Source organism: Crassostrea angulata, chromosome 4, assembly GCF_025612915.1.
Source record: "Crassostrea angulata isolate pt1a10 chromosome 4, ASM2561291v2, whole genome shotgun sequence".
Lineage (NCBI taxonomy): Eukaryota > Metazoa > Mollusca > Bivalvia > Ostreida > Ostreidae > Magallana > Magallana angulata.
The window spans coordinates 8582757-8871114 of NC_069114.1; the positions used below are offsets into that span (position 1 = coordinate 8582757).

At 33.3% G+C, this 288358-nt stretch overlaps 11 protein-coding genes and 4 pseudogenes across 13 annotated transcripts; 8 read left to right on the forward strand and 7 right to left on the reverse strand.

Annotated features, from left to right (window-relative positions):
- Positions 1-5172: 5172 nt before the first annotated feature.
- On the reverse strand, positions 5173-15504 carry LOC128179927 (SCO-spondin-like). Of its 3 annotated transcripts, none has more exons than XM_052847612.1 (17): positions 15469-15504; positions 12553-12611; positions 11169-11223; positions 10818-10988; positions 10499-10609; positions 9743-9850; positions 9373-9534; positions 9147-9257; positions 8946-9056; positions 8166-8345; positions 7856-8026; positions 7553-7723; positions 7059-7229; positions 6737-6907; positions 6205-6401; positions 5742-5898; positions 5173-5458 (listed from the first exon to the last, which is right to left on the reverse strand). In XM_052847612.1, the coding sequence occupies exons 2-17, from the start codon at positions 12577-12579 to the stop codon at positions 5379-5381; spliced, it is 2154 nt and encodes a 717-aa protein (XP_052703572.1). In that variant the 5' UTR covers positions 12580-12611; positions 15469-15504; the 3' UTR covers positions 5173-5378. The 3 variants fall into 3 exon arrangements, with proteins under 3 accessions (XP_052703572.1, XP_052703570.1, XP_052703573.1); XM_052847610.1 differs by lacking the exon at positions 15469-15504 and adding an exon at positions 13123-13144; XM_052847613.1 differs by lacking the exons at positions 7553-7723; positions 7856-8026; positions 15469-15504 and adding an exon at positions 13123-13144.
- Positions 15505-17496: 1992 nt separating this feature from the next.
- Positions 17497-46042, reverse strand: LOC128179935 (SCO-spondin-like). The gene is made up of 34 exons (XM_052847621.1): positions 45965-46042; positions 45298-45358; positions 44839-45003; positions 43379-43489; positions 42183-42293; positions 41360-41518; positions 40843-40953; positions 40387-40500; positions 39871-40050; positions 39610-39780; positions 39283-39453; positions 38839-39009; positions 38353-38523; positions 37865-38035; positions 37365-37535; positions 36427-36597; positions 36094-36264; positions 35653-35849; positions 35076-35235; positions 26630-26794; positions 26040-26150; positions 25649-25759; positions 24144-24302; positions 23742-23852; positions 23235-23348; positions 22424-22603; positions 21376-21546; positions 20890-21060; positions 20406-20576; positions 19884-20054; positions 19464-19634; positions 19096-19292; positions 18006-18168; positions 17497-17758 (listed from the first exon to the last, which is right to left on the reverse strand). Exons 1-34 carry the CDS (start codon positions 45965-45967, stop codon positions 17682-17684), a joined length of 4983 nt encoding a protein of 1660 aa, XP_052703581.1. The 5' UTR covers positions 45968-46042; the 3' UTR covers positions 17497-17681.
- An 11019-nt stretch (positions 46043-57061) lies between these two features.
- On the reverse strand, positions 57062-69201 carry LOC128179925 (uncharacterized). The gene is made up of 21 exons (XM_052847607.1): positions 69162-69201; positions 68546-68630; positions 67727-67914; positions 67174-67328; positions 66577-66758; positions 66447-66488; positions 65881-66074; positions 65360-65517; positions 64565-64743; positions 64303-64362; positions 63823-64007; positions 61824-61987; positions 61134-61300; positions 60876-60911; positions 60633-60746; positions 60240-60410; positions 59776-59949; positions 59269-59442; positions 58895-59091; positions 57591-57756; positions 57062-57425 (listed from the first exon to the last, which is right to left on the reverse strand). The coding sequence occupies exons 1-21, from the start codon at positions 69162-69164 to the stop codon at positions 57361-57363; spliced, it is 2859 nt and encodes a 952-aa protein (XP_052703567.1). The 5' UTR covers positions 69165-69201; the 3' UTR covers positions 57062-57360.
- A 4418-nt stretch (positions 69202-73619) lies between these two features.
- Positions 73620-76372, forward strand: LOC128179465 (uncharacterized). The gene is made up of 6 exons (XM_052846897.1): positions 73620-74392; positions 74663-74982; positions 75177-75299; positions 75391-75586; positions 75676-75937; positions 76020-76372. Exons 1-6 carry the CDS (start codon positions 74310-74312, stop codon positions 76290-76292), a joined length of 1257 nt encoding a protein of 418 aa, XP_052702857.1. The 5' UTR covers positions 73620-74309; the 3' UTR covers positions 76293-76372.
- On the reverse strand, positions 75160-78346 carry LOC128179466 (uncharacterized). Its single transcript, XM_052846898.1, has 6 exons — positions 78332-78346; positions 77757-77849; positions 77480-77648; positions 77197-77332; positions 76387-77082; positions 75160-75297 (listed from the first exon to the last, which is right to left on the reverse strand). The coding sequence occupies exons 2-5, from the start codon at positions 77833-77835 to the stop codon at positions 76387-76389; spliced, it is 1080 nt and encodes a 359-aa protein (XP_052702858.1). The 5' UTR covers positions 77836-77849; positions 78332-78346; the 3' UTR covers positions 75160-75297.
- A 16273-nt stretch (positions 78347-94619) lies between these two features.
- Positions 94620-96472, forward strand: LOC128180642 (zona pellucida sperm-binding protein 3-like; annotated as a pseudogene).
- Positions 96473-98251: 1779 nt separating this feature from the next.
- On the forward strand, positions 98252-152576 carry LOC128181099 (deleted in malignant brain tumors 1 protein-like). Its single transcript, XM_052849369.1, has 38 exons — positions 98252-98312; positions 98568-98592; positions 100893-100955; positions 101285-101447; positions 101851-101978; positions 102709-102744; positions 104195-104233; positions 104922-105084; positions 105180-105298; positions 106341-106361; positions 107044-107094; positions 108431-108596; positions 108686-108804; positions 111602-111670; positions 112463-112513; positions 113853-114018; positions 114108-114226; positions 115542-115598; positions 124080-124242; positions 124333-124451; positions 131784-131816; positions 131932-131949; positions 133339-133380; positions 134003-134147; positions 139608-139765; positions 139972-140010; positions 142594-142738; positions 142940-143100; positions 143785-143793; positions 144496-144640; positions 145533-145693; positions 146005-146145; positions 146585-146731; positions 149992-150138; positions 150545-150747; positions 150948-151348; positions 151554-151807; positions 151992-152576. Exons 1-38 carry the CDS (start codon positions 98286-98288, stop codon positions 152159-152161), a joined length of 4383 nt encoding a protein of 1460 aa, XP_052705329.1. The 5' UTR covers positions 98252-98285; the 3' UTR covers positions 152162-152576.
- A 1290-nt stretch (positions 152577-153866) lies between these two features.
- LOC128180643 (deleted in malignant brain tumors 1 protein-like) lies at positions 153867-187008 on the forward strand (annotated as a pseudogene).
- A 1554-nt stretch (positions 187009-188562) lies between these two features.
- On the reverse strand, positions 188563-197520 carry LOC128181512 (uncharacterized; annotated as a pseudogene).
- Positions 197521-197986: 466 nt separating this feature from the next.
- On the reverse strand, positions 197987-212515 carry LOC128180087 (uncharacterized). Its single transcript, XM_052847919.1, has 13 exons — positions 212410-212515; positions 210593-210806; positions 209828-209918; positions 208562-209536; positions 208202-208317; positions 203142-203229; positions 202841-202926; positions 201926-201988; positions 201351-201442; positions 201160-201233; positions 200394-200625; positions 199601-199703; positions 197987-199198 (listed from the first exon to the last, which is right to left on the reverse strand). Exons 2-13 carry the CDS (start codon positions 210790-210792, stop codon positions 198994-198996), a joined length of 2325 nt encoding a protein of 774 aa, XP_052703879.1. The 5' UTR covers positions 210793-210806; positions 212410-212515; the 3' UTR covers positions 197987-198993.
- Positions 212516-212682: 167 nt separating this feature from the next.
- LOC128180088 (C-factor-like) lies at positions 212683-216618 on the forward strand. The gene is made up of 4 exons (XM_052847920.1): positions 212683-212828; positions 214005-214359; positions 215628-215805; positions 216312-216618. The coding sequence occupies exons 2-4, from the start codon at positions 214027-214029 to the stop codon at positions 216590-216592; spliced, it is 792 nt and encodes a 263-aa protein (XP_052703880.1). The 5' UTR covers positions 212683-212828; positions 214005-214026; the 3' UTR covers positions 216593-216618.
- A 298-nt stretch (positions 216619-216916) lies between these two features.
- On the reverse strand, positions 216917-222313 carry LOC128180089 (26S proteasome non-ATPase regulatory subunit 4-like). Its single transcript, XM_052847922.1, has 11 exons — positions 222164-222313; positions 221415-221555; positions 221154-221268; positions 220692-220778; positions 220146-220214; positions 219977-220038; positions 219474-219627; positions 219112-219223; positions 218270-218419; positions 217711-217784; positions 216917-217243 (listed from the first exon to the last, which is right to left on the reverse strand). The coding sequence occupies exons 1-11, from the start codon at positions 222187-222189 to the stop codon at positions 217082-217084; spliced, it is 1152 nt and encodes a 383-aa protein (XP_052703882.1). The 5' UTR covers positions 222190-222313; the 3' UTR covers positions 216917-217081.
- Positions 222314-222616: 303 nt separating this feature from the next.
- On the forward strand, positions 222617-235948 carry LOC128180090 (3'-5' exoribonuclease 1-like). Its single transcript, XM_052847923.1, has 6 exons — positions 222617-222778; positions 224434-224603; positions 225028-225238; positions 233907-233990; positions 234758-234867; positions 235188-235948. The coding sequence occupies exons 1-6, from the start codon at positions 222728-222730 to the stop codon at positions 235648-235650; spliced, it is 1089 nt and encodes a 362-aa protein (XP_052703883.1). The 5' UTR covers positions 222617-222727; the 3' UTR covers positions 235651-235948.
- A 16914-nt stretch (positions 235949-252862) lies between these two features.
- LOC128180644 (uncharacterized) lies at positions 252863-279399 on the forward strand (annotated as a pseudogene).
- A 3248-nt stretch (positions 279400-282647) lies between these two features.
- Positions 282648-283488, forward strand: LOC128180645 (putative uncharacterized protein DDB_G0272516). Its single transcript, XM_052848785.1, has 2 exons — positions 282648-283235; positions 283321-283488. Exons 1-2 carry the CDS (start codon positions 282648-282650, stop codon positions 283486-283488), a joined length of 756 nt encoding a protein of 251 aa, XP_052704745.1.
- The last annotated feature ends 4870 nt before the right edge of the window (positions 283489-288358 follow it).

Consider the following 288358-nt stretch of genomic DNA (forward strand, 5'->3'; position numbering starts at 1 on the left):
AATAACTGTTATATAAATGTTCCATGTACTCTCAATGAAGTACTGTTTCCTATAGAAATAACTGTTATATAAATGTTCTATGTACTCTCAATGAAGTACTGTTTCCTATAGAAATAACTGTTATATAAATGTACCACTTACTCTCAATGAAGTACTGTTTCCAACAGAAATAACTGTTATATAAATGTTCATGTACTCTCAATGAAGTACTGTTTCCTATACAAGTAACTGTTATATAAATGTACCACTTACTCTCAATGAAGTACTGTTTCCAACAGAAATAACTGTTATATAAATGTACCACTTACTCTCAATGAATTACTGTTTCCAACAGAAATAACTGTTATATAAATGTACCACTTACTCTCAATGAAGTACTGTTTCCAACAGAAATAACTGTTATATAAATGTTCCATGTACTCTCAATGAAGTACTGTTTCCTATAGAAATAACTGTTATATAAATGTTCTATGTACTCTCAATGAAGTACTGTTTCCTATAGAAATAACTGTTATATAAATGTACCACTTACTCTCAATGAAGTACTGTTTCCTATAGAAATAACTGTTATATAAATGCTCCATGTACTCTCAATGAAGTACTGTTTCCTATAGAAATAACTGTTGTATAAATTTACCACGTACTCTCAATGAAGTACTGTTTCCTATAGAAATAACTGTTATATAAATGTTCCATGTACTCTCAATGAAGTACTGTTTCCTATAGAAATAACTGTTATATAAATGCTCCATGTACTCTCAATGAAGTACTGTTTCCTATAGAAATAACTGTTGTATAAATGTACCACGTACTCTCAATGAAGTACTGTTTCCTATAGAAATAACTGTTATATAAATGTTTCACGTTCTCTCAATGAAGTACTGTTTCCTATAGAAATAACTGTTATATAAATGTACCACTTACTCTCAATGAAGTACTGTTTCCTATACAAGTAACTGTTATATAAATGTACCACTTACTCTCAATGAAGTACTGTTTCCAACAGAAATAACTGTTATATAAATGTTCCATGTACTCTCAATGAAGTACTGTTTCCTATAGAAATAACTGTTATATAAATGTTCTATGTACTCTCAATGAAGTACTGTTTCCTATAGAAATAACTGTTATATAAATGTACCACTTACTCTCAATGAAGTACTGTTTCCAACAGAAATAACTGTTATATAAATGTTCATGTACTCTCAATGAAGTACTGTTTCCTATACAAGTAACTGTTATATAAATGTACCACTTACTCTCAATGAAGTACTGTTTCCAACAGAAATAACTGTTATATAAATGTACCACTTACTCTCAATGAATTACTGTTTCCAACAGAAATAACTGTTATATAAATGTACCACTTACTCTCAATGAAGTACTGTTTCCAACAGAAATAACTGTTATATAAATGTTCCATGTACTCTCAATGAAGTACTGTTTCCTATAGAAATAACTGTTATATAAATGTTCTATGTACTCTCAATGAAGTACTGTTTCCTATAGAAATAACTGTTATATAAATGTACCACTTACTCTCAATGAAGTACTGTTTCCTATAGAAATAACTGTTATATAAATGCTCCATGTACTCTCAATGAAGTACTGTTTCCTATAGAAATAACTGTTGTATAAATTTACCACGTACTCTCAATGAAGTACTGTTTCCTATAGAAATAACTGTTATATAAATGTTCCATGTACTCTCAATGAAGTACTGTTTCCTATAGAAATAACTGTTATATAAATGCTCCATGTACTCTCAATGAAGTACTGTTTCCTATAGAAATAACTGTTGTATAAATGTACCACGTACTCTCAATGAAGTACTGTTTCCTATAGAAATAACTGTTATATAAATGTTCCACGTTCTCTCAATGAAGTACTGTTTCATATAGAAATAACTGTTATATAAATGTACCACGTACTCTCAATGAAGTACTGTTTCCTATAGAAATAACTGTTATATAAATGTTTCACGTTCTCTCAATGAAGTACTGTTTCCTATAGAAATAACTGTTATATAAATGTACCACTTACTCTCAATGAAGTACTGTTTCCAACAGAAATAACTGTTATATAAATGTACCACTTACTCTCAATGAAGTACTGTTTCCTATAGAAATAACTGTTATATAAATGTTTCACGTTCTCTCAATGAAGTACTGTTTCCTATAGAAATAACTGTTATATAAATGTACCACTTACTCTCAATGAAGTACTGTTTCCAACAGAAATAACTGTTATATAAATGTTTCATGTACTCTCAATGAAGTACTGTTTCCTACAGAAATAACTGTTATATAAATGTACCACTTACTCTCAATGAAGTACTGTTTCCTACAGAAATAACTGTTATATAAATGTTCAATGTACTCTCAATGAAGTACTGTTTCCTATAGATATAACTGTTATATAAATGTACCACTTACTCTCAATGAAGTACTGTTTCCAATAGAAATAACTGTTATATAAATGTACCACGTACTCTCTATGAAGTACTGTTTCCTATAGAAATAACTGTTATATAAATGTTCTATGTACTCTCAATGAAGTACTGTTTCCTATAGAAATAACTGTTATATAAATGTACCACTTACTCTCAATGAAGTACTGTTTCCTACAGAAATAACTGTTATATAAATGTTCCATGTACTCTCAATGAAGTACTGTTTCCTATACAAGTAACTGTTATATAAATGTACCACATACTTTCAATGAAGTACTGTTTCCTATAGAAGTAACTTATGTTTATAAATGTACTACGTACTCTCAATGAAAAAATGTTCCCCCGAGGAGTCGATGCTGACCAGGTTGGCGCCGTACCTCTGACAGTCCCTGGCGGCCAGGGACCACTCCTTGGAGCTGGCGAACAGTTTGTAGCAGGTACTGCTGTACCCTGACCACCCGCTCGGACAGGCGGCGTAGGAATATCCTAAGAAAAAGAAGTTCCTACGTAGTTTTTTCTTAAATTACAGGTTACAAATCTACGCGCGAAAATATACTTTTTCATATAACTAATATTATGTTTATCGATTTAGGATTGATTTATTGACAAAAAAAACCTCATATAAAATCCACTTGCCGTAAACATTAAATTATGGCAATAAATATAATAAATAAAAATACCCGCTACAAAATGGTTGCTAAGATCAATGAATTTCTATTCCCTGCCTGCAACATAAACATCGGTAATTTGACGGTATTATATTCGGACTGCACGAAATAGTCATAGTGAAGTCAGACACAAATTCCAACATCTGACGATTTGGCTATTTCCCGAACCTAACGTACTGATGTACATTAACAATAATTTAGTTACTTTTATTTATCAATTAATTACAACTTGATGATTCATGCAGGTTATGAGGTGGCGATCGTTGCAGAATAAATTTACATAACTCGCTGATACAGGTTATGTTTTTTTCTACAATGTCACTATCTTATACTAGTATCTTCAATGAATCACCAAAGAAAGCGTTGTTTAAATAAACAACTTGAATTCGCATGGAAACAAAATTGAACAAAATTGATGTTGTATAAAATGAACAAAATAAAGCGTTTGGTCATTAATTAGTACATGTATATTCAGAACTATACAGTCCAAAAATGAGTTATGTCCATATTTATGATTATCAATATAGTTTTGTTAAAAGTCAGCTTGTTATACACTACAGGTATGATTTTTTTTTAACCATACTATAGGTTTTCGAGTCCGTTTCATCTAAAAATATATTACAAGCAATCTAAAAGACTTCTGTTTTAATCCGTCTAATGTATCGTTCAAGGAGAAGAAATAGTTCAACAAATACTTTCATTATACTTTTATGTTAAATACTGAAATCTGATTGGTTTAGACGCAGTTGATAATCCGTTCTATTACCCTCAGCGTTAGCAACACACTAAGCAACGGGTAACATAACGAATTGTTACATGCGCGTAAATCATGCGCGTACGGTTCGCCGTGGAATTCACGCCATTTCTATATAAAAGCAGTAAAAAAGTCTCATAAATTAAGACATTCAGTATAATAAAATAAATAGTGCCTGTTTGGGAGGATAACAGTTGAAATTGACACCCCTCGAAAAACAATGTCAACCTCCGCTTCGCGTCGGTTGACAATGGTTTTCTCGGGGTGTCAATTTCAACTGTTACCCTCCAAAACAGGCACCATTTATATATTATTATACTTTCATGTTAAATACTGAAATCTGATTGGTTTAGACGCAGTTGATAATCCGTTCAATTACCCTCAGCGTTAGCAATACACTTAGCAACGGGTAACTCAACGAATTGTTACATGTGCGTAAACTATGCCAAAGATATATAAAAGTAGTAAAGTTTTCTTTAAAATTAAGACATTCAGTATAATAAAATAAATAGTACCCGTTTAGGAGGGTAAGAGTTGAAATTGACACCCCTCGAAAACCATTGTCAACCTCTGCTTTGCGTCGGTTGACAATAGTTTTCTCGGGGTGTCAATTTCAACTCTTACCCTGCTAAACGGGCACTATTTATACATTATTACCTTATCAAAGGGATTTTGTTGTTGTATTACATATTAAATATTTTCGTCTATTTTGCATGCGTTTGAAAGTGATCTATTTAGGTCATCTTTGTATTAATCAACAATGACTTGAACGTGTAATGGTATGAAAAACTTCTGTATTTTATAATTGTGAACACAAAATACTAAAAACGGAATAGGTAATAAAACAATTATGACATGCCTGAACAGTCAATAGACCCGAATTTTTTTACCTTGGTGCAGGGAACAGCTCAGTTTGATTTATTGCCCGCAGCCATTGGCTTCGGGCAATAGATCAACTAAACCAACTGCACCACTTCACTTTACGGGGCCGGAGATTTTAAAAAAAATATCAGAGGCAAGTAAAGTAATAATATCTGTAGTAAAATGTCCGAGGAAGTTTTTGGAATCAAATATTTGTATAGAATATGTTCGGATATAAGGTTAATTAGTCCAACGCTAGCGCAATTTTTTGTGCGCCGTAAATTGCAGTTTTTACTGTGGGAGGCCCTGTAACTCTCAGGTCGTCCATCCGAATTTATTCAGACCGGGAGCTACAGTCCTGAAGCTATTATTAAATGACCTAAAATATGAAAATAGATTTTGTTTTTTGTAAATCTTCTAAAATGAAGGTTGAAAACTGCGATGAATATAGTTTTATTTCAATGAAGTCGTTTGGTGACACATTAAACATTATCTATACATTGGGCAGAATTACAAAAACATGTAATTAATAAAACTGACATGCTATAAAATATCAAAATGTCAAATCAATGATATATATTTTTTTGATGATGCTAAAATTTAATGTCTATACATGGAGCATGATAACAAATTAAAGTTCAAGTCATCTAGCAGACAAAACCACGGCAAGGAGACCGCTCAGAATTGTTCCAAACAGGATCGGCAAAGAGATGGCAAACCGGCCTACAGAGTAAAATAAAATAAGGAATATAACATCATTTAAAAATATCATCGTCAATATAGTCAATATCACTCCGCAATATTAATATAATTGTTCTGATTTAAAACTATACTGTAACTTCATGTTTGAGAACATGTAACATTGTTTTATAGAAACAATGTGAAATTTTAATAGGTATACACAATTCATACTAATACAAATATAATACGTTTGTAAACAGTTTATTTTAGAGGTACATGTAAATTAAACACAGGAAGTTTCATTAAGAGAGTAAATTTAACTTACTAGCCCCGTTTTCACACGTGTCTGGCATGGTACATCCGGCGTACGTCGCTGTTTCGTCACTTCCGTCGTCACAGTCTGATGAGCAGTCACATTGGAATGACGACTGAATACACGTGATACCACCAGATTGACAGGTGAAGAAACCGGTTGGACATAACTAAATAAAATGATGAAGAATATATCTATTTGAATTTTGTTGAATTCAAACACGTCTAGAAAAAAACATCCGCAATTAATTGTAATTTTACAAACCATATACAATTGATGTCTAAATTCTCAAAATTGATTAAAGGATAGAAAGTCTGAGAAAATTTCGTAATGGGATATGCTTTTCGCGTTTTTATCTCGTTTGCTGAATAACAAACCATTCCCTAGCTCTTTCAAATTTTCTGTCGATCTCTCATGATAAAACACTTAAACCTGTTTTTGAAATTTTTACAATAGCACAATACATTTATCTCACCTGTTGATATGTTCCAGCGGCTACAGAAGTGCATGACCCTGTGTTACAATCGTCAAAATCAGCTGAGCTCCCTGGGCAGTCTAATCCGCCATTAGCCGGTCTTGGGTTGGTGCAAAATCGTGAGCGCGACCTTCTTCCGCCCCCACAGGTCTTTGTACAAGACCCCCACGTTGCCCAAGCTCCCCAACTTCCGTCAACTGCAAAAAAAAATCTATCTTTTGTATTCTTTAACATAAAATTAGTTATATTATCAGTCATATAAGTTTTTGTTCGATTAAGACTGTAATGATGTTATTTACTTGGACATTTTTTTTTCCTTTATTTAATTGTCTAATATGAAAAAAACCAATTTTATATATAAATTTATGTATATAACATGGTCTATGAAAATGATATTCGTTTTGCAAATCAGTCTGAAAAAAAATATCCACAGGCAATCAAGTGAATATAAAGCAAGTGTTTAATTTCTTAAAATGATTATATGTATGGTACATTTGCGTAAGTGTACAAGAACAGAATATTATATACATACTTATGCAAACCTGCGTGTTGCAATTTTGAGACATTGAATTAGCCCCAGGACAGGAAGCGCCGCCATATTGGGGGGATGGACTCGTACAGGTACGAGAACGAGACTGAGTTCCGCCTCCACAGGTCACTGAGCATGTGCCGTAGGATCCCCAACTTGACCACCGGCCATCAACTTAATTAAGAATTATTTTAATTTTTACAGATTTTTCAATCACATACTGTATCAAATGCGTTCCTTTTATAAACTTAAAACGAATGAACCAAGAAAAAAATTACTCAAAGATAAATGTGTAATACATCAGATGTACGCTACAATAACTTACTTGGACAATTATGCGTGTTACAGCTCTGTGACGATGTACTACTCGACGGACAGTTAGCCCCGCCATACTGGGGGGCGGGGTTAGTACAGGTGCGGGACCTCTGCTGAGTCCCTCCTCCACACGTCACAGTACAGGATCCGTAACTCCCCCAGCTAGCCCAGCCTCCATTGACTGATTAACGTTAGAATAATACACAGGATCATAATTTATGTGTCTTTGTTATTAACTTCTGACACTTATTTTTGTTGTACAGTTGTGAGTGATGTATACTTAAGTTTAAATATGAAATATGTTTATTTTGACATTAGGGTACCGAATAATAATAATAACAACGGTAAATACCAGACACATACGGTTATCTTTTCAAGCAACAAACTTCTAAAATTCATTTAATTCACCACAAAATTTTATAATTTCGTTATTTTAATACATTGAAAAAGCACATATTTAAATCTTCAACAAACATGCACTCCTATGTTGTAAAATTATCTTACTTGGACAGTTGTGTGTGTTACAGGCCTGTGACGTAGAGGAGAAGCCGGAGCAAGCACTGCCTCCATACTGGGGGGCGGGGTTTGTGCATGACCTTGATCTTGACTGACTTCCGCCTCCACAGCTGACTGAGCATGAACCCCATGAACCCCAGCTGGTCCACTGACCATCAACTGCAAATATAGAAGGCGTAATGTCACCTTTAAAATTTTTCTAAAACGGCATATAAAACAAAAATCTTTCATAAAAAAAGAACTAAATCATGAACATGATTTGGTACCGTATGTTAATGAAAAATAACGTACTTGGACAATTATGGGTGTTACAGCTCTGTGACGATGTACTGCTCGACGGACAGTTAGCCCCGCCATACTGGGGGGCGGGGTTAGTACAGGTGCGTGACCTCTGCTGAGTCCCTCCTCCACACGTCACAGTACAGGATCCGTAACTCCCCCAGCTAGCCCAGCCTCCGTCAACTACGTGTAATAAACATGTAAATAATATACACAGCCATTATTGAACTACCTTGCAATTACTTATAATTTTTTATCTTTTCAAATACAGGTATTAGACAATGACATGAAAAAGAAAACATAAAAAAATAAACCAACGCACTTGGGCAACTGTGGGTGTTACAAGCCTGTGATGACGTAGAAGATCCGGGACAGTTGTCTCCTCCCCACTGAGGGGCGGGGTTTGTACACGTCCTTGACCTCGTCTGAGTACCTCCCCCGCAGGTTTTGGAGCATGCGCCGTATGAACCGAATCCCGCCCATCCACCATTAATTGGTGGCGCTGTAACATTCGTCAACAGTTAAGGCAACCGATTTTGCATTTTTTCAACCAAAAATGACGGAACCTTAATATTTAAATAAGAATAATTTCAGTCACGAAATTTGGCATTAGCTGAATAATCACAGTCTTGATCAAACATGTGCATACTTCATTCTTCTCAAATCATTTGACGAATCAAATTAAATGGTTTGCAGATTAATTTAATTAATGAAACCTTAAATATCTATCGGCATTTTACAATGAATCATTGATCGCATTATTTTTTTTTCATTCAGCATAAGATTATTTGCCGAATTCAGATTATGAATTGTTTTAATTAAAGAGAAATTAACATTTCAAAGACTAAATACAGGTATTTGAAAAGCAATGCCAGCCTTCAAAACTTAAAAGTTTTCATCAAGAAATAAACATTACAAATGTTAGGAATCTCGTGAGTTTTCAGTTTAAAACGCAGAACTCCGAGATTATTGACATTATTGACATAATAATAACTTGTCATAATCATGATTATACGTTTCAGCATTCCATGCATTTTTCAGTTTCAAAACAATAATACGTTATTATACTTAGTATAGTGGTTTATATCCTTCGATTACTTACTATTTTTTTCGCATACAAACTGCAGCGAGCCCGAACATCTCCCATCATTCCATCTTCCACTGCTAGAATACATCATGTTGCAATCTTCGTCCCCAGAGTTATTAGGCTCGCCTGCAAAAAACAACCCATTCATATTGAGATGTTGTTCATATAAGCTCAGTCTTAAACCCAAAGTCCAAGTGTGTTGAGTGAAATGTTTACCTGAGTTCCAGTTGGTGTAGCTCCAGGTGAAAACTCCCCCGGACCACGCCCACGACCCCTCCGTCGGTCCGTCAAACCCTCCCATCCACACGCTCTCACCTCTCAGAAGGCCTAAAAATAATTTGAGTCTTAACTATCAGACACACAAATATATTTTTACAACCAATACACAATACACCAAGATTACTGTCATGAAAACCGAGACTGAAAAGTTAATTTCTTTTACCATAGACAAAAGCATTTTCGCCGGAATCAGCAATGTTGACCAGGTTAGCTGAGTTGGCCTGGCAGGTCTTCAACGCATTTGACCACGTGACTTTTGACGTAAACAGCTTGTAGCATCTACCGTTCCTAAAACTCCACGTGGAGTCACAGGCGTCCAGTGCAGCTATAATGATCAACACTTATTTCTGATGAAATTTTGAAATCAACTGTATTTCTATTTACTCCAAAAATGTGCATGTTGATTATTATTCAGACAAGACGCTTAAAATCATAGAAGTCACATAAAACTTAAATGCAATTTCACAACTGTTTTGGCCTATATTCTTTGATTAATATTTGTTAAAAAATTAGGTGTGGATATTTTTTCTCACTTGTTTGTTCACAGATGTAGGCCATGCTTCGGCTACATGGGTAATCGTTCCACCGTCCACCGCTCAGTAAACTGGCACAGTCCTCGCCCCCAGCGTTATTGGGCTCGCCTGTACATATCAAAACAGACTACTATTCGGATGCAATTTTAAATACCCATATGTAATAAAGTGTGATTCACTGCTTAAAACAACAGATGTAAAAATATCAAATAAGGTAGAATACAACGCTCCCAATCAACCTTTCTAGACTTGTTGGATTAATAACAGTTATAACTAAGTTGAACTTCGATCAAGCTACGATTACCCTCGTCTTTTATACGTTTACTGACAGTAGGCAAACTCATTGATTTTTTTTCTCTTTCTGATGAATAATTCAGGTTTTATTTTGGTAATTCACACTAGAGAAAATATCACCAATCCATGTGTAATCCACATCTATTGTAAAATTATGTACATAAGTAAATCGGATGTTTACATAACATATATAATTGTTATTTTTCGTTATGTTTTAAGAAGTATTGCTTTCTCATTGGTGAGCTGAGAGTACTGAATATTCATGTGAACGAGGAAAGTTGAATGAGTTGCTGTCACGGTCAGTAAGCATATGTGATATTGACCGTGGGTTTTCGACAGTGTATCCTGTCACAACTCTGCGTCTCTGTCGTTCAACTGATTTTAAAAATTGTTTAAATGATCTTTAAATCCAAATGAAGGCAACGCTAGATATGTACAATCTTACTGATACAGATAACCTACCTGAGTTCCATTTGGTGTACCCCCAGGACTGAATGCTTCCGTACCATAGCCACTGACCCTCAGTGGAGGAATCTGACCCACTGATCCAAAACTCGTACCCTCTGGCGAGGTCTGAATAAAGCAAGATGGTAGGGTATTATTTGACTATGCATATAATTTTTCTAACGAATCTAGACATCCGTCTCTCTCGCGTGTCTCAAAATTTGGAAGAATGGGGAAGATATGTAACATTTTTTTATTTGCGGAAGTCCATCAATGTAAAATTGGTCTTATTTGATCATCGCGAATATCATTATCTTCAGTAGAGAGAGATTCTTACTGTGTACAAAGGTCTGTTCCCCGTCTGAGCCTACGTCCACCAGACTACTACCCACGGCCTGACACGCCTTCAGGGCGTTCATCCACGGCAGTTTTGACGTGTACAGTCGGTAACAGTTCTCTCCGTACTTGGTCCAACCGGAACTACAGGTTACTGCGGATACTCTGTACTCTGTAAGACAACAGCAATAAAATTGCACTATTTTTCCTGAAATAATCTTTCTTTGCCTCTCACTGTCTGTCCATCAATCTGTTTCTGTCAGTCTTTCTGTCTGTCTCTTTCTTCTCTCTATCTCTCCCCTAATCGTATTTAATCAACACGAATAAAGACATTAAGATTTTTCTGACTTACCGGGCAATGTAAACAGTGCTATCACCAAAACAAGCTTTAAGACCCTGTAGAAAAACTAAAAAAAAGAAGAAACAAAGTAACAAAACAGGAATTTATCTAATATTTAATTTGATTGGTAGTTATCATAAACAGCGCAATGTGAAATAATACTGAAAATATAGGCAGCGGTCGTAGAAATATTAGCTATAAGTAACAATATAGAAGTGTGAGTACCATTACTACACACGCAATGGCAGGGGTTGAATTAACAGCAATTATACAGTATAGTCACAAAGAATTAGTAGTGTAAGCACATTAGCTGTATCATTAAAGTAACAATAACCGTAGTGGTATAGTTGCAAAAGCAGTATATAGTTGTATAGTTGCATTAGTATTGGTAGTAAACATGTGGGTTAAAAAGCTTATTTAAACGAAGTAGTATAGTTACAATGGTTGTAATATATAGTTACAATAGTTGAAGTAGTATAGTTTGACAGCTACAGTAGTATAATTACAATAGTTGTGGTAGTATAGTTACAATAGTTGTAGTAGTATAGTTACAATAGCTGTTGTAGTATAGTTACAATAGCTGTTGTAGTATAGTTACAATAGCTATTGTAGTATAGTAACAATGGTTGTATTATATAGTTACAATAGTTGTAGTAGTATAGTTATAACAGCTACAGTAGTATAGTTACAATAGTTGTAGTAGTATAATTACAATAGTTGTGGTAGTATAGTTACAATAGCTGTTGTAGTATAGTAACAATAGTTGTAATATATAGTTACAATAGTTTTATTGGTAAAGTTAAAATAGCCGTAGTAGTATAGTTACAATAGCTGTAATAGCATAGTTACAATAGTTGTAGTAGTATAGTTATAATAGTTATAGTAGTATATTTACAATAGCTGAAGCAGTATAGTCTCAAAAGTTGTAATTTAGTTACAATAGCTGTTGTAGTATAGTTACACTAGATGTTATAGCATTATAACAATAGTGTAGTAGTATAGCAACAATGGCTGCAATAGTATAGCTACAATAGCTGTAGTAGTAGTACTATAGTAATATATTTACAAAAGATTAGTTGTATAGGTACTGTAGCTGTAGTATAAAAGTTACAGTGGCTGTAGTAGTAAATATAAAAATAGGTGCATTAGTAGTGGAGAATAATAGCAGTTCTTCTGAAATACTACAAATAGGTAAGTTGTTAAATTTCAATATAGCGTTAGTTGATTTGCTACATTAATAGTAGCAGTGATTTTGAATAATCAGAGTCGTAGTAATATCGCTGCTTAAACTGTAGTACTAAATTAACAAAACAAGAAAACACAGACGGTAAGATTTGACTGATTTGGTGAGTCTTTCACTATTACCTAACATTTGTTTGGATTTACATGTACTTACCAAATTTGACTTCAGAGGTCCACTCATCGCTTTGGTCACACTCTTCGTGAGCGGATACCCTAAAAGAGTTTTATCAATTAAAATTTTAGATCCCAATTTCTAAGAAAGAGGACAAATCCGTTCTAAAAATTTTTAAAAAGCAATTCCTAAGTCTAAATTGTTGTATATTTATGCTGGAGTATAAGTATTTACTGTAAAATGTAGTTCAGCAAACGAGTAGAAAGTAGATAAAATCAAGTTCATATTTTATCACTTGGAATAGATGAAGTTATTTCCTATAAAGAAACTTTAAAAGCAAAGAAAATTTATCTTAGGTCAAAATTAAATCAATTTATTGATTTTTCAATTCAAACATTTCATGTCAAATTGAATCAAAGAAATATCGTCGATACTCTATAATAATTATTTCTTTTCTACATGTGCATATACAGGGTGTCCCAAAATATCTGATACCATTTGAAATTCATATAAATCAAATAATGTTTGTCCAAAAAACTTGTAAATTGTGACTCTGATATAAAATAAAATGGTTTAATTTTTTCCCACAAAAATGTTTATGAGAAAACGTGCCTTTCATTGAATTACGATGTCATGAAATTGCATCATACTTCTTTGGTTGAAGTGAATCAAGATGAATCTGATAAGAGAACAGTTTTTCGATTTAAAACTGTTTTTTAAACACAGATTCCAGATATAGTTGTTCCATTTAGGAAATAAGAATACCCTGAAGTAAAACATCCCAACAAGCAACAGATTCCTTTCTATTAGCGCGAAGATTTAAGAAATAGGATCCGTACAGTGGTTTTTGTGAGGAATACTACTCATCCAATTGACGTTGTCATTGATGAAAAAGGACGCCATTTTAACGGACTCTATTTTTATTGTGCTTTTAAAAAACAATGCTCAATTTGACAAAAAATTATGAAGGTTTGTTAAATTCGTTGTATTAAAATCATATACAGTTATGAAAATGCCTTTGATATTTTGTTAAATAAATTTAATCAAAAGTTATTTAAACAGAAAATGGTGTCCGATATTCTGGGACACCCTGTATACGACTAACTTAGGGTTTACCCATTTTATAAAATGCTAAGAACCATCACATGAAGCCTTATTTTTATCCTTAGAATAATATTTCTTGAAAAGCTGACTATTCTTAACATGAAAGTAAAACATAATCATATCATTAATTTAACACCAAAATTAATGATATTTTTTTCTTACTTTCAATCAAATTGATTGTTCTATTGTTATAAATATATTCTTTTATAGATCCTATAAATGTGAATTGTTTAAGCTTGTTAGTTTTATTAAAATTGTTTAACATAATAAAACAGTTATAAAAATTTAAACATCTTGTCGAACACACATTTTTATGAAACACTCCTTAGATATTCCTCCGCATAATTTTATTCCTAAATTTATGAATAAAATTTCATGAAATTTTAAATTTCATTTGCTCTCTCGTGTTTACAAATTTGAAAACTTTTCTCATAAAGCAATATATATTTATCTTTTTTATTATCGAACATTTTACGACCTTTTTAAAAGTACATGTATGTTAACCTAAAAGTATATAAAAGAAATTCTAGAATTTAAAAATGATTGTAATGTAAGCTAAATAATTGTTTCGATCTGTAATTGATGATTATTAAAACAGAATGTTTATGATAACCGTGTTCTTTATTTTCAAACCACATGAATTTAAACCAAGAAATGTATAATAAAACGAATAAAATCTTGGGCTGAGATGAGATGGCGGTGTGTTTTAATCTGAATAAAAGTGGTATTCGTTGTTGTAAACCACGGTAAAAAATATTGGTGTTTTTTTTTTTAATTTTCTGCCCCGAATCCAAAAAATTAGTAAAAAAAAGTAAAAAAGGCAAAAACTATTTTTTACGTAATATTTGGATGTACATCAGTTCTTAAAATATTTTTCTTTAACATCGAAATAAAAATGCACATTGGATTCCCTATTTAGCTACGTTATTAGTTTTTACTTATATGCTCTCGGTACGAAAGTATTAAACATAAATATAAAGATTCCCCCATATTTGGTCATTATCTGCAGTTGAAACTATCACGCCATGGCGTCAACCAAGCAGAAAGATGACGTCACAATACAAATGAAACGCTGCGCGAAAGCGTGCGTACTCGTTCTGTACTCGGCCTCGTTAAATATAAATATAAAGATTTCCCCATATTTGGTCATTACCTGTAATATCAAATGTTATCCTAAATGACCCTATCAAATTGAGAATTTTATTAAAAAAATGAGTCTTCAATCACAGAAAAGCTCAAACCCACAATTTAGAATAACATTGCCCATTGCTTTAATCTCAAATTTTATGATGAACCAAATAATAAGACTATCTTTAGGAACAAAAAATAAGACTCATTTTATAATTACATGATCAAATTTATTTTTTTGAATAATCAAGATTGTTTGCATGAAACTGTGTAATGCTACGCTTTTCTAATGGTCAGATTTTTCAACTTTTTAAAAATTAATTTTTCTACGCTCCTTACGTCACTGATGGTTAAAAAACTCCTCAAAACACTATTCACATATACATGTATCACTACAGAAAATCGCATATAATCCTTTGAGTGATTCACAACGGCACAGTTTAAACACATTTTTCTATTCGTTATCCTCACAGAAAGGCATGGAAATCCCTCTTTTTAGAGTAAAACCACACTTTATCTCCATCGCGTTATCATTTCAAAATATATTTCAAAACGCGGAGATGACAAACGCAGTCAATTTATAGATCTTCATTAATAAATCTTCAATAACAGCTTATTCTTAAAAAAAAACTTTCGATTCAGCAAAAATTAAAAACTGTCAATTAAAACAATTTTTCGATAAGTTATTTTAAAATTCGAAACTTTACACATAAAATTTAAACATACCGTGCAAACAAACAATACTCTTTCTACTTTTTATGATAAAATCTTTTAGGAATTGACATTTATACCTGATCTTGCCGTGAACTTTTGACGTCAGAAGTATTAACCAATCAGATTTTACGTGGGAGAAATTAACCGGAATTGGTATGCAGATGAATAAATTGCACTATTGAATTATAGAATTTAATTTAATTTTGTAGATAAATTTTTAATTTGATAAACTCCCCCGCCCCTTCGCCTATTTCTCTCAAACATATATGAAATATTTATTTCAACGGGCTGATGTATGGTTTTCTACTATTGCTCATGAACTTAATAAAAACGCTATTGAAAATTGATTGTTTGGGAAAGTTTAATCCTTAATCTAAAAGTAAACGACAGATTATCGAAACCCTGGTATGAACCAGCCATAACAATAACATGGTTTAATTATGTCTGGAAAGATTTAGGTAATGGAACGCACAGATGAAGTACTGCATAGAATGATTAGACCTGGCTATGTAAGTAGGTATATGTACATGTTACTAGTCCATGTGTCCTTGTAGGATTTTTTTCAGGTACCATTGCTCTTAATATTTATTGCAAAATTTTAACAAATAGCTTAAACCTTCCGTATGATAAATTTTTGTATATTTTTTCATATTTCAGTTACATTTTTAAGTCATCATGTTACTTTAATTATGATGTCATAATTAATATTTCCCATTTTAATCACATGCATCACATGACTTTATGTAATAATCTTTAAAAAAATTCACTCATTGGTAATTGTGACACTTTGAACCATAGTGAATGTATGCATTTTTAAAATCAGTCAAATAAAAAAAATGGAGCCTCGTGAGCTTATTTTTGGTATTTTATCTTTGTTTAGTATACCTATGACTCAAACTTTTCATTATTTCAATCTTTTCAAGGTATATTTAAGAACAGTTATGTTTGCTGCGAGGAAAAGTGGGCTGGGGCTGAATCTTCTATGATGCTATGTGCCTAATGGTTAGGATCCGACGCCTATGCAAAACAGCGGAATCGCGGAATTAGGTACATGTACTCGCATAAAATAAGGAATCTACAGAATCTATTCCTCACGTTTAGTTTGTAATCTACAAATCTACCAATCAAAGGTTGCAATGGTAAAATGACAGATAAAGAGAAACGTTTATAGAACTTTTTTCAAAGGGGAATTTTATCACTGAACAAGAGATATTTGTAAAACACTTATGCCCCCCTTCCTTTGAAACATCTGCAAAAAGATGAACTGAAACTACAAATAATTGAAATTTTTCTAAGTCCAAGGCACAATACTTTGTTAAAAAATGCTTGAACTTACCCAAAATTAAACTTGACCTACCAGATATTATTATGATAAACCTGTATATACCAAATTTCAATTCAATACGTGCATCCTCTGCGAAGAAAACAAACGGAAACTGCAAATAATTGGAATTTTTCTACGTCCAAGGGGCACAACTCTGTCGAAAATTGGTCGATCGTACCCAAAATCAAACCTGATCCAGATAGTTTTATGATAAACCTGTATACCAAATTTCATTTCAATATGTGCACCCTTTGTGAAGAAAATGAACGGAAACTGTTGATAGACCGACCGACCGACAGACAGCAGCAAAGCAATATGCTCTCACTTCTTTGAAGGGGGACGAAATAATGAAAAAAAAATTGCAAACTATAAACCCGCAGATTACACTACTTATGAAACACTATTTAGGCGTACGTGTGTATAGTCCAGTTTAGCATCGATTATACATGTATTTATAAGAGACAATTTTTTTGCAGGAAATCATTCTTGAAATCATGAATAGAAAAGTTTAAAATGGTTTCAATTGCTCTAGCATTTTAAAAAGATTGTAGGTCACGTTTGTTTTCACAAAGAGAAAAGATTGTTAAGCTCACTGAAGCAATGCAATTGAAATTTTAGAATGCCTACAGCTTTTATGTAGCAACTTACTAGTGAGATAAGGGGTTAGTTCATGTGATTTGATGGATGAAGGTAGGTAAAAATAATAAAACACCGCATTCTTAATCTAGTTTTATTGCAAAGCACACAATGGAAAACTAAAGATTTCAATATTTGATGTTTATAAGAATATGAAATGAAACCAATATACGCATTAACATAGAAAATTCCAACAGTTTAAACTTTAATATGATTTCCAATTCCAACAATGGATGATTTCTTTGGTATATGTAACACAGTGGGCTTAAGAACTGATCAGTCTGGCGAGGAAACAGGTCAGCATTGTGAAGAACAAAGTTGCAAGGGAAACTGAAGTGTATCCTGCAAATAAAAAATATCATTACCGATATCATATCCGATTAAGAAATTTCTTTTGCAAATGTTAACACAATCTTTGCAAAAGGATTACGGACCAAATTTGACTTTTGCATATCTGGTATTTAGACTTTGATTTAAGCGTTAATGTCGCACAGATTGGGATCATAGATTTTAGCTGTAAATCTTGAAATAAAACAAACCCACCAAAATAAACCCCAAAACGACAGGACATATCATTATATTATCAAACCTGCTCCATTCTCCAGTAAGCATTGCTCAACGTTTGTGCATCCGGCATATCCGGCTGTTTCGTCACTTCCGTCATCGCAGTCTTTGGAACAGTCGCACTTAAAAGCGTTGTAGATACATGTCATGGACCCCGACTCGCACGTAAAGTAGCCACTGGGACAAAGCTGGATTATAAAACGTAACCTTAAGTAACTGCTAGGACAATGTTGGAATATTAAATGTAACCTTAGGTAGCCGCTAGGACAAAGCTGGGACATAAAACGCATTAATAAAAAGCATTAGCTGTAAAAGTGAAAGCGACCATTTTTTCTCAAATTTTTCAAATCACATATTTAGTTACTATCAAAGTATTAAAAATCATGTGTTACAAATATCAGCAAAAGCAAGTCTTAAGCAATTTTTATAAAATGAATTTTATGTTGAATTCATAAATTCTAGAAGAAAGACTCAATTCCTTTTAATATGTTATAATTAAAAACAAATACAATCATGGTATGACTTATTATTTCGAGTAATTAAATTATGCTAAACAATTAAATGTGATTGATAAGTAGGAATGCATGACGATATTGAAATGTCGATCATAAAACATCAAAGTAAGCGTTGGATAGCACAATATCAAATTAACCTACTAACAATAAGAATCAAACGTTATTAGTTTTAAAGTTGAACACCTAGTTCACAAGTAATCCTATTACACAGGTATGAAAAGCCCTATTCAGAACATTACACTTTAATTCTTCAAGGTTTGGGGCGACATTTTGAGTGATTAATATAAAAAAAAAGTGCATCGAATAAAAAAATTAATCTAAATACCGTTTTAAAAATTGAAAGTGTACAGAATTAAATATTTGACAATATACATTTTGATAACTCTTAGAAAAGAAAAATTTGGTTTTTTAAAAACTCTGACTTATTTGAATTCATTACTAGCAGATACATGCAAGAAACTATAACACTTTAAATTTTTGTACTACGCTGGTAGACATCAAAAGGATGACGGGAATATAAAAAGTATTGTTTTTCGTCATAAAATAAATATGGTGGTATCCCGCACTTCGATCATGATACTTAAAAGGTGAATAGTCTACCTGTTGATATGTCCCTGCGGGTACCGTCGGACAGTCGTGTGTATTGCAATATTCAAAGTCCCCGGAACTGCCGGGGCAGTCCAGTCCACCATTTGCCGGTTTTGGGTTGTCGCAAATTCTTGACCTTGACTTCCTTCCACTTGCGCACGACTTTGTACAATCTCCCCAGTTTCCCCACGCACCCCAAGCTCCATCAACTAAAATATAGAGTAAAAACGTATTAATCCAACAAATTATTGTTTTTATATTGTTTTTACTAAGTGTTAATTAAAAGAACAATGCGGAACTTTTCAGAAGAATCAAATGGAATTTCGTAAATATTAACACTAACAGGAAACCAAAAAAGAAACGATATCAACAATACGTACTGATGCAGATTTGTGTGTTGCAATCTTGTGACGTCGTATCCGTCCCGGGACAGGAGGCGCCTCCATATTGAGGGGCGGGATTTGTGCAGGTGCGCGTTCTGGACTGGGTTCCGCCCCCACAGGTTACAGAGCAGGTACCATAGGCACCCCAGGTCGCCCAGACTCCGTCAACTGTTCAAAACATTCATCCTACGTTTGTACTTCAATCATTAAGCTTAGTGTATCTTTTTTGTTCGAAGTAATTTGAATTAAGTAGAGAAAAATAATGATTTTGTTACAAAAACAAGTATGATAAAATTAATGATGATTATTATAGAATAATGTTATAAACAAGCAAATTCTGTAAAAATAAACGAATGTTAGACTATAAGATAGAGATTTAAAAAAAAACAACCCTAAAACACTTGTGATTTATCGTACTTGGACAGTGTTGCGTGTTACAGCTCTGTGAAGAGACGGTACTTCCGGGACAGCTAGCCCCGCCGTATTGGGGAGCGGGGTTAGTGCACGTGCGCTGTCTCTCTTGTGTTCCCCCGCCACATGTCACCGTGCATGCGCCATAACTTCCCCAAGTAGCCCAAGATCCGTCAACTACCAATGAAACAGATCTATTGGAATGCGAGAATATTTTGGATTATTTATTTATACGGGCTTGTTATATGGCTTAATATGTGAAAAATGTTAAACTGTTTTCAGAAATATTGATTATCGTTCGTGCATGCACATGTAACTTATGATATGATGTATAAGTCTTAGACTCATATTATTGCCGGACTATCCCCATTCTTTTTTCCAAAACATCGGTTCCCAAATTGAAAATATAATCTTTTTTATAGTCATAGGCAGAAAGCATGTTGGCACATCATCTCTTGTTCATAAACAATACGTTTATTCATTGTAAAGTATTGTTGACATTGAACTGGTGTGTGTACTGTGTCGTACTTGGACAGTTGTGTGTGTTACAGGTCTGTGTTGCCGTTGAAAACCCAGTGCAGTCACTGCCGCCATATTGTGGGGCTGGATTTGTACAGGAGCGGGTTTTGGTCTGAATCCCTCCGCCGCAGGTCACCGTGCAGGTTCCCCATGATCCCCACGATGCCCAAAATCCGTCAACTTAAAAATAACAATCAAAACGTTTGTTACATCATTTGATAAAAACTCCGAAACTGAAATAAAAAAAATAAGAATTTAACCTCTGATATTTTCTTCCAATACGACAATCAGACATAATAACTTTCCATTTTAACGTTCCTCCGATTTATAGTGACAGAACTTTCGATATATCTAAGGTAAAAACCCAACCACTTTTACTTCTGAACAGTCAAATATCTGTACATAAGTTTGCATTAACAGTTACACAATCAGTTTTTTTTATTCTGGAGACACTACATATATATAGTCAATACTTGGACGCATTGTTCATTACTTGGACAGTTGTGCGTGTTGCACGCCTGACGAGCAGATCCGGATCCGGCGCAATTGTTTCCACCGTATAACGGCGCCGGATTAGTGCAAGTGCGACTTCTGTCTTGAGTTCCTCCGCCACACGTCACAGTGCAAGCGCCCCATGACGCCCATGACGCCCAGTTGCCGTGAACTATTCAATAAAATTATACATAGCTTTCAAAATATTTCAATACCAACTGATTCATAATAATAAAATCCGTTTTCTGACGGATAATCTAACATAATTTACGACTTGTGAAAATGATATGGTATTAATCTTCATTAAAAATGATGATATGCTGTTTGCACATATATATCGTTGACAGGTATTGATTCGACAAAAATACCGTTCATTCAGGTATATTAATTAAAGGTAAATTAATTAATTATGTCACAGTATGTAGTCGCTCCGCAAGAACACAGTATACAAAAAACTTACTAATAAAAGATTAATCTTTTTACTCACTTGGACAGTTATGTGTGTTACAAGACCGTGACGAGGAGGATGAACCGGAACAGGAATTTCCGCCATACGCCGGAGCTGGGTTGTTACATGATCGGGATCGAGTTTGGGTTCCACTTCCGCAGGATTTCGTACAACTTCCGTACGATCCCCAGCCTCCCCAGTTACCATGTACTGTTTGTATCAAGATCAATTTAAGTATGGATTTTTAAAGTCTACGACCTTCTAACCATAATTAAAATAATAAAAGTTTTGACTAAAGATAGACCTTTCTTTGTAACAATTATCATGAGATTGAGAAATTGCAACTTTACGGCAGGTGTTTTTCCGAGCGCTGCCGAAAAGGCCCGAAAAGTTGTGATTGATGGATGGGGTACCTTATGTTTGAATGGATATTTGAGGGATTTAAATTGATAGGATATTAATTGCGTCCATTTACTACGTAGTTGATTACATTAAAAATGACTTCAGTTATATCATATTTCATTACATTCTGTATAGAAAGTAGATTGTTTATAGTATATACAATGGATTTGAGGCCACCATTACTACTGTTGAATTTGTGCTTGTGAAAGGGTAGAGTTACGTGAGAATACAAGATGTAGCATGGAGGTAACTTTAAATCCTTTCACTGGTGATTATTTGCAAGAGATATATTTATAATCCTACACATTTTCTATGGTAATCATCGCAGTCATCTGGTACTGGGGACTGATACAGTAAAAAGAGCCCCTCATTTTTTAGAAATTTGAAATTTTCCCTCTCATTTTTAGCTTTGTATGTTAAACATATTTTCTGCTAAAATGCACATTCTAATGGGCCAGTATGTTTCGTCGCTATAATGCCGACATATTTTGGCAACATTTTTAATCCATTTTAAAATGCATTAGATATATCGATGTACCCACTATTTGAAACCCGACATTTCGTTTAAAATAAAAAATATATATACAATCCCTGTTATCTGTATAATGGGGATATAACACCTTAAACAAAGTACTTAAAAATTACTAGTAATGTTTTTGCAATGATACATTGAATAAATACTCACTTGGACAGTTATGTGTGTTACAAGACCGTGACGAGGAGGATGAACCGGAACAGGAATTCCCGCCATTAGCCGGAGCCGGGTTGTTACAAGATCGGGATCGGGATTGTGTTCCACTTCCGCATGACCTAGTACAACTTCCATATGAACCCCAGCCGCCCCAGTTACCATGAACAATTGGTGCTGAATAATAATCAAAGGGAATCCTTAATAGATATCTCTTTTTCCGAGACGGTGATAGTTTTTAGAGATGGAGTCAGCTATCCTTTATCGGTTACCGTTTTCTGTTAATTTTGATAGTTTTCAGGTTAACCGATATTTTAAATATTTTAGCAAAATTAATAGCCCTATCCTCTCAACTTAATAATTTTGTGTGGAAGTAAACAAAGTGAAGCATTTGAAGAAGCACTTGTAACATAGTTATTTTAAAAAGAAAATTTGACGCTAAAGGTACTTCCACGTTTAAAGCAAAGTTGTTGAGAGACCTTAACCTCAAAAATTTTTTGTAAAGGAGGGTTTGTCAACTCACCGGGATGGTCTAATAATTTCATAGACTATAAAAATGTTCACATTAATAAACATTACTGTATGGGTTACTTTTTGTTGAAATTTCAAGGGTTTATATCTCAAGGGAATAAGAGGAAATGTCTCAATAATTTCTAAACAGCCCTGTTATTTATTTAAAAATACGTGTATGTCTGTTCTCTGAAATTTATGTTGGGATATATGGACATGTATTCTGATTTCATGTACATGTTTATGTAAATAAATGATTGTCTTGACCATTAATATTAGCAAAATAGCTGATACATACCTGGTTTTTCACACATGGTGTAGATACTGGTGTGAGTACAAGGAAGATCGTTCCATCCGATTCTATTGGTTAGGATGTGAATACAGTGTTCGCCCCCTGAGTTATTTGGCTCCCCTAAAATTTGTGATGTAAAACTTAAATATTTGTTTATTTGGGGTTCATGACACAACCATCATACGTTTAGTACTTAATGCATTAAATGAAAAATAAAAGTTAGGCTAAATATAAAAGCGGTATTATTTAAAAACTGAAATAGCATCAATATCTTTTCCGCATGCTTTTTGAGACAAGAAAACAGCATCATTAAAACCAGCATCTGCAAAAATATCGTACTCATGAATATCAATTATAAACTCCATTCAACAATTGAAAATCATTTAGCTGTAAAAGGCACAAATAAACCTGCAAAGACAATCGGAAGATCTACATGTATAACGAGAAAAAAATGGCGTCGGACGTCGGACTACAAACGCACCATGTGACATTCGTTTTACTTCTTTAACCTACCGCGGTTCCATTTGGTGTAGGACCATGAGCGGGTCCCACTGGAGAAGAACCAGTATCCTTCCTTGTTCCCGTCAATACCACTGGTCCACACGGAGTTACCGCCGATAAGACCTGTCGTTACATTACGTATTACATTATTGATATTGATATATGTTACACAACCATTACATGATTGATATCATGTATTAAATTGATAAAAAAAATTGATATCATTAAAAATGAACACGATTGCGTTAATAATTACAACGTTAACTATTTATTTATTTACTAAAAAGCTAAAACAGACGTTAAAAAAGTATGCAAATTCTTGCAACTATACATCTAAGACATCGCAAATCAAATGGCTTGAATATGGTCATCTGTTGAAAGGTGACATTTACTGTACCGTGACCTTCAACTGACCTTCGACGTAGTACTGCTCGGAGCTGTCCTCGATACTGACCAGGTTGGCGCCATAACTCTGACAAGTCCTGAGGGCCGATATCCAGTTGGTCCGTCCAAACATCCGGTAACATTTACCACTCCTCTGACTCCACCCACTATCGCAGCTGCTGGTTCCGTCTATGTACAGTTATTTATGAAAGTTAAGATCAGAACCGTTTGAATCAATTGCATCTTCTGGCGCCTATTCAGCAGAGCTTGGAAAAAGAGGCTCTACCGGAAAGGTCCGAGAGGTTGCGATGGAAATTTGAATAAGGATTGGGGCAATATATGTTCAAACAAGAAATCATTTATTGACGCAAGCGTCAAATGGGCCGCAAAAATATAATTGTTGTATGAATCATCATTGGTTGTTTACATAAAAAACAAACCACAAAGAAGAAAATAACGAGTTGGTTGTATTAATTTTATGGTAAATTTTGACATATTTTCAGCACTACGTTTTAAAGTTTAATATTTTACTATTATTTTAAGAAGTTCTTTACTGTAACCATTTCTAAAGGTTATTGTATGACCATTGCAATAGTATGAAGTGATGGAGAATAAATTGATTTGTACATTATTCTAATACAAAGTGAAACTCATCATTATTCTCTTGGAGATATTGTATTTCAAACCATTTTGATTTTTTTGTTGCATTGTATTGAATTTATATGATTTCAAAGGACCACATTATAAAATAGAAATGGATTACTTTAAAAGTACATGTAAGATCATCCTTATCCGGCAGAAACTGCACTATCTTAAAGGTAAAAAATAAGCCGGATAATTTTTTTTCCTACATGGAATTATAAATCTTATCTACACTTCAGTTTATGAAGATAATCATGGTTATTTAATTGCACGAGGTTCTCAAAAGAATTAAAAAGAAATCAGGTTAGCTAAAGTTTTCAGGTCAATTCAAATTTTAAGTTCTTTCATATTTTTGCGTATACATGTATTATTGAAATGGATGTCATTTCATGATTTTTTTCTACCACCGTTCACATGGAAATATAATAAATACACATTAAGTCTTTAGTATGTGCCGTATACCGATCCCGATAAATGAAAAACTCCAAAATTTTTCGAATAGATTATTTAAGTCTCGATAAAAACGCGCCTAACACGACAGTCTATGACCAACTTTTCATTAAACGTGTAAAACAAAAAATATGTTATATTTTTTAAAGGCATAAAACATATTTCTACGTTCATGCAAATTTACTTTTAATTCATAAAAATAACCATAATATTAAAACTATAAAAAAAAAACTATCCCGCAGAAACGCATTTACAATAATTTAATGTGTATCAAATAACGGACCGCCTTAAGGTAAATTAAATAAATAAATAAAAAATACGAGTGAGCTGAATGCAGCATGCAGAAATCTGAATTTTAATGTTTAGTTTGTAAAATGCAAGAGGAATGCAAAAAATAAAAATAAAAATGTAAGTTTGCGTTTTGAATTCTGAAAAGAACATACAGTGGATCTCGCAGACGTAAGCTATAGCCCGGTTACAGGGGAGGTCATTCCATCCGTTCCGGCTGGTGTAGACGTGCAGACAGTGTTCGCCCCCAGAATTATTGGGCTCGCCTAAAGTAAAGTCGATCATTACGTTATTACCTATAGCATGGGACATTAGTATCATGGGTGTTTAAAGTACTGCCTATCTTGTTACTAAACAGCTTAACGACACCAGATTTATTGGGTTCGCCTGTAGTTAAGTCTGTTGTTTAAAATACAAAATGTATTTAAAAATCGATCTTTTAAAATCTCAGTATGACATGCTATATAACATCCTGTTATGACATTTTTCTATTATTGTTTATTAATATATTTTATAAATGTGACAATATGAAGAACAAATTCGAACCGCTGCGCCACTTGGTGTAGGACCACCTCGAGAAACCACTGTACCACGCCCATGCTCCTTCGTAGTTCCGGTCCGATCCACTGGTCCACGCCGTGTTTCCACCAATCAGATCTACGATTACAAATTTACCAATCATAATTAAAATTAGATCTCTGATCCGCTCCAATCAGAGAATCAAAGATATTATTTCTAATAATTTGAATTAGATTGCATATTCACCATATTCACATGCCTTATATATAGAATCTTTAAAACAATGTCATTTCTCTTATATGAGTATGTATTTATGACTTTTAAACAGAAAACAAAAGTGTATTTCTTCTATAGTACAGTCTCATCTACGTATATTTAAACGTTGGAATAACAATATGGCACCGCGCGGGACCATAGAATTAGATTCGGTTGCTTTTTATCTCAGTCTTACTTTTACATTATGTTCCATTTTGTAAAAAGTGCGACTGAGATCAAAAGTGAGCTCGTCTAAGTGTTATGGCCCTGTGGCAATATAATGAGAAGAGAGTATACCATGTACTCTCAATTAATGAAGTACTGTTTCCTTTACAAGTAACTTATATAAATGTACCACGTACTCTCAATGAAGTACTGTTCCCCCGATGAGTCGATGCTGACCAGGTTGGCGCCGTACCTCTGACAGTCCCTGGCGGCCAAGGACCACTCCTTGGAGCTGGTGAACAACTTGTAGCAATTACTGCCGTACCCCGACCACCCGCTCGGACAGGCCGCGTAGGAATATCCTAAGAAAAAAAATTCCTATGTAGTTTTTTTCCCTTAAATTACCGGTTACAAATCTTATCGCGAAAATATACTTTTTCATATACTAGTAACTAATAATTATGTTTATCGATTTAAGAGTGATTTATTGACAAAAAACCTCATATATAAAACCCACTCGCCGTAGACATAAAATTATGGCAATAAATATAATAAATAAAAATACCTGCTAACAAAATGGCTGCTAAGATCAATGAACTTCTATTCCCTGCCTGCAACATAAATATCAATAAATTGATGGTATTATATTCGGACTGCACGAAATAGTCATAGTAAAGTCAGACACAAATTCTCACATCCCACATCTGACGATTTGGCTATTTCCCTTACCTAATAACGTACTGATGTACATTATCAAGAATTAATTTAGTTACTACTATTTGTCAATTAATTACAATTTGGTGATTTTTTAATAAAAAAGACAGATGTAAATTTAAACAATAAAATGCCTTCTTTTGATTGTTTTAACCATACTTTAGGTTTTCGAGTCCGTTACATCTAAAAAAAAACAACAAAAAAACAAGCAATCTAAAAGACTTTTATTTTATACCGTCAATTGTATCGTTCAAGGACAAGAAATAAGAAGAAACACCATCTCCCCTCCGTTTTTTTTAAAGAACAAATTCTTGTTGGGTACTTGTATAAAGCCTATAACTTAGTCCTTCTTTCGCTATTACTTCATTTTGATTGTATTAAAAAAACAATACATTTATACATTTGAGAACTAAATCATAAGATTTATCAAAATAATAAAACAATGTTGGAGATATTAGGTTAATATTATCGATATGAATTTTAAATTATTGTGAAACAAATAAGCTTTCGATTTAATTTACACTATAGTTTTTAAATAATTCATTAATTATAATCATACATGTTTAAACAAATTAACATTTATTTTGGAATTTAAAAAAAAATCAAATTAGCTCTTACCATTGGCAAAAGAAATAAATGTGTCAATTTATCCTAAAGTCATTTCAGAAATATAATCAAATGACCTATTTCATAAATTTAAATACATTATTTTTTGGTGAAAGATATTAGTTCGGATTAACAACGGATTTGACAAGTACAAAAATTAATTCCATTGGTCAATGAAAGCCCGTTGATATGACCGTAACATTCGTTGACCATGGACCGGGATTTCTTTGCCCAGTTTTCAGTTAATGCATGTTAATTATTATATAATTATGACAACTCTCAATTTTGAATATACATGAGTCGATCAAGAAAAATGTAATGTCCTACAAGATTGTCAAATTAGTAGACTGTCTGAATCTGTTAGGCATTGAGTAACAAACTTCATAGTTAGAGCTCACTTAACTGATAAAGTGTACATGTAGGTGTACATACATGTACGTATGCGTATGAGTTAGAACCGTTTTAACAAGACATTGGCGTAGCTAGACCAGAAACGAAGTGCATGCTTAAAATGGCAGGGGGTCCGGGGGCCGCCATGAGGCCCCCAGTGGGTCCAGGACGAAGGCCCCGGAAGCTCATGGATTCTGACGATTTTTAACACTAAACATCATCGCAGAAATTGAAAGGAATGCTCACTATTCAAACATATTTTTAGGCAGTTAAAATTGTTTTGGTTATAGTTTAGGCATAAAATAAAATTACAAAACTTATTACAAGCTAAAAGTTTATGGTAATGAAAATCTCAAAAAGCTGTGACATTCTATGGGGGAAATTTAAAATGATGATGTAAAACTAAGTTCAAATGCAAAATAAATCTTTGCTTTATTATGTACATGCATTGTGTTCTGTTTCTTTAATATGGTACTGTAAGACCACGTTGCGTGTCTATATTTGGTACTTTTATGTTTAGAATTGATAAATTTGTCGATGGAATAACTAAGTATGGACCTTAATACTTGAATTCTTTGTTTAATTTTCTTTCTTTCTTTCTTTCTTTTTTTTTAATGAGTTTCTTCCTTTTTTTCCCAAATGATGTGCATGCTCAGGCATATAAGCATACATGGTACATGTAGCTACGCCACTGCAAGAGCTTAGACTTTCGGTGGGATGTACTTATCTAGTTTGCTCATCAAACCAAGCTGTCAAATATTGACCTGCATTCTTCTAATTCGCTAAGAGAACCTCAGTAATATTCATAGACTCTCAAAACCGATATACATCCCTGGATGAAGTCGGACGAGTGTCATTGCGTTCAATGTATGCATACCTATTAGCTAATGACTGGACAGTTAACCATTGATAGACCCCGCCTTCATCAAATCGGAGTTTATTACGTTCTGTCCAAAGTCCAAGCCCTTGTTAAAACGGTTCTAAAAGTAAACCATCCTACGTACAAGGAATAAACAAAGAAGCTACCGTTAAAATACATCTAGTTTATACACAATATATACAAGTCATTGTACTATATTGAAAATATATTGAAATTTGTAAAAATAAAAAAGTCTTAGTGGGGATGGGCCAATCATTGGGGGGGGGGGGGGGGTCCTAAAACCACCCTTAATCCGCCACAGAAGTAAGACTTCAACCGCTGTCGAAAAGACTGCATCTGTCGACTCTAACCAAAAATAAAACGAAGGTGTCGATAGATGATTGTAGTGTTTTACTGGAAACTCCAGAAAATACTGAATATTGCGGAAAAAGACGTTTCTTTTGGTTGGCGTTGTAAATGTAAGGCTAGGTCATTTAAAATGTTTGTCTTAAAAGACAACTGTCATGTTGTAAATTTTGAATTTACCGGGTGGCAGTAAATACAAAATTTACAACATGACAACTTGTCATGTTATAAATTTTGTATTTACTGTCACCCGGTAAATTCAAAATTTACAGCATGACACAACCATATGATATCTTTAAACTATCAACAAATATATGCCAACATGAAGCATTGATTTAGATATTGTGATTAGGATATTATTCTAAAAAATTACATACATTTATCTAAAAAGATTAATACAGCTTTTAAATTACTAGTATGCTTTTTCAGCTTTATTCCCCAATTCTGAGGACAATACCCTTTTTGAACTAAAGTGATCCACTGTAATAAATTTGATTTGAAATACATGTTTAATTTACCACAGCTTTTTATATTTTTTGGCGTCAAATCAAAATTCTATGGACTGTGCCCTTTTTGAACTGTAATGAACACCGAAATTTAAAAGCAATTTGATTTTTGATAAGGCTGAAAGTGTCACACATGACAAGCATTTTTATATCGTGGATAACCATAAGGTTCTTTGTGCCAGTAGGGAAACATTCTAGCGAAAAAAAAGGCAAGATCTTAATTCTCAGCTTAGATTTTAATTAATCCGAGTTTGACCTTATTTAAATACACCGACACTTCTAAGGCCCGATATATCAAAGTCCACTTATTAAAAAAGGATTATTTTTTTATCCATTTAAAAATTATTTACCAAGGTGTATTGATAGATTTTTTTTATGAATCAGATATACATATTAATTAGATTTTTTTTGTATATGCAGTCTTTGACAGCAGTTTTAAAATCATCATAATGATAAAATCAAAAATAATAAGAGATAAACGTTCAGGCTAAAACAGGCACACAAATGTCAATAAATATGTCTGAATTAAGTAAAGTTGATCGTTGTTCGAATTGACAAATTTTACACTTTTAAATGAAATAATTATTAGTTCTACAAGTCAGACTGGATACGTAAACCATGAATATGACCAAAATCTATACAAAAATAGGCAACTTAATAACAATACACAATAAACTTTAAGTCCTCTTTGGATATGCAATATTTATCTTGATAGCATGTGGTTCTTTAAACTAGCCAGACATATAGGCAAAAATGAAAAACAACGCTTTTTCTGTTTATTTGATTTCTTTTGAAAGAGAATGGTGACCATTTAAAAATAAACGTCTTTTTATTTCTCTAATCTGGTCTGTCTAGTTTTAACTTGTATAAACAAAACCCGAGTAGGTCAGGTTTGTATCCTTAAATTGTGATTATCCCTCTATTCTTTCTAAGGACATTGTTTAATCGATTTAGTAAGAACATAAGAATCGGTGTTTAACCGACCGGGCCTAATAAGGCCTCATTTCTGGTAATCAATGCCAGAAGACTTTTTAACCACAAATCTTTCAAAGTTTCTCTACAAAAACATTAGTTATATATATATATATATATATATATATATATATATATATATATATATATATATATATATATATATATATATATATATATACACACACACACACACACACACACACACACACACACACAACATTTTAAACTTCAAAGTTTAAACATTTTTAAAATGTTCTTATTGTTTTTAAGTCGCAAATTAGGAATCATTCTTTGAGTATTATGAGGTGATAATTTAGGGCAGGGTGTGGTCAAACCCAATAAAGCCCAAAGAGCTTTACGATAGATTTGACCACGCTCCGACCGAAGTTATCACTTCATAATATTCAAAGAATGATTCCTTATTACTTATACGTATATTATTATATAAATAGTGCCTGTTTGGGAGGGTAACAGTTGAAATTGACACCCCGAGAAAACCATTGTCAACCGACGCGAAGCGGAGGTTGACAATGGTTTTCGAGGGGTGTCAATTTCAAATGTTATCCTCCCAAACAGGCACTATTTATTTTGTTATACTGAATGTCTTAATTTTTAAGAAAATTTTACTGCTTTTATATAGGAATAACGTGAATTCTACAGCGAACCGTACGCGCATAATTTTCGCGCATGTAACATTTTTTGATGTTACCCGTTGCTAAGTGCGTTGCTAACGCTGAGAGTAATAGAAAATATTATTAACTGCGTCTTAACCAATCAGATTTCAGTATTTAACATGAAAGTATAACAATTCCAATTGGTACACTTTAAAACAACATTATTTTAAAACCACTGTTTTTTTTTATGTAGCACAGTCACGCTTTGTATTACTACGCAGCGCAGCAATACCGCTTTTTGGTTATGCTATAAGACACGCCCATTTTGTGTCACTCGTGTTTTATGAAGTTATTAGGGTTTAGAGTGCAAAATAAATTCAATGTTATCACAGACAATGACAGTTAAAAATGTAAATATAATTTCTTGTTGCCTTTTTATACTGTGCTTATGATTTTGAATGATTTTACAAGAATTTGCGAGAAAAAAAAAACTATTGAGAAAACGGAGGGGGTATGTGGACATACATTCATGCATTTATGGAGATGATGAGGCAGTTAGGAAACCAAGGCATTCTTTTCATTGATTTTAAAATGTTAGAGCTTATTACAAAACAAGGTGACTTGCCTGACCGTATATATGACAATGCGTTGTTAGAACATTATTATTTGAGAGAGAGAGAGAGAGAGAGAGAGAGAGAGAGAGAGAGAGAGAGAGAGAGAGAGAGAGTAGTGCATTTTTTTGTCAGAATCCGGAAGAACTGAGTCTTAGGTCTACTTCCAGAGGTTCTCATGTCTGGAAATAATTGTTGGACTGTTTATTTTTTTTTTCTTATATCACGTTTACACATACATGTATACAAGATTAATGGATTAATTACATTAATTCCCCCGGATTTCAGACAAGTTGAACCTTAAAGAATTATCAACTATAAAAGACAATGAACTAGATTATATTCTTAGTACAAAATGATTAAGTCAAGTCTGTCATTAGAAAAGAAAAGGCAAAAGTAATAAGAAATGTGTTCAAGGCAAATATTAACTCGAAACGCTTTTATAAACATTCTTAGATTTTTTTGTCAGTTATATTTTATGTTTGCATTGTATAATTACCGACCCCAAGAGGGTGTTTAATTTATCATTATTCATTAATATCTACATGTACCAAATATCTATTTTTTTTAAAAGAAAAACGATTGTGATTCAAAGCTCTAAAGAAACTGACAAGACTGAAATCTACACGATCCAGTTCTATCCAGTTTAATTTCGGTCGGCAACCAAAGAAAAATCATGGACTGCACGAAATAATCATGATGATGCCTGATTATAATAAGACGACTTGGCTATTACGTACAGATGTACATTATAAGTTCCTTTTCTGGTTGATTCAATAACACAGGTTATGTATTTTCTCTGCAATGCAGCTACAATCATATCCCGCATGAACCACCAAAGAATTTCATTGCTTAAATGAAAGTTTAAGTTTTTTTATGAACAAGTCTCGTTCAACCGATCCGTGCGGCCAATCACAACATCTCGAGCATTTCTAGCAGTGTTCGGAAATCATCTCGAGCTCGAAGTACTGTAAAATTTGTTTATCTTCTCAAAATTACACTTGTCAGTTACTTAGTAGAATTTGATTTTTTAATAGTTTACGTTTACGCAATTTAATTAAAGCACAAAAACCGATGAAGATAAAAATTTAAGCATGTTTAAAAAACAATTTATTTCTAATGGCCCTAATCCTCTTCTAACTGGAATGACGAGTGTAAAGTGTAATGGTTTATAACAGTCCTTTATTTAGAATGTCTTACAATCTTTTTTGTTTTACTTATGTTTAAAATATTATTCTTCCCAGGTGACCCAGGGCAATGCTTGATTAGTGAATTAAGCCCTGTTGGGAGACTATTTCAATGAGGTTAAATAGAATAGAAACAACATTTCTGTGCCAAATGGATTATTTTCTATGACTGGTAACGTTCAAGTTTTAAGACCATGTTCTAAGATTGAAGTAATAACATAGATGAGGTTAATTTTTAGTATGGAGTGCATGTATACTTAAGCAAATAAATTTCATTCACTGCCAAGCTCCGTTCAAGTTTTCTATTTATTTTTCATTTATCCCTTAATATATACACATTTGTCGGGATGTATGGAAAAAAACCCCAACGTTTTTCCGGAAGTGAAGCGGTGACATATAACCAAAAACAGGAGACATCTGATCCCTTCGGAATTTGTCTGGACACCGGGCATATTTTCCATCAAAAGTTTTCATACATATTATGCAAAAGTTGAAGTAGGATTTTAAAAAAAAATGAAATGTCAGTACATCTTTATCCTCAATCGTATCGTAATGTATTCCTTGGTACTTAAATTCATATAGACTGAATGGGACCGAGAGTTTTCACAATCAATTCTCAAAATTTTCTTTATGATATCCACATAAAGCTTTAAGACTCTTCAAGGTATGCGCATATTTATTAAATCAAACTCAAAAAAAACCTTACATGTAATATAAATGAAACAATTTGCCAACAGACAATTAGATTTAAAACATGGATATAAATGGGATATAGAACCATTTAAACAGGAGCTTAGACTTTGGGTAGTTGTGTCAACACGCAAAGTGACCTAAATGTAGGTCTGCTTGTATATTTCATTTCTGGCCACTCAGCCATGGCTCTTTGAAACCAACATAATTTGGCTGGTTATTGAGCTAAGACTACGCAATATGTGTACATGTATATTTCGCTCAAAACTATTGTCATTTTAATGCAAGAAAAAGATAGTTACATCCTACCGAAAGTCCATGGTCTTGTTAAAATGGTTCTACATGTACACACAGTTTTGTTGGGGCTGGTTTTGAAAAAAATATGTATGTAAACAACGATTACTTGTGGATGTTTAAAAACAGATCCACGAAAATTCGGCGAAATCCACACTAACCTTCGAATGTTCTGAACTAAAGCAATTTTGAGTGTCAAGGTTAGCAAACAAATAATAGAAATATAAAGTGTAATTTCTTTATCTTTCAATTTTCGGCTTAATCCATATTGAAACTTCAATGACTTTTTAAAGCAAACTGGATGTATCAAACCAAACGTTCGGCTTGTCATTGATACAAAGAAAACTAAAAATGAAACATTTTCACAGGTATATAAAACACTTAAGATTATAAAGACCTGTTCAAATATTGTATGTGTTTAAACAGATTTTGCTTAAATTATATACCCGTAAGAAAATAGATACATCTTTGATTGCAAGTATTTATTAAAACGACTTCATGTGCTATTCAAATATCATAGTGGTTATGAATATGGAATTATTCTTTATTTGAAAAAAAAATCAGCTGTTGTGTATGGAACAAGTCTTGTTCAGTGTATGTGTCGTTTCCAATTCGTCACTTGCTAGCCTCGTTCTCAACCACGGTGATTATTGTAACAGGAAAAGCGAGAGGAGTAGTGAAAACAAAACCAGGAGAGAGGAAGCAACATTGTATCCTGAAAAAAAAATATATATATAAAATTAAATACTCACGAAGTAAGATTTAAGTTTTAGCTCCTGCAAAAGCAAACTTATAGAAATGTTATAACTTATTTTCTAAAAATCATCTTACCTGCCGCGCCCTGTAGACACGCCAGGGCGTTAGTACAGCCTGCATACCCCTCTGTTTCGTCACTTCCGTCGTCACAGTCCGCTGAGCAGTCACATTGGAAGGACGACTGGATACACGTCATCGAACCCGACTCACAGGTGAAGTACCCGGATGGACAAAGCTAAAGGAGCAATTATAGAAACTACCAGTGTCAATGATTAAAAAGAATCTGAAAGTAAATTATTTTTTCATGAATATTATCAGTAGTAACTGTTACTGCACGTCTGGTGATACTTTAAACGCGAACCATATTCGCACGACATTATTTTGAAATATTTTTAAAACAGAAACATTCCTTTTTCAAATTTCAATTTACTCAGTTCATAATAAATAGAAATTTCAAAAGCAACAGCTTTTAGAGTTTGCTGCTGCATTCCCATCTCTCATTATCTGAGTAATGTGTGTACCAGTGGACACGAAATGATGATTTAAATTTAAACACAACAAAACAATTTAAAAATTTGATGTTTGTGTATTATTGTTTATTAAGCTTAATCCAGTTTTTAGTTTTATATTTTGCTACAATGTATATCGCTACCTGTTGATAGGTTCCCGCCGGTACTGTGGGGCAGTCGTCAATGTTACAGTCCCCGAAGTCGCCCGAATCTCCGACGCATTCCTTTCCACCGTTGGCCGGTTTTGGATTGTCGCATGTCCGTGCCCGGGACCGTCGACCACCGCCGCAAGTCTTAGAACAGCTTCCCCACTGAGACCAATCGGTCCACGCGCCGTCAACTGTCAACGAATGTTGTGAGTCCAATTATATATATTACATGTATTGTTAACAGGTGGAGAAAGATAGGTTTGATTGGGCTCTTGATATTAAGGGTGTTTGGATGTATACTTAAAGTCTAAAATAGTGCTTTAATTGATAGATTACATACATGTAAGAGTGCTTAGAAAAGACAATTTACTAAATCTAACTAACTGACGCCTCTATAAGATATCAATACATTCATAATCTTTCTGTGATACATACTGATGCAGACTTGGGTGTTACAGTCCTGAGAGCTGTTACTGCTACCCACACACGCTGCCCCGCCGTGGGCAGGGGCGGGGTTAGTGCAGGTCCTGTCACGATGTTGTATTCCTCCGCCACACGTCACGGAACACGTTTTCCAAGAACCCCAGGTCGCCCATAAGCCATCAACTAAGGAAAGCATACATGATACATGTATATGTAGGTAATGAACAGAGGAAATAGATAATTCACAGTTAATATGCAGAATTTTCTAGTAAAAGTTAGTATACACCATCCATATACATTTATTGCGCTTCAAATAGTGTTCATATGTGTCATACTAAGTCTTACTTGGGCAAGGATTAGTATTGCAAGCTTGAGAAGAGTCTGTACTTCCGGAACAGCTGGCGCCGCCATATTGAGGGGCGGGGTTAGTGCAGGATCGCGTTCGTCCTTGTGTTCCGCCGCCGCACGTGACCGTGCACGTGTCCCAGTTACCCCAATTTGTCCACGCTCCATCAACTAGAGATTTATGACGTCAAAAAAAGTGAATAACTCATCATCGAACATTTAATATACTAATGATGAAAAACGACCTGATTTACCATTTACATTTACACCACAAAAAATCTGCTCTTATTTTTTCGTATAATGTCCGTTTTTTTTTATCAATCTTCAGCCATTGTGTTGACATCGGGGCTGTCAATATTCATAACCAGTCCCAATATCTGACAGAAATTCAATGGTTACACATATATAATTATAAGAACACACAGAATTAATAAAATGCCCTTAAATGATAAATCATCTTACCTAGTTTTTCATTTTAAACGGCATAAATGTGTAAAATGAGATTTATCATATTCATCATTTCTAATCGCCCCTCCCCTCTTTTTGTTTTACTATTAATTAGATTTGTAACCTATTTTGCTTCGATTTATCCGCCAAAAAACCATAATAATTTATAAATAATTCATAATAATTGATAATTTTGTGCAGGTAGTCAACCTCTTTTGAAGTAAAAATAATATTTCGAAACATATATACACATCGAAACATCGAGTTTTGAAATATTTATTATCATGTCTTATATTTGATTTGAACATATTTTATTATGCAAATAAATATTTCCATAAATGGATTAAGCAGCAGGCAATACCTATGTAAGCCTTCTCTAGCCATTCATCATGTCTTATATTTATAGAAATATAATCAATTAAACAGAAATATGAGATGCAAATGTCTACAGCCAATTTGTTTCATTCAGTTGTAACAAAGTAATAACTCACTCGGACAGTTGTGTGTGTTACAGGCCTGTGTTGATGAGGAGAAGCTGGGACAGTTGGCGCCGCCATATTGTGGTGCAGGGTTGGTGCACGTGCGGCTTCGTGATTGTATACCACCTCCACATGTTTCTGTGCACGTGCCCCAGTTACTCCAGGTCGCCCACGAGCCATCAACTGAAATGCACATTTGCACATGCATGATGAACTTAAACATTGCGTAAAAAAATCAACAGAATAATTTTATACAGTAACAATTAGTTTCCGTTGAATTCCTTATTAACGATAATACCCTCTCCCACCATCAAAGTTGCATTACACGCTCAATTAGCGCCAATTGATTTTTGGCCATTACGCACTTATACTTTGTATAGTACAGACACAATGGCCTTAAAATCTTACAAAAAATCTTGGTCAAGGATTCTGTTTTCTGACTTTTCAACTTTCATTTATGAAAAACTTTTTTTTTCAAAATCTCAATTTATAATGCATGCTTATGGTCTCACTTGGACAGTGGTGGGTGTTACACGTGGTTCTGTCATCGGGCACGCCCACGCACGCTTTTCCTAGGTACTGAGGGGCGGGGTTAGTACAGGTCCTCGCCCTGTCCTTGGTCCCTCCCCCGCACGTCACCGTGCATGATGTCCACGTGGTCCACGCTGCCCAATTGCCGTCAACTTTGAAGAAAGATAAATATGAGACCAGCTGAATAGTGTAATTCCTTTTTTTGACATTTTTTTAGTCTTCATATTTCTGTTTTTGTTGTTGTAGATACTTTGGTAGAACAAAGGTTCTTTTCTCTGTTTTGTATGTTGAAAAGAGAAAATCAATCTCAATAAAATCGATATAAGAATTAAAACCTAAAAATTCCTATTTTCATTGAATTTTCGTTTTCGAAAATAACTCAAACGCCGCGTTCACCTCCTTGATATGCCACGGTGAGTTTGCTTAAAACGCCGCGGTGAAATTACTCTAAAGACCGCGGTGAGCTTACTTGGACAGTGATGGGTGTTGCAATCAGTCCTGTCGGCTCCTGACCCGACACAGTCGTTACCCAGGTACTGAGGGGCGGGGTTAGTGCACGTCCTGGACCTGTCCTTGGTCCCGCCTCCACAGGTCACGGTGCATGAACCCCAGCTGGCCCAAGATGCCCAGTTACCGTGAACTGATGGTGAATAAAAAAACCCCAAACAAAGTTAACAGATAAGTTAGAAAAAAAGATCGGTTTGTCTCGTTGGTAAACAAAAACTGGTAGTTTTACAAGTTTGTTTTACAAGAACCAAAAGTCATCGATTTTATTATCTTTTATTGTTTAAGAAAAAAATTAATTAATTTTTAATCAAAAAAGTATTTTATATTGGACTGTAGTAATTTTGTATACTGGTTTTTAGCGAGAATCTCCCTTCCAAAATTTTTTTTCAAATAGTTAAGTCTGGAACTTATGCAAAGCTAAGTACTGGGTGATTATAGAATTACGTACTTGGACAGTTGTGTGTGTTACAGGATGTTGAACTAGAGGACGATCCAGCGCATGCGTTTCCACCATACGCTGGGGCGGGGTTGTTACAGCTACGTCCTCTGACCTTGGTTCCACTAGCGCATGTTTTGGAACAAGAACCATAGCTGCCCCAAGCTCCCCAGTTTCCGTGTACTGTGAATATAATATCAGTTTATTTCATAAATTCATGACCACCTCGTTCAACTTGAAAGTCTTTGATATTTTGCATTCTTATGAATTTAGTAAAAAGTAAAAACAAACATTTCAGTGTGAACCTTTCACCCAAAGTTCAAAGTTCAGGTGTCAGTTTGGGATCAAACCGTTTGAAAAGCATAATTTTGTGTTGAAATGAGTTTATTGATTTGATCACGTGACTAACAAATCTCACATTCAATTGGTCAGTGTTGCTGATTAATTTTTACGTACTTGGACAGTTGTGTGTGTTACAAGACGTAGAACTTGAGGAGGACCCAGCACAGGCGTTTCCTCCATAGGCAGGGGCGGGGTTGTTACAGCTACGTCGTCTGACCTTGGTTCCACTCGCGCATGTTTTGGAACAAGAACCATAGCTGCCCCAGGCTCCCCAGTTTCCATGGACTATAGATTGAAACATACATTTTGTTTAAAACGTCAAATAACTTGATGGACTCCGAACAAAGAAGTTTTAAATATTGTGATTGACATAAATCAATTAAAAACATTCTCTGAAAAATTGGCATCAAAATCAGATTTTATCAAATCTATTGCACATACTTGGACAGTTGTGTGTGTTACAAGACGTAGAACTAGAGGACGATCCAGCGCAGGCGTTTCCTCCATAGGCAGGGGCGGGGTTGTTACAGCTACGTCGTCTGACCTTGCTTCCACTGGCACAAGTCTTTGAGCAAGAACCATAGCTTCCCCACGAACCCCAGTTTCCATGGACTGAAAATTAAGAATACCATACATTATGTTTAATTAGATTCTAAGTAATTACTTTTAAAGTTCAATCCCAGTCACTAACTAGAAACCTACTTGGACATCTGTGTGTGTTGCAGCTTTGGGTGTTTGACGAGGACCCGGAGCAAGACGAGCCGCCATTGGCTGGAGCCGGGTTGTTACACTTTCTGTAGCGAGTGTAGGTTCCTGACCCACAGGATTTCGTGCAGGACCCAAACGACCCCCAGGACCCCCAGTTACCGTTAACCATGGGTGCTGAAAATAGGATAAAAAAAACATGTAATAAATCCGATGCTATGTGCTTTAGATAATTACAACTGAATAACCATCTATACGATCGATGTTTTGCCGTTAGGGAGAATCGTAATTCATTATTTTACTACTGTTTTAACACTTATGATATTTGGCACATTATGTACAAAAGTAGTCAAAAGCATTTACTTTACAAGAAACCAACAAATTTAATATAAGCACCTTTTTGGATTCACAAAATATCACAGAACAAAAGACCTAGAATTACCGCACTATTCTGTAAGCATTGTAGTTTTTGTATTGCCCGAATCACCAGAAAAATAGTTTACGAAACATTACCTGGTTTTTCACACATGGTATAAATGCTGGTGTGAGTACATGGAAGATCGTTCCATCCTTTTCTACTGGTCAGGATGTGTATACAGTGTTCGCCCCCAGAGTTATTCGGCTCACCTATTTTTTTTTTTACATTGAAAAGGTGCAAATATCACAACCTAACTTGAGTAAAAAATCATAAAACCGTCACCATAAACATCATCATCATCATCATCATCATCATCATAATCATCATCACCACGTGCAACGTCCTTGTTGTGTATCCTAATAACTACGTTAACTTTATTGATAATTATCAGTGGAATGTGGCAGAGAAGTAAACAAAAACTCTTATGATTCCCAACAAGAAGCTGCTCAAATGACAAATTAAAACCAGATTAAGAATGTGAGAGAGAAAAACTATGTGTAGAATATTCTAAATAAATAAAAACAATAATTCGTTTTACTTCTTTAACCTACCGCGGTTCCATTTGGTGTAGGACCATGAGCGGGTCCCACTGGAGAAGAACCAGTATCCTTCCTTGTTCCCGTCAATACCACTGGTCCACACGGAGTTACCGCCGATAAGACCTGTCGTTACATTACGTATCACACTATTGATTACATGTTATACAACTAATACATAGTCGATTACATGAAATAAAACTATACATAATTTGTTTTATTAAATGTTGATTTCTATGTCGGATTTATCTTTTAGTTTTCAAATTTTGTCTCTCTTTATGTATATACTGGCGGTGTTTTACGTTTTTTTCTTTCAGTATAACTATAGTTCGTACATATATCTTGGTAAAAGAAAATCTTTCAATTTCGCTTTTAAATATGAAACATTTCTAGATTTTATTAGCGGCAGGTATATAGTAAAAGCATATCTCAATTGTCTGCCATTATGTATTCTATGTAAACCTTTATTTTAGCTGCAGAGAAAATTAGGTCTTTAGAATATGACATAATTGCCTTTTGACCTTAAACTGACCTTCGACGTAGTACTGCTCGGAGCTGTCCTCGATACTGACCAGGTTGGCGCCATAACTCTGACACGTCCTGAGGGCCGATATCCAGTTGGTCCGTCCGAACATCCGGTAACATTTACCACTCCTCTGACTCCACCCACTTCCGCAGCTGCTGGTTCCGCCTACAAGTATATTTAGTCTAAAGTATACGGGACAAAAGTGAAAATTAAAGCCATTTCTGTCTCACTTTAATTTTACTTTTCAGGAGCATTCTCGAGAATTTCAGAAAATTCCAAGTTATATGACTTTTTCGAGAAATTTCGACGCATGAATACCACGTAAAATAAAATGCACGAAAAATTTAAAAGCATGTAGCATATACTTAAAAAAAATTTAATTCAGGTCAAACTCTTCAAAGTCAGATTCAATAATTGCTCCTTGTTCTTTAGATTTGAATAAGCGCTACTGACAATTGAAAATTTACGTCAGCTAATTTCGACAATTCACTACGAATAAGAGCAGCACTTTTATACTTGATAATAACATTTACCGACTATTGATTGGATAATATAAATAAAAAGGCCATGTTCCAGCATTTCATATTATATTGCATGTTTTTTTTTCATGAGTTTCAATTTTTATTTTAGCGACACAGCTCGGAATTTTCCGAGGTGTGCAGAAAAGGCCCGAGAAGTTACGATTGAGTGATTTTAAAAGCGCAAAAAAAATATGCAACTTCTCGGGTCTTATCGAACGAGCTCGCAATTTTCCGAGGTCTGCCGGAAAGGCCCAAAAAGTTGCGATTAAAAAATCACCCAGAACCATGTAGTTAGTTTGTGGACTTACGGTGGATCTCGCAGACATAGGCTATACCCCTGTTACAGGGCAGGTCATTCCATCCCCTCCGGCTGGTGTAGACGTGCAGACAGTGTTCGCCCCCAGCGTTATTGGGCTCGCCTGAAGTAAAGTCGATCATTATATTAGTTTCATCGGCTTTTTAGGTACATCCAATTTTCTAACTAAAGTTAAATATATTTATGAAAATTAATAACTTGTAACTATACACTGCTAATGATATATGATTTTAGTTGAATGGTAAATGTCGATATTGATATTTTATAGTTATCGTAGTGCGACGTGGGGTCATTTTTCGTCCGTTAACAACTTTACATTTTTTTTAAACTACAAGGCCAATTGTTACCACTGTTGCTTTCAACTGAAGCATCCTTAGGATAAAATGAATCTTAATTGTAAAATTTATGACCCAACCATCTACCGAGTCTCAAAGGCAAAAAAAAAAGGCCAAATTTTCTGAAATCCTCTTCCTTACCACACAGATATGGGGAAAATACTGAATACTGAATACTGAGTATTATGTCCATGAAGACCTCTACCAAAATTGTGAAATTCGTGGCCTCTGGGTCAGGGGTTTGGGTCCTCCTTTCAATAAATTGATATTTGCAAAAATAAAAAAAAAAAGAAACCAGGGGTAACAGTCAGAGGAGTCAAAAATAAAATCATAGACATTCCAAAATGAAGCCTAGCAGTAAAACAAACTCGAGACTCCCTGACATGTCCTTCTAAGGGCCATAGTACTCAGGTGACCGTCACGGCCTTTGTGTCTTTTGTTTTAGAAATATACACAATTAAATTTTTCTTTTCTTCTTTTTTACTTTAAGCAATTAAAAGTTGCAATAATATTGAAAGTTTTATAGACAGCGCCATCGCGCCGTCACAAAAAGCGTTCTCACGCTTCGATTCTTTAATATTCATAACAAGCTGCTGCCTTATACTTACCTTCTCGCTATAATTACTCCACACAACGTTACCGTCATACTACATGTAATAAACCAACTTTGTTATAAAGCAGTTTGTAACAGCTTGTAGCTACCACAACGCCGGCGCAATGTTTTGAAGTGGTATAAAATGTCGGTTGATCTTTTGCAGTTGACCCTGTCAATACACCTTACGTTCTTTCTATGTTTGTCGAGTCCATCTTAATAAATGGTATGGAAAAAATATTTGAAAAATAAGATTCGAACCTCTGTACCACTTGGTGTAGGACCACTTCGAGAAACCACTGTACCACGCCCATGCTCCTTCGTAGTTCCGGTCCGATCCACTGGTCCAAGCCGTGTTTCCACCAATCAGATCTAACGTAACAAAACACATATGTTGACACCCGAGGTCAAGATCTAAGAGATGCTTAATCAAATCAACATAAAATCGCAGAAAATCGTTGGGTGTTCATTAATGCTATTTACTCAAGACGATTTCAGACATGGCGTCAAAAACACTAATAAACTGAGAAACATACAAAATTTAATTAATGATACAGAAGTTTATTAATATCATCGTATGAAATTATAAAGAAATATCAAAATGTTACCCCTGGCCTCTCTGTAATATGGCATTATTATAATAACATGTCATAAAAGAGACATGTTCAGTTAGAATTAGAACTCATTAATTCAGGATCAAGACCGCACAATATATCCATAAAATAGAGGACTGCGATTTACAAAAGAACTTACGACAAAGTCTTAAGTTAAATATTTCAGTCTCATGGAACGGTCTTTAATGAACAAAATTAATATCAAACCATTTATTTACAACTACTTTGATTTCCATAATTCTATTTTACAAATATATTGTATTACAATAAAACATTGATTAGTTTGTGATTAATAAACATTCATTAATTTGTTCGTAAATTCTTTTGTAAAAGGCATCCCTGGTCTCTTGTGATAAATGTACCACGTACTCTCAATGAAGTACTGTTTCCTATAGAAGTAAGTGCTATATAAATGTACCACATACTCTCAATAAAGTACTGTTTCCTATAAAAGTAAGTGCTATATAATTGTACTACGTTCTCTCAATGAAGTACTGTTTCCTATAAAAGTAAGTGCTATATAAATGTACCACGTACTCTCCATGAAGTACTGTTTCCTATAAAAGTAAGTGCTATATATACGGTAAATGTACCACATACTCTCAATGAAGTACAGTTTCCTATGGAAGTAACTGCTATATAAATGTACCACATACTCTCAATAAAGTACTGTTTCCTATACAAGTACATGTAACTGTTATATCAATGTACTACGTTCTCTCAATGAAGTACTGTTTCCTATTAAAGTAACTGCTATATGAATGTACTACGTTCTCTCAATGAAGTACTGTTTCCTATAAAAATAACTGCTATATAATTGTACTACGTTCTCTCAATGAAGTACTGTTTCCTATAAAAGTAACTGCTGTATAAATGTACTACGTTTTCTCAATGAAGTACTGTTTCGTTTAAAAGTAACTGCTATATAAATGTACTACGTACTCTCAATGAAGTACTGTTTCCTATACAAGTAAGTGCTATATAAATGTACCACGTACTCTCAATGAAGTACTGTTTCTTATACAAGTAATTGCTATATAAATGTACCACATACTCTCAATGAAGTACTTTTCCTATACAAGTAACTTATATAAATGTACCACGTACTCTCAATGAAGTACTGTTCCCCCGAGGAGTCGATGCTGACCAGGTTGGCGCCGTACCTCTGACAGTCCCTGGCGGCCAGGGACCACTCCTTGGAGCTGGTGAACAATTTGTAGCAGTTACTGCCGTACCCCGACCAACCGCTCGGACAGGCCGCGTAGGAATATCCTGAGAAAAAGAAAATCTTTAGTTTTTACACGAAGATTATGAATTACAAGTTCATGATTTCCATCAACTACTAGTATTAAACAGAATAAACATTTATCAAAAGAATATGATCTTGATATTTAAAATATAAATACAACAATATTAATTCAATGTACAACAACTCTGACATCGGAAAAGGTTATCACATATAAAATATTGATAAAAAATATAATATACGTAAACATTATACTTCTAAAAAAGTTCAACTGTTCAACAGTTTTGCAGTTTCCTCGGATTTGTAGAAAATAAACAAACCTGTCAACACGAGAATTAAAACAGCGACGAAGCAGCTTCTCGAAGACAGCTTTTGCCCAATCTGTGAAGAGAACACTAATAAAGGTGCTATGGGTTTGGGAAAAGATTAAAGATTTTATCAATTATACTGAATTCTCAAAACATATTTCAATCTTAGATGTTTTAGATGTTCGGCATATTTTTGAAGAATATAATATATGTGATCTGACACAATTGATACTGCACATGTATATATGAAAGCAAACTTTTAAAATTGAAATTTAACTTTTCATGCAGCTTATGTAATCATAGTTTCCTTACACTTAGATTGACAATGCGACGATACTTTAGAAGAAAAAAATTATAAGCCGTCAATATGAAATATAAAACAAAAATTAATATATATATATATATATACATTAAAAGTCATAAGATAATCACAAAGAGCGAAGTAGGGGTGAACAAGTTGGTTGAACACTCCCAAAAATGCACGGTTGTTTTATTTTTCATAAATGTTAATTGTAAGTTAATCGAATAAAGTATAAATTGAAAACATTAATTATTTAGTAAAATAAAAAGTTCAAATTCAATTCATAATGAATTTTAAATTCCAGAAAAGGTTTACGAATAAAGAGAGATATATATTAATAAAATATGAAAGTTAAAATAGAAAAGTATTATTTTTTACCATATTGATAGGGAAACCTGTGTCTCGCAGGCTACCGGCTTGTGTTAATGACTTTGATTTTTTACAATTTCATTTGACCCATTTTTCTTATTAATACGCAATAATCTCTGTGACTTGGCATTAACAGCAAATATCGTTGCATAACCATTTGGTAGTCAACGAAGATTTATTAGAGAAATCTGATTAAATAATACTAATAACAACACAGTTTAACACTAACATTTTAAAGTGCAAGTAAAACTAAAATAAATGAAGTATAGTTCTATATTTGATTATACGCTTTATACATAGAAAGCGAAAAGTTTAATCCGATCCGAATTAACAAATACTCAGTAATACCATATAAAATTTGCATTGGGTACATTTAACTAAAACTGTCCTTTTCGAATTGTATATGGTTTGCTTAGTAATTAAAATATACTGTGCATTTTCTCCTATATTTTAATTACCAACCCCTCCCTTCAAAAGAAAAAAAAAACCCCTGAAAAAAACCCTCCAAAAATCAAACAAACAAACCCCCTCATCCGCCACCCCCGGCCCCTCCCCAAAAAACCCTCCAGACCTGAATAGTTTGCATAGACAAGCTGAGACGACCAATTAACTTAATGGGAAAATACGCCCCCTTAAAAAAACCAGTTTTGAAACAATTACATAATGATAATGAACAAAAACATTTTGTCATATTATGCACGTATGTTTAAATAAATCTGAATGTTAATTTTCATCGGAAATGGGCGTGGTTAACAGCATCACACGCTTGGTTCTGCGCCGCCTGGTGATAATTACAGTCTGCATTTATACTTACAATATGTCACATGACGCAGGCAGTTCAGACACTGACGTGATTTTTATGCTTAACTTAATTGCAAAAGGCGTTGATTTTAATTGCAAGTTCAATTTGAGAATATAAGAAATGAATCATTTTTGGACTTTTATCACAGTCGGTACGTGATCAAATCAATCGTTATATGAGCCCTTTGCGTTTTAGATTAAATTTGATCACGTGTCCGACTGTTATGGTCACCCAATGAATATCAAACAATCCCTAATTGCTTATTCATTGATGCATTAGGGTACAATGGACGCTTTAAAAAGAAAGATAATTCTCATAGCGATAAAATATCATTTTCTTCAAAGATATAGACAGGAAAGACAATTTTCAAAACATCTGTCGGCTGAAAGCCTACGTAATCGTTTTTGTATTTATTTCTAATACAGAGTACAATTATGTGAAAGCAAAAAAAAGTCCCTTATTTTCGTGTTTTGCATGTTAGGGTTGATACATTAGACGTGCACTTTTTCATGAACTGAAATTGCCGACTTCAAAGGGTCGATCTAGATTCCGTATAATCACAACCGATGACCATTAATCATAAGTTTATTCACCGCAAAACTGTTTTTCAAAGAAGACAAGATTGTCTATAAATTACTCATCTCATCATGTCTATACCTTTAACATTTTAGAAATTATTTCTTTAGCCATCTATCAAATTATTAAACAAAGTCGGGCGTAAAGTTATGAGCAAGATACAATGCTCACAATTCTTTGTCAAGTAAACAAGGCTCGTGCCCTGTTTTTGTTTAAGTAGTTTCAATATACCAATAAAAAGTCTTTTTCAAGATGATTTGTCTATCTTTCTATTCATTCTAAGAATAGATAAACAATTCCTAATATTTAACACATTCATTTTAGGTCTAAAATTGGAATTTTCACTTCAACATTTAAAATGTAAACAAAGGCTTTGTTTACATAGCAAAGAATTGTAAGCACTGTAACTCGCTTATAACTCAACGGATGATACTCAAATTTTGATTGCATATTTAAAAAAGCAAAGTTCTTCATCTGAAATATTATGTTTTAAAATGGCTACCGCCATGAATATCTTTTTTAAAAGTGTACACGGCGGCAGGAGCCGACATTGTACTATTAATATGTATTGACGTAATGTTCTATATAATTTTGCATATTTTACTAAGTCTATCAAACCATAAATAACACTTCACAGTGATATATTTACATCTGACAAGTATAATTCCCTCTATTTCGTTCGGAAACTTATAGTTGCATTGTAATTCATAGCTCTATCGAAACAGCCAGACTGAAATTTACACGCCCCGTTTACCTACAGCGACTTAAGAAAAATCAAAGTACTGAAGTACTGACGGGAGTTGATTTTATCGATTATCATTTATTTCAAAATCAATTTTTCTTGCATGGCAATTAGTTTCTAGATTGTATTTGAATTACGCACTTTTTTATAATATGAATTTTTAGACTTTTCCGACAAGAATTTCGAGAAACCCCATATGAATCATGTTGTGAAATATCTAAAGATATATTTCAACTACTAGTACGTATTAGTTATCGAAAGAATTCTAAAAATTGTATGGATCCAAGCACTATTGATATTGAACTCTAGCTAGTCTCGTTTTACTAGACGCTCGGCTGTCTCCGTTAATATCTGACAAGCAAGAGAGCCCCTCTCTGCTTGTCGGAGATTTACGGAGACAGCCAAGCGTCTGGTTGAACGAGACTATATTAACCCTGGCGTAGGAATACATGAGACTACAAAAATATCTAAATTGTTCGTAGTATAAAAAATTTGACTATTTTCAAAATGTTTGTAGATAAGTTTCCTTGAAAAATAATGCTTCAGCATACATTACATCGAATTTTTTCTATTATTTTCAAGAACTTAGTCTTGTCAGCGGTGATGATTTGTGCTTAGGTCCAAACACTGTTTCACTTTCGGTTTGCCAGAGTAACTGCATAGGAGAGTTGATTAAAATCAACTCCCAATTAAGGACTAAGAAATCATGTTGATGTCAGACTCTAATTTGCCTAGGAGCTGTTTCTTTTAGCTCGGACCCTTCCTGGCAAACTCAAATAGGACCCCCCCCCCCCCCGGAAAAATGTTCTGGATCCGCGCATGAACATTTATTTACATGTAGTGAATTTTACTTACTTTTTACAATAAATTATTAATTTCTTAAAAGAAGGATGGAAATATAAACAATAAAATACTTTCTTTGATAATTTATGCGTTTTATGAAGGTAGCGATCATTGCAGAATTTTTTTAACATATTACATGTAACCCGCTTACGCGGGTTAAGCATTTTTTCTGCAATATCGCCACCTTCATATCCTGCATGAATCATCAAAGAAAGCATTTCTTGTTTCAATGAAAAAAAAGCCATCTAATTTATTGGAAATAGAACCAACTGTTGCATGCATGTCCTTTTGAATGCAAATGTCGGCGTTAGTATGGATGAAGCTCAGATAGGTATGCATACTTTATTAACAGGATACATTAAAACATCGATTACAGTTTTGATTTCAAAAGTTTATCACCACTATCCATGACATGATAATTTAAAGTGTGCATCATTTAAATCTAAACAAAAGCAAACAACTTTGTCTTTGAAGTACGTATTATTTATAAAATGGATTAACGTTTTTCCAACATTCTATCAATACATTCAGGGTAAAACCTATCATCCAAAGAATTTTGATTGTCCTTAAAGTGGATTTATGTCAATCCATATTTAAGTAAATTACAAAAGGCCTCGGTCCATTGACCTGATAAGTCTGTAAGTTGATAAATACTTAATATATTTATAAAAGCTTTTTGACCAATGTACTACCGTTACGGCTGTATAAATTGGGTCATTCGGATTCAGAGGGGTTAGACTCTATTAACAAAAAGCTCGACTCCATTACGAGAGGACAAATGGACTTAACACGTGGAGATTTAAAATGGTTAAGGACGTTTGTCCAGTAAAAGAGCATTTTACAAATACGAGATCAGAACAGTTACAGTTGTTGAATATGTCAGTATATCACAGGCTTTTATTCGTTTTCCATGTATTGAAACAAATACTGTAGAAACACGTTATTTCGTCGGGTCAAAATTTCTTTGTGTTTTTAACGAAACAACATTTCGATGGTATTTAATGTCGTCACATATAAATCTAGATTAATATAAATATTTAAGAAATAAACAACGTTATTTAGTGAACATGGCGTTTTGAATAGCAATTGCTCTGTTGGCATATTCCATGATGCGCGCTAGCGCATCATTGAAAATATGCCAGCAGAGCAGTTGCTATTCATAACGCCATGTTCACTAAATAATCGTTGTTTATTACTTATATTTGCATTTTACCACTCGCAAATACCATGGATTAGCCTAGAGCTTGACATTTAGCTATTACATCAAAAGTAAACATTCAGACTGTAATGTATCTTTTTAATTCACATAGATTTGTTAACAGAATCAATGATAGTTACTGTTACAGTAATTCCTTTACAATGTTATCAAAAACATGTTTTAATATTACATGTAAATACGTCAATTTTAATGGAGTTGGAGAAAAACACATGATGTATCGTATAGTGGTTTAAATCTATAACGTCATGGAAAAGTATATATAACGTTACACCTTTATGACGTCATAGTGTACTGACAGAGCAATTGCGATTATAGAGAAATAATTGCAGCTCCTCCGTATGAGCTTACAATGGGAAAGAACAATGGAAATGCAAATATAGTAAAATGTATCATTCACCTATTAACTCTGTATTCAGTAATACAGTACTTTGGATAAAATATCGTCATGGATTTAATTTCGTTGATTTATACTGCCAACAAAAAAAACCCGAATTGCAATCCTCAACGAATATTTCTGCTTTTACAGTATCTGTAATGGTTCATCGACACACAGAAGGACTTTGAGTGGACATTGAGCGCGCTGATTAGTCGTGGCCATTTATTTTTTACATTTTAATTATCTCCCTTAAAGGGAGAGCTCTCCATAAAGATATAAGAAAATAATTTAATTCTGGTTGTAACGCGGCATCTGATTGGATAGAAAAATTTAGTTGAATTTTTATAACCTGGTTTTCACGTCACAATGTACTAACGTCAAAAACGTACTAATCCGCCTGACGTTACTTTTGAATTTTGAACAGATAAATAGCATTTTTAAAAGTAAAACGCACTCAATTTGTACGGTAAATAACAGAAAATTTAATTATAAGGAATGAACTCAATATCTACCCTATTTATTATTATGTTTAAATAAATCATTATCAAGATCAATATTTTAATGTTAATTTTCATCGGAAGTGCATTGCCTTAAATGGGCGTGATTAACAGCATCACGGGGTTGGTTCTGCGCCGCCTGGTGATTATTACAGTCTGCATTTTTATACTTACAGAATGTCAAATGACGTACGCAGTTCAGGCCCAGACGGGGTTTTTATGATTAAGATAATGGAAAAAGACGATGATTTTAATTGTAAGTTCAATTTGAAAATATCAGAAATGGATATCATTTTTGGACTTTTATTACAGTCGGTACGTGATCAAATCAATCGTTATATGAGCCTTTTGGGTTTTAATTTGGATTTGATCACGTGTCCGACTGTCATGATCACACCATAAATATCAATTTGAACATTCCCTAATTGCTTATTCATTGATGTATTAGGGTACAATGAAAGCTTTAAAAAGAAAGATAATTCTCATAGCAATGAAATATCATTTTCTGTAAAGGATATAAGCCAAAAACTGTCCATTCTGTGAGAGAAAGAACTGATCGAGGCCCGAAGGGCCGAGATCAGTTCTTTCTCTCACAGAATGGACAGTTTGAGGCTTATATCCGACTTAAAACATTCTCCTCTTTTGTATAAGAATGGACTTCAACAGGTACACCAGTAGACAATGAAATAAAGAGAGCTATTTTTAACCACCCCTAACAAAAAAAGCGAGTAGAATTCTGTTTCTATTGTCTACTTAGTGGACAGGTACAGGTGACTTTTTAGCTCACCGAGACGAAGTCAGGGGGAGCTTATGCTATACCCTCGGCGTCGGCGTCGGCGTCCGGACCTGGTTAAAGTTTTTGTTGCAGGTCCTGTATCTAAGCTATTACTTGTCCTATCTTCACCAAACTTGCATGGATGATGCATCTGGACCTACTTATGGACTTGAAAGACTTGGATGCTGAATCTGAGTCCTAAATTTCAGATGCTGGAGGAGGTTAAGATTGTTGGACCAGGTTAAAGTTTTTGTTGCAGGTGCCCTTTGATAGCAATATCTAAGTTACTGCAGGTCTGTACTTCACCAAACTTGCATGGATGGTGTGTCTTATGATACTGATGCACCAGACAGGCTTGAGTGCTGAATCTTAGCTATAGGTTGCGGATGCTGGAGGAGGTTAAGGTTTTTGGAGCTGGTTAAAGTTTTTGTTGCAGGTGCCCTTTGATAGCAATATCTAAGTTACTGCAGGTCCGTACTTCACCAAACTTGCATGGATGGTGTGTCTTATGATACTGATGCACCAGGCAGGCTTGAATGCTAAATCTGAGCTATAGGTTTCAGATGCTGGACAAGGTTAAGGTTTTTAGAGCTGGTTAAAGTTTTTGTTGCAGGTGCCCTCTGATGATTATATCTTAGTTACTACTTGTCCTAACTTCACCAGACTTGCATGGATGGTGCGTCTTATGATACTGATGCACCAGGCAGGCTTGAATGCTGAATCTGAGCTATAGGTTTCGGATGCTGGACAAGGTTAAGGTTTTTAGAGCTGGTTAAAGTTTTTGTTGCAGGTGCCCTCTGATGATTATATCTTAGTTACTACTTGTCCTAACTTCACCAGACTTGCATGGATGGTGCGTCTTATGATACTGATGCACCAGACAGGCTTAAATGCTGAATCTGAGCCATAGGTTTCGGATGCTGAAGGAGGTTAAGGTTTTTAGAGCTGGTTAAAGTTTTTTAAACAGGTGCCCTCTGATGATTATATCTTAGTTATTACTTGTCCTAACTTCACCAGACTTCCATGGATAGTGCGTCTTATGATACTGATGCACCTGACAGGTTTGAATGCTGAGTCTGAGCAATAGGTTTCAGATGCTGGATATGATTAAGTTTTTTGGAACAGGTCACATGTTTAATAGATAATAGTACTTTTTCAAACTTGCATAGTTGATTAAACTGTAGTATGAATGAATCACAGAGGAAGGTTCAGATGCAGAGCTTGATCTCCATTATCAAGGATGCTATAAAATATATCTTAGTTATTACAGGTCCTAACTTCACCAAACTTGAATGGGTGGTGTGTCTTATGATACAGATACACCTGACAGGCATGGATGTTGAATCTGAGCCAAAGGTTGCAGATGCTGGAGCAGGTTAAGGTTTTAATTGCTAGTGCCCTCTGATGATGATATCTTAGTTATTACTGGTCTGAACTTCACCAAACTTGCATGGAGATGCGTCTTATGTATACTGATGCACCTGACAGGCTTGAATGCTGAATCTGAGCCATAGGTTTCGGATGCTGAATGAGGTTTAATTTTTTTGGAACATGTCACATGTTTTATAGATGATAGCTTGCATAGTTGATTTAACTATATTATAAATGAAACACAGAGGTTGCTTCAGATGCAGAGCCTGATCTCCATTATCAAGGATGCTAAAGAAATCTCCTACCTCATTCAAACCTGCCCGATAGATAGATGTGTTTGTTGATAAATGATATAACATGATTCCTATAATATAGTATTGTATGGTATGAAACAATATTGTTTAATATGATACAATATAATATCATATGTAATATAAAAAGTTATATGATACGATATGATATTGTATAAATTTTTTTGATATTTTATGTTATGATATTGTATCATGATATCGTTATGTATAGTATTGTATATTATGATACAATATTGTATAATATTATATTGTATTATTAATTTACTATTTAATCACATGATACTATTACATAAGATATTGCAAATATAATATTGTATCCTATGATACTATATTGTATTTTCTATAATATTGTATCATACGATTTTGTATAATATGATATTAGTTTCTGAAATATAGAATTATATCACATGAAATTGTATAATATGATACTGTTATATTATATAATATCGTATCATACGATATTGTATAATATGATATTGGTTTATAATATGATTTATTATCACATCTGATTCACATGAAATTGTATTGTATGATATTGTTAAATATATTATTGTATCATATGATACAATATGTATAATATAATATTGTATTATATAATATTTTACTTTATCACATAATATTGTATCATTTGATATGATACAATGTTGTATCAAATAACATTGTATAATATGATACAATATCATATTATGTAACAAAAATGATACAGTATCATGCAATATCATACTATATTATACAATATAATATCATATGTTTCAATGTTATGATGTATTATGTAATATGATATTGTAATATAATACTATATTGTTTATTATATTATGATATTGTATTATTTGATCAAATACAATAACGTATAACACAATACAATGTCATATCATACGTTAACAATATCATATCTCATCATTGTTTATTATGGTATTTTATTGTATTATATGCTACATGTATATGTTGTAAATATGATAGGATGCAATATCTAATTTTAAATTATTGTATTGATTAACTTATGAACATATGATTATCATACAATTTTTTAACAGATGATATACGATATTGTGTCAAAACAGAATCCATGAATATCCAAGATCATAAAGTATGATTTTCATTTAATATGATAAAGGTGGTCTCATAAAGGTGAAGTCTCATAAGGGTGATGCCTCGTCTCGGTGAGCTTTGTAATCTGTGATTACCTATGTTTAGGTATAACTTTAACTGCATGATTTTTTATTCATTCACACTACTTGTGTCTTAGTACTGAGATGTCTTCCTCTGATGGAGAAAGCATTTTCTTAACTCAGTCAAAATTCAAAGATGATAATGAAAATCATCCAAACACGGATGGTGTTCTAAGTGACATTTTAGATATGGAGGCTGGGCCAGATTTTGATTTAATTCAGAACTGTGTCTTTTCTGTTATCTCTGATGAAGATATGATTAACGCTAGTCAAGAAGTAGAGAGCATTGATAGGTTTTTAAAACCTCTGAATCAGCAGGATTTGGATGACTTAATACGGAGTGGTTTGTCTAAGAAAACGGACATTGAGCAGGGAAATATTTCTTTCAAATTTAAGTTTTGAAATCCTTAAAACACATGTGAATAACCAGTGAAATCTGGATTTGAATACTATTTTCCTGATTCCACAGATATATACAAGTGCATTTGGATTATTTTCCACTCGCGTATAAGTGCATTTGAATTATTTTTCAGAGATGTATCAGTTCATTTGGATTATCATATTTCAGAGCATGCTTAATTAATTTTCATTTTGTTTTCAGATGTATGGCTTTGCATGGTATTTGTCTTATTACACATCACCTGTACCTGTCCAATAAGTTTACAATTACTATCCATTATTTTTACTGGGCAGTTTTCACTGTCCATTCTTTAAAATAATGGACAGTTTTTTAAAAACTTATTGGACACTTACAGGTAACTTATTGGATTTGTTTTCAAATTTACAAGTACTTTATGCTATATAATAGCTTAAAATAACAAAGGATTGCATAACAAAAATGTTTTAAATAAACATATAGACAAGAATGACGATTTTCAAAACATCTGTCGGCGGAAAAGCTTACGAGCGAGTTCGATCACAAACTACGGTCGCCGTAGTCCGACTAAAATGAGATCGAACTCACTTTAGTCCGACTAAAATGAGATCGAACTCACTTTAGTCCGACTAACGCGGGTTATGTTTTTTTTTTTTGCAATGTCGCTACCCTCATATCACCAAAGAAAGCATTTTATTGTGTAAATGAATGCAGATGTCGTCATTAGTGTGAATTAAACTCAGTTAGGTTTGCATACTATAATAAATTAACAGGATACATTAAAACATCGATAACAGTTTTGATTTCAAAAGTTTGAGAATTTAAATGTGTATTATTTAAATTTAAACAAAAGTACACAACTTTGTCTTTGAAGTACGTATTATTTATAAAATGGATTAACGCCTTTCCAACATTCCATCAAATTAAATACATTCAGAGTTAAATCTATCCAAAGAATTTTGATTGTCCTTAAAGTGGATTTATGTCAATCCATATTTAAGTAAATTTTCAAAAGGCCTCGGTCCATTGACCTGAGAAGCCTGTAAGTTGATAAACACTTGATATGTTTATTAAAGCGTATTAACCAATGTACTACCGTTACGGCTGTATAAATTGGGTCTTTGGATTTAGAGGGATTAGACTCTATTAATAAAAAGCTCGACTCCATTACGAGAGGACAAATGGACTTAACACGTGGAGATTTAAAATGGTTAAGGACGTTTGTTCAGTAAAACAGCATTAGTTATATTTTACAAGTGTGAGGTCGGAACACTTACACTTGTCGAATATGTCAGTATACCACAGGGTTTTTATTCGTTTTCCATGTATTGAAACAAATACAGTACTGTAGAAGCAATTTTTTAACAAAACAACATTCCGTTAGTATTTAATGTCGTCTCATATTAATCTCTAAAATGTATCACCTATCAACTCTGTATTCATATTCAGTAATACAGTACTTTGGTTAAAATATTGTCATGGATTTAATTTCTTTGATTTATACTGCCAACGAAAAATAATGAATTTCAATTCTCAACGAATATTTCTACTTTTACAGTATCGGTAATGGTTCACCGACACGCAGAAGGACTCGGGGACAATTTGAGTGAACATTCAGCGCGCTGATTGGTCGTGGCAATTTTTTTTTTATAATTTAATGATCTCCTTTAAAGGGAGAGTTTTTCAAGATATAAGACAATATTCAAACTCTTAAGTTAACATATTTGGATTTCTTCTCTACTTAAAATCATAAATATTTATTTGGTACAAATATCATGTATAAGATTTAAGGGTAAATCTGATGGATAGTTTGCTTATCTATCTATAGTTCACTTGTTAAAATTCAATACTTAAACAGATATAAATACTAAAGGGTTTGCAGACTTGCTAGATGTAATATTTCATTGAGATTGATAAAAAAAAAACCCATGATACAGCTATATATGAGACAGGCCGAAAGACAGAGAGGCCAAAATATCCAATTACAATGAAGTTAAAACATCCAATACATACGATCTAAGGTTTCTACAGGTAGATGTAACAAACAAGTCAAAGAAAGTTTTTATTCATGAAAGAATAAAACAACATACACTTTTATTCTGTCAAAACAAATTCTATTATTTTTTATTTCAGTCAAAAAAAATCACATTTATGAAGAACAGATTATTCTACCGGCCTGTGTTCACATTAAAAACTGGTAAACACATATATAATTATAGAACAATATTACATGTACAATGGCAACAAAAACTCAGATACACAATCATATAATTTGACCAGGTTGCCAGATTCGTGGAATACAGAGTAGAAGGAAATTAACAGAATGTGTAATAGAGCTGAAACTTTCCTCAGAGCAGAGAAGCGATGATGGCACTGACTACCATCAAAAACAGGGAAGCCAAGACTTTTGTACCTGTAAATAATCATTTTGATTCGAGTTAAAAGTTGAATAGCATTGACCAGTTCAAACCGTTTTACATCTTTTTTTTACTTTGTGTATTTATTTCAATAATTACAAAAAAAACCATTTACCACCCCCCCCTCTCTCTCTCTCTCTTAATCCATTGTAAGTTCTTACCCGACGCTTGTGCCATACAGTTCACAATATGTGAGGAGGAACATCCGGCATACACTTCCTGTTCGTCACTTCCGTCTTCACAGTCGCTGGAACAGTCGCATTTGTATTGTTCCTGGATACAGGAAATTGTTCCGTTCATACAGGTGAAGTAATTAGAAGGACAGTTCTGAAAATAAAGAAAATGTTTAGAAAACGTTTAGGCATGAGAATGCGGCAAATATTCAAAAATGAAAAAAATGACCTGTCACATATTATGCATGATTAACGAACTGTTTTTCCCGCTTAAAATTCCTAATTTTTTGTTGAGTTCTCTTTTATCTAACTTTAAAGGGACTTGGACACGATTTGAACTCAAAATTTAAAATTTTATTTTTCCGAATTCATTGTTTAGAAAGATAAATATGGGTACTTTTAATGGTTTGTCACAAATTTGAAAGTCAAATATTGAGTTATATGCAAGATACAGAGTTTGAAAATCTTTGTTTTGTAAACAAAGCTCGAGCCTTGAGATGGTTTACCTATGTGTTTTATTGGTATAAGTCTCAATCAAATGTTGCTTTTTTCTGCTTATCATATTATCTATGAACACATTAAATAAGTTTACCTTGTTTGCCACGAGTCATTTGGTCAAAGAAATGGTAATTCCATACTTTACATTATTTGTAAACAAATATAAGACTCGAGCTATGTTTACATAACAATGATTTCTTATTTCTCTATCTCTCTTATAACTTGACTTCTAACATTCAAATTTTGGTCAATCATTCAAAATGAGCAAGTTAACCATTTTATACGTAAAAAAAATCAAAATGAAAATTTTGATCTAAAATCGTGTCTAAGTCCCTTTAATATTTTGAATAATCCATAAACAGACGAGTGCTCGGAACAGACTCGATGAATATCAAAATATTGTTATAACGAATAAAATGTAGAGGTGATTGAGTCATTTTTTTAAAATGGAAATTTAAATTGATATCAACTTAATAATTCTGTGTACAAATGAATGTCTCAAAAAGTATTTCAAATAGAACGCTCGGGGATTTAGTATGTTTTCAAACGTCTTGATCAAAACAAATAAATGATTAACATAAATATCGTTATTTGGGCACGGTATTGCCGTGGATTTTCAACTGTAGCTTTTTCTGGAATCGACAGACCATAGAGCTACATCTTTGGAGAAGCCAAGCACAATATATTTTTAAATAGGGGTTGGGGAGATGGAAATGTGGGCCAGGAGGGTAATCAATGAAATATGCCCCCCCCCCCCCTCCCCGCGAGGACACATCATCCTCAATGCTACATACCTGTTGGTACTGCCCTGCGGCCACCGTAGGACAGGCGTCAATGTTACAATCGCTGAAGTCCGACATATCCCCCGGACAATCCAGTCCTCCATTAGCGGGGGCGGGGTTGTCACAGGTGCGAGATCTAGACCACCTTCCTCCCCCGCAAGTCACAGTGCACGTGCCCCACTGACCCCAATTACCCCAAGATCCATCAACTGTCACACAAAGATATGATAATCAAAACTGTCAAACATACATTTAAAAATGAATTTCATTTTTCATTTCAATTTTCATTTCATAAAAAGAAATATTAAAACGATGAAGAAAAATCAATTTTTTAAAAACTTATTAGCTTTATTAAACAGCTGAAACAAACAAGGATTCAGACTTACTTATGCAGACCTGGGTGTTGCAGTCTTGGGGGGAGTCTGTGCTATTGCCCACACAGTCGCTGCCGCCATATTGAGGGGCGGGGTTGGTGCACGTCCTGTTCCGCCACTGGGACCCTCCACCGCACGTGACGGAGCAGTCCCCCCAGGATCCCCAGGTTGCCCACTCACCGTCAACTACATATATCAATTATGCCTATAAGTTAGTGTCAATCAACATTTCATTCATGACAATTTTGCAGGGAGGATATAGAAGTATGAACAAATGGCTTTCTTAGGGAAACTAACCTACAATTAGTGTAAATCTTAAGAATAATATAAAATAAGAATATGATTGGTATTCATGTACATGTAACCTCATAGTTTTTTAAAAATAAATATACTCAGATTGTCTTAATGGTAATAGAAGCGGATTTAGTAATGCCGATCTAACATTATGAAACGTCACAGTAATTTGCTGTTTAATGACTTATAGTATTCGACGTAATCATCATTAATACTGAGACTCACTGGGACAAGGGTTGGTGTTACAAGTCTGAGGCGAGTCCTGGGCGTTCCCCACACAGTCAGCGCCCCCGTACTGTGGTTCCGGATTGGTGCAGTTCCTGGTGCGGTTCTGATTACCTCCCCCGCACGTAGTGGAACAGGTCCCCCAAGACCCCCAGTCTGCCCACATTCCATCAACTGAAAACAAATGATTTTGAAAACTACACAACTTTTGAGTAAGAAAAAAAACCCACTACAATTAACAAACGAATCTGCATTGATTTTATCCAAAAAAATGATTAATGCAAACGCTACGCATCTGCATAGAACCAGCTTTATTTGTTCTAGTCCAGATAATTGTGTCTACATAATGAATAATTGATATTCAGAAATAAAAAAAAATCATCATATTTTGGATAACCTGTTGCTAATTAAACCAAAAAAAAAAAAATAACAATCAAAAGCTTAAAGAATATCGTATTCATTACTTGGACAGGGTTGAGTGTTACAATCTGCGTCATCACTTGAGGATCCTGGACATGCGGCACCATTACCAATAGGAGCAGGGTTGTCACAAGTCCTTGTTCTTGTTTTAGTTCCGGTTCCGCAAGTTTTTGAGCATGTGCCATAAGATCCCCACGAACCCCATGCACCATTTTCTGCAAAATGTTTTTTTTCAGCATTCTTTTCAAATTGCATTGAAATATCCCCATCACATCAAATATGTTCAGTACTCCGCAGGTATTTTAGTGTATTATTTCAATGTTTTCTTTAGTTTCGTTATTTTTTTCTGTTATTATTAATAGCCATACACGTATATGATAAGTATCAAAGTTGGTACTACCACTTGAGAATATGATAACGCGACTGACAACACTTACTGTCGGTACATCTTTGTCCTAACCAGTCTCCCGTGCATGTGCACGTGTAGTCCATTCCCTCGTCATAGCACGTGCCGCTGTTCTGGCAAGGATTAGGGAAGCAATTGTCCATCACTGTATGTTTTATTATAAGAATAAAAATAGATAAGTTAAAAGAGAAAAATAAAAAATTAGAAAACATTGCTTTATAAAATTAATTATTGAGTATACCGCACGTTGTAATTAGTATATCAATATGCTTACCGACAGAAATCAAGAATAAGTCAGCAATTACCATGTCTGAAATCAAAATCATTATAGATTATATCAACAGTCTTAAATTTTTTCTAACAGATATTTTCTAACAGGGAAAAATTAGAAAAGCAAAATACTGATTAGAGATATGAATATGATAATATCAATTAGTATATCTTTTACCCGGAAAGTTTGTATTTAATTCGTTGAAAATTGAATATCGCATATTTGATTCTTAGATGTCAACAGTAGTAAATGATATCTCACTGTCTTGGAGGTCCCTTCCCGTCAGGCCACTGTACAGGAAGTAGGGACGGGTGGTCCTCTGCTCCCACGCGCAGGTGTCTTTCTCCACCACGAGGAACCACCCGGCGTCATTACTGCAGCCGCCGTAATTATTCTGGATGAAGAAACGCCTCTCCAAACTTCCGTCACTGATGAATATTGAAAAAATCAAGAATAAATACGGTAATTCTGAATTTTTTTATCCTGACTAATTGCTTTCAATATGTAATATACTTTCACATAAAACTTCTTCATTTGAAAATATTAAGTCCCATCTAGACATTGGACATAATAGACTAAAAATGTGTTACACTTTTTGTGAAAAAGAGTGGTGCTCATGGTAATACGCCATAATTTGACATAATAATAGTTTTAATCGCTATGTGAAGCAAACTCATAAATCCCGCGCAGATCCAGAAATTTTCAAAGGGGCGTGGGTTGTTGGATAATTTTTGTTTACAAAGGGGGTCTCAAGCCCTTTTTGTTGCTAATTTATTATCTGAATTTATTAATTTGAAATTTATTTTGATGTTTCCAAGCAGATTTTGGGTCGAAATCCGCGACTGCAAACATTTTTAATAATACTAAAAATAAAAACATGCAGGGAATGGATCAAGTATACAAAATTCCAGTAAAACATGTATGAAAGAAAGACACAAATAGAGTAGGTACCCCGGGATGCCGCAGTATGACACTGCTTTGAGGCGGTTCAGATCGTCATAGGCCGTGTACAGCAGCCGGCTACAGTCAAACCAACTGTTCTTGTCAGTAACACCGTGGGCGTCAAACACCGCGTACGCTGTCTCCTTCCCCTTGGAGTAAAAACTCACCCTGATCTGAATATACAGACAGAAAAAAAATCTTGTAACAGATATAGGTATTGTGTATAATTTGTTTTTTACATGTAGATGTTAAGTTTTAACTAAGAGAACACTAATTTGCAATTTTTAAAATGCTTATGTGTGTAAAACCTCAAATATATGTACTGTGTTCTATAAATATTCGTTGAACATATTAAATGTTCATAGATTTCGTCCTTTATAGTCGGTCTACGAATTTGTATGTTTATCAAAGGAAGAAAATGATATCTTTGGAAATGTAATTGGTAAAGAAGACTAACGTTAAAACCAGGAAAATTGATATCACAGTATATAAAGGACTGTTATGGCGTTAACAAGTAATAGCTTTCCAAAAAGCTTGCCTGACTAAACAAAATTATTAAATGGAAGCATGCATGTATCAATTAGGCTATCTTATCAGAAATGAATTTAAATGTTCGCTGCTGATCATAAATTTATAAATGGAACATGCAAATTTAAGACGAAATGTTAGTCTTTTCTTCGATCTAGAACATGTACATATATATCACTTGGCATTCATTTATTTTATTAATTCATTTTTTAGGAATGCACACATATCATATAGGTACATAGGTAAGTTTGAAAGCTGGAAAGTAAATAGTCGTTTTTTTTCAAATTGTATTTGTTATATTAATTACAAAATCAACTGAAAGGCATTTTTTAAACTTCCAACCTTATGAAATATGAGAGGGTATACAAACACGTATTGTTTTTGAATGTGTGTGGGCAGCTTCATTAAAATCATCTTGATAAGCAATTAAAAAAGGGTGAATTCTCAAATTCATGAAAAAAACCCCTAACTGTAACTTCAATTCAATTAGAATTCCTTATTTGCAGAACTTTTCATTACTGCATGCCGCTCCTACAAAAGTGGGGGGGGGGGGCAAATTTCCATTTATCCTATAAAGTTAAGAATGTGCCAGCCGTCAAAAAAGAGGGGAGGGGGAAGCAGCCTCCCTCACCCCAACCCCCGATGCTACGTGCCTGTGATGTAAACACATTGTGTGCTCTGGGGTATTTGCATGATCCCAACAGACTCGTCAACTAATCGACCCACAAAAACTATGAATGAGATATTTTGGCGCGAAATCCTGCTTTACCGTTCACGCAACGCATGAATTCATCCATTGGCAGAGATCCATGGGGGGGGGGAGGGTTAGATGAATTTGTTGTCATTTGTTTTGTAACAGCTACATATATGTATATTACACTTTGGATCGGATGTTTTGGAAGAAATCTATCGAATTAAAAAACACACTTAATTAGTAGTTTTTAAATGTGGTAATGCACATTTAATAAGACACGCGAGTTATGTTCCCTTTTCAAGATTAACTAAACGAAAATGGGGTCATACCCCGCTTTGGCGATTTAGTTCCTCCAGTAAACATTCCAGCTGTATAAATATATATTTGTTTTAATCCAAACTGATGACTCTCTTGTAATAATGATAATCCAACACCAATCATTTCTTACATTGTACCGTAATAGACAATAGGTAACAACTTGTTGCGATGACCCCCCTCCCCCTTTTTCACCGTTCAAATATGGTGGAATGCTGTTCTATTTATAAAGCAGGATTACACACCTGTTCTGCGTGGTGACCGTCCCTTTTACTTGAAAACTCTTGCTCGCTGTTGTTATTACATGCCATATAACATTTTCATCAATTATTTAAACATGCATCGGTTAATCTTTTTTGTGAAATATCATGATATTGCTTGTCCCATTGTCTGCACTGTTTCGGAGACTGCAACTTTTAAACCTTAGATATGCCTGACGTCATGACGTCAGGCAATAAAGCTATAGCTGACCGCTGAGATTTGGTAGCTGCTCCAATTGTCCACCACGCTGGACTTGTAAGTTTTGGTCCCCGTTGCTATGGTGAGGGCGTCCGTGTCAAACTCGTTTAGAGTGTAGGTTCCGGTCCAAAGGTCATAGACGGAGGATGCCGGGGAGATGGACATGGTATGCGCTACCTTCATAACCATACGCCAACCTACGGGGGTAATTAACCCTTTATACTAATGCATTTATGTGACAGGATTCATGGTTTACTAATTGATTTATCAATCAATAGTACTTCTCACACAAACAATATTAACTAAAGATTAATGTTCTTTGTCAGAAAAATATATAAATCAATACTCCATAGTTCTTTTCATTAAAAACTCTTAAGATTAATTCCAAAGGATGAGAAATCTAATATCTTAAATTTATTCCTTGTCTTCGTATTTTTTATATGTGTAGAACTGTATTAGTAAGTAACAAACACATATCTACAATAATTTTACCTTTGACGAAGATAGCCATGGTTTCAGCCGCGGGAAATTCTGCCTGATTCCAAGCACCGTCTGTAAGAAGTTTCTCTCATTTTCGAAATTGTTATGGGATTGTGAATATAGAAATAGTTGGGTTTTTTCAAGATAAAATAGTTCGCAGTATACATTCTTTGATAAAAAGGTACCAATTACAATACGAGAGAGAGAGAGAGAGAGAGAGAGAGAGAGAGAGAGAGAGAGAGAGAGAGAGAAAGAGAGAGAGAGAGAGACTCACTAGCTTCACAAAGGGCCCAAGTCTTTTTGCTGCTGTACAAAAAGTATGGTCTTGATCTGACATTCTGATCCCATGAGCAGGGCTGGCTAGAATCCGAAGAGTCCAGAATGTTCATCCAAGCCTTGTCATTCGGACATCCTCCGTGTTCTTTGTGTACACTGAATCGCCGAGTACCATCACTTTAGATTAAAATCAAAAAACAAACATGTCAAACTTCGAGTCCTTAGAAGTGTCCTTAGAAGTGTTCAGTAAATCAACGTTTTACGGTATACGTTTTTTTAACATGCATGATGAAACAGAAAAAGACTGTTAAATGGTCAAATGTATGCGCTAATTTCGGAAAAATTTAACGCACGCGAAAGAAAGCTGCAGGCTTACTGATATTGTAAAGCGTTGTGTAACTTAATTTTACTCATGTAATAAAAATGTCAAAAAGAATAATTCAACGTTTGAACTGTGTTACTCGCGAGAGAGAAATCTGGATTTCTAAATCATCGATGTTATCAAACGTACTATCTTATTTCATAAAATCATCAATAAAATTATCAGTAACTGTAGTTTATTATAAGCATTTCTACAGAGTTTAACATCAAACAAACCCACAAGCACATGCAGCAGTCACAAAAATTTCAGAAAAACTTATAATAAAAATTTGCCTCTGAAAATAAAGACAAAATCGTTACAATATTTCATGACCTCCCCCAACTCTTCAACTTCTCAAAAAATAATCCAAACATAACGAAATTCTCGCAAAAAAGGACTGAAGAATCTCTACCTCCCTTGATGGTGTCTTACCCGTCAATACTGGAGCCGACCTTGGTGTAACCGATTATATCTGTCCAGTAGGAGTACAGGATTCGGTCGTCGTTGAACCATCCGTTTTTGTCTGCGTCCCTTCCGTCAAAAATTATGAACGCTACTTCGACGCCATTGGTGAAGTAAGCATACTTTACCTGGAAAATATTACGTGTTATGGATTAAAAACTTAATTCGAAAACGTATCAATTTGATAGCTTCATTTCAGCTCCATCCATAACTTTCAAAGTCAAAGAAACAAAATAATTGTCACATTTAGGGGGGATTTCTGGATTTGTAGGTACAATTTATCCAGACCTTTAACTTTTCAAATATTTTGTCATTCTGTTTTTTTTCAAAATCAGGTATTGAAGTTTCTGTACACATGAACCTATATCAGTTTTAATCTAGCACACACTTTTAATATTTACACATTTTTAAATTAGCGCGTTAGAAGTCCACCTTAAGAATGCATACTTTTAGAACTGATACAATAAAATATTTCCAAGAATAGCACTTACACTTTCAATGAAAAATCCGGGAATACTTCTCCAGGTCTCGACGTTTTTGGATTTGTAGACAAGGTAGGGGTCCTTGGTCAGGGTCTGGGCGGCGGGGTTGTCGCTGTTGAGGGTGTCGGAGGAGTACCACAGCTGACGGAGCCCTCCCTGGGGAGGGACCACGCCCTCCACCGCCTTAAACACCATATCCCAGGCTGTCATAAAAAAAAAATCAGGTCTTTTACAACTAAAAACTAAAAATTCCATTAAATACACGGCTAAATTTCCAAAGCTCGAGCGCTAAATTACAATACCTTCACCAATACAGTTGAAACACCCAGAAAAGGTAAAGTTCAGATATTTGCATTGCGAAGTATCCAAGATTTTCACAAAGAATCAAAGATTCTCAACAAAACACAATATTGAAATATCTTCAAAGTTAAAGATAAAAAGTTTGCGCGCTAAATCACTATTTCTTCAATTGTAATGAAAATGAAATCCTCGACAATACTTTTAATTTAAAGTTGATTTCTATAAGTTATCGCGCGAAAATTATACATGTAGCATAAAATATTTAATGAACTTACCCATAACAGAAACCACCATGACGTCAGCAGTTCCTCTGTTTCCTGAAGAGAAACATAACCCATGAAATTAACTTCTTTTCAGGCCGTTGAAATACGTGACGGATAAGTTATGATAAAGTTAGTTATTTACCTGAGCTCCAGTTAACTAGAGTGGTCGATGCCGAATAGTAGAAGTAGGGGGTCCCCGACATGACGTCCCATTCTTGACATTCACCGGTTGCGTCATAATCTTTCAACATGAACCAGCCAGCGTCTGATGTACATCCACCGTATTGATGGTTGATGAAGAAAGTTCGACGTCCTGTATTTGGGCTGTAAAGACACAATTGTACTTAATGCATAAGGTCTATCAGGCGGTTCGTTAATTGTGACTTATCTCCCCTTTTCAATAATTGTATAATAGTACATATCTATTTTTATACTTAAATTAAATTATAATGATCGATATTATCAAGCCACCCCATCCCTTTTCCTCCAGTTGTCATAAATAATATCACCCCCGTTGTCTTAAGTATATATTATAAAACCAATTTTCAATGGCCTAATTTGATTTTCATACATGAACTTGAGATACATATCTAATCACTTTATTCTAATTTGTTTCTGAAGGGCATATTTTGCTTATTATTGGGCAGACACAACCATGGTACTATTACATATTTAACATTATAAGTATGCAACTTTACGCTGCCAGTTAGAAATGTGAAGGTTGTTTAAATGGACTTACTTCATCTCGCAGTAGTTTTTGGTGGCGGTGGTGATGTCGGTATAACTGGACTCTATGATCCGCCCACAGTCCAGCCAGTCGTTCCTACTTTTACCCATGCTGTCAAACACCACGTACGCCACCTCCTTGTTATCCTTGTAGGCCGACAGACGGACCTTAAAACAGGGATGTACCGTGTGTAAGTAAAGAAAGGTAATTGTCGCCCAGAAATTTTAAATTGATAGTCTTAAGTTAAAATTGTTAAGCGCATTTTAATTTTGAATTGTTTGAATGAAAAATGATGCTAACGCGATACGCAATAGTTAAAAGTTAAACATAAACGTAAAACGTAAACGCAATAATAAGTAATGAGTATGCCGTAATAACGAGCATTTATAATACGTGAGCCTGACTACATGAACCTTAATACGTGAACCGTATTACGTGAGCCGGAATACGTGATCCTTAAACGTAGTAGTTAACATGTAAACCGAAACACGTACATGTTATACGTAAACGTGATACGTACACGTAATACACGTAAGTAATCATAATATGTTTTACAAATACATACAGCGGAGAAGCTCCTCTTGTTCCAGTCATCCAGCCATTTAGACTTGTACAGCTTGCTGCTGGCCGTAAAGTCTCTCATGGCCGTCACATCCTCGCCGTTGTAGTGTCCGCTGGCCGTCCAGAAGGCGTTCACACTGCTAAAGCCGGGGGGACGGACGCCTCGGGGGATCTTAAACACCACCGTCCACGCTAGAAATCAAACAGATGAGGAAGAGGTTTTCATTAAAAGAAGGGCTGACAATTTAAGCGACGGTTTATTTAGCTTTATCACGAACATAATCTGTTTTTAAACATTTTCGTAGTGATTGTTGATCATGATTTTTATGATATATAGATGTACATGTATAAATATATTAGTTCTTTTCTTTGATATTTTTGATTCTGTAGAACTTTTTTTTCACTTTTTATGTCAGATCCAGACATGGAAAATGAAATATTCACGAGGGGAAAAAGTAATGGTTCAGGAGCCTGTGCATTCTGCATAATGCGATATTCATTTTTCTCTCCAGTTTATACATGTAAAGTGTAAGCTGATTTATTGTACTCACGTCCTCTGTAAAAGTCTAAGTTAATCTATTGTACTCACGACCTCTGTAAAAGTCTAAGTTAATTTATTATACTCACGCCCTTTGTAAAAGTGTAAGTTAATGTATTTTACTCACGCCCTTTGTAAAAGTGTAAGTTAATCTAGTGTACTCACGCCCTTTGTAAAAGTGCATGTTAATCTATTATACTTTCGCCCTCTGTAAAAGTGTAAGTTAATTTATTGTACTCAATGACATGCCCTCTGTAAAAGTATAGGTTAATTTATTGTACTCACGCCCTCTGTGGTTGTTGAACTGTTGCGATAAAATTGACTCAATGGAGAAGGCAAAACACAGACAGGTCACAGCAGCTTGCAGACCCTGATATTAAAAAAGAAATACTGTAAATTGCTTATATTACGCGAGTACTTAATTCCGCGATCCCGCTGGTCTGTATCAAATCGCGAGAATAAAAAATCACGAATGTTCAAATTTTCTCCTTTTTTCTTATAATTTTCAACTCTCAGAAAATAATGGCGAGATTTTAAAATCCGCGAAGGATGCTTCTTGCGATTTTACGCGGATATTTATTCTTCGCGTTTAATTAGGAATTTACAGTAAATGCTTACCAAAAATTTTTATTGTTGATTTTGATGTTTTGAATTCATATAGAATCAATAAAATGTAGTTAAAGTGAGGTAGATAAAAATTATCAGAAGATAACATGATCTGCTCGATTTCAATTAATAATATCAATAGTATTAATAAAAATTATTATCATTATGCAATATCGTCATCCTACGTCACGATTATTAATAAATCTTAAAGAAAAACTAAATTAATTTCAATGGCGTACAGATGTTAATTTCTTTTAGTTTAAATTTACGGAACCATATCTTTAAAAATATTCACCATTTTGTTCTATCCAACACTCCCTATTATCTCCTGTCTTGAAAAATTATAAGGAGATACTTTTTAAAAGACCATTTTATTCCATAATTCCAGTCATTAATGTTGTTTTCCTTGGACATTAACTTCCTTCCTAAGTTCATTAAAACCCTCATTGCCCTAAATGTCTCGATGAACTTGTCTTCGGAATGAATCAACTAAAAATATTGACTTTTGTCATTTTCTTTGGCCTCGGATATTTGCCAATTTTTTTTTTTTATTTTGATAACTTGACATGTTTTTCTTTTTAAGAACCTCTTTTTGTTCAGTGAAAATATAGATGCATCCATTTTAAAAAAGCTATCTTTAAATTGATTTTTGAAAAAAAAATTGATCTACAAGTTAATTCAAATTTTGCACGTTTATAGTCTTATTCTATGATATATGATTATTGAATCGGCCAATGAATAAAATGTTGCTGCCTTATAAAGTACATAAACATTTAATGATTGTTCACTTTAATTCGACATGTTAACCTCAATATCAAATTTTTAGTTTAAAGTAACAATGTTATTCTGTATAAAAGTTTATTGATGAGCAACTTTAACTTCCTCAATGTATAAACATTTCCTTAGCCGTACATAGATCGAAAGATCAGTCTGATTTTTATCCCCAGTTCCGATACGTTTTTCTATGAGCGTACGTTTAAATGAATTTCATATATCAGAGAAAAACAAAAAATAAACAAAACAGAAACATGTAAGACAGCACATGTAAAAACAGAGTCTTTTGTTATGTACAAACCAAAATAAGTTGCACTCGGACATTTAAAAAAAGAATCAAACCAAAATATTTAAAATAGAAATTAGAACATACAGGTACTTATCAAAAGTATAATTACGTTTGCATATAGGATAAAGACCAGCTAACATAGTTGGACGCTTGAGCCTTGAAAATTCAACTCGCGTGACAGAGTTGGTGAATAATCTCTACATTGGACATGTTTTATACTACATGTTGATGAGAGAGAGAGAGAGAGAGAGAGAGAGAGAGAGAGAGAGAGAGAGAGAGAGAGAGAGAGAGTTTGTTTTAATTTTAATTCTGGAAAAATATTGAAATTTGGTATATGCAGGCACGTAGCATCAGGGGGGCCGGGGGGGGGGGGGCTGCCAACCCCCCCCCCACTTTTTCTCACAGCAACTAATTTTTTAAAATTTACAAATAAAAAATTGAATTATCATGGAGTTGGCCCCCCACTTTTTTGGAGGATGTAAAAAATTGATATGGAAGTAAGGAAATTAGGATTGAAATTGAAGTTATATACTATGCCCCCCCCCCCCCCCCCCCCCCCACGGATTAGGATTTTTTTTTTTTTTTTTTTTTTGCTTGTCAAGATTTTTTGGATGAGTCTGGCCCCCACTTTCAAAAACGCTGCTACGTGCCTGATATGTTTAGAGTTTTTTTCTTCATTCATCAGAGTGAATTGTTACACATCGATCTAGCACTGTGTAATCTTCATTCTGTCCGTCCAATATATTTTACGCTAAGGTTCATCATACTTTAAGGCAGTCATAACAGCAAATTTTCTTTTCAAATAAACAGTTGTAGGAAGACAATACAGTGTATATTGATACAACACTCACATTTATACTACTGAATGGGGGTTGTGATTTGCTCTGCGTTATCGTCTATTTTTCTCAGAATATGTCATCCGGACTTGCAACTAGTTTATCAATTAAATAATAACGAATACACTGTATGTCCTTAATTGAGGTCACGGGTGTATAAACTAGTACTAGTACGTGCAATGCAAACCGGATTGATCCGGAAAAAAGCTGGCGTAAATGTATATTGGTATAAGTAGTTTAGAAGTTATAGGGTTAAGAAGTTTATGTTAAACCGAATTATGGCATCCGGATAAACTTAAAATATTTCCATTTTTAAAATAACCAATTAAACGATAGATAGATAGATAGATAGATAGATAGATAGATAGATAGATAGATAGATAGATAGATAGATAGATAGATAGATAGATAGATAGATAGATAGTAATAAAGCAAATTCATCAAATCGTTATCATCATTTTTATTTTTTCTAATCATAATGATAATATTTTTTACGGTGTGACCGTTGGGGCGAGCGCAGAAGGAGCCACGCATCTGTCATCATTGTTAAATGCAACCCGTGGACTTAACCAAACCAAAAAACTTTGGCTTTGTCTCGAAAACTATTACCACCGCAAGGAACCGGAAGATATCAAACTTTTATTCCAATAGGCCCTTCCTAGGCTTAATACACTTAAACAAAAAACTACCACTGAGCATTAATAAAATGTTAAACAGACTTATTAAAATATTTTGATAAACACAAAGCCGTTTTTTTTAATCTCTTCTTTACCTTTTTAATAATGATCATTAAAATCAATAAATTGTGTGTCTGTGTTATTTCTCATTTTGTTCCTTGTTGTTACCGGTGTTTTAATTATTTTCCTCTGTGACATCAATTTTGTTTTTAATCTTTTTAATTTTTGTACGCTATATAAGCGTTGTAGACATATGTGCACTCCCCCTCTTTTTAGTGTGTGATATCCAATATTATTGAAAGGTTTGATCACATATGCAACTATAACAAATACATGTAGATATTTTAACAGTTTAATTTTTTTCTTTTATTTATTCATTACAAAATGACGTGGCTACACGTAGATCTAATAACGATTAGACTTTTCTTTATTAATAATTTTTTGTCACCTACCTAACGTATACAATGATTGAATCAATATGACAATAAATTTAGCATGGAACTTGCATGTGTATTTACTGAGCAAAAAAAAAATCATCAAAACAAAACTAATCAGCCAAAGAGTCACCGTTAATAGCGAGAGCAGTATCAGTATTAACGGTGACTCCCTACTGAGTACTTCCTACACGTTACATTCAGTACAGATGCTTGATCCACCTCTAAATGTATCGCGGGAATTCAAAACGCGAGATCACTGTGACGTCATACTTAACTTTTTGCGCTCGACATTTTTCGTATACTGTCGGACAAATTCGGGGAAGGAAATGACGTCATAGGTACAGTTTTTTACGTAAGCATATGAGTTGTTTACTTTCATGGTTTTAAACGAATTTTTTATTGTTAAATGAAAATGATGTATGCGATTTACAGGTAAGAATTTTCCTAGAAACGCTTCCTGTTCCGCCATGTTGCCATGCACCGCAAAGGATCACTGGGATAGAAGAACGTTTTCACGCGGGTCCACAAAATTTTCTTTGAACAATGTGCAGATTTCAACTCGAATTTCCTCCGTTCGTACACGTTGCCTCGTTGCGCTCGCTATTAGATTGTCTTCTTAATTTTTAAAAATCTATAGCTATTGTAAACATCAAAACCAATGTGAACATTATCTGTTTGTTGAAGTTTTTGTATTTACACACATGGAGTTGGCTCAAATACAAGGTTATATTCGTTTATTTTCAAATAGTACGTAAACTCTACTGCAGTATTGATACAATAGATTTTTTATCAAGTGACTTCTTAAAAATAATGAATTCATACAAAAGAAAGGGGGATATATATACATGTATTCATGTACATGTATACTAATAATTAAAATGCCTCGATTTTAGCCAATGTCCTCGATTTTAATCAACAATCGTCGTCTGATTGTGTTCGTTAAAGAATACAAACCCAAACGTAAGAATTTTAAAACCCTGTCTACATCACCTAGTCGGTAAGACCAAAGAGAGACAACCCAATAGTAACAACAGGCGATTTAATGCAATGGGAACTAAAACAAGAATTCCGGTGTAATGAAGAATAATGACCCCCGTAGAATAATGACAAGGGGTCATTTTTCGACGTAGAATAATGACCCCCCTAGCTGAAGAATAATTGGATTTTTCTGTAGAAAAAAGACCCAGGGGTTATTTTTCTTCATGTTAAACATGAAGAAAAATGACCCCCATAGAAAAATGACCCCCCCCCCCCCCCTCTGGCCCTCACCCATAAATAGAAATTGGTTACACCGTATCCGAGATATGACTTTGAAATTACTTAATTTTTCACTCTGTTCAACTGATTTTGAAGTTATAACACCGAATTTGTTAATACATCGCTGTATATAGTTTTTCATATCCGTAGCAGGTACACACAAAACACTCTTACATAGACTGTTTCACGATAAATTCCACGCATGCGCATAACTACTTCCGCAGGGCAACTGCTATGTAGGTCACTATTTCTACTACGAAAGAACAAAAGTTCACACGCATGAAATAAAGTATTTTTAAGTGAAAGTGTGTTTGTTTTTTGTTTTAAAGTAATCATTGTATCCAAATCCCACTTTTTATGAGAAAAAATACAAGGTATTACGCTATTTAAATTTAAAATTAAGAGTCGAACTTCGCGCACTACGGGCACTTCCGTGTTTACATACTTCGTCGAAGATGACTACCCGGGAGAATTCAAATGACCAAAAGAGGAAAAGAAAGGGTGCACTGACTGATTTGCCCATTAAGTACCAGGCTACAACACTTGATGGTATTATTCCAGATATACCTGGTCATGAAAACCTCCCCCCATTGCAATTAGCGTCTTATTCTGCCATCCCTCCCAATTCCCTGCCCAAGATCTCCTTTCAACAAATCTACCATCACATGATTTTACGACGTACAGTTGATGGGAAAGAAGTTAATAACTACAAGGGCTTGGACAGGGCTGTGAAACATTTTGAGGCAGGAGATATTTCTCAAATTGTAGCTGCCCAAGTAAGCAAATATATCCCTGATTATAAAGTATAATTTTTTATTTTTCAAACCATGGATTTACATGGATTATTTAAAATCATTTTAAAATATCAGTGTTATTCTACACAGAAACCACATACATTTAGTTCATAAATATACATAACTTTTTTTTTCATAAGAGCATTTGCAAGCTTGCTCCACAAATTTTTAACATATTTTAATATGTCAGTTTAGACAAGTTAAACATATTGTTTATCTTTTACAAATATCTGACCTAAAGAGGAGACAATAACAATTTGTAGAATAGATGCGTGTATTATATATATGATATATTGCCTATTTGATAATCATTTTATCAAATCATTTATTCTAGATTGATGATTCTGTTGAATATATCAGAGGATTTTGTCTTGCTTCCATGAAAAAGGCAAAATACAAAGTGTATATTTGCATCGAGGACAAACAGAATGTGTGTTTTGCCTACTGTGAATGCCCAATTGGGTAGGAGCTTTTTACCATTCAGCTGTTCTCTCAGAAAATATTTAAATTCCATAAAAATATTTCATTTGATGCTTTCAAACCCTTTCAAATCAAGCACCCTGTAAAATACAGGCAATGCAGGAGTCTTGAGCAAATTTACTGGTGGATCATTTGAACAATGTGTGTTTAATTTGATGAATAATTATTGGTTCAAGTATAATAACATTAATATTAATGAGATGAAAAAATATATAATTATATATTAATCAATAATTTATATTATCATTACAGATTAGCCCAATCTTGCAGCCATATTGGTGGCCTCCTATTCCATTTGCACCATCTTCATTTACATGAGGTTTTGAAATCAGATAGTGCTACGTCGAAACAATGTATGTGGAACGTGCCGAGACCAATCAAGATGGACCCTAAGCCCCTCAAGGAGTGGAACTTTGCCAAACCAAAACTGCAAGAGAGTGGTGAGATTGAGCACAGGACCACGGATGGAAGAAAATTGGATTTTGATCCACGTCATCCAACACAGAGAAAGTTCAATATCTGCCACTCTCTTGAGCAGCTTAAATTGCTCAAGAGCATATTTCCCAATACTGGTCAGTTAACATACTCCAACATGATCTTGGTTTAAAATTTAATTTTTACTACATAATTAAGAAAAATACATTTATAACAACAACAAATAATTTCAATTCCCTGACACATTATATGATGGACAATTTAAAAAAAAATTAAACTAAAACTCCTCTGAAAACATAACATAAATTTAATAAATAAATTCTTTTGAAAGGCATGGGTCACTTGTGGAATATTCCGGATGAAAGCCCAGAGTTTGAATCTGAAGTGGAGGTAGAGTCAACAGAGGATCCGAGGGAAAAGGCGATGAAAGCTCTGATCCTGTCTGATGAGAACTGTAAGAAATGTTTTGTATACATGTAAACATAGAGTCTAAAAATGTAAAAGTAAAACTGAGAAAGATTATTCAATTACTTTTTTGTACATAGTACCCATGACAATATCAATCAATGAAAGCCTCAGCTCGTACATTGAGGAGAAAACAAGAGGACAGAGGGCATGCAGCCTGTGGAGAGACCTGCACAAGGGGAGAATAACTAGTTCCTTATTTGGCGCAGTTCTAAGCTCTGGAACAAATCCTGTCTCCTTAGTGAACCAGATTGTGAATGGTTCTAATCTTGACAGGTACATTTTCATAAAACTTACAGGTATAAAAATCTTTAACTAAGAAATGCTATTAGTTTATAATTCTTCTAAATAAAATCTCATACTAGGTACCAGACACTACCTCCACCAGTCCAGTGGGGAGTAAACAAGGAAGAGGAGGCTCTCAAGGACTACCTGACACTGCAAAATGCTGTGACTGATTTAACAACGGAGGCATCTGGACTCACCATCTACCCAACCCATGCCTTTTTAGGAGCATCTAGTGATGGTTGGGTGCATGATAAATCCATGCCCGAGGGGAACCAAACAGGGGTTCTTGAGATCAAATGTCCATACTCGATCTCTGGAAATATTATTACTGATAAAGAGGTAAAATAAATTGTGCAAGAGTCAACAACTTTTTTATCATCTTCAAAGCACATTTATTGAACAAGTTTGTGAACTCTTTCAGGTACATGAGCTAGCAGGACAAGCTGGGTTCTGCTTGGAAATTACCAATGAAGGGCCTAGACTAAAGAGAAGTCATAAATATTATGCCCAAATCCAAGGGGAAATGGTAATAATGGGATGTTCGTGGGGAGATTTTGTTGTATGGACCGCTGCCAGCCAAAGCAACTGCTTTGTTGAAAGAATTAACTTTGATGTTGAATTTTGTTCTGCCATGTTGCCAAAATTAGTTGAATTTTTTGTTAGTCACATTTTACCCTTTTACACTAAACAATAAATTTCTATTATGCTTTTTATCAAATTCATAAATGACTTAGTTTTTATTATAATGTTTATCAACACAAGCATAGGAAGTGTTTGACTATACATACCTAACTTTCAATCAAAGGTACATCAAGGTTTGTTATCCAACAGCAAACAGAAAACATCTGTGATGATAATGGCACTAAAGAAAGAGAAAGAACACCATCAAATATATGAAAATTTTTGACGCGGCCAATAGCTCTTTCCACATGAATTCTTAATTTAGCAATTTCTTGAGTATTTAAAACTTCTTGAGTTGTAAACTGATTAGAAGAAGAACGAAAAGGTGGAATATTAAGAGTGCATCCCTTTTTCTCTAACATGTCTTTGATGGTAAAACCCTTGTCTGCCATCACCCCATCGCCCTCTTCTATGAGGTCTAATAGGCAGGTGCGCTCAATCATCTGTCGGTCTGAAACTCTTCCACCAAAGCCCTCTGAAACAAATGAAATCACACCAGAAGGAGTGATTCCAACAAGAAATTTTAAAGTAGTGTGATGCTTGTAATTTGAAAATGACTGATTCTGATTAACCAAACTGCTGGATCTTTGAATAAAGATTTCAGTACAATCAAGTATAACTCTTAAATTAGGGAAAGATTTAAAACATGACGGCATATTTCTCTGAATAACATCCCTTGATGGAAAGGGGTTCAGCTCCTTAAGTTCCTTGTAGAGTAGGCAAACCCAGGTGGTGAAGTACTGAGAGAATGCACCCACAGACACACCAAACCGCTCTGCCATGTCCTGGACATACAATCCGACCTAAAGTTATATTTTTTAAAGTTCTATGACATACAAGTCAGAGTCTATGGTTCCTGTAAATGAATATGATAGTACATGATAAATACAGACTCATTGCCAGTAATTATGTGTTACCTTCAGCCTCATCATGGTTGCTAAGAATTGGTCGATTGGATCAAGAGCCATGCACCGCCTAGATCTAGTCCTCTCATCAGGGGTTGATGAACTTCCACGCCAGTATACCATCTTCTCGCATTTAGGTGCCAGGTAGCTAAAATTGTTCATTAGTAACATACAATATTTATATGTACTTATACATAAAAAGGCCATTAATCATGAAATTCCAAATTGAGAATTTCAGCTATTTTTCTTATTAATTCCAATGACCAAAAAAAAATAAGAATTAAAGAAAACATACTTAAACAGCCACAAAAACACAGCAAAGCTTGGAAGTCCTGTATAGAACTTAGTCATGGCATCATCATCTTTGATCTTTGAAACAGACCATTTGTTGTCCTGCATCCGTCTGAGTTCCAACTTTAATCTCATGTTCTCCTGTAAAAGAGGATCTGGGTCACACTGTACACCTGTAATTATAGAATAAAATCCACTAATTAATATACAACAGTACTTCAAACTTTGAACAAACTTTATTCTATGGTAGAAGTGAATGAGTTGTTCTCCAATATCAATACCTATGTCTCTAGTCAATCTGACTCCTGTCTCTACATCATCTTCAATCTCTGTCATGGGTGCTGCAAGATCAGAAATCATCTCTTCCTCCTTATCTGTAAATGTAAATTTCATACAAAGGATGTCTGTATTATAATTAACATTATATAAATAGTGCCTGTTTGGGAGGGTAACAGTTGAAATTGACACCCCGAGAAAACCATTGTCAACCGACTGTTATCCTCCCAAACAGGCACTATTTATTTTGTTATACTGAATGTCTTAATTTTTAAGAAAATTTTACTGCTTTTATATAGGAATAACGTGAATTCTACAGCGAACCGTACGCGCATAATTTTTGCGCATGTAACATTTTTTAATGTTACCCATTGCTAAGTGCGTTACTAACGCTGAGGGTAATAGAAAATATTATTAACTGCGTCTTAACCAATCAGATTTCAGTATTTAACACGAAAGTATAACAACATATAATGTGTAGAAATTAACTAGCTCATTCACTCAATGTTTTGCATATCTGATTTTCAAAGTTATTATTAAAAAACACACAACCATGATAGTCAATATAAATGGCTCTCACCTTTGCTGTAAGAATGGGCAAACATACAGTGGTAACAACGTTATTGTTGACAAGCTAATCGTGTTTAATAGTTCGTGTAACGTGGGTGATCGTTCGTGTAACGTGCAGGATCGTGCGTGTATCAGGAAAATTGGTTTGCGTTTTTTACCGTGCGTGTTCGTGCGTGATCGTGCGGGTTTTTCGTTTTGTAACTTTTTTTACGGAATGCCAGGATTTATTCTTAAAACAAAGACTAGTAGTTTTTGTAAAACAATGTGAATTTAAAACTTTTTTTAATAGAAGAACATTGACAGTTGTTAACATTCATTCTCTCTTTCGTCGTTAAATACATTTTTTTTATTTCCATAACTAATTCAATCCTTTGTTCGGTCGAGTTAGTTTTGCTTAATTTTATAATCAGCCTATATCAAGCATCAATTGTGTCTTGACAAAAAATTTCAATCAGATTAGCGAAAGCGACACGTTGAATAAAAGCGGCCAAGCTTACCCATTCCCCGTTTTAAACTAAACGATTATTCCCAACATTTTTCTTTCAAATTAGAATACGAGACGCATTATTATCTAGTAGATTGTATACACATTTGTTTGAAATAAAAAAAAATTAGACGCTTTAAAATTTAGAATAAATAGAGATAAATCAATTATGTACTGTAAATTATGAAAATATTTGATGTGAAAAATCGAAATTCTATAGAACAAGGTAACAAATTCATTTCTATTACACGTAATTTTCTTTAACTTATGATAGAAGTTAATATTCGTTATGGAGACGAAAAAATTAATTTGGGTGTGAATCCTTTATATTTGTGTATGGATGTGTAAAAGTGTTTACTCGTAAAATACAAAACAGTGCATGACTTAAGTACATGTCGCTTTTCAATAACACACAAACATAAAGCAATACAAAGTAATACGTTTCCTTAATTCTAATCTTAAAAATTAATTTTGATTTTGCGTGTTTAATGGTGTAGAATCGTTCGGTTGCGTGTTTTATCGTTTTTGTTCGTGTATCGTGAAGGTTCAGTAAGTTAGTGATCGTCCGTGTATCGTGCGTGATCGTTCGTGTATCGTGCGTGATCGTTCGTGTATCAGAATCGTGCGTGTCGTTTGTCAACAATAACGTTGCTTCCACTGTAGAAAAGCTCAAACTCCTATTCTCCTGCTCTCTAGCCCTTTCTTTAGACTCTTCAAATTCCTATTGAATATAAGTGTTTGCAGTCAATAAATGAAGAAATTGCTAATTAAGGTTTTCCGCTGGGAGCGGAAAACCTTACTATTTTTCTGAAAAATTTTCAAATTTCTTATTATTTTTTTTTTTCTTCTAGACGCCAACTTTGATCCTTAATATCTCGCTCGTTTGTTCACTGATTGTTTTGAAATTTTCAGGACTGATAACAATCCGCGTGATGTTGTCGTTGCATATTTTAGTTGAGGAAAATCCCTATCCGGTTTTGAGTTATTCCCCTTTTAGTAAAATTTAACGACTTCTTTTGTCCAGGGGGTTTAGCTTTAACGATCACTGGCAGAGTCTCAAAGATGGGCTCGTTTGGAAGCTAATACATTGAATTTGTGCGAGATATATTTTATTTATTATTTAAATGCAAATATAAGGGGTGGCATAGATGTTGAAACAAAGGTAAGAAAAAAAATCAAAAAAATTCGCGTATTTTCCGTGTTAGTTTTCTACCTGATAAAAATTTGTTATAACATGTATTTTAAAAGTTCTTGGTCTTACTCAGACCTTTCATTCGGTATGCCGAATAAAGGGCTGGCCCTTATAATTAGGGAGTTAGAGGCGTCCAAAGTTTCTTGTCAATAACTTAAAAAGGAATAAAAATTTCTAATGCATTATTGAAGCAAAATTGTAAAGAAATTAATTTTGAATCCTTCTATTGTATTCAATTTAATGTTTTCGTAATTTATAGTCAGTATTTGCAGAAACAATTGTTGTCAGTTCGGTCCATTTTTGTGGGGGTGCGCACGTTTATGAGGTTATGAAAAGGCTTCTTGTAATGCACTAACTGATACAAGTAGTGCGCAAAAATAATTCCACATAAAATTCCCAAATGTTTTTATCCATATGTACATTTTCATTTCATATAGATGAACCTCTTTGACCTTATTTTTGTTGTTTGTTTCATAACTGTGCCCCTGTCTATATTTAGATGCATTACGAGACTCAGGTAACCGATCGATAGGAGAGTCGCTAGCTGTATTCAGGCCGTCGCCTAGACGATAGTGCATGTGCTTGTAGAGCTGGACGTACACGTTTAACGCGTCGCCCCACTGTGTTACTGTAACAGAGACATTTTGAATTGTTTTAGTACTGGGAGATGTGTTAATAAAATGGTTCCAATGCATGGTAATTAAACTCAACTTTTCTACAATACGTTTACACGACAGTCTTATTAAGCACAATGTGTATTACTTACATGACAAATGTACACTGGCAATTTAAACGAACGCGGGATTGCTCCCGATAGAACAATTCTTTTAAAGCAAAAAAAACAATACTGATTTGCGATGGATATAATATAATTATCATCGTGGAGATGATTTTAAAAAGTGAACTAAATATTCGTATACGATAATATTTGAATCCAAAGCCGCTAGTTTTAAGTTACGGTTATCAGGGATATTAATTATGACTTGCCCCGCGTTTCAGGTTTTTCACTTGCAAAACATCTACAAACGAAAATACCAAACAACCTTCAGCAGCAACTTATAAATTATTTATTCCATACACAATTCTAAAGAGGTAATTAAATAAATTTTATAAATGCTTTATACTTGTATACATTCGCTATCTTCCATGGAAAAAAGTGGCATGGAAAAAATGTTCAATGTTCATCAAATACGCTGTAGTCTTAGCAATCGAAAATAATTAACAAACTGTATATTGATAGATTGACATATCAACAAACATTCAGACCCGCAATGTGTTTTTTTACAAGTTCTATAAAATGTAGAATCAATGACTGAATTCTTTACCGTTTTCCGTGTTGGTTATTTTGAATCACGTGTGTACGTTATGTGTAGCCATATAGATGAACACTTTAAGTGTTTAATTTTTATAAGAAATTGTGTACATGCAGAGCAATGCGATGCTAGGACAATTAAATTCCAACAATGTATATGGTGAGGCCGGTCAGACTGATACTGGTTCTGCTTGTTCTACAAATAGCAAATTAAGACGAAGTATTTAGGTGTTATATTTTAAACAAATATAAGTATTGCTTTCTTTAAAGCTTGCATTACTCAACAAAGTATTTTATTGGAATCATTCTTAGTTACCTTAACTGCATATGTACCGCTCGGTCTGTATCCCGGAAAAATTGACTACCATCCGAAATTTTTCATACAAGGTCTACATACTTGCAGCTAACATTACCTTTAAAAATACATTTTAGAATTTGCCGCTGTTTAAATAAATTCATTAAAAAGACGCGCAGAATCAAGTGGTAATATGTCGTTTGATATGGGATTTATGACGTCTATTTATATTGTTTTCATTAAAATTATTTCATTATTTCAAGCTTGTGGGTGGAATGAAATCAGTTTCACATGTTATATGACATAAAGATGTCCTCTCCCCACTTTTTCTCGCAGCAACTATTTTTTTTAAAATTTACATAAAAAACTGAATTGTCATGGAGTTGCCCCCCCCCCTTTTTTTTGTAGCATGTAAAAAAATGGTATGAAAATCATGATATAATGAGTGAAATTTTGAAAATTTTAGAAAATTCCTTAAAAAAAATTCTTTTTTTGCTTGTCAAGATTTGTTGGATGAGTTTGCCCCCCCCCCCCCCTTTCAAAAACGATGCTACGTGCTAGGAAATTACTCCTCTTTAATAAACAAAACAAACTAACAAACATAACCGATCCAGATAAATATAATTACATCTATCAAAAATAACCTTAAAAAACAAACTACACATTCATCCTTCACCCACAATATTGCCTTTTTGATATTTGTCATCGTTGTAGACCCGTGTAACAATCTGTTACATTATATATGTAAGTAGGTGCTTGCACAAAAAAGAACCCCTTGCTGATCTACATTTTCAATAACGCATACAAAGAAAAAATATATTTTGATTTATTTTTGAATTTCTTTTGATGTAAAAAAAAAGAGAAGAAATTGGTTCTCAGTCTCTCTTTATGCCTGTTTGTTAGCGGTTAATCCAAGTTCATTTTGAATATCCTTTGGTAATTTAAAAAATGCGATGTAAATTTTTTTTCATGCAATATTTCGGATAAAGCAATGAAGAGTTGTTTCTTGAAATTTTATTAGACCATAAAATTGTAAAATGCTAGCATTGGAAATTGTGCCCGATTTCTTTCTTTTTTTTTAAGGTAAAACTTTATTGATTTAAAAAAATGATTCTTTGAGACAAACAAATTGACATAATCAATAAGAGTTTGACAATCTCTAACTGCAGGTCTGTAGCTTTTAGTCAGAAAAAGAATCGGATGGACGACCTAGGACACAGATCGTCCATCCGAATTTCTTGAAAATTGCCATTATTTTCGTACGCGGACGCAATACTCACCGAGACTAAATGGTTCGTATCTAAAGTTTTAACTGCTTTGAAAGGTTATATTGGTTTTTTGATAATTATGAACATGAATATTTAAATAAAAATGGTTAAAATTATAGTAAAATTACCGGCATTGGTCTTCTCCGTGCGCGGATCTAGAAGGGGAAGGGTTCCAGACCCCCCCCCCCCCCGGGAAATTTCTTTCAATTACGTGTACATTATAAACTTACCAAATATGCCTCAGACATCCCTTGGCAAAGTCAAATAACCGTCTGACTTTTCAACCCCCACCCCGGAAAAATTTTCTGATCCGCGCATGTTCCCCCTCCTCGAAATACAAAATTATTCTTCAAAACCCCTTGTAAAATTTCCAGGATCTCCGCATATATACTAAGAGATTCATTGGCGCTTGCGTATGATAAAAATGCGTGTAAAACGTTTGCCAATGGTCTTTTTACCTTCGTACCGGGCATAACCACAGTCCCACTCTGTGAATAAAATGTGGCGAATCAAACTAGAGACAATGTGTTAAGATCTGTATTTGCTTATAAACATGTAGCATCATCGTGCAAATTGCACTGTTTAATTATATTTTTTTTTGTTGACTTTACTTGTAAAAATCGTAATTTTTTCTCACAGTTCATATCTTACAAAGTTACTTTTTTATTTAGTGATTGACACTTTTCAGACTTTATATGTGATTTCTAAGAGACAGAGTGTCATGTCTCAAGGACTGTTAATCTCTTAAAACATCATTGTGCAATTATCAGATTTTCATTTCTTGGACATTAAAGACTCACTGAGTTTATTTAATTATTTTATATCTGTGAACCTTTCACTCAGCTTACTTATATCATTACCTGTCAATTTATACTCATTGTTAAGATTCTTATAAATAGTTATGTACAATTGTCAATGCGCAGTCTAGAATACGTCGGCCAGCCCAGGCCACGTCCGACTCTCCCAGAGTCTTGAGTCCGGAGGCCACTACTGGCCATATCCGAATTGTTTGTAACATGTCTGTCTGTTAAATTGTTATAATGTTGCCATCGTTGAGTCTCGTCCAATAATGTGGAATCTTGCATCAATTGCCTGTTTATTTCTCTGGAACTGTGTACTGGTGGACCTTCGGGAATACGGCAAACCTACCCTTCGTTTTAGCTTACGGCCCACAGCGCGCCACAACCTTATACACTTTACCCCAACATTCCCTCACCCGGTTCGTACTGCACACGACCGATGCAGATCCAGACGAATTCTCTATCACTGTAAAATCTACGCAGTCACAGATATATAATACTTTGTTTCTCAGTGTTTACACATCTAATATTGTACTATGGTCAGCTATCAATTTTTTGTAATACGTCACAAGTATGACGCAGCTACGACGGAAAACCTAATCGTTGCTTGCAACGAGCTCGTGTCTAGTTCTAGATTTGTAATTCTGTAAAAATCTATATTATTTAATTAATATGAATATAAATAATTTTGAATCAATGGTTTAAAGTGTAAATCTTACATACTTGTAACAAAAACAAAAAAGATTATTTAATATTAATTTTTTGTTAATTAATATTATTTTTTTTTGGTTTATGATACCTATTTTTTTTCAAACTTACCTTCTGCAGATTTCTTCTTGATACTCTCTCTTCTCTCTCATGATCAACTGTTTTTTCCTTGTAAGAGAAGATGGTCGGGGCATAATTGGCATCATCTGGGTCATCACTATGCCATCCAAACTCAAAATGCTCTGAACAAATGCAGGAAAACTCATTAGGTGCAAAGTTTTTTCTGTTGATTGCCCTAATCCAGGCACGACGCTTTCGAACATCTTTGGGAAATCTGTAAAGTATAATGGAATAAAAACATTTTTACAAATTGCATACACCAGTAGTTAGGGCTATAATTTGTGCAAACAATGACTATAAGAATCTGTTTTCTACATTTTCAAAACATGACAAACAATAAAATTCATTTGAAAATATGTAAACTCTGTTTGCTTCGAATACTGCTTTTCAAATATTAAAAAATAAAGCAATCTTTCTTATCTTTTTCTCAATGCATACAATGAGAAACACCGTTAGTCAAACTATGAAATTAATGTTTCACGAAGTATATAAATTAAAGTACGTGTTAGCATGTTGCCGTGATTTCATGGTTTATCTTCAATGAACAGTCTAAAGAGTATGATCGAAGCTTTGGGAGTTAAATGAAAACGTAATTTCTCTGAAAATAGCTAAATCAAAGAAATCAAAGCCAAAGACATATAGTAAGCCCCTGTTAAGACTGGAATTGCGTATACATCATGTACATAGTAGGTTCGCTTCGTCGGTCATTTTTAAAAATACCAATGAAAACATATCATAAACATACCTGAAAAAATGGAGGCCTTTCTCCTTTCCTTTCGAGTCATCCCGATTTGTGCACTGAACAACGCAACAAGCACGCACCATAGCTTTGTGTTTGTTATGATTAAAGCGAAAGAAGAGCGGTTTCAGTAAAAAGAAAGTTGCCCTGCGGAAGTGTTTGTGCGCATGCGCGAAAAGCAGTCCCGCAGTTATCGTGAAGGGGCTTATTGCCACAAATTGATTGTTAATAGTTACGTCACTTCTCTCATTGACATACGGCGGGAAATGACGCAAATAAAGAAAGATTCATACACAATGAGGATATTGTGTTATGATTAACAAACAATAATCGTGAAAAAATAATTGTTGTAAATAATATTAGCAATATTAATTGGTGAATGATCATGAATTGTCAATCTTAGAATGATACATGTATATATCTTTATGGAAAAAGACTAAGGGGACAGGTAACGTAGGAAAATGAATTCTTCTTATTTACATTTCTTGAGGAAAGTGATTTTTAAAAAATCATTTTGCGTTAGTTTTTTTTCTTCTACGTAATACATAAACATAATCAATATTCTAAACATTTGTTGTAATGTTGTATTTGTGATCATGAATTATTCTTATAGACTTTATTCTATTAGAGCAAATGTGTGAAGAGTACCTGACTATAGTAGATCTTAATAGATAATAAACACTGATCGATTATAATAAGAAAAGATAGTTTCTAAAAGCGTTGATAAGAGGTTGGGGCCAATGTTAGGGGTTTATATCCCCCTTGATTTTGATCATACGATCGTTATTGTATCCAAAGTTATTAATGCTCATACAGACTATTGATGCATTATTCATCTTGATATTAACTAAACTTACTAAAGTATGCCGACGATAAAGTAAAATATATTTTCTGTACGAGTACTCTCAGTACTTTGAAATATTCATTAATTAAAATTATTTCTTATGATCTACTATCGCTTCTTCGCCTTTGCAACTTAACACTCTCGCCTTCGAATCTTCGCGCTTTCGCCTTTTTAGCTCACCGAGACGAAGTCAAGGGAAGCTTATGCTATACTCCCGGCGTCGGCGTCCGGAGCTGGTTAAAGTTTTTGGTGCAGATCCTGTATCTAAGCTATTACTTGTCCTATCTTCACCAAACTTGCTAACTTCACCTAACCTGAATGGGTGATGAGTCTTATAATACAGATGCAGCTGACAGGCATGGATGCTGAATCAGAGCCAAAGGTTGGGGATGCTTGAGGAGGTAAAGGTTTTAATTGCTGGTGCCCTCTCATGATGATATCTTACTAGTTATTACTGGTCCTAACTTCACCAAACTTGCATGGATGGTGCGTCTTATGATACTTATGTACCTGACAGGCTTGAATGCTGAATCTGAGCCATAGGTTTTTGATGCTTGATGAGGTTTAGTTTTTCGGAACAGGTCACATGTTTTATAGCTTGCATAGTTGATTTAACTATATTATAAATGAAACGCAGATGTTGCTTCAGCTGCAGAGCCTGATCTCCATTATCAAGGATGCTAAAGAAATCTCCTACCTCACTCAAACCTGCTTGATAGATGTTGTTGTTGTTAAATTATATAACATGATTCCTATGATATAGTATTGTATGCTATGAAACACTATTGTTTGATAGGTTACAATATAATACCATATGTTATATTGTAAAACATTATATGATTCGATATAATATTGTATCATTTTTTTTTATTTTACGATATGATGTATCATGATATTGTTCTGTATAGTGTTGTATATAATGATACAATATTGTATAATATTTTATTGTTTTATTAATCAATTATTTAATCACATGATACTATTACATATGATATTGCAATTTATAATATTGCTACCTATGAGATAATATTGTATATTCTAAAATATTGTATCATACAGTATTGTATGATATGATATTGGTTTCTGTAATATAGAATTATATAAAATGAAATTGTATATATGATATTGTAATATTTTGAAATATCGTATCATACGATATTGTATAATATAATATTGGTTTATAGGATATAGTATCATATCACATGAAATTGAAATTGTATTTTCTGATGTTGTAATATATATTATTGTATCATATGATACAATATCATATTATTTATCAAATATGATAGAGTATCATACAATACAATATCATACTATATTATACAATATAATAACACATGTGTCAATGTTATGATGTATTATTGCAATATGATATTGTTTCATATAATACTATATTGTATTATGTTTAATGATATTGTATTATACGTTACAATATCATATCTCACAATTTTTGTACGGTATTTTATGGAATTGTAAGATATATATTGTAAGTATGATAGGATGCAATTTTTAATTTTATATTATTGTATTGATTAACAAATGATCATATGATTATAATACAATTTTTAACAGATGATATACGATAATGTGTCAAAACAGAATCCATGAATATTCAAGATCATCAAGGATGGTTTTCATATAATATGATAAAGGTGGTCTCATAAAGGTGATGCATTATAAAGGTGATGCCTCGTCTCGGTGAGCTTTGTAATCTGTGATTACCTATGTTTTATAATTACGGAGCTCTCTATTGTTTAAGTGTTCCGAGGCATATTTTGGAAATTTTATTTTTATAAAATTAATAAAATAAAATTATCCAGGGGGATGGGGTCCGGACCCCCCTCTCCCCTTTTACTGCTTGAAATTATCAATATTGAATTTTCCCAGGGGACGGACCCCCTCTCCACCCTCTAGATCCATGCATGAGCAAGAAGTGTCACATAATGAAATTAGAATGTTACTGTGCTTGGTCCACGGTAAACAAGACGGCTGGTAAGTGACAGAAGTCTGGATATGCATTTGTACACATTATGGTGGACATTAAATTTTGTGTGGAGTATATAATGATTAGGCATAGCCAGCAGTGGTAATCATAAATGTCACATGTACACATTAAAATATTTATAAACATTCATAGTAAGCACGATGGCCTAGCGCATGCGTACCAATAATAGCCTGGATTAATCGAAAAACCTTGGCGAGTACGGTGCCTGCATTAAATTCTATGTAATCGACCTAGACTTGCTGAATGCAATCAAAAAAGGCGAAGGCGAAAGTGCGAAGATGCGAAAGCAAGAGTGCGAAGTTGGGAAGGAGCGATAGTAGTATCGCTCTTTAGCCTTCGCACTTTAGGCTTCGTCGTCGCATCTTCGCACTTTTGCTCCTTCGCCTTTGCACTATCGCCTTTGTAACTTCGCATCTTCGCCCTAAGGTCGGAGTGGCCCTATCGGAACACCATAGATATATGTAAATGTAATTGTTAAAGGGGCATGGTCACGGTTTTGGTCAAATTCAATTTTTCTGTTTTCAATATTTACAATGTTTTAGGAAAGCATTTCTACTGATCAAATGAAATTTGAGGATTAGTTGTAAAGTTATGAGCAAGATACAGGGCTCACAATTCTTTGTCATGTAAACAAGGCTCGTGCCCTGTTGTTGTTTACATAGGTTCAATATACCAGTAAAAGATCTTTTTATAGCTGATTTGTCTATCTTCTTAATCATTTTAAGCATAAATAAACAGTTCCTTACGTTTAACACATTCAATATGTCTCGTGACAAAGCTTTTGTTTACATTTTGAATGTTGGAGTGAAAATTCCAGTTTTAGACCTAAAATGAATGTGTTAAACATTAGGAACTGTTTATTTATGCTTAAAATGAATAAGAAGATAGACAATCAGCTTGAAAAAGATTATTTATTGGTATATTGAATCTATGTAAACAAAAACAGGGCACGAGCCTCGTTTACATGACAAAGAATTGTGAGCCCTGTATCTTGCTTATAACTCAACGATTGACTCTCAAATTTTATTTGATCATTAGAAATGCATTCCTAAAGCATTGTAAAAAATAAAAACAAAAATTGAGAATTTGACAAAAATCGTGACCATGCCCCTTTAAGATGACAACCATACCCCGATGCAATACGTCAATGTCTTGTTATAATGGAAGGATTTGTATTTTCTAAGCTATACCCCTTCTTTCTCTTTAAGTTTATTTGAATATGAATTATAATTTCTGTTACTTTCTGTAAACTGCAGCAATAAAAATTACAATAGTGTAAAGACTATTTCACAAATACTAAAAATATATTGAAAAACTTTAATGTACAAGGGGGTCATTATTCTACAGGGGTCACTTTTCTTCATGTGGAGTGTGCTCATTTTTATGAAAATGACACTTATTCTTCAGGCAAAGGGGTCCTTTTTCTACGTAGAATAATGACCGGGGGTCATTTTTCTGCGTAGAATAATGACCGGGGGGGTCATTATTCTACGTCGAAAAATGACCCCCGGTCATTATTCTACGGGGGTCATTATTCTTCATTACACCGGCATGCAATATCATTGGTCAGGTCTGTTAATGTAAAGCGACAGTGCATAACACAATCAACACAATATAAAATATATATCGTACCATTTGCAATCCATTGTTTGCGAATTTGCGAAATAACAAGGCATTGTCCTTTACAAAAATTTAGATTATTGATAATCAAAATTGGTACATGACAATAGTTGTCATGTAGAAATTTTGATTATCAATAATCTAAATTTCTGTAAAGAACAGCATTAATAAGCTTTACTTTTAGTAGGCGAATTGCACTTCCGATTAAAAAATTACGATTACGTAAAAAATAAAGTCACAAGGCAGACATTATAATAAGGTTTTTAGAAATTTACATGTAATTAAAGATCTAGATTTACACGAAGTTGTTATTGCATAGTAAATTAAGTAGTGCAAAGCGCAATGTGTGCGCAAATAGTAAAATTTGTCGGATGTCTCACATGCACACAACTTTGATCAATCGAAGCCGATCACAATAAACAGTTTTAGTTTACACTTGCCAACAAATACCTGACCATATATATTTTACTAAATTATCAGTGTTGTGTAAAACAAGATGCGATTTTACAATCTGAATTCATGAATCATTTACGTGCCAGAGATGTTGAAAATTGCTTCAAGTAACCTGTTTGCACTAAACATAAAGAAAATTGTCATGTTGCAAGTAATGCACGGATAATATATGCACATTGACCTGTGGATCCTGAAAAAATCAAGTTTGTATGATAACACTTCAAAGATAATTCAAAGATTTCTTTATAACATTCTGTAAATAAATGATGTATGCCTTCTAATTAAGTAATTATAAACTTTGCCGAGTTATAAATATCTTCATGAATGTTATATTCCCTTTATAAACCAAAAACAGATTTTCGTTAAAATAAAATTATGTAGATTTGTCGGCAGAATTCTTTAACAGGTTTTAACAAGACACTTGACAGACGTGCCCATAACTACGTACACACATGTATAGAAGTATGACACGACACCGGTTTAGATATTCAAAGATATTATTTTCCTTGGAAGAATACTTTATGACAACTGTTTAAGAGTTGGTAATTTCAAGCACGATGGAAATACTTTTGGGGTTTATTGGAGTGAAACAAATTGAACGAACCCATGAAAATTGAATAACCTGATACCCCTTAGAATGAACTGCCCCAAGGGTATATAAGTCAGCGCAGCCTGCAGCTGAGGCAGTCTGGCTGAGAAGCTGAAAGGCGACACATAGGAGAAGCCTGAGCAGAAGAAGAAAAGTATAAAGAGGGTAAACTCGGGAAAGGCTATGGTAGGAATAAGATATAGTTTTACAAGCAGTATTGGTATCTTGGGAAATAAGTTAGGAGTCAGGACGTAGTAGATCTGCATACGATTGAGACACTTGGTTCCCAATATTAATAGGAACTCATTATTGGGAAGTCTGCGGTGACATTTTGCCCAGTCTATAATAAAGCCGGAACACTATCTGGTAAAATAATTTTAATAGAAGCTAATTATCAAAACTCAGCAAGAGTAGAGGAAAATCTTTTTCGTAATCAGGTTAATCAACTCAGACAGAGTGTCTTAGGAAAATTATATATCCCTTAAAAAGAACCCTTATATTTATTATTGTTAGAGGAAAACGTTACAGGATTTTGTGAATTGACTCAGAAGCGATTCCATCGGAAATGATAGTGAAAATTATATTGATAAAACCCCTCTTTAGAGAACCATTTTTCATTTTATGTTTCTAGAGAACATCTTATTTTTTTAAAACTGTTTTTCGAGATAGATACAAAATAAAACATAAAATAATAATAATATACATGTAACCATGTACTATTTTTATTAAACCTTTGGCAGGTAATGAACTTATTAGTTATCTGTCTACTTTTCAGATTCGCATTTTAATTGATTTTGTTATGAAAATTATCATTTCTACAACACAAGGCTATCCATAAGGTATGTATTTATTCCTATTTATATTTCACAGCAATACTTAAAACAAGGATGCCCATTTGGTTGCTAGTCCATCGGCGACATGAAATTAAAAAACTCCTTTATCATAACAGCAGGAACTTATTAATAGCGAGCGCAGCTCGCCAGCGCGCAGCGCCGGCGAGCGAAGCGGGCTCTAAGAACCAGTGTGCGCGGGAAAAAGAACGAGCTAAACCTACAGTTCATCAAACACAACTTTTTGTCTACGTCCCATAATACTCTCTAATGTTTTCACCCGTGGTGCTATGCCAAAAATGGCCGACTTTTAACTCGTAATTTACGGTGACTTAAAGTTTGAAGACACGTTTTGAGTACCGCATATGCTTTGGCGAGACTCAAAAGATTTGTTACATGCTTCCATATCCTCGCATTGAGTCGAGAAACGTAAACAAAGACGAACAAAGTCATGGATGACGTCACAGTGCACTCGTGCTATATTTCCCGCGATAAATTTAGAGGTGGATCAAACATCTGTAATGAGTGTACTGACTATTTCAGTATAGACTGCGATACCTGCCTCATTGACATATGATTTGTTTTTAATCTTTTTTTAATATAGAGATTTTATATTTATTTACTAGCAAGAGCCATACTTTACTGTCATATCGATCCATTTTTAAGCTAATTGTGCATGCATGTACAGTAGGCAGGTAAGTATATGAGTAGGGAGGAAATAAACAATGGGACATTTTAAACTAAATAAAAAGGAATAAAATGAAAAAATAAACAGGTAAAAAAAATTATGTAGATATTGCATATAATCAGACCATTAAATTTAAAAGTGGGAAATTACACACCTACAAACAGGTACCAGGCACTCTCTCTCTCCTAATTAAAACTATAAGTTGACAATGATGCAAGGTATGTGTAATTCTTGCTGCGCTCGCCAGAACGGTAGCACCGTAAAACATATTAAACATTTATAACATAAAGAGCGACAAACAATGCTGTTTATTTGCATAATAAATCATAATACGAAAACAGAAATTTCAAAATTCCAATTTCAAAGTAAACAAATTTTAACCGAGCAAGACTACGATGGTATATGAACCAGGAAGTTATATTGAAAGGCAAATCCTATAAAGTATAGATTATGTGTTGGTGAGGCCAAAGAAAGTTTAATGTTTGTTTTAAGTCTCAGTATGCAAATACGAATCATTCAGTTGGAACTTGGAATTTATTTGTCACAGTTATCAATGTATACGAATCAAAAACATGGGATCGGCATGCAAATGAATTTAGGATTGGACGGAAGCAGAAACAAAAATTTGATTAGTTTAGTTTGGCCTTATATATGTACATTTAAACAGTTATCAATATATATATATATATAAGATAAAAATGTATCCATTTTGAACACTTTATATATCGTTCAGACCCATCATATCGTCAAAACAAACATGGGGTAGCGGTCTTAATGTCACCGGTAAGTTTCTGATAAACTTTAAGATTTATGAGGCACAACGTCAAATTATCCACTATAATGATAAATATTGTTTTTTTTTTAATTTTGGTTTATTTTGCAATCAAAGTAAAAGTTTAATCTTATTAAATTTGAATAATATTAATTTCTAGAGCAATATGAGCTGCAATTTTCATGTTGAAAATTTATTTTTCGAAAATGTTATTTTCTACCTAAAAGGCAAAAAATATCATTGCTTTTAAATTTCTGTTTGCTTTATTTTTTAGGGGAAAGCCATTAAGAAGCCTTAATTGAAGTACCAGTAAAATTGAATTATATTCATCCTGTACAAAAATTGATTTGCTATATATTCTTCAGAAGAGAAATCTTCTTCTGACAAAAATTAATGATTTTTTAAATCCTATTTATCATAAAAGTTTAAGTTGCATTCAGACTTATCATTCTAAAGTTTACATTTCAATTTGAACTTAAATCCAATTGATTCAGATAATTGGCATTTTTATGTTGGTTTAAGAGACCCTAAATACTAAATAAATATTTATAAAATAGTTTGCATTTGATTTTGAATGGTTCGCTAAAATTTGAATGTTAGAGGTCATGTTACAAGCAAGATTACCATTATTTAGACAAAATAACTTGTGGATACAAATAAATCAACAACAAAACACGACATTAGATTGAAACTTTTATACCAATACAACACATATGTAAATAATAACAGGACTCGACTTTTTACAAAACAAAGAATCCGTACTTCTGTTACTAGCTTCTTACTCGATATTTGCCTTTCAAATTTTGACAAAGAATTTAAAACATCTATATTGACCATTCTATACATTACAAAATAAAGAAGTGCATTTGGTTAAGACATGAACAGAAGTAAATAAACATACCTAACCTCGTATGATATTTAATGTTCTAATGTGGACATAAAATACCTACTTTTTGATCCCATATCATTGTAGATACTGACACGATATTTATTTAACAAAACAACATTTGCGAATACATTTGATATTCCGGTCGTTCGTTGATAGATATATTTTAACAGGGAAAATGCTATTGGAAATAAAGTGATTGACTGCCACAAAACGGCCTTATAGAGAGTGATCTTTTGTAGGTATTAGCACACTGTGTATAGAGTTATACACTTCAAGGAAATTTGGAGTTCATTATTTTTTCTGAAGTTTTGTCTTTTGCACTTTATATTATTTTATGAATTTTATGGATGCTGTGTTAGGCATTGTCACGTAAAAGAATGGAGTATGTAAAATTAATCCATTTTCCTTTCTCTAATTCGTAAAGGTTAACAGTTACCCATTTTGTTTTTGGAACAAATTTTTCAAATGACATTGAACTATTTAACCCGAATTTGACAACTCAAATCCTGAGTAAACCACATTCCTAACTAAATTTGTTATAAGAAATTAAAGAAAAATGAGTGAAGTTCTTTTTTTGATTTACATGTAAATGGTCTGTTCTTATCATTTTCCTTTTGAGGTTATTATGAAACAACGTATTACAATCCTTGTTATATCACTGCCTGTAAATGGCGGTACGTGCTACTAACTATGGATAACCGGGATACTATTGCACGTGTCCTAGTGGATATTCTGGCCGTAACTGCGACAGTTATAACGTTATGTAAAATTGTAATTTTTAATAATGCATCTAATTTGTAATTGATTTTTTCGTGTTTTTATTTTGTGTCACATAAATCTTATCTTATGTCATTTACATAATAAACCATAGTTATATGCTAATAAGAAATGTCACTTATTAAAGATTTGGGTGTAAAAATTCTATTTTATTTGAATCTTCTCTGTAGGAAATATGAGATCTTAAAAAGCAATTTTTTTTCAGTTTCACGTTTTCATATGTAAAAAGATTTGAGTCTTCTAAACAATATTTTCTTTGTCATTTAAGTATATTTAAAAACTTCGGAGTTCGATTCCTTATGTCGGTTTTACGATTTCATCTATTCATAAGTAAAAGTTTTGGGTTTTTAAAAATAGTTTTTATTTCTGTTTTATCTTTATATGTATTTTATTTTAAGTATGGAAAAAATTGGGTCTTTTACACAGGTTTTTCGATAGAAAGCGTTCTTACCGTCGGTTGCAAAGAGAACAACTGGCATGTAGCAGTGTATCTTCCTCCCTGTACAGGAGATACCCGGATTTTAACCCTGGTGACCTTTATCTGGGTCAGAACGGCTGTAATGGATACGTAGACGGAAATTATCTCCGCTTCCGGTCTGATTCACTACTTGTAGCACGGAAACGAAAGAAAGAATCATCTAACCAGATCAAAGTTTATGATTGTGTTTTTGCTTTAGATTTGATAAATTAGAAATTTGTCACTAAATGAATCTTACAGTCAATAATTAACGTGACTTTGTGTACTTTATGTATACTTACATGTATATGGTAGTCACATTACTCATAATCTTTACTCATTATTCAATTTGATGCATAGATTTCCAGGGATAATATTGCTCACACCAGCGATATTATCTATGCTGTTCATGACCAGAACCATCACTTCATCGTTCGTGAATATCGGTTTAGAGTGCCGGTTGATTGTTTTCTACCCCGAAACGAAGGAAGCTCTGGCCATTACTATCACGGCCATGCTACTATTCCTCCAGCACATCACATGACCGGCTCAACACACCACACGGTTCATCTACAATTTTACACCGATTCTTCCTTCCATTATCCAAAATCTCTGTATATGTCTAAAGTATGCGATTAAGAATGCTAAAATTCAAAGGAATAATAAATTTATTTTACATATGTGTTATTGATCCAAATGCAAGGATTTTGTCACAAAATACGCATAAAACTCACTTCTTTTTCCAAGACTTCGAATACTCAACCAATCAAAATTCATTATATCTTCACTGCAATGCTACCTTTTGTAAATCAAAGGATTACAGCGCCGCTTGTGAGCAAACGTGTCATCAAAAGCGATTAGGAGGAGGTAACGTCGTATTCGATGGCCCACTGGAGAACTTTGATGTCAGTGACGCTGTCAGATTGACTAGTGGTATGCATGAATTGATTATTTGGTTAAATTGGGAATTATCAGATTTATTAGCAGCAAATTATTGCACTGATACGGTGTAATTTTTTACAGTTTTAATAAAGATTTAATAGAATCAAAATATATATAAACTTTGTATAAAATTTGTATTGTCAAGATTCTATGCGAAAGTTTGAAGTTCTTTTTTACAGCTGGCACAGCTAGTAAAGGAAATAGAATATACTCCGGAAATTCCACAATATTGGTTGTTATCTCCCTTGTCTTTGGAGGCGTAATTCTTGCAATGACTATAACCATCATCGTAGGAAAGTTGAAGAAGAGAATGAGCCGGAAAGGATCAAAAGTTATAAAAGATATCTTATTGTTTAGTAACGAATAAATCTACATGTATATGTCTTTGAAAAATGTTTTTTATAATTCTATATAATTCCAAAGTGTTTTCTTTATACAATTCAGTTTGATGTTCAAAATGACTTGCACACCGTTTCTATAATTCCATATGAAAATTTTCTAAAACTATGTCATCATGTTAATCGCCTTCTTCTCTTGTTAATACATGTAGTTTTGAATTATCATAATTGAGAGATCTTAATGATCTTTCTTTTGTGTTGTCCAAGGTTAACTTGAGTGAATGGAACGAACAACTTAAATCTTGACAGAGATTGTGAAAAATCGTTTCAGTTTTTTGATGATTTGTGAATTTTATGCAAGTTTTTACCAAGAGTGTTAATAAATGTCGATTCTTTATTTTATTGAATCATCAAGATGATTTTTGCTTATAATCAAATCAAGAATTTGTCCGTAAAAACAAAATTTAGTCTGCTTAACAACTTGAGCGTTCATGTCTCAATCCATGACAAATGCAGTTATGTTTCTGTTTTTTAGACTGTAACACAACTTACTGAGCAACAAACATAGTTTAAAAAAACAAATCGTATTTATAGCAAACGTTTCACAGCAATTAGTTATAAAAAAAAATTAATTTTAGGTTATTGATAAAACTGCGCTCATCACTACATGTTATGACGTGTGGAAAAAAAATACTATAGTAGTATGCGCTTTTTGAATTGGTGTGCCTTAATTAAAGAATAGTTATGATGCTTATGAGATGAGATCGACTATAAAAGTATTCTGAGGTTCCGTTAAAGAAAATTAATACCATTCATTGTGAATCTTGTTTTACTGCAACTTGTATGCATTTAATTAAATTAGTCTTACCGTTAAGTTTCATAAATTGATATTTGAAATAAAAATAATTCCCAACAAAAGCTTTTAGTAGATATGTCGAAATATTGCTGTAATGTAGTTCTACTAAGAATGAAAGCCCAAATTTAATAGCAATTGTGTAAAGTGAGTATTGTCGATTGAAGAGTTGCTTGAAAATATATACTATTATGTGCACTCCGACATTCCTTAAATAGATACAATATATGCGCTAGAATTGGGTAGTTTGATTTTTTTCAAAAATAAACATTAATTATATTTGGTACCCACTGATGGACACATTGTTCAAAAATCATTTCACACCCCTTTCCTGTGTTTAGATGTTTGTATGCAACTTTATACAATGCAATTTCATGTGTAAGAAGGTATACGTTTGATTTTATTAACTTAAAGATGTTTCTTTCTATTCATATTACTCATCGATATTTAAAACAATGATCTGCTGCTCCTTCGCCAACATGCAATTAAAGAAAAACGTTTATGATTACGACAGGAACACAAACATTTAAAATATAAATGGCATCAAACGACTCCGTTCATTTAAAAAAAGAAGCTTTTAAAAATAACACAAAAACTGATATTCCTACTACCAGTATCAAAGAGCAAAACTACAAAGATAAACGATCAAGATGTTTAATTGAAAGGCAAATTCTAAAGTCTAGATAATGTGTCGTTAAGACCAACAAAATATGATGTTTGTTTCACCTTGTGTCAGTACGCAAAACAAAGCGTACTGTCGGGAATTGCAATGTATGTGTCAGAGTTATCAATTTAAACGAATTTAAAAGATAGGATCGATATGCAAATATATTAAAGATTGAATTGAAGTAGAAACAAAACATGAATTTAGTTCGGCCCTGTTAATGTATACATATTTACATAGTTATCAATGCATATATATGAGATAAAACGTCTGTATTTTGAACACTCTGCATATCGTTTAAACCATTCATATCGGTTAAATAAACATGGAGCGGCGGCCGTTAATGTCACCGGTAAGTTTAATTGATTTTATGAGGCAAAACATCAAACTTTTTGCATGATTGATTAGTTTGGTATTGGGTTTTTGTTTTTGCATTTGGCATTGTTTATACATAAACAAATCTGAAAATCACAATCAAAGTAAATTCAGTTTAATCCGATATCTTGTTATGTTTGAACAATGATATCCATTAATTTTATATGATATACTTATATCATTTGACAATTGAATTGCTAGATGAATCAATCCATTATGTTTTGTTTTCCAGGTCCTTTTTGTAGCAGTTATAATAGGTATGTTGAAGAAACTGACATTATAATGAATCGTATTATCTATGCAATTCATATTACATGTGCATTTAATGATAATCGATATAATCGACAATTAAAGAAATTGTATTCCTTCTATACATTAATTTTAAAAAAGTCCGAGATGGATATCATAAATATGAACAATAAAATGCTTGATTTTGTATTGTATGCGGGCTGTAAACGTTTTAAGTAATTGAAAAATAATCATCATAATGACGAATATTCTAGTAATTCCCCTGTATTAAGTTTAAATATTAAACAGCCGAATACAATGACATAACAGTGTTTTTGGAACAATGTGTCGAATAATGGCTATCGTTAGTTAATGTGAATGTTGACCATAAGTGATATAATTTTGAAATTGTATCAATTATGGACGGCTAAGTAATTAATGGTAAAATTATACCAATAATGGCCAGGATTATGTACACTTATGCAACATAAACGATTTTGCATTATTAAAGGTTACCACAAATAATGCAATTTATATTAAAAATATCACTGTTTTGATAACATGAATCGTACTTTAGGTTCCCTTTCTGTATATTTTTCAAGTTAAATTTAAAAAAGATTTTAATCTAATAGGTACATGCTAAAAGGAAACACATTTTATGCCTGCATTCACGGCTTCTTTTTGGAGTAAAAAAGACCCATTATAGATAGTTTATGTCCAATAGTAAGATAATGAAGTGAATGAAAAGGATAGTTTTAAGTTTTAATTTACAATTGTCTTTAATGTCTATGACCAGCTCGTTTTGGATACCGTATTTTAAGATAATTAATGTACAATGATATGACATATCTTCATTAAATGAAAGGGAAATACGACAAAACGAGCAGAATCTCTAAAAAGTAAAATGAACTTTAGCGAACTTAACAACCTTAAAACAGTCTAGAAAGAGGTTTGTTCCTTAACTTTTAAAGAGTTCGTGGTCCTTATTTGTTTGTGCATAAAATATTAAATCTTAATAAAGCATTAACCCCCCCTCCCCCCACCCCCACGGGTTGGCATTGCATATGATATCGGACATTAACGAAATAAATACATGAACACCGTATTGTTGACATTTACATAACCAAGCTTTAAGCCTACAATAATGCTTTTAATTTCACTACACTCTGCTTAGTTTGAATAATCTAACTGTGTCTTGGGGCAAGTCATTGCCACAGTTAAAATGCCCCCCATATACCCATAATGTAGCAAAAAATTGTGGAATCGCTCAGAAATTGCATTGAAAATAATAGTTAAATTATTCATTACAAACCATTCAGAGGCTGTAAATATCTTTCATCTAAAAATTTAATTCATATTAATGAAGAGCTCAACACTTTTTCGTCAACTATTTTACTTGATTCGAATGTACACACCATGTTGACATTCAAAACTCAGGATTTTTCATATCAAATGCACTGAGTTGGAGTTATCTCCCGTATTTTCTTTGATGAACAGAATATATGACAAATTTTCAAAGAAAATGTACATGTATTTGTAATATCGTTTCTGAGTTTATACATGCAAAAATGATTTTGTGGAAACATAAACTAAAGAACCTCCTGTGATTTAGCGTGAATGTAATGCGCATGCAAAAGATTATAAAATCCAAAAAATCCAGATGATTTCCGGATTTTTAAAAAGAATTTTCGTTGATTATTAGTGAGTGAAACGTGATTGAGAAAAAATAAAAACAAATTGGTAATCTTCAAGTACCAATGATGTTTAAAATATATAAAACAAAAGACAGAACTCTTCCGATTTCTCGGTATTAAAGCCCAAAAATTAGAGTTTATTATCTTAATATAGTAGTATAGATACTCAATTTAGCCATAACCGAAACAGTGAAACATGCAAAATTCTGAGTCAAAACATTACTTTTACATATATAATGTTTATCAACAAGTATTATGAAATATTTACTTTAAACGGAATACATTTTATATCATAAACGCTCAACGATGCACTTGTTTTGCCTTTTTCTCTTATGTCATAAATGGATTTTGTGAATTTTGATCCTTAATGATACACTTTTAAATCTGTATTATAAATGGACGGCTAAGTAGTTCAATAATATTTTAAAAATATATCATTATTGGTCATGATTTTGACAACTTATGCAATATTATTATAAATGGGCGGCTAAGAAGTTTAACAATATTAAAAATATATCATTATTGGTCAGGGTTCTGACCACTTATGCAAATTTTTATCATTAGTAGATATACTGTATCATTAGAGTTTGCTACTCAGCATATCATGATGGCTTTGATGAAATTCTTATTTACAGGATTAGGGACACCGATTACAGCAAACTATACCACGGAGGATTATCCAAGGCAGTTCTCCGCCGGTTTGTACATTTAAAACAACATCAATTAACTGGTGTCGTCAAAGTCTGAAAATAAATTTTACAAATTTTTCCTATTTTTTCCCACAGGTAACACATTAAAAGTAAAAAGACTGTATTTACTTGATTGAAAAAAAAAATAAAAGGAACATTCACTTGCATTGATAATTATATATAATTACTATACCTAACTCTGTGTACGCCTTATGTCCTCTTGCTGGTATGGTCATTTTGAGCTGATACAGAAAATAATATAAACATTTAATAACCCTTTCGTTTTGCATGTTTTTATTTATGTGTTTGTAATTATAAAATTAAAATTGCACCGACAGGATATTCAGAAGTCAGCATAGAAAACGGGTATTATGGGCGTCTGTACGTGAGCCATTATGAACATGGCTACACCAGATCAGAAGTATGTTACAATGAATTCAACCGATACGAGGGAGAGACGCTGTGTCAGAATCACGGATATTCATATGGTTCATATATTAGGTATGACATTTTAACTTACAATAGTTATAGTTTTTAATACGACCTTAAGGTACCTCACGACATCAAGATTTACACTTTTTAAGACAATACGTCACATAATGACGATTGAATTGTTTGTATGTCATTATAGCACATCCTTTTGAACAGCAGATAATGACTTTCAATCCCTTGGGAGCTTTACTTCATTTTAGGTGACCTAAATGTCTAGAAATCATTTTTTTTTTATCAAAAGTTAAATATATTTTATCGCCAGTTTGACTTGTATACGTCCTATGCATCATGCTATCTTCCATAATAACTCTTCTGCTGATTATGAAACTATGCCAAGGTATTGTGAGCCACTCTCATTAATTATAATGCTAAACATGTACCGTGAAACTGTTTGTGTTTTTTTTTAATACAGCGTATCTCCAAGAAACAGCCACAACACAGTGAGCACAGATTGTAGTTCATACAGATACGACTTATATAGACATTGTGACATTCGAAGACTTGGCTACTGTGCACATGTTGTTTACCTACAATGCTATGGTAATTTTTTTCAGATTTCTTAAGAAAAAATCTCATCTTGAAAAAATGTTCACTGTAAAAATAACTTAGTTGTTCTGGCTGTCAATTCGTGTGAAACCCAAAGGACCTCTCAGAAAAAAGGCAATTTATTTGTAGGCGGATTGAATTTCATCTATCTTAATATGAATCGTATATTGATACAAGTTAACAATATATTAATTTATTTTTGACAATTGCCTATTATCACAAAGTTGCCTAATAAATAGATTAGTAAAGCATTCTAAAAATTAAAATCTGAAAGATATTTTTGAACAAAATCGTGACCATTCCCCTTTAATGACTTTAAAGATAGGGTTTTATATTCGAATTATGCTCATGTCAATTTGAAAATTTTGAAATTACTGGTTGGGTGTAAATAACAAGTTGTCATGTTTTAATTTTATATTTACACCCAGCAAGTGAATTCAAAATTCACAACATGACACTTATCTCCTTCTAGAACCTAATGCAAATAATTAGAGGTCAAGTGTTTCTTTTATTGACTTGATGGCATCAGTTATGAAATACTATAACAAACATTCAGTTACGTTATATATACCTGCACAACTGAAAATGTTGGATTCAAGAAATATTAATTTAAATTAATGTATTGACAAGGATATTACTGTTTTTGAAACGAAGAAAGAAATAACCCAAAGAAATAATCAAATGGACTTTCCCATGATTCTCTAAGATTTCTTTGATATTACAGAGTCATCTACAGTGCCGTACGGTTGGTGGACACGAGGTGAGATATGTGTGAATATTAAAGTATTTGCAGCTTCTATTGATATTTGTACAAGTTATATATATATATATATATATATATATATATATATATATATATATATATATATATATATATATATATATATATATATATATATATATAAGCACAAACATTGCAATAACTCTCAAATTGACATATACCTGCCCATAGGTGTATATATATATATATAAATCTACATCATTCACTATGGCGGGTATATGTCAATTTGAGAGTTATTGCAATGTTTGTGATTATATATATGTGTGTATCTATGCAATGTGTTTCGTTCCGATCCTCTCAAATTGTCGTTTATCTGTATTCCACCTGTATCTCAAGCGACCGTGTAGTGCGCGGCCAGCGCGCTAGGTTCCGTTCGTCATCGAAAGCAAGATTTTTGTCTTGCCTGGATGGCCGAGTTGTTGGCGCGGTGGCCGCTCACTGCTAGGAGAATGGGTTCCAGAGGTCGTGAGTTCAGGCCTCGGTCGGGGTGGAGGTGGAGCTCCAACAAAAGTGAAATCCCCTGTGCTATATATATATCTATATCATTCCCTATGGGCAGGTATATGTCAATTTGAGAGTTATTGCAATGTTTGTATATATATATATATATATATATATATATAGAGAGAGAGAGAGAGAGAGAGAGAGAGAGAGAGAGAGAGAATAATACATACCTTTTCCATATCAGAGCTTGTATCAGCCCAAGACACAAATATCAGCCCGAGGGCCGAAGGCCCGAGGGATGATATTGGTCGAGGGCTGATACAAGCTCTGATATGGAAAAAGGGTATTTATTATTATATTTATTACATACTTAGTAATAAATTATGTAAAAAGGCATCAACTTGAACAAATTGATTTTAAATATTATCTGAAAGTAATCTATACATGTATTAAATAAAACAATGAGATCTTATTGTTTTACCAACATGTTGCTACAGAACTGGAATTTCCTCTCGTGTTTTAAAATTAAATGTTCCAAAACTGAAGTTATTAACTGCATTTGAAGAAATGTTTCATTTTTCATCTGTAAACATGCACAAATGCCGAAACGGAAAAAAGGCAAAGAAGTTCCGCAAGAGGTGTGATATGGATCTGTAACAGCCCCGGAGGCCGATATGAGTTGTGTGATGTCATATATATATATATATATATATATATATATATATATATATATATATATATATATATATATATATATATATATATGCAATATTGTATTTTAATCTAGATATTATATTTAAAAAAACTGACTAATACAAGTCAAGATTATTTTCTGTGTTATTATACCAAGAATCATATAATAACACAAATAGTAAACAGTTCTAAAATCAATTGAAAATCAATAGAAAAGTTTGTGGCTAACGCTTACTTACTGATTACGAAATCAAAACCGCAAAATGTCATTTATTAAAATTACTTTTCACAGAAACCACAGAAGGAACAACTCAACAACAGTTCACTGTTGGTAAGTTATGTTATTTCTCAAGAGTGTGCATGTGTCATCAATCTAGAAATTTAAAGTGTAAACATTAATGTGAATATAAAACAACCCTACTGATTAATGTTTACACAATTAGAAGAGATGCCAGTTTCAGTCACTCTTGATATAATTCAAAAGACATGTAATAATGTTATCGCCTCATTTGAAATTTCCAACAGTGTAAGTTTTCAAGATAGTCTGTACATTATTTCAATTGGAAGTACATAGATTCTATGAGGAAAATAGTATTACTATTTTTGTTAAAAAACAAAGTGCCACTTGTAAATAAGAAAAAAGGAGTCAGAAATGTCAAAATGTCAGAGAGCTGCCTAAGAAAAGTATTTTAAAACCCCGTTTGGTTTTTTTAAAGAAATTTTTATCTAGCCTGATATTTCTCTGATATCTTTGTATCTTTTAGTATTTTAGATTAAATACCAGCTTATATATGATTTCTAACTTTGAAAAGGAGGATAGGTATTTTTAGGATATTTTTTTACTTTATTTTAAAATAAAACCTATGAATGAACCAAAGATGTAAAACATGTAATCGCAGCTAAGAGAAGCAATTGTGCATGAAAATATACGAGGCAATTGACGTTCGTGTGTCCCTTTTACTTTCTTTTTGTATATATAATCATATCATTGTGAATAAAAATGACATTTCCATTGGTAGGATATTCTGATGTTACCTTAGAGTACGGGACTTACGGGCGTGTTTACATTCGACATTATCAATATGGCTACAATAGATACGAAGTATGTTCAGATGGTTTCTCAAGTACTGATGGAGAGGCGTTATGCCGATCAAAGGGATTCTCCTATAGTTCATTTTCAACGTATGTTATTTAATATCATTTACTGTTTGTCTCAAATGAAATTTGTGTTATGAAATGCCTATGTATTGTTCATCATTTTCCATTCCTTTTTGCAGAACTTCTCCAAAAAACCATTACTACACAGTGGCCACAAATTGCTATTATAACAACATTTACAATTGTAACATCCGGACACAAGGCTACTGTTCACGAGCAGTATACCTCCATTGCTCTGGTTGGTTCATCATCTCTTTGTTTCAAAAACACAAACACCGTTTCAAGCTATGAATATTGTTACTTTTTTTGGAAATGCCATATTTAGGCGATTGATGGGCATAAAAGTGTAGGTTTTAAAAATGATGAGTTAGTACAAAACAGATAAGCTTAAATATTCTTATAGTTTAATTTTTCTGAAAAATTAATTTTTTGTTAATTGGAATGAAATCTAATATGTCTTACGGTGCTACCGTTGTGGCGAACGCAGCAAGAATTACACATACCTCGCATCTTTGTCAACTTAGTGATATTTTGACAGTTATTAATTAACATCAAAGGATTTTTTAGAGAGAAAGAAAGAAAGAGAGAGAGAATTATATAACATTTCTAAGCTGACAAAACACATAGACTTGCTTATCCCCCCCCTAAAATGTGTTGTATTTGGTCAATTAAAGAGTAAAATTTATGACCTTTTAAAATTCCAAATGACGTTATCACATTTTTATTTGACCTTAATGTTTTTAGCCATGACTTTGAAATTCAATTGGCATAAAGTGTACAAACGTGGGATGGTTTTGTCCAATTTCAGTTACACTTTTTTAGATTGTAGAAGGCTAAATTGTACAAAATCCAAGTGAACATCATTCAGATGTGCGTTTCGAAATTATCAAAATACGCTGTACCGAAATATTTTGCTGCCTTGAGTAATAGATGGATATGATTTATATTATTTTCTCAGGTAATTGATAAAAAAAATAATTTAACATAATTTAAAGCCATTTCGTGTATTTGAGAACATTTCAAATACATGTAATTAATTTCACGGTTGTTTCATACTAACTCAACTGATGTTAAATAGCATACATTCATATCATGCACTTTTTAGCTTTTTGTGATAAATATTCTGTTATACATTACTAAAGAGAAAATATTTACCCTAATAGTTTGCACTTTAATAGTTTTTTTCAATGTTTCACCGTTTGAAACAAACACCCCCCCCAAAAAAAAACAAGGGAGCAAAAAGGAATTATCTTAATATAATATCTTTTACAATGTTTCAGGTTCAACGACACTTTGGACAAGTAAGAAATTTATATATAAAGCTTACCATTTACTACATGTAGATTATCCTCTAAATATGAATTATTCATGAAACAAATTGGCAAATACAGAGAAATTCGTATCTAAATCACAAATTGAGTAACAAGCTCTATCTTGTCGTCTTTAAGTATCATTATTCATAATCAGGTTATTCATATCAATGATACTTATATATCATGTAAGGTAAATAAGCTCAAATGAAAATGTTTTTAGCATTCAAAAAACTTGAGCTAAAATTAAAAAAAATGATTCGTCTACAACATGAAAAAAATATATCCAGCTGCAGCATTCGTTGTGGACTTGTTATATGTTTCTTTTTGTAATATGAAACTAATAAAAATTATTATTCCGGATGGTATTTGCAATCGGATTTTCCTAGCATCTGATATTATGAAAGCAGCGTCGTGATATTTTTTAAGACAGAATGTGCTTCAAAGTCTCAAAATAAATCTTCAAGACAAAATATTAAAGATGACCTGATAAACTTCCTACAAAATGGAGGCAAATTTATAATACATGTATTATATAATAATCTCCACAAAAACAATATCACTAACTCTCCATACAAAAATACTATTGTCACTAGTAATGAAGAATACGGAGGTGTTTTTTTTAACAATATCAATTCTTGGAAATATCATTAATTGATTTATCATTTAACAGCATGGAAAACATCACCACCTACATCAGCATATACGAGCCTGTTCACCGTTTGTAAGTGAATATGTTTGTTAAATTCAACAGTCATGTAAGTTGGGACATGAATTGCATTGTTATTTAAATAAAACTCTTGACGCAAATGTCATTGCTCTAATTGCAATATACTTACCAAAGTGCCTTTGCATTAAATAAATGTTATAAAAGCAATATAGCAAACAATATTGAAACTTTTATTTATCATAACCGTTCACTTTATGGTACTTTTGAATTTAACTATTTTGATATCAGGATAGAAATGGCGGTAAACATGTTGTATGAGACCTACTCTTATACTGTAGAAGCACATATTTTCGTTGGGTCAACATTTCGTTGTTTTTAAACCAAATAAGATTTCGTTGGCATTTAATTTCGTCAAAGCGTAATCTCTGTTATTCATTATTTTTGGTTAAAAATTCGTCATGGATTTATTTTTGTTGGTTTAAACTGTCGACGAAAAATAACGAAATTAAATCCTTAGCGAATATTTCTACTTCTACAGTATATTCTAATCTGCAGAAAAGTAAATCATATCCACGAAATAGACATGGAATCAAACACACATTTTTTACCAATGAATGCTTTTCTTTTTGATTGTGGGTATTGCATAAACAAAGACCGTTGCCCAACTAATGTCTCAAAGTCACAAGCTTAGGTCATTAAGAGGAAGATAAGAGGGAGATAGACATTTAAAAACATTTTAAAAGTATTTGATTGTAAATAATATATTTTTCACTAAAATATTTTGTCAGAGAAGCTAGAAATTTTGAGAAATCAATATCAAGAAGCGTGAATTTTATGTTTGAATAAATCATGATTCTGGGGAAGGGTGGGGCTACAATAGATGGTTGAAATTGTTACATAAAAACAAATTGAAAAAATAATGCAAATCTATTTCCCCAAAAACTGAATCAAAAAGTGATTTTTTATTAAATACAAGAATATATATATATGTACGAAATTTATTATCGTTTTTAATGAAAATTCACTGCGCTTAATTGTCCAAAAAGTTTTTATTTGATTCCAAAAGTTCCTTTGTTAAGAGTTTTGACTATTGTTGGAAAGGCAATAATTTTGCTCATGTTTTATCCTTTCAGTTTTACTGCATTGTTTGGTTAAATTAATAATTTGGTGGGAAAAAAGATACAAAGAGCAAAAAACATTTGTTATATACCATAAAACTTTTACAGATTGCCTAGCTGAAAACCCTCTAGTATTGTCCATTTGGTTGTAAAACATATATTTTTAGCAACTAGAATCAATTTCAAACAAAATATCTAGTGTATATTATTTGTTTTGAACTTTTTGTTTAAATTATCATGTTATTATGCATGAAATTTTTTGGTATCGGCAGCTAGATACGCTGATGTGAGCTTGGAGTACGGGACTCACGGGCGTGTTTACATTCGACATTATCAATACGGATACAACACATACGAAGTATGCTCTAATGGTTTCTCAAATACTGACGGAGAGGCGATTTGTCGATCAAGGGGATTGTCATATAGTTCATATACAACGTATGTGATATGTAATCATTCGATGTTTGAATTAGATTTAAAATGTCTTATACCAATGTATTGTACTTTAATGGGCACGTTTTTTTCAGTACTTCACCAAGCAACAATTTCACCACAGCGGCCACCAATTGCAATTCATACAACATTTATTTCTGTAACATCCGGACTCAAAGCTACTGTTCACGGGCAGTATACCTTTATTGTTTTGGTTGGTATATCACTTTTTTTCCACAGTTTCGTACTTACAAATATTTATATTTATTTATTATTTATTATTATTTATCATTATTTATATATAATATATATGCAATCGTCATAAGCTTAACGATTGAAGAGCATAATATTGCATTCTGTTTTATGTGAGATTTAATAAGTTAGATTTAAAGAATATAAACTGCATACATTCATATTCAACACCTAAAATAGCGTTTTAGTTATTAACATTTTTTATACTATAAAACGAGGAAATATGGCACACTACAAACTACAACTTGGTCTCTGAGAGGCTAGTGCAAGATCGACACCTCCTTTATTAAGAGAAAAACAATAACGATTGCGGATAAATCTGTTCAAATTATGTGTTTCTGTTAAAGGGAATTATTTTGAAGGTAACCAGTAAAAAAATAACAAAAATACCTTATTGTGTTATTTTTGTACCAACAGTGGCTTTATTTATTGAGCGCCATTCATATATTTGATTTCTTAATGGTCACTGGTCTCATCGTTGCATGGTTAAATATAAATGACTGTTACTCTGCCGCTCCTGATAATGTATTCGAGTAGAATAACTACACCACTATTTACTTGATTTAAATATACGAGCATATGTGTTGCTTATATATATATATATATATATATATATATATATATATATATATATATATATATATATATATATATATATATATATATATATATATATCTGTCTCTGTGTGTGTGTTTATATCTGTCAGAGTTTAAGCGATAAGGTCAATCTTGCTAGAACACTCAGAACCTGTGATAAATATGTCAAAATTTGCGTTTTTGGTGGCATAATTTGTGTTTGCTCAAATCAGGTGACGATTTATCAACACGCAAGTGTAAACAAGCTTAGTAACACCTTTAAATTTACCATATTACGTTTATAAACAACTACCTGTTGGGAATTATATTATCTGTTTTGTTTTGTTTCCATTTTATTAACCATCTGATTTATTAAATGTTGAATGCTCTATGAAAAGCTATGAAATGAATTTCATCCTACACGTTTCACTTTTTTTTCAATATTTAAAAGCAACTACTTGATTAAGATATCATTTCTTGCATTGCTTTTTAGCTCAACTGAGCCAAAGGCTCAAGTGAGCTTTTCGATCACAATTTGTCTGTTGTCTGTCGTTGTCGTCGTCGTTGTTAACTTTTCACATTTTCATCTTCTTCTCAAAAACCACTGGACAGATTTCAACCAAATTTGGCACAAAGCACCACTAGGTGATTCAAATTTGTTCAAATGAAGTGCCACGCCCTTTTTTAAGGGGAGATAATTGGGAATTATTAAAAATTTGTTGGTATTTTTCAAAAATCTTCTTCTCAAAAACTATTCAGTCGGAAAAGCTTAAACTTGTGAGGAGGCATTCTCAGGAAGTGTAGATTCAAGTTTGTTCAAATCATGGTCCCCGGGGTAGGGTGGGGCCACAATAGGTGGATCGTGTTTTAAATAGGAATATATAGAGAAAATCTTTAAAAATCTTCTTCTCAAAAACTATTTGGCCAGAAAAGCTCAAATTAAAATGGAAGCATCCTCAGGTAGTGTAGATTTAAGTCTGTTCAAATCATGATCCCCTGGGGTAGGGTGGGGCCACCATTGGGGGATCAAGTTTTACATAGGAATATATATAGAGAAAATCTTTAAAAATCTTATTCTCAAAATCTATTAGGCCAGTTATTCTCAAATTAAAATGGAAGCATTCTCAGGTAGTGTAGATTCACGTTTCTTCAAATCATAGTCCCCGGGGGTAGGATTGGGCCAGAATTGGGGGATCAATTTTTACATAAGAGTATATAGAGAAAATCTTTTAAAAAATTTCTTTTAATAACTATTTGGCCAAGAAATCTCAAATTGGCGTGTAACCATCCTCAGATAATGTAGATTCAAGTTTGTTCAAATCATGGTCCCTGGGGTTAGGGCGGGGCCAAAATGGGGGATACATTTTTATGTATAGAGAAAATCTTTAAAAGTATTCTTCTCAAAAGTATTAGGCTAGGAAAGCCCAAATTTGAGTGGAGGCATCCCCAGATCATATAGATTCAAGTTTGTTTAAATAATAGTCCAGGGGTAGGGTGAGGCCACAATGGGGGATGAAATTTTACTTAGGAATATATAGAGAAAATCTTTCAAAATCTTCTTTTTAAAGACTATTTGCCCAGAAAAGCTTAAACTTGTGTAGAGGCATCCTCGGGTAATGTAAATTCAAATTTGCATGGCGGTTTGGAATATATAGAAAAAACTTTAAAAATATTCTGGGAAAGTTTTTGGTCCAAAACTCAGTACTGAGTGTGAAAGTTCGGGTTATGAGATTAAAGGTAGATTTAGGTTTGATGAAACCATGATTCCCTAGAGAATAGTGGGGCCACGAAATGGGGGGAAGGGGTATATAGGAATAGAGAAAAATCTTAGAGGTACAACAACAAAAGGGGCTTGGTATTTACCAAAAAATAAGAGGTGGATAAAAATTGGCAGATTTTCATTTTTTTTTAGCAAGATCTACTGTACTCAGTTGTCAAGATATTTTGATACTGTAATGCTAATTTGATCAGAATTAAGGCAATTGTTGCTCAGGTGAGCGATGTGGCCCCTGGGCCTCTTGTTTGAAGTAGGGAGGACATTTCAATGTAATCCTAAACTTTTTCTTTTGAAAAAAGATGCTGTTGTTTTAAAAAATATAGTATATTATTCTCAAATTACTTAAAATATACTTCTTTGACATTTTAACATAACAAGGTTAAAAAATATAATTCAATTCAATTAGTTGAAGCAAACACAACAACAACAACACCAACACCAACACCAACAACAACTCAGAGTCGGTTCACCGTTGGTAAGTGTATATTCTGGTTCTGATTTTGCATGTATACTGGACATGTATTGCAAAATGTATATTTGAAATGATAATTCTTGACACCAATGTTGAGTACTGGCATTAGTCAAGTCGCTATATCTTTATTATAGCACGTTTGTGTCTACACAACTATAAATATTTATTTTGAATTTGAATATGAATTATTCATGAAACAAATTGGCAAATACAGAGAAATTCGTATCTAAATCACAAATTGAGTAACAGGCTTTATCTTGTCTTTAATTATCATTATTCATAATCAGGTTATTCATATCAATGATACATATATATCATGTTAGGTTAATAAGCATAAATGAATATATTTTTAGCATTCAAAACACTTGAGCTAAAATGAAAGAAATTGATTCGTCTATACTACAACATGAAAAAAATATATATCCACCTGCAGCATTCGTTGTGGACTTGTTATATGTTGTAATATGAAACTAAAAAAAATTATTATTCCGGATGGTATTGGCAAACGGATTTTCCTAGCATCTGATATTAAGAAAGCAGCGTCGTAATATATCTTAAGACAGAATGTGCTTCAAAGTTTCAAAATAAATCTTCAAGACAAATATGACCTGATAGACTTTCTACAAAATGGAGGCAAAATTATAATACATGTATTATATAATAATCTCCACAAAAACAATATCATTTACTCTCCATATAAAAATATTATTGTCACTAATAATTAAAACATACGGAGGTGATTTTTTAACAATATCAATTCTTGGAAATATCATTATTTGATTTATCATTTAACAGCATGGACAACATCACCTTCTACATCAGCATATACGAGCCTGTTCACCGTTTGTAAGTGAATATGTTTGTTAAATTCAACAGTCATGTAAGCTGGGACATGAATTGCATTGTTATTTAAATAAAACTCTTGACGCAAATGTCATTGCTCTAATTGCAATATACTTACCAAAGTACCTTTACATTAAATAAATGTTATAAAAGCAATTTAGCAAACAATATTGAAACTTTTATTTATCATAACAGTTCACTTTATGGTACTTTTGAATTTAACTATTTTGATATCAGGATAGAAATGGCGGTAAACATGTTGTATGAGACTTACTCTTATACTTTAGAAGCACATATTTTCGTTGGGTCAACATTTCGTTGTTTTTAAACCAAATTAGATTTCGTTGGCATTTAATTTCGTCAAAGCGTAATCTCTGTTATTCATTATTTTTGGTTAAAAATTCGTCATTGATTTATTTTTGTTGGTTTAAACTGCCGACGAAAAAAACGATATTAAATCCTCAGCGAATATTTCTACTTCTACAGTATATTCTAATCTGCAGAAAAGTAAATCATATCCACGAAATAGACATGGAATCAAATTTTTGACACATTTTTTACCAATAAATGCTTTTCTTTTTGATTGTGGGAATTTCATAAACAAAGACCGTTGCCCAACTAATGTCTCAAAATCACAAGCTTAGGTCATTAAGAGGGAGATACTAGTAAGAGGGAGATAGACATTTAAAAACATTTTAAAAATATTTGATTGTAAATAATATCTTTTTCACTAAAATATTTTGTCAGAGAGGTTAAAAATTTTGAGAAATCAATATCAAGAAGCGTGAACTTTATGTTTGAATAAATCATGATTCTGGGGAAGGGTGGGGCTACAATTGATGGTTGAAATTGTTACATAAAAACAAATTGAGAAAATAATGCAAATCTATTTTCCCAAATCTTAATCAAAAAGTGGTTTTTTTTTATTAAATACAAGAATATATATAAATACGAAATTTATTATCGTTTTTAATTAAAATTCACTGCGCTTAATTGTCTTTGATTCAAAAAGTTCCTTTGTTAAGAGTTTTGACTATTGTTGGAAAGGCAAGAATTTTCCTCATGTTTTATCCTTTCAGTTTTACTGCATTGTTTGGGTAAATTAATAATTTGGCGGGAAAAAGATACAAAGAGTAACAAACATCTGTTATATACAATAAAACTTTTACAGATTGCCTAGCTTGAACCTGAAAATCCTCTAGTATTGTCCATTTGGTTGTAAAACATATATTTTTAGCAACCGGAATCAATTTCAAACAAAATATCTAGTGTATATTATTTGTTTTGAACTTTTTGTATAAATTATCATGTTATTATGCAAATTTGTTTTTGGTATCGGCAGCTAGATACGCTGATGTGAGCTTGGAGTACGGGACTCATGGGCGTGTTTACATTCGACATTATCAATACGGATACAATACATACGAAATATGCTCTAATGGTTTCTCAAATACTGACGGAGAGGCGATCTGTCGATCAAGGGGAATGTCATATAGTTCATATACAACGTATGTGATATGTAATCATTCGATGTTTGAATTAGATTTAAAATGTCTTATACCAGTGTATTGTACTTTAATGGGCACTTTTTTTTCAGTACTTCACCAAGCAACAATTTCACCACAGCGGCCACCAATTGCAATTCATACAACATTTATTTCTGTAGCATCCGGACTCAAAGCTACTGTTCACGGGCAGTATACATTTATTGTTTTGGTTGGTATATCACTTTTTTCCACAGTTTCGTACTTACAAATATTTATATTTAATTATTATTTATTATTATTTATATATAATATATATGCAATCGTCTTAATTTTAACGATTGAAGAGCATAATATTGCATTATGTTTTATGTGAGATTTAATATGTTAGATTTAAAGAATATAAACTGCATACATTCATATTCAACACTTAAAATAGCGTTTTAGTTATTAACATTTTTTATACTATAAAACGAGGAAATATGGCACACTACAAACTACAACTTGGTCTCCGAGAGGCTTGGGCAAGATCGACACCTCCTTTATTAAGAGAAAAACAATAACGATTGCAGGAAAATGTTACTGGCGATGAAACATGGATATGATATTTTTAACCTCAGAAGAAAATTGATAAATCTGTTCAAAGTTTCTGTTAAAGGGTATTATTTGAAGGTAACCAGTAAAAAAATAACAAAAATACCTTATTGTGTTATTTTTGTACTAACAATGGCTTTATTTATTGAACACCCTCATATATTTGATTTCTTAATGGTCACTGGTCTCATCGTTGCATGGTTAAATATAAATGATTGTTACTCTGCCGCCCCTGATACATGTATTCGAGTAGAAGAACTACACCACTATTTACTTGATTTAAATAACGAGCATATGTGTTGCATATATATATATATATATATATATATATATATATATATATATATATATATATATATATATATATATATAGTTAAATCCAAGAAATATCGCAATGTCCGGATTTATATATAGAAAATTTGAATTTGCGTTTTTGGTGGCATAATTTGTGTTTGCTCAAATCAGGTGACGGTTTAACAACACGCAAGTGTAAACAAGCTTAGTAACACCTTTAAAGTTACCATATTACGTTTATAAACAACTACCTGTTGGGAATTATTTAATCTGTTTTGTTTCCATTCTATTAACCATCTGATTTATTAAATGTATATGTTGAATGCTCTATGAAAAGCTATGAAATGAATTTCATCCTACACGTTTCACTTTTTTTTTCAATATTTAAAAGCAACTACTTGATTAAGATATCATTTCTTGCATTGCTTTTAGCTCACCTGAGCCACAGGCTCAAGTGAGCTTTTTTGATCATAATTTATCATTTCTTGCATTGCTTTTTGGGGGTAGGGTGGACATTTCAATGTAATCCTAAACTTTTTCTTTTGAAAAAAGATACTGTTGTTTTAAAAAATATAGTATATTATTCTCAAATTACTTAAAATATATTTCTTTGACATTTTAATATAACAAGGTTAAAAAATATAATTCAATTTAATTAGTTGAAGCAAACACAACAACAACAACACCAACAACAACTCAGAGTCGGTTCACCGTTGGTAAGTGTATATTCTGGTTCTGATTTTGCATGTAAAGTGGACATGTATTGCAAGGTGTATATTTGAAATTATAATTCTTGACATCAATGTTGAGTACTGGCATAAGTCGAGTCGCAATATCTTTATTATAGCACGTTTGTGTCTACACAACTATAAATATTAATTTTTTGTAATTTTTTTAAAGATTTTTTGTTTGTACTACTTTTCAGCAAACTAGGTATAGACACATTTTTTGTTCAAATAACTATGACAAAAATTGTCATTATAAAATTTCATTATTTTTTTTTACTTTATCTTAGAAATATGACAGAAGTTATAATTCTTTATTGAAAATACTTTATTGAAAGTGTATGGCTTAGTGTTTTATATAGATACGTTTTTAACGTGGTAAAACTGTTTTTTATGACGATCAAGGTAGAAATGGCAGTATAGGGTTTTATTTCATCGTCAGTTTTCGTGCACCGTAATAATAGGCAAGCCATTTCGCAATAAGGCCAGCTAAAAAGTAAAAAAGACGGTTAAAAATGTTCATAGGAGATCATGAATGTGCAAATTTAATATAAACAAACATTGGAACTTTTCGCGCACACGTTTTTATTTCCTTTTTTGCAAATTGGTCTAACCCATTTTCTTTTAAATAAAATGTGGCGCAACCAAGCTCTAAGGCATCATGATATAGATGATTCGCTCTTCCTGAAAATAATTTCACACAAGTACTAAGTCTTACCTAAATTGTCTTAGATACAATTGAATGATTTTCTACTACTATGTTCATTCGGATATCTTTGAGTAAATTTATAAAAAAAAAAAAAAAACGTTATCGACCCGACCCAAAGATTGCTTATATTTCAAAATTGTTTTCATGTATTTTGTTTATCCTGCAACATGATATCACATTTTGCGCCTAAATCCAGCTTCCTTCGACAAATTGTGCTTATTCTGCCACAAAAACTCCCAAATCAGTTTGATAGTTTATTGACAGACAGATAACCACATGTGTGCACTGAGTCACGTGGTGCTGGTTCGTGTGCGTGTGTGTGGTAAAAAGCTACAAAATACAGAAAAACCAAATTAAGTTTTAACACTAACTGCTTTCCATACAAAATTTTCTTGAACCTGACTTTAGTACATACAGTGAATCTTAAGTTCTATAAACTATTTCTCAATATCACTATTTGATAAGTTCTTAAATTGATATGTCTAATTCAATTCACAAACTAGGATATAAAGACATTTATTGCCAACAATTACATGTATATATGTTAATATTGAGACAAAAATGGCGCACCATACAATGAGCACATGGCAAATTGTAAACACAATTTATGCAAAATCGCATCTATATGCATAGTTGACAGTGAAGCTACAGGTAACTAATAATGCAATCAAAGTAATGAGTAAAGTGTGCAATAATAAAAATGTCTTACACCGTGGTTTACGAGCACTTAGACCAGCGGGTTGAATCGCCGTGCAACAATGGCGCCACAAAAACATACAATAGTTAACTCATGCGTGAAAGTATTCGTATTCGATTTGAGTCTAACCGACATAATGGAAAATGAACAAACTTCTCAAAATTGAATACAAAATAAAGGGAACATACAGAATACTCCCCGTCTGATATCTCTAGATATCACTATCTATATTCAAAATAAAATTACAAAAAAAAAATGAATGTACATAATTGAGATCTAACAAATGTCTGACATTCATTATGTCACTGGACCTACACACATGAATCACTTTCAAGGAGAAGAATCATATCAACCACTGGTCTGACATAGACTGTGGGCTTCTCATTCACTATGGTGCGAATTTCGGCTTTTCGAAAGTGGTTGTCGGAACTCTTGAAGACCTTGACGACTAAACCCAGAGGCCAACAGTTCTGATTCACAGTCTTGTCTTTGATGAGAACCACATCTCCTTCGGTAATATCCCGTCGACTCTCTGTCCACTTCCGGCGACTTTGTAGTAATGGAAGATACTCTTTCTTCCAACGTGCCCAAAACACACTTGCCAAAGCTTGGACACGTTTCCATTCACATTTAAACATGTCTCGATCTTGGAATTCTCCCAGGGAATTAGCCTCGAATTTATACTCAGTCTTCTGGGTTAGCAACATCGCTGGGGTGAGTATCAGAGGAAAATCCGGATCAGTGGAGACTGGGACAAGTGGCCTGGAGTTAATGATGGCAGCAACCTCCGCCATGAATGTGTTCAGGACATCGTGAGTTAATGTCTTTCCACTGGCACCAATCAGCATGGAGTCGAGTATCCTGCGGGTGATCCCTATCATCCTCTCCCATGCCCCATCCATGTGAGAGGCATGAGGAGGGTTAAAAATCCATACGGTACCAGAGTTATGAAGATATTTCTTCAAGGGTTCATCATCAACATATATGGCGTCGATGCGCAAGTGGTCCACAACCCCAACAAAATTGGTGCCTTGATCAGAACGAAATGTCTTAACCGGACCCCGTATAGCGGTGAATCTCCTGACGGCGTTGATGAAAGCAGATGAACTCATCTCTTCCACTACTTCAATGTGTACTGCTCTGGTAACTAAGCAGGTAAACAGTATTCCCCAGCGCTTTGAATTTGCGCTGCCTCCTCGGATCTTACGTGTAATAATAGACCAAGGTCCGAATGCATCCACACCTACATTGGTAAAGGGTGGTGATGGGTCTCGACGGTCCGCTGGCAAGTCAGCCATAATCTGATACTGCATCTTCCCTCTCAGTTTTCGACATGTTACACACTTATAAATGACGGAAGACACATGCCGTTTAGCACCGATTATCCAGAGTCCTGCAGCCCTAATGGCTCCTTCGGTGAAGTGGCGTCCTTGGTGCTGAACCTTCTCGTGGTGGTGTCGAACTATGAGGGTGGCTATGTGATGGCGTCCAGGTATGATCAAAGGTTTCTTCTCCCTAAGGCTCAAGCTTGAATTCCCTATAAGGCCTCCAACTTTAAGTAGATCTTGTTCATCCAAGAATGGGTTAAGGTTAGCTATTGGGCTTTTCCTAGGGAGAGGCTCATGGCGTCGAATACAGTCAATCTCCTCATAGAAGACTTCAGACTGCACTGCTTTGATGACATAGTGCTCTGTCTCCTGGTGCCTATCAATCACTGCCTTTGAATCAATGCCTTGACCTTTGAACTTGAAAAGCAAGTACCTAAGATAGTTCATTGCAGAAATGAGTCTATTCCAATCGCTAAATCGCTGAAATCGATCAGTCACCCTTTCTAGTTGATTACTGTTTTTGTCTGATGTGCGGGTTTTCATTGACGAAACAACACGACGAATTTCTTTGTCTTTATCCGGAGCGATGAGTAAATGTTCATTCCCATCATACTGTTGCTCTTTTTTCAACATTAGTTGTTTTGGTCCTTGTAGCCAAGAGCTGTCTTGAAGTTCAACTGCAGGTAGACATCTTGTTGCAAGGTCTGCTGGGTTACGATCAGCGGGAACATAATTCCACTGACTAGGGGTAGTGAGCTTCCTGATACGTTCCACTCTATTGGCGACATATGTGTAGAATCTTCTGGATTCATTGCAAATGTAGCCTAAAACTACCTTGCTGTCGGTATAATACATCACACAGTCGATATGTAGATCAAGGTGTTCCAGGACAAGCTGAGCTATTTCCACTGCTAACACCGATGCGCACAATTCTAGTCGTGGAATAGTGTGTCCACTAATGGGTGCGACTTTGGCTTTGCCTAGAACAAATCCAAGCTTGACTTGTCCTTCGCTGTCTGTAGTACGTAGGTAGGTGACGGCCGCTATAGCCTTTTCTGAGGCGTCGCTGATCACGTGTGACAAAGTTCCTTTGTCACAGCTCTGCTTAGATCTGTAACATATGTACGTTGAATTCTCAAATCCTCAAGTACATTAAGGGAACACTTCCAGGAATTCCAAAGGGATGCTAGATCATCAGGGAGTGGTTCATCCCAGGTTTGAGTCTGTGCAAGGAGTTCCCTGAGAAGCAGTTTACCATAGATCGTCACTGGGGCTAGAAAGCCTAGAGGGTCGAAAATACCATTCACTGTTGAAAGTAAACCTCTTCTTGTGACGGGTTTGTTGTCCGTAGACAGTTGGAATAGAAAGGCATCGTTGTTTACATCCCAGTTGAGGCCAAGGCTGCGTTGAAGAGGTTTCTCTTCCCCATGTAGATCCAAGTCCTTAAGGTTGGTTGCTAGGTCTTCACTCGGAAATGCTGACATAACTTTGGGACTGTTGGAGGCAAATTTGTGAAGACGGAGATTGCCAAATTCCTTCAAGGCGCTCTGAGTGTTCTTGAGAATATGAATGGCCTCTTCAGGGGTAGGACAGGATGTTAACCCATCATCCACGTAAAATTTGTCTCGCACAAACTTGGTAACATGGTCTCCATACTTTGTTTCTGCTGTTTCAGCTGCTTTTCTGAGTCCTAGGGTTGCTACAGCTGGCGAAGGGCTGTTGCCAAATACATGATCTCTTATTCTGTATTCAATAATCTCCTTCTCAAGGTCATTATCCTTGTGCCATAGGAATCGTAGAAAGTTACGATGCTCCTCTCTGACCAAAAAGCAGTGGAACATGTGCTGTACATCAGGAGTGACGGCCACCATATCCTTCCGAAATCGTATGAGTACACCAAGCAGGCTGTTGGATAGGTCAGGTCCAGAGAGTAGAACGTCATTCAAAGAACCTCCCTTAAATTTGGCAGACGAATCAAACACTCCCCGAATCTGATCCGGTTTTTGGGGTGGTACACACCAAACAGTGGCAGGTACCAGCATTCTTCTCCATCAGACAATTCTGGGGCAACTTCCGCATGATTATTGTCAAGGATCTTTCCCATGAATGTAAGGAAGTGTTCCTTCTTCAATTTGTTCTTTCTCAGGCTGACATCGAGTAACTTAGAACGCTGAACTGCTTGCTCCCTATTGTTTGGTAAGGGCTGTCTCTTCTCACGAAAAGGCAGATGTGCCATCCAACTTCCTGTGTGGTCTCTGAGGAATTCGCTATCCATCTGTTTCATAAACATCTTATCTTCAATTGACATGCCTATTTTGTCATCGTCCTTAGTTCTAATGAACAGCTTCGAATCCTCCAACATAGACTGATCTACTCTCTCTCTTATGTCAAACTTGTTGCTGCATGGTTTTAACAATGTGGTTTGACCGTTTGATAAAAGGAATGTTTTCTTAACATTAAGGTCTCGTGAGGCATGTACCATGTTGAGGCAGGTCTCTCCAATAACAACCCATCCCAGTCTGAGTTGCTGTGCATACGGAGATTTTGGTGGACCAAAAATCTGGTGTAGGACGTGATGAGCCTCAATAAGGTCCCGTCCTATCAGCAAGAGGATATGGCAATCGTCATCCAGAGGTTGGATATGCTTGGTTATATCCAAGAGGTGCGAGTGATGTAGGGTGACTTCTGGAGTAGGTATCTCCTCTCTATTGTTGGGTATGTGGTCGCACTCAGGCAGGGTAGGGAGTTCAAAATCCACATCGCCTTCCATAGATCTCACAATGAAACCATTTCCTCTTCTTCCAGAAGTAACCACTTTGCCAGAACATGTTGATATGGTGTAATTTTGTGGTTTGTCCATCACACCAAAGAACTCAAAGAAGTCGGGTGCTGCCAGAGAGCGGTTGCTCTGATCGTCAATAACTGCATACAATTTCAATTGTTTGTTTGGATTGTCACGATGAAATACAGTCACTGGCAAAATCTTCGCACAAGATTTTCCACTATAAGGCTCTCTGCATATCTCGGTACAGCTTGAACTAACCTCGGGAACAGGTTTGAACTTGCTCCTAGGCTCTCCGCCATTCTCCTTTGAGGATGAGTATTGAGCATGGCTCCTTGTCTCCAAGTTTGTTGCTTGCTGAATTGTGTTATCATCTGCTGTTGCTGCATAGTCGTTCCTGTTGATATGAAGCGCTGTAGTGTGATACTTGCTCCCACATTCTTTACATGAAATACTTGCACTGCAGTCACGACTTTTATGAGTGTTGGATGCACAGCATTTGAAACATAGGTTGTTCAGTTTCAAAAGACTTTTCCTTTCCTCCAACGACTTGGAACGGAAACCTCTGCAGTCATCGTGAGAGTGTTTGGTTTTATGGATGATACAGTTTTCAAGTGGAACAATCATATCGACACCAGTCTTTCTTACATTGACTCTGTTTTTTGTGTAACTTGTCTGTTTCGGAGCAGGAAACCTATCAGTACTGTTTGCGTCTTGTTCATAGTTGAATCCAGGGTCGTTTTTTACCTTACTTATGTCCTTTATAAAGTCCACAAACACTTCAAATGGTGGAAATACAGCATCATGTTCTTTCTGATACTTCACTGCTCGACTCGTCCACTTCTCCTGTAGACCGTACGGTAATTTGGAAATAATTGGTCTTATCCCAGATGAAGAGTCTAGATATGCTAACATGGCACTGTACTTCGGATCTTCTTTCAAAAACTGCATTTCCATGAGAATGTCTGAAAGATCATATAGCTTCTGATGATCCTTGTTGCCCAGTTTTGGAAAGCTTAATAATTTGGATCTTATGGATGCTTCCACATGTTCTGGTGCACCATAGCGTTCATCTAACCTTTCCCAAAGTCTCTGTAGTCCCTTCGGGATGTTGAAAATGTTGGATGTTCTAATGCTGATCGCATGCTTCTTTGATTCCGGCCCCAAGTACTTGATGAGAAGATCTATCTGTTCGGAATCCATGATTTGAAGCTCATCTACTACGCAAGTAAAGGTATGTTTCCAGGCACTGTAAGATTCAGGTCTGTCATTGAAGTTCGTGAGCCTTGAAAACAGTAAATCCTTCCTCAGAAGGAATCTGGTAACGTCAGTCACCTGGGATTCTTGGTCTGTCACACGTGGTGATGAATGGAGTGTGGCAGGCACATATGGTTGTGCGTGCGGGTTCAGGTGAGGCAAGTTGTTAGTGGTGTGATCACGCATAAGACACGAAGAAAATCGGCCTGGTTGAGGCGGATCAGAAAAGGTGGTCTGTGAGTGTGACACGGTGTGATGGCGTGGTGTGGAGTAGTCCTGCTTAAGTTTGAGATCTGGAGTATTTGGTCGGGGCAGCACTGGGGACAACTGTTCGATAGTTGATTCAAATGCTTGGCAGTCTGCTTCAGCCTCTGCCGCTTCTCTTTCCAGATTTAACATTTCTAATTCTGCGTCTAGTTCCATTTGTTTTTTACGGAGTGTTATTTCTTTAGCAGTGTATAACATCCTAGCCTTTGCTTTACTCACATGCGCCCTCTTCTTTGCAAGGATATCAGTCGCTATCACACAAGAATCTGCATAACTACTTTCACAGTCGTCTTCTTGTTCTTCTTCATGGTCTTCTCTCACAGCATTCCTTTCACCATCTGTGGGCAGTAACTTTTCTCCAGTAGAGTGGGTCTCCACAGTTGAGTCTGGAACGGTTGAAGTAATGGTCTGCTCTGCTGTTGTAGACATCTTGTTCTTTTTACTATTCTGCCACAAAAACTCCCAAATCAGTTTGATAGTTTATTGACAGACAGATAACCACATGTGTGCACTGAGTCACGTGGTGCTGGTTCGTGTGCGTGTGTGTGGTAAAAAGCTACAAAATACAGAAAAACCAAATTAAGTTTTAACACTAACTGCTTTCCATACAAAATTTTCTTGAACCTGACTTTAGTACATACAGTGAATCTTAAGTTCTATAAACTATTTCTCAATATCACTATTTGATAAGTTCTTAAATTGATATGTTCGATTCAATTCACAAACTAAGATATAAAGACAATTATTGCCAACAATTACATGTATATATGTTACTATTGAGACAAAAATGGCGCACCATACAATGAGCACATGGCAAATTGTAAACACAATTTATGCAAAATCGCATCTTTATGCATAGTTGACAGTGAAGCTACAGGTAACTAATAATGCAATCAAAGTAATGAGTAAAGTGTGCAATAATAGAAATGACTTACACCGTGGTTTACGAGCACTTAGACCAGCGGGTTGAATCGCCGTGCAACAATGGCGCCACAAAAACATACAATAGTTAACTCATGCGTGAAAGTATTCGTATTCGATTTGAGTCTAACCGACATAATAGAAAATGACAAACTTCTCAAAATTGAATACAAAATAAAGGGAACAGACAGAATAGTGCTGCATATCTTCAGTTGAAACCATGAAGCCATGGCGTAAACGAAGCAATAACGATGACGTAACACTGCATTTTTTAAGTCAAATGCAGGAGGCTATAGTGAGACATTGACCGAATATAGCTTTGGTTTTTTGGGTTACCTTTATTTGGCCAATGCAAGGAATAAATGCACGATAAAGTCTGTAATAATGTCATGTCATGAAAATATTTTCAATATACATAAAATGAGCTCGGATATCTGTACCTTGAGCACTTTGATTTTGTATAAAGTACACATATCATATTATAATGTCATAAAAAAACATCTATTTACAGGATATTCTGATGTAACCATAGAGTATGGGACTTACGGGCGTGTTTACATTGGACATTATCAAAATGGCTACAAAAATTACGAAGTATGCTCAAATGGGTTCTCTAGTACTGACGGAGTGGCAATTTGTCAATCAAGGGGATTGTCATACAGTTCATATTCAAAGTATGTTATATGTAATAATTGGATATTTGAATCCAATCAAACATTGACTTATGGATAAGTATTATACTGTAATATGTATTTCATTTCCAGTCATTCACCAATGAACCATTACACCACAGTGAACACCAATTGCTATTCATACGATATTTATAGTTGTGCTATCCGGACACAAAGTTACTGTTCTGACGTTGTATACATCTATTGTCAGGGTGGGTACATCAGCATTTTCTTTCATTAAAAAAGCGCTTGCTTCATACGTAGGAATATTGCCATTGTGTATGTAAGCAGTTGAAACATTGGTGAAAAAAAATAAACATAAAAAATTAAAAATGATATAAATTAAGTTTATGTTATGCACTTATTTGTAGTTTTTGCACGGTAGTCTCTAGTGAAGACAGAAGCGTTTAATATATCTTATCATCTCTTTAAAGTAACACGACGGATTCCACATGTTGCATTCAATTAAGTAGATGATATTACAGGCCGAATGTTTAAAAATGAAAATTAAAATTAAATTTGTTTGTATCCAGTAAAAGGTGAGTCAAAACCTGCAAAAGCCCAGTTAGGACCTTTTCAAAGATTATTTTGAAATATAATGCAACGGATTCTTAAATTTGTTCAATCTTTTTTCTTTAATTTCTTGTCACAGGAAACTCCTATAATTTTAAATAAGTATATTATGTAAAAGTGGTTCCTTGTGTTTGTGGTTATTTATGCGTTTTCTATAGCCAACAATACGCATATGTATTAAATATGGGGGTGCTTGATTTATCACTCTAGAGTTTTGATTTTTTCATCATATTTTAGTGCATATCTTTGTAGTGCAATGGATGTTGTCTCAAGCTATTGACCTGCGAGTTCCGAGTTCATGTACTGCAGGGATAGTCGATTCCATGAATAGTGATGAAAATTTGAAAGTTGATTTTCCACGAAAACTGAAATTCTCTTCTGTTATTTTGAAGTTTGCTATGAATTCATATCTTTAAGTGATTTATTTAGAAGTCCGAGTTGTGTGCAGAAGTTTTCACTCAAGTGTAGAGGACCCTTAACAATATATTGAGTCAGAAGCGACTTGCATTGATTTTGATTTATTGTGACAAAACACATTTATTAACACTTTAATATAAACGTTGTCCCTAATATAACTATAACAACTGATAAATTTAATAACGGATTTTTTTTGCTTTGCTTTTGTTTTGTTTCTTTTTTAGCTCACCTGATCTGAAAGCTCAAGTGAGCTATTCTGATCACATTTTGTCCGTCGTCCGTCTGTCCGTCCGTCTGGCCTTCTGTCCGTCTGTAAACTTTTGACATTTTGAACTTCTTCTCTAAAACTGCTTATCCAATTTCAACCAAATTTGGCACAAAGCATCTTTATGGGAGGGCAAATATAACTTGCAGAAATAAAAGTCCGATCTGTTTTCAAAGCGGGGAAAACCTTGAAATTGTAGAACAAGGGGGTGCATTTGTAAAAATCTTCTTCTCAAGAGCTACCGAGGCAAATTCAACGTAGTTTAGCATATATTATCCTTATGGGAAGGAAAATATAAATTGCAAAATTTAAGGGGTAATTCTGTTTCAAATCTGACTTATTACGAAAATAATAATAAAGGAAAGGCGTGTTTCAATCAGTTTAATAGCTTCGGGCTCGGCATCCGGTAAAATGGGTAGGCAAGACTTGGCCAGGGCAAAACAAAAGATTGGCAGTTATTAATCTGCCAATCTCATTAAAATTTCAGGATATTTGATGGACTAGTATATTTGTATTCGCTGTAAATATTGCTGCAAAATAATGCGTATTTGGAATTGACGATTGCCGATCTGCCCTGGCTTTTATTTTGCCACGGCCCGGGTTTGCATACCCATTTTACCTAGACTCGTATTCCATACTTCTAAAACGAGGTTCTTTGTTTAAAGCAGCCATGACATTATACGAAAAAGGGTCGAACTGACTATGATGAATTTGCTTGTTGTGCAACAGTTTGCGTATGAAGGGAAATTTTGAAACATGCAAAATATATTGGGGCCGATTTTGTGAAGTAAATTGAGGCTAAATATTTCAATGCGTTGACAGTTTTCACACATGACGTTGGTATTCGCTTGTTCTGATTTTCGTTTCGTTTTCATTATTTACGCTTTGTAACCTGGAAACCATCGTCTGTATTTCGTGAATTTTACGTATTAAATCAAACGGAGACTTCAGTAAATCAAACAGTTAACTGTTTACCTGCGCAAATTAAGCAAAATCTGATGATGGAGTAGGTGCCTACTGAAATACAATTCATTCTATCGGTAATTCGGCATTATCTTTTGCGTAATGATAGATTAATGCAATAGGTTTTGTTGAGATGCTCGGCATTTTCTCGAGTTTATTCAGTTTAAATAGAGTTTGATATCGCTGACGGAAATATGTAGGTATATACATGTATATATATGATTCATTTCGAAAAAATAAATTGTGATCTTTATTTGATATGCATGTATTGCATGTTTCTTGTGTTTAATTGTTTACAATTTCTATTTACTAACCATTTTTGAGTGTTAAGCTTCGAATTATAAGCAAGATACAGAGATTTGCTCACAATTCTATATTTGTACACAGATCTTAAAAACTAAAGATTAAAAAAGTAAAAAATTTGTCAATATTTATTAAGAAAATTTTCAAAGTCTGTTCTTCCAGAAACCAACTTTAACAACTTACTGTATTGTAAACTTAGCCTTTTTAGCTCACCTGAGGGTGGGGCCACAATAGGGGGTCGAAGTTTAACAAATGAATATATAGAGTAAACCTTTAAAAATCTTCTTCTCAGAAACTAATCAGCCAGGAAAGCTAAAACTTGTGTGAAAGCATCATCAGGTAATGTAGATTCAAATTTGTGAGAATCATGACCCCCGGGGGTAGGGTGGGGCCACAATGGGTGATCGAATTTTAACATAGGAATATATAGAGAGTTAATCTTTAAAAATCTTCTTCTCAGAAACTAATCGACCAGGAAAGCTGACACTTGTGTGGAAGCATCCTCAGGTGGTGTAAATTCAAAATTGTGAAAATCATGACCCCCGGGGGTAGGGTGGGGCCACAATGGGGGGTCGAAGTTTAACATATGAATATATAAAGTAAATCTTTAAAAATCAGTTTAATAGCTTCGGGCTCGGCATCCGGTAAAATGGGTAGGCAAGACTTGGCCAGGGCAAAACAAAAGATTGGCAGTTATCCATCTGCCAATCTCATTAAAATTTCAGGATATTTGATGGACTAGTATATTTGTATTCGCTGTAAATATTGCTGCAAAATAATGCGTATTTGGAATTGACGATTGCCGATCTGCCCTGGCTTTTATTTTGCCACGGCCCGGGTTTGCATACCCATTTTACCTAGACTCGTATTCCATACTTCTAAAACGAGGTTCTTTGTTTAAAGCAGCCATGACATTATACGAAAAAGGGTCGATCTGACTATGATGAATTTGCTTGTTGTGCAACAGTTTGCGTATGAAGGGAAATTTTGAAACATGCAAAATATATTGGGGCCGATTTTGTGAAGTAAATTGAGGCTAAATATTTCAATGCGTTGACAGTTTTCACACATGACGTTGGTATTCGCTTGTTCTGATTTTCGTTTCGTTTTCATTATTTACGCTTTGTAACCTGGAAACCATCGTCTGTATTTCGTGAATTTTACGTATTAAATCAAACGGAGACTTCAGTAAATCAAACAGTTAACTGTTTACCTGCGCAAATTAAGCAAAATCTGATGATTGAGTAGGTGCCTACTGAAATACAATTCATTCTATCGGTAATTCGGCATTATCTTTTGCGTAATGATAGATTAATGCAATAGGTTTTGTTGAGATGCTCGGCATTTTCTCGAGTTTATTCAGTTTAAATAGAGTTTGATATCGCTGACGGAAATATGTAGGTATATACATGTATATATATGATTCATTTCGAAAAAATAAATTGTGATCTTTATTTGATATGCATGTATTGCATGTTTCTTGTGTTTAATTGTTTACAATTTCTATTTACTAACCATTTTTGAGTGTTAAGCTTCGAATTATAAGCAAGATACAGAGATTTGCTCACAATTCTATATTTGTACACAGATCTTAAAAACTAAAGATTAAAAAAGTAAAAAATTTGTCAATATTTATTAAGAAAATTTTCAAAGTCTGTTCTTCCAGAAACCAACTTTAACAACTTACTGTATTGTAAACTTAGCCTTTTTAGCTCACCTGAGGGTGGGGCCACAATAGGGGGTCGAAGTTTAACAAATGAATATATAGAGTAAACCTTTAAAAATCTTCTTCTCAGAAACTAATCAGCCAGGAAAGCTAAAACTTGTGTGAAAGCATCATCAGGTAATGTAGATTCAAATTTGTGAGAATCATGACCCCCGGGGGTAGGGTGGGGCCACAATGGGTGATCGAATTTTAACATAGGAATATATAGAGAGTTAATCTTTAAAAATCTTCTTCTCAGAAACTAATCGACCAGGAAAGCTGACACTTGTGTGGAAGCATCCTCAGGTGGTGTAAATTCAAAATTGTGAAAATCATGACCCCCGGGGGTAGGGTGGGGCCACAATGGGGGGTCGAAGTTTAACATATGAATATATAAAGTAAATCTTTAAAAATCAGTTTAATAGCTTCGGGCTCGGCATCCGGTAAAATGGGTAGGCAAGACTTGGCCAGGGCAAAACAAAAGATTGGCAGTTATCCATCTGCCAATCTCATTAAAATTTCAGGATATTTGATGGACTAGTATATTTGTATTCGCTGTAAATATTGCTGCAAAATAATGCGTATTTGGAATTGACGATTGCCGATCTGCCCTGGCTTTTATTTTGCCACGGCCCGGGTTTGCATACCCATTTTACCTAGACTCGTATTCCATACTTCTAAAACGAGGTTCTTTGTTTAAAGCAGCCATGACATTATACGAAAAAGGGTCGATCTGACTATGATGAATTTGCTTGTTGTGCAACAGTTTGCGTATGAAGGGAAATTTTGAAACATGCAAAATATATTGGGGCCGATTTTGTGAAGTAAATTGAGGCTAAATATTTCAATGCGTTGACAGTTTTCACACATGACGTTGGTATTCGCTTGTTCTGATTTTCGTTTCGTTTTCATTATTTACGCTTTGTAACCTGGAAACCATCGTCTGTATTTCGTGAATTTTACGTATTAAATCAAACGGAGACTTCAGTAAATCAAACAGTTAACTGTTTACCTGCGCAAATTAAGCAAAATCTGATGATTGAGTAGGTGCCTACTGAAATACAATTCATTCTATCGGTAATTCGGCATTATCTTTTGCGTAATGATAGATTAATGCAATAGGTTTTGTTGAGATGCTCGGCATTTTCTCGAGTTTATTCAGTTTAAATAGAGTTTGATATCGCTGACGGAAATATGTAGGTATATACATGTATATATATGATTCATTTCGAAAAAATAAATTGTGATCTTTATTTGATATGCATGTATTGCATGTTTCTTGTGTTTAATTGTTTACAATTTCTATTTACTAACCATTTTTGAGTGTTAAGCTTCGAATTATAAGCAAGATACAGAGATTTGCTCACAATTCTATATTTGTACACAGATCTTAAAAACTAAAGATTAAAAAAGTAAAAAATTTGTCAATATTTATTAAGAAAATTTTCAAAGTCTGTTCTTCCAGAAACCAACTTTAACAACTTACTGTATTGTAAACTTAGCCTTTTTAGCTCACCTGAGGGTGGGGCCACAATAGGGGGTCGAAGTTTAACAAATGAATATATAGAGTAAACCTTTAAAAATCTTCTTCTCAGAAACTAATCAGCCAGGAAAGCTAAAACTTGTGTGAAAGCATCATCAGGTAATGTAGATTCAAATTTGTGAGAATCATGACCCCCGGGGGTAGGGTGGGGCCACAATGGGTGATCGAATTTTAACATAGGAATATATAGAGAGTTAATCTTTAAAAATCTTCTTCTCAGAAACTAATCGACCAGGAAAGCTGACACTTGTGTGGAAGCATCCTCAGGTGGTGTAAATTCAAAATTGTGAAAATCATGACCCCCGGGGGTAGGGTGGGGCCACAATGGGGGGTCGAAGTTTAACATATGAATATATAAAGTAAATCTTTAAAAATCTTCTACTCAGAAACTAATTAGCCGGCAAAACTGACACTTGTGTGGATGCATCCTCAGGTAGTGTAGATTCAAAGTTGTTTTAAAGTCGTGAAAATAATAACCCCTGGGGGTAGGGTGGGGCCACAATGGGGGGTCGAAGTTTAACATATGAATATATAAAGTAAATCTTTAAAAATCTTCTTCTCAGAAACTAATCGGCCAGGAAAACTGACACTTGTGTGGATGCATCCTCAGGTAGTGTAAACTCAAAGTTGTGAAAATCATGATCCCAAGGGGTAGGGTGGGGCCACAATGGGGGGTCAAAGGTTAACAAAGGAATATATAGGGTAAATCTTTAAAAATCTTCGCAGAAACTAATCAGCCAGATGATTCTTTATAATTGTTAAGACTTTGGCCCTAGGACAATTCTTTGGCCTCACGAGAAGGTTCAGAGGTTGATGTACGTTTAAATCCCATATATAAACTATTGTTAAGGATCTTTTTGAGAACTGCAATACTCAACATATGATATGACTATAAAATCATCCTGTTAGAAAAGGGACTAATGATTATAAACATAAGGATATCCAGGGGAAAATGGATTTTATTTATACAGGATCTACATGTATTATTGTACATTGTCCAGATAGTTTGTATTATGACTCCATTAAGCTGATTTTATCATACCTATTGTTCCTCAGGTGAACGATGTGGCCCATGGGCCTCTTGTTTGATTTTTATTAGAAATGTAAAAAAATATTACATTTTACAAATACTATAAATAATAATGTCTTTGTAACATTTATATTAATTTATTACTTCAAACTACTAATTTCACTACTATTAACATTACATTTGTATTTAAACGTTGTAAACAAATTTACAAACATTATTATTGGACTTGAATCCTGAAATTAGGCAGACAACTGATAAATCAATTTAATAATATTAAATATATGTTTATGGTTGTGAACAAAATCGTCGAAAAAAAAACAATTTCATACAAATGATTAATATACAATTTTCTGCCAAAAATAGATCATCTGGTTTAACTATACACTCGTACTCAAGTTTTATTTGTTTATTTCGTATAAAATTTATTTGGTTCTATCAGTTTTTGAACTAAGATCACCTGATTTACCTATACACCCTTACTCTAGTCCTCTTTGTTCTTTGTTGTTGAATTTCTTTTGAACTAAAATCATCTAATTTATCTATACACCCTTACTCCAGCCCTCTTTGTTTATTTCTTGTTAATTTTTTTGGTTCTCTCAGTTTTTGAACTAATGAAGTAATTGTGCAATCACATAAATGGCGGAACGCTTTTTTTTAATTTTCGTAAGATAGAGTTTTATTGTGCACATATCATAAAGTCTTTTTTATGAACTTTCTGACATGACTTAATATTTAAATATTTCAGGATCATCTACAGCCTTGCCGTGGTGGGCTCAAAGTAAGATATATACATATCAGTCGTGTTATAAAGTCATGTTGTATTGTAATTTTTATGAAGTTTCTATTTTGCAAACACGTGACATTCTAGTTACAATGTTTTGTATTTTTTTTAGCAGCAACGGCGGATGCTTGTAAGTTCAGTAGTTATTTAAGTAGGGATATGTACAATACATAAATGTCGCTTAAGGATTCAAAGGTCTCTATGCTGATAATAACATTTGATTAGATGTAATGAAGTATAGAACTAAATTTCCTTTAGAAAAAAATGACTAAAGGATATATATTAGCTCTATTTTAATAAAAAAAAATAAACATCTGCTTTGACCCCGATCTTTCAAAAAGGATTAAAAAAAGAAAAACATTGCAATGCTGCCAAATGCTTTCATCATTTGAAAAAGATTACTTGTTTTATCTAAGATCAGTTTTGACAATGTAATGGCAAATTTACACTTAGAATAAATAGAGTGATAAACCTATGTTTAGCATCGCAAGGTATGCATGCATATAAAAACAGAGTTGACTTGTTTACACATTGACTGATACAGTTCCATCTAAAATCTCCCATTATGGTTTAAACTCAAACTTACATATCCTTTCTAAGTTAAAAAATGGTAAATAAGGTCAGACAGCATTATCTCTTTTAATATTATACACGATGATTGAATATATGAAATTGTAATAATTATCTACTATTCAAAATTATTATATATATTTAGTATGCATTTATTTTTTTGGGTTTAGACGGTTCGCTGGTTTGTCATTAAAAACCCCAACAAATACAATAGTCCTTATCAGTGGAACGCAATTGTTTCCATCTAATCATTAATCAGTTTTAAAGGGGCATAGTCACGAGTTTGGTCAAATTTGTTTTTTCTATCTTTGTTTGCAATGCTTTACTAAGGCACTTCTAATGATCAACCTAAATTTAAGTGTCAGTTGTTATAAGTTATAAGCAATATACAGAGCTCAAGGCGCGTGCCATGGTTTTATTTACATCAACTTTATGTACAGTATAGAGTTCTTTTAAAGCTGATTTTGAATTTGCTGATTATAGTTTTCAACATGAATAAACAATTCCTAGAATTTGTCACATTAATTTTAGGTATAAACCTAGAAAATTAAAAATGTAAACAAAAAAATGACCTGAGCTTTGGTTAAATAATAGAGAATTGTCGGCTCTGTATTTTACTTATAACTTGACGACTGACGCTCAAATTTTGGTTGACTTTTAGAAAAGTTTTACTGAGGCATAGTAAGCATTTAAAAGGGAAAAAAATGTTTGACCAAAATCGGGACCATGCCCATTTAAGTAATATAATAATGTAATTTTCATTTTCAAAGTTACTCCAACCAACTGTTTAAACCAAAGTAAATAAAAACAAATAGAAAAAGTAATATTGGGATTGATGGCTGGATGGTTGACAACAAAATTTTAAAGGGGGAAAACCTGCATGTTCATACATGCGATTTTTCTTTTAGTAATTCGTCCTGAATGATAAGCAATAACTTTATTTTTTTAGATGAAACATCAACTTATATGACCACAACAACTAATACTACAAGTAAGAAAAACATAAACATTTAATATTAAGGTAATATGGACTCAAAACAAGTATATTTTGATATAAAAGCAAAATTTAGATTTATAAAGAATTATTTTTGTTCATTTTAGAGCTCTCTGTGACGACGTATAACTTAGTAAACGTTTGATTAACTAACTGCAGCTAAACTTAAATAAATCTCAGAGTTTCATTGGATTTCAATTTCAAATTAATTTTGTTCTATAAAAAGATTTTGTACAGTCAGCACAGATGTGGACCTCTCAGTCATCCAATCTCCTCACATAAATGTGACCTACAATTGACAAATAAAAGAGTTCTTTCCTTCAAAATTATTGCTTAGTCGTATTGTTTAATTTCTTTTACATAACCTTATACTTCTCCTTCCAATAAGGTTAATAAAAAGGAGGGAACTTTGATAAGTGAATTTAACTCGTGATAGTGACATGTATGAAAAAAATCATAAAAACCAAGCTTTGCAATAATTCATTGTTTAACCTGTTTTTAATCCAAAATTATATACTCAAAAATATCAGTACAAACCCTTTTTAATGTCATTAAATATTTAAGTTTTCTGAACTAAAAATATCCTAAATAAATGTAAAGGTTTTGGTTCATCGTTTAGGAGTACGGCTTGTCGGAAGTGAATATCCCGATAGAGGCACTATCGAAGTTTTACATAACGGACGATGGGGAACTATTTGTGATGATGGTTTTGGTAAAGTAGACGCTGACGTTATTTGTAGGATGTTGGGATATTATTCGGCAAGGTAAGTTATGATACATTTGAAAATCCTACTTCAATCGATATTTCGTGTACCGAACACAAGTATTTTATCATAGCCGCATCATACTTGTACAATATTTTGATAATTAATGTTGAGGAGCAAAATATGGGTGTTTTCCTTTGGTTTTTTGACTAGATAATATCGAGCGCATGCTTGCTCCATTACATTTTTAACTATGATGCGTTAAAATTATATGAACAAAAACACATTAAGTTAAATTCGTATTTGAGCAGACTTGCACTCTTTATTTCCAAAGGCAAAATATGAAGAAAAAAAATTACAATATTTTCATTTGTTTGCAATATGGTGGGAATTACCCATTTTGGTGACTTCATACATAAATAGCTATTTGACTAAGATGACTTATAATAAAATTTTTGTGAGTGACATCCTCTAAACTATTTAAAATTTAGTTAAAATGAGTGAGGGGGATGGGCAGATATCTAGCCATATCAAAAATCTTTTGCACTCAATGATATGGTTGAAGATAAAAGGCTATTTACATAACAAACACATCAAATCAAACTTTTCTAAACGATTTCAAATGATTTGTAAGCAATCAAACTCATAACATGTGTATTAACATTTTTTGGGGGATGTTGTGAGTATCATTGTTTGTTTAGAAATCAGAGGGATATAGACATGATTTGAAATCAACTTTTTAATTCCCATTTCCCCTTTCTTAATGTTTATAATGGTAAATATTTGGTCCTTTTTGCAATGTTTCGTCAAAATAAAATGTCATTAATCGAGTTATATAAACACACACAGTTAAGAATTTTCTGATTTTTTTAACACGGGTGAGCGCCAATCTTGTTTCCCTTTTTCAAACTTTTTACATACATGTTTAGTGAAAACTTTCTTAGCTTACCTGAACCGAAGGTTTCTGTGAGCTTTTCTAATCATGCATCTGCTGTCCGTCGTGAGTCCGTTCGTCCGTCTATCTGTCCGTCTGACTGTCCGTCTGTCTGAAGAAAAACTATTTTTCTATATATTCATATGGTGAACTTTGAACCCCTCTTGAAGGCCAAGTGTTAGCCCGGGAATCACTGTTTTAACAATTTAGAATCTTCACTATATATAAAAGCTTTGTTACAAATATTGACACTTCTCTTGCAGTGGCTCTTGTGAGTTTTTTTAAAAAATAAACTTTATTTTCCCTCTTTCGTGATTATCTCCCTTTCTCATGTCATGACCGCTGGACCAATACTGGGGCCCCAAGGTGGGTTCATAGTTCAATTTAGAAGTATACAGAAGAAATGCTTAAAAATATTCTTCTCACTATAAACAATGCCACATTTAGTAGTATTACCATGTAAGAATTCTTATACCTTAATATCCACATATTGAAGTCACAGTGACATATTTTCACTTTTTTATCGTTTATTTCACAATTTTTTTTATCTTTGATACATTGAGGCCTATGATAATAAAATTGTCTAGTAAATGCATCTTAGATGTTAGGATATGCTGTCCAAAAGATAAGCCTTCTTTTTAATGATTTTATACATTGTTTAATACTTTGTTAAATAAGAGAATTTTCGAGAGTTTAACAATATCTTAAAAAGTTTTATATTCATAATTATGAAAGAGAACAATACAAGAACTTGTTGTTCAGGTTAGCCATGTAGACCATGGGCCTCTTGTATTCTTTTTACAAAGTAGATTGTGGTGTTAACATATTAAAGTTAAACAGGTTTTATATATACATGTAGGTATCAACCCTGTTCACATGTGGACCAAAATGTAAAGATTTCTTTAACAGACTTATTAATTCTATTAGTTATAAACTGGCCAAAACTGTTGTCAAAATATTAAAATAGCAATATGAGATCAACACCTTGTTTTGTATGTAAATTGTGCACACAAGTGCAGAATGATGCGATTTTAATCACTTACAACAGCTGTACAACAGGCAGCTGAAGACTTATTTTGAAAATTTAATATCTTAAAATATAAAAGAGTCTTTGACGTCCACTCTACAACCGTTTGTAAAGAAAACAAATTTAATCTTGCATATTAGTTTTGTTGCTTTGTCTAAAAATATGGTACCCTTTTTTATCAATCGGCATGTGATCTAATTTTAAATCAAGGAAAATCTAGTCTATAATTACACTATTAAAACAATCGGTGTTGAATGTGACATATCTCTATATACCAATCCTAAAGATTGATTTTTCAGTTCTAAATGTATAAATTAAAACAAATTCTTTTTAGAAGTGGAGCAAGGTACAAAAAATTATCTTTAAAAAATACATACATAAAGTATTAAATGAAGCTCTTCAATGTACCTCCAAAGACACTGACAAATACATCTCATGCCGACTAATAGTTTCTGGACCCGGTTTAAGAATATGATACCCACCATGAAACAAAGTTTAAACTTAAATTGGCAGCTTTGACTTTTTTCACAACAAAAGGTCATATTCTGACCTACATAATTTAGGTCTTCCGTTTCCAACGGAAGACCTTATAGTGATTATAATGTTTCTTCTTCTTATTTTTTCCCCTTTTTTTGTCCACAAGATTTCTCAGAGATGGCTGAATAAATTTTTGTAAATTTTTCTGAAATAAAAGCAATGACAATATCTCGAGGTGTTTTTTTTTCATTTTGTTAAAAATTATTTCCGGTCGTCCGTTTCCTGTCCCGCGTTGAAAAAGCTTGTATCAACGAGATCTCAGAAACGGTAAAGACTTGAACATCTAAACTTTGTGGGATGATAGACCTATAGCTGTAGATGTGTTTAAACTATTTTGTTTTGTTCGTCGTAACTTCCGGTCGACACCGCAAGCACTTCAAAAATAACTACTTTTTCGCATAAAATTCCTTTTCCATAAAATATATAAGTATAAATCTATGCATAGATTATCTATGCGATGTTATATCAACAAAAAAATCTACTTCCGGTGAGATATCTCAAATATCCCAGTTAGCTTTTTTTTCAAACACATTTTGTACAAATGAGATCTCAAAAACTATAAGTGAGCAAAGCACAAAACTTTCATGGATGATAGACATTTGATTGACGATGTGTTTAACCGGTTTTGTTTTGTCTTCCGTCACTTCTGGTCCACACAGGAAGAGTTCAAACAAATACAGCTTTTTTTCAGTTTAACTGTTTTCCTTTGATATTTGTAGTGAAGTCAATGAACAATTAAGTAGAAAGGGCAAGTAAAAAAAATATATTAAATACAATTTACATTGAGCACTTCCGTTTATCCGTTTCATGTCCCGAGACAAAAACACCTTGGTTCCTAGAGATCTCAAAAACGGTGAAGTCTTGAACAATGAAACTTTGTTGGATGATAGACTTTTGTATGTGCAAGTGTTAACACTATTTTGTTTTGTTCGGCGTAACTTCCGGTCGTCATCGGAAGCACTTGAAAAATTTGGGTTTTTTTGTTCATTTTACATAAAAGGAAAATATCAGTATACAATCTTACATATGTCATCTATATAATGTTAAATTAGCAAACACATTTTACTTCCGGTGAAATATCTCAAATATCTCTTTGTAGCTTTCCTTTTAACAAATTTGATGTCCTCGAGATTTCTGTCACTGTAAGTGATTGAGACACGCAGCTTTCATGATTTATAGAAATTTGATTGGCGATGCGTTTAACGGGTTTTATTTTGTCAACTGTCACTTCCGGTTCTTACCGGAATGGTTCAAACAAATCATGTTTAATAGTAAGGCAGTGTAGAATGAACGTCCAATACAAATGAGATTGTTTTAAACTGCATGTTCTGAAGTCATTGTGTTATACTTTTTTTGTGGTTGAACGGATAGCGCCGAGGATGGAGAAACATAGCAAATAGTATGAGTTCATCTCTGAATTGAATATGTAGTGGTAGTCGCCGATCTTGTTGACGTGTCTGAAAAAAAAATTAAAAATTTACAAAAACTTCTTTATCAAATCAATCATAGACGTATTCTGTTTTCGAATGTCATCATAACAACAATTTTATTTAAAACCGAGACAAGACTTCTATAAAATATTGTTACCACATACATTTTTCTGTTTGTTCTTTCTAAATTGGTTTTTATTATCAATCACAATATCTTTTATGGTGATTTGTACGAATGAACGAAAAGCGTATTGTGGTTTTCATGTTTTTTTTTTTTCATTTTTGCATAGCTATTATTTTTCCTTTTATTAAAGATCCAGAAACCAACGTGGGTAATCATCTGGAAAAATTTTCTCTGATTATTAATTATTATTTTATTTGTTTCAAATATTATGTAGCTTTTTCGAAATTGCAGCTATGCAATTTGCTCAATTTACTGTTTAATTCAACATCAATTTGGACGTTTTTTTATGACACATAAATGCCATTTTATAAATTCATACCTTTTGAGCACTGCTTTTATTTCAATTTGTCCACGAACTTAAATCATTTTTTCAAATTGAAATAAAATAGTTATTGTGTAAAATTTAATATGCTTTTAATAAATACAGTGTCTACGCAAAGCACAAGACCTGTTTTTAAGCAGGATGGATGGTCGATAAATTTACAATGAGATCTACTTTAAAATTTTAGACATTATTTCTTTAGCTTTAAACCATTGTTGTCCAATATTTTAGATTTATTATTCAAATTTTTTCTACATCTTTATAAAGAGCTATCCTTTTAAAGAAGATAAATATAATCTAAAAGGCCACAATCATCGACGTGCATCTCCTAATAGATATAAAATCACATCTCATGAGATAAAGCAAACACATTATGTAAGAGAAAAATATTTTATAAAGCGCTAGCAGTATCAGGACGCCATCCAGGATATGAAGGCCTCGTTAAGTAAACTTCTGTTAATGTAAAAACTCAATATGTCAGGTTAAAGATAAATTATTGGTTAGTAACTATACTTAAATGATCTATTATGTGACATCTTTTTTTCTAGTTAATAATGCATCCTACATGAACGCAAAATGATTCATTGGTACCGATACAATTGTCACTGTATTTAACAAAGTTAAATATTCAAAATTACTATTTCGTGATTTGATCCTTTCAGATACCTTAAGAATTAAATATGAATATCATAAGTAGCAATTTTAGAAACATAAAGAATCAGTTAAACTAGAAATTCATAATCTTTTGAAGGATCAGACCATGTTTTAAAACAGTTGTAGAATAGACGATGCACTGTAGAATAGAATGATTTTACACTTTTACAATCAGTAGATCAATTCAAAAAGAAATTTAAAAAGAGTTTACAATAAAACATATACTTCAGCCTTTGTGGTCTTTATAATAGGTATATTGGAGAGCATTTTTGTATATATTAATAGTCGAAGTTTTGTAAACCTATTATGAATTATAATAGAACATGTATCTATGCATGCAGTATACAAAAAAATCAAATGATTTTTTTTTTTTTGGAAAAAGAAATTGAATTTAGCAATTAATGTTTTGATTTAAATAAAAAACTTTTTCAGGTCATTTTTCAACAATGCTCATTTTGGTCCCGGAAACTGGACGATATGGTTGGATGATTTGGGTTGCCAAGGTTATGAAAGTGACATATCGCAGTGTGCATCAGGTGGATGGGGAATACACAATTGTGTTCATAGTGAAGATGCGGGAGTACAATGCAGTGAGTTTATCAATTGTCAAAATAGTGCACAAGTGGGACATATCTTTTTTTAATAGTATGGAAGGCATCATGCGATAGAATTTAATAAATCTTCATTTTTTTTTTGTCATTACACATTCATAAAAACAACAAAAATATCGGATGCATTGTACTTTCGTAGACTATTTTTGTCAGAAACATTCGAAAAATGTCTATTTCTTTTACAGATTCTATGTTGATGAGCACATCTTCGTATGGAACTACAGGTAAGAATTACATATAATGTTTAAATCTTATGTTCCATTTTAGAAAATATTCGAAAGAAACCAATCTTCCCATCTCTCTGCCTGTGAATTTCTTTCTTTCTGCTTTTGTTTTCTTTTTAGCTCACCTGAGCCAAAGGCTCAAGTGAGCTTTTCTGATCACAATTTGTCCGTTGTCGTCGTTGTTGTAAACTTTTCACATTTTCATTTTCTTCTCAAGAACCACCGGGCAGATTTCAACCAAATTTGGCACAAAGCACCACTAGGTGAAGGGGATTCAAGTTTGTTCAAATGAAGGGCCACGCCCTCTTTAAAGGGGAGATAATTGAGATTTATTGAAAATTTGTTAGTATTATTCAAAAATCTTCTTCTCAAAAACTATTTGGCCTGAAAAGCTTAAACTTGTGTGGAGGCATCCTCGGGTAGTTTAGATTCAAGTTTGTTCAAATGATCGTATCCGGGGGGTAAAGCGGGCCCCATTTGGAAGATCAAGTTTCATACAGGAATATTTAGAGAAAATCTTTTAAAAAAAATCTTTTAAAAACTATTTGGCCAAGAAAGCTCTAATTGGCATGTAACCATCCTCAGATAATGTAGATTCAAGTTTGTTCAAATCATGGTCCCTGGGGGTAGGGCGGGGCCACAATGGGGGATATTTTTTTATGTAGAGAGAAAATCTGTAAAAATGTGAAATATCATGCCAAGAAAGCCCAAATTCGAGTGGAAGCATCCCCAGATCGTATAGATTCAAGTTTGTTTAAATAATAGTCCAGGGGTAGGGTGAGGCCACAATGGGGAATGAATTTTTACATAGGAATATATAGAGAAAATCTTTAAAAATCTTCTTTTTAAAGACTATTTGGCCAGAAAAGTTTGTGTAGAGGCATCATCGGGTAGTGTAAATTTAAGTTTGCACAGTCTCTAGTGGTAGGGTGGGGCCGTGATTGCGGTTTGAATTTTTACATAGGAATATGTAGAGAAGATCTTCTAGGAAAGATTTCGGTCCAAAACTCAGTACTTAGTGTGAAAGTACAGGTTATACAGATTTAAATTTGATGAAACCATGATTTCCAAGAGAAAAGTGGGGCCACGAAATGGGGAGGGGGTATATAGGAATAGAGAAATATCTTCTTACAGGTACAACAACAAAAGGAGCTTGGTATTTACCCCCAAAAAAAGAAGTGGATAAAAATTGGCAGATTTTCAATTTTATTTTTAGCAAGATCTACTGTACTTAGTTGTGTTGTCAAGATATGTTGGTACTGTAATGCTAATTTGATCAGAATTAAGGCAATTGTTGCGCACGTAATGTAGATTCAAAGTTGAGAAAATCATGACCCCCCAAGGTTAGGTTGGGGCCACACTGGGGGTCAAATTTTTACATAGGAATATATAGAGTAAATCTTTAAAAATCTTCTTCTCAGAAACTAATTAGTCAGGAAAGCTGAACCTTGTGTGAAAGTATGCTCAGGTAGTTATGGAAATCATGACCACCAGGGGTAGGATGGCGCAAAAATGGGGTCGAATTTTTACATATGAATATATAGAGTAAATTTGTAAAACATCTTCTCAAAAACTAATTAGCCAAGAAAACTGAACCTTGTGTGGAAGTATGCTAAGGTAGTGTAGATTCAAAGTTGTGAAAATCCTGACCCCTGGGCGGGTAGGATGGGGCCACAATGGGGTCGAATTTTTACATATGAATATATAGAGTAAATTTGTAAAAATCTTCTTCTCAAAAACTATTTAGCCAGGAAAGCTTAAACCTGTGTGGAAGCATCTTCAGGTGATATACAATCAATATTGTGGAAATCATGACCCCCGGGGGTAGGGTTGGGCCACAATGGGGTCGAATTTTAACATATGATTAAATAGAGTAATTATTTAAAAATCTTTTCAGAAACTTATCAGCCGGATTATTCTTTTAAACTGTGTAGACTTTGGCCCCTGGACAACTCTTGGGCGTCACAAGGGGTTCAGAGTTTAATATAGGTTTATACCCCATATTTATAAACAATTGTTTAGGATCATTTTGAGAACTGCAATGCTCAACATGTGTTATGACTATAAATTATCCTGTTAGAAAAGGGAAAATATTAATAGGAAAAAGAATATTCAATAGGAACATGGATTTTTATTTATACAGGATCTACATGTATTACACAACATTGTCCAGATACTGTGGTTTCATTAATTTTCGTGGGTATCAATTTTCGTGGATTTTCTGAAAACCACAGTTTTCAGGATACATAATTTCGTGGCCAATGTTCCTTTCGATAGAAAATGTTAGTTAAAATTGAACTTCAATGAACATTTAATTTCGTGGATCAACTTAACAACGAATTCCACGAAAATTGGTATTCAACGAATATTGATGAAACCACAGTAGTGTGTATTTTGATTCCATTAACCTGATTTTATCATACCTATTGTTCTTCAAGTGAGCGATGTGACCCATGGGCCTCTTGTTGGGTATAGACATTCTCAGTAATTAGGGCTCTTGTTAATTGTTGCTCAAGATGTAAGGCTAGTAGGAACAAAAAAAATTATCCTAAATAAATGTAAAGGTTTTGGTTCATCGTTTAGCAGTACGCCTTGTCGGAAGTGAATACCCAGATAGAGGCACTATCGAAGTGTTACACAACGGACGATGGGGAACTATTTGTGATGATGGTTTTGATAAAATAGACGGTGATGTCATTTGTAGGATGCTGGGATATAACTCTTCACGGTAAATGAATATGTATTGAAATCATTCGATTTTGTTTACAAAGACCGACAATAAATATATGTAGCTGAAGGTGCAGTTAAAATCGGTTTTGTTGAAAAACAGATATTTTGAAATTGGAATTAAATGTTGACAAATATGAATATACCATTTGATAAAAACAGTTAGCTCGAAAAAAGTGTTAATTATTCAATTTTCATGTAGGAATTATTTTTCGAATGCACACTTTGGTTCTGGTATTGGGCCGATTTGGCTAGGCAATGTCCAATGCAGTGGCAGTGAAACTGATATAGCACAATGTGGATCAAACGGGGGATGGGGAATCGGTTACTGTAGTCATGGAGAGGACGCAGGTGTCCATTGTGGTGAGTGAATTATTCATTTTCTAGAGGTTTTAATAGCTATTCACAATTCGTCTTGGAAAAATAAAACCTTTTCATAGCATTTATTGCTCTAGACTTTACCTATCATGCATGTCCCCAATTGTAATGAATTTTTCAGGATTTACTAACCTAAAAATTTATTTCTTAGAATTTATTTATTTTAGTTTGCGAACCGAAAATTGTTTGTATAAATGTACCTGCTGCAGACCTTCAAATATAAAACTATCACACTGGCATGTGTTTTTGCCAACTTGTATTTTGAAGAAGATTATGGATATTTCTTAATTTATCATTTAAAAGTTTGGAATTTTTTTTCTGTGTTATTTTATTATTTTTTAGTTATAACCATGTTTATTTTCTAAATCTTCAAGAGAAAATAATAAAACACATGTAATCCTCCCTGTTTCAATTCTTTAATACAATTTTCGATAAATTAATATATTAAATATAAATATTTATTGACCTTAATAAAAGGTTTTACATTATTCTGATATTTAACACATGTATAATCGCATTTTTACGTGTATTATATCTAAAAGAATTGTTTTACCAGTCAAAAAAACCCAATGCCAACTTACACCATTCATATATGATATTAAATTCCACTCATGATTTTACTTTTTCTTTCATATTCAACCCCACATGGACTGATTTATCTATAATCAGGATATACAAGTAAGACTTGAATATCATATTTCTTATCTTGGCCAGAAAGAAATATGATAAAAATGGCTGAAACATCTGTTGAGAAAAAATAGTAAACCAGAATATATCTTGACAGAATGAATTATTCGACCAAGGGTATTTAATTAAATCGTTAATTAAGAAATATATGATTTATATTTTGGATACCTAAAACGATATTTAGGCTGTTTTGCCTTAAAGAAAAAGTCACCAGAAATTTTTTTTGTTGGGTTTATTTATTTGAATTAAAGTCGAACAATCATTGTTTATGCTATCACATGAAATTATTTTTTCAACTACAACTAACGATATCTTAATATAACAAATTATCGATCAAGATAAATATAAGTACTAGTAATAGTTTTATATTTTAGTTCAATTAGTTAATGTTCAGAAAGGAAATACTATGTCTTTTACAAGAAAGGTGATGATTTAAAGTATAAACCTTTTAACGTTAAAATCAAGAATTAAATGTTATGTCAATTAATGTAGATATTGAAAATTTATATTTAAACAAAAAATAGATATTTAAAACACATATGTCAAAAGATTTCTGAATAATGCAACTGATATCTGCATTAATTAATTCAACACATTTCATGTTTACAAAACAATTAATTCATTTAATTATAACATATATTATAAATCACCTATAAAATGCAAACTAAAATAAAGACTTTTTGATTATCTTAGACGTGAGATTAGTTGGAAGTGGATATTCCGATAGAGGCACTGTTGAAGTTTACCTTAATGGACAATGGGGAACAATATGTGACGATCGGTTCAATAAAGCAGACGGTGACGTCATTTGTAGGATGCTTGGATTCAACTCCTCTACGTAAGCTATTTACGTTTTCGTTTGTGCATCTATGCAATGATTATCCCCATCGATTGTCTATGATGTTAGTAGTACGTACGCAACTAATAAGTAGGTATCAATGAAATATAATTGTTTGTGATCAGAACAAATGACAGGATCTCGAAACTCCATTTATATCTATACTACTATATTAAAATAATAGACTCGAATTTTTGGTCTTTAATATCGATTAATTATTTTTCTCAATCAAGCTTCGCTCCTCAAAAAATTCCGGAAATCATCTGGGTTTTACAATCTAGCGCATGCGCATTACATTCACGCTTAATCACAAGCGGCTCTTATTTTGTTTCCACAATATCACATTTGCATGAATAAACTCAGAAACGATAAAACAAATGCGTGTAAACTTTCATTGGAAATTTGCTATATATTCTGTTCATCAAAGAAACTACGGGAAATAACTCTAATACCGTGTATTACTATGGAAAAAAACCCTAAATCGTGTCGGAGCGATCCTGCAATTTTCTGCTATATTACAGGTATATGGGAGGCATTTTAACTGTGGCGAAGACCCGTCCCGAGACACAGATTATTCTTACTAAGCAAAGCGTAGTAAAATTAATAGCATTATTATAGATTTGAAGCTTGGTTATGTAAATGTCAACAATACGGTGTGTTCATGTATCAATTTTGTAAATGTCCGATATCATATGCAATATCAACCCGTGTTCGCACGGGTAAAAGTCTAGTTTCAAAAAAAATATATAAATGTGTTTAGCTAGGTAATCCAGAGGACACATCTATTACAAGTAACTTCAAACAAAGTAAATAATTATATTCCTTTGAATGTTTTTGGTATTCCATTGATAATGGTTTCTAGGTTGTTTTTAATTTTTTAAAAATGTTTTAGTAATATTTTTGGGAGTGCCCATTATGGAACGGGGAGTGGGCCAATATTGTATCAAGTTAATTGTAATGGCTACGAAACTGACATAGCAGAATGTGGATTGAGCGACTGGGGCACTACTGGTTGTGGTCACTACGAGGACGTGGGAGTACATTGTGGTGATGGTTAGTCCTAGCTACATAATTTATATGCATGGAAATTTTTTTTTTAATTTTGTTTAACGAAAACACTTTGTGTCATTGCTTAAAATATATAGAAATTATTGCATCAACGTTTGTGACTGTACACAAATATCGTTTCTATTGACAGTTGGCTATTTCATCACTGAGCTAGTTTTGAATGTGTTATTTTAAACTTCAAAATGCCCTGTGCAGGTGCATATTTCGTTCAGGAAATGTGAACAATAAAATTAAGAAAAATAAACCTCGATACTTGATTATATAACAATTCATGGATATTCCGGTTTTTCTACAAGGTGATGAATACGAAACAACAAGCATGAGCTATGGCACCTGTTATAGTCGCGTTTGTTATAATGGCGGTACCTGCATTGCGTACAATAATGGATATCCCGGGTACTATTGTAATTGTCCGAGCGGATTTACAGGGATGCATTGTAAGTTTCAACAGCTTTAATCCTTTATATATTATCTGTTTCGTAAAGGCTTGGCTAAATTCGTGTCACTATACAGCAATGTCAATTGCTGCAAAGGAGCAGAGATGCGGCAGTTTACTGTATCTGTGAAATATACATAAAACCGCCGACACAAATTCATTAATAATTTAAACCTAATTGTGTTACATACAAATGAGTATGACATGAAGATAATTGAAATGATATACTGTATACAGGTTAATAATCGCCCGTTTTATTTTCACCGTCCTTGCAATTGTCGTCAGGCGAATGATAATGTTTCAAAAATCTTTCTTCAAATACAACTGTGTCTTGGAGAAATCAAGACGGGGCAAACCCTTTTAAAGTGAATAAAGTGTCAAAAACAACATGTGGTGAATAAGTCTTTATACAGTATTATTTTTGTTGTTCAATTTATTAGGTCAAGATTACGCTACAACCTATGACGCATGCTATCCAAATCCATGTCAAAACGGTGCAACGTGCTCCAGGGACTATTATTACTCGAGAAATTACTATTGTTCATGTCCAAGAGGATACTCGGGCCAAAACTGCGAATATTATGTTGGTAAGAAACATATTCATTTCGAATTTTCATAGAATGATAGAAATAACGCATTATTAAGCCTTTTATAAATATACAATGTTATTGATATTTCTGCGTGCCATCGTTTAAATCAGAATGTTATGAAGAAATAATGACATGAATCATTAAGCTTTAGATGGTAATTTAAAATTGTAACCAACTTTTTTCTTTTATTGGTTGTAAAAAGTGTTAAAAGTACACAACTCTTACATATATGAAAATGATATTTGACAAACAAAACTATTATCTCCCCCTTATTGCTATCTGCCACGGAAACCACCGTATGTTAAGAAATATTTCTTAAAATTTTAACATTGTTCGAACATACAACAGACCTAATGGTGATAACCAAGATATGTAGTATGCAAAACGTTTAAAAGCAAAATCTAAATACCATGGCATCTGTTGTCCTGATAGCACCAATATTTTACAGTTTTACGATTTGAAAAATTACCTTTTATTTTAAAACAGTTATACATTATATCTACAACAAGCTGAGCATTTAAATGAATTTGAAAACATTGTTATTGCTTGTCGGAAAAACGATTAAACTTATGTATTAACTCTTAAACAATTGTAAACATACACATTAAGTTTTTAAGATAATTTTCAATTTCGTATATTTACTATTATACTCTTGCATTATCATTAAATATAGTGATGTTATGAGAGAAAAAAAAATCCTGTAAATTGCCCATAACATCCAATTTTATTTCAATGCAACCGAGGCATTTTCAAAACATCATGTCAAATAATATAGGAAAACATTTATATATATATATATATATATATATATATATATATATATATATATATATATATATATATATATATATATATATATATATATAGGCCTTACCAAATTTTATTTCTATAACGTATGATGAAAAAAACATTCTTAAATTTCGGCATCAATCGTATCCTTTGCATACCAAGCAAATGAGTTCCATAGCAACAGAGCTCAGCAGACATTATTTTGTAATCTTTAAGTTATTGAAAAAGTATTTGTGGCGATGGGCAGTTATGAAAAACACGTAATCTGATAGCGTGCATCCTTAGATACAATGTTTATGAATTGTTTATTTGATATCTTAGACATCATAGTTATAAATAAAAATAAGAAGCATATTTCAGGTGTTCGTTTGCCAGCTTTATGATATTTGGGTATGGACGGGGTGAGTCGTGTTCCAAATTCTTCTACTGATGTTTTCTGATATCTTTATATTTATGATATACTTCATGATTTAGTAGAGAGTCCTATCATTGATATAGATAAGTCAATACTAATCTTTCTAGACTGTCTAAAACTACAATAGTACATGGATAAATTATTTTCCAGTAATTGTTACATTTTATTTCAAAGTAAGTCAGTCTTTCTAGATTAAATGCTTGCACTATACCATTTTGCAAGATTTCTGATTTCCATGGCATCATTTTTATAATCACCTTCTTCTTATTAACTGAGTAACTTCTTCCTCTTTTCTAAGGACAATCTCCTGAAGTAGCTAGCCATCTGAGCTTAATTTTTGCTGACAGAATCTTCTTTTGCCACCATTGTGCTTGACCATTCTCGTGTTTAGAGAGTCAGACACCTCTTCTGTGTCTTACTTATGTTTAGTTATTTCACCTATTTCACATATTTCTCTCGTAAAAAGTATGTTTGTTCTTTGGCGTATCCTATGGTATTTTCTAAGTTGAGTTCAGAAAAAAGTGTATTTATCTTAAAGTCGATGTATCTGACGAGAAAGATAATCAATAATCTTAAAAGAGTACAGAAATTTTACTGTTTCTTAATTTAGTAAATCGAATGTATTAATACGCGGCTATGTAAAGGCTGTCCTAAGCTAAATATATATAGAAAAATGATACTATTTTATTGATAAAAAAATACTTTAACCGAGCAAGTTTCTTTAAACTTTTATTACATAAATTAACAGTGCCATCCAACACTATATTTGATGTATTTTTGTGACGTCATATATTTTTCTTAAGCACGTAACGGGCGTATTCTAACACGGTAAAAAAATCTATAAAAATTACATCGGCGCAAGTGAATAATGACATTAAATCAAAATATTTTTATGAAAATTCTTCGAAGAGAAATATATTTTACAGTTCTTACTGGGGGCTCATATAGATATTTCGTTTATTTGAAATATTGTCAAAACATTTCGCACCGCCATCGAAATTAGGCCAATTTTTACCTTTTATGCTCGATTAACACAAAATTGGGTCAATCGATAGGTTTCCCCCAGCAGGATTCACATTGGTACTTATTTTTTCTCCCGATTTCACGTAAAATATACTAAAATTGTTTTTATCTTTCACTTGCGCCAAGCCGTTTTTATATGCATATACATATCACCATTCATTAGACTTCACGTAGCAGGGGGAGTCTCAAACCCATTAGATTTTGAATAGTTATTTACCTATTACGAAGCTTTAAAACTGTTGATTTTTTTATACTCCATATCAGTGATATTGAATTTAGTATCACAAGTATTTTCTTGTACAACAGTGTCTATGTAAAGGAATGAAGTGGTTTTTTATGCAAAATAAATATCACTTATAACGTTACGATACATTCCCTAAGAACGATCGAAAGGAATGCAGATCGTGACGTCAAAGTTAACTATGACGTCAAATTTATGAAGTACGGACAAGTGACTTTCTACATATTGCTGTGAAACTAATCGGGCAGCCTTAACATAACCGCGGATGGACTTTTACTGACCAATAAACTTCCATAAAGGTCTTCTTTGTTATGATGATAAAATCACGAACTTCTTTGTTTCGGAATTTTGTATAACTTGAAGATATTAAAAACATACTGTGTAGATTGAAATTATGGAATTTTTTACCTTTCTTCGAATGTTGACCCTTTAAACTCAAATTACTCGTATTTGATGTATTATATGCATACCAGGGTTTTGTGATATTGTGATTTTTTGATATTGGATAGTGTAGTAATTGAGCTTGCTTGGTATGAGAAAGATTTTGTTATTGATCATCTTTTTTCTTTTAATAACAGTTTTTAATTAGTTTTGAAACTTTTAAACAAGGTTCTTAATTTTCCAATTGATCGTAGTTCTTAATATTTCATTTTTTTTATTTGAATATTGTGTTAGCGTATTTGTCCCAGCAATTTTAAGTCAACCAAATTTGTTATTAGAAAACAGGAAAAATAAATAACTGAACTTGTCCATATGTCATACGTTTTATTAACTTGTTTTTCTTTTAAGGTTATTATGAAACAACATCATATGATCCCTGTTATTCCCACAATCCCTGTAATAATGGCGGTACGTGCTATCATAACTATGGATACCCAGGATACTATTGCACGTGCCCTAGTGGATATTCTGGACGTAATTGCGACAGCTATAATGGTATGCATAATGTAAACTTCTGTTTTACATTTAATATTTCTATGGATTCATTTGATTTTTTTGTGTTTTTGCGTCTTTATTTATAAATAATAAACTCGTGAAAGTTTTATATGCTATATAATTAGAAATTCACTTATTCAATACACAAGGATTTGTGTATGATTTTTTTATTTGCATTTTCTTCTCAGTCGGAAATTTGGGTATTTAAAAATATCCCTTTTTTCCATGTCACATATTTATGTCTAAAACGATTTGAGTCTTTTGCATAAGTGTTTCTTTGTCCCCAAATTATATATAGAAAAATTCAGAGTTTTTTTTTAATCCATTCTTATGTAGAATTCTTTAAGTCTTTTTATTTATTATATCTATTTATTGTATATGCAAAATGTTTGGGTCATGTACACAGGTTTATCGATAGAGAGCGCTATAACCGTCGGTTGCAACGAAAACAACTGGGATGTAGCCGTGTATCTTCCTCCCCTGTACAGCAGATACTCGGATTTTAACCCTGGTGACCTTTATCTGGGTCAAGACAGCTGTACCGGATACGTGGACGGAAATTATCTTCGCTTCCGGTCTGATTACACTACTTGTAGCACGGAAACTAGAGTGAGAGTCATCCAACGATATCAAAGTTTATGATTGTGTTTTGGATTAAGAATCGATAAATTAGAATATTTTGTACTGAATGAATCTTACAGTCAATAGATAGCATAATTAATGTAATTTTGTGTACTTCATGTATACTTATATGTATATGATAGTTGCATTAATCATAATCGTTATTCCTTATTCATTTTGATGTATAGACTTCCAGGGATAATATTGCTCACACCAACGAAATCATTTATGCTGTTCATGACCCCAGTCATCACTTCATCGTTCGTGAATATCGGTTTAGAGTGCCAGTTGATTGTTTTCTACCCCGAAACGAGGAAAGCTCCAACCATTACAATCACGGCCATGTCACTATTCCTCAAGCACATCACGTGACCGGCTCAGCACACCACACGGTTTATCTACGATTTTACACAGATTCTGCCTTCCAACATCCCAAATCTCTGTATGGGTCCAAAGTTGGTGATACTGTGTATGTTAAAGCGTTTACCGATGTCAGAGACTACAATCAGAAAATGAGGCTGTCAGACTGTTACACCACGCCCACATCATCTTCATACTCCAGTTTAAAATATTTCATTATACAAAATGGGTAATGCATTTTTTTATTCACTAGATAATTTTTTTTAAAATAAAAAATACCCCAGTTTAATCTAAACAGTAGTTAGCTTTTTGCTAAAATATCAGATTTAGATTATGCATGAGAAAATTTCACAAAGAAATGTACCTAAATTTGAGAGTATGCGAATTGGAAAGTAAAATGTCTAAGGAATTATATACCAGTATATGTTTTACAGATGTGTTATCGATCCAAATGCAGGGATTTTGTCACAAAATACGCACGAAACTCGCTTCTTTTTCCAAGATTTCGAATACTCAACCAATCAAAATTCATTATATCTTCACTGCAATGCTACCTTTTGTAAATCAAACGACTACAGCGCCGCTTGTGAGCAAACTTGTCATCACAAGCGATTAGGAGGGGGTAACGTCGTATTCGATGGCCCAGTGGAGAGCTTTGATGTCAATGACGCTGTCAGATTGACAAGTGGTATGCATGAATTGATTATTTGGTTAAATTGGGAATTATGAGAGTATATTAGCAGCATATTATTGCAATGATACGGTGTAATTATTTACAGTTTCAATGAAGATTTAACAAAATCAAAATAAATCTTTGTATAAGATGTGTATTGTCAAGAATCTATGCGAAAGTTCGAAGTTCTTTTTTACAGCTGACACAGGTAGTAAAGGAAATAGAATATACTCCGGAAATTCCACAATATTCGTTGTTATCTCCCTTGTCTTTGGAGGCGTAATTCTTGCAATGACTATAACCATCGTCGTAGGAAAGTTGAAGAAGAGAATGAGCCATAAAGGATCAGAAGTTGTAAAAGATATTTAATTGTTTAGTAACGATAAAAACAACATGTATATGTCTTCAATGAATGTTTTATATAATTCTATATAATTTCAAAATTTTTCTTTATACAAATCAGTTTGATGTTCAAAATGACTTGCACACCATTTCTATAGTTCAAATACATGTAAATATTCTAAAAAAAAATATGTTATCATGTTAATCGCAGTTTTCAATTGTTAATACATGTAGTTTTGAATTATCATAATTGAGAGATCTTAACGATCTTTTTCTTGTGTTGTCCAATGTTAACTTGAGTGAATGGAACGAACAACCTAAATCTAGACAGAGTTTGTGAAAACTCGTTTCAGTTTTATGGTGATTTGTGAATTTTGTGCAAGCTTTGACCAAGAGTGTTAATAAATGTCGATTCTTTATCATATTAAATCATAAAGATGCTTTTTGCTTATCATTAATTCAAGAGTATGCCCGTATAAAACAAAATTAAGTCTGCTTAACAACTTGAGCGTTCATGTCTCAATCCATGACAAACGCAGTTGTGTTTTTTTTTGTAGACTGTAACCCAACTTACTGAGCAACAAACATAGTTTCAAAAAAAGCCTACCGTATTTAGAGCAAACGTTTCTCAGCAATTAGCTATCAAGGAAAACTGCGTTCATTTTTCCTTATTATGACGTGTGGAAAAACATGGTATGTGCTTTTTGAATTGGTGTGCCTTAAATACCAAAATTAATACCACTCATTGTAATTTTTGTTTTACTGCAACTTGTACGCATTTACTTAAATTAGTCTTACCGTTAAGTTTCATAAATTGGCATTTGAAATAAGAATAATTCCCATCAAAAGCTTTCAGTAAATATGTCAAATATTGCTCTCTTGTAGTTCTATTAAAAATGAAAGCCCGAATTTCATAGCAATTGTGTAAAGTTAGTATTGTCGATTCTGGAGTTGCTTGAAAATAGATACTATCATGTGCACTAAGACATTGATGGAATAGATACAATATATTGAGTGGTTTGATTTATTTTTTTCAAAAATAAACATTGATTGTATTTGGTACCCACTGGTGGACACCCTGTTCAAAAATTATTTCATACCCCTTTCCTGTATTTGGATGTTTGTATGCAACTTAATACATGGCAATTTAATGCGTAAGAAGGTATGTGTTTGATTTTATTAACTTAAAGATATTACTTCCTATTCATATTACTCAGCGATAATTAAAACAATGATCTGCTGATCCTTCGCCAACATGCAATTAAAGAAAAGCGTTTATGATTACAACAGGAACACAAACATTAAAAATATAAAGGGCATCAAACAATTCCGTTCATTAAATTTTTTTTTTTTTGAAAATAACACAAAAACTGATATTCATACTACCAGTATCAAAGAGCAAAACTACAAGGATAAACAATGAAGAAGTTTAATTCAAAGGCAAATCCTAAAGTCTAGATAATGTGTCGTTAAGACCAACAAAATATGATGTTTGTTTCACATTGTGTCAGTACGCAAAACATAGCATACTGTCGGGAATTGCAATTTATGTATCAGAGTTATCAATAAAAACGAATTTAAAAGATAGAATCGATATGCAAATATATTGAGGATTGGATTGAAGTAGAAACAAAACATGTTTATGTATACATATTTACACAGTTATCAATGCATATGAGATAAAACGTCTGCATATCGTTCGAACCATTCATATTGGTTAAATAAACATGGGGCGGCGGTCGTTGATGTCACCGGTGAGTTTTGTAATTGATTTTATGAGGCAAAACGTCATATTATTTGAATGATTGATAAGTTTGGTGTTGGGTTTTTTGTTTTGTAATTGGTATTGTTTTTACATAAACAAATCTGGAAATCACAATCAAAGTAAATTCAGTTCAATGCGATATCTTTTTATGTTTGAAAAATGTATCTATAAATTTTATAGGGAATACTTACATCATTTGATATTTGAATTGCTAGATGAAGCAATCCATTATGTTTTGTTTTCCAGGTCCTTTTTGTAGCAGTTATAATAGGTATGTTGAAAAAACAGACATTATAATGAATCGTATTATCTATGCAATTCAGATTACATGTATACTTAATGAGAATCGACATTACTGACAATTACAGAAACTGTATTCCTTATATACAATAATGAAAAATTCCGAGATGGATATCAGAAATATGAACAATAAAATGCTTGATTTTGAATTGTATGCGGGCTGTAAATGTTATTAAAGATTGAAAAAAAAATCATCATAATGACGAATATATTAGTAACTCTAGTAAGTTAAACAGCCGAATTCAAGGACACAGCAATGCTTTTGGAACAATCTGTCGAATAATGGTTATCATTAGTTAATGTGAATGTTGACCATATAATTTTGAAATTGTATCAATAATGGACGGCTAGTAGTTAAGAGTAAAATTATAATCCCAACCATTAATGATGCAATTTATATAAAAAAAATATCACTTTTTTGATAGCATGAATTGTACTTTAGAATTCCTATCTGTATATTTTTCAAGTTAAATTTTAAAAAGATGTTAAATCTAATAGATACATGCTTATAGGAAACTCAATATTCGCCTGCATACACGGCTTCTATTTTGAGCAAAATAAACCATTCTAGATAGTTTACGTCCAATATCAAGATAAGGAAGTGAATGAAAAGGTTAAGTTTTAGTTTATAACTGTCTTTACTGCTTATGACCAGCTCGTTCTGGATACCGTATTATAAGATAATAAATGTACAATGATATATCATATTTACTCTAAATGAAAGGGGAATGCGACAGAGCGAGCAGAATCTCAAAAAAGAAAAATGAACTTTAGCAAACTTAACAACCTTAGAACAATCTTGAAAGAGGTTTGTTCCTTTGTTTTTAAACATGTTTGTGCACCTCTAGTCTGAATATTCTGCAATATATATAAATCTTTATCATATACTAATATTCTTCATTTGCAAATTGACTTTAATAGTAATATCAAAGTCTTGTAATAGTTGTTTTCAGATTTTCAAGAGTTCATGGTTTTTATTTGTTTGTGCATAGAATATTAAATCTTAATAAACCATAAAAAATATAATTAAAAAAATTGAAAAGCAGAGTAGGAACTCGTTGAATAAGCTGTATGTTACTCAATTTAGCCAGACCGAAATAAATAGTGGAACATGCCAAGATCCTGAGTCAAAACATTATTATTACATACATAATGTTTATTAACTATAATTATAAATTATTTACTTTAAATGCAAAGCATTTAATAAGATAAATGCTCAACGATGCATTCGTTTTGCTGTTTTCTCTCATGCCATAAATAGATGTGAATTTTGATTCTTAATGATACACTTTTGAATCTGTATTATAAATGGACGGCTAAGTAGTTCAATAATATTTAAAAAATATCATTAATGGTCATGATTTTGACAACTTATGCAATTTTTTTAATCATTCGTGAATATACTGTATCATTAGAGTTAGCTACCCAGCATATATATAATGGCTTTGATGAAATTCTTATGTACAGGATTAGGGACACCGATTACAGCTCATCATACCACGGAGGATTATCAAAGGCAGTTCTCCGCCGGTTTGTACATTTAAAACATTTTTTTTTTTTACACAGGTGACAAATTAAAGGTTAAATGACTATATTTACTCGATCAAATAAAATATATAAAATGAACATTTACTTGCATTGAGTCGATCTTTGTATATTATTGCAATTTTAAAGGTAAGCAATGTAAATAGATAAATCCTCGGTTTGATCAAATACCCCCAGGAATATTTGTTTTATTAGATGACTCATTGACAAATCGAAACAGTTTTATCACATCAAAGGGACATGGTCACAATTTTAGTCAAATTTTATTTTTCGATATCTATTGTTTACAATGCTTCAGTAAGACAGTTCTAATAAAATTTGAGAGTGATTCGAAGAGTTATAAGAAAGATAAAGGGCTCGTAATTCTTTGTCATATAAACAAAGCTCGTGTCCTGGTTTTGTTTACATAGTAAAAAATATTTTTTCCAGCTTATTTGTCTTTTTATTTATTTTAGGCATTTATAAACAGTTCCTAACGTTTAACACATTCGTGTTAGGTTTAAAACTGCAATTTTTACTTAAACTTTAAAAATGTAAACAAACGCTTTGTTTACATAGCGAAGAATTTCAAGCTCTGTAACTTGCTTAAAACTCAACAAATGACACTCAAATTTCTGTTGTCATTAAAAATGCCTTTCTGAAGCATTGAAAATATTAAAATCGGAAAATTTATTTTTGACGAAAATCGTGACCATGACCCTTTAATAAGTCTTATTAAGCGAGGAAAACCTTAACATAAGAAAGCTAAATACATTAATCTTCCATCATGTTAAGTATTCATTGAGCGCGATGGGCGAGGTGAAATATCATTCTTAAGAGTTCCTAAATCATCTAAATCAGCGTATCGACCAAAACAACCCAGGAGTAAATGTATAATTATTAGTAAAAGAAGAACAAGGTAAGTCAGCAAAACTTTATTATATGTAGCATTTATGACCATTATTGGCGACAGTAAAAGCAAAGAGCTAATAAACCTGTAGTTCGCTCTCAAAAACATTCCTGACCCTAGGGACTAGAAGTTTGCGGACAATCCTGAAGACACCCTGTGATCAACAAAACAAAAACTATATAGGAGCTGACCAGATATCTTTTTAAAAAAACCCACAAAAACAAATCAATATTGAGAGATGAAAACTGACTAATTTCAAATGAAATATGATTCTAATTATCATAATTTATGCATCGATAAAATTTTTGATCACACTGATTGTAGTTAAAAACTGTTGATTTACTCTAGCTGAATCCGTTTTATTTGAAAATTAATAATATTATGCAAATTGTTTGTTGTCTCAGAAACAGTTAAAGCGCTGGCAGTTTTCTTTCAAGCTGATGTAATTAATGATATTACTAAACAAGATATAAATGCATGATAATTATATGTCATCACTGTATCCCAAGCTCTGTACGCCTTATGTCCTCTGGCTGGTATAGTCATGTTGCGCTGATACAGAAAATAATATGACCATTTAATGACTCTTTCGTTCGGCATTCTTTTACTCATGTGTTTGTAATTATAAAATCAAAATTGCACCGACAGGATATTCAGAAGTCAGCATAGAAAACGGGTATTATGGGCGTCTGTATGTCAGCCATTATGAACATGGTTACACCAGATCAGAAGTATGTTACTATGAATTCAACCGATACGAGGGGGAGACGATCTGTCAATATTATGGTCATTCATATGATACATTTATTAGGTATGTCATTTTAACTAACCAGTTATAGTTTGCAATTCAACCTTAAAGTACCTCACGACATCCAGAGTTAAAGTTTGCAATTCAACCTTAAAGTACCTCACGACATCAAGAGTTAAAGTTTGCAATTCAACCTTAAAGTACCTCATGACATCAAAAGTTAAAGTTTGCAATTCAACCTAAAGTACCTCACGACATCAAGAATTACACTTTTTAAAACAGTACGTCACATGATGACGATTGAATTGTTTGTATATCTTAGCACATATTTGTGAACAGCAGATCATGAGTTTTAATCCCATGATATTATTTTAAATCGATGCTTTTGTTCATTTTAACTGACCCAAATGTCTAAAAATTTTTTTTTATCAAACGTTAAATATGTTACCACCAATTTGACTTGTAAACGTCCTATGCATCATGCTATTTTCCTTAATAACTCTTATGCTGATTAGGAAACTAGGTCAATGTATTGTGAGCCACTTTTATTAATTACAATGAAAAAAATAAACCGTGAAACTTTTTTGGTTTTTTTTTAATACAGCGTATCTCCAAGAAACAGCCATAACACAGTGAACGCACATTGTAGTTCATACAGAAATGGCTCATATAATTTTTGTGACATTCGAAGACTTGGCAACTGTGCACATGTTGTTTACCTACAATGCCATCATGATGGTAATTTTTTTTTCAGATTTCATACAATTCTCTAAAAAGTTCACTGTGATAATAACTTGGTTGGTCTGGGTGTCAGTTCGTGTGAAACCCAAAGGACCTTCGAAAAAGTGGGAATTTGTTTGTAAGCGTAATGTTATCTAACTAAATTTAAATCGTATATTGATACAATTCTAAATAAATAATATATTGATTTACTCCTGACAATTGCCTATTGTAACAAAGTTGCCTATTGTCAAGTGTTTCTTTTGTTGACTTGATGGCATAATTTATTAAATGATATATCAAACGTTCCATTACATTTTAATCATCTGCAAAACTTGAAAATGTTGGATAATAGAGATATTAATTGAAATTTATGTATTAACAAGGACATTACAATTTTGAAAACGAAAAAAGAACTTCAGCAGGTACTTAAATAGACTCTCCCATGATTTTCTAACACTTGTTTGATATTTCAGCGTCATCTACAGTGCCGTACGGATGGTGGACACGAGGTGAGATATGTGTAAATATTAAAATATTTGCAGCTTCCATTGATATTTCTACAAAATAAATAATATTGTATTTTAATCTTAATATTATATTTTAAAAGTACGGATTATGTAATTTCTTTTTTGTTATACCAAGAATCATATTATAATAACACATATAATGCATTGAGAACAAATAGTTTCAAATTGCATAAACCTTACAAATAGTAAACAGTTTTAATATCAATCCAAAATCAGTAGAAAATTGTGTGGCTTACGCTTACTTACTGATTACGAAATCAAGACCGCAAAATCTCACTTATCAAAATTGCGTTTCACAGAAACAACAGAAACCACTGAAGGAACAACTCAACAACAGTTCACTGTTGGTAAGTTGTGTTATCACTCAAGAGTTTGCATGTGTCACTCTTGATATAATTCAAAAGACATGTATATAATATCATCGCCTCACCTTCACTGTAAGTTTTCAGTTTGAAATACATATATTCTATGAAGAAATAGCAATACTATTTCTATTTACGAACACGAAGTGGCACTTGCAAATAAGAAAAAAGAGACAGGTGCTAGAAAAGCTGCCTGAAAAAAATATTTTTAAACCCCACTTTTTTTTTCGAGAAATTTTTCTCTAGCCCTGATATCCATGTATCTTATAGTAATTTTGGATTAGTTATCAGGTTTCAAACTTCGCAAAGGAAGATAGGTACAGAGTCCAATAGATTTATCGCTTATTTTGATTTAAACAGGTAATTGCAGCAAAGAGAAGCAATTGTACATGAAAAAGTACAAGGCAAATGATGTCCGTGTTTCACTTTTACTTTCTTGTTGTATATATAATATATTATATCATTGTGAATAAAAAGAACATTTCCATTGGCAGGATATTCTGATGTTACCTTAATGTACGGGACTTACGGGCGTGTTTACATCCGACATTATCAATATGGCCTCGACAGATACGAAGTATGTTCAGATGGCTTCTCTAATACTGACGGAGAGACGTTATGTCGATCAAAGGGATATTCGTATAAGTCATTTTCAACGTATGTTAATAAATACCATTTAATGATTGTCTCAAATGTAATTTGCGTTATGAAATGGCATTGTTTTGTTCATCATTTTCATTCCTTTTTGCAGTACCACTCCAAGGAACCATTACCACACAGTGGCCACCAATTGCTATTTATCTGACATTTCAAACTGCATCATCCAAACACAAAGCTACTGTTCACGGGCAGTATATCTCTATTGCTCTGGTTGGTACAACAGCTCATTTTTCAGAAAATAAAATCACCGTTTAATACGTAGGATTATTGTACAATTTCAATGCCATAATTATTAATTGATGGGTGTGGAATTACATTATGTTTAATGTAACATTTATGCTCCCCTCCCTTGGAAACACCCACGAACAAAATGGAAGCTGGAAATTAGTGGGGTTTGTTAATCAAAGGCGCACAACTCTGTCAAAAATTGCTCGATCGTACCTAAAATCTTAATTGACCTAGATATCATTATGCGAAATCTGTATATCAATGGTGTAATACATGCAACCTCTGCGAAGAAAATGAAAGGAGGTTGCTCAAAAATGTGTTAAAAATCAATTTTTTAAACTTCTTCTGATACCTTAATGATAAAACTTCCATTTTTTGTTGACAAGAATGTATTAAAAATAACGATGAGTTCGTTACATACATGTAGCAAGAAAATAAATAAGAGGTACTTGGGTATTTATAATCAATGGTTAATATCATATTATACGTTAAAAAAGTTATAAGGTGTTTTAAGAGATCAGTTCAAATTTTTAATCTTTCATATCCTGAAAAGTATTGAGATTACTTAAGAATTATATCTAATGTTTCAAAATTGTTCTGAAGATCAACTGATTCCCTACTACGAGATCAGATCGTGTTTGTTACCTACCTGATTAGAAAGATCCATTTAACAATATGTTTAAAAAAACCTTTAAGTAATGCTAAAACAAATAAAGTACATGTAAAAAATTGTGTATTTGCTTGAAATAAAAGATCGGACTGTACGTGATAAGCAAAAAAAAAAGATGTCAGAATAAAACAAGTTATCCTGCAGAGTCTAATTATTTTTCTTATTGACGTTTTAGGTACAACGACAATTTCGACAACAAGTAAGAAATTAATATAATATAAAACTGATCATTTACTATGTTCTCGTTACTTTGAACTATTACACTTGTAGTTTCAGTTTATGAAATTAGATGTACACTGCAGTAGAGATATATATCTAAAGGACTATATATGGTTTGAGTCTAAAATGGTTCCCTTAAATGAACATTGTCATTTTACTGTAATTCTCTGTTTTATTTGTACAAATATATATTTGAAGTTTTTCTCATAATTTTCATTTAGATTTTAGTGCCCACAATTTATAAATATTACATCATAAAATCTACCTCTCTTCGCCATTTTCGCATTTTTATCATAAAAAGGCTTGTTTTGAAGCAGTTTTTCTGTAAGGAAACATTTAGTTACTGCTTGAACAAACAAAACATTTTCACCAAAGATGTATCTCTTTAGTACATATAAGTGACAACAATTTCTTGTTCAAACAGTCGCTCTATATTTCCCATTCGAAAAAAGTTTTTAAAAAATGCCAATTTTTACTGGATTTGATTGAATTATAAAAATAGCGTAACCTCTGACGTCATTTACTGTCAGTGAGTGCATATAAATCGACAAATAGGTGAAAAACATATTTTATGTCAACTCTTTTATAAAATAACACAACAAATTAATGTACCTGAAACACTTTAAAAATAGCGAATTATGGGGGCCATTGACTAATATCATATATAGTTCTTTCAAATTTATGTAGCAGTCATTCAAATCTATGGCAATATGTTAATATAAATTATCATTACTCTTAAAGCTGACATGAATTCATAAATACGCATTATTTCCCTTTATCTCCGACTACCGCCATATTAGTTGTCGATTTCTATTGTTCTGCTCATCGCTACACACCCCCTATATAAGGCCGAGAGCACTATTCATGCTTCACCGCATTCAGAAATTTCATACACCCGAACACGTTACCTTGGACGAAAAGACTTGTAAAAACGCGTTTTGAACAAATATAATATGACAACCACTGCACTGGCAAGATATATCCAATAAACGACGAAACAAGACAGACTGAAATCCAGGCGCAGATACTTCGAAAATTGTAGACCGTTTTCCTGTGTATGTTATAGCGAGCGCAGCTCGCCGGCGCGAAGCGAGCTCTACCGGCAAGGCGTGTGTGAATAGAAAATTCGGACTAGTTGCACATTCATTCAACGGATTTTTTTGGTGTCAGTAAATCGGACCAGTAATGCATCGTTTTAATCGTCCCAGTAGTTCCCTGTAATCATGGCAATTTTTATCACTTCACACTCTCACGAGAATCAGCAAGACAAATTTAGACAGTAAAAACAATAACGATGTAAGCGACATACAGTCAATGTTACCTCTAAAGTTCACCTCAGTACACTTTCAATCAAAAATAATCGTGTGACGTCACAAACGTTTACACATTGATCCGATATATTTTTTCGGAGTCAGTAAATTTTGACCCACAATTCATAGTACCAATGGTTTCCAACCTCACGTTCCAACATCACGTTCTCCCGAGAATCAAAGTAAAACCTTTGAAAAGCTTATAAGATGTGTAATTTTAAGAACGTCATGCTTTTTAAGTAAATAAAACAGTATACTTCGCATACTTTTATTTCTCAGGGGAGTTTTAAAGAGTAAGACGACACTTAACCAACGTCAGCTTTGACGTCACAATAAGCACTGATAAGGAGAAATTACTCTAATTGAAGTTATTGTAAATCTGCTGAAATGACCAAAATCCTCTTAAAATCTTGCAAAGGCTAAGATAAAGAACAGCTGACGAATAAGGACATTTCTTCGGATACAGGAAACAGTTGTAAATTGCACTAATTTGGATGAATGCTCACAAATATTTTATTCACTATAATTACGGTAATTTCCTGAAACGTAACGTTATACGTAGCAGCGCCTTTTTTTAAAAAGGGTGGGTGGGTGGGTGGATGGCAGCCTCGTCCAAAAAATCTTTGCAAGCAAAAAGAAAAATAAATCATGAAAATTCTAATCCTTCAGCTCTTTAGCAGTTCAATGGTTTCTTTATTTTCACTTCCATTTATATTTATTACATGCGGGGCGGGGGGGGGGGGGGGGGGGGGACAACACCATGTTCTTTTAACATGATAAGCAAATATTTTTAAGCGTAAATTAAAAACAAAATTAAACATTAATTATTTTTTTTAAGTGGAGGGGCAAATCCATGGTAAGTCGATTTTCTATGTATAAATTGACAAAAATGAAAAAAATTTTAGCATGGGGGGAGCTCTATGATGAGTCAAGTTTTATATGTAAGTTTAAGAAAAAATGTCTACTGCAAAAAAAGGGGGGAAATCAATCAATCAATCATAATCATAATCACTTTAAAAGAGGAGATGCAGTGCAATGAATATTTATATATTAAAATCTTTATTATTTAACAACATTGTATCTGAGATTAAACTATTGTTCTACATATAAATAAATAAATAAATTATAACAAATCTTATAAACTATGAATAATGAAAATTTACTGAAAAATAGGTATGTTTTATCTTTTAGCATTCAAATTTCACGTTGTTAATTTTATTTTATTAATTTATTATAATTCATTGTTTGATCACATGCTGTGCTCGCCCCAACGGTCGCACCGTAAAACATATTAACATCGCACATGCGCAAACCACACACTGTGGCAGATCGAGCAATGTCAATTATCGCATGGATTTTAGAAACGTGGCGTTTTTGTAGGAACGTATGGACACGTTGTTACTTTCTTGGATTTACTATCATTCAGCTACTGTGTTGGATGTAGAGTCACCGGGGTTTTCAAGAAGATGCAGACGTTATGAACTCTATATGAACTACACACGTGTTCGATGTGCATGCGAAGTAAGGCAGCACTGTCTGTGCAAAATAAAACGCATACCTTGGACATCCTTTCAAAGAATAAATATATTTTGTATATCATTGATTGTTGTTTTCTTTATTACTACATTTTACTACAATGTGTAGTTCATGCATTTAGAAGTCCATGCAACGTGAATGTCTCGTTCGGAAAGCAACCGACCGTAACTTTCTCAACCGGTATATATACCCCAGTGGCAGTAGAGGAGCGATCGAAACTAGTATGGCGACCAAATGCTTTTATGAATTCATGTCAGCTTTAAGTAGGTTATTTAAACTTATTACTTATTTAAAATAAACTAAAGCACAGTCTTTATTAGGATATATTTCGATGCTGCTTTGTTGGTATGAAATGCTAGGAAATTCCTTGTTTCGTATTCACTATAAGAAATTTATAATACGTCTACAACAAATACTGTATCAAGCTGAATATGTCTTTTAAAAAAATTAATGTCACTGCAATAATGTGATTCGGAGATAAAGATTTTTCTCCCTTTTAATATTAAGGAATCCATCGTAATTACTATGATATCTAAATATTTTCCTTTCATTTTAAGAAAAGTATAATGATTCTTTGAAGACAATATTTGGAGGTCCTTAATCATTCTGGCTGCGTGCAAAAGATAGTGTTTAGTGCTTAAATAGTTTTAACTCACCTGAATTGACAACTCAGAAGAACCTTTATGACCATGGGGTCTGTCTGTCCGATGTCTGTCTGTCTGTTTATCTGTTCTTCTCTTTCTCTGTCTTTTCCGTCTGTCTCTCCGTCTGTCTGCGTCCGAAAATGTTTTACATTTTTGTTCTTCTCCACAACTACTGGGCTGATTAAACTACTCTTGCACAAAGCATGTTAAGGTGAAGGAGATTCAAGTCTCTTAAAAGAAAGGGCCACATGTGTATTCAAGGCGATATAACTAGAATTCTTGAAAAACTTTTTTGCAATTTAATCACTAATTTTCGGATAAGCCACTTTGCCAGAATGGCTGAAACTTGTATGGAGGCGTTCTCAGGTAGAGTAGTTTTAATGTCAAATCATTATATCAATGTGTGCAGTGGGTCCACATTTTTGGGTTGACATTTAACACAGAAAACTATAGATCAAACTCTTTGATAATCTTTTTCTCAAACAATATTTGGCCAGAATTGTTGAACATGTGTGAAAGCAGCCTCAGGTGTCTAAGATTTAAATTTTTTCAAATCATAATTTCAAAGGGTGAAGTAGGCAACAATAGGGATTTAATTTATACATAGAGAGAGATAGAGAAAACTTTCAAGTCATTTTAAAATTCATATGACGAGAAAAGCTCACAACCGCAGATAGTCTAGATTCAAGTTTGTTTAAATCATGATATTTTAGGAGAGAGTGGGACCATACTGCAGGTGCGTGTGTGAGTTTTTACATAAGACGATATAACAATACGGCAATATAAACGAGCTCAGAATCATCTAGCCGAATAACGCTTAAAAACTGGAAACTGATGAAAATTGTTAAGTCTTTTTTTTTCTTCGCTTGCATTTAATTTTATTGAAATTCAATAAAATTATTTGAATCCTGCAGATATTTTAAACACTTGGTCTTCAATGCTTTCATTTTTATCGTTTACAGTGCTTAAGATATGCAAATCAAAAGATCAACAAACATTTCAATGCCAGTCGTAAAGTTGTAAACTAGATACAAAGCTCACAATTGTTTGTAAGGTAAACTAGGCTTATGCTATATTATTGTTAACATTGGTTTAATAAACCGCTAAAAGTTCTTTTTCAAGTTAATTGTTCTATCTGCTAATTCGTGTTGAACAATATAAACAGTTCAAAGCGTTTGTTCCAATAATTTCAGGTCTAAAGACTTAACCTATAATTTTCTTTTCTACATTTCATACGCCTTACTAAATCATTTTAAGCTATACAAACGAAAAATTAATTTTTTATCTAAGTTGTGACTTCGCCCCTTTAAGTAATCCTAAGATTTTCCGTTAGAAAAGCAATGTTGCTTATAATAAATTCATGGAATAATAGTTGAATATTTAAAAAATATGGAGTTGACTTTTAAACAATATTAATGCTTGGAAATATCATTTATTGATTCGTCATTTAGCAAAATGATTGACAACACACGCTCCAACATCTCAGAGTATGTTTACAGTTGGTAAGTGAATATGTTTGTTTTGATTTAACACGTAAGATAAGACATATATTGCAAAGTTAAATTTGAATAAAATTCTTCACGCCAATAAAGAGTACTGGTATTGTTTTAGTTTTAATGTTCTTACCAAAGATCATTTACATTGGTTAAATGTACAACTATTTAGCAAAACATATTGAAATATAATAGTTTTATCATAACGGTCCCCTATATTGTACTTTTTTAATTTAACCAATCTAATATCACGATAGATGCCATGTCATGAAAACGTTTTCAATATACATATAATAAGCTCGGATATCTGTATCTTAAGCACTTTGATTTTGTATAAAGTACATGTATCATATTATATTGTGCATAAAAAATCTATTTACAGGAATCTCCGATGTAACCATAGAGCATGGGACTTACGGGCGTGTTTACATTGCACATTTTCAAAATGGCTACAAAAATTACGAAGTATGCTCAAATGGGTTCTCTAGTACTGACGGAGTGGCAATATGTCATACATGGGGATTGGCATATAGTTCATATTCAACGTATGTTATATGTAATCATTGGATATTTGAATCCAATTAAACATTGACTTATGGATATGTATTGTAATGTAATATGTATTTCATTTCCAGTCATTCACCAATGAACCATTACACCACAGTGAACACAAATTGCTATTCATACGATATTCATAGTTGTGCTATCCGGACACAAAGTTACTGTTCTGGCGTTGTATACATCTATTGTCATGGTGGGTACATCAGCATTTTCTTTCATAAACCAAAAACACTTCTTTCATGCTTAGGAATATTGTCATTGTGTATGTAAGCAGTTGAATTAATGATGAAAAAATAAACATAAAAGGTTTAAATAATATAAAGTGACCTAAGTTTATGTTATGCACTTATTTGTAGTCTTTGCACGGTAGTCTCTAGTTAAGGTGTAATATCCCTCTGCTATTAATTTTGCCATATATTTTTTAAAAAAAATTCATATTGATTTTCATCAAAGTCAATATCAATCGATTCATATGAAACAAAAATGAAGTGATGAAGCGCTGCTAGATTTTTCAAAAATTGATAATGTGTCTAATCATGATATGAAGAAAACTAGACATAGTGATTAGAAAAAGCAAACTTTTACCATTGCAGCATAAAATTAAAAATCCAAAATGTATATGAAAATAATACATAGTTATATACATTTTCATTTCATATTACAAAACATATTGAAGCGCAGCATTTTAGTTCAGAATAGCATCTTGTTGTTTAGGTTTGCAAAAACATTGCTTCAATCAGCAAGAGTTATCTTTCTTTATCATAGACTTTTGAAGGTTTTACATACATGTTTTACATATACTGCATGATAAATTGCCACAGTTTCTAAATTTTCAAAAAAGGTTTTCTGTTTTCAAATTTGGATAAGATAATAGTAAATGGATCCATATATTAAGAAATTCTAAAAATGTAAACCAGAGCATAAATTTTGTTATAACACAACAAGGGAATGAAGCGAATAATCTCCCAGTAATTGGTATAATATCAATATAGGGATTTATTGTCTTGAATCAAATGAGATATTGATTTATTTTTTAAATTTGTTTCCCATATCTGCTCCCTCAGAATAGAAAAGCCTGATTAAATCTTAAAGATTTGAAATGTTATAAGATTTAAACGATTATAACTAAGTATAGAATTTGTAATTGTCTTCGTCAAATTTTTCCCAATTATAAGTCATTCTGCTCTGTGACCGAGCTACAGATAGAGAAATAAAAACATTCCATCCAAATATTCTCTGGCCTAAAACATCAACTGTACATGTACAGAACAAGTACATAAAATTTTGATATATTTAAAAAAAGAATTAATCCATCGGGATATGGAAGAGGAGGAATAGTCATGTAGATACATGTATTGCCTCATAAATACTTTATCATTATGATACATTTCTTGTAATATTTTGTAAAAGCTTTCTTTACTTTTTTGCCGACTGCTTTAAAAAAGCCCTGGGGTTCAATTCGTTCCGGTAAATTTTTGTTTCTATATTATTGAATTTAAATAAGTGTATCGCCTTCCAACATAAATTAGGACCCAGGACCACCTCCCTTGTTGTTACATGCCTTAATTGTGAGTTAACAGAAACAAAGTGATATTATTTTCTACAAAAGTCATCTCCCTTATCAGAGGGACATTCCACCTTAAGACAGAAACATTTAATATATCTAATCATCTTTTAAAGTAACACGACGGCTTCCACATGTTGCATTCAGTTAAGTAGATGATATTACATGCCGAATGTGTAAAAGTGAAACTTAAAATTAAATTTGTTTGTATCCAGTGAAAGGTGAGTCAAAACCTACAGAAGCCCAGTTAGGACTTTTTCAAAGATAATTTTGAAATTTGGTGCAACAGATTCTTAAATTTGTTCAGGTTTTTTTCTTTAATTTCTTATTGCAGGAAAATAATTTTTGTTACAGAAGTATTTTTATAATCTGCTTCAAAGTGCGGATAATTTCAATTTTTCATAAAATCATACCGTAAATGTACCCATATTTTTGAGAAAGTTTCTTCAAACAGGCAGAGAGTGTATTATATTTAACTTTGTAGCAACATTAAAAGTTTGTGTATTTTACAGATGGTAAAATAAACGATTTTTGTAGTTTTGTACGCTGAAATCCGTTAATGACATTGTGCTCCTTTTCTAATAAGTAACTCCTATTTCAGATAAGTGCTACAATGAAAGTGGTTACCTGCGTTTGTCGTTAATTACGCGTTTTCCATAGTCCACAGTACCCTTGTGTATTAAATACGCGGATGCTTGATTTATCAATCTAAATTTTCGATTTTTTTTATATGTGCGAGAGTATTTTACGTAGTTTTAAGCATTTGCATAAATACTGTAAAATTCCCCCTGCTTATTTATAAGCAAATATAAAACTAACTACAAAAGTGTTTACATTCCTGAAAAATGTTCAAGTAAAATGTTTACAACAAGCGTATTTAAGAACATTTTAGAGGATTATAAGTCGTATATGCTCCATAAAGAATGTGTTTTGATAAAGTCATCCTGTACAGGATCCTGAACATCCCTATGTCTACTTTTTAAGTTAGTACGTCACACCATGACGATTTTAACATGTTTAAAACAGCTTATATTGCCAAATTTTAGTGTATATCTTTGCTGTGCAATGGTTGTAGTCTCGAGCCATTGACATGCCGGTTCCGATTTCGAGTACTGCAGGGATCTTTGGTTTTATGAATAGTAGTAAAAGTTTGAAAGTTGACTTTCTTACGAAAACTGAAATTCTCTTCTGTCATTTTGAAGTTGATCCATGCTATGAATCCATGTCTTTAAGTGATTTATTTAGAAGTCCGGATTGTGTGCAGAAGGTTTTCCTCAGGTGTAGAGGACCCTTAACAATATATTGCGTCAGAAGCGACTTTCATCGAATCTGATTTATTGTAGCAAAACACATGCACATTAATTATTACTTTAATATATCCATTTTCCCAAAAATAACTAAAACAATTGATAAAACAACGGACTTGTTTTGCTTTGTTTTGGTTTTGGTTTGGTTTTTTTAATGTTTAGAAATGTAAGAAATATAAGATATATCACATTCACTACAAACATTTTTGTCTTTATAGTATTTAAATAAATTTATTACTTCAGACTACTAATTTCACTACTATTAACATTGCTTTTGTATTTAAAAGTTGTAAACAAATTGACGAACATTATTATTGGACTTGAATCCTGAAATTAGGCAGACAACTGATACATTAATTTAATAATATTAAATATATGTTGATGGTTGTGAAAAAAACCGTTGATAAAAACAATTTCATACAAATTATGAACATACAATGTTCTGCCAAAAATAGATCATCTGATTTATCTATACACCCTTACTCCAGTCTTATTTGTTTATTTCTTGTTTAATTTTTTTTTTGTTCTATCAGTTTTTGAACGTAATTGTGCAATCATGAATATCGGAGCGGTTTTTTTTGTAACATAGATTTTATTGTGCACATATTATATAGTCTATTTTTATGAACTTTCTGACATAACTTAATATTTAAATATTTCAGTATCATCTACAACCTTGCCGTGGTGGGCTCGAGGTAAGATTTATACGTATCAGTCGTGTTATAAAGCCATTTTGTATTGTACTTTTATTAATTACTATCTTGTTAACAGGTGACATTTTTGTTACAATGTTTTTTTTTTTATCTTTTTCAGCTTCAACGGCGGATGCTTGTAAGTTCAGTAGTTATTTAAGAAGGGATATGTACAATACATGAATGTCGCTTAAGGATCATAAGGTCTCTAAGATAATACTAACATTTGATTAGATGTAATGAAGTACAGAACTAAATTTTCTTTTAAAATAAATGACTGAAGGATACACATAAGCTCTATTTTCATAAAAAAGACCAAATCTGTTTTGATCCTGATCTTTCAAAAAGGAGAACAATAGAAAAACATCGCAATGCAGCAAAACACATTCATTAGTTTCATCTTGTATGATTAATTTTGAAAATTTAAAGGCAAATTCGCATTTAGAATAAATAGAGTGATATACTTATGAATAGCATGTCGAGGTATGCATGCATATAAAAACAGAGTTGGCTTGTTTATGCATCGACTGATGAAGTTCTATCTAGAATCCCAGACTTATGTATCCGTTCTAAGTTTAAAAAATGGTAAATAAAGCCAGAGAGCATTATATATTTTAATATTATACACAATAATTTGATATATAAAATTACAATAATTATCTACTTTTCAAAATGGTAAAATACATATACATGTAGTATGCATTTTTTTTTGGGGGGGGGGGGGGTTAGGCGGTTCGATGGTTTTTCATTTAAAAAATAGAACAAGAACAACAAATACAAAAATCCTTAACAGTGTAGCACAATTGTTTCCATTTAATCATTAATCAGTTTTATAGGGGCATGATCACGATTTTGGTCAAATTGATTTTTCTATAATTGTTGTTTGCAATGCTTTAGTAAAGTATTTCTAATTATCAACCTAAATTTAAGTGTCAGTTGTAAAGTTATAAGGAAGATACAGAACTTACAATTCTTTGTTACGTAAACAAGGCGCTTGTCATGTTTTATTGACATTAATTCAATGTACAGTAAAGAGTTCTCTTCAAGCTGATTTTTCAATTTGCTGATTATAATTTTCAACAAATATAAACAATCCCTAGAGTTTGTCAAATTCATTTTAGTGTAAACCTAGAAAATACAGAATATAAACAAAAATATGACCTGAGCTCTGTTTACATAACAAAGAATTGTCAGCTCTGTACTTCACTTATAACTCGACCACTGGCACTCAAATTTTGGTTGACTTTTAGAAATGCTTTACTGAAGCATTGTAAACATTCAAAAGGGAAAAAACATTTTTACCAAAATTGTGATCATTCCCTTTTAAGTATTATAATGAACTTTCCATTTTCAAATTCCCTTCAACCAGTTGTTTGAACCAAAGTAAATAAAAAAAAAACAGAAGGAAAAAGTATTAATGCGATTGATTGCTGGATTTTTGACAACAAAATTTCAAGAAGAAAAAACTGCATATTCATACATGCGATATTTCTTTTAGTCATTTGTCCTGATTGATAAGCATAACTTTATTTTATTTGTAGATGAAACATCAAGCTATGTGAACACACCAACTAATACTACAAGTAAGAAAACATGAGGGTATTTTGTACTTAAAACAAATAAAATATGATATAAAAGCAGAATTTTAATTTATAAAAATTATTTTTGTTCATTTTAGAGCTCTCTGAGACGACGTATTGCTTAGTAAACGTACTATTAACTAAAAACCGCCAAATCTAAAAATGATAAATAAATCACATAGTTTCAATTGATTTCAATCCAATTTTGTTTTATAAAAAGATTCAGGACAGTCACACAGCTGTGGACCAATCCAATCTCATCTAATAACAGAATACTTTTGATCACTATTATTTGCCGATTCGTATTGTTATTTCTATATTACCTAATCTTATACTTCTCCATCCATTATGGTTAAGAAATAGTGGAGTACTTTGATAATTGAATTCAACTCACGGTAGTGACACGTATGAATGAAATCAATTAAACCAAAATTTTACAATAATTCAATGTTTAATATTTTTGTATCTAAAACATATATACCCCAAAACATACGTAAAACAACTATTGATATATGCTAAACCTCTTTTTAACTTTCATCAAGTATTTTTATTTTATATCCTAAATAAATGTAAAGGTTTTGTTTCATTGCTTAGGAGTAAGGCTTGTCGGAAGTGAATATCCCGATAGAGGCACCATCGAAGTTTTACATAATGGACGATGGGGAACAGTATGTGATGATAATTTTGATAAAGTAGACGCTGACGTTATTTGCAGGATGATGGGATATTACTCGGCAAGGTAAATTATGATAATTTAAAAAATCTATTCATTAATCGTTATTCATATATCTAATACTATAACATAGTCTATCGCAAATGTACATTTATATATGTATATATAAAATACATTTACTTTCAGTCAATGATAGGGCTCAAGATAGATTACTCCTTACAAATTATATTTTTTTAAACAATTACAAATAATTTTCAATCATTCAAATTCACTACATGTATCAGTTTTAAAATGTAATGGGTACCGCCTACAAAATAAAGGGACGTTGTTAATATGCAAGCTAAATTTTCTTATCCCCCTTATACTTTTGTTTTGCTCTTTATGGTGTTATGGGACATCTGTCGATATTAATGTAGATAAAAGTACATAATGATCAAAATACTTTTACCGGTTGAGAATTTTAACATTTTACAATAGTTTACCCCCCCCCCCCCAAAAAAAAAATAATGTTTAAATTTTTTTAGTAAGGTTATAAATTTAAACCCCCCGGCGGGATTCGAACTTGTCACCCATAGGTTTGTAGTGAACGCTCTAACCCATTGCGCTAGACTGTAAGGTGACAATGTTTAGTAAGAAAATGTCCATAACATCATACTTTGTTTTAATTTAACAATTACTCAAAATATTGAATACTACCTTGAATACTTCGCCAAAAATTATGTCTTGTTAAAGGGACTTGAACTCAATTTGCGATCAACAATTTTATTTTTTATTTTTTATGTATAAAATGGTTTGCTGGTGCATTTTAAATGATCGACCAAAATAGTGAATGTTAAAGTCAAGTTACAAGCGAGATACAGAGGTAAAAATTGATTGTTATGTAAACAACGCTCGAGTCTTATAGTTGTTCACAAAAATGTAATTAAGAGAATTACCATTTCTTGGAAAACATGACATGTAAAAAACAATTTAAACTAATTCAGTATCTTCATAAATACTATTATCAACAAAAGAAAGATACATTTGAGAGAAACTTACACCAATACAACACATATGTAAAAATAACCATATTCGAGCTTTGTTTACAAAACAAAGAATTATGAACCTTGTATCTTGCTTATAACATAATATTTGACTTTCAAATTTTGACATAGCATTATAAACTTCAATTATTATCAGTATAATCATTGAAAATGGAAAAATGAAAATTGAAAATTTTAAGTCAAATCGTGTCCAAGTCCCTTTAAAAGGCTTTTTTATGTTGACACACAGCTCGATGACCCCCCCCCCCCCCTTTTTTTTCTTTTTTTTTTTTTACAAAAGTGTTAAGAAGGAGTCTTTTCTGGTATTCGACTTGTCAAACGTAAATTTGATTAATTGTTCATTTAATCAAGATGAAAGGAAATTAAAATAGTATATTTTTCTCTCTTTTTTACTACCATACAACTTGGCATAGAAAAAGTAATCAATGTAAAGAATCTAACAAGGACTATATTTTTGGCGTAATATTGGCGTAGGAAAATATCACATGTTTCGCAATTCAGAATTGCTGCAGATTAATGAGTCTGTTTTAGCATTTTAAAAAAAAGAACATTTATGTTGGATTTTTTTACTAATGTGAACTGATGATATGATACTTGGGTTTCAGAATATGGTTTTAAAATATGATTTGCCTATCAAATTACATTTTATAAGCTTTTTAAAGCGCCCTTTCTATACATTGATTTTTGAGAAAAAATCACTAAAATCAGTTTTTCTTTCTTATTAAACGGTCAATATATTAGCTTTTCTGTCAATTTATATCTTTCATAAAGTCTCCATAATACATAAAAATCAGAAATATTTTATTATTGGAAGCATAAAAATTTAATCAAAATTTCTTCAAAATTTAAGATAATTTGAGGAAATGCGGGTTCAGCAATATCAATTTTAGTATAAATATTCATTCCAATTTAGTAAAATAAGCTGATAGACATTCTTATATTCTATCATTTCATTGAAGAATAGAATCTTCAAATCTTAAACAAATGTCTACAGAACTACAAAGAGCTATACTTATTTTTATTATCCTTTACGTTGAGAAAAAAGGTAGTGACCTTGACATAACCTTTATGCAAAAACAAAAAGGTCAAATTTGATTAAACTTATAGAATCATTTGGTAATATGATCCGTTTGAATGTGTCAAAATTTCATGAATTTCTTATTATAAGAAGTATGTTTGATAACGAGAAGACTCCTTCCTTAATTGGAATTTCTTGTAAAGTTATTTATAACATTTTAACATTTTTAAAATAAAACGATTAAAGATAGATAGAACTATAAAAATTAATCGATGTTTCATTGTAGGTATAAAAGCATTGAGTAATTTTCACAAGTTTTTATATTATTTTGTCCAAATAAATGTTTACTAGAAAGTATTAATTGTTAAGATATTCGACAAGAAGGTTAGAGGCAAAATAAAAATAAGTCAACCGATGCAGCATGTTAAAATATCGATGTAAAAACATTGGAGATCGAACATGTTCGTTTTAAGTACATATTGAAAGTTGGAGTGTGATATTAAAGATGTTTTTAATATCTGAAAAAAAGACTTTTTTTTCAAACTGGTCAACCTATTTATTTAAGGTGTCATCATATTATAATCTGCAGCGGGGCTTTCATTCATTACATAGTTTAATATTTTATATGTTTATGCAAATTTAGTCTTACTGATTCTTTGTGTTTTTAAAATTGCAACTATTAATAATGATATTTAATTTTGATATTTTGAAAAATAAAATCATGAAAAAGTAATTTTGAATATTTAACTTTATTAAGTTACATTATCGATTGTGCAGGTCACAATCGTTTATTCTACATCTATCTAGAATACATATTTTCATACACAAAATAAATCAAAGACCATTTCATAAATAATTTATAACCAATCGTTCATTTTACCAATGAAAGGCTTTATTCTTATATAGACTTTTTTACTTATAATGTTAAAAAAACATTTACACCTGATTAAAACAATTTTCTAGTTTTAAAAGAGGCTTCAAAGAAAAAATCTTAAACTGTGACTTAGGTCATAGGTACATGTACTGTGCGAGTATATGTTGGAGTGCATTGTTGTATATTGAAGGTCGTAAAAGAGAGAAACCAATCACGAGTTATAATACTTTTAAAAAATATTTCAAACAATTTTTAGCAAAAACAAAACGTTGTCAAGCAGGTCATTATTTTAAATAAGCATTTTTCAGTTCATTTTACACCAATGCTCATTTTGGTCCTGGTAACTGGACAATATGGTTGGATGATCTGGCTTGCCAAGGTTATGAAAGTGACATATCACAGTGTGGATCCAATGGATGGGGAAAACACAACTGTGGTCACAGTGAAGATGCAGGAGTACAATGCTGTGAGTTTCATAATTGTCAAAATTATTTTACTCGACGCTTCGCTCAATTTTATAAAGGTTTAAGAAGTTCTCAAATTTTGGGAAAAGCAAAAAAAAAAAATGAATGAATAAATAACATAATAAAAAACCTATTTATTCACATTATCACAACGATAGGAATATCGGATCTTTTATATTTTATAGACTACCAGTATTTCTTTTAATAATTTATTTAGAACAAAACTATTTTTTATTTTTAGATTCCATGTTGAAGAGCACAGCTTCATATGGAAATACAGGTAAGAATTACTTAAAATGTCTTATCTCGTAAAAAAACAAATTGAAGAAACTCTGCATTTGAGTAAATAAATAAGAAAACTGTTATACATATGATTACATATGTTTTAATAGGTTTTGATCACATTTTGATCGGAATCCATCTGTCTCTGTCTGTTTGTCTGTTTGTCTGTACACATTCCTATATTTTTTTCAATTTTTGAAAAGTTCCAATTGGTAAAAATCAACAGAAATAGCACAAAGTATTTATGGTTAAAAGAATGCAATTTGTTCTGGTGATAAAGCCTTCACGTAGGGGTAGATATCAATTAATGCAAGAAAACTAATATCTCCTTTACAAATTTTCCTCAAAACAGCAGAAAGATGAAACTCGTTTGAAACATAGAAAAATAGCTGAAATATCGGTTCTCAGAAAGAATTCGAAGGTCGCAATGGACAACACACATACATGTTTTACATACAATTATTATTTTTCTATAGAACTACCGGTCAAGAGGAGTTAAACTAACGGTCATTTTGAGTATTTCAAATCAACAGGCGTTTAGTTTTTTTGAAAGTTTGAGATGTTGCTATAAAGTCTACAACACTTTAACAAAATATCGATTATACAATAAACATTTGTATCTATATACAAAACTTAAGAGATAAATATCAGACATCTATCAGATTTTAATATCTGCAATCCTCTCTGGATCCAAGTCAATGGGAGTTTGCATTATAATATTTACTTGCAATAAAATAATATTAAATGATAATCTAAAAATTGAATACATTTATTCGGAACTTATTTAGAGATATGACAAATATTGAAAATATAGAATGAGCAAATGTTTTTCTTGAACGCGCAATTTTTTTTTTCGATGGATAGAACTTTCCAGATGGGGGTAACCAAGAACGCGTTTTGACTAATTAACGTCATTGTGGAAAGTGTACGACGGATTCATCAAGCTTTGATGGTAGATACCTTGAACGAACATAATTGGTTAATGCAAGAGGTAAATATTAAATAAAATGTGCAAACTTGACGCAATTTTAGTATTAATGGAACGAACTTTACAGTATGAAGACCAAAAAAAAAAAACAAAAAACCGCGGGTTGGCTAACTAACATCATGACGGAAAGCGTAGGCCGAGTTAATCATCGGGCATATTCTTTGGATGATAACTGTTTTAAGGTCAGACGCGACCTATCTTCCATTTTTTCTATTTTTTCCTATCTCCATCATGTGAAGATTTCCACTTCGTAATTTTATAATCATATTTCTATGAAATATGATTCTTTTTTATTTAGATATATAGTCTTCAATTGAAAATGTATAGTATGACTTTACTTTTAAGCATTCAAATGCATTCTGCGTGCTATTTTAAGAAAAATTCGAAATACTCTAGCTCCGAAACGAGCCTGGTAATGAACTCTGAATTTTTGGAAATTAACAGGTTTAATTGTTAATGAATAAGAAATAAAATATTAAGGAAAATTATATAAACTAAGGAACATCTCGTCTGTCCTTCAGATATGCAAAAAGATATGCCTTCACATTATTGAATAGCACTAAACCTGATACATTAATGTGTGAATCATAAATACAAATCGTTGTATTTTTAATTTCCTTTAGTTTCGGTTTTTTCGGATCACAAGTGTACACAATGAATGCACCCGAATTACCCCAAATATGCCTTGCCGATTTTTCGTTGAACTGTTTTAGTTTATGGAATGCAATATGATATTTTATGTTAGGGTCATTTTAATCGAACGGCGGGGGATTGAGTCGAGTTTCAGGTTTCTGCACATCCTTTTTTTCTTCAAATACCTTACCGTATATGCGATGACTAAAGGGTATTGTTGAAATTTAGACAGACAAAAATAATTGAGTGAAATAATGATTTTTTGATAATAATGATAGTACATGTAACATGAAATCATTTGTTCTAATAAGTTTTTGGTCGGACTGGTTTTGATAGTTTAGCTACTGAGTCAAGATAACCGGAATTTACCTGCTATATACTTAAGTGGTGGTGTCATATCTTTAAGATATGAATATTGTTTTCAAGGTGTAAGGCTGATAGGAAGTGAATATCCCGATAGACTTACATAACGGACGATGGGGAACAATATGTGATGACGAATTCGATAAAGCAGACGGTGACGTCATATGTAGGATGCTGGGTTTTAACAACTCAAGGTAAATGAATTTGAATTGAAAATTACGAAGATCGACGAGTAATGAATGCATCTGATATTTAAAAAAATCCACACCAAACTTGGTTATTCCTAATTATCTGTATGCGCTTTGCAATTTATTGAAATCTTCAATGGATCAGTTGGGTAAAAAACAAAAGAAGACAAGCGGGAATATATCATTTTATAAAATCAAGTTAAAAACTCAGCATAAAATGTTCGTACTTACAATCCATTCATTTTCTACCAGGAAGTATTTACCAAATGCGTACTATGGATCCGGTAAGGGGTCAATTTTGTTAGACAACGTGCGTTGCAGCGGCTCTGAAAATGACATTGCAGAATGTGGATCAAATGGATGGGGAAAAGCTGACTGTAGTCATGGAGAGGACGCAGGTGTACACTGTGGTGAGTAAATATTTAATTTTATAAAGAATTGATATAAATAGCTGTTTACAAATTTTCTCTGCAAAAATACCTTTTTTTATCGTTTATTGCGATGTTTTGCTTTGTACAACTGTACCAAATTGTAACTTTACTGAAAATTTTTATTTCAGAGAATTTAATTATTTTAGTGTGCGAATATAAACTTGTGTTTATAATTGTGTTTATAAATCTGGCAAAGACTTTCGTTTGTCCACAATATTGCTATGTCATGTGTTATTCATGTTATTCATAATTTGATACAAAAAAATAGCACATATCATCAGACTTTTCACAGTTTTTACTTCCTCTCCAGAACCACTAGGTCAAATTAAACAAAGCTTCATATAAACCATCATATATAAAAACAAATTGCATAATCATAAGCATTCTAAAAAGGGAGACATCCACAAAACAGTACATATAGGATTTGTGTCTTTTTAAAAAAATATCTTTTAATAAACAACAGCACCATAAATGCCAATATTCCAACCAAAGCTTGTTTATATTGTGAAAATGTCAAATTGGTAAAACCAAGTCTGAGTAAAATTATTTTCGATCTCATTACACTCATCAGGGTATTAAAGGTATTGATAGGAGGTCATCATCACACGACCTTTACATCTGACCAATCAGGATAGGGCTTTTGCTGCTTTAAATATCTAATGAAACTCTTCAAAAGGAGATAGAAAAATTAATTGACGCTTGGTTTCTATGTAACTTGCAGTATTTAAATCAATCACAAACATGAAGCATGGTTGTGATTGGCTGGTGTATATAAAGATTGCATGCAAATGTATGGTCGTTTGAAGACGATCTATAATCGATACCTGCCAGACCCTCTGAGTGTAAGGAGAAGGGAGATGGTTTAAATCAGCAAGCATCCTCGGGTAGCGTAGATTCCAAATTGTTTTAACCATAATAACAGGTCAATACTATTGCCCCAAACGGGGTTTTAACCATTACAATAGAACCAGTGGAAAAATGATTTTATAAATATAAGTTATCCACAACAAAATAAAAGAAGCAATAATGTTAAACCTTTTCTTTTGTTAAGAAATACAGTGTTGCTGTTTACAAACAAAATTTTCAAGTGACCTATCTCAGGCACTTGATACATATACCGTTATAGATTGCATCATAATAAAAATAGGACCCTTACCGTACAGGATATCAGAACTTTAATTAACAAAACAAACAAGAGAAACATTTAAAATCAATTGCATCAGAAAAGTCAGAGAATGATTACATAAATGTTGTCATTAACAATAATGCTTTAATAGGATATTTAGAAGAATATTTGAACAGTTATGTTATACTAATGGCATTTTACGCTACAATCTTTTAAGCTATTAAATTCAACTTTTCTTTCCTATTGCAACCTTTATGGACTGATTCAACTATGATCAGGATATACAAGTAAGACATAATTATCATCCCATTATTTTTGTTCAGAAAGAAAGTTCAGCTTGACATAATAAAAAAAAACACGGTCAGAGATTATTAAATACAAAATTTATAACAAAACACTATGTTAAATGTAAACTAAGTTTTAAAAAATCTCTTTAGACGTGAGATTAGTTGGAAGTGGATATTACGATAGAGGTACGGTTGAGGTTTACCTTAATGGACAATGGGGAACAATTTGTGACGATCGGTTCAATAAAGCAGACGGTGACGTCATTTGTAGGATGCTGGGATTCAACTCCTCTACGTAAGCTATTTAGATTTTCGTTTGTGCATCTATTGAATGTCAATGATGTTAGTTGTACAAACGCAATTAGTATGTAACCATTTTTATGTAGGTATCAATTAAAGATAATCGTTTATAATCAGGACACATGACAAGATCTCAAAACTCCACTTATAATTCAAATAAATATATAAATATGTTTAGCTATCTAAGGACACACCTATTTACTAAAAAAAGTATAAAAAAAATTATATTCATTTGAATGTCTTTGGTATTCCTTTGATAATGGTTTCTAGTTTTGTTTTTTTTTTAATTTTTTTTTTAAGTAATATTTTTGGGAGTGCCCATTATGGAACGGGGAGTGGACCAATATTGTATCAAGTTAATTGTAATGGCTACGAAACTGACATAGCAGAATGTGGATTGAGCGACTGGGGCACTACTGGATGTGGTCACCATGAGGACGTGGGAGTAGATTGTGGTGATGGTACGTAAATCATAGCTACAGAATTTTTATTAATGTAAAGAAAGTTTAAAAAGGTATCATTTTATTTAACGAATAACACTATTTGTCATTGCTTAACATTGATAGGAATCGCTGCATCGACGTTCGTGACTGAACGCATATATTGTTTCTATTAACAGTTGGCTATTTCATCACTGAGCTATTTTTGAATTTAATATTTTAAACTTCAAAATGTCCTCTGTACATGCATATTTCATTCAAGAATTGTGAACCATAAAATTAAGAAAAATAAACCTCGACACTTGATTATAAAACAATTCATGGATTTTCCGGTTTGTTTACAAGGTGATGAATACGAAACAACAAGCAAGAGCTATGGCACCTGTTACAGTGGCGTTTGTTATAATGGCGGTACCTGCATTGCGTACAATAATGGATATCCCGGGTACTATTGTAATTGTCCGAGCGGATTTACAGGATTGCATTGTAAGTTTCAACAGCTTTAATCTTTTATATATTCTCTGTTTCGTGAAAACTTGGCTAAATTCGTATCACTATACATCAATATCAATTGTTTCAAAGGAGCAGAGATGCGGCAGCGTTCAGTGTCTGTGAAATATTTATAATGACACCGACACAAATTCATTAATCATTTAAACTTAATTGTGAGTGTATGTTGTTAAATACTAATGAGTATGACTTTAAGATAATTGAAATGATATACTGTATACAGGTAAATAATCTCCCGTTTTATTTTAGCCCTTTTTGCAATTGTCAGCAGGTGAATTTTAGTCTAGGCGAATTAAAATGTTTCAATTTTTTCTTCAAGTACAACTGTGTCCTGGAGAAATCAAGACGGGGCAAACCGTTTGCATGTGAATAAAGTGTCGAAAACAACAGTTGGTGAAATAGCTCTTTATACAGTTTTTATTATTTTTATTGTTAAAGTACAATTTATTAGGTCAAAATTACGCTACAACCTATGACGCATGCTATCCAAATCCCTGCCAAAACGGTGCAACTTGCTCCAGGGACTATTATTACTCGAGAAGCTACTATTGTTCATGTCCAAGAGGATACTCGGGTCAAAACTGCGAATATTATGTCGGTAAGAAACATTTTCATATCGAAATTTCAAAGAATGATAGAAATAACGCATTATTAGGTCTTTTATAAATAGAGAATTTTATCATTAATTTTGCATGTCATGGCTTAAATCAGAATGTCACGAAGAAATAATGACATGAATCACTAAGCTTTAGATTGAAATTTAAAATTGTAACTTTTTTCTTTTATTGGTTGTAAAAAGTGTTTAAAGTACACAACTTTTACATAAACGAAAATGATATTTGACAAACAAAACGTTATCCCCTTTTTTACTATCTGCCACGGAAACTACCGTATGTTAAGAAATATTTCTTAAAATTTGAACATTGTTCTGAAGAATGTCTTTTCAATAAAAATGCCGATAACACATACAACAGACCTAATGCTGATTACCAAGATATGTAGCATGCAAAAAGTTTAAAAGCAAAATCTAAATACCTTGGCGTCTGTTGTCCTAATAGCGCCAATACTTTACAGTTTTACGATTTAAAAAAGTACCTTTTATTTTTAAACAGTTATACATTATATCTACAACAAGCTAAGCATTAAAATAAATCTGAGTTTTACAAAACAAAAGTTGATCTTCAAATGACATAATCAATTGAAATTAACATTGTTATTGCTTGTGTGAAAAAACGAATAAACTTATGTGTTTACTCTTTAATAATAGTAAACATACACATCACGTTTTTACGATAACTTTCAATTTCATATATATTTACTATCATTATACTCTTGCATTATCATTAAATATAGTGATCTTATGAGAGAAAAAAATTCTGTTAATTGCCCATAATAACCAATTTTACTTCAAAGCAATATATATATATATATATATATATATATATATATATATATATATATATATATATATATATAGGCCTAATACTTAAATTTCGGCATCAGTTGTATCATTTGCATAGCAAACAAAGGAGTTGCATAGCAACAGAGCTCTGTAATCTATAAGTTATTGAAAAAATATTGGTGACTCCGATAGAAATTTATCAAAAACACATAATCTGATAGTGTGCATTATGCAATGCTTATGCATTTTTCGTTTGATATCTTAGAAATCATAGATATTAATAAATATAAAAGGCATATTTAAGGTAATTGTTTGGTAGCTTCATGGCATTGGGGTATGGACGGGGTGAGTCGTATTCCAAATTCTTCTACTGATGTTTTCTGAAATCTTTATATTAATGATATACTTCATGATTTAGTAGAGAGTCCTATCATTGATATAGATAAGTTAATAATAATCTTTCTGTACTGTCTAAAACTACAATAGTATATTGGTAAATTAATTTCCAGTAATTGTTACATGCAAGTAACATTATTTCAAAGTAAGTCCGTCTTTCTAGATAAAATGCCTGCACTTTACCATTTTGCAAGATTTCTGATTTCCATGGTATCATTTTTATAATCATCTTCTTCTTATGAACTGAGTAACGTCTTCTTCTTCTCTAAAGACAATCTACTGAAGTAGCTAGCAATTTGCGCTGAATTGTTGCTGACAGAATCTTCTTTTGCCATCATTATCCTTGACCATTCTCGTGTTTAGAGACACCTCTGTGTCTTACTTATGTTTAGTTACTTCGCCTATTTCATATATTTCTCTCGTAAAAATTATGTTTGGTCTTTGGCGTTTCCTATGGTATTTTCTAAATCGAAATCGGAAAAAAGTGGCTTTATCTTAAAGTTGATGTATCTGACGAGGAAGTTAATCAATAATCTTTAAAAGAATACAAAAACTTTACTGTTTCTTAATTTAGTATATCGAAGATATTAATTTGGACGTGCGATTATAGGTCTTTTTTGTTATGCTGATAAAACCACGAACTTCTTTGTTTCAGATTTTTGTAAAACTTAAAGATATTAAGAACACACTGTGTAGATTGAAATAAGGGATTTTCATACCTTTTCTTCAAATGTTGACCTTGTAAACGCAAATTACTATTATTTGATGTATTGTATGCATACCAGGGTTTTGTGTAGCAATCAATATTGGATAGTTGAGTATGGGAGCTTGGTATGAGCAAGATTTTGAGTAGTCCATATTGATTATCATTTTTGTTTTATAATAACAGTTTTCTTTTGTTGTTACTAAATTTTGAAATTTTTTAACAATGTTTTGAATTTTTCAATTGATAATAGTTCTTAAATAATTCATTTTTTATTTTGATATCGTGTTAACTTATTGTTCCAGCAATTTTAAGGTCAACCAAATTTGTTATTAGAAAATAAGAAAAATAAATAAGTGAACTCTTTTCCATATTTTATACGTTTTATGAACTTTTTAAGGTTATTATGAAACAACGTCATATGATCCCTGTTATTCCCACAATCCCTGTAATAATGGCGGCACGTGCTATCACAACTATGGATACCCAGGATACTATTGCACGTGCCCTAGTGGATATTCTGGACGTAATTGCGACAGCTATAACGGTATGCATAATGTAAATTTTATGTTTTACATTTAATATTTCTATGGATTCATTTGATTTTTCGTGTTTTTGTGTCCTACACTGATTGTTTGTTTTATCATTTAATGAAAATTAAACTCGTAAAAGTTTAATATGCTATATAATAAGAAATTCACTTATTCTATTCATAAAGATTTGGGTATGATTTTTTTTATTTGAATTTTCCTCTCAGTCGGAAATTAAGGTATTTAAAAATATCCTTTTTTCCATGTCACATTTTAATCTATAAAAAAGATTTTAGTCTTTTGCACAAGTGTTTCTTTCTCTCCAACTTATATATAGAAAAATTCATGTCTTTTATCCATTCTTCAGTAGAATTCTTTAGGTCTTTTACACATTTTTTATTTATTTTATATATTTATTATATATGCAAAATATTTGGGTCATGTACACAGGTTTATCGATAGAGAGCGCTATAACCGTCGCTTGCAACGAGAACAACTGGAATGCAGCCGTGTATCTTCCTCCCCTGTACAGCAGATACCTGGATTTTAACCCTGGTGACCTTTATCTAGGTCAAGACAGCTGTACCGGATACGTGGACGGAAATTATCTTCGCTTCCGGTCTGATTACACTACTTGTAACACGGAAACAAAGGTGAGAATCATCTAATTAGATCAAAGTTTATGATTGTGTTTTGAATTTAGATTCGATATATTAGAATATTTTTACTGAATGAATATTACAGTCAATAGATATTATAATTAATGCAACTTTGTGTACTTCATGTATATTTACATGTATATGGTAATTATATACTCATAATCTTTACTCATAATTCATTTTGATGCATAGACTTCCAAGGATGATATTGTTCACTCCAATGAAATCATCTATGCAGTTCATGACCCGAACCATCACTTCATCGTTCGTGAATATCGGTTTAGAGTGCCAGTTGATTGTTTTCTACCCCGAAACGAAGAAAGCTCCAACCATTACTATCACGGCCTTGCCACTATCCCTCCAGCACATCACGTGACCGGCTCAACACACCACACGGTTCATCTACGATTTTACACAGATTCTTCCTTCCAACATCCTTAATCTCTGTATGGATCCAAAGTTGGTGATACTGTGTATGTTAAAGCGTTTACCGATGTCAGAGACTACAGTCAGAAAATGAGGCTGTCAGACTGTTATGCCACACCCACAGCATCTCCATATTCCAACTTGAAATATTTCATTATACAAAATGGGTAATGCCAATTTTTCCTAGTTTTGTTCATAGATAAATATTTGTTTAAATAAGATATAAGTACCATCTGAATAGTATAGTTAGTTATTTGATAAAATATCAGAATTAAATCATGCGTTTTCAAATTTCATAAAGACATGTCCATTAAGTTGAAAGTATGCGATTAAGAATGTTAAATTTCAAAAGAATAATATATTTATTTTACAGATGTGTTATTGATCCAAATGCAAGGATTCTGTCACAAAATACACACGAAACTCGCTTCTATTTCCAAGATTTCGAATATTCAACCGATCAAAATTCCTTATATCTTCACTGCAATGCTACCTTTTGTAAATCAAACGATTACAGCGCTGCTTGTGAGCAAACTTGTCATCACAAGCGATTAGGAGGAGGTAACGTCGTATTCGATGGCCCAGTGGAGAGCTTTGATGTCAATGACGCTGTCAGGTTGACTAGTGGTATGCATGAATAAATTATTTGGTTAAATCGGGAATCATCAGAGTCTATAAGAAGCAAGTAAAGTACGCAGAGAGTTCGTGAAAGTGTAAAGTTTCAAGGAAGATCTAATGTGTTTTCTTTTACATAATTATGTTACTTAAATCAAAATGAAATTACATTGTTATATCCAAGTTAATATACTTATATTCACTAGATTTCCGATTATTTAATCTCTTCTTTAAACGAATACTGATATTTCATAAAAATGATTATTTTTAGATTGTTTTCGTGAAAAATCATATAGACTTCGTTGACAAATTTGCCTCAAAATTTATTTTTTATTGAAATGATAAACATGACAACACATTGTTTTAATGGATAAAGCCACTTTTATCAAATCAAATTTAAGGTTCTATCAAAACTGTCTACCGTTTTTATATAATAAACTTAAATGACTATTTTTAAAAACATGTAACAACAGTACGCTACATTTTTGAAGATATCTAATCATAATGTGTTTAAGGTGGATTTACGGCCATTTTACACAAATATGAGTTGATATGTAAACATTTCTTAAACTAACTAGTTTATGCCAAAAACTGACAAAAACTGCTTTCGAAAGATACAAAAGCAATGCATTTGATGTTTTACGCGTTGTTTTGTACGCAGATATCTTACGCAAGTTCAGAACAATGCCTTTGTGTATCACTTAGAACTGCGCAGCTGCAGCCTTAAATTAAAGATTTAAAAATTTGAAAAATATGAAATGTGGTAATAAGTGTCCACTCTACAATCATTTGTTAAGACGTGATCCCCCTTAACTTTGTATCGAATAATTTTTTAAAAACGTTACACGTTGATGATTGTTTTTTAATAGGTGGCCCGTCCGGAAACGGAAATAAACTCACCTCCGGAAATTCTACACTGTTGCTTGTTATCTCCCTTGTCTTTGGAGGGGTAATTCTGGCAATGACCATCGCTATCATCGTAGGAAAGTTGAAGAAGCGAGTGAGACAGAGAGGAACAGAAGTTGTGAAAGATATCTAAATATCCACTTTTAACATTATTTGTTTTTGAGAAATTAGAGTTTTGTATGATTACTCGTATTTCTTTTGATATGTTATTTTTCAAATAATCCTTGTATTCTTTCCGAAATGACTTGCACACAATTGCTATAATCCCGATAAATATTTCTAAAAACTGTCAAATTGTGGAATGTTATGTTTTCTTGCTCTTATGCTTATACTAGATGACAATTCGTAACGACAGAAGAATGTGTATATCTGTTCCCTCTTGAAAAAATTAAGCAATTCTGGAGGTGTTGATCCTCCGCCAAATTTGTATACTAGCAGTCTAAAATTAGCTGTTGATGTCACATGATAGATTAATATTCAAGGGGTGACATTACATTCTTGGCAGGAAACTAATATTATATATATATATGCTTTTCCACCGTCATAAATGACGCCAATTCTAGTATGTACAGCTTTAAAGGGGCATGTTCACGACTTTGGTCAATCTTTATTTTTCTGTTTTATTATTATACCCCCGCTCCGAAGGAGAGGGGGTATACTGTTTTACCCTTGTGTGTCTGTCTGTCCGTCTGTCTGTCCGTCCGTAAAAAAAAATTCTGTCGCATTTATCTCAGCAACTATTTATGGCAGATGCTTGAAATTTTAACACAGTGTTTGTTTAGGCATGCCATATCGTGGGATATATTTTTGTACCAATCGGACGTCAACTTCCTGTTAAATGACGACTTTGTTTATTTTTAGCAAAAATTTTCAAACAAATTTCCGTCAAAGAATTCTCAGCAACTATTTATTGCAGATGCTTGAAATTTTAATACACTATTTGTTTAGGCATGCCATATTGTGGGATATATTTTTGTACCAATCGGACGTCAACTTCCTGTTAAATGACGACTTTGCTTATTTTTTAACCAAATTTTCAAACAAATTTTCGTCAAAGATTTCTCAGCAACTATTTATCGCAGATGCTTGAAATTTTAACACAATATTTGTATAGGCATGCCATATCGTGGGATATATTTCTGTACCAATCGGGTGTCAACTTCCTGTTAAATGACGACTTTGTTTATTTTTAGCCAACATTTTAAAACAAATTTTCGTCAAAGATTTCTCAGCAGCTATTTATCGCAGTTGCTTGAAATTTTAACACACTATTTGTTTTGGCATGCCATATTGTGGGATATATTTTTGTATCAATCGGACGCCAACTTCCTGTTAAATAATGACTTTGTTTATTTTTTGCCAAAATTTTCAAACAAATTTTCGTCATAGATTTCTTCGCAGCTATTTATAGGAGATGCTTGAAATTTTTACACAGTGTTTGTTTAGGCATGCTATATTGTGGGATATATTTCTGTACCAATCGGATGCCAGCTTTCTGTTAAATGTCGACTTTGCTTATTTTGCATATTCACATCAGAGCGGGGGTATCACTAGTGAGCATTGGCTTACAGATATCTTGTTTGCAGTGCTTTAGGAATGTATTTCTAGTGATCAATTGGAATTTGAGAGTCAGTGAGAGTTATAAGCAAGTCGATACAGGGCTCACAATTCTGTGTCAAATAAACAATGACTTTTCACTTCAACATTCAACATGTAAACAAAAGCTTTGTTTACCTTGCAAAGAATTGTAAGTTCTGCAACTCCCTTATAACTCAACATATCACACTCAATCTTTGTTGCCTATTAAAGCATTGTAAACATTAAAATCGGAAAAATAATTTTTGACCGAAATCGTGACCATATATCTCGATCTTTCAATAAGTTGCGAAACGCGAAGTTCATAGAACACAAAATTTATTCAGAAAAACAACATCAAAATGAGTTCAGTGTTACTACCAGTCAAAGAAAGGGTTTGTCTGTATCCTGATACACCATTATCTATGGATCATCCGAGGTAGAGTATCCCCTAATTAGTAGAAGTTAGTAACAAACCACGTCCCTAATTTGACATTCCCGCGTGAGCTGTAAAGTTTGCATCATTAGAATTGATATCTTCTTTCTGGTCGCTTAACAAGTTGCTGCCGTCCATTTTTGTTGCTTCGGCCCTTCTTGAATATCTTCCCTTTACACAATTCACTTTAGATATAGAAGAACTTTTCTCTGCGTCCAAAAATCGCTGCACTATTGCACACTGTCTTTCAAATTTTGTAACTGGTCCATAATATTGAGTTGTTATGAGTTCTCCAAATCTTCTAGATCTATCGTTATATTTCACATGTCTGTCTTCTCTTGGCTTATTCATATACCTTTTCACTTTTCCGGAACTTTGACCCATTCTCTGTTTCTGATGGTTTATCGCAATCGACGATTCCGATTCACTTTTTACACATCTGTCTCCATTATCCATGTGACACATCAGATCATGTCGTCTGCAAAATGCTTTGAAGCAACATGGACACTGCGTCATAAGATCCCCCAAGTTACCGCGCAAGAGATTTTCGGGGGCAGCGAGAGGAACAGAGTGACAGAATTGATGCATATCCAGTTCTATCTTTCTACTGTACGCCTTTCCGCACACTGCGCAGAAATGTAATTTCCGGTAAACTCCGATTCTGTTCGAAAAGGTAACATGGTTAACGTTGTCGTCCACAGCCATAGCCAAAAGATATCCGAAACATCCAAGATAAGCTGGAATAAGAAAAATATAAATATTCAAAAACTGAACTAATTTTTTTAATTTGATAATTGTATACTCTGTCTCGGGGTTTTTTTCCGTTACTTTGTTGTTGATTTTTTCGATAAGTGCATGATTGTACATATCTATATCAGCAAAGAACAATCGATATTGAAATGGAAAGTCTATTATCATTTGTCTTCATTTGGAAAATAATGGAACATCTTGCACCTTGTTTTTAACAATAAAATGCTTTCTTTGATGATTCATACGGGATATGAAGGTGGCGATACTGCAGAAAAAATACTTGACCCGCGTTAGATGCGCCGGTCTAAAGCCCCTTTCACAATTGGCGCACGAGCACTTTACAACACTTTGCGACCGGATTTGTTTAGATTCGCACGAGCTCTCTCATACGTTGCACGAGCTCTCGCATTCGTTGCATGCGTTTTAGTGCTCGCATCAAGTCTCCTCAAAATAGTGAACATGCACACTATTCAGACGCGACCGATTGCGATCCAAATCATCGCAGTGCAACGCAAAAACATCAGTACAAACGTTTTACAACGTTTTGTGTACTCGCAAGAATGATGCACGATTTTTAAAGATCGTAAGATGATTCGCAGCTGTTATGCGTGTATTGTGCGACGATGAGACTGTTGCTCAACCTATCTCGTGTTATCTTGCAACATTTTACTATCATTGCATGACTTATCAGTAATATACCATGCTTTGGCACTGGTATATATATCCTGTATAAGCATCTCTGTTTCAGACCACAATTCAACAATATACATTTATTGCATGATGATGAGGGGAATATGAAGATTTATTTCTCCAAGAAAAATCATAATTCACCCAGGGCATCGCCCGCGGGAAATTAGTTTTTTCAGGGCGAATAAATCTTCATATTCCATGAACATTAATGCGATAAACGAACAACATATGATTATACAAAATACGTTGATTTCTAAAAATTGTTTGATTTCCTCTGTTACTCTAATTTTTCTTTCATAATTTCGAATCATAGATACTTAAGTTGGTTTTTTTGATATATAGAGAATCATATTGATTAAATATTTTTGATTTAATCATACTTGTCTACATCATGTGCTCATATCGGCTTTTTAATTCCTATGAAATCGCCCTATCAAGTGACTTTCTAGACCAATCAAATATAACAGAATAATCATATTGAGGTATAATAATAAATGCTGCTGCATCTCTGTTTCTTTTTGGGCGGTATGTTCTCTCGCTTTCAACTTTGTCTACTGAAGAGCGTCTGAAATGGGCGGCATATATACCCCCTCTGACTCGCACGAGCATTCGTACCATGGAACGCATGATCGCACGTCCAATCGCATTGGCGCACGTTCAATCGTCCGATCACCTGGTCTCTCGCGCGATCCTATCGCATTATCTTTCAACCGTCGCTTTCATTGTACAACAGTCGCATAAAGACGCAAGATATATCGAAAGATTTGATGCGTTTACATCGCACAACGCTCGCTTAGATCGTGCGAATTTCGTACGAATACTTTTTTTCAAATGCGATTAATTCTATCGGTCGCACGAATATTCAGTCGCTTCTGCTCGTGCGCCAATTGTGAAAGGGGCTTTAACCTATCATTCTATCTCTAACCCTAATAGCCAACTAGTTTTCATGTATATTTTTATTTCCAATGCTGGAAAATATAGTTATATTGTGTATTTAAGTCATACTAACACTTGGACGCAGATCGGAATCAGGCATTCATGCATTTGGAAAATTTTTAGGATTAACATATAAATTACAAACTAGTTGATCCTCGATCTCACCTTGAATTTTGTTTTTGAGCAACCTATTTTCATATATCAGTTCATTTTGCATCAATGTATAAGAATTATTAAAGAACTATATATGATAAGAGTTAAAGAACAAGGGACGTTATTAGCCGTATTTGGTCGCAAAATTTATCATATTTTCAACGTCTTAGTTTTGTTTTTTGATGTGGTGCATTTTACTAAGTTCGATACTGGCTAAATTCTACAGGCACCAAAATGACGTCATTTTTCATTATGACGTCACTAGTGTACGCTGAACATGGAATGATCTCCAAAAATCGTTATAATATATAAAAATATGAATAATCTTTGCTGAAATTAAAACCTTTCACATGCATTAACCACTTTTATATTTAACATACTTATTTTCTGTATCATAGCAAATTCATATACTGAAAATGGTGACGGTTAATAACTGTGAACAATGTGAATTTTAGCAAAAAGGATTAGAAAATTGCACAACGCGATCCGACACGGACAGTTACTCGGCGTAACACGCGGTTTTCACCGGTGAAAGAGGGTTTATCTTATAAAAATCTAAAATAATTTTTTGTATAGGCTACGTAAGAGAAGCCAAAAGGAAAAAAGAAATAGAAATTGCAAACGAAAAATAAATACATTGATAAATAAATAAATAGAAAATTACAACACACTAACTATTTAGATGCAAACGATTATATAAAATTTTTACAGTGGATTTTTGTTGAGATCATAACAGAAAATAATCGCCGACATATTGAAAGGATTGGTCAACGCACTTATAATCTCCTCTTTAAGTAAACAGTTTATGTTTAAGTCCATTTGGATCCGTCATATGTGAACGAAGTAGTTTAACCAATCGTAAAACCAGAACAGACGTTAGACATATTGTCATATTGTCTTCGTCTTCCGTGATCTTTTCTTACTTTCGACTAGTACCGATGGTCGGCTGATTAAATAGACAAGTTCGCAATTGCTGAATATTCACCTGTAGCTTCAATTTATCGAGGAAAAGGGTTCCGCGCCTGACCGCCGCTTATATATCCCCGAGTACCCAAACTCCGTCACCATAAGCAGAAAACCTCCCGCGTTTCTCTGTAAATTATTTTTTGTGGTTTTTATCACTTGCAATCACTAAATATAATCTGAAACAATATAATTTATAAAATCATTAACTAAAATATTTTTATTTTTATTCAAATAAGCCCTCTGAATACGACGTTTATCACACGTGGTATCATAACTTATGAACCTAACTCCGTCACCCACATGCTCTATGATACGGCTGGGAATGAAGACACATTAACAATTTAGTTAAAACTCAATTTGTATCTATAGTCTGTCCCAAGATATTTATGCTGCATATTTGGACGATTTTTAATAAAAATACACTTACCTGTGAAAGAAGTGCAATTGAAATAGTTGAAAGGGATATTTTCCAAGATAATTTCATTGACACATTACCATCTTTCACTCGGAAAAATTCACAAGAACAAAAACAGATTCCTTACGGAGATTTATAATGGGGAATGTTTACATCTTTTCTCCATTCGGAATACACTCGGAATACATCGCGCAATATTTCAACGTTATCATCCGGGCTTGCTGCAATGCAAAATCTCCGTAGACATCACATTTTTTAGCATTGTATTGAAACCTGATAAGCTAACAGGGGCGTTTTGACTGAGAAATCTTGGAAATTTTTCATAATTTTGAATGAACATCGTTTAAATCCTAAGGTATTCATTAATATCAAACAATGAAGCCAACCGTGAATCCAAAATATCTTGGGACAGAGTATAGGCCAAGTTATGATAAGTAAAAATGGTGCATACAATTTAAATTGTATTTAATTTCATAAAAATGAAATGATCGCCAGAATAAAAAGAATGGGTCCATGTAACAGCAATGACAGTGGCCTTTTCAGAATTTATGGATGCCGTTTGATTTATGTCCTTATACATTTCAAATATCTTATATCATTTATTAATATATTACTTATTAAACTATTTATTATAGTCTGTCCCAAGATATTTATGCTGCATATTTGAACGATTTTTAATAAAAATACACATACCTGTGACTGAAGTGCAATTAAAATCGATGAAAGGGAAAATTCCCAAGATAACTTCATTCATACATTATCATTCCCCCCCCCCCCCCCCCCGTAAAAATTCACAGGAACGAAAACAGATTTTCTACGGAGATTTATAATGGGGAATGTTGACATCTTTTCGCCATTCGGAAATACTCGGGACCCCTCGCGCAATTTTTCAACGTTATCATCCGGGCGTCTTCATCTCCTTGGCAATGGAAAAACCTCGTAGACTTTTTATTTTTAGCCGTGTACTGATACCCGACAAGCTAGCGGGGGCGTTTCAAAGGGGAAATCTTGGGATTTTTTCATACTATTGAATGAACATCGTCTGAACCAAGAGGTATTTATAAATATTGAATAATTTAAGAAAATATGCGGCAAAAATATCTTGGGACAGACTATAATACATTTTTAGAAATGTAGCATATTCAAAATAGCGATATACCGGATATGTCTATACCCTGTATAAGGCAAAAGTATCGATCGGCATGAGCGATTTGACGTTATCATCAAGAGTAGTGCATAAAGGCTATTGCGGTCTGAAAAAATGTATTTATTACCTTAATCAAAAATGTATTACATGTGAAATGTTTCATCTTGACCTCTCTAAAAATGACTGACCACCGTAAATGATCGAATGGGCCCGCATGTAAGAAATATCGATATTTTAGTGCACCTGTGAAAAAGTTTTAGCTGATTTCACACAATTAATGGTGCATAAAATGAGCAAGGTTTAATTCTGTTATTTTTTGACATATTCTTAAATTTAACCGTTGCAAATTGTTGACATTTGATTAAAGATTTTTGACATGTAAAACATGACGTCATAATCGTACTTGATTTCAAACGGCGAGGAGTTTCCCGAAAGTGACGGAGTTAGGGTAGTGACGGAGTTAGGGGGCTATGCGATATTAACCGATAGCCGGTAAATGTTAAACCTAATCCGTATACGGTTGATCGTAGCCGATTTGTCTAAATCGCCCCAAAGACCAGTTGACCCTCGATCGTCAGTCGGCCGACATTTAAGAAAATCCAATTGTCGATCGACCGAGCGACGACAGACATAAGAACTGTCTTCCGAAGGTCGGAAGATGATTGAGAATTGCTCGATGGACTACTAGTATTGAACGACTGGTTTAACTGAAGAAATCGGCCGCCGACGCAGAAAAAAAAAATTGTAACTTGGCCCGATGGACACAAAATTGGTCGGCCGACGAAAAATGAATACGACATCGTCCAAGACAACGACTGATGAACTGCCGACTATTACCCGATTAATCCCATTTTTACCCACCCCCCTCCAAAAAAAAAGTCCGCCGTTGCTAGTTTTTGGAAAAATGTCTCGGGTTTTACTCTATTCAGCGATATCAAATCTAAAATATTAATGAAAACAATTATACCTTCTCGATAAAAACGATAAATGCAGTTAATTTCAACTTTGGTTCATGATTTTATTATTTTCTCCCTCTCCGTAAAAAATCGAGAAGACCAAAGTTATTTTCTTACACTACATGGACTGATTTCTTTGATATGCCGTGGAGATATATAGTTTAAGCATACGATGTAAGTGCGTAAAATGCGACCAAATGCTTACAAAGTTCTAGAGGATGCATGTTTCTCGACAACAGTCTTGAAAATTGTTGATGCTGTCAGGCTTTAAAGACATCTTACAACCTCCCAAGAGCAACTGTTTATTCACACCATTTACATAAAGGACAACAATTGTCTTTAGACTTCACTGTGTTTTAAACTTTGAACCAAATTAATTTTTTTGTCTCAATCTGAGATCGGGAGCTACGCTACAGTCCTGCAGCTACTTTAGTTTTAAATCCCAAAGTTCATAGAACGTACTTTTCAATATTTTCTTTCTATAAAATTTTTTTATATTTACTAGCATCTATTTTTTTCCCTATAAAACATGCACATGTTTCATACACCGGTATATTGAATATTCTTTAAACGTTATGAGGTGATAATTTCGGTCGGGGCGTGATCAAATCTATCATAAAGCCCGTCGGGCTTTATTGGATTTGATCACGCCCCGACCTAAATTATCACCTCATAATACTCAAAGAATGATATCTTATTACTTATATTCATATAATTTTCAGCAATTGTACGATTAATTATTGGAATATAAATAATCAAACCCCACTTGCGCCCCAATTATACGTCATTTGAATTTATTGGACTGTACAGTACAAAATCGATACGTAGTGTTATCACAGGTAAAGACACTGAAAAATGTAAATATTCATTTTTTTAGCGCGCAGAATTAGTGAATCAGTAGATAAAGTGTCTTTCGTGATCTTGTCTAAAATTTGGCCCCCATAATTCGCCATTTTTTAAGTGTTTCGGGTACAATAAAATGTTAACTAATTTTTTAGAAGAGTTGATATAAAATATATTTTTCATCTATTTATTTGATTTATTTGCACTCACTGGCAATATATGACGTCAGAAGGGACGCCATTTCTATAATTCAATCAAAATCAGCCAAAAATTGACATTTTTCTAATCTATTTACGAATGGGAAATATAGAGCGCATGCTTGAACAAGGAAAAATTTTTTGTCACTTAATAGTCTTGGCAAGATACATCTCTGATTAAGATATTTTATTTGTTCAAGAATGCGCTCTATGTTTTCGGGAGGAAAAACTGCTTGAAAACAAGCTGTTTTACGCTAAAAATGCAAAAATGGCGGGAATTAAAGGTTGTCTATACAATGTCGTATTTCTAAATTGTGGGCACTTGAACCAAAATGAATATCATGTAAACACATCACATACATATCTGTACTAAGGAAACAAAGAATGATAGTAAAATGATGATGTTCATTTTAGGGGGCCATTTTAGGCCCTTATCATATATAGTCCTTTGCATTTTTTTTTTGGGGGGGGGGGTTACTTTTTTAGTTACTTGTGGAAGTTGTATTATATTAAGGTGATTGTTAAGCCCCTTGAGTCTCTTGTTACTGTATGAGGCAATAGTTTCATAACTGATCTCATGAATACTTGGTATTTTAAAAATCGACTGCTTGAAACGAGAACTTGAATATATTAAACTAAGAAATTTGTAATGAGTTGTTTGCTCTCTCTCTCTCTAATAATACATGTATACATATGACCATGCAGACGGGTTTACTTACATGTATCAGACATACAAAATGACTGCCGCTTATTATTCTCAGCTTTTACGCATTGTTTAAGGTCCTAAACCAACTTTAATTTTGAGGTCCTAAACCAACTTTAATTTAGGCTAAGAGTGAACCCATACTAATGTCCCTTGATATTTTTAATAATTTAATAATTTATTTAATATAAATTAATAATTTAAATTTTAAATTTGAATACTTTATGAATCAATTATGATTATTAAACAATTCAGACACGTAGCACTCCCCTACTTTTTTAAAATGACGTATTTCACATATACAGAAAAATGTTCGTTTTTCTTTTACAACCTGTACCCCTTTCACTTTTTTTCGGGGCAGGGGGTAAAAATAGTGTTCAAAATAAAACATTTTAAAAATTTCATGATGAAAGACACTATGCGCTGCCCAGAGGATTACGAATTTTTAGCACTTAAGAAACTAGTGTTTCCCTTTTTTTTCTTGGGGGGGGGGGTGTCAAGATGATGAGGTGTATGTCCCTCCTCTCCCCCACCCCTTAAAAACAAAAGTGTCCGAACTTTGAATAAAGTTGGATCTTTTCGAACGGGATCTGTATGATTGTGCTGTCACGATCAAAACACCATCAGCCTTTGGGCCTATTCAACTTCCGCCCACATCTCTGGTGGTAATGAAATATAACGTCTGTCTTAGATGACAGATTGTGAAGGTGGGCGTAGCACAAAAATCAAAGTGAGTCGTGGTATCTATACATTTGTAACACGCATCTATTAAAATTAAAATCTACCTTACCTCTTTGAAAAAGTCGTAACACCTGCAGTTCCACGTGGTATGGAGTCACGTTTGTGTCATAGCAAGTGTTTAAGAATATACCAGACTCGATGCACCCGATAACAAGCTCTCTTCTGATTTTGACCAGAGCTACTTGTGCAATTAATTGCGGGGGCGGTGATTTTTTTGTGCAATTATGATATTAAATACAGAAAAATAAAGACACATGCAAGAAATTGAAGCGAACACGACTTTGACAGAAGCTTCCATATTTTACTATGCTCTGTTGCATTCTTTAAACCATGCATGGATTACTTGGTATTGGGACACTTGAACATGACGTGCTGAACCTCTACCGATATGAACGTTCTCGGTAAGACTCTTAATTATCATAAGATTTTCAGACCCTATCTAACTTCAAAGTGATCCCAATCTACTCCGCAGTGCACTTGCCAAGGATGTAAAGATAGCTTTAATTTGTTTTTTTTTCTGTAAGAAATGGTTATTTAATACATGTATGTCACAATGTGTAGGGGGTCCATGCTTCATCCCGTCTAGTATATTTACTTTCCTTTATAAGGTCTTTATTTGCATATTATAAATGTTATCATTTTCAAGTCATCTTCGGTCCTGTTATAAACAATTATATAGTAAAATATGAAGCGATGGCATATTCTTACGTGTTACAGAAATTAAATGCCAGCAGATTTAACAGAAAGAAAAAACAACACATCAATCACTAATTGGTAACATACTTGTATTCAATATGCTTTCAACAAGTTTATAACATTACATTATGGAGACATAGTTTACATTTAATCATGATCGGTATTCTCATAATCAATGCGAGCTAAAAAGTAAAATGCACATAAATTACAGATGACACCAGATAGCTTTTATTTTAGTGCAATTATATTGGGGTCTAGTTTTACATAAACAATGTTATGTACACGCACTGTAACACTGGATGGTTGCCCAAACTTTGCTAAAAATCTGTCTAAAAGAAAAAAGGATTCAACTATAACGAAAACAGAAATAATATTCTTGATTTTTTTTTAATGTTTAAAACTAATGAATTAAAAATAACTAAAACAATGTAGAACATGTATCCAATATATTAAACCTACCTTTATCTGTGTGTTAGAGAATGACTAATATTTGCAACTTTGGTTACAAAAGTTTTTATTTCAAACCACTGCATGAAGTTAAAAAAACGAAGCCCAAGTTGATGAAAAAGTTGTTGCAGGAATCCACTCTCATATCAGAATATGTTGGTCATAATTGCATTTGTTAAGTCTGAACCATCAGTATATATTTTTCACTATCAAATCCATCAGGGAGAGAGCGACACCTAAGAATTTACAATACTCTATCTCCTTAACCTCAAAAATACATTTTTTTTTAAAAAGAAAACATGTACATTAAAATAAATCTATTAAGAGCTGCCATATGAGATTTTACAACTGAATAGATTGTAGGTGGGAAAAATCAGTCAACTGCTGCTAAAAATTGAGAAATCTGATGAAAAAGTGTGTAGATACATCATCACAAAGAATAGCAACTTCAGATTAGGTGTTTAGATCAAAAAGAACATCGGGTCATTAATTTTAATAAAGGCCTAATCAGAAAAGTATAAACACTATCTTCATGAAATACATGTATATAATTATGAACATCTGATCTTGAGGTATAAATACATGTATATAATTATGAACATCTGATCTTGAGGTATAAATACATTGGTCATGAGGTAAAGAAGTCGGACGAGGAGATGAGATCACAAGCACTCGTGTGCTCCAGCATGTCCTTGGCAACGTTCCTGAACTCTCTCAGCAGACCCTGGTCCTTCTTGGTGTTACGTTTGTACCGCTTGGCCCTGATCAGCTTGTCCGCCAGGTAATGCAGCCAGAACACATTGGTCTGGGCATGGAACGCTTCCCAGTTGTTTCTGAAGAAGACATGAAAAATTCATATAAATAGGTATTGAAAATTTAAATTTCAGGTATCCCTTATTGCATGAAAATTTTTTGAGTACAGATTGGCATGTTGTATGCTTGCAGACAAAACTTTTGATAAAAAAAAAAAATTCCAATAATTTCACGTTTTGAAATTTTTTTAATGAATTAAAATCATGAAAAGAAAAAAAAATGGAAATGCTAAACATATAAAAAAAAAATTCACCAAATAAAATTTACCAAAATCTCTATGAAAATTCAACTAAAACAATTTGAACCTATCTAAATCAATTTTTTTTTTCACTATTTCAATAAAAGTTTTAGATGTCAATGACAGCAGTAATTTTTTAAATCTTAGGTTCTTAAACATCTATTGTTGAGCTGTTTCGACTTACTTGTTGAGCTCCTTCATTTTGCGATACATGTCAAACTGGTAGTCCCCCGTCCCTTCAAACAGACTGTCGTCTGTGGAGAGGTCTGTGAAAACAGTACAGCCATCTACACATGAAAAAAAAACAACACAAAAGAATTATACATATACATGTATGTCACATGTTTGCATCAATATGCCTTGAATATCACTCATGTAATTATTACACACTGCAATGATGTTACAAAGGCTTTTACGCTTTACTATTGAAATGATGTTTTATTATTGAAATGATGTTTTATTATTGAAATGATGTTTTATTATTGAAATGATGTTTTAATCTTATGCATCAAAGACAGCATAAATTGGATTATAGAAAAGTGGTGTAAACATGTAAATAAAAAGAATTTCCCATGATTTGTGATGGTATATGATTTTTATACAGCTCAAATGTTTTTCTATCCTATCCTATAACTAGAAAGCTATTAACAACCTGTTGGATTAAAGTCATATTAAAGTCATATACCCTCACAAATCACGAATGATTTCATATATTTTCAATAAACATGTAGATACAGCTGGTCTTAAATCAATTCAATATCTTGTAGATGTTACTATCCAAATGACATTGAATGATTTTAATAGAAATGAATGTGACTAGATAAAGTAAATTTACTGTATAGGGTAACATACAACTATGATTAAACAATTCGGTACTAAGCACCAAATGAAAATATCAATTTGAACAGATTCCATTAGATACATTTCATATAATTATCCTTTTATCATCCCTGATCCTTCAGGTAAAATGAACATACCTTTAACGAGCCGAGACAGAGTAAAGTCTATGATGCTGACATGAACTCCGTGAGACTCCACCTGAAACGTCTGGCCCATCACCACATACTCGTGGAATTTGAGCTCCGTTTTCTTGACCAGTACGTTCCCCCAGTGAAGATCTCGGTGCTCGAACTGTAAGGCTTCCTCCGCTACCGCCAGTGAAAATGTCACTTGTTCGAAAACACTCTTGGCCTCAAAAATATTATTGAACTGTAAAAAAAATGAAAGGCATGATTTTTGTTATTTGGATTTCAGTTTCATGAAGTGTAATTATATAGATACTTTGACTTATGAAACCACACGAAGCATTTTTTAAAACCAAACAAAAATTTAAAGAGTGTATTAAAAAGCAACCATCAATTTTCAGTCCTTTTGTGATAAATGCATATGCATACAAAACTTGTAATATTTTAACAATGTCAAATTCTAAATTACATGTACTTCTACTGTATAAAGGGGAATATTCGCCCCTTTTTACTTTCACTGCTTTTGCCCTCGTTGTCAATTGGCGAATTCACGACTGGGCGAATTCAGCATCTCAAATTTACTTTCTTTAAACACAACTGTGTATGGGTGAATTCAAGACGGAATTAAACTGTTTGCAAGTGTAGAAGGGCAAAAATTACATGGGGCGAAAATAACCCTGTTTACAATATCTAAATGTTTGCATGACCAAATTCAAATATTCATAACAGTTAACAATTTTAAATTCTAAACTGGAGGTTTGAGTACTATCTTATTCACCTGGGCAGACTCCAAGTCTTTCCCTCCGTCTGCGAACTCAAACATGATGAAGAGCTGGTCATCGGAAAACATGTCTGAAATCAAGACACAGCACTTTGTCAACTGAATTCTTTAAACCAGAGGTACTACATGTGTATTCATTTTAGAACATCGTTGTTCATGCTTTTTCCCCGAAAACTCATTGAGTGTACCTGGGTTATCATTTTCAGACCCTTTCTCTTCATGAAATGCGTTCCACTCATTCAGAAGTTTGGAGGGGTACCTTCCCTTCACACAGGAAACTCTGCAAAACAAAGGCCCAGGTAAAATAAAATCTTGTTTGATTCAAACTCAAGCTAAATCAATTTTTTTCTGCTAAGTAAGGGTATATGGAGATTTTGATGTGATTGCACTAAATGTGATTTTTTTATTTTTAGTTTTTTGGAGAGGGGGATATAATTTTGAACTTGCAACTACAAATGACGTAAATTTGTGTCTACTCAAGATAAATGTTGTTACGTACTACATGTTTGTCCACGGATTTCGAGAACCACACTATGGTGATCCATAAATTCACACTCTTTGTAATTAAAACAGGAAAACCATTAAGGATAATCATGGGTCATAAATTTTTAGTTCACCTATTGTTCATAGTTCGCTCAGGTACTTTTTTATTGATTAATACGGAATGAGTACATTGGTAGCAGGTAAAAAAAAAAAACATTAAAAACAGCAATGAAAAAATGACCAGATTAAAAATGTCAGGAACAAGTATGAGCCTGGTTACCTTTGAACTTCACAAAAATTCTGAGTGTAGCACTGTTCATTTTCCCTCAACAAACTCAATTCCCTGAAAAAAGGAAAACTAATTACATAATGTAAAGGCTAAAGATAACACAGGTCTATTCTTATAAGCAGCTTTCGTCTCTGGACATATGTACCACATGTTGATAGGTTCATATAAATATTTTTTTTTAATTTTCTTTTAAAAGAAAATAGTGAATATTTAATTAAATCAATACTATACTCTGGTTTTTTTTGCTTCCACCACTTTTTGCTTGATATTTCGATAGTCTAACATGTAAATACCTTTGTGCTCAAACTACTTTCATCCACTAGTATAAAAAATGTCCCGATTTTCTGTTTTGAAATGCCCCCTACACAGTTACAGGTTTCAATACACAACCCAAAGGGAATTTTGCATTGCACAGCCATGAAATAGCCCGGATGATAATGTTGAAAAATTGTGCAAGGTATTCCAAGTGAGTTCTTAATGGTGAAGAGCTGTAAACATTTCCCATTATAAATCTCTGTAAAAAAATTGTTTTCATTCCTGTGAACTTTTATGAGTGAAAAATGATAATGTGTCAATAAAGATATCTTGGAAATTTTCCCTTCTATTAATTTCAACTGTATTTCTTTCACATAGATGTGTATTTTAATTGAAAACCATCAAAAAGTGATGGAAGCAATAACTTTGGACAGACTATAGTTTACATTAAGAATTTTTTAGCAATGAATAACATACTTGAGTTATCTTTAGAAGTTTGGTTTTTTTTATTTTCCATATTTGAAAATTCCTGTTTTAAATATAAATATGGCAATGGTGATATTTCAATATATTCAAATATCAGGACAAAGCCTTAAAATACTAGATGGTAATTTAAGAGAGAGAGAGAGAGAGAGAGAGAGTTAAACGTACACTGAGATGACAATCTCTGGTAATATTTCCTCAAATGACTTTTGCTTCTCATCGTTTACTTCAAAGTCGCCTTCTACTGGAATTATCTACAACAGGACTAAATCTAAACAGGGCACACAGAATTTGATAGCAATGCACAACAATGATTACATAGATAATTTATTGTTTGTTCACATTTCAAATACAATGTACTGGTATATATATATATATCTTTCCTGCACAACATGTTTAAATGTTATGGTATGGAGATACATGTATATAAGTATATAATACATGCACTTGTGTACAACAAAATATTTACCTTGAGAGCTACAGAGTTCTTTCCCCTTTTAGTCCGGAACACTTCTCCATACACACCCTCTCCAACCTTTTTACATTGTTTCATCATACTAAAAAAGAGAACTCTTCCTCTTAGCAAGATTTTTTAAAAAGAACCCAACTATCTCTGATCTTATTCCTTACCTCACAGAACATAACTCATAAAAAAAAGAGAAAATATATTTAGCTTGTTTAACATTCTAATTAGATTGTGCCTCTAGCAGATTCAAAATTTATCTTTATCTAAAAAGAAAAAAAAAAAATTTTTAAGAGGTTTATACACCTATGGCATTAGCTGCAATAATGTAGCCCTCTCCCGATTTTTTTTTTTGGGGGGGGGAGAGGGCTACAACTCCATAGGATCTCCGTAATGGTGCAAGTGCGGGAGTGATTCACTCCCGCAACGATTTCGTCTCAAATCGTACATAAATGACAATAACATTTGCATTTCTTACCTGAACTCAAACATCGTAAATGTCTATGGCATAAATTAATCCAAAAATATCAAGTAAAGTCCATATATCGTTTATTTTCGTGTATGTCAACAACGATAGTTAAATTTGTCCGCCATGTTTACTGACCTTGACCGGTTTTATTTTGGGACAGCCAATGAGAATTCAGGAGCGGATCTTGAACTGAATATAGGAATTCCCCTATTTTAAACATAATTAACGCGGTAAATATGAATTTTCCATTATATACCATTTCCTTAAATGATGTTTTAGTGATATAACCAGGTAAGAACGATTATTTACACTGACATTCACGTTATCAAGCCCATCAAAACTCCAAGCGTACATCCCATAGGGACTGTATAATGACCTGATATGTATAATGTCCTGATGACCTGATGGCGTGTATTTTGTAAAATACTGATTTGTGCAATGATATAAGAACAATATTTTTACATATTTATACATATAATACTATTTTCTCTCAGAAAAACACAAGAAATAATTTATAACTTCTTTCAAATAAATTTTTCAGAGCATATAATTTTTTCAGTGGTATAATGTCCTGATTTTTTGTATAATGACCTGATGACCTGATGGCATTTATTTTGTAAAATACTGATTTGTACAATGAAATAAGAACAACATTTTTATTTCGTTGTATAGATCATACTGTTTCCTACAAAAAAACACAAAAGATATTTTGAAAATTCCTTTAAATTATTTTTTATTGAGCAGTTAAAAAAAACAAGGGTTATAATGACCTGATTTTTAATTGGTAATGACCTGGTGACCTGATAAATTTCAACAGTTTACCAAACACCATTTTTCAGCTTTATATCTGAAAAATTGTGTAAAAGATGGATCTTTATAAACTTTTGAATAATAATTTTGTAGGATAAACTCTTTATTAATCAAGATCTGTTCATGTTTCTTTGATCATATAAATGAAATTAGGGACAATATTAAAGTTATTCGGGATAAACCCACATATTGCTATCTAAAATATATTTTTTTATGTTCTTTATTTTGTTATGATATTTTTTTTTAATATATATAAATGTTTCAATATATTATTTGTTCTGGTATTATATGTGTCAGATTATATATGATGCGTATAGTGTTTGACAGATTGTACCCCTCTGTATATATTCAGTAGCCTCTATAGATGTATGGTTTACTGGGGTGTTATTCACACTTTTTTACCACAAGAACCATAATTGGGTTCCTTTGTTTTGATAGCAATTAACAGTTTACACTGCATGTACACTGTCCTCTCCTTGTTACGTACATACCTTATTTTTTTATGTTTACATTGCCATACAGTGTATAATAAACATTATAACAATTGTGTTACAAAAACAGAAATTATTGTGTATTAAAGTAGAAGTTGAATAAGAATTAAAATAATGCAAAATTAATACGATTACATATAATTCATCTAGTACTGGTAAATCAGTTTCCACACTTTTGGATGAGGAATGTATGAATTCCTCAGAATATTTTTACAAACTAAGATTTATCATCTCAAAGTATTACATGTGAGTGTATATGAATTATATTTTTTTAAACCAACAATAAAAGATTGATTCCCTCCATTAAAGATCAAGGTATTTACCGATATTTCTTATTGACAATGTGTGTATTTTTCAGTTTTACATATAAATTTTTCTAAGTTTAGTAACTTACAGAGAAAACATATACAATGTATTTAGGCTTACATTTCAATCTAAAATCAAAAAGATATACTATACTGACTTTAATTTTGAATATATATAGCCTATAATACCTACGTTCAACTTACCCCCCCCCCCCCCCCAAAAAAAAAAAGGAAAATGAGGAGTAGACAAATCACATTTCATATAATCTTCACACTCATTTAATTCTATATCAAGAAAATGTGGTATTTCAGTATTTTCAAAAATGTATAAACACTGAAACCCAAACAAAATTCAGCTGTTTCAGAGAGAGAGAGAGAGAGAGAGAGAGAGAGAGAGAGAGAGAGAGAGAGAGAGAGAGAGAGAGAACAGTCTTAATAACCAAGAATTAAAAAAAAAATCTTAATAACATTATTTGTATGTATCATTGAAATGTTTTCTTCGTTCTTAAATTGTCAGAATTATAGGATCCGGTTCATTATCTACTTGATCAGGTCAATCAGGCCATTCTGGAATCAGGACATTATACCCCGTGTTTTAGATCAAAGTGATTTTTGGAAAAAGTATCCATTTATATTTGTTCAAACTTCAGAATTTTCATTTACATGATCATATCAAACGATGTCAATATAAATAATGAGGCCTAAAGCTTAAAATTTAAAGCTATGGCCTTTTAAAAATCATCAGGTCATCAGGTCATTATACAAAAAAATCAGGACATTATACCCCTAAAAAAATTATTTGCTCTATAAAAATAATTTGAAAGAAGTTATAATTTATTTTTTGTGTTTTTCTGAGAGAAAATAGTATGATCTATACAATAAGGTAAAAAATATTGTTCTTATTTCACTGTTCAAATCAATATTTTACAAAATACACGCCATCAGGTCATCAGGACATTATACATATCAGGTCATTATACAGTTCCCATCCCATAAAATCACGCGAGAACTGTCATGGCTGCTAAAAAAGACGACTGGTAAACATGCTTATGTGTTTTATCTGGTTTTGATTTATATACGGTTAATTTGTTCAGCCTGAATTAAAAAATCATTTTATCTAAAGGAAGTCAAATATAAAATCGATCTTTTCAGACCGGAGTCAGCCGCATTAAAAAATTAATTTTGCACCATTACGGAGATCCTGTGGAATTGTAGCCCTCTCCAGTAAACTTCAGATATAAAAAATCGGAGAGGGCTACATTATTGCAGCTACTATGGCATATACATATAATAAAAGAAAATTATAGGACAAAGAGATATTGTTTCAGAGTTCAATTTTATAATATTGTGAACCAACTTTTATTTGCGTGTAAGAAATTAGCTGCAATAATGTAGCCCTCTCCCGATTTTTTTTTTTGGGGGGGGGGAGAGGTAAATATGAATTTTCCATTATATACCATTTCCTTAAATGATGTTTTAGTGATATAACCAGGTAAGAACGATTATTTACACTGACATTCACGTTATCAAGCCCATCAAAACTCCAAGCGTACATCCCATAAAATCACGCGAGAACTGTCATGGCTGCTAAAAAAGACGACTGGTAAACATGCTTATGTGTTTTATCTGGTTTTGATTTATATACGGTTAATTTGTTCAGCCTGAATTAAAAAATCATTTTATCTAAAGGAAGTCAAATATAAAATCGATCTTTTCAGACCGGAGTCAGCCGCATTAAAAAATTAATTTTGCACCATTACGGAGATCCTGTGGAATTGTAGCCCTCTCCAGTAAACTTCAGATATAAAAAATCGGAGAGGGCTACATTATTGCAGCTACTATGGCATATACATATAATAAAAGAAAATTATAGGACAAAGAGATATTGTTTCAGAGTTCAATTTTATAATATTGTGAACCAACTTTTATTTGCGTGTAAGAAATTAGCTGCAATAATGTAGCCCTCTCCCGATTTTTTTTTTTTGGGGGGGGGAGAGGTAAATATGAATTTTCCATTATATACCATTTCCTTAAATGATGTTTTAGTGATATAACCAGGTAAGAACGATTATTTACACTGACATTCACGTTATCAAGCCCATCAAAACTCCAAGCGTACATCCCATAAAATCACGCGAGAACTGTCATGGCTGCTAAAAAAGACGACTGGTAAACATGCTTATGTGTTTTATCTGGTTTTGATTTATATACGGTTAATTTGTTCAGCCTGAATTAAAAAATCATTTTATCTAAAGGAAGTCAAATATAAAATCGATCTTTTCAGACCGGAGTCAGCCGCATTAAAAAATTAATTTTGCACCATTACGGAGATCCTGTGGAATTGTAGCCCTCTCCAGTAAACTTCAGATATAAAAAATCGGAGAGGGCTACATTATTGCAGCTACTATGGCATATACATATAATAAAAGAAAATTATAGGACAAAGAGATATTGTTTCAGAGTTCAATTTTATAATATTGTGAACCAACTTTTATTTGCGTGTAAGAAATTAGCTGCAATAATGTAGCCCTCTCCCGATTTTTTTTTTTTGGGGGGGGAGAGCCTCTCCAGTAAACTTCAGATATAAAAAATCGGAGAGGGCTACATTATTGCAGCTAGTAAGAAATATTCATGAGGTTTGCTAGAGCCTAGTTGTCTAGAATATATTTTTCTTAGAGCCAGGCTTCAATTTATATCATTAGTATTCTATTCAAAATAATCGACATTGTGATTGTGAAAATAAATTGACGAGAATGAGTTTATTTCCTGTTAATCAAGAAATATAGTCATCACAAATAGAAGTTGGTTAACAGTACATGACCTGGCCCCGTGGCCATAAAACTTAGACAAGCTCACTTTTGATTTCAGTTTCACTTTTACAAAAGGAATGGTGAAAATGAGAGACCGAGATCAAAAGTGAGCTCGTCTAAGTTTTTTGGCCCAAGGGCCTGGAAATCTTCCCTCTCCTTTTTGCACTTTACATGTTCTTACCTGCTATTGATACAGGAGTGGAAGGTTTCTATATCCTCCTGTTGGCAGACCTCTAAAATCTTGGAGCGGGGCGATGGAGGGGGAAGCGATTTCTTTCTCTGAGGAGTCAGGACATCCTGAAACATACAGGTAGAAAAAATGAAATGATTTTGTTGAACTCCAATCAAACCGTAATTATTAACTTGACCTTTGGCTGTCAATGAATTTTAGAGTATTTCTTAACTTGATTGCTTATTTCAAAATAATTTTCAAATGGTAAGCTTCAAAACTATGAAAATAATTAAAATAGGATTTGACAAACTACAAACTTTCATCTTTTGAAAGATAAAACCATTATTTTAAGCTCAAGTTTATACTTACAAAGTGAGATCTATTGAGCAAGCTTTTGCTGAGTGAGACATTAGGGGTTTCCTTCGAGGCCAAGGAAGAATGAGCTGAATAGAAGTTCTCATTTTCTGGACTCGCCAACATATACTTGGTCATACTCCTCTCACCCTCTCCCCCCTCATTTTCTTCTTCATCTTCATTTTCCTCATCTTCATCTTCTTCAAAAATTTCACTTAAATCATCATCACCTCTTACTTCACTTTCCTCATCTTCTTCAGTATCACTTTCATCCTCCTCCTCCTCAGAATCTAACACATCAAGTTTTGATTCGGCAGTCACACAATTGATCGAAGAGCCATTCTCATCAAAAGTACTGAACAAACTTTCCGAGTGGTCCATATTAGACGGCTTGGAGGACCTCCGAGACACATGCATGGAAAGGAAACTCTGTCTTAATTTTTCCAACTGAACAATGCAAGGTATAACAGGGCTAGATAAACTTTCGTCCTTTGGTGTCTTAAACACTGATTTACTTTTATTGTTAACATCAGAAGCATTAGATGCTCTTGTTAAACATTCATTGGCGTAGGAGCTTTGCTCCAAATGAACGGAAGGAGAAGGCGGAACGTCGTCCTCTACATGATCGATTACTGACAAATTATTTATATCATTAGCAGAACAAGTCCTCTTAGCACAAGGAGTACTGGTTTCAATCTTATTCTGACTGCGTAAATTGCGTGGAGAATAAACGCTGTCATTTTTAATCTGGGCCGGGGACCCCGAGATTACGAGGCTGTAATCGTCAAATTCACTAAAGTTTGTAATGGAGGATAATGAATCAGATTTTTGACTAGGTAGGTGGATGCTTGAGTTTGGAATCCGTTTCCGCTTTCCCCCGTACTTTGGTTTGCCTACTTCCTCTTGTTCGGCGTAGTTCCTGTCCCGTAAGGCTCTCCTGGGGCGACTGGTTTGGAACAAACTGTCACTTCCTGTGCTGGAGCAACTCTCCTAAAGGTAAAAAAAAAATCTTCCTCTCAAAGAATATCAATAATGTTATAAAAAAATAAAAGAATACTTATGGTACATTTAAGGAGGAATATACTAAGTTCTTATCATGTTTACACTTATGTTAAATATGTACGGTAGTTAAAAAATTCCAGCAGTATCAAGCCAAATCTTTTTATACAGGAAAAATAAAGATCATATTCTGGTAGCATTGGAGAATTATTTACGACCAAGGATTTAAATTCTAAGAATCTTTATCAATCACTGACAAAACTTTGTGTTGTTTTTTCTTACCCCATCAGATCCAAGTCTTTTCTGTTGTAGTCTTTTGTTTGTCACACGTCCAATGTTTTCTTTGTTCTTACCTCTGGAAGGTTTCTTTGAGCTATAATGTATCATTCCAATAAAAAGTTGAAACTTTACAACCTGATTTATTCTCTTTAGTCTTATTTCATACATGTATTAATAATAAATATTTTTTATTTGTTATTTTTATCATTTATAGAGGCTTCAAGCTTTCAATTTCCGGTATAATTTCTATGAATAATTTGATTACAATACAATGTACATAATAATGTGAGGTACATGTATTACAACATGTACAATATCAAAAATCCTGTATAACAACTTCTTAAAAATACATGTAATAATCTACAATACATGTAACAATAAAACATTTTCACTGCCTCTCTGAAAATCTGAGGGATCTAGCTTTTTTGGTGATCATTTTTGAAAGATAATACAATGTAATGTATATTAAAGTCTGTGTATTTATGAATTCAAAATCACACACACACTAACACACTGACATTAATAACAACATGTGTGGAATCAGACATTTTTCCATTGAGTCTGATGGGGGGGTTTGGGGTTAGTCAAAAGGATAATTTTCTAAGGGGAAGGGGTGTCAGATCCCCTCCCCACTAATTGATCTAAAATAGTAAAATACATGGTCTGATATTAATCTAAAATACACTGAGACTTTATCAAATAAAAACAAAGCAAATAGTCAGGAAGACTAGAACTCAATCAAACAAATTCTTTGACTGTTTCCGGAACCTTCGAGTAGTTATTGGTCCTCCAAACAGGCTGTCGTTTGTTGAGTTTTGGGTGGAGGAGTCCAGGCTGCTGCTACTACTGCTGAACAAACCGCCCCCAGTGTCAGTCTTTTTCTCATCATCAGAGCTCCAAATATCCGCAGTTATCACCCTTTGTCTGTGACGGCCATAGGTCTTGATGGTGTTCTTGGCTCGGCCCATCTTTTCTTTATTATCTAAGCAAATATTAAGATGATAGTTTATTCAATGGAGAGTGATCGAGTCCAAGACTGTGTACACACAGCATGTAGAGGTTACTAACTCTTTATGAAATTATACCAAGTACACAATTAATCTTATCATAGGCACTCCCCAGATAATTTTGTAAATGACAAACGATAATTATTTATATGTGTCCACCCTCTATACTATAAAATCAAATTTTATAGTATAGAGGGTAGATATATATAGATATCGTTCATCATTTATAAAATTGGAGTCGAGTGAAGTCGTACCCAAACCGACTTGTACCCAAACAGACTAATAATCCATTGGTACAGTGGTAAACAATAATACTTGGGTTGTAAATGTAAAAGATAATCTGTTAAGGTTAGGTTTTAACATAATTGCAATAATTTAGAAATTGTCATCTCCTATAAGTTTGCCAAAGAGGTCCCTATATCAACATCTGTGATTGTAATGGCATACGTAGATATACACAGAGGCATTTTAACAGGTCCAGTACAGTCACTAGATTTAGCTACGTAGCTTGATTTACCTAAATAGCTTTATTTACCTACCTGAAGTAGGTTTATTTAGCTACCTTTATGCAATTTCGCATTTTTTGTAAAACAGACAACAAGTCGCGAGGAACTGTCAATCTATATTTGTACTGTGTAGTTTTATAAAAGCAATCTAGAGCAAAAATAGTTAAATCATCGCTGCACTTGAGCAGTTTTATTTAAAACATGCATTTCTATTGTTTGATTAACTGTATGACATTGCCTGTGCGATGAGGCATGGACAAGTGTGATTACTTCATATTGTCCTGAATTATTACCAATCAATCATCATGTTAACCAGAACTGTTCTTCTTTGTTGTTCCATTTAGAAAATAGCTGTTTGGTAACACATAAACAGTTATACATAGCCCCAAAACTTTTAAAACTTCGACTGCATTTGCGCAAAAAGAGCAACAGTTTTAAGAGTGATTTTTTTATGAATTGTTTTCAGATCAGTTCAAAGTTGAAAATTACTGCTGCACCTTAGTGCGACTTTTAGTACTATTGCCCATGTAAGACAAAAGTATGGTTGAGTAACTAATTAAACCTACTTCAGGTAGGTAGATAAAGCTATGTAGGTAAATCAAGCTACATAGCTAATTCTAGTGATTGTACTGGACCTGTTTAACCTTCTTGATTCTGTAAAATATATGTAAGAGACCAGAATGGTTAAAATGCCCGCCCCTGTATTGCCATGGTTCTATGTTCACGTTCACAGTTACATCGTGTGAAAAGTAATGAGTGACTATGTATTGACTTTAGAAAATAAACCTCAGGAGGGACTCTAAAGATATCGGGGCTTAGTTTCAACTGTACTATTAATTATGCCCGATGGCGAAAACATCAAATGGCTGTATTCTCTTTTGAGAAGTGGATATATACTATGCCTTTCCACAAAGAGATGGCAACTTGAACTTCTGCCTGCAGCAAAACAAACTCTTATCTTCACAATTATCACGATGAATCGAATTACTCAATAAATACACATAATTTTCCAACAGTTTTTATGTATCACTTTACTTAAATTTAAAAAACACAAATTGGAATACAATTTTACCTTAATCACATTTCACGAGACATCATTTGTAGTAAAAGTTAGTCTAGTGTTTACATTCAAATCAAAAATGGCGGTGCAGTCTGTAACAATCAATTTGATTGGTCAAAGGAAAAAATTCCAAAATTAAAACGTTCTTGAAATAGAAGATATATTTCCGGACTTAAAACCATAGCATTTAGGCTATTTTAAAATTTATAAGGGGAGAGTTTTGATATGTGATAAATCAAATAAATGTCATTTTGGTAATCAATCTGGTGAACGAAATTAATAACTAGATACTATACCAAAACTACCACAAACGATTTGGTTTTTCTTTTACACATATTTCGTTACATAAACAAGGTTTGGAGTGATTTATTTATCTTGCATATTACTTATTCAAGTTTCAACTCTAGAGGAGAGAAATTCTGTGAACATGTGTAAGTACTCAAAATCTTTTTTTGAATGTTTAAATCAAGTAAATAACAGGAAACCCATTATCTGCAAAATAGAATTATCTTTCCTTGTTTTGTTTTTTTCGGGGAGCGGATCATGATACATGTGATTGGAGTGGTACATACATGTAATTACCTTTTCTGACGATAATCGATGCTCAAATACACAAATCTCTGAAATAAAAAAATGCTAACGGGCGAAAATAACCAAGCTTGGTCTGTTTCTTGCTTTACGGATCATTAAAAAAAAATCATTTATGTAATTTAATAAAACTTTAAAAAAAAACATATCTTTAAAACCTTTTCCTTATTGTATCTTGGGTACTTGGACAATGTATATGGGTTTTTTTAATAACAAAAGGACGCAATATAATCAAATACAATGATTTGTCCCTGGACTTTTATAATTCTTATCAACACCACCTGCCCCTGATTAATATTGTAACTTCACTAAAATTGATTCAGTCGTTCCACTTTTTGTATATGAGTGGTTTTTCTACGGCGAACAGAGAAAAGGTTAACAAAAATTGCATTTAAAAAGACTGAAAAAATCGAACACGTATCGTTATTGCATAGGCGTCGGGGCCCTTTTACAAGAGAGGGGACTTGTAAAGTTAAATACATAACCAGGCGGATGACCAGAGCCTTTTTTTTTGGGGGGGGGGGGGGGGGGGGTTGTCAGGTTTTTTGCTAAGTCTAGCCAACTAGCAACTTTGCCCAAATATTAATATATAATCAGCCTCACGTCTGAGAACTGAGAAATGACCTCACATTTATGAAATCGAGTTTAATTATTTAGGTGGACCGCATGCTCCTAACGTGAAGACATCGTTGTATTAAAATAAGCTTTAGCTATGCAAAATATTTTAATAGACCAGGTTACATTTAATTTTTGAATCTATGTTTTAACACAAAATACAATGTAAAATACATTTCATAATTTTTTTTTTAATTTATTGATGCATAAAATTTTTCGACAACAAATAGTCTATAGGTACTACATGTAGTTTTGCCTTTCTTGTGCTTATTTATTGTTGTTTTGGTTTATAATTAAAACTTTGATTGAAAACTTCTCAGATGGAAAAAAATGATTTCACACCCCCACCCCACCACCAAAATAAAAAAAACCTTATAAATGATCATGATAAATATTAATTGTAGGCATATGACGTAAAAAAGAGAAATGACTGCAATGAGTGGAATCGCTTTAATACAGGGAGCCAGTAGAGGGATAGGACTTCAGTTTTGTAAAACCCTGTTGCAGCGCAACCCCGCAACAACCGTCATAGCAACATGTCGCAATCCGAACTCAGCCCAAGACCTCGTGCAACTGAAAGACAGCAACCCCGCCAATCTACACATTTGTAAACTAGACGTCACAAAAGAGGAGGAGATTGTAGGCGTGTCTAAGTTTGTGACTGACAGCTTCGGGAGATTGGATCTGCTTATTAACTGTGCAGGGATGCTGCACCCCAGCGGCAAAGGGGAGACAAGTCTGCGTAGTGTTGATGAACAGGTAAATGTATATAGTATTATATGGTAAAGAGTTTTACATCATTTACATGGACATTTATACAGAAAATTCGCCGTAGTTGTTATTGCCAATTGATTGCCACAATTGTTGATTCATTTTATTTTATTTTTTCGGGGGGGGGGGGGGGGGGGGTTGGTCAAGATTTTCGACGCTATTTTGACTAAGTATGATTGCCTTTATTTTTGGGAGTTGATTTTAATCAACTCTCCTATGCAGTTACTCAGACAAACCGAAAGTGAAACAGTGTTTGGACCTCAGCACAAATCATCGCTGCTGACAAGACTTAGTTCTTGAAAATAATTGATAAATTCGAAGTAATGTATGCTAAAGCATTGTTTTTCATGGAAACTTATTTATAAATACCTTGAAAATAGTCAGATTTTAAATGGTACGAACAATTTAGATATTTTTTGTAGTTGTATGTATTCTACGCCAGAGTTCAATATAGTCTCGTTCAACTCGACGCTCGGCTGTCTTCTTAAATCTCCGACAAGCAGCTAGAGAGTCTCTCTTGCTTGTCGGAGATTTACGGTGTCAGCCGAGCGTTTGGTTGAACGAGACTAGAGTTCAATATTGCTTGTATCCATACAATTTTCGAGAAATATTTCTATTACTGATATATAGTTTGATTGAATTAATTTAATCTTTAAATATTATTTAACATGATTCATATGGGGGTTTCTCGACATTCTTGTCGAAAAAGTCCAAAAATTCATATTATAAAAATGTGCGTAATTCAAATACAAATTAGAAACTACATGTTCTTGTCATGCAAAATAACATATCATTGATTTTAAAATAAATAAACATCGACAAAATCAACTCCCGTCAGTTCTTCAGTACTTTGATTTAATATTGAATTCATCAATTGATTTTGTTTTACATATATTTTGTACTTGAATGCTTTATATCATTTACATGTACATTTCTAGATCAAGATCGCTTGAAACATCTGCTGTTAAATGTTTTCATTCAACTCGATCTGGACGTTGTCAGTCTACTTTTCTGGGATGTTGCATATATCATATGGCGAAAATTAGTGGGAAAGGGGGGGGGGGGGGTTAGTGACTGTTTTTATCGTTATACACAGAAGCATACACCTCTTGTCGCTGGAAACAAATAAAACAAAAATTATACTATACCTGATAAAGACAAACAAGTACATGTACTCCAACACGGAATTAGCAGACATAGTACATGTATATATGGCGTATTGCTTGGTACACCTATATTGGTCTTTATGATTTTAGGGTCTGCTGTCCACTATACATACGAATGCTGTTGGTCCACTGGTGATGGCCAAGATGCTGAGCCCACTGCTACTGAATGGGCAGGGACAGTTCGGGGCCACGCCCTCTGACTCTGGATCCGCCCACTGTGGAATCATTGCCAACATGTCAGCAAAAGTCGGATCCATCACAGATAACGGTATATACCAGCACTAGTTTTTTGGGTTTTTTTTTCTGGCAATGTTTTGTTTAGCCTGTAGAATATCTGGACGGATTATCTTAGCCAGAGCGATAATTATCATTGGCAAGAATAACTACATGTATAACTGTATATTTTTACTTACAGGTAGCTGATTATTCATGCTGTACATTTGTTGCAATTATTAACTTTGCTCACCTGTCAATTGTAATTTCAATTGTCATCTTGGAAGATGGTAACTCTTGAGTTAGGCCTTAATGTGAACACTTGGACCAATCTCAGAGTTTCTACTGTTAATCAAGTTGGCCTTGTATATTGTATTTGTATTATGTATTTTACTATATGGTGAAGTTTTATTACAGAAACAAATGCCGGTGCTATTATACGCAAGCTAGGATCAAAGCCATCTAAACATTTCATTTTATACACTGAAATCGTTTAATTGTACCATAATTACCCTCAGATTTACAAATATCTAAAAAAAAAATTTGATTTTTTTTGGTTAGGCCTAGGAGGATGGTACAGCTACCGAATGTCCAAAGCAGCACTCAACATGGCCACCAAGAACCTCAGTATAGAACTGGGTCGCGGCCGGAGGAAAGTGATCTGTGTGTCGCTACATCCGGGGACTGTCGACACAGATTTATCCCGCCCTTATCACAAGAACGTACCCAACTTATTCACCACGGAATACTCAGTCAACTCTCTACTACAAGTCATTGAGTCTTTGACAGTGGAGGATTCTGGGAAATTTTTCACTTACGACAGGACCGAGTTGCCATTTTAACTTAGCAACGAATAATTGTGCACGTGTTCTATGAATTACCATGTAATCTCAGGTGAATAAGTGTATTTTGGATGTCTTTTGTATTTAACTTTGTTTGAATGTGGAATAAAATGTAAAACTTTGAAATCGGTTCCTCTTCACTATGAACATGCAGGCATGTCTTAACTTGCCTGGAGAGAGAGAGAGAGATTGATTTACATGTACACTGTACATGTTGTATACAGGCTTAAAATGTTCAGGTAACTATAGCCATGCCAATTCCAAAATTTTCAGCAAAATCAACATTTAACTGAGTATAAGTAATAAGTAATTAAATCCCAAGGGTTTTCACTTTCATATTTTAATGACAAATTTGTAAACATTAAGATGACACCTTCTATGAATCCTAAATTTAAACGTCTGTCCATTTCTCATTCTCACAAACATGAAATACACAAAAATGTAACGTTCCGTTTTGATACATATATATATATACAAGCTCTGTGCCCTCTACTTCCCGTCCTTTTTATCATCCTTTTTGCTGCCGTCTTTGGTCATGGAGCTGACGGCACTCTGAATGGCCTCGTCCTGGGGGTCCACTCCGGGGAGGTTCTCTAACACCTGCTGCAGGAAGGCGGGGTCGTTCATCACGTCCGAGTAATCCTCATCTCCCTGTCACAAAATAAAAAGGGGAAGTCAAGTCTTACCTCAAATATATTATAATCATCATGAGAGTAAATAAACTCAGTTGTTATTTAAGATACATGTATAGATAATAAATACTCTGAGATAACTGCTATAACAGTACTGTTACCCTGAGCTATCTCCCAATAAATAAAGTTTATATGTAGCCAGAACAAACATGGCCACAAGAACCTTGACATTGATAAGTATGACAAGTTTAAAATTTTTCTAAAGACAATCCATGTCAATACAAACTGACGCAACTTTATAAAATTAAATAAAACAAAAACAATCTTTTGTGTCATAGGCAGATCTGCATTTAATTAAAATTTTATTCATTGAGAGGTCATTGATCAATGCCGCAGTATTTGACCTCATGGGGCGGTGCCATATAGAGAAATGAGACATTAAATTTTTTGTAGCCTTATCAATTTAACAGAGTTGTCTTTCCTTACCTTTTTATCATCCGAGGGTTTTCCTTCGTCATCAACGTCCATAGGTGCTGGGGTGTTTTCCGTTGAAGGAGCAGCTAAAAGAAAATATAGTTCATATCAAATTTAGCATCTTTGCAAATTTTAAAGATATATTGTAGATTCCTTATTTTACACAAGTATTTAATATCGCATTTCAACCGTTGTGCATCAAATCTTGAGAATATAAAATGGCAAAAGTCAAAATTTTTATCATTGTTTCATTTAGTTTACATCTCTCTAAAAAATAAAAACAATATTCTTAAAATTCAGGAGATGTGTTTCCATGATTTTATGCACATTTAAATAGGAATTTACACTATCACTCTTTTCATTTATATCAACGGGGTTTTTTTTGAAAATTAATTGAAATAAATCAAATTAAAATTATATGTTTCCCTTTTTAAACTGGCAGTAAAATTCAAACTAACCAATGCCAATGGGAACTTAACTTTCTTTTTTAGGAAAGAGGTGGAGGAGTGGACTTCAATATTAATAGTTCACAGGTGAGTGGATTTTTTTTTATGATAACCAGAAGTGTTACCAGAATTGGCCAGGGACATCTGCATGGCATAGGCTATCTGCTCTTCCTCACTCATCGACCCGAAGTCCGGAACACTTGGAGTGGGCTGGTCCGCGGAGTCTGGATTCATGGACATGGCCAGGGCCTGCTCCAACATGGCAGAGTCGTTTCCTACAGTATCAAAACTTGTCCATTAGAAATGTAATGTCACATGTACCACAGTTAAGAAGAAGTGACAATTTAAAGTATCGGTATATGAAGAAGGAGAAACAATCTGCCCATGCAGCAGCTGCTTTGGAATGTGGTTCCTTTAATGAGCAAAAATTTCTAACAGGAAAGTTCTTAATTATTGAATTTCATCAAAAAATCTTCTCTGCTTTGTTTATTACAATTTAATACATTATCAAAAATAAATAAAATTCTTCAGATTCTCATGTAGCGATCTAAGTACCGGTAATCACATGAAGGATCTTATTTTAATCAGAATGCCAAATGATGAAGTATATCAATTAAATGATATAGAGTGTACATACTACATGTATTGTAAAAACATTCAAAGTTTCATCTTTCCATCAGAAGTCTATCATTGTTACAGGTGGATGCCAATATGAGTACATATACAAGTGACAAGTGTACCTAATGATTTACTTGAACTTCTTGTCTAAGTGACCTCAGCTATAATGATCACTTCGCACAGAATTGACAGAAATAAACATTTGACACAGAAATAAGCATTTGACACAGAAATAAGCATTTGACACAGAAATAAGCATTTGACACAGAAATATTTAAAGCATTTGGCACAGAAATAAGCAGTGGACACAGAAATAAACATTTGGTACAATAATGAATTGTACGAGTACCTCCAGCTGATTCGGCCGGCTGTGTTCCTGTTTCCGTGGGGGCCCCAGGGTTCGTCTTCTTAGCTTCGTCCTCCTGTCTGGCTCTTTGTTCCTCCATTGACACACGCAGAGCCTACAGAAATCAATCAGATCTTGGCACATTAACATCTCTGTACATTTAACATAAATAGCATGCAAACAAATTTGTAATTTAAAGGCAATTTTACAAACAATGTACATGACTGTATAAACCATCTTTCTACAGCCTACAGTAGGAATTTTTTCTTATAAATTACCATTGAAGATTTTGTCTTCAAATATTTATATCTTGATTTTTTTAACAAATTTCTTTCACTTTTTAAATTAATTTTTATAAACTTTACCAGAGCCAGTTCTGGATCTTCATTTGGATCCACTCCGAATTCGAATCCGACTGCAGAGAGTCCTGCTCCAGATCCATCCTCCCCCACTAGGATCGGGGAATTCATCAGGGCCTCGGACAGCATTGGTCCAGGGGGAACCGTCACTAGATGGCAGCTGTAACAGTATCCCAAAGAGTTAGCAAAGGATTCAACAATCAGGAACAGAGGAAAAGTATGCTGTAAAGTATACTAAATGCTATATGTCTAATGCTATGAATAACATTACTTTTGCAGTGCTCCTTATATATGTAATAGCAAATGTCTACTTACAATCTGCCATCAGTACAATAATAAGATCAATATTTCTGACATGTCTTAGTTAAGTTAGGGCGGCAAGTCATTCTCAAAATATTTGAAAGACACATAGTTAAATGTACAAATATCTTACATGAAACAAAATGATACAGAGTACATACTCTGTGAGTCAGCATACTCAGATTTGTTTTTCTATCAACTATATGTACCTGTTTCCATCTTTTCCATTGATGGTGTTGATAAAGGTAGTCAACTTATCTGTGTTTATTTGCTGAAATAAACAGACAAATCCTTCGTATATTTCATTCACAGTTCATTTTCATATTTCCTTTAAAATCTCAATAAAAAGTATTTTTATCTGACAGTGTTTATAAGTACCTCTTCACCAAAGTTTATGATATCAATGTTGACTTTCTCTTTCTTTAGTTTCTTTGCCATCTTGACCATCTGAAAATGTACAAACCATTTAGATTGCAAATCATTTTCAGCAAACAAACTTCTCACTTGGCATGTAAATTTTAAAACCCTTGAGTTTGGTCTTCAGTCTCAAGTTAATAATTTTGTGGTCCAAGACCCAACTTGAAGGTCTTTTATATTAAGATTTTTTAAAAACAAATCACTTGCAAGACACCAATATCTTGAAAGAACAAAATAAAAGCTCTAAAGATTAAATACTTCATGACAGGAGTTTTTCCTTCTATGTTTTTATGAAATATTACTGAAAGTGTGAGACCAAACTGTTTGTCATTAGAGACCTGGATAATTTACCTTCTTCTCGTCGTCCTCTATGGGACTCCCTACAAACACCACAATAACTTACCTCCTTCTTGGTGTCCTCTATGGGACTCCCTACATACTCCACAATAACTTACCTCCTTCTCGTCGTCCTCTATGGGACTCCCTACATACACCACAATAACTTACCTCCTTCTCGTCGTCCTCTATGGGACTCCCTACAAACACCACGATCCTCATCTTGTGGTTTCTGCCCTGTCTGTGTTTCAGGGCCAGCTAGAGGGGCAAAAGAAGAAGGAGACACAAATTAATATGAAAATTTATACAGTTGCTCTAAGATTTTCTTTTAAATCTTTTTTAATGGAACATGGACCATTCCATGGCTTCAAATAAAGATATTCAAGACTTCACAAGAGCCCTGATGTTAATCAATATTTGACAAGTTTTATTATAAATCATGATATCAACTTTCCAAGTGTTACATTTCTACAGATTTTTCAATTAATTCAAAATTAATGCTATTTTCTCTCTCAAAGACTACTTCAATATCAACTTTGGATGGGAAAAAAAGTGAAGCATGAACAGGTACCAGATGGTACATGGATGTCTGAAAGACAGAATGAATGACTGAATGAAAAAATGTAGACATACATGAGCCACTTTGACTGCGGTGTTGAACTTGATGTTTCCTTTGGGCTGTACTTGATGCAGTTTACTCAGCAATCGACCCACATCAGATGTCAAGGTAACCAACACATCAACAGTGCTGTGAAAAATAAAAAATTGTGAAAACTTGAGAAATCATAAGCTACAATCTTTAAAAAAAAAAAAAAAACCATTTTTTGAACTACATATATAATTATGTTGATATTTATTGATAACAGAGAATTTAATGAATTAATGGTTATTTACCTTCCCATAGCAATTAGACCAACATTATTCTCTGGGTTGGAGCGTGTTTTGGAATGACACACGAGGTTGACAGCATCTTGTTGTGCTTGAAACCGAGTTGGGATGAAGTCCCCATTTCTCATATAATCGCTGCTGTCAACACTGAACGAAAAAGTTTTATTTTAAACAATTCTGGTTTATTATTTCGCGGTATACAAATATTATATAGAACCTTTTTTTCTTTGTCAGGATTACTAATCAAGCTACCCAGTTATAGCAAACGCTAGAACTGTAAAAGGCTTAACCGAACACATTGTTCCACTCTTAAGAAAAAGTCTTCTTGGCCCTCTAAATTATTACTTAAGGAGGGTGTGCAGTCATTGCAAACATTTGAGGATCAAAATGTAAACATGCTCTCTTACAGAGGAAATTCGATCCAAATAACTATTGTTAAAGAAGCAAATCAAATTAAAAGCATATAACTATATATCTAAATCGCCAAAAAATCAGATGCAGTTTTTTCCTTCAAAAAGACATTATGAATTTGTACTATATGGACTAAGATACAACCATAATAGTATGTTATTATACATTCTCAAATTAGCTTACTCACGATACCGATATATTCTTTCTTGAGTTTTTCAGACAACATAAACTTTAATGGCATAGTAAACTGTTCACATCTGATGTAGAAGTTTTTCAAAAATAAAGTATACTTTCTAAAAATGCGGTAAGACTTCATGTGGGAGGAATAAAGGCACAAAACTTACCAGACAACAGTGCTTTCGAGAACCATTTTTGCCAGTTACGTTCATAAAGTGAGTATACATACGTATGCGGATATAATTGGAAATGAAAAAAATTGGATCACTTGGGAATCAAATTCTAAGTAGAGAATAAATAAAAATTAATTGCAGTAAGATGTATATGTTTGCATGGTTTGTTTAGATACTTATATATACTTATATATTCATTTGAAACATATATATCTTCAAAGATACAACTGGTTACAAAAACAAGTTTTGAAATTATCCCTAAACACTCTTTGTTCGGACAGCGAACCAGTACAAAAATGATTTTGCTTATATCCTTACCAAATACATAATAATGACAGCCATTGAAAAGTATTTTCCAAATAGATCACATTTTAAGCTTAAAAACACGAAAATTGTTGACATTGAATTAATAATGCAGGTTTGATTTGACATGTTTAAATCAGCTTTCTGTTATTGAATGATCTATTTTTCAAAGTGATCTAAGCGATGTGAGGAAATTGTCTTCTGTCGATAAAAATACTCATTCAGTCATTGTATTCTTTACAAAATCTCTGAATTATGTCAACAGTTGAAGATTCTGATGGAGCTAACACTGCCTCTGGTGAAAAGGTATATTATGTGTATTGAATTTGTTATTCTTCAACGTCGACTTTGATATCTGATGAGACTGAGTGCCGTGTCACCAGACTCATGTAATGAGACACATGTATGAGGCATTATGTATCAAAATCTTGGTTAAAACGTGTATTTTACATAGATTTAACATTTACGTAGTCAGACATACAATGTTTGGATGATCTCTCTCTCTCTCGCTCTCTCTTTTCTCTCTCTCTCTCTCTCTCTCTCTCTCTCTCTCTCTCTCTCTCTCTCTCTCTCTCTCGCAAATATACAATTTATAAATGAAATCGGAGATAAATTAATTGAGAATACTAAGATGGTTCAATGTGATATGAAACTCTAAATCTTAAACCTGTGAAACTCTACATCGTAAACATGTTAATTAAACTCTACTTGCATATAAAAAATGACTGCATACAACATGTTTATATATAAAATGCACATCAATATCATTGTGTCTTTTGATAACTCTGCCCCATTAACCAATTAGTGACTTGCTAATTCTACTGAGTAAAGGAGGCAGATATTAATAACTTATATCTTGTGACACAATTGAAAAAATCATACAGAAACAAAAAAGTGATAATAATGACATTTAATTTCCTAATATTTACATTCCACACACTTTTTGCATGTAGAGTGTGTGGAAAGCGACAGCAGTAATCCAAAGAACTGTTAAGACACAGAGTACTGAAAGGTTAAATGTCATAAATGATGAGTTTTATCATGACATCATAAATGTTGAATGCTGTTAAAGTGCAACATATTAAGCAAATATCAAAGTTCACGCTTGTAGCTGCTACAGTGACCCTTCCATTGATTTGAACTTGTCCTTAGGATAATACAGAAATTTGGAGGTATAAATCCCAATTATTTATATTAACATCTTTCATTTAACAATTCAATATTAAAAAGTAAGAACTAAGAAAAAAAAATTAATGTATAAATTGATTGTAAAAAGTAAGAAAATTTTTATTTTTTTCTTGCATACTTTTTACGATCAATTTATTAATTTGTTAAAACTAAATTATTGTTAATGAACACATCAGTACAAAAAGAAACAGTTAAATCATCTTCTGTAGGAATATGAGTCTGACATCATCATGATTATTTTGTGCAGTCTGTGATTTTTCTTTGGTTGCTGAAAGTTTGACTAATCAATTAAAGGGGTGTGTAGATTTCAGACGAGTCCTGTTAGTTTCTACAGAGCTATGAATGTATGATCAATTTCCTTTAGAAATAGAGGGAATCAAACTTGGTGGATGTAAATATATGAGCATTGAATACTTATTTTTGGATATCTTTGGTCCTATAACAAACCAGACCATGCAGACAAATTTAATACTGTGCGTTAATGTGGTGTATTCAATTTGTCTGCACAGCCTTGTGTGTTATAGGACCCACCATAATAAAAAAAATAAATCAATTCTTATTTATGAGTCTAATGCAATCTCAGTATACCGTACTCTTTATATTTACACTGTGGTAAACAGCTTTTATGGGAGTGTAGAAATGAGCTGTAGTCGTCTGTGCTTTACCTTCTACAGATGACCACATGTAAGTAAACCCATCTTAACCAAACAACAAAAGACACAGGCTGATTATTTAACTCTTATACATGATCTTTCCTTCTTTGTCTTTGTTAGGATGCTGAATCTTCTAAGGTGCATAAAGTTCACAAGATGAGAGCCAAGCAAGACCACGGAGGTGAGATTGACCCCGTGTACAAGAAACTATCAGCCATCAATGGAGAGATCAATCGGATGTCCTCCAAGGAACTAAGGGACAAGCTTGCTGAACTAAAGCTTGATGTCAGGTACATATATAATACAGTCTAGGGAAGAAGTCAGGCTTTGTGTTGTGAAAATGTTAATTTTATTATTAATATCATGTATATAGACTGATAAAGTTTTTCAAGACATAAATAAATAAATTGTGATATTGTTTTGCATTTTTTGTTGTGTGATTAACTTCAGATGAGTAATTTGCAGAATATTTACACAATCATTTACATAAGTAATGAAAGTAAGTAAAGTAATTTTAAAATTTTTAAACATTTTAAAATTCAAAAATGCAATGTATAATAGTCATGTAGATTAAATTGTATTATTTATCAGAATCTCAATTTACCAGGTTATTTTTTATAATACATGTAACATCTAATTTGTTTAATTTATTCCTGATAAATTTTTATTTATTTTAATTATATTTGATAATTATGGTGAAATCTGATTATATAGAGGTTCCAAGGACATTTTGCAGAAACGGCTGAAGATGCATTATAAGCAAAGAAAGCTCATGAAAGCAAAAGTAAAACCACCAGGAAACTCAACATACGATTATTTGATTATCATTGACTTTGAAGCAACATGCCAGGAGAATAATTTGAATTACAATCACGAGATCATCGAGTTTCCAGCCGTCTTGGTTGACTGTCACACAAGAGAAATAGTAAGTTTAGATGCAAAGGGACTCAAGATTATTTCCTCAGAACTTAGTTCGACACAGTTATCTTTCTCTCTGTTTTGCATATTTTGCCAATGTGATTGGTTCAGAGACTTGCACTTGAGAACTCATTTGGTAGATCATATCACCAGTGAAATGACATCCATTTCACTTTTGATAACTTTTAGCATATATTTTAATAGTCTACTTTATTTTACTTTATTCTTATTTTATATGTTCCCATACTTAGCAATTCCTTATTGACATCTAAAGCATTCCTTATTATTTATTTCTAAAGGTTGTCCAAGCTGTTGTTTATTTCTTAATCCCCTAGAATATTTAGTGATTTGTTGATTGTTGATTTGATTGTTAATCCTTATTGTCAGTGACACTGCTCATGGCACTGGGCACTCATAGGCGTTAGTTAGGGTAAACAAAACCACTTTGACTTCTTCACATCAAAGGGATGACACTGATAACTTAATTATTTGATTAGCCCTAAGTGACAACTTTACCTTAGGCAATTCATAGAGAAATTAATTCTTGTACATGAGTTCTTTTAGAAGAGAGTGAGCGTTGAGACTTCGGACTGAAAGGATGTAGGGCGAAGCTAGGAAATCATGTAGAGTGTTAGGAGACAAATTTCTAATTCATCTGTTTAGGCCCCTTTCTCTAAATTACAGTTAGGAACAAGACTTGCTCATTAATGTTGTTACCTGCGTGTGTAGATTGGATTAATTAACATTCAATCTTTAATAAACATTTCTCATGTCCTGCCATTTGGACTTTGTGTATTCTTAATTTACTTATTCCCCTTGAGCAATAATTCCCCAAATGAACGTGCACCATCGCCTAGTTATGTACCAGACATCCGGGCGTGGTCACAGAGTGGTCGAGAATCCGGTTCGAATCTTATGGAATTCCTCTCACTGAAGTAAACATTCCGGGACTTTTTGGATTTCTGCAGGATTTCTGTGCTGTCAAAAACTGTGATTTGTGACTCTAACATTCTTATGAAAAGGAAAGAAGACCAATCCATACAGAGACAGCGTGCCAGTTCCTGTTGGTGAGTACAGCCACTTTTATCACATGTGACACAGTTTAGATAACTTTCTATTGTTATTATTTTTGACATTTATAGATTGATTATTGTTTAGCTGTTTTTTATCACTGATAATGTCTCCCTCACTTGAAATCCCATCAATGTCCCAACATACTTCCAATCCCAACAACTTTTTGGCTACTATTTCAGCTGCAATTACCAATAAGAACAAAATTCAAATCAAGCTCTCTAACTTTCATATCAATGCCCTTGTTGATACTGGTGCTAATATTTCTGTTGTTTGCAACAAATTTTTGAGGAAACTTTTCAAAAATCCCCATATCTACAAATCAAATCGCTCAGCTGTTACAGGTGTTTGCAACACATCACATGCTATCCTTGGTCAAACAGATCTTGAAATAGATGTCAATGGTTTAAAAATGCCCCATACCTTTCATATTTTGGAAAATTTGCCCCACACTATCATTTTAGGCCAAGACTTTCTAGAGCAAAACAACGCTGTAATAGATCTTACCCATAAATATGTGTCTTTTCATAATGAAACAACCATTGCCTCCATTTCAACACCTGATATCCAACATAACAACCAGAAACATGTTTCTCTTGCTCGAACACAATCAGATATTCTGTTACCACCTCTTTCAGAATGCACACTTTCACTCTTTGTCTCCAACATACCTCATGGTTCACAAGTCTTCCTTGAACCAGTCAACCTTCTTACAAACAAGAATCTGGTTGGAAGCAAATGCATTGCTACATGTCTAAACAACACACTTCCATATAGGATACTAAATCCTCTGAACAAATCAGTTCCATTGAAAGCAAATTCTGTAGTTTCTAAAGTGTTCAACATAGACAACAATTACATTATTTGCTTTGACACACACTCCTCTGACAATCACACCAGTCAGTCTAAGGCTTCTACTACAGATCATATATCTATCGCCAAAACCCTGCAAGTCCATATTGAAGAACAAAATCTTTCTACTGCTCAAATTCAACAACTCCAAGATCTGATTGGACGAAACAGAGATGTATTTGCCAAAGATGCCACCGAACTTGGTAAAACAAACCTTCACACACACTCTATCATCACCAACACTGATAAGCCAGTCCGCACCCCAAGATATTCCCAGAATCCAAAGATGCGCCAGGAGACAGAACGTCAGATTCAAGAAATGTTGAAAAATGATGTCATTGAGGAATCAACTTCTCCTTACCAAAGTCCGGTCGTTATGGTGAAAAAGTCTAACGGACAATTCAGATTTGCAGTAGATTACAGGAAACTAAACTCCATCACAGAGCTTGTTTCCTTTCCAATTCCAAAATTAGATGAAGTTTTTGACACAATAGCTGATTCTAAATCCAAAATTTTCAGTGTCTTAGACTTAGCTAGTGGATTCTGGCAAGTGCCCTTGGATGAGAAAACCAAGCACAAAACTGCATTTATCACACATCAGGGTCTTTACCAGTTTAAACGACTTCCTTTCGGCTTAACAAATGCTCCTACAAGCTACCAGATGCTGATGACAAAAGTTTTACAGGAACTAAATTGGAAAATTGCTCTCATCTACATTGATGACATCTTGGTTTTTTCTAAAAGTTTTGATGAACATTTACAGCATTTAGATCTTATCTTTCAAAAACTTCGTAAAGCCAATCTTACTCTCCAGCCAACAAAATGTCACTTTGCTGCCCAAGAAGTAAAATACCTTGGACACATCATTTCTGAGAAAGGAGTTGAGGTAGACAGAGCTAAGATTGCTGCAGTGGCTGACTTTCCACAACCTCGAAACTCTAAACATGTCCGTAGCTTCCTTGGGATGTGCAATTATTACAGGAAATTCATCAAAGACTATAGCAAAATCTGTGCTCCCTTATTAAATCTTCTTAAGAAAAATATCAAATTCCAGTGGAAACCAGAACACACTGATGCTTTCAACCTTCTGAAGAGGAAATTAACTTCAGCACCCATCCTTGCCTTTCCTGATTTTAGCAAACCATTTGTATTGTCTGTCGATGCTTCTGATGCTGCCATTGGATACGTCTTGGGACAAATAAACCCACAAGGACTTGAGAATGTTATCGCATATGGAGGACGTGCACTCAGGAATCAAGAAAAACGATGGCATATAAACCATAAAGAAGGACTCGCTTTGATTGAAGCCATTAAAACCTTCAAAGCCTACCTTACCAGTGCTGAGTTCACAGTCTTCACTGACAACATCACAGTTCGTTGGTTGGATACCAACAAAGATGCATTAGGCAGATTAGGACGCTGGGCTCTATTCCTTCAGCAGTACAAATTTAAAATACAGCATCGCCCAGGAACTAGGAACCAGAATGCCGACTGTCTGTCCCGTCGTGAATATCCACCTTCAGACCAACCATGTTCTCCATCAGATGTTGATTTGCCAGCCATTGGATCCATTGAAGCTTCCATGAAAGAGTTCATTGCCACAACCTTTGAATATCCAGAAGACAATCAACCAAGGAAACCCGAAATTCTTGCCCTAAATACAGCCGATCAACATGATGATCATATTTCAGACAATCCAACCCTCCAGCATCTGCAAGAAAATTGTCCAGACTTTCAGGCAATTATCGATTACAAAAGAACAGAAAATTTGCCGCAAAATGTTAAGCAAGCTACCGCAATAGTTGCAAAATCCTTCCACTATGAAATTATTAATGGACTTCTTTTCCACTTTTACAAGGAACGTGCTAGGAACCAATCTCCTGATCAATGTCTTATTAGACAACTTTGCATTCCTGCACCCCTCCGGAATGATATTCTTCTCTCATATCATGACTGTATTGCTGGTGGCGGACACCAAGGACATGAACGCACGTATGCTGCTATCCGCGCCAAATACTACTGGCCAAATATGTATTCAGACATTGAACAATACATTAAAACTTGCGAAACGTGTCAACAATCCAAAAACTCTAAACATCAGAAGCCAGTCCCTTTGAGACCACTCCCTATTGAGGACATTTTCAGCAGATGGCACATGGATTTCCTGGAATTACCCATAACACCAAACAAAGACAGGTACCTTCTCTTAGTTGTTGACAGCTTTTCAAAATGGTGCGAGGCCTTTCCTTTGAAATCTATGGAAGCCACTGAGGTTGCCAGAGTACTCTTCGCTGAGATATTTGCGAGATATGGAGCACCAAGGACACTTATTTCAGACCGGGGACAAAATTTCATGTCAAAATTAGTCCAAGCCCTCTGTGAACTTTTTGAAGTAACCAGACACTATACAAGTGCTTACCACCCACAAACAAATGCTGCTTGTGAAAGGATGAACTCATTTATCAGCCAAACACTAAGATCATACTGTAACAAGGACCAATCCGACTGGGTGAAGTTTATTCCGGCTGTCCTCATGGCATACAGATCTACACCTGCCACACAATCAACAATGTTTTCACCATTTCACTTGTTGTTTGGACAGAAGATGCGCCTTCCTGTTGATGTTGCTCTGACCCCAAAACCATCCATGGCACATGAACCCAAGTTACATCTGATGCGTGTTCTGGAACAACTTAAAATATGCAGAGAAGTTGCTGCTGAAAACATTCGACAACATCAACAGAAGTACACTCAGCAGCATGATAAACGTGCACAAGAACCAGACTTCATGGTTGGCTCCACAGTATGGCTCTACTGCAGCCATGTTCCTAAAGGAAAATCTCCCAAACTTTTACAGAAATGGGTTGGTCCGTATTCAGTAATTTACCAGGGACCAAACCATACTTTTAAACTCCGAAGAGATTCAGACCACAAAATTCTGAAGAGTCTCGTCCATGCCAAAAGACTAAAAACCTACCATAGTCCTGATGAGAGACCTCACTATTTCTTACCGGAGTATCAAGATGTTGTACTCAATCCTGAAGAATTGGACAACCAAGATACTGAGGAAATTCCTCCTCCAAATGCTGACCAGCATCAAGCAATTGCTGATCAACTTCCGGCTGATGATGAAAATCAGCTTCTTCATGAAGATGATGCTGAAGAGGATAATGATGATAATGATGATGACCAACGCATCAGAAATGCAGCTCATGGTTCCCAACATCAAAAACCTCCACTCGAACCATCATCTTCTAAACCAAACAATCAAGCCAAAACTCAAAACAAACAGAAAAGAAATTCAAAATGTGAAAAACCAAATGAAAAACAATCAAAACCATTTTCTATGGACCAAATAGACAAAATCCTTGAATACAGCCTTTACCAAGGGAAGCCAATTTACAAAATCAAATTCAAAGGTGCAGCTCAAACTTCATGGCAAGACGGAACCCAAATCCCAAAAACATTAAAGGACACCTTCCATTCCCTCTATAATGCCAAGGGAAAGAAAAGGAAGCGACCCAACAAAAAGCATTTTAACAAACAGGAATCTGTACAAGCCCTTTCACTCCCTCCCAAGAGTCAACAACAAATCTACCATGCTTCCATTGACCGCAGAGGCACACATATCATGTTTTATCTCGAAAATCATGATGGATCTACTACAAATGCAAAGTACGCTCATGAGGTTCCAAGCCATTTGTTTAAGCCTTTCTTCAAAAAACTTGAACAAGAAATCAGTGACTGTAAATCAGGGAAAGGATGCGAGGTCATAAACAGGAACAGCACCCAATACTTTCCTGTATCCAGAGTCTTCTTCCTCAAACACAGACCAACACTTTTTATGCATCATCTTACTCCCTCAAAAGCCAAGCTCTTGAAAAATTGTCACTCTTCTCCAGAAGGCATTTTAGCATTCAAAACAAAACTCTATGATCATGTCAAACTCTTCCATACAAATGCAGACCTCTAAATTTCTCAGCTTAATACAATTTAATCTTTCAAAAAAAAAAAAAAAAAAAAAAAAAAAATTTAAAATCACTCTATTATATTTTCCGAATTAGGTCATCTGATATTTATTCTGTGTCCTGTACATAGTGCTAGGTAGTGTGACTGCGCAGCGCACTATCATCAAATTCCAAGGACCCAGGATAAATATACACAACTCAAATTTATTTTATTTTTTTGACAATATTTTAAAATAATTTCCCTTCTGTTTTTCTTTAAAGATTCTGAATTTTGTTTAATTTACTGAATAGCATTAGAACGCCTGTAAGTTATGAACCAGCGGAAACTCTTGTAGTTTCTTAAACTGCTGGGGAACGGCGTAATGCTCTATCTCAGTTTATTAACTTTTCCATCAAAATTATTTTTCTTAACACCTTGAAATCATAAGTCATTTTTGCTAAATTTTGTATCTCAAATACTATTGCTATTTAATTTTCTTTTCTTTAAGTAATCTATAATAGGTAGTTCTGTTGTGTCACATGTTGATTTCTTGTGGTTGTGCTTACTGATTGATCATTTATCATGCCTTGCCCTATGCCCAAATTTGCAGATTCCAGTTCAACATAAACCGATGCCATCCTTTTTCCAATGCCATGAACACCTTTGATATAAGCTATAATGGAACTCCTATAGCAAACATGGGATGTTATAGCTCTTTTGATATAATTCTTTTTTTGTCATGATGGAACTCCCTACTGGTGGGATGTTATGACTTAATGTTTATCATGATGGAACTCCCTCAGGGGATGTCATGACTTATTGTTTATCATGATGGAACTCCCTCAGGGGATGTCATGATCATGAACCAGGTTGCAGTTTTTCCCAGTTACTGGTAGAAGTTCTTTGTGGAGACGTCCACTTGCTGCAGTTCCTGTCTAAGGACATCAAAACCAATGAACAGTACAAATTACAAAAGAAAACCAAGTGAAAATCGACAAACCAATACAAAACCAATACAAAGACTTTCGTGATTATGTGAAACATGACTTATTCATTTCGTCTATTCATTCCATGGACTGATGTGACATTTATGATGCTGTGTTCAGAGAGACATTATATTTTCATTAAGAACAATATAAAGTGAAATAGCATCTTTTAAATTTTATAGCTCTATTGTTCAATGTATGTATTTACTATTTTTTTTTTATGCATTGTACATGCAAGTCTTGATTTTTATTTTTTTCCCCTCCGTTTTTTTCCATAATGGGCCCTTGTATAAACATGTATATACATGTAGTAGCTAGCTTAGAATTCATTTAATCAATAAGGAATCCACGCCCTTAGGAATTAATACTTTTAGAGTATATTTTTCCTGGTTTAGACATTTCTTAAATTTAGGATATTATTATCTATACTGACCCTATGCCTTTAGGTTAATGATATTTTCATAAAAATAATTGACCTGCTACATGTATCAGATAATATGTGTTATTAATTTTGCCATTTATGAAAAAAAAAAAGAAGGCAGGATTGACTTATGGTATTCTGAGATTTCAGGAGAAATCTTTTTGTGAAGTAGGGGGAGCATATCACCAGTGAAATGACATCCATTTCACTTTTGATAACTTTTAGCATATATTTTAATAGTCTACTTTATTTTACTTTATTCTTATTTTATATGTTCCCATACTTAGCAATTCCTTATTGACATCTAAAGCATTCCTTATTATTTATTTCTAAAGGTTGTCCAAGCTGTTGTTTATTTCTTAATCCCCTAGAATATTTAGTGATTTGTTGATTGTTGATTTGATTGTTAATCCTTATTGTCAGTGACACTGCTCATGGCACTGGGCACTCATAGGCGTTAGTTAGGGTAAACAAAACCACTTTGACTTCTTCACATCAAAGGGATGACACTGATAACTTAATTATTTGATTAGCCCTAAGTGACAACTTTACCTTAGGCAATTCATAGAGAAATTAATTCTTGTACATGAGTTCTTTTAGAAGAGAGTGAGCGTTGAGACTTCGGACTGAAAGGATGTAGGGCGAAGCTAGGAAATCATGTAGAGTGTTAGGAGACAAATTTCTAATTCATCTGTTTAGGCCCCTTTCTCTAAATTACAGTTAGGAACAAGACTTGCTCATTAATGTTGTTACCTGCGTATGTAGATTGGATTAATTAACATTCAATCTTTAATAAACATTTCTCATGTCCTGCCATTTGGACTTTGTGTATTCTTAATTTACTTATTCCCCTTGAGCAATAATTCCCCAAATGAACGTGCACCATCGCCTAGTTATGTACCAGACATCCGGGCGTGGTCACAGATCACCTGACTTGCAATTCAGGGGGTCTGGGTTGAAATCCTGGTCTGGTCCATCATCAATTCTCCCACCCGCTACATTAACATAATTAAAAGCTAGTCCAGATTACAAAATGAATGAACAAATTAATTTTTTTTAGAGGTATGAAAATAAAGGTTTAAAATATGATAATTACTATATTATACCTGTGCTTGCTTCTTAATGTGAAGTAGGTTTTTGTTTTATAATCAACACATATTTCATATTGAAATGTATGATTATATTAATTATGTGTTTGAAATGGAAAGCTATGAATTTTAAACATACTTTTATTGATACTGACATTTGATTTCATATTTATATACAAGTAAATTTAAGTACATGTACATGGGATGAATGCATCAAAGTTGATCTATATTAATATATATTAATTGTCTTAACTAACATTGGAAATCAATCTGAATTGGAACTAACAATTGAGTTATGATCTGTATTAGGTAGACGAGTTTCATGAGTTCTGCAAACCTATCATCAACCCGAGGCTGACAGAGTTCTGTTGCGGTTTGACTGGAATAACTCAGGTCAGTCAGAGAAACAGTAATCTATAACAAAAGAATTAGGTATAAATATATTCATACTGCCTGTGTCTATTTAAGCATTGAATCATTATTTTTTGAAAAATTTGGTCTCATAGCTGCAACGTTTTGTGCATTCATTTACATCAACGAAATGTTTATTAGCATAGGTATAATACATATAGCAGGTTGTGATCCGCTTTGAAGTCGCAGAGGATAGTCAGCCATGTTGTTTATTTGAGAAACACTGTTGAAATTGTATTCATACACACCAGATTTAGTGATTAGGTCTTCTAAATATCTCTCAAATCAATCAATGCAATTTAATAGGGGGAAAGAAAATGAACATAATTATTAATTTTTATGTAAACAATGAATATAAAGAATATGTTTTAAACATTTATTTATTAAAGCCACCGTATACTTTAATTGTAACGATAAACATGTAAAGTTAACATCACTGCTTTCTGCTTTGATCATCCAAACAGTGTAAAGAGAACACAGTGACAATATAAGTATATCTAAGCATAATGTATACACATGTAAATACATGTAGTTCTGATAAGCTAAAATAATCTGCTGCAAATCCAAATATCACAGCTCACTGTAAAGATGAAGCAGCTTTCAACATCATAGTTTATACTGCAAAGATAAAACTTGATATATTTTAGGGAAATTTAGATCATTGAGTACGTGTTAAACCTATCATCAAAGATCAAAGAATGGCATTATTGTCATGAATATTTATTGAGTGAGTTTTGATTGGTTTCCAGGATGTGGTAGATAAAGCAGATGAATTTCCAGCAGTGCTGGAAAGAATGGAGTCTTGGATGTCCAGTCATTATCTGGGGGTGGATCATACATTTGCAGTGGTCACAGATGGGTAATTTAAATGTGTTTATACCCATCATAAAGATAGTTAACTAGCAATATGTAAAAGTTTTGTAGGAAGTCAGAAAGCTTCCAACTATTTAAAGTTTTTATAAAAGAATCATATTTATCAAGTCTGCAGATTTCCTTCATCCAGTAATTTACAATTATCTTGTTTTGAAAAAGTATAACCCTAAAGAACATTTCCTTGAGCAAGTTTATAGTTCTAGTAATTGCAATATAACTCCAGTTCACGTACCGTAGATTGTTTTTCAATAACCAAAATGAAGCATTAAATTTTATGATTAATATCATTTCTAATGTTATTTTCAGACCATGGGATATGAGCCGTTTCCTTCAAATGCAGTGCAATTTTAGTAAAATTCATTTTCCTCACTGGGGAAAGAAATGGATCAACATTCGTAAAGCATATTCAAGTTACTATTCATGTAAGCGTATGAACTTGGAGGAGATGCTTATAAATCTAGGACTGAAATTCCAAGGAACGCAACATTGTGGACTTCATGATTCACGAAACATAGCAAGAATTGCCATACAGCTCTTAAATGATGGTTGTGATTTAGTCAAAAACGAATTTCTCCATGTAGCCCCTCCATCTCCTGGTACAAAGTCACTGGGACACTTGTCAAACATTTCGTCGGGGGACACATCAGACCATCAGAACAGAACAAAGGAGGAAATAGTAAAGAAACTGGAGGATATGAAATTAGAGTCCAAGAACTTTGTGGAGGAGAATCAAGATTTGTTGGAATATCACAGATTGCAGTCAACCTGAAATGCCATTTAGTGTCTGTAGTTGTTAAATATAATCACTTTTCAGCAATTCAAGTTGATTGGTGCGATCCTGTTCCTGAAAAATTTTAAATTTGTACTATCCATCAAATTTTAAACAGGATCAATGTTATTTAAAGATAATTTTTTGTTGCAATTATCATTTGATTGACATATTCTTTAATGATATACATGTATTGTCTTTACCTTTATCATGTATGTTATCAAAATATTTGCCTTTGAATTCTGCTTTGTTTTGATTGTATAATTGATCTTGAAAATAAAGTCCTTGATGATAAATGAAATACTCGATTCTTGATTATCTGGATGCTATGATAGACCCCCTCCCCCTGGAATAAGAAAATTTATATAGTAAAATTAACGCAAATATGCCTCGGAAACACCCCCCCCCCCAGCAAACACAATTATCCTTCGGACCCCACCCCCGGAAAAAAATTCTTGATATGCGCATGACTTGCATGGTAAATGTGACTATGGAAGTGGTACTCAGATGTTGCTTCCAATGAAGTCTCTTCTAGATTTTTAGAATGCTTGAACAGGTTCAATTTTTGGAAGAAGTAAAAAATTCGTAGCAGGTTTGTGTGTTGTACCTGGTTTTCTTACCAAGTAAATATTTGTCCTGAATAGATATATACTAGTATATAATTTGTTTTAAAACCCGTGTGTGGTTCATGTAACTTTAAAACTATGATACAGGCATATGGCAATGGACAATGTAAAATAAATAAACTGAGATTTTATAAGTTAACTTAAAATGGAATGTGTATAATCAAGCGTAGACATCATTTGTGGTTTTAAAGTGTGACGAGGGGAGGGGGGTTGGGTCGTGACCTTCCTGTAAATTTTTAGATTATTAAATTCAAATGGTAAAGTTCTCAAAAATAAGGATTAATTCTTTACAATTGATTAATTCTTTAAAATAGTATGCTTGCATTGTCTTCATTTCATTTGCTGACGAAGGGATTTGAACCCATTCTTCATTCCAAATGGAATGTCTGCACCATTACACCACATCAGCTTTTACACATAGAAGTGTAATGCATGATTACAGGGTGATCATTTTCTTCTTTATTTTAGTTTAATTTTTCTGCTCATGATTCAGTTCTTAATAGTATATCTTAAAGCAATTTCGAGAAATCTTTCATGCACAACCCTAAATAGGATCTTGTCTTAAAAGGTCCAATTATCATCTGAGCTTAGACTTAGTATCTTTAGTACTAGAACTAGATTTTTCTAACCCTCCCATCCCATGCTCAACAAAAATAAAGTTTACAAAAAGGCATTAATTAGACAGTATGAATTCATACGAATTTAATAGCACTCACATTTTTGTATAATGTATTTATAAGAATTACTCAAATAGTTATTGTTCAAGCTCTAACACATTATGATTGATAGAAGAGTTTGTTTTAAAATCCGATGCAGTACACTGCCACATGATTGATTGAGCTATTAAAATTTTTACATAGCTCGTTGGCTATTCTATTTGCCTGGACGGAATTCCCCCCCCCCTTTTTCACGCTCTTTTCTTTGGCAGAGTAAGATCGTTTGGAGTGTTGATTGGTTGTGGATTTTCTTTCTGAACGGATGTTTACTTCGAAATCTAAAATTTCCGATCAAATTCTTCCTTCAAATGTCTGATTTTTTCGTTGAATTTAGATTTAGCCGCTCCAGCCGCTGGGGTGGATTTTCCGATGGCATTAAGGGTTTCTCCCCGAATTTCTCTTAGTTTGTTATTGGCGAGACCTTTTTTGTCGTCCATGAATTCCACTGAAGATTTGAGAATCTTGTCTCTGATAGTGTTGGTCTTAGTTTTCCAAATTTCTTGGAATTCCTTATTAATGCTTACATCTCCCAGGTTAGGGCGACATTCAAGTTGCCATCACATGAACGGTGGTAGTTTGCCAGACACAATCGCATAAGAAAGGCTCTCTCTAGCGCAAGCAATGCTGTGTTTCGAAGTTAGAGCGGTTTCAAAGCTATTGACTGCATCTGACAATAAGTCGACTCATGGATTGTCTTGGTTAGTTTCTTTGTCAGAAGACGGTAATTCCAAGTTAGTAAGATCCAAATTGTAATCAAACTGCTCATCGGAATCAGGTATAGATGTTACCTGTTCCTGATTGCACGGAATGTCATGATTATCATCCTGTGACTCCATATTGCTGGATCTTGACTAAATCTGGGACACCATGAACTTGCAATAATTTAGGGAAACCAAGAGTTACATTGGACAGAAAGGTGTTAAGAAAATGTCTTTTGAAACTGTGTGCAAATTTTAGCAAATTAATTTTATAAATCTGTGTCTAGATTTTAACCAATAAATTTATAGATTTATTATTCAAGTACATGAAATGTCGAAATATATTTCTATGCTTTATAAGGATAAAATACATTTATTGTAATATCTGGATCAAAACGTTGCCTACTGATTATCTCCTATGTGAATTGTCTCTCCGTTGACCTCTTTTTTTTTGCTACTATAGTATCCGTGCATATTACACACAGACAAAATTTAAAGTTTCTAGATATGTAAGAGTAATAAATAACCATTAAAATTAACCAAAAATGTTAGTTTAAATTATTGTTATTTGCATAATTGTAATTGTAGATACTGAAAAAGTTGGAAAATAATTTGCATATTTCAATTCCTTATCAGGTTGAACACAGTTACCCTATTGAGGAATAATTACGCTTAACGGGAACTATTTTTCTTTTCAGTATTAAAAAAAAAACGTCCGGCAAATGCAGAACTTTCTATATGTATGCCAAATAAATAAAAATCCCACTGAAATAAAATAATTACATTAGAAACGGATTGTGGTGCAAAAGTAATTTACACAACTGACCTTCGTGGACTAAACGTCAGTCCTCCATTGCTACAAACGAATAGAAGACGAGAAATCGTGAGTATCCTTGCATTGATCGTGAATTTTCCATCCATAGTTGCTTTTTTCTGCCTAAAACCCCCAAAATTTCAGAGTTTGTGTTAAATGAACAGATATAACTTGACCTTGCAAGAAAATTTAAAAAAAATATGCAGAAATTGTTGTTTATTTTGGATTAATATTTTGATCTCGGAACGGAAAATTTTATGTACGGCTAAACATGTGTACCGAATAACCACATTACAAAGTTGGCTTTTTAAAAAAAAAAAAAAAAGCTTAGTAAGTCATGCAGCCATTGAAATGTTAATTTAAGGTCTAAAATGAATATCTTTTAAAATACAAAATAATTTATTTTAAAGTTTTCAGAACAATAATGATATGCGGGTGTACATTTAGTTTGTCCCCTTATATTTAGCCGTAGATGTAAGTGAAGAGATAAACATGTAGTGGTGTACATACATACGGATTCCGGACCGTGGCTACAAAAGATACCCATTGACAGTCTTTCAATACATTTTTTAAGATAGATGCGCAGTTTGACCCAGAAACCGACCAGTTTCATATTTTCTTCGTATTTCTCTAACAAGAATGGCCTCTTTATAATTCCCAGAATTAAAGTTAACGCAAGCACAATTGAAGTTTCATACCAGCTAAATAGCTGAATATATATAGTTTGTTACTGGATTTCACTGAAACGCAGCTGTGAATATTAATTTAATTAATTGAAAGTTTGAAACTTACACCTAGTAGGTGGGTCCTTGGTGTTAATAGCATGTAAATATATTTTTGCACTTTTGCTTCAGTTTAAAGAAAAGAAGATGTCATGTGAATAAAAAACCCCGTTAAATCCTGCATCTGTGGAAATGTTTTTTGTTGTTGTTGGTTTTTTAGAATTATGGATCGGATGCCTTAATAATATTTTCATAATGAGTTCTGTAATCTTTCTTGGGTTTTTTTTCTATCATGAGATTTTATCAATTTAATACGCTCAGTGAAGGTTTATGGAGGTAATCAGTTTTTCTCCCAACATGCATCTTTTCTCACACGCAGATAAGCCACATTGCTGCTGGTGACTGGGTCAATGCTTCTACAGAGTTATTAGAACCTATTAAGAAAATAATATGTCTGGACGTAATTGAAAAATGTGTAGGTCTCAATATATTTTCTAGTACTAACTCTTATGTAACTAGATATGGTTATGCAAAAACATGGATAGATAAATTGTGAAATAAGAGACCGTCACATCGCAGGTGTTTGTACGGATGTGGCAGTCAGTATTTATACATAAAAATGCTATTTGTTGGTTTCAAATATATAAAAAGGTAATTTAATTTTCTCTGAAGGGTTTCGTATTGTTACTTTTTTATTTAAATGCTACAAAAATTTTTCTCTCTTATTTGTTTTCTGAGAAAAGATCTTGATGATACAGACAAAATTTAAAGTTTCTAGATATGTAAGAGTAATAAAAAACCATTAAAATTAACCAAAAATGTCAGTTTAAATTATTGTTATTTGCGTAATTGTAATTGTAGATACTGAAAAAGTTGGAAAATAATTTGCATATTTCACTTCCTTATCAGGTTGAACACAGTTACCCTATTGAGGAATAATTACGCTTAACGGGAACTATTTTTCTTTTCAGTATTAAAAAAAAAACGTCCGGCAAATGCAGAACTTTCTATATGTATGCCAAATAAATAAAAATCCCACTGAAATAAAATAATTACATTAGAAACGGATTGTGGTGCAAAAGTAATTTACACAACTGACCTTCGTGGACTAAACGTCAGTCCTCCATTGCTACAAACGAATAGAAGACGAGAAATCGTGAGTATCCTTGCATTGATCGTGAATTTTCCATCCATAGTTGCTTTTTTCTGCCTAAAACCTCCAAAATTTCAGAGTTTGTGTTAAATGAACAGATATAACTTGACCTTGCAAGAAAATTAAAAAAAAATATGCAGAAATTGTTGTTTATTTTGGATTAATATATATTTTGATCTCGGAACGGAAAATTTTATGTACGGCTAAACATGTGTACCGAATAACCACATTACAAGGTTGGCTTTTAAAAAAAAAAAAAAAAAGCTTAGTAAGTCATGCAGCCATTGAAATGTTAATTTAAGGTCTAAAATGAATATCTTTTAAAATATAAAATAATTTATTTTAAAGTTTTCAGAACAATAATGATATGCGGGTGTACATTTAGTTTGTCCCCTTATATTTAGCCGTAGATGTAAGTGAAGAGATAAACATGTAGTGGTGTACATACATACGGATTCCGGACCGTGGCTACAAAAGATACCCATTGACAGTCTTTCAATACATTTTTTAAGATAGATGCGCAGTTTGACCCAGAAACCGACCAGTTTCATATTTTCTTCGTATTTCTCTAACAAGAATGGCCTCTTTATAATTCCCAGAATTAAAGTTAACGCAAGCACAATTGAAGTTTCATACCAGCTAAATAGCTGAATATATATAGTTTGTTACTGGATTTCACTGAAACGCAGCTGTGAATATTAATTTAATTAATTGAAAGTTTGAAACTTACACCTAGTAGGTGGGTCCTTGGTGTTAATAGCATGTAAATATATTTTTGCACTTTTGCTTCAGTTTAAAGAAAAGAAGATGTCATGTGAATAAAAAACCCCGTTAAATCCTGCATCTGTGGAAATGTTTTTTGTTGTTGTTGGTTTTTTAGAATTATGGATCGGATGCCTTAATAATATTTTCATAATGAGTTCTGTAATCTTTCTTGGGTTTTTTTTCTATCATGAGATTTTATCAATTTAATACGCTCAGTGAAGGTTTATGGAGGTAATCAGTTTTTCTCCCAACATGCATCTTTTCTCACACGCAGATAAGCCACATTGCTGCTGGTGACTGGGTCAATGCTTCTACAGAGTTATTAGAACCTATTAAGAAAATAATATGTCTGGACGTAATTGAAAAATGTGTAGGTCTCAATATATTTTCTAGTACTAACTCTTATGTAACTAGATATGGTTATGCAAAAACATGGATAGATAAATTGTGAAATAAGAGACCGTCACATCGCAGGTGTTTGTACGGATGTGGCAGTCAGTATTTATACATAAAAATGCTATTTGTTGGTTTCAAATATATAAAAAGGTAATTTAATTTTCTCTGAAGGGTTTCGTATTGTTACTTTTTTATTTAAATGCTACAAAAATTTTTCTCTCTTATTTGTTTTCTGAGAAAAGATCTTGATGATACACAGTTGGTTTATGCTGTCAGAATGATAACAGAACTAATACACAATTTTAAAGTCAGGATGCTAAGCACTGCACTTGATGTGTTCGTTTAAGTGACACACACACAATGTTCAAACTCAACAAATTATAAAACTTCTTAAATAAAAGTAAATTAAGACAAGTTTGACAATGGCAACGGTAAAGGGACATTCCATTCCGGATGGTGGAAAAGCATAGTTTTGAAATCCAAAATCTTCCTTCATAAACTCTGTTCCAAAATGAAAACTGTTAACTTCCATTTCATGTGTGAATTTACATTTTGATGATGTTGTAATGGCATTTAAACGCTGTTACTAAGTGCGTGTGTAAAATGTCATGTCTCTTATTGATGTCAGCATTGGTACGGCCGTCACTTAGTTAACTTAGAGATAACCCAGCAGGGAGACCATGAAACAATATGGCAGTGCCCATGGATTTCAAAAATAAGTAATTCTGAATTATATATTTTATTACTGAGGAATGATATGTCTAAATTGTTTTCAGAAATCACTAGATCATCAATCTGAAAAAAATTGAGTTCTTAATTATTTTTTATGTTCACTTCCTTATACAAGAGGCCAATTGGCCTTAACCGTCACCTGAGTAGCATATAACCCATACACAAACTTGTCAAGGAGTCTCATATATGCATTTAATTAGAGTTCATTCTGGAGTAGAAAAACTATAAATTTGTAATGACGACCACCTCCCTGCCTGAAATCTTCAAAACGAACTATGTAACCTATAATTTTAGTGAAAAACTTAAAGATCTCGTCTACAAAATCATGAATTCAGTTTTCCTTTCAGGTGTGTGTGAGTAAAGAAGATAATTTTTAAACATTATATATGCATTAACATCTATACATCCATTTTGGCCCTGCCCTAGAGTCAAACCCATATTCCAGGGGACATGAAATTTAAAATTTTAGAAGAGGACTTCCTGGTAAACTTAATTATGAAGTCAGTTTTCCATACATATGTGTGAGAATAGAGAAGAACATTTTAAAACATTATATGCATTAACACTATATTCCCCCCCCCCCCCATGTCCCACCCTACAGCCTGAACCCCTGACCCAGGGCCCATGAGTTTCACAATTTTGGTAGAGTGAACATCATAACCATGTATTCAGTTTTTTGCCCACATGTGTGGGAGTAGAGAAGAAGATTTTCTAAGATTCAATACATTTAACTATATTATCCATATTGGCCCAACCTTGACACAGGGGCCATGAATTTCACAATTTTGGTTGAAGGCTTCATGGACATCATAATCATGCATTTAGTTTATAACAAATATATATGAGAGTAGAAAAGATTTTCTAAAATTTAATACATTTTAACTATATGGCCATATTGGCCCACCCTAGAGCCTGAACCCCTGAACATGGGTCATGAATTTCACAATTTTGGTAGAGGGCTTCATGGACATCATCATCATGCATAAGTTTAACAAATATATATGGGAGTAGATAATCATGAATTTAGTTTTTAACAAATATATATGGGAGAAGAGAGGAAGATTTTCTAAGATTAAATACATTTTTACTATATGGGCCATATTGGGCTTCATGGACATCATAACCCTGCAACCAGTTATTTCTTCACATGTGTGGGAGTAGAGAAGAAGATTTTTGAAAATTTGGTGGATTTTTTTTTGCATATTTGGCCCCACCTGTGGTGCCTCGGGGTTGGTAGAGCCATGAATTGTACAATTGTGATTCCTCTTACCAAAGCGATGCCCCAAAAATGGTTACAAATGGACTTGTAGTTTTTAAGAAGAAGTTAAAAATGTAGATTTGTTAACGGACGACGCACGGCACACGACGCGCGACGACGGACGAAAACGGATAGCAATAGGTCACCTGAGTTTACTCAGGTGACCTAAAAATTTAACGTCTTAATAAACAACGAAATTGAAGGAATGAATAACAAGTACTTGATTATAAAAACATATTGATGAGATTTCTAGAGCGAGTTTTAAAAAACAAATGTAGATGTCAAAAACTAAAAAAATCTTCCGGTGTTTTCAGTAAGCTTAGATGTCTACAGTCTTTTAAAAAAATATATATTCTGTCGAAAAATCATAACTAAAGTGTTCTTTTATTGTGTAAGGAAATTATAAATGAGGTATTACAGATATTAAGAAATTATCTTCCTTAAGGCGTTCCTTAGTCAACCATAAGTTTAATTGTTTTCAGGGAAATTATAAATCTTGTATAGCTTTTACTAAGTAATGAAAAAAGAAAATCGTTTAATCATAATGAAATCCCACAGATTGCAATCAACCTGAAACGCCATTACGTGTCTTCAAATGTTTAATGTTTCATATTGCACCAATTTAACTTGGTGTAATGCTATTCCTTGATATTTTGCGCTTTATTTAATGACTACTATTAGACTTAGACAAAGACATCTCTCTCTCTCTCTCTTTTAAATGTTTTGGTTTGTCAAGTTTATTTGAAGATTATCCCCCCTTCCTAATCCACTTTCAAAAACCCTCATGGTATGTGCCTGAATATGTATTTTAGTATAACAGAATTTTTTAATTGCACAATCATCTTTCTACATTGACAATTTACATCAATAACCGATTAAACAAGACAAAACGTTTATTTCAACATTTTGGTTTATACTGGTTTACATAGCGCAATACCTGTTCTAATTGAGAGATTACTCCAGGTTATGAAAATCCCGAATAGTTTTTACTGGTTTCACTGAAACGCAGCTGTGAATGTCAAAGTTTGAAGCATACACACAGTAAGTGAGTCCTTGGTGTTAATAACACGTAAAAATATTTGCGCACTTTTGCTTCAGTTTCAAGAAAAAAAGATGTGATGTGAATGAAAAAAACTCCTCAAATCCAACATCTGCCGGAATGTTTTATTAAAGTACTGAAAAAGGGAATAGTCCCCGTTTAGTGCAATCGTTCCTCAATTAGGTAATTGTGCCCAACCTTTTTATACATAAATAAACAAATTCACCGAATATTTTAGTTTAGTTTTATTGCTTTTAAGTCGTTTTTGTTTTAGCTCACCTGAGCTGAAAGCTCATTTTCAACAACTTCTCAAGAACTACTTGGCCAATTTCAACCAAACTTGGCATAAATCATCCTTAGGCAAAGGGGATTCAAAGTTTTCAAGGGGAGATAATTAGAAATTAATGAAAACTTTTGTGAATTTTAAAAAATCTTCTTCTCAAGAACCATTTGGCCAGGAAAGCTGAAACTTGTGTGAAAGCATCCTCAGGTAGTGTAAATTCAAAGTTGTGAAAATCATAACCCCCGGTGGTAGGGTGGGGCCACAATGACAATGGGGGGGGGGGATGTCGAAGTTTTACATAGGAATATATAGAGTACATCTTAAAAAAAATTTTTCTCAGAAACTAATCAGCCAGGAAAGCTGAAATTTGTGTGTAGGCATCCTCCGGAAGTGTTGATTCAAAGTTGTGAAAATAATGACACCCCCGGGAGTAGGGTGGGGCCACAATTGGGGGAGGGGGTTCAAAGTTTTACATAGGAATATGTAGAGGTAATCTTTAAAATCTTCTCAGAAACTAATCAGCCAAATGATTCTTTATAATTGTGAAGACTTTGGCCCCAAGAAAATTCTTCGGTCTCACAAGAAGGTTCAGAGTTTGATGCAGGTTTATATCCTATATATAAACAATTGTTAGGGATCTTTTTGAGAACTGCAATACTCAACATGTAATATGACTATAAAATCATCCTGTTAGAAAAGGGACTAATGATTATAAACATAAGCATATCCATGGGGAAAAATGGACTTTATTTATACAGGATCTACATGTATCATTGTACATTGTCCAGATAGTTTGTATTATGACTCCATTAAGCTGATTTTATCATACCTATTATTCCTAAAGTGAGCGATGTGGCCCATGGGCCTCTTTTTTATGAATGTAATAATCCGGTTTTGAAAATTTTGAAAACATCCAAAGTTGTCAACCATTTTGAGTTATCTTGATCTATTTTTTGTACCCCTATAGGGTGATCATCAATATTTAATAAACAATTCATTTGCTTATTATGCATCTATTTCTATTGAATTATGAATCGAATGCCTTATTAATAATTTAATAAAGAGGTCTGTAATCTTTTTAGTTTTTTTTTCTCTATCATGAAATTTTCTCAATTTAATACTCTCAGTGAAAGTTTATGGAGGTAATCAATTTTTCTCCCAACATGCATCTGTTCTCATACGCAGATAAGCCACATCGCGCCTGGTGGCTGGGTCGATGCAAATACAGAGTTATTAGAACTTATTAAGAAAATAATATGCCTGGACGTAAAGGTGTACTGTCATAAAAGACAAGGTCTGAATATATTTTCTAGTACTAACTCTTATTTAACTATATATGGTTTGTGTTAAAAACATTGATAGATAATTTGTGAAATAAGAGACAATCACATCGCAGATGTATGTACGGATATGTGGCAGTCAGTATTTATACATGTAGATAAATAAAATGGTGTTTGTAGATTTCAAATAAATATAAAAAAGTACACTGGAATTTCATTTTCTTTGTAGGGTTTCGTATTGTTACTTTTAATTTAAATGCTCCAGAATGTTTTCTCTGTTATTTGTTTTATCTGACATAAGATCTTGATGGTACATAGTTGGTTTATGCTGTCAGAAGGATAACAGAACTAATACACTTTAAAAATCAGGATGCTAAGCACTGTACTTGATGTGTTCATTAATGTGGCACACACAATGTTCAAACTCATAACAACAAATTATAAAACTCCTTAAAAAAGGAAATTTAGACAAGTTTGACAAAGACACCGATAAAGGGACTTTCCATTTCTGCTGGTGGAAAAGCATCGTTTTGAAATCCAAAATCATTCATATAACCTCCATTTCATGTTTCCGTTTACATTTTGATGATGCTGTAATGGCATTTAAAATATGTTACTACGTGCTGTAAAAGTGTAATGTCTCTTATTGACGTCATCATCGGTACTGTCCTCAATTAGTTACTTAGAGATAACCCAGCAGGGAGGCAATGAAACAATATGGCAGCGCCCATTGATTGCAAATATAAGTAATTCTTAATGGTTTATCTTCTTACTGAGGAATGATGTGTCTAAATAATTTTAAAAAATCATATCATCAATCTGAAAAAAATGTAACCCTTAATTATTAGTCCCCTACCGGTTTCACCGGAGGGGACTATAGCTTTCCTCTGCGTCCGTCAGTCCGTCTGTCCGTCCGTCTGTCTGTCCGTCCGTCAGTCCATCCGTCTGTCTGTCCCACTTCAGTTTTCCACACTTTTTTTCTTTATGCATTTGAGGAATAATATGAAACTTGCTGAACAGCTTCAAAATGTCAAACTACAGATCAAGTTTACACTTTTGTAGCGTCTGATTGACATATTTTCGAGAAAATTAATTTTTTATATTCCAATTTTTTAATGTTCGGGTTCGTTATTGGGTTCGGTGTGTAACTGAATAAACGAGGTCAGTATGTAGTCAGTATACTGTGCGTTACTTGTACCATTCATTTCCTGTACCATTCCTTTTATCATTTCTAACAAACAAATGAATTCTATAAAATAGTGTCAAGCATTGTGTTGTAAATTTAATCGGCAGGGTTTTTAGGGTCTTCCGTTTCCAACGGAAGACCCTATTGTTTTTGTTAGGTTTCTTTTTCTCTATTTTTCACTATTATTATTCTTTTTTTTCTTAACATTTTTCTTAAAACTCAAATATCTCAAATATGTTACAATGGATTTTTATGAAAATTTCACGAATAATACAAAATATCAAGGTCTTTTATCATGTACATTTTTGTTGATGACGTCACTTCTGGTCGGCCGTTATATTCGTTTTTCTTTTTGTAAAAAGTGATCTTGTCCTCCCTTTTTCGCAAAAACGATTAAAGATAGAAAATTAAAAGTTTCAGGAATGATAGATTTTTGAATTTCTAGGGCCGATCAGGTAAAACTACGATCGTCCGCCACTTCCGGTCCGCTCAAACAGCATTTTTGGAAAATTGTGTTTTAAATTTTTTTTTAATCAAATAACCTACAATTTTTTTCCATCAGAATATGTTTTAAACTTATCAAATTTTAATATGAGCAGGTCGTCCGTCACTTCCGGTCGTCACCGGAAGTGACTGTAATATTTCGATTTTTGGAATTTTAAAGCATATGCGTTTTGTTGACATTTTTGTACTGAATACAAAACTAAAAACCGTTTTAAAATCGGACAACGCGTTGCGGAGATATTGAAGTTTAAAAATGACGTTTTCCGGAAATCTGCATTTCGCAGTGTAGGTTGAAAAATTAGTTTGAAAAGAAGTTAATATGATAGTAAAATGTACCAAATGTCAATAGTTTAATTGAACCCTATCAATTCAAAATCAAACGAAAGACCCACTTGTTGCTCGCAACAAGATGCTTTCAGGTAATTCAAGCATTCTCGAGAAATTAAGAGTCAAAATTCTGAAGCGAGAGTCTGAGTAACTCAGTCGATAGAATCGTGGACATGGCCCAGGTGACCCGGGTTCAAGCCCCGATTGCCGCAAATTTTTTTTGTACTATTTTTCGCTTAGATCTACAATTTAATCTTTGAAGTGATAAGTTTAATCTAATCTATTCAAAAATCGGACGGAAGACCCATTCGTTGCTTGCAACGAGATCGTGTCTAGTTTTGTATTATTATTACAATCGGGTTCGTTGTCGGGTTGGGCTGTTTAACTGTTTGGTTTGATTCAGGGTACAGAAGACGGTAAGAAATGATATTGTGCATAACAGTGCATTGTTTTCACAAATTTTTACCAGCGAATACAGAATAGACTTGGCGAAATTACAGGAGATGAAATAAAGAGTATGATTTTACCCATTTCCTATTTAATTTCTATATCAACTATATAGTTTTAATTTCCTCTGTTCTTTTATCTCTGATTAAAGCATGACATCTCGTTTACAATAGCTCTGAAATAGTTGTGTGCTTGGAAGCTTTCATAGAATAATACAAACCGGTAGGGGACGTGTATTGCTTATGCAATACTCTCAGAATGCTTGTTTTTTATGTTCACTTTCTTATAAACATTAGCATCTTTATTTACAAGCAAATTGAATGATTTTTTTAAATGAAAAAGTACTTGAATAATAAAAACTTCTGGATGAGATTTTTACAGCAAGTTTTAGAAAACAAACGTAGATTTTAAAAACTAGAAATATCTTACGGTGGTTTCAGTAATCTTATATGTCTACAGTCCTTTTCAAAAGAAATATATATTCTGTCGAAATATCATGATTAATGTGTTCTTTTATGTTGTAAGGAAGTTACAGATATTTAGCAATCATCTTCCTTAAGGCGTTCCTTAGTCAGTCATACGTTCAATCGTTTTCAAGGAAATTTTAAATCTTGTATAGCTTTTACTAAGTAATAAAAAAGGAAAATCGTTTAATCATAATGAAATATCACAGATTGCAATCAACCTGAAACGCCAATACGTCTCTTAAGTTGTTCAATGTTTCATATTGCACCATTCTAACTTGGTGTAATGCTATTCCTTGATATTTTTCGGTTTATTTATTGACTACTATTAGACAAAGGAACCACTTTATACAAAACTATTGTTATTGTTGCCAATTGTTGCTGATTTATTTGACATCTTTCTTTAACAGAGTACATACTTTAACTTTGATATGCTTGGCCATGTTACCGATATATTTGCCTTCATTTTCTGTTATGTTGTGTACATTGATTTTTATTGTAATAAATGTTGTGTAAACTAGTTTTATTTAACTGTTATATATCACTCTATAAACTTTGATATGTAGTGTAGTACTGCAAAAATACCTGTATCGGATGGTGATATGTGTAGATCAACGTAGTCTAAACCAATATTTAAGTAAAATATACACAGTTTGAGTTAAAGATTTTTAAATGTTATTTTCAGTTCCATATTTAAAGACTTTTTTGTTCACATGCACAAACCATGTTTTTTTTAAATAATTGATTGAGGAGGTTACAGGTTTTTAGCAGTTTTAACATTTTTTGGAGCGTGTTACAAAGTTTTCAGATCATCTGATCCGAAGGCTCCAGTGAGCTTTTCTGATCAACTTTTACCGTTTGCATTGGTGTTTTTGTCGTACGTATTTAACATTTTTATCTTCTTTCGAACCACTGAGTCAATTTCAAACAAACTTTGCACAAAGCATCCTTGGTCCCTTTTATAGGGAAGGTAACTATTGGAAATTTGTTGATATTTTTCAAAAATTTCAAAAATGACGTAGCCAAGAAAACTGAAACGCGTGTGGAAGCACTCTCATCAGGTACTTTAGATTCAAGTTTGTTTAAATCATTATCCTTGGGGATAGGGTGAGGTTATATTAAGAGGGGGTGAATTTTTACATAGAAATATTTAGAGAAACATGTTTTCAATGCTTCTAAGAAACCATTTGGGGTAGAGGAGGGCTACAATGGGATGAGGTTCGAATTTAAGCATAGGAATATATGGAGAAAAATCTTTTTAAAAATCCTTTATGTTAAAACCAGCAGGCCAGAAAATTTGATATTTTTGTGGAAGCAACCTCAGGTCGTGTAGATTCACATTTGTTTAAATCATTATCCCTTGTGGTTGGGTCGGGCCACAATGAGGGTCAATTAAAAAAAAAATAGGATTCAACTTTTAATCATCTTATTCTCAAAAACTGGAACAAGTTTAGCCTAATGTTTAACTAATTAATGTTTGAGAAAAAATTGAAAATTTATAAGTAAGATATACTATACACTGTACTAAGTTGTCTTGATATTTTGAATTTGTACTCTAAAGACCATCTAAGCTTTTTTGCTATAGCTTTTGTTGCTCCGATGAGCGATGTAGTTCTCTGTCCTCTTGTTACTTGATAACAACTTATTCAAACACGCATGGCTGGTTTATTTAATACGTATGTAGTGTAGTCTAACATACAGTTAGCTTAAAATAAATTTTCTCGACTCCTGGGATGACCGGCCAGGTTAAAGTATAGGGAACAGTTCAAAGCTAGTTGAAGCGTTAGACACGTCTTCATTCTCAAGACTACCTTATCATTCGTCTGACTAATCAAAACCTGTGTAGTTCCTGTAACTATAGATATAATACAAGCAGCAAGATAAAAATATCTGCTTCCTTTGTCACCCCCCCCCCCCAAAAAAAAACCCCGCAATGCAGGAGTAAATACTCATTTATTATTTTATTTATATTTATTTTTAATCAAATAGAATTGTTGGAAAACTTTAAAGCTTCGGATGAACATATATATATATATATATATATATATATATATATATATATATATATATATATATATATATATATATATATCACGTTAATCTTATTATACGGTGGATATCACTCATGGGATAAATTTTTGATATTCCACTGTGAGTTCTAACGCCATGTGACGTCATAGTTAAAGATTACGTAGGTTGAGGCGATGGATTAACGTAGAATGAAAAAGTACAAAAATGATTAATTTTAGTTGAAAATTGTGGAGTTGTATACTAAACGGCAATCAATGTCACTTTATTTATATTTTTCATGAAATGATATGCTAGAAAATGAAATGTTTAACCTTTTTTTGTTAAATGTTCAAGGAACTTTTTTACATTCGTAAAGTTGCTGACGTCTTGCAGTAAATGTGTTGTGCGGCTCACGATTATAACTGTTACAGTAAAGATTAAGGTTTAACAAAAGACGTAGTAAAACATGTGATAAAAAACATCTCCCGTGATTTGCGATGGTATATGATCTTTATCCAACTCGTTGTGTGTTTTCTATTCCCTCGCCAAGGCTCGGAGATTAAAAAAACACACAACTCGTTAGATAAAAATCACATACCATCGTAAATCATGAGAGATCCTATATATATATATATATATATATATATATATATATATATATATATATATATATATATATATATATATATATAGTGTGTTGGCACTCCAAAGTCCGACGGTCACGCCAAAATCCGATGGTTGACGTCATTCGTCAAAGTCCAATGGTGTGTCACTCCAAAGTCCGATGGTTCATAAAAAGGCGCGAAACTGTTCACAATCCGCTTTTATACAATCAATGTATAAACTAAACGAAGCAGGAATGGGTCTTTTGGTTCCTCCGCTTTTTGGCAGGTCAACTGCGGCCAGTCATTTTCCACATTCCAATGTCTGTTTGACGAGAAGCCTGGCGTTCTCTCATGTAACCAGAAAAAACGTCTTCCTGATCGTTTCGTAAACAGCATCATTTTTACGGTGGTCCACGGAATGGTTTTTCTTTATTCCTGCTACTCATAGCTCATCTTCTAACAGGACTCTCCTATGTTGTTCATTAACCTTTGAACTCCTGAAAAACACACAGCCCGTATCGATGTCAAGTATGAAATTTGATAAATGCTTCCGGAATGTTGTCTCCCCCTTATAAAGTCTGATTTCATCCTTGATTCTTTTTGCGCCCCATGACGGATGATCTGCCTTGAACTTCCAAATTTTCTCAACCTCCTTTAAAATGGACCAGAACTGCTCCGGATTGGGGTCATTCGTCTCTCGCTGTTTCCTTACTTTCTCAAAAAATGTCCCTCATCTCGAAGGCCTGCCGCATCCATCTTAGGATTTTTGGATTTAAATTGTTATAATCGATACCAATAACGTTCTCGTAACGTGACGTCATAGATGTAATTTTTTTCGCGCAACATCGGAGTAGCGTGGCGCGTAAACAAACGGCAGAACACCGGATTTTGGCGTTTTCGACCGACGGGCTTAAGTGTGACGTGTCTGTTGGAAACAGACCGTCGGACCCTAGCGTAACCTTCTGGCTTTGGCGTCCCTATCTCCAACAACCCATCGGACTTTAGCGAAGACCGTCGGATTTTGGCGTGACCATCGGACTTTGGAGTCTTACATATTTACGCTGGCTTATACCACCTTTAAAGTCTTTATATTCCAGATTCATTTTTTGAAATTACAGAAATCTTTTTTACGTCCTTTTCATGTTTATTTTTGTAGGAAATCTTGTTGATACTATATGCAGGAGGGGATGTCCTTATCAAAATATAAATCAAATCGGGGGACTACACATCTTGCTCGAATTGCCCGGGCGTTATTGGGTCCCTGCATTGATGTACTGCGTGAAATTCTCGCAAAAGAGATATCTCCACCTGAATTGGAAAAAAAAGTGAAAGCTTACATACTTCAAAACGGAAAACGTTCTATCAGTGAAAAACAAAAACAGCTCGTCTATAGCAAAAAATACTCCGACTTTGACATAACGTTGCTCTATTTTCTCCTCCGTAACATTTGTTTAATTCCTCCACACAAAAACAAATGGGGCAAAGATCCAGAACCAACTGATAAAAGTGTGTCAGCAAACATAGAACGAATTCGTATTTCAAGGAACGAATGGTATGGACATGCTTCGGATTTTTCTCTCTCGGACTCAGAATTTGAACAAAGATGGAATCATATTTCTCAAATTGTAAAAGAGCTGGAGGGTTATCTTGGGACTGCAACTAAGTACCAGGATACTCTGATTGAATTAAAAACTTGTTGTATGGACCCTGATTCGATACAGCCCTACATAGATACACTGTTGACTGTGGAAGGGTTGATGACTGATGTTACTATTTTGAAAGGTACGTGTAACAGACAAGTTGGTTTAACAAATGGATAATAAAGTTAAATTAATATAAAATAGTATTATTGTTTGTCTTAGTTAATTAACATCACATTGTACCATGACTCACCTTTATCAAAAAGTTGTGTGTCTTTAATTATAAAAAAGAGAAGTAAGTGAACTTCAATGTTCATATAACTGGCAAACACCCTTTTATTACACAAGTGTATGTAAAAGGATCCAACATAATATTATACATCTATAGCCTTCATCTTCATTCTTACAGAGGATGTAGAAGAGATAAGAAAGGCAACCAAGGTACCAAGAACAGAAGGTACAGTTTTGAAAAAATATTTATGATTTTTAACTCACCGGAGCTGAAAGCTCAAGTGAGCTATTCTGATCACATTTTGTCTGTTGTCCGTCTGTCTGTCTTTCCGTCCGTCCGTCCGTGTGTCTGTCTGTGTCTGTTTGTATGTATGTCTGTGTCTGTCTGTCCGTTCGTCCGTCCGTCCGTCTGTCTGTCTGTCTTAACTTTTCACATTTTCAACATTTTCTTGGTTGGGCCAATTTAAACCAAACTTGGCACAAAGCATCCTTAGGCTAAATAAATTCAAACTTGTGAAAACTAAGGATCGCGCCGATATGCCGAGAGAGTTAATTAGGAATAATTCAAAACTTTCGAGAAATTTTCTTCTCATGAACCATCAGGCCAGAAAAGCTAAAACTCATGTGGAAGCATCCTAAGGTAGTGAGGATTCAAAGTTGTGAAAATCATGACCCTCGAGTACGGTGAGGCGACACTGGGGGTCGACTTTTTACATAGGAATATATTGAGTAAATATTTAAAAATCTTCTTCTCTAGGACCATTTGGGCAGGATAGCAGAAACTTGATTTGAAGAATTATCAAGTAGTGTAGATTCAAGGTTGTGAAAATCATGACTCCTGAGGGTAGGATGGAGCCACAATTGGGGGTTGAATTTTTACATATGAATATATAGAGTAAATCTGTAAAAATCTTTTTCTCAAAACCATTATGCCAGAAAAGCTGAAAATTGTGTAGAAGCATCCTCGAGTTTTGTAGATTCAAAGTTGTGAAAATCATGACCCTTAGGGGTAGGGTGGAACCAAAATGGGGGCGAGTTTTTACATTATTATGAATATATAGAGTACATCTTAAAACATCTTCTTCACAGAATTATTCCAGGACAGCTAAAACTTGCATGGAAGCATCCTCAGGGAATTACATGCAAAGTTGTGAAAATCATGACCCTCCAGGGTTCGGTGTGGCCACATTGGGGGCCGACGTTTTACAAAGGAATATATAGAGTAAATCTTCTTCTCAAGAACCATTTTGGGCAGGAAAGCTTGCTTGGAAGCATCGTCAGGTAGTGAGATTTCAAGCTCATTCGAATCATGATTCCTGGGGGATAGGATGTGGTCACGGGGGAGGGGAGACATATTTTTACATAGAAATATATAGAAAAATATCTTTAAATTTTTTCTAAAAACATTTGCCTAGAAAGCTTTAACTTTAGTCAAAGCAACTTCAGATGGTGTAGATTCAAATTTGTTCAAATCACAATCTTTAGGAGTAGTGTTGGGCCACATTGGGGATTCAGTTATACAGAGGGAAAACATTTTGATTATTCACAAAAACTGAAATGTTATTATTTATGCTTTTACTTATATGCAAGCATTTTTATATATTAATGATTCCTTAAAGTTGTTTAGACTTTGGCCCCTGGACGATTATTTGGCCTCACAAGGGGTTCAGAGTTTGATATAGGTTTATATCTTGTATATTGACAATTGTTAAGTGTCTTTTTGAGAACTGCAATGCTGAATGTAACATGACTATGAACTCATCCTGCTAGAAAAGGAACTTGATTATAAATGTAAGAATATCCAAAGGGAAACATATTTTTTTGTATAGGATCTACATGTATTATACCACATTGTCCAGATATTTGGTATTATGACTCCATTAAGCTGATTTTATCATGCCTGTTGTTGCTCAGGTGAGAGATGTGGCCAGTGGGCCTCTTTGTTTTTTTTTTCATTTTGTACATTTCTTAACATTTTGAAAATCGATATTTTAAAAGGGGAGCTTTTTGAGATTGAAATGATTATCATTTACAAAATACACTCAATACAATAAAATTTTGGTTTTAAGTGCTGTAATGTCAGGGTCATAAACTAGTGGTAATCCACTACCACTGTGGATAAAATGGTGATAACACCATTTCTGATGTGTGAGATTCAAGGCCTGACTAAAAATACATTATTTGATGTTAAAATAATAATTTATGATTGAAATTATGTGTTTTTGTCTTTCTCAATTTATGATGTCTAACAAATAGAATAACCACCTAGTATGTGGCATTTAAAATAAATGTGTTTATGGTTAGTTTAAGTATAAATTACAGTAAAATGTATTTTTATTATTTGCCTTTCTTATTACATATTATCTTTAACAACCCTATAAATGTCCATATACATGTAATAACAAACGTAAAACGCATTTAATTTGGTTGGAATTAAATGGTTTTGTTATCGGTTTCCAAGTGGCGGTCGCTTATTCCCTGTGGTTATCATGCGTGGGGTGAATTACATTGTTAAGTAATGCATTACATTACCATTACTTCATGAATTTGGGCATTAAATTACCATTACAATTACTGAACTTTTTTGAAGTCCTGCATTACATTACCATTACACGAGTAAAGTAATGCAGTAATTTAAAAGCTAAATAAAAAGTTTTTGCAAATGTTTCATATATAAAACACACTGACATGTATTAACAAACATATTTACAGGTTCATGTTCACTATCAGATTCAAATTTAATGACTAATACAAGATTGCTGTTGCACTCTATGATCAGCTGTGTTTTAAAGGTTTCATCTTTTAACTGCATCCTGTCGGGTTTGAAAATGTAAGATATGAGTGTTCAGGCAATAATTGAAAAAAATACATGAATATTGTATTTTCTTAATAACGAACACTCTTAAAATATTTTGAAATTGTGTTGTTATAGCTAGTTATATTGACAATTTAAAAAATGGATTTTTTTTTAAATCATACAACTAAACTATTTTTATCTTAATAATTATTTATCTTTTTTAAAACAATTTTTAATCAAATACAATTTCAATTATTCAATTCATCACAGTTTTAGAAATGAACTTGCATAGAAAAGCATAGAAATGCAAAGTAATGCCATGTAATGCTAGCATTACACTAGATTTTGGAAAGTAATGCAATACATTGCCATTATTTGTAATGCTAAAATTGTGGCATTGTGGTATTTTTGAAATAAATGGTATGGTTTTTCTTTGTATTTTAATCATTTAAAAGAATTCGACTTATTACAGCAAAACTCGTTTATAACGAATTTCAGGGGACCATAGAAGAAACTTCGTTATAGCCGTAATTCGCTATACGTTTATAACGAATTCGTAAAAAAATATTATAGTGAATTCGTTATAAAATGATTAAGGGTTTTTCCGGCTAACAGTTTTCTAAACTATCGTAAGTTATAAAATTAGTATTACTATCATTTACAAAAAATGTCAATATAACCATTTAATTTCAATTTTTAAAAAAATTCTGTATACTATTTGAATCTGAGTATTTTATAGATGCATCTTAAAATTGTATGTTTCTTCAATGAATTTTGAAATGGAAAAAATTCGTTATAAAAATGATAAAATACGTTAGAATTTTGCCAGCGGGGGTCTTAAAATTACTTCGTTATAAATTCGTTATAGCCGTGTTCGTTATACACCTAAATTTTCTATAGGTTTATATAAGAAATTTGCCAGGACATGAATAATAATTCGTTAAAGCCCGAAATTCGCTATATCCGTGTTCGCTATATTCGAGTTTTGCTGTATTATTCTTTTTGATTTATATTTACTCTAATTTTCAATAAAATGTTGTTGGGGTTTTTTTGTGTGTGTTTTTATCTGTCCTTTTAAGCAAAATTATTTTGCTTTTCAAATTAACAATTCTTTTCACTCTTGCGTCAATTTTTTTGTTATGAACTATATTCTGTCAGAAGATATTTATACAGCACAATTTCTAAAAGCATTTAATATGTATAAACAAATCAGAGCTAAAAATGGAAATTCTACGGGGATTTTTCATTGCAACTGACATTAAAATACCTCAGATGATAACGTTAAAAATTGTGCGAGGTATTCCGAATAACTTTCGAATGGAAAAAAGATGTCAACATTTCCCATTATAAATCTTTGTAAGAAATATGTTTCAGTTCCTGTGAATTTTTTCCGAGTAAAAATTATATTGTGTCAATGATCCTTTCATCGATTTCCATTGCACTTCTTTCACAGGTATAGAATCACATAGACGTGTAATGTATACTAGTATATACTTCAGTTAAGATGTAGTGCTGACGCTCTTACATAACTCTATTCATTTGTCTCTGAAAGGATTCTCTATGGTGTGCAAAAGCTTGAGTTCTTTTAGAGGTCAAACTATGTTTTTTGCTCATTCTATCTATGCACGAATTTTACACCTATTTTAAATAGATTAAAACACCCATGTATTACATTAGAGTGATACATTTATGAATACAACAGTGTCATTTGATTATTCTATTATATCTGATTGGTCTAGAAAGTCACGTGACATGGCGATGTCATAAGAATGAAAAAGCCGATATGTGCATACGATGTAGACAAATATGATTAAATCAAAAAAATTTAATCATTATGATTCTCTTTATATCTCAAAACACCGCCCATATTCAGTAGACATAGTTGAAAGCGAGAAAAATACAGATTTTGAAGCAGCATTTATTTGATTATTCTATTATATCTGATTGGTCTAGAAAGTCACGTGACATGGCGATGTCATAAGAATGAAAAAGCCGATATGTGCATACGATGTAGACAAATATGATTAAATCAAAAAAATTTAATCATTATGATTCTCTTTATATCTCAAAACACCGCCCATATTCAGTAGACATAGTTGAAAGCGAGAAAAATACAGATTTTGAAGCAGCATTTATTTGATTATTCTATTATATCTGATTGGTCTAGAAAGTCACGTGACATGGCGATGTCATAAGAATGAAAAAGCCGATATGTGCATACGATGTAGACAAATATGATTAAATCAAAAAAATTTAATCATTATGATTCTCTTTATATCTCAAAACACCGCCCATATTCAGTAGACATAGTTGAAAGCGAGAAAAATACAGATTTTGAAGCAGCATTTATTTGATTATTCTATTATATCTGATTGGTCTAGAAAGTCACGTGACATGGCGATGTCATAAGAATGAAAAAGCCGATATGTGCATACGATGTAGACAAATATGATTAAATCAAAAAAATTTAATCATTATGATTCTCTTTATATCTCAAAACACGGCCCATATTCAGTAGACATAGTTGAAAGCGAGAAAAATACAGATTTTGAAGCAGCATTTATTTGATTATTCTATTATATCTGATTGGTCTAGAAAGTCACGTGACATGGCGATGTCATAAGAATGAAAAAGCCGATATGTGCATACGATGTAGACAAATATGATTAAATCAAAAAAATTTAATCATTATGATTCTCTTTATATCTCAAAACCAACTTAACTATCTACATGTATGATTTATGAAAGAAAAGTGAGATAGTTACATGGAAATTCAAATAATCACGACGTTAATGTTGCGACTGTTGAAAAGTCAAACATTATTTGGTATCAACGTATTTTGTGTAATCATATGTTGCTTGATATAATAAAACGTTTATTGCATTATTGTTTAGGGAATATGAAGATTTAATCATCTGGAATAACAAATTTTTTTTCGGGCGAAGCCCTCGGGAAATATGATTTTTTCTTGAGAAATAAATCTTCATACATGTATTTCCCTCACCATCATGCAATAAATGTATATTGTAAATTCTGTTCTTAAACATAGAATATATGAAATAAGGTATATATACTAGTAGCAAAGCATGGCATATTGAGGCTGATAATTCGTGCAATGATAGTAAAACGTTGCAAGATTACATGAGACACGTTGAGCAACAGTCTCACGGTCGCAAAACAGACGCATAAACACCAGCGATTTATCTTACGATCTTTATAAATCGTGTAACACTCTTACGAGTACACAAAACGTTGTAAAACGTTCCTACTAATGTTCGTGCGTTGCACTGCGATAAATTGGATCGCGTTTGGTCGGTCTAAAAAGTGTGTATGTCCACTATTCAGAGCAGACTTGATGCAACCAGTAAAACGTATGCAACGAATGCGAGAGCTCGTGCAACGTAAGCGAGGGCTCGTGCAACGTATGCGAGAGCTCGTGCGAATCTCAACAACTTCGATCGCAATGTGGTGTAAAGAGCTCGTGCGCCAATTTTGAAAGGGGCTTTACGGGTTTTGCGAGTTTTGGCTCCCGTGGCTGATAGTAGCATTAAAAATCGTGTTGAAGTGATTGAGAGTGCAACGTACGACAAACGGACTTTTGACGTGTCAGTCGTAGTTGTCACGTACAATTTTGTTTGAAGACGGGTTGTCACTCGCAACGTGTGATGCTCGTAGGGGCTGTTTTCATGCGTATTACCATTATCGTGCAACAGACGTACGTTTGCCTTGCGAACGGCAGTAAAAACATCCATGTCGTAAATCACTTGGAAGTCAATCGTACCGACGTCTTTCTGTGCCTCACGACAACTGCTCAGATAATTATTAGTTTTCATAATAAATAAATAACTTTTTTTCTTTGAATATATACTGAAATATTTCTTCTATGAGCAAGTAAATATTAAAACGTCAAAAGAACTCATATAAAAAAACTATTATTCTGTTATATTTTGTTATGCTGTTTTAGTTTTTAAACAAGCTAAACTTGACAACAAAAATGAAGAATGTTTTGAAAAGATAACTTATTTCTCGAATCTCATACCATTAAATATTGAAAATTTCCCTGAAATTTAGATGAATGAAGTGCAAAAATTTAATTTCAGCGAATTAATTATCAATTGATAATTTACCAGGCCAATGTAAAATTTTAAAATGATTTTCCAAATTTTGTTCACTATTTGTTAATCAATATTTTCGAAAAAGCTTTGATGATACTTTCAACTGAAAGTAAAACGCCACATTGAATTAGTTTGCTTTTACAAATATGATTTATTAAAATAGTAACACCATTTACACTTCATTCGTTTTTAAAAATCAAAGTCTACAAACTCGTTCCTGTATCCTGATTTTGATACAATTATGAAACAATTTTAGAAAATTGTAATGGTCATATACAAATTAACTATAAAATGCCTGCACCAGAGTACTTGCTTACACCTTTGGTATTTCAACACATGTGTGATGATGTCTGTAAGGTATAATTGAGTTTTAACTGATCAGTTACTATTGTGAAATTAATCAGAAACCTACTTCCAATTTCGATAAACAAGCCAGAAATAGCAAAAATGAGAGTAGGGTGGTGGACATACTTAGGCGGATCCAAGTTAGGGATAGCTTGCATCAAATTATTTACTTGCAATGAAATAATTCGAATGATTACGTAAAGAGTGAATATATTTACTGTGAGCCTATTTAGAAAATACATAGAAGTTAAGATTTGACAAATGTTGAATAAACAAGATGGGTCAATTCGTTTCTTTCGTGGGCGATTTTAATGTTGATACACATTCGATTGAGAACTTTCCAGAACAGGGTAACCAAGAACGCGGATTGACTAACTAACGAAAAGTGTATGACGAATTCATTATGCATCGCGGGCAGATACCTTGGATCGGACCTCTATTGATACAAAATGTAAATAAATGAAATGGAACAATAAATGCGATTTTAATATTAATGGAAAGAACTTTCAAGAACGGGGTGCACAAAAACGGGTTGACTAATTGACATCATGGCGCAAAGTGTAGGGCGAGTTAATCATCGGTCAGGTACTCTTTGGTTTAAAATATGCATGCAAATGGATAATAATGCATAACACATCGTGTTTTAATTTCATACTTTTTTTATACCACGACATATTGGTTGTAAAACTTAGACATTCATTTGCAAACATTATTGAACACATAAGTGTACTATACGTTTATAAACTGTATGGGGGTGCGCCCCCACCCCTCCAGAATGTTTTTCAAAATAGTCTGTTATCTGAAATTCTGATTTGGGAGAGTAATACATACAAATTATATTGAAAATCGACAAAAAGAACCAAATTTAGAGAGAGAGATACACTTAATACCAATTCACTGTCAGGTTTGAAATAAATACAATAAAAAAATTTAATTTTTTCAAAAAAGTCGGCTGCAGCAAACAGGATTAAGGCCACATTCATGTATATATTATCCATCTCAGTTTAGATTTTTATCCCTGTCCGCTCCTCTAAATATCCAACAATGCCGTTTGTTTTTTAATTTCAATTTTAAAGAATATGATAAGGAAAGAATTGGACAAAGTTAACACAAAAATGAATAAAAATTTGGTTCAACATATTAATCATATACTAATGATAATGTGTAAAGTTTCAATTCCCGCGCTTTCGCGGGGTATCATCTTTTTTTTACAATATTTATACTCCCTTGAGTCTAAAATGGTGGCGGGAGGGGGAGGGGTAAAACCCCTGGTGAAGCGTTCCACAGAATGTACTCTGTTTACAAAGAAAAATTATCATACTCAAGAGAATAACAAAATTCTTTAGAAGGATTTGTTGGAGTGTTTTGTTTAGTTGATTTTATTTGAAAATATAATTCTGCGCGTAAATGTCATTTTTCTTCTTTTCTCTTTCCTTGCACGCTTGCAAGTCAAAATGATTAGGAAATCTTTTGCCGTTTCTCTACAATATTCTTCAAAATCTAGCTCTTTCTTGTCCTGTTTTCCTTCTTTGCTTTTCATTTTATTGTCATAAAGAACGTATTTTTGTATTCTAGTTTTCAGAAGGGGGTTACTAGAATATATGATCTTGATGAATAGTAAAACTGTCGATTCTCTTACGGTGATTACAATCATTTTTTATAATGGTCTTGTTTCTGGGTGATTTGCACGCACCAAAAGCAATTGATGTATGCTTGACGTAGGATGACGTACGTTTACTGTGCGTTCAATTTATATGTTGATGGTATGCACCAGCGAGTTGCAGTCAACGTACATGTAATACAATGGACAAGTGAGATCTCCTTACGTTATTCGTGCAAGTCAAATCGTGCGGTCATCTTACGGGTCCCTTGAGTGAAGCGCTAGTGCAGCGTACGTATTCAGTTCTCGCAAGGTAACCGTGTTGATTGTTGTGCATGTCTGACAGCCATCTGCACCTTTATTGCACACGGTACATATAAGCGTGCGTCCTTTCAAAATTGTAATATGACTGTACTTGCTTGTTTCGCAAGATTTTTTTTTTTAAAATCCGCCCCTCGATCACCCGAAGAAGCACGTACGACCAGTTGTGACTAAGGCTTTAGCCTGTTCGACATGACTTTATCCCATCTACCTTAATTCATAAAAATACACTAGGCCTATTTGTAAATAGTATTATCGACGAATTTCATTTCTGATCGCTAGGTTTTCACCCCGAATGGTGAAAATTTGGCGATAAATAAAGTCACGTAATATGTAAACGGGTATGTTTCGACCTACTAAATTCTTTAATATACTTATCGTTTAATGCTTCAAGGTCCACTTGTTCGATTTGTTTGTGTTCATAGAAAGGACAAGGTCACAAACAAGAGCAAAAATCACCATTAGAGGGTGTACAAAATCATCGATAATGCGTTAATCATTACACGAAAACGATTCAAGCTATCAACATTAATCGGAATGGGTCATTTTTTTCACTCTTGTTTTAAAATTTACCGAAGCATAGTAGATTTTCTTTATTCTATTGTATGAAAAGAGGCTGTTTTCATCTGTTTAGGTATATCATTCTCAACTGACCCGATTTTGTGCTTTTGTTCCGGTGTTGTATAGCAGTTTTTCCTCCATAGTAGTGTTTCCCTCCGGAACACCTCTATGTATTATCTTTTCTCCATAGTTGGGGTTCTTCCTCACGTTTTTGGTTCAGATTTTATAAAAAGAAATATTTATAAAAACCCAGTAAGGATTAAAATCAATGTTTCTACACTCCCAGGTTGCATATATCCGCATTCATCTTTAGATGTTAAGTTTCGTTTTGCCGATTTATTATTTTTTATAGACAAAGCTGAAAATGACACGTGTATAATGGAATTAAATATTACTTAATTTAGATAACTAATTAAAAAGTACTTGGTTTTACAAGATAAACACTTATATGTATAACTCCTTGTTCTGAAATTTTAAGTGAAAATGTCTTAAGAATTGTTTGATATAAGGAATAAGGAATCATTCTTTGAGTATTATGGGGTGATAATTTTGGTCGGAGCGTGATCAAATCCAATAAAACCCGTAGGGCCCTATGATAGATTTGATCACGCCCCGACCGAAATTATCACCTCATAATATTCAAAGAGTGATTCCTTATTACTTATATTTATATAATTTTAAGCCATCGTACGATTAAATATTTAAATATAAATAAGCAAACCCCCGCTGGCGCCTCAATTTGGCGTCATTTGTATTATGGGTAATATAGTACAAAATCGATACGTAGTGTTATCACAGGCAAAGACACTGGAAAATGTAAATATAAATCTATCAACCCGTCTGCTTTATCCAGGCTAAACCTCTGTATTGGAGCAATTTTGTTTCCGATGTTTCAGAGCCTGATGTTTAAAATCCTATTATAATGAGTATAGTGCATATTTGTTAGGGTCCAATATCTCATAAACTAGTGTAACACTCAGAATATTGTGTTGAAGTTCTTTATGTCCACTTTTAGCTACCATACATAAATGTTGACAGATCCTGAGCAAGGACACACCGAAGTTACTTCTTCTCTCTTTGCCTTTCTCTGTGACAATGAAAGTGAGCTAGGCAAGAATTACCAATAACGCTATTCTTTCTTTGACATCAGAAAATATTTTCACAGTGGCAATTGTTTACCAGTTGTAGATGACTCTGAAAATTTCAGCCCTTCGGGTAGGAGCCCTCGATGTTTCAGGACCCGATGTTTAAAACCCCATTATAATGATTGAATAGTGTCTATAAGTGGGGACCCGAATATCAAATTATGGAGATGACCACTTAACCATATTTTCAAGCGGTAGTGGTATACCACTTGGAGATGACCCTGAAAATTTTGTATGGGCCTTTGTTTCCGAGCCCGATGTTTGAAATCCAATCATAATGAATAGTGTATTTTAGGGCCCCATAATAGATTACCACATTAACATATGTTTACGGTCATTTAAAAGTAAAAACATCATTGAAATACACACTCACTCATATATTTTTTTATCAAAATAGTGGAAAATTACGTTAAATTTTGCTTTTCTTATTAAATTTACGAACAAATTTTTTTTAAAGGTATGCCGGTAAACTCATTATTCTTCAAAACATTTAATCAATTCATAAGATGACTAATGATATAATAAATAACTAGATAAATAAATCAATAAACTTTTGTTCATAACAGTAGCAACCGGAAAACAAAAATAGATAACCACCCAAAGAGCATTTGATATACAACTTTTTTAACTTGCTCATTGATTTGAAGAACAAACTTATATTTTAAAAAAAAATAAGTCAGCTCATCGCAAAAAATGTTTTTTTATTATCTTTGTTTCATTTTTTGAAGAAACAATATGGTACACAAGTAAATCTTTATTGCAAAAATATGAAATAAATAGTATGATAAGAATTTTAGGTAAGAAAACCGTATATCTTGTTTAATATGGCATCGTTTTCAAAATTGTTTATTTATAAATCACGTTGCAAAATAAAAAGCGAAAAAATTAGCACGTGTGACTGATAATATATACCTAAGGTTAGTTCAGGCTCCATTTCACATTTTCCAAAGGAACCAGCAAAGTTACCGACTTTGTTCTGGTTGTGAAGCCATTTCATTTTTTAATTATTAAAGATGTTTACATTATAAAACCTCGCGTTTCGTAAAAGAAGTGCTTAAAAATATGAATATAAATATGCGTGACTTTAAAACAAAATTGTAAATACTAACTTTACACATGCCTTTAGTAAATATTCAATTATATTACACTTACCTATGATTTAGAACCCTAATCAATCTAAGTAAAACATTTCAGTTTCTCATCATATCATTGCACCCAGCTGTCTCTCGTTTGATATTTAGAAGTAGAAATATATTATTACATTGAAGATCGTCAATTGTAACGGTATTAATTTAAAATTGATAACCTTTTGGACGAAGGGAGTAATAGATTTCCACTTCTTATTCTGTTCCTCTACAAAATTAAGTTAAGAGTAATCAGTTAGTTTCCTGGGATAGATGGTAATACATGGGGAAATTGAAGTTCCAAACTGGCGTTTTTTCACTCAAATGTGTTCTGACGTGTTCATAACGTCGAAGTCAAAACTGTAGATAAGCATCGATTAAAAAAAGATTCGAGGTATTCCGAAATCCGTGTAAAAGGTGTTCCAAAAAGGTGTAAATAAAGGAGAAATAAATGATGATGACACAGGAATGTTATGAAAGCGCGTGCTTTTGTGATAAAACCATATATATTATGTTATGTATATAAATAAGTGCCGTAATTATCCTTTATAATGAGAAATTTATATCAGTTATTGCAAATTGATGCCACGAATAGTCCGCCATAAACATGACGGGAATGTAAAAAAAATTCTAACTATATACTTATTGTAGGTTTTCCGTGGGGGTAATCTGGCTATAAAAAGGGGAAACCCCACTATAAAGTTAGCTTTTCATAGGGTGAAAACTGCTATATAGCCAATTTTCCGGGGGGAAAATGCTCTATAGTCATTTTTCCGGGGGAAAGATGGCCAGAGGGAAAAGGCGCTATATATCATCGGCAAATTGGTAGATGACTTTCTTGTTTTAGATATCATAACACTGTATCTTACTTAATTTTTTAAACCGAATATTATAATTTTACAACGGATTTAATTAGTCAATCAGAACTTGAATCTTAAATAAACAAGTGTAGTACCATTTTCCCATAATTTTGCCTACACCTGTGTTTGAACGGAAAGTACCTTTTACTAAAAAGGAATACAGGCATCGGTCGCAATACCATTTTCGAATCCTGGGTACTGATTTTATAATGGTATTTGTAAACACTGGTTGGCCATAAATTTAGAAAACCTCCATAAAAAATAACAAACATAGAACCATGTGCATAAAATCAGCTGATATTCTGAACCGTTATTACTTCCAGCGAAATGCAATGAAAGTAGGTTATTGAAGAGATCTGTTTATGCTGGATGTACTCATTCTTCAGAACTATACAAAATGAAAAAAATAACAAACTGTCAATCATCTCAAAAATCCATAAAGCGAAATACGAAGATAGAGGTGCATGAGATCAGGTACCTAAGAGGAGTAAGGATTCTCTGTTGACCGGTCGCACCCTCCATGTGTTCCTTGTCACAATTGGGCATGCCATATACGAATTTGAATAGAAGATTAGATACATGTAAAATCGATCCTGCCACCGAAAAAAAAAGACTACCACTAGGCGATTCGATGCATTCAACACACGAATTGAACTTCTTTTCAATATATGTGGCTTTATGCATGAATGTTTTAGAAAAGTCACTCAATGAAATATTTGTTTAATTTTAAGCACCAAAACATGTAAAAAAAAAAATTAAACCAAAATCTTTTTAACATTAATAAAAATATGTACTACACTCTTTTTACGTTGGTAATTGGCAAGACCTGCGCTTTTGCCTCACATTCATGTAGAGTTTGGTGAATGGAGCGGATTCACATTTTATGGTTTACATTAGGTCAAAGACTCTTGATGTACAAAAGCGATTTGTAATAGAACACACAAAGACTGAGAATATTAGGTAGTGTCCAACACGGTTTAGGTGAATATCTTGTTTACCCTATCCTTTTGGAGGCACTAACCACTTCTATGGACAATCCTAAAGTAGTTGGATCCGCAAAGTTTGAATAAGAGGCAGAAAGTAGGCAATAATTTTATGTCCATCTTCCAAAATATGAATCGCACTAAAGGTTGCTCTGTTTGATGTAACATTATAATTGAAAACAAACTCACAGTTTGAAATTGAAAAAAGGCCATTTATTATTAAATAACGAACTTGTAAAACTTTTACAATTATAAAATTTAATTTGACAAAAAAACTTGCAGTTATACAAATGAAATAACTTCAAAAATTCCAATGAAAAACATCAAAGTTGGGTAGGGTAAAAATGCCACCTACTGCCAAGGACGGGCAACTGCAATAATTGACTGTCGTTTGCAGTAGCCCCACCCAACCTTACTGCGAGAGTTGAATGTAGTTCAAAATAATAGAACAAATCTCAACAACCCCTGAAACTAATCTAAAATTCAATAACCAACCAACTTAAACTACTTGAAAATCGTCATTACATAAAATCATGTACCAATGTCTACAAGATGCAAAAATACACCTTAACGAGCTTTTCGATGTGTTGCAACCAGATGCTCATGTCACCATAATAACTGAATACCTGTACGGAGTGAAAACAACACTATTACACAGTTGTGACTATCATAAGCAAACCTTGTTTGATGCAAAATTACATCTTTGTTGTGTTAACTACTAGTGTGCAAAGCAACACCCCCAAATATTTGGGCACTTTTTTTTCATACTAGCTATAAATGCATAGAACAAAACCTTCCTTAGTTGTTAACAATATAAAAACAATATCAATAAATGTTAAATCATTTTAACAGATGCTCATATCACCATGTTGAAGAAATAAACACTTCCAAAATAACCACGTAAACAATGAAAAATGACAAACATGAGGAGCACTATTACATGTACCTTAATAACATTATTCAACCAAATGCTCATGTCACCATGTTTGACAAGTTTTAATTAAACCAATGTATTCTATCTACAAACCACAAAGCACCATGACCATATATCTATTTTCGAAGTCCATGTAAACCTAAAACATGTTTACAGCTGTGATGAAACTGTTTTCCAATTAGGTGCTCTTGTCACAATGATTAGTCTCATAGAATAAACACTGACAAGTTCAAAAAACATAACCCTTTAAAATGTAGCAAACATTCCATAAGATGGAATTGTGATTTTGAATTTTGACCAGATGCTCTTGTCACCATTATCGTTGAACTGGTTTCTACAGAACAGGAACTCGAATGTACTTTTTGAAGGCATCAGATGACCATCGACCCATTCCTTTAATTTTCTGATCCGATATCCTTTTTGTAAAGGCAGTAATAGCCGCACCAATTCTAAAACTTAGTCCTTTGTATTGTTTGCTGTCTAAGCCACACCAATTTAAAGACAAACATAGCTGCTCTAAGAAATACTTCCGTGACACTGATGTCCCATTCATGAAAGTAAAAAGAGGACCAGAACTTGGTTTCCTGACTTGAAAGTATGTCCAAAGGGCCTGGACTGGACAAACTGTGTAATCTTCTTTGTTACCTTCTACATACAAAACATGTGGTTGGCCTTTACTATGCTTGAAAGATTCCATAGTCAACGCAAATCCTATTTGACAGTTTGATTTGATTTTAACAAAACACACAGATTGTATTGATAATAAATGACAGGTTTTGTCTTTTTAAGCTGTAAATTCTCCGATCCTAAGAAAACAGTGAAACGCCAATAAATACATGCTTTCAGCTGTTTTAAAATACATGGTGTTATAGGTAATCTTGAGTCGACTATACCCGTTCTATTTCTATAACCTTGCAAACATTTTTTTCACTCTGAAATTCTGTGTCGGGTCTGCCATATTCCTTATTTTATGTTAAAAACATAAAGCTGAGACATAAGTTGTAACTGTGGAGCAAGCCAAACCTTGAGAGAGGCAAAAGACTATAAACAGAATGATATCCTCAGTCTGTACAGGAATTCTTTCTCTTGGTAAGGCGAATGATGACACAAAATGATGGTAAGAATCTATTGCCCTTTGGTAAGCACTATGAGTCGATGGCGCTAGAGACTGTTGTTTTAAGTCTGAAGCTATGGATTACAAATCTTGAAGATGTCCTCGTTGTAATGGCATTCCACCGGGTTGTTGTGAGAAAATGTGTGAAGGAACTGTTGAATCTGCTGACGAGAAAGATGTTCATCTAAAACATTGGTTAAGCCAGGAATATGTCTTGCTTGGAATAAAATATTATGTTTTAAGCAGTTCAGCACTAAGCGAAGAACTGACAGCATGATTGTTTTATCTTTAGAGGTTTGTCTGTTAATGATATGTATCACCGCATCATTGTCTGTGAAATAAACAATGCATCGATTTTCTAACTGCTTTGCCCAAAGCTGCACTGCAAGTACAATAGGAAATAACTCCTTAACTGTAATATGATTGGCTTCCCAATGCAAGCTTTTGGCCATACTCCACTTAAATACTGATTTCCTAAATAACCACGAAAACCAATGTTACTTGGCAACAGTGTACAACTGCAATGAGACAGAATTTTCCCAATGATCTGACAAAAACAAAGACTTGATATTAAAACAATTCAAAAATATACTCCAAGCCTTCAAATCTGCTCGAGCTTCACTATTCAGATGCCTATGATGATAAGGTCGTGTTAAACCTATTGTTAGATCACAAAGTCGCCTAAGAAATGGACGTCCCAGAATAACTACAGAACAAGTTAAGTTTAACACACCTATGATTGACTGCAATTCTTGCAGCGTTACTGTTTTTCTAGCCTTATAAGTTTGTATAAAGTGTCTAGCTTTCCTCAACTTATCCTAAGGTAACCGTTTTTCCATCACCGCGGAATCCAGCACAATGCCCAAAAAAGTTTGCGAAGTGCAGGGTAGAACCGTTTTAGACTGTTTGATTGGGATATCCATATCTTTGAACAGAAACATAATTTTGTTAAGGTCTCTATGACATAATTGTAAATCACTTGGGCCCATGACTAAAAAATCATCTAGTAAATGAACTAATTTCCCGCAGATTCCCAACTTGTTTTCGCAAACCCAGTGTACTGCCGTGCTGAACTCTTCAAATAAATGACAATAATAACTAAGCCCCATAGGAAAAATTTTGTCCACATAGAAGTCCTGATCTAAAGTAAAACCTAGCAATTCCTAATCTGAGTAATGAATTGGAACAATTTTATATGCATTCTGAATATCCAACTTAAACAAACAACACTTCTTTCCGTACTTACGCATTAAGGCTACTGCATCCTCTATATTGAACTGATTTGAATTCCTGCTGAATACCATCATTGACCGAAGTGCCCTCAGGAAAAGAAAGGTTATGAATAACCCTGTAGTCAACAATAGTCTCTCTAGAATATTTCGGAACTAAACCCAAAGGTGAACTTTGAAAATTTTGAAATAGTATCAAGATAAAAGGACCTGCAACTCTGTGGTTGTCAATCTCAATCTGAATTTTTTGTTTCAAACTGTCCAAATTCTTAGTAACTAATGTAGCATTACCACTTAACCTACAACTCCCTTGCCCTGCAAATGGAATTCTAAAGCCCACTTTAAAACCTTCAACCAAACATTTTCGTTTTTCCCCATCATAACCCATTAACCAGTCCAACCGGTCTGCCTTAATTGGGGTAGTAATACTAGATTCCATTAGAAGACTTGTAGTTGTTTGTGGTTTTTCCTGCATTCTGAGTTTGGTAGTCACCTGATTTTGATGGTGTTTGGGCTTTCCAAGAGTTATATTGTTTCTTAGTGTGTGTCCCTCCGCACTTCTGACAGGCGTGTGTGTAAGGACAACGTTCTCTAGTGCAGAATCCCCTGTTGTTGAAACTATGGCAGGGACAATTTGGTGATGAAGAGCCACGAAAAACTGAGGTAAGGACGAACCGAACTTTCTATTACCACCAAAAGCCGAAGCTGGACCAACTCTAGATTTACCCAAACTAACAGCCGAAGCTTCACTATGGATTTCTAAACTTAAATTATCCCAGGGGAAAGATGAGGGATTGCTAGCACGCCATTTTCTGAAGTTTTAATCGTAATAGATTGCAGCCTCATCTCCTGCCTGTTTCCCTAGTTTTTGTACCATATCCCCATATTTCATTAAAACTGGGGCTTCCTGAGGGAATTTTTCTGTAAAAATGCCGACAAAAACAAAGAAAGCCTGGACCGATTGGCTAACTTGCCTTATCTCATAAGTTGGTCTTTTGGTTTTTTATTTCCATTCCCCTTCCTGATTTTCCATTATTTCAAAACTCTTTTTCTTATTTTTCAGCCCCAACAAAGTACAAAAATCCACAAATTCGTTTGCCCAGATCTTACTTTAATTTTTGAGTCCACCCCAATACCTAGTTGTCTAGTAATACTAGGATTTCTTTTATATCAGAAATCGATGATAGTTCTGTAGATGCGTTTGATGTTTCTTGATTTGTACCTGAGTTGTTTGACATTGAATGGTTGTCGGTGGCTGATGAAGTTGAGGGTGTTTCCGCAACTGCTTCCTCTTGGTGAACCTCCGGTTTGGATGAATTAGGATTTTTTCCAAATACCCCCATGGCCTTAGTGGTGACAACACTCCTTTAGTAACTTCAGGCACCAAGGCAGCAATCAACTCTTTGTGATCTTCTTTTATAGTGTTGTCTGTCGCCGTCTTCGCTATCTTCCTTTTCCTCGCCTTCAAATTCCTAGGAGTACCCATTTCTATAAAAAAAAAAGTTATCTGACTGAAAAAACTATCCGCTTAGGAATAAATCTGACTGATAACACTGTCAGCTTATGAGTAACTCTGACCGGTAAAACCTGATAAAACTCTCAGCTTATAAGTAACTCTGACTGGGAAAACCTGATAAAACTATCAGCTTATGAGTAAATCTAACTGATAAAACTATCAGCTTATGAGTAAATCTGACTGATAAAACTATCAGCTTATAAGTAACTCTGACCGGTAAAACCTGATAAAACTATCAGCTTATGAGTAACTCTGACTGGTAAAACCTGATAAAACTATCAACTTATTAGTAAATCTGACTGATAAAACTATCAGCTTATGAGTAAAACTGAGATAACATCATAATAAAATTACTCATATATATGTTAACTTGAACATATCAGGATAGGGTAGCATTACCTAAATTCTAATTTTTTAGATGGAACTCTAAGGGAATCAGAATAATCTGTATAATAACAACATTTTATGAATCCTAGCGATACAATTATCGCATTTGAAGCTATATCTATAATACTATTATCAAATAGCGGTAAAAATACCCCTATTAAAAATGTATTAATGTGGCAGGACACTACTTGCCTGTGGGAATACCACCAAATTTGTATTCATCCATATTAAAATATTTGTGCATAGAACGTGTGCCAGTCTGGTAACAGATCTCTAAAAATATCTATAGATATATATTTCCAGACTTACTGCTTTGATAGGAAGAAACAGATAAGGCTAATCAGCTGAAATCCCTTGGCCTGAATTTCCTGGGCTTGCATCTCCACAATGCATCTAACATATAAATATTGACGAAATGAAAACAGTTAATAATTAATTGTCAACAATGAGTAGATTAAACTTAAAAGCAGCTTCTAAAATTCAGAAGTGTTTACTTTAACAAGTATGTGTAACTGCAACGTAAATGGTACAATAAAGGTTATAAACTCGGAATAAGACTTTACTGGTTTTGCTTTATGGCATGTATCACCGCGCCTCTGATTGCTCTGTAATATTTAATATTGCCAATGTTATTCATATGGACCCCATCACATAAATTTTCTGTCTTTGAATTTTTCAGTCCTTTCATTTTCCAATACATGATACTTGATCGTTTGTTTGGTTCCTGCTTTAACAACTGGTTTGCCACAATTATTAATTTGTTATATAAATCTACCGGGCAATGTCTAGTTGTAAACCGAGGCACCAATTGACAAATGTATATACTGTTCACCCGATAACGACTCACAAACAAGTCACATAGCACCATCAATTTTAAAACCACCTCCTTCACCGAGTCCTCATCAGCGTGCGGCGAGTCAATGTCATTTTCTGCGATGTATAACACAAGTTTTTTCGGCCGTTGGTTTTGTACTTCTCGTTCTAGAACTTTCATGTCTCTACTTCTCCTCACTCTGCAGCCACTTATGCCCACATTTGACGTTGATAATTTTGAAAAAGTGAAATAGTCATTGCAAAATTGTCTTTGTTCCATAACATAGCGGTTGAAACGTTTAATATGAGAATCGCCAAATATCTGGACCCTAACCATTTTACACGTGCGCTGCAATACAGCTTACACTACTTCTGCTCATAATCCGTTGAACACTAGTCAGAATGTTCCTTCAATCACTGTGAATAATCCCCCGACGATAGGCCCTAAGTTGCCGTAAACATGCTTTGTGGTAGGCCGGAATTAGTTGAGATTTTTTATAAATTTGCTTGAAAAAAATTTCCCTGAAATATGGCGCCGACCTTAAATCTAAATTGATACTGAGGCTAGCCCAGATGGTAAACACGCGATATCTTAGAGAGTTATTAGAGTTATCCCGCTTGACGTATTTTCTGTACCCAGTAAATGGGCATAAAATTATTTATGAACATAAATATCACATACGCATTTATTGAAAGAGCGCAGTCGAATAAGTCTTAATTATAATGAAAACGACCCGATCTCGTTTGACAATGAAACAATAAACCAATCAATAAAATGAGACCTTTTGTTAATCACAAAAAAACAATACTATGAACAAATAAATTGATACTACAAACCATTATAATTGGTTAATTACAAAATAAACAATACCATGAATAACAAATTGATACTCCAAACCATAAAAAAATTGACTTAAAAGGATTACGGATTATCCTGAAGAGTGTCTTAAAAAAATAGTAAAGGTACATTGTTTACACTCGTGACTGAAAGATTACGTTTACTCAGGGGCGAAAAAAATCCACTAATAAGAACGAAAAACAACTTATTGTTCATTGTAGCCCCACTATTGTGGCGCTATTTTTCACTTTAAGATAACAAGGTCAATAACCTACTTTTTCTGCAAGTGACCTCTAAATGTTTTTTGAAAAAATTGTCAAAATTTGTCAAAATTGCCCACCATTTTCAAAGTTTTCTTTATTTTGTATTTATTAGAAATAATGAAACATTTTGAAGGTTGGGAAATGATAAAATACGAATAGCTTTACTAATATTATATTTAAATGAATCTTTTTAAGCTCATATTTTAAGTTTGAGTTAGTTCAAATTTCCTCTATCATTTTCCAAAATTGTACCCATTTTTGATCGAGTTTTACAAAACACTGACTAGTAGGAGCTCCAAACTATTGATTGCCTAAAACTGTTTTAATTGTCTGTATTATGTTGACATTAACATTTTATAATTCAATGATCAAAATTTCGAGATATTATATCTTGAATCGATTTTATGTATTGAAATAATTTTTCCAATCCCGTGCCAGCCAGTGATATTAATTTATAGACAAGTAAATGTAACCAAAAATATATAGTGATATTAAAAAACATATAGAAACTTAACTTTTGCAATTACATTGCAACAAAAGTTTTCAAGAAAATAAGAAATATGAAAAAATTAGTCCGAATTTCCTGTTTTAATATTAATCTACCTTTATCGGAGCATAACTTCCTTAAATAAACAAATCATGGATATCAATATCGATAATTGTAAATAACTTTGTTATTTTGTAATTTTAAAACAACTTTGGACTTCAGATACTGAACTTTGTAAAAATATTTTTTTTTAAAATTCGAACCCTGAGTAAACGTAATCCTTAACGTCAGTCCTATTAAATTTATGATCGCGCAATCTTAAGGTAGCTTGCGTGTTTACTGCTTGTGAGAAAACCTACTCTGAAAACTGATTTTTGAGCGCCATCTTTGCTTCTAGAACGATTAGCAAACGAATACGATAACAAAAAGCCTATCTCTCCACTTAAAAGAGTTCTAATTGTTCTAAGGCGCTCGGAATCCTTCGCTGATTCCGTAAAGTACATCGAGCGCCTATATGTTCAAAGTGGCTCTTAAGCTAACAAATTTAATTGAGACGAAATTAGTGTATTAGAAGTAAAATTTTGAAATAAAAATTAATTTTAAAATGTGACCATAAAAAGCTTTAAAACAGTACCGCTACCTATAAACACATACAAATCAATGAACATAATATAATGGGAAATTATTTTAAAATGCAATAATTCCTTAAAGTATTGAGTTTTCTTATAATAAAACTAAGATTGAAATACTGATGATGAAATAGAATATAAAATAGTTTACGCAATATAAAACGTACAATACATAATTTTACATACCTTGAAAAATAAGCAAATAGTGGGTAGTAAGTATACGCATTTATTGAAAGAGCGCAATTGAGTTAGTGACAGTTTTTCTAAATTAAAGAAAATTTAAGGTTATATAATCATCCTTATGTTCATTTGAATTATTGAAATAAACGCTTTATATGAATTTGAATGAAAATATGTAAAACCATGTAAACAGTTGAAATATTAGTTTGACAGTAGGACAGCGCACCAGCAATGTCTTTGTGAACGCGCATAAGCTTTGGAGAGTGGCGCTCTTTTGATCTGATCTCAAACAATAATTTTTAATGAAGAAATGTTTTTGGGAAAAAGGGTAGTACAAAAGGCATGATTTCGGCAGTAGTTCTATTTACTTTTTTTTCTCTCAATTACTTTTCATCTTACTCGATCAATCTTAGAACCTGAGAGCGTTAATATATTAAAGTATAAATATCTTTCGATATATTGTGGATATATAGTCTGAAGAATAATTGTTTCTATTTTAAACGTAAACGGTTTTAAATATTTTTTCCTATTGTAGAAGCACCAATTGAAAAGACCATATTCGTCCAATGGGAGCAGAACGACTCTTGTTTTATTCCAACAAATGCGTGTAAAGAAGTAGAAAAAACAATTAAAATCAGGAACCTGGTTATTGTGGCTGGCCACTCAGGATCCGGAAAGTCAGCCATCATTCAACATATTGCGCTCAAATACAGAAAACAGGGCTGGGCCGTAAAACGAGTAAAAATGGTAAAAGACATCGTTGATGGATATCTTTCAAAAGAGAATAGAACCCTCTATGTTTTTAATGATCCATTGGGGAAAGAATCTTTTGATGAAATATTGAACAATTCGTGGCAAACATATGAAGAAGAATTAAACTTGTACTTAAAAACAGCAAAACTTGTGATGTCGTGTAGAAGTCACATTATTTGTGATCCTAGATTGACACGTTATCTCCAGAATCAATCACATATCGTGCACATCGATGATAAGATAAATAAATTATCTGTTAATGAAAAACGTCAAATTTTGACCATATACACGTCAAATATGAATTTATCCGATGAGGATTGCAAAAGGATCATTGAAGTGGACAAGTATTTCCCGTTATTGTGTACATTATATTCCAGCAAAGAGGAACACAAAAATAAGGGTATAGAATTTTTTACAAAACCCGTAACAGTGCTAAAAGAAGAAATACTAGGGTTCAGGAAAAAAGACAAGGGTAAATATTGTGCGTTGGCTCTCCTTGTTCTTTTTAACGACGATCTTTGCGTAAGAGATTTCTTCCAAAATGAGGACACGGAAAACAAGTTCAAACTCACGTTAAAACTTTGTGGATTAGCAGAGAACACACCACCTTCAGATATTGGAGACAATCTTAGCTCCCTTAAAGATTTTTTTGTCAAAAAAGTTGGGGACACGTATCATTTTTCTCATGACTTTGTGATGGAAGTTACCACCAATGTGTTTGGAACAGATTATCCCGCTGAAACAATAAAATACGCTGATATCGGCTTTCTCAAAAGAAGAGTAGAACTAGGAAACTGTGAAGAGCACAACGATTCGTTCACAGTCTATTTAAATGACAGATACAAAGAAGAACTTGGAGAAAGGCTAATTACGGAACTGACCGGAGAACGCTTTTTAGATGTCGTACTCAATCCTTGTCTAAGGAACGAAGAAATCATCAAAATAATGAAAACAAAGATAGCAGATCATTCCAAATATCTACAAATGTTACTAGAACCAAAAACACTTACAGTTAATGAACAAGAGCTTAATCGGACATCTAAAAACTTTCTCTTGACGAAACTTTCCTTTTTGAATTTAGAAAATGAAGTATCGCCACTATTTGCTCTGATTGTATTTTGTCATACACAACTATCACAGTACTGTGTAAGTACCCTACATCAAAAACAAATCTTTCTAATTTCTGCAATGTGTTGCAATGGTTCAGTAGAATTATTTTCTAATGTTTTTAAAGAGCATGGAGAGGAAACTTTGAAAAAGACATGGGGAAGTTTATATCCTATTCACATTGTATCCGTGTTCCATAATTATGAATTACTTGGTGAGCTGTTTGAGATAGGTGTAAAAGTCAATCAAAAGACTGACGATTACGGTTGTTGGACGCCCCTTATGTTAGCAGCTAGTAACGATACTCAAGAATATGGAGACAATGACAATGAAGAATCAGGTGCAGAACGAAGAGATAAAACTGTACAATTTTTACTGAGTAATGGAGCAGACATTAATTCATGCATGAAAAACGGAATCAGTCCTCTCTTTATAGCCTGTCAAAACGGATATGAAAGCACTGTACAACTTCTACTGAATAATGGAGCAGACATTAATTTATGTGAGAAGAACGGTATAAGTCCTCTGTATATAGCTTGTTTTAACGGACATGATAGGACTGTACACCTTTTACTGAGTTGTGGAGCAAACATTGATTTATGTGCTAAAGACGAAACCAGTCCTATCTTTATATCTTGCCATAACGGACATGATAGCACTGTACAACTCTTACTGAGTAATGGAGCAGACATTAATTTATGCAGCAAAAAAGGAGCCAGTCCTCTCCATATAGCTTGTCAAAACGGACATGATAGCACTGTACAATTTTTACTGAATATAAAAGCAGACATTAATTTACGTAAGAGAGATGGAGCCAGTCCTCTCTATATAGCTTGTCAAAACGGACATGATAGCACTGCACAGTTACTACTGAGGAATGGAGCAGCCATTAATCTATGCCAGAAAAACGGAGCCAGTCCTCTCTTTATAGCTTGTCAAAACGGACATGATAGCACTGTAGAGTTACTACTAAGGAATGGAGCAGATATTAATCTATGTCAGAAAAACGAGGCTAGTCCTATCTATACAGCTTGTAAAAACGGGCATAAAAGCACTGTAAAACTTTTACTGAATAATGGAGCAGACATTAATTTACGCAAAAAAGACGGAGCCAGCCCTCTCTATATAGCTCGTCAAAACGGACATGATAGCATTGCACAACTTTTAATGAGTAATGGAGCAGACATTAATATTTAATAAAGACGGAACCAATCCTCTCTTTATAGCTTGTCAAAACAGATTTAATAGCACTGTACAACATTTACTGAGTAATGGAGTAAACCTTAATTTATGTGAAAAGGTCGGAATAGGTCCCTTGAATTCAGCTTGTTTTTGGACATAAGAGCACGGTACAGCTTTTACTCAGTAATGGAGCAGACGTTAATGTACGTAATGAAGTCGCGGAACCAGTTCTCTTACTGTAGCTTGTTATATTGTGCATAATAGCACTTTATAACGTTTACTGAGTAATGAAGTAGACATTAATGTACGAAAGACATATTTATCCCTTTCATTCATGCTTTTGAGAATAGACATTACGAAATTGTTAAATATTTTGCTAAACAACGATGCAGACACTAGCCTGGCTTGCGGCTGGAAAGTCAATCCCGCTTTGTTAGATTGCTTTAATAAACAAGACTACACAGTGGATTTTTTTACTACAGAAAGACAACATTTAAAATAACATGTATGACCCAGATTCGTATTTTTATGTTTGTATCATGTAAGGCAGAAAGAGTGGCAAGGCTGTAATTTCAAGAACAACAGTTTCAGGCTCGTACAACATTTATATTAAACAATAAACTTAGTAATTAAATACCGGTACGTTTTTGCAATTGCGAATATCAAGGCAGACTTCATGTTGAAAACAAACGTTTGTATATCCTTGAAGTGTGTGTTTATAATTTTTTTAGTATAGTAAAGTGATCTTTTAAAGGTCATATGAAACGATATCCTGACCATATTGAGTTATATATGGGAATGAGTTCATAAGTGCCTGTTTAATAAGACTGACATTGTTTTTTGGATATTTTATGCAAAATGTGAGCGCCAGAGTCGATCAAAATCACTTAATCAGGAAAACGAGCATTGACACGCCGCTTACCTCCCTTGCTTATGACGTCAGTACGACCCAATAGCCTTATAAAGCTATGTTGTGAATACAAATATCCAAGTCATTTTGCAGCATTTTAAAAGAAAAAAAATACTATTTTATATAAAAACTTGTATAATTATACAATAATCAACCATATCAGTATTTTTCTCTCATGAAATGAAATCTTGTGCGTTTATATTTAATAGCGTGTACATATATTCAGTTTCGAGACTGCACGGAGAATGAATGATTTTCTTTATAGATCCACATGCAAGTATAATATAATTTTAATATATGCGTGTATATATATGTTTTATTTCGATCTTTATAATGAAATTGACAAATTCAAAAATAACTGATCGTTTTTTTCCCATTTGCACGTTCATGCAATTCATTAAGATTTTTTTCCAAACAACTTATAGGCATCGTGGTGCCTCATTCGCTTCACGATTATATTGTTTGTTTCGCTTTCAAATTCACAAATATGTTACCATTTAATTATCTTTAGTCTAAGAAAAATTTCTTCAAATGTTTATTTTAATTTGTTTTTGAAACGTGTACTTGTATGTGCGGTGTTTTGATTTTACAACGTGTATGTTCGGTGTTTACTCATATATCCCTTCTATCTCACTTTCTTCCGCAATGTTTTCTTTCGTTTTTTTTTATCATTATTGATGCTTGTACTTAATAAAATCTGTTGATTATCTTAACATTCGTTCACAACTTTTTTTTTTATCAAACAACCGATTTATTTTACCGATACATTTCTAAATCCTTAAATGCCATATTTCCGCGATCTAATTTAATAAAACGTTAGTACACGTGTACACAAAGTATTTTCTAATATAAAGATATTGCTACATGTATATATCAATAAGTCAGAAATAAAATTTAAGAATAATTTTGCGGCATTTTATAGCAGCTCATAAATACAAACTATGTATACAATACCTCAAACATTTTCATTGGCCTGCCTTATACTTTTTTATGTGATAAAATAAATCAAATCAATTTAAATGCTTTTATTCCCTTTAGATGTAGCTCAATCATTATACGTACCGAAGAAGAAAATGATGTTTCTATTTAAAAAGGATAAGGATAATTCATTAATCAGCTGTTAATTTTGGAGCATTTCTTTCGTTAAATTTCCACTGCAGTACGGGATCTTCATCATGATTTTACTCTGGTGAGAAGCTGATATTAGATGTATTCATTAACGACCAATTAAAACTAAGTCATCTGTAGGCTACTACGAAATCAAATGATCTCATTTGAAAAGAAAGACACGTTCATGTATGCAAAAATTACTAAAATTTAGTCGATAAACTACTGTAAAATTACACTAGTTTTGATGCATTGTTTACATCGGTGGGTCTTTGTGACGTCATAAATCCACAAAATCAAGAACGATAAGCGGGGAAGAATTTTTTCAGGTGCTCAGTTTTCACGCTTATTTCTCAGTAATGCAAAGGCAAAAAAATCTTGCATCAGGTAATTTAACATTTGTTTATACCAAGCTTTATATTTATGAAAGAAAATCATAGTGTTAAAAATCGTTTCATATGACCTTTAAGGAAAAAGATTATTTATTTTTTGATGGTTTGTTTGACATAGAATGAGTGAAATGTATAAGATTGGTATATCTGTTATAAGCAACAAGAGTTAATATATAGTTCCATATGTATTGGATACTCCGATAGGTACACTTGTATATATTCTTATCTAAGGAAATGCAGGTAAAACTATCAACCTACATGTAGCAAATGATATGAACTAACGTTTAGGAGAATTATATTTCTTTTAACTTGTATGTCTGAAATAAATTGATGAAAATAACTCTATTTCTGTTAATTTAAATGCATGTACTTATTACACGTGGTTATTAAAGAAGTGAAGTGCCCGGTAAATTAGGGAAGTGTCTGGTTTTTTAAGTAGTTACAAAAAATATGGAATGTATAATGAAGTCTAGTGCCTTTTACCCCTAGCGGTAGGGCATATAGGTATAATATATATATTATTTAGGCGGGCAATTTAAAGTGTTTCCATTTTATAAACTTTTTACAGAGAGTGCAATGGAAAGAAGAGAAAAAGAAAAACATTTTATTCAAACTTTAAAACCTTGCCTCAACAGACTGCTATAATTTAACTTTTTTATGTATTGTGTATATATTTAATTGAATTACCCTATAGATTACGCGGAAATATCCCTCTACTACGTTAACTTTAACTATGACGTCATTGTATTGTAGACGTCACCAAGTAACGTAATTGTTATTTTAAAAACGTCTGAAGATTGAATGAAAGCGCTAACGTTTTACTCTGTGTTGTCTTTCGTTTTTCAAATTTTCTATATATAAAACCGGACACTGCGATATTTTTTGGATTTAACTATTGATTACCAGTGACCGAGATGACAACAAGAAGAGGATTTCAGAGGGATAGAGAAAAAGAAGAGGAATATAGTATGAACAGTGTTCTTCAAAATATTCTGGATAAAATGGATTCTATAGGAAATAAAATGGATACGACCAATGATCTACTTCGAGATCTAATCAAGGTATGTGATAACCGCATTGAAAACAGTCATTTCGAAGAAACATGCGTGAAATCTGTTAATACAGATGAAAGCAATATGTACTACCAATCGCCAAGCGAAGTTATTCAACAAGAAATTAATGAACTTGCATTACAAAAAGAGGCAATAAAAATCAAACAAAGAATAAAAGTAGATTGGAGTAGAGCACTAAACAAGAGAAAGTAATTGTACTGGAAACAAATAAACAATGCGTGTGATGCAGAACAGTACGAGAAATGGCTAGGCGAAGACTTACCCATTCTACCCAGAAAGTATAGAATAACGGAAATACCCGGAGAACCGGAAGAACAGAAAAACATCAGAGCAAACATGGCCGTTGAGCGAGTGAAGGGAGAAATACAGCTTTTACGCATGAGATCTGAAAATAGCCAAAATAAGGTAATTGAAATTGATGAGCAAATGGGTAGCGAACTTAAGAAAAAAGCAAGCGGGAGAATACTTGATATTCTGGAAAACATGTGGAAAGTGGATTGTGAGAAGGAAGAAAAGCGATCACAGGATAGATGGAGAATGAAGGAAATCTGGCAGTTAGATTATGTAAGAAAATACGGGAACAGTATAGTGAAAGAAAAAAATCAGAAGAAGCCCAAAGAAAACGTACTAAATAGAGCAGCACGAAAAAAACCGAGTTTTGCTGAAATTGTCAATCAAAATTCCACCCAAGAAAACGGAAAGCAATCAACGAGCAATGAGCAACAACGGTCAACGTTGCGACCACAAGAAAATACACGTAACAGATATGGAAGAAAACAGCACAACGTGCCACAATATACGGGCTATGAAAAAAGAGTAAACAATGGAACACAACAAGTGAAACAAAGGAAAACTTCCAGTTACTCATACAACAACAATAACAACAGCAACAACAAGAACAACAGCAGTAACAATAACAGGCATGTAAGGCCAAACTGCTCTCTAGGGAATACATATCGGAGAAACGGTACAACCTACATCGGCAGAGGACTAAATAAGTATTTTTTAGGCGGAGGCAAACCAGGACACGGACAAAGATTCCAGCGACAACGACAACAACAGCAACGACGAAATACGTGGATCCAAAAATAATCAATTTGTCCACCAAACAATTAAACGAATCCGAAATAAAGCTTCTATCAAAAGGATTGAAATACACACCAACCCCATGCAGTAATAAACAAGAATTAAGAAAAGACATAAAAGAATACACTCGCAAATTACGTCTGGCCGAATATTTCAAAAATACGGAGAGCGACGAAGAAAATGAAAATACTCAACTAGATTTAGTGAAAAATAAATCTAATTTCAACCCAAAGAAAGGACAAAACAACATTCTAGACACTGTTTGTGAAACGCTCCAGAACTTACCACTAGATAGTACTGAATGTATATCTACTAAACAAAACTTGTCTAAAGAAGAAACCAATGCCTTAAAATCATTATCGAGTGATGAAAATATTGTAATTAAAGAGGCGGATAAAGGCGGAGCCGTGGTTATTATGGACACAGTATATTATGAGCAAAAAATAATGGATATGCTTTCAAACACGGAATTTTATACTGAAAAATCTGAAAACCAGGACAAAGCAATCCTACAAAAAATAAAACAACTGCTACTCAAACATTCCTCTACTTTAACAGATAAGGAGAAAGAATTTGTCACTGAGTTTGAATATAAAGAAAGTTCCTTCTATGGGTTACCAAAAGTTCACAAATCAAAAACAATCAAAGAAGCTATACAAAAACAGAATTCTGAATACATTACTTGTGAACATCCCGCAGATTTAACATTCCGTCCTATTGTTGGAGGACCTGCAGCACCCACCCAACGACTCAGCAATTTATTGGATATCATTTTGAAACCACTATGTCAAAATGTAAAAAGTTTCATCCGGGATGACTTAGATTTTCTACGATATCTACCGGAACAAGTGGATCCTGATGCTGAACTAGTAAGCTTGGATGTAGTCAACTTATACACTAATATAAGCAGTACACTACGACTTACAGCTTTGAATTTCTGGATTGATAATTGCAGAACGGACATTGATAACAGATTTACAAAGGAGTTTTTATTGGAGGCTACAGACTTGGTTTTAAAGAATAATGTATTTACGTTTAATGGCAAATACTTTCATCAAATCAAAGGTACAGCCATGGGAACTAAAATGGCCCCAACATACGCTACATTATGCCTAGGATTTTTAGAAGAAAGTCTGTATAAAAAGACAAAGGAGGAATTCGGTGAAGAATTCAGCCAGACTATGAAAAAGAACTGGAAAAGATATCTAGATGATTGTTTCATCATATGGAATAAAGAAGACTCGGAATTACAAAGGTTGAAAAATATTCTTAATGATCTAGATCCAGATATTAAATTCACATTAGAAAAAAGTTCCACAAAAATTCCGTTTTTAGATGTTCTAGTCAAAAAGGAGAACGATAAAATTTCTACAGATATCTTCTACAAGAGTACAGATACTCATCAATATTTGCATTTTGGATCGTCCCATCCACGACATATAAAGAGGGCCATCCCTTACAACCTTGCCAGGAGAATATGTACTATAGTCAGTGATGAGGAAACAAGAAATCAGCGTCTCAACGAATTAAAACAATTTTTAACTGACCAGCATTACCCTATCAACCTTATCAACGATGGAATAATGAAGGCCAAAGGAATAGATAGACAGGATCTTATTAATCCAATTTTACAGAACAACAAGGAAACCAAAATATTACCGCTTGTTACTACCCATAACCCTAGGAACCCGAATATAGCTCCAGTGGTCAATCATCTCAACGGAGTTCTCAAAACAGATGAAGATATGGCTCGCGTTTTAACCACACTCAAGTTTACTAACAGTAAAAGGCAACCAAAGAACCTTAAGAGAATACTCTGTCCATCTACAATTAATACGTCAATAAAAACGGTATCTAAATGTGGAGACATACGATGCGGCACGTGTCCGTTTTTTAAAACAAGGCAGCTCGGTTGACTTCAGAGGAAAACAATTCCACATAAATTCGGACATGTCATGTCATTCCAAAAATTTAATATATACCATTATATGTGATGGTTGCAACAAATTTTATATCGGCGAAACTGGGACAACCTTAAGAACAAGAATCCGGGTGCATAAACAGCAAATTAAAGACCCAGAGTACCGGAAAATAAAACTCAGCGAGCACATCGATGTATGCGGAGGCGGGCAATTTAAAGTGTTTCCATTTTATAAACTTTTTACAGAGAGTGCAATGGAAAGAAGAGAAAAAGAAAAACATTTTATTCAAACTTTAAAACCTTGCCTCAACAGACTGCTATAATTTAACTTTTTTATGTATTGTGTATATATTTAATTGAATTACCCTATAGATTACGCGGAAATATCCCTCTACTACGTTAACTTTAACTATGACGTCATTGTATTGTAGACGTCACCAAGTAACGTAATTGTTATTTTAAAAACGTCTGAAGATTGAATGAAAGCGCTAACGTTTTACTCTGTGTTGTCTTTCGTTTTTCAAATTTTCTATATATATATATATATATATATATATATATATATATATATATATATATATATATATATATATATATATATAAGAAGCAATTGTCAGATGAACGTTTTTACAAAAAGCTTGACACTGATCCTACAAATGACTTCTCAAATACTATTACCAAAACATTAGATACTATGTTTAAAAAAATGAAATTGGTTACAATGTTTATTCTACCCTTCTTCCTATCGACTGCAAGCCCGGACAATTTTATGTTCTTCCAAACATTCACAAACCTGGAATGCCAGGACGTCCCATAGTAAGTGCCATTTGACATCCCACGAATGCCAGGACGTCCCATAGTAAGTGCCATTGGACATCCCACTGAAAAAATTTCAGAATTCATCGAACTTCATATCCGTCCACAAGTTGAAAATTTACCGTCATATCTTAAAGATACAACGGATTATCTTAACAAAACGCCATCTTCAAATCTTCCAGATAATACTATTCTCGTGACGATGGATGTTACATCCCTTTACGCCAATATTCCGCATGACGAAGGTATTGCAGCCTGTAAAGAGGTATGGGACGCTAGAGAGGTTCAGATTCCTTCAACTGAATCTCTCACCAAGCTCCTAGAGCATGTTCTAAAATTCAATAATTTTATGTTCAATGGAGAACACTACCTTCAAGTCAGTGGCACTGCTATGGGCATCAAAATGGCACCATCTTATGCCAATATATTCATGGATTATCTAGAGCGCAGCCTACTAACACAGTCACCCTTCAAACCTCTTAGTTGGTTGCGCTTCATAGACGACATCGAAATGAAGTGGGTTGACAGCAGAAACAACCTCGATGATTGTATTACCTTTGTCAATTCTTTCCATCATTCTATCAAATTTACGACTGAAATTTCTTCATTCAACAATACGTTTCTTGACACTACTTCAACTTTAGTCGATGGTTAACTGGATTTCAATCTTCATACTAATATAAACCTACAGATTCCCACCTCTATTTAATGACGTTTGGCTGCCACCCACCTCATACGTTTAGAGGCATACCAAAAGGCCTAGCCACCAGAGTCAGACGTATTTGTTCAACTGAAGAACTATACTCTGAGCAAAGTCAACTCCTAAAATCCCACTTAAGTGCCAGGGGCTACAGCTCGAACTCTGTACAGAATGCAATTGATGATTTAGCTATTAAAGAGGATCGTTTATCCCTTTTGAAATATAAACCCAAAAACGAAGACAACAAGGTCCCATTTGTCACTACTTACCACCCTGTCCTTAGGGGCCTAAATGCAGTCCTAAAGAAGAACCTGCCAATCCTTTACAGCAATGATAAAATGGTTGAGGTTTTCAACAAAAAACCGATGGCAGCTTTCAAGCGCCCTAGTAACCTTAAGGACATGGTGGTAAAAACCAAACTAAAGAACCCTTTACCTAATGGTGGCTTTAAAACTTGTTCTGACACCATATGTCTGTTGTGCAAACACAGCTCTGATGCAGACGACTTCTCTAGCCCCATTAATATTACTGGCCGTACTTACAAAATTTTCGCAAATACTTCTTGTCGTACTGACAATTGTATATATCTCATCAATTGTAAATTTTGGCAGACACAATTCGTAGGAGAAACCGGAGACCTCCGCAGGCGCATCAATAATCATCGTTCCACCATCCAAACTAAGAAAATTAAAGAACCCGTCGGGGAAAATTTTAACTTAGATGGTCACAAATGGGAGGACATGATGGTTTTGGTCATTGATCACAACCCTAACTGAACAGATGCGGAGAGAAAAAATAAAGAAAAATTTTGGATGCAAAGACTGAACTCATTCCGCCCTGACGGCATTAACAAATTAAGTGACTTCACCAAAATGAACATCAACGAAGTACTGATTTGTTTTCGTAGCAATATCACCATCTTCATCCTTTTGGGTCCATGTACAAACTATTAATCATGTTAATTATTCAAATTATTAGCTCGTTCCTTAATCGGTTTTGTTATTTTTAATTGTTCTCTATCCATTTTATTTTCTTTATTTAACCTGCATTAGTTTTTACATTTATGATTTTTACAGGGCCAATCTTCCCTACAAACTTTCACTACGAATTATCTTACTAGTACAACGTACTTAACAGCAACCCCCAATTAGCAAGTTAATTCGTTCGCGTTATCTTTCAGCACTTTTCCGCTGCGTCGGACGGGATTTTTCTTTCTCGGGCTCGAAATCTTAAATACAAAGATGTAGCTGCCACATTTTGATCCGGTGTTTATACATTATCTAGTTTTTATATTTTATTTAGTTTGTAGTTTAGTGCTAGTATTGTAAATGTTTTCCTTCTTTCTTTTGTAATTTTTATTTTGTTGTCCTGAAGAAGGGACGGGTTGTCCCGAAAATTTGACAATATTTTACTTTATTGTTCGTGTCGTAGGTTATTTTTAGTGCTTATATATATATATATATATATATATATATATATATATATATATATATATATATATATATATATATAACGATTGCAATC

Bases quoted from the DNA above. Each gene is read 5' to 3' on its own strand.
- LOC128179927 (XM_052847610.1), bottom strand. The intron at 11,224-12,552 runs GTAAGTACATGT...TCTTTTTTTTAG, and splicing joins GACCTCTGAAGTCAAATTTG to TTTTTCTACAGGGTCTTAAA. The intron at 7,230-7,552 runs GTAAGATAATTT...AACGTTAATCAG, and splicing joins TAACACACACAACTGTCCAA to TCAATGGAGGCTGGGCTAGC.
- LOC128179935 (XM_052847621.1), bottom strand. The intron at 45,004-45,297 runs GTTTGTTTATTT...TCTTTTTCTCAG, and splicing joins TTTAATTCTCGTGTTGACAG to GATATTCCTACGCGGCCTGT. The intron at 20,577-20,889 runs GTAATGAACAAT...GTTATTTTTAAG, and splicing joins CAACACGCACAACTGTCCAA to TTGACGGATTTTGGGCATCG.
- LOC128179925 (XM_052847607.1), bottom strand. The intron at 67,915-68,545 runs GTGAGTACAATA...TTTGATTTCTAG, and splicing joins GTTCAACAACCACAGAGGGC to CGTGGACGGTGGTGTTTAAG. The intron at 64,363-64,564 runs GTGAGTCTCTCT...AACTTCTTACAG, and splicing joins TTGGGCCCTTTGTGAAGCTA to ACGGTGCTTGGAATCAGGCA.
- LOC128179465 (XM_052846897.1), top strand. From the start codon at position 74,310: ATGAAAAAGGCAAAATACAAAGTGTATATTTGCATCGAGGACAAACAG. The intron at 74,393-74,662 runs GTAGGAGCTTTT...TTATCATTACAG, and splicing joins TACTGTGAATGCCCAATTGG to ATTAGCCCAATCTTGCAGCC. The intron at 75,587-75,675 runs GTACATTTTCAT...ATCTCATACTAG, and splicing joins AATGGTTCTAATCTTGACAG to GTACCAGACACTACCTCCAC.
- LOC128179466 (XM_052846898.1), bottom strand. From the start codon at position 77,835: ATGATTTCTGATCTTGCAGCACCCATGACAGAGATTGAAGATGATGTA. The intron at 77,649-77,756 runs GTATTGATATTG...CTATAATTACAG, and splicing joins CAGATTGACTAGAGACATAG to GTGTACAGTGTGACCCAGAT. The intron at 77,083-77,196 runs GTAACACATAAT...ATATAACTTTAG, and splicing joins CAACCATGATGAGGCTGAAG to GTCGGATTGTATGTCCAGGA.
- LOC128181099 (XM_052849369.1), top strand. From the start codon at position 98,286: ATGGAGCGGCGGCCGTTAATGTCACCG. The intron at 106,362-107,043 runs GTAAGAAATTTA...ATCATTTAACAG, and splicing joins TTCAACGACACTTTGGACAA to CATGGAAAACATCACCACCT. The intron at 111,671-112,462 runs GTAAGTGTATAT...ATCATTTAACAG, and splicing joins TCAGAGTCGGTTCACCGTTG to CATGGACAACATCACCTTCT.
- LOC128180087 (XM_052847919.1), bottom strand. From the start codon at position 210,792: ATGGGCCGAGCCAAGAACACCATCAAGACCTATGGCCGTCACAGACAA. The intron at 201,234-201,350 runs GTACACTCAATG...TCTTGATTTCAG, and splicing joins GTCTGAAAATGATAACCCAG to ACATGTTTTCCGATGACCAG. The intron at 199,199-199,600 runs GTAAGTCGAAAC...TGTCTTCTTCAG, and splicing joins AAAATGAAGGAGCTCAACAA to AAACAACTGGGAAGCGTTCC.
- LOC128180088 (XM_052847920.1), top strand. From the start codon at position 214,027: ATGACTGCAATGAGTGGAATCGCTTTAATACAGGGAGCCAGTAGAGGG. The intron at 214,360-215,627 runs GTAAATGTATAT...TTATGATTTTAG, and splicing joins TGCGTAGTGTTGATGAACAG to GGTCTGCTGTCCACTATACA. The intron at 215,806-216,311 runs GTATATACCAGC...TTTTTTGGTTAG, and splicing joins CGGATCCATCACAGATAACG to GCCTAGGAGGATGGTACAGC.
- LOC128180089 (XM_052847922.1), bottom strand. From the start codon at position 222,189: ATGGTTCTCGAAAGCACTGTTGTCTG. The intron at 221,556-222,163 runs GTAAGTTTTGTG...TTTTTCGTTCAG, and splicing joins CTCGAAAGCACTGTTGTCTG to TGTTGACAGCAGCGATTATA. The intron at 217,244-217,710 runs GTAAGGAAAGAC...ATTTTGTGACAG, and splicing joins AACCCTCGGATGATAAAAAG to GGAGATGAGGATTACTCGGA.
- LOC128180090 (XM_052847923.1), top strand. From the start codon at position 222,728: ATGTCAACAGTTGAAGATTCTGATGGAGCTAACACTGCCTCTGGTGAA. The intron at 233,991-234,757 runs GTCAGTCAGAGA...ATTGGTTTCCAG, and splicing joins GTTTGACTGGAATAACTCAG to GATGTGGTAGATAAAGCAGA. The intron at 234,868-235,187 runs GTAATTTAAATG...TGTTATTTTCAG, and splicing joins TTTGCAGTGGTCACAGATGG to ACCATGGGATATGAGCCGTT.
- LOC128180645 (XM_052848785.1), top strand. From the start codon at position 282,648: ATGGCCGTTGAGCGAGTGAAGGGAGAAATACAGCTTTTACGCATGAGA. The intron at 283,236-283,320 runs GTAAGGCCAAAC...AGTATTTTTTAG, and splicing joins GCAGTAACAATAACAGGCAT to GCGGAGGCAAACCAGGACAC.